General features: G+C 36.5%; 1 long non-coding RNA gene across 1 annotated transcript; it reads left to right on the forward strand.

Annotated features, from left to right (window-relative positions):
* The first annotated feature begins 31751 nt into the window (after positions 1-31751).
* On the forward strand, positions 31752-208589 carry LOC128122809 (uncharacterized). The gene is made up of 3 exons (XR_008222499.1): positions 31752-31977; positions 146565-146637; positions 208509-208589. It is a non-coding gene; the product is annotated as an uncharacterized LOC128122809 (long non-coding RNA).
* The last annotated feature ends 79769 nt before the right edge of the window (positions 208590-288358 follow it).

Raw genomic sequence — 288358 nt, forward strand, 5'->3', positions numbered from 1 at the left:
TAAGACTTCTTCCTGTTGAGAAGGCCATGGCAGTAGGCAGGCAGAAATGGGGCTGGAGCAGTAGCTGAGAGCTTACATCTGATCCACGGTCAGTAGGTGGAAAGAGTGAGGGCTAATTAGGAATAGCACGGTTTTTAAAACCTCAAAACCCATCCCCAGCAACACAACTCCTCCAATAAGGACACTCCTCCAAATCCTTCCCAAATAGTTACAGCAACAGGGACCAAATATTCAAATATGTGAGCCTATGGGGTCCGTTCTCATTCATAACATCACACATGTACTTGCATATTCACATCAAAAATCATTCATGCAATTAGAGCAGTGTATGAGAATAATCTTAAGAATTTTCAAATGGTGTTGATGGTCTAAATCCACAGGTTGTCACCCAATTTATTAGGCTTGGCACAATGTGGTGTATCCTTTCAAACACAAGGTCAGTCTAAAATGAGCAATGCTCTTACTCTTTCATTTCCTATGTAACTAACTCCTGTATTTGCTTCTCTGGAACTCATTTCAATGACTACTTTTCATCTCTGTATGCCTAGCCCCTGTGGTAATCATTCTCATTAATGTTGACTAGAATTATCATAATAATGGCCTCCTAAACAGTCTCACTAATTTTTCTCATGGGATTAATTCTATAATGACAATGAGCAATAGTTACCATTTACTGAGAATTTCTAACATGCTAGGTGTGCTGCTAGATATTTCACATTATTTAGAAGACTATGACCTTGACATTGCATTTTCTTTCCTATATCATAGAGATGGAGACTGAAACCATAAGAAAAAATATGCTATGTGATAAAAACCATGTCAAATCAATGAGTACAGTCAGCTCTGAGATGCTCATGGCGTAAGGCCAGTTCCTCCAAGCTAGATGACCTTTCTTTGATCCTTGGGACCCACACTGTGGAAGAAGTTCCCTCAGTCCCCTCTTACCACCACCACCGCCATCACACACACACACACACACACACACACACACACACACACACACACACACACACAAAATAAGTGAGCAAATAAATTATAATTTAAAAATCAGTGCAAGCCCAATCCATTCTGTATTCAAGTGTGTTCTTTGAAATATGCCCTATCATTCCCACTGTGTATGTGAGGCTTTCTTGTGTTAGAATAATTACTTTCTTAGGCCTTTCTACTGCTTAGCATGTTTGTTTAGGGCAAGAATTTTATTTCTTGAACATAAAATTGTTCTATAGGGTTTCTTGATCTAATTTAGTAAAATTAGAATAATAGAAAATTTTAAAATACAAGATAAAATTGATTAGAAAGTCATAACAATTTTTAAAATTTTTTATTTTTTCTTTTAAATCAGACATAATCCTTCACTTTATATTATTAATTTGTTTATAATATCAATTTTAAATATAGTATAAAATAAATGTCAGTTTATTCATAGTAACATCTAATGTTACAAATTAGTGAGTGAAAACTGAATGAATTTTATTATTTAGCTGCCAAAATTAATTAATCTTTTCAAATAAAACATCTCCTAGGGAATTAGATATAACGAATACATCTAATGTATTATTTTATAGGCATAAAGAGATTTTATTTTAAGAATTTGAAATATAACTTGTATTATTCTGATTATATATAAAACATGCACAGAGAAATGATGGACAGGTTATTATGATGAAATTATTGAATGTTTGTGGGAAGAGTGGATTTTTAAACTTCTGTCATTCTGTGTTATAAAAATTTTAAGTAAAAATTAATGCTTCAATGTTAAATGCAATTTGCTTTAAAACAGCATATTAATGCAGTTAAATAAAATCAGTACAATCAAAATCAAGAAATTTCTGTTATTCTAGAAAAAGAATAACACCTCCTTTTCTTTTCTGAGACACTGAAACAAAGTCTCAAGTCTTAATTTGAAGTCCAGGCTGACCTTGAACTCATGGTGTTTCTCCTAGGTTAGTCTCCTGGGTGCTGTTATTTCAGACATGTGTTAACATGCTCAGCTGAGAAGTTTCTTACTGCATTTTTAAATTATCATAACCACATGATTAAAGAATGATGGTGATTAGGGAGAAGTAGAAATTCCAAAATGCCTTAAATACTGGGGGTGGGGGGGGGTGGGGCGTGTGGGTGTGGGGGGTGTGGGGCGGGGGGGTGGGGGCGGGAATGATAGAAAAGATAAGTCAGGAAGAGAATCAAAGAATTATCTCTTATCATATTGTCATATTGTTTGGATAGATTATTAAGACAAAGACAAATATAGCTAACTTTAGACTATTTTCTATAATCTGTAGCTATAACATGCTACTTGAGAATTATTTATAAATAACTGAAGTTAATTTATTTATCTCATTCTCCTAGAGGCTGGAATCTAAAATCAGACAAAAACATCTGGCAAGGACCATGGCATGAGTACACATCATGGTACAAAGGCAGAAAGGCAAGTGGCCACATCTCAGAAAAGCAAGAGAGTGAGCTGAGAAGGTTGATCATGCTTGTATAAGATTCCCTAATATGTAACCTCGTCCCATGGTAATTAACTCTCTCCCTAGAGAAAGGCTTTCAGTCCAAGGATCTAATCAGCTCTGAAACTCTACCTCCCATCAGTTCTTCATTACCAGTACACTGGGATCAATTTGAACTTGCTTTTCAGAGCTGGAGAGAGGGCAATCATATTGAACTATTACACACCTCTTGATCTAACTTGCTAATATCTTCTTGGAAGAATATACAGCAATGCAAAAACTGATTGGGACTGTCCTCGAGTACAGTGTGTGAACAGTGGAGCAGTATTTAAATCACAACAGGACTGCTTCCATAGGCAACATGTGCACATCCACATCACTTACAAGTGAGTTTATCTATTTTAATGGAAATAGCACAGTATCATTATTAAAAGAATAGTATTAGGATGAAATACATGTGAATGCTAAAAAGAGATTACAGAGATTAATGAATTAACAGCATAAAATAAAGTATAAATTCTCAATTATAAAATGTTATCTAGTGATGTTCTAAATCCTTCTTGAGCCTCTGAGATGTCTTAGGAAGGTACATGCTTCAGGTAGACACAAAGGATCTGCATTCACCCTAACATAGCAGTCTTCAAGCATATCAAAAACAGAAGCAAGCCAGGTGGTGGTCGTATAAGTCTTTAATCCCAGCATTTGGGAGACAGAGACAGGCAGATCTCGGTGAGTTCCCAGCCAGCCTGATCTACAGAATGAGTTCCAGGAGAACCAAAGCTACACAGAAAACTCTGTCTTGAAAACCCAAAAATAAATACATAAATAAATAATAAAAATAGAAGCAAGGCCAATATTAAGGAGCACAATGAGTAGAGAAGGTCTAGTGAGGTGTGGGGCTGTAAACTTTGTTCCACAGTTAGCTACAGAGAATGATTGGTTCTTCTTCTATGCATGTAATGCAATAAGAACTGAGTGTGCCAGTAGATACCAGTAATTCTAGGATCTTGCAGGCTGGAACAAGGATCTGGAGCAGGAGGCCCTCCTGGACTGAATAAGGAGAAAACACACACACACACACACACACACACACACACACACACACACACACACACACACACACGCGTGCACACACACATATGTATATATATAACCCCACTGTGTTTTATGGCACACAGTGGAGTTTTATAGAATAACAAAGAGTACCACCATTATGTCCTTCACTTGAAAATAGGAACAACTGGAGATTATTGCATTAAAAAAAAGATGAATCAGACCGATAAATAGGTCATGTCTTTGCTCATATGGGGGCCATAGACTGTACATAGATACATATGTACGAATATGATGTGAAGAAGAAGGTAATCTGGGGAAGTAGGGGCAATAGTGGCAGAAGAAGTGTTGATGGTTTGAAAACATATGTAGCTCTCAATATTAACTTTGAACTTTCAATCTAACCAGAGGATGACGAATGTGTTTAAAGTGAAACATGAATCTCTACACCAAACAGTGACTGAGGAGCATGGTCTAGTTCAGAGTGGTGAAGTTGCATTTATGTAGCAGAGGGGATGGTATCGATGGAATAGAAGTTAGCCTCTGTCTATGGTGGCAAACAGAGCTATAATATATCCTCTTTACACAGACGTGCATTCACACTTGCACACTCCCACACCCTGGTATCCAAAATGACCTGTTCCATCATGTCAACATGAATCAGTTCCAATCCTGGCATCTTTTTTTAACAATTTAAAATTGTGTCTGAACTTTTACGTGCTCACAATCCTTGCATTCTAGTACTGAATTGTCTGGAAGCATCAGATGTGATTTCTTCCCAATGCTGCCTCTTGTTCTACACACCAAGAAGCAGAGAAGAAGCACTGGGATTACAGGCTAACTCCTGCCCTTTACTCCCCACCTGCCCCATTCTGTCATGACTGTCATGGTTTATCACTTTCAACAAGAGGATAATGTCCTCATTAATGTCTTTGCTGATTGTATCAAAGTCATGCCCCGTATTCAGGCTGCCCAGTTCTAGGTCTCTTGCCTTGTGGTGGCATAATCCCTTGTTTTTCCTCAATGCACAGATACTTAGCAGAGCTTTTGAGAGCCTTATGCATGGGGTATAGCCCCAGATTGGCATCCTGTTATTCTACCTTTCCACAAAATTTTGAGTATAAACTTAACCCCTATCCTAAAAAGTCTTTGTATCTGTTCTCTCTTGCTGTGGGATGTCTTTATTGTATCATTTCTTTTCTCCCTTCTCTTCAGAAGCCTTGTCTGCACACTTAGTATATATTAATCTACTGAGATAAATACGTTTTATGGTTTTTTCTACCAGTGTATAAGTGGGCTAGGCTAAAGAACTTTTTACAAGATTTAAAAAGTATCATGTTTTAACTAAAATTGTTTCCACAATGAAAGTACTGTGTTTTCATCTGGGTGGTAGTGGCGCATGCTTTTAATCCCAGTACTCGGGAGACAGAGGCAAGCAGATCTCTGTGAGTTCAAGGCCAACCTGGGCTACAGAGTGAGTTCCAGGAAAGGCGCAAAGATGCACAGAGAAACCCTGTCTGGAAAAACCAAAAAAAAAAAAAAGTACTGTGTTTTCAATCTATGTAAATGTAAATATATTATATATGGCCAATACATACATTAAAACTATCTAGAAATGCAGTGATAATAATTACAAATAATGACAAATGTGATTAAGAACTATCATTGATTTTCAGTTTTAATTGGGAAGTGGTTAAAGTAACTTTTTTTCTAGGAACACAAAAGTAACCGAGGCATTGCAGCTATCTGTAAAATGTGAGGGTCATATTTGGTTTTAATCATATTTATGTTGCCTCCATATCATAGATGGTGTGATGGATCTGAATCAGGTCTTGAGGCACTGTGGAAATTAAAGAACAGTAGGTAGATGGTAAGATACTGAAAGAGAAAAAGGAAAAAAAATATTACATTCATCAATATAGAGACTGAATGGCTTGGGCACTTTTGACAACAAATAAATGAGTGTATTTTGAGAAGAATCAGTGGTTTTGCATGTTACAAACCATCTTGAAATAGTTGGAGAGTTACGACTGCATCTCAGTATCTAAAATGTCTTAAAATTATAATTTATTTTCACATTTCGAAAGTGCCTTCAGCTCCAAGGATTGAAACATAGTAAATCCAGTCTGGTTTAAACTAGGATGCAAATGTAAAAATATATTAGAATCATATTTTGTCTACACTGATTGACAATACATTTCATTTGTTTCATGGAGACACTTTTCATTTGATCCCAAAAGTATTATAGAGATGAGGACCAAGTGAGGTTTGTGTGGCTTATGTTTGAGTTGACAGGAAAATCACCACACTAGAGTAACAGGTTATTGAAGCTGCCTTCTTATAAGTATTGCTATATATTAAAAGTGTGGAATTCCACTGTCTTCCTTAATGCTATCGGTTTAAAACATATGCAAATATAAATATTCAAATTGTACTCAGTAGACTGAAAGGCTCAACTAAACATCCGCGCCATTGTTTTATTGACACTTAGTGATAGGAAGAAGACAAAACTTTGGTTTATTAATATCTTTTTCTATCTTCCCAGTGGAGCACCCCCTCAAATATGAAACAAGCACAGATGCTATTTCATGGATATCTTGAGAAAAAAGAATATGTACGTGCATGGCCCTGTTAAACACACACACACACACACACACACACACACACACACACACACACACACACTGTGTGTGTGTCCTTGGAGGTGATTTATCTTGTTTACAATTTGGATAAGGTTTTGTCTCTTGCTTTTGTCACTATTTTGCTATCTACTCTTCAACCTAAGCTGCCACTGTCACTCACTTACAGATGACTCAAAGGAGGATTCTATTTGGAAGGCAGTAAAGCATGAAAAATGAAATGCACTAATTGATAGAAAGGTAGACAGACAGATAGATGTGTTTGGACACACATATATGTATGTGTGTGTGTGTGTGTGTGTGTGTGTGTGTGTGTGTGTGTGTGTGTTTATGTGTGTGTGTGTTCCAATTATACTATTACACAAAGAATAGTAACATAGGCAGAAACAATATGTTAAAATTTTCTGCCATAGGAAGCAAAGTTGAAAATAGACATGAAACAATATGTCTAAAACCAGAAATATATTAGTAGAAAGTTTTATATAGATGTGTGTATATGTGTGTATGTGTATATGTACATACATACGTAAAACATCTAAACATTTCATCAAAATGTTGACTTACATCTATTATATATTAAAAAAATGCTTAAGCCAATGAATAACAGGGTTAGAAAAGAAAAGGGTCTCCCTGTCTTTAAGAAGTTCTGTTGGGAGACTGGAGCAGTATGCATAGGGCCTGCACAGCTTCCAGCTGGACTGGGTCCCAGTGCTGAGATGAGAAGTGGATATAGGCTCCCACTCCTAAGAAACTATTTGCAGTTGATACTGACTGGAGAAGGAAAGGTTAGTTTTCACCAATGGAGTCTCACTGGATATGTTAACAACATTTCTTTGTAGCCCCCACACAGAGGAGTGGTTTGATAAGACAATTGAACTCAATGGTATTTATTTGGTAGAATTTTTGCTTCACTGTGCTTTGTTTGTTTGTTTCATTGGCTTTTTGCTTGTAAATTTGTTTTTTTTTTTGTGGGAGGTGTGTGTGTGTGTGTGTGTGTGTGTGTGTGTGTGTGTGTGTGTGTGTTGTTTTTTATTGTTTGTATTTCAAGAGAGAGATAAATGGCATGAAGTTGGGTGACTGAGGAGGTGGGGGAGGATCTGGTAGGAGTTGGGGGAGGTAAAAAGCATGATCAGCATACATGGTCTGAAAAACATTATTTTCAATTAAAATAAGAATAACTAAATTAAATTCAAATTTTATAAAAAAAATTTTCTATTGGAGAGACAAGACACTAACACTTCTTTATGTATTCTGCAATGAACCTGTACAGGAAAAAATGAGTACTTGAGAGTGTGCTAGAAAGAGATTCAAAAAAAGGCAAAAGGGAAAACAATATAGAAAGCCTGCAAGGGAAGGGTTAAATGGTCTGAGGCTGGCAACGACAGAGCATTTGCCTGGCATGTATGAGGCAATGGTTTGAACCCCAGCAAAACACACACACACACACACACACAACCCTTAGAAGAATATATTGTCTAATATGGCTTATAATTAGGCTTACAACTGTTGGAGATCTTTCTAAGTGGGAATTCCAGCATAAACAATAGCAGAGAGGCAGGAGCAGCATGCCAGGAGTAATGTGTTGGCTAATAAGTGGGAGAGTTACATTAGGAACTGTGAGAGATGGGAACGGGGAAAATACAGTATGTAGCACTTATTGAATGTTACTGCGTATTGGATACTTTGCATATTCTCAAATGAATATACAGAAGTGAGTATTAGCATATCCATTTTATAGGAAGGAAAAAGAGAAAACATAAAATTTTCCAGATCCAAGAGATTTTCCCAGAAGTAAATACCATATTGTTTGTGCTTAGTGAAAGAGATGATGTGAAGAATAAAATTCAAGTAGCTAAGAAAAATGAGAATATAAATGGGCAAATCTAGACAATATATATTTTTGTGAGTTAAACTTTACTTTAATTTTTGTAGACCAGTGACTTCTTCTTTTCTGTTTCTTTAAAGAATAATTTCTAAAGTGAATTAAAGAATTCTAGACCAAGAAACATAGCTTCAATGGAATCCATTCACAGTATTAGTGCTGAATGGTGAGAAAGCAAAATTGCTTCTATCTGAGGTAATCACGTAGCTCATTTTATATGATCTTAAAAAGGGTTTCATCTATCTGGGAGATGCAAAAATTGGCTACAGAGGTTTGACCATCAGTGACTAAATAGGTAATATACTTTGATAAAGTCACTTAATTATCCTAAGTGAAAAAAAAAACCAAAATGACAAAGAATATAGAATAGTAGACATGTCTCACAGAAAACAGACGTTGGACATGTATTATGGAAGGTGAAGGGCTTAGTCTTTTTTTCCATCTTCGTACTGATTGCCGTGCCCCACTACTTCAAAAACCTGCTTCATGCCCCTCTTTCCCTTCCAGCCTCTTTCTGCTTCCAGTCCTTTCTTCCTTTCTTCTCTCTTTTTAGTAATTTGGATATTGGTGAATCTTGTTGTATGAAGTATGAGAATAGAAAAATTATTATGCAATATAAAAATAAAATTAAGGACCATGTGAAGACCTAAAGCATATGAAGGAGGAGCTTCATTTACGTAATATGGTGACATTCTAAAGCAGACATGAGGTTATGAAAGGTGTGGCCCTAGCACTTTTAGAAGGCTAAGAGGCTGTCCGGCTCACTCTTAGTTTGAGGCCAGCTAAGGTACAGAGTATGAGAGCTTATCTCAAATCAGACAAAACAAATAGCAACCAAAGAAACACTATGCACATTTTTTTGTGTGTTTGGGATAATGTCTCAGTTTTTTTGCTTGTTGCTGTGATAAGGTACCTTCATAAATACACATCAAGGGAAAGGGTTTGATTTCCGGACAGAGTCCCAGGTTACTGTTCATCAGTGCAGAGTAATGACAGAGGCAGATGCTTGAAGGACTGGTCACATTCCATCCACAGACATGATGCATAGTGATGAATGCACATGACTGTTTAGCTCCCTTTATCCATTTGTATAGTCCAAGATCCCAGCCATGGGATGGTGCCACCCACAGCAGGAGACTTCTCACATCAATGAACACAACCAAAGTAATCCCCTTCAGTGATGCCTAGAGGCCCATTCTGCTGGTGCTTCTAGATTTCATTAAGATGACAGTTAACACCATTCATGGCAGATAGCTGCACACACACTTAAAACCAGGGTAAACTAGGACATTTTTGTCTCATATTTGGTAACTATGATATTAAAAAAAAACAAAAATGTTTTCTAAGATATGTACAAGGATACCTTTCCACATTATTTTGACGCTTTTGAAATTTGGTGATTTTAATCTGCAATTATCAATATGCTGCAGAGATTCATGATATTATACAAGGTTACAACAAAGTTGGCAATTCTGCATTAATATGTGAAACTTAAAGAATTTTGTAGCAATGTCAGTCTCAAGTAAAATCATTTCAACAGGGTCATCAATTTCCCTCACATTTCGTTTGTCATTTGACAGCTGTCAGAAACATTCTTGGGTGCATCGCAACATTATTTTAATCTAAAGGCAGTTTTCTTTCTAGTTTACATCATTATCATTTTTAACATAAAACATATATTGTCAGTTTTCAAAACTGCATAACAAATGAATACACAGGAAAAAAGCATCAATTCAGAGAGCAAATTAGTGATTTATGATAATAGCTCCAGAGTCATAACAGTAACATGAGGTAAACTGAGCATTTTTAAAAAATCTGACATATTTTTGGTAGAGCTAAAAATATGTAGGCTTTGACAGGCAGAAAAGAGAAAGTTTGCTTCTGGTCAAAATGGTTAAAGGGATGAATCTACTTTATTGATTATTTTTTTTAAATGGAAAGGATATTTAAAATGATAGCCTTTAAAACTCTTGATTTTATGAAACCCTGAACTTATCTGTGAGATAGGGTGAACAACTAGGGAAGCCATGTTTTACCTCAAATGATCACATTTATTAAGTTTCCAGGCCATGGAACAGGAAGAACAAATTCAAATAGTCCTTTGTGAACTTCTGAAATTTGGAAATGTAGACAACAATCCAGCGATCAAATTAAAGTTTACAATATAAAAGAGGGGGGGGGAAAGAAAGGAAGGAAGGAAGGAAGGAAGGAAGGAAGGAAGGAAGGAAGGAAGGAAGGAAAAAAGGAAGTAAGGAAGAAAGAAAGAATTGAATAGAGACTGTATTTTGGTAAGGCAAAGAGTAATTGAGTTACTACAAGTTTGAATATCATGGGCAAGATTACCCAAGCCTGATGAAGAACCTCAACAAAGGATCAGGAAGAATGGACCTTAGTTCACAGTAAACCCACAGCATCACAGTACAGTTCTTGTAGCATTGGGTAAATTGTGCAGAAAGAACCTAAATAGCCCTAATGAGTCTACAAGTATGTGTGAAGAGGGTCAAACACTATTTACAGGCCAGTGAGGTAAATATAGGTTAAAGTTGCATGCTGCCAAGCCTGAATACCCAAGCCTTAAACCCAGAATCCATGTGGTCAAAGGCAAAACAAATTGCAAACTCCCACAAGTTATCCTCTGACTTCTACACACGTGTTATAGAATACATATTCATGGGCATGAGTTCACTCACACATACATTCAGACACAGAGAGAAATATAGTTTTAAATATTAAAAGGAAAAATTTTGTTCAATTGAACGTTATAAAAAAAAATCTCCGGTTCTCAAGAAATATTCATGACTTCTTGTGATTTTTTCCCTCTCAGTTTTTCCTTCCCCTTTAACATTCTCTTCCTTTTTGATAGATCCTCCAAATATAACCCAGTTTAGCATCAAACTTCAGTTCAGCCTCTCCCAGACTCCTAGACTGCTGGAATCTTATATATATATACACCTGATGCTTTTCCTCTTCGACAAAGTTTAACAATCATAAACAAGTCTCGCTGCCCCCCAAAAGTCCAAGTCTTACAAAGGCATTCCGATCACAACATAATGACCTAAAAATTAACTTTTCAAAAAGATCTCTACTCACAGATTATTTGAAAATTAAATGTTCCACTATGTATGATCCACGAATTAAGGAGAAAAATCAAAGGGGAAGTGAAAAGATAGCTTGAAATTAGTAAAAATAAAATATAACATATCAGAATTCATGGAGTGATACTAAGGCAGTTCTTATAGAGGAAGTTATATGAAAAAAGATCTCAAATTATTTTGCCTTCAAGAAACTAGAAAAAGAAAACACATTAAAAATTAAAAGAAGAAGAAGAAGAAGTAAAAAGTCAGAGTAGAAAACAAGAAGATAGAGACAAGGACAATATAGAAAAGAAATCATTAAATTTCAAACAAGTTCTCTGAGATCATCATGAGCAGGGACAGGATAGACTAGGAAAGAAGAGAATGTGCGCATCGTTAGTTTCTGCACACAGAACAATAGCATCATGACAGATTCCATAGTCATTAAATGTATAACAGAAAGCATTATGAATAATGCTATATCTCTTAAATGGACAATCGACATGAGATGGACTTGTTCTTTGAACAGAACAAAGTATAAAAGCTCAGTCAAGAAATGAATAGACCCAAGTCTATTAAAGGAATATTAAAATTACTCCTCCAGGAGGCTTGGAGACAACTCAATTGGTTATGTTTGCAATCCAAGCATGAAAACCCAAGTTTATATCCCAAGAACCAATGTAAAAAGTTGGTCATGGCCTCCTCTGCCTCAAAGCCTAGTACTGAGGAGGTGGAGCTAAGAGAATCACTTGAGCTTGCCTGCCAAGCAGTCTGGTTAAATCACGGAATGTCAGGTTCCATTAGAGACCTTGTTTCAAAAAGTAGGGTGGAGAGCAGTAGACAAACACACCTGGTATTGTCCTCTGTCCTCCATAAGCAGGTACATACATATGCATGCATATGTGTTTATGCAGCAGTGTGAACTCCTGCAAAACACACACACACACACACACACACACACACACACACACACACACACACACTTTCATCCAATTAAGTCACAGATGCTAGGCCTGGTGCATAGGTCTCCCTCTAATTCCAGTTACTCATGAAACCAAATCAGGAATATTTCAAGCCATGTTTGAGTTCAAGATCAACCTTGACAACTCTGTGAGACCTTGTCTCCAAATAAAAACTAAAGAAAACTAAAGAGGTAAAGAGAAGTCTGGAGATGTAGCTTTGTGGTAGAATCCTTGCTTAGCAAACTGGTAAAGCTAAGCTCAATAATAATAATAATAATAATAATAATAATAATAATAATAATAAAAATCATCAGTAAGAACACCATGATACAGCCAACTTCTCCAATGAATTATCAGGAAACATTAATTTTACACTAAGTTTTGCAAACTAATAAACAATAGAATTGCTGTGTGTTTTCCTAAAATCTGAGTTACTTTGCACAGAAGAAAGTCATTGACTGACAAAACTCCTATAAAATCATGGGGGCTGGGGAGATGTCTCAGTGGGTAAAAGCACTTTCTGTGCAAGCATGGAGACTTGAGTATCCACATAAAAAAAAATAAGCATGGTCAAGAATGTTTGGAACCTTGATACTGGTAGAGGCAGAGATACAAGGATCTCTATGGCTGGCTGCCTGCCAGCCTAGTTCCAAATTCAGTGAGAGACCTCATCTTGATGCAATAAAGCAGAGCATCCTGTAGCTGGGCACCTAATGTTGTACTCTGGCTTCTAGACTTGTGCATTCACACACACACACACACACACACACACACACACACACACACACACACACACACAAGCAAGAGACAGAGAGATGACAAAGAGTCAGAGAGAGACAGAAATAGAGAAGAGAGAGAGAGAGAGAGAGAGAGAGAGAGAGAGAGAGAGAGAGAGAGAGAGAGAGAATAGAGAATAGCAGAAAACATTGAAGGAGAATACAAGACTTTACATGAATTTCTAATAATTGAGACAACATAGCCTTAGTATTAAGAGAAACACACAATAAAAAAGCAGAATCCAGAAACAAACCCAAACATAAATGAACAACTGCTTCGTAAAAAGCACCAGCCAATACAGTGGACAAAGTATTTCCACCAAGTGATGCTGATCCATACTTCATACCATACATAAAAATCAACCTGAAGTGAATTGTGAGCTTAAATATAATCCAAAAATCTACATTACAAAATGTTACTGACCTAGGAGATGCTTTGTTAGACACCAGAATTACGATACTTAAAAACAGATGCACAGATTTCCTCAAATTATGCATTTCTTCAGGAAAAGACCTATCAGTACATGCTTGGTCCATACAGTAGATATTTTTAATTTTTAAACTTCGGCATTTCTATACTTGTTTAAATGTTGTGAGGGTAGGGAGACAGGGTAGGATGACATGGGAGGTTGCAATAGGCTCAATATAGAATATACATGTACATGAATTTTTCAAAAAATTAATTGCAATTATCTTTTACTATCTGAAAGAAGTTCATCAGAAAATCAAAAGACTAAGCACAGATTTGTGGGCAATGTGTTCAAAGAACATCTGACATATATGAAGAATGTGTTTTGACTGCCAAATTGAATAGGAAAATAATACAAGTATAAACAAGGGCAAAGGAGTTGAGTGGGTCCTAACTCACAATTGCTGTGTAAATAACAATTCGACTGAAGAGATAAGCTGGTGCTAATACGCCATTAGTCATGAGAAAACAATAAATTAAAAAGATGGGCAAACCAGTACCTTTGAGAGAGCTAAATCGAAATGCTAAACTGCCAAGTGGTGTTGGCAAGGATGTGGAAGGAGTTTTCTTATGGATGGAAAAAAAAAAAAACTTGGCAGTTTCTTAAAATATAAAATTCAAACTAGTTTTATCATCCAGCATTCCAATCATTAGTGTTTATCATGAGAAAAAGAATCAAAGTTGATACAAAGAACCAGATAAAGATGCTCTTGTTTGCTTTGTAATAGTCAAACCTAAGGGTTCATCAGTAAGTGAATGAGAAAGTACACTGGGGCATGTCTTTGAAGTTCCTAACACTGAAGAATATAAACAACAAATTGTTTGGTCAACTGTGTGCCTAAGAATTGTTCTGACTTAAAGAAGACAGACAGACTATCAGCAACCAAAAACTATGTACAGTGTGATTTATTCTCAAACCATTCCATAACGTAAACCTGGGTAGGATAAGGTGGCTGAGGAGCAGAGATGTTTGTGTATGGCCCTGAGGATTTGAGTTCAGTTCCATATCCCACAAAGCAGCAGGAAAGAATCAACTACAGAGTTTGTTTGTTTTTACCTCTCTAGGAAATAAATTAACTTTAAAAAATCACCCACCTCTAAAGCAAGGGCAGAGGAGATGACTCATCAGGTAAGGGCACTGGCCACCAGCATTGACGACCTGAGTTCGCTCTCCAGACCCCATGTTAAGGAGGAAGGAGAGCAATGATTCATTTTACACATACTCTGTGTTATATGAATATGTGTGCACACTCAAATAAACACATGAATATATAGAAAATGTTGGTGTAAACCCATTTATTGTGACAGGAAGCAGCAAATCAGCTGGCTAGGAATATGAAGGACTTGGGTCACTGGGATTGATTAAGAAGTAGCAGAAGTTTTCTAAGAAAGAGCCATATTGATTTCCAAAGTGGTTGTACAAGTTTGCATTCCCACCAGCAGTGGAGGAGAGTTCCCCTAACTCCACATCCTCTCCAGCATAAGGTGTCTTCAGTGTTTTTGACCTTAGCCATTCTGACGGGTGTAAGGTGGTATCTCAGAGTCATTCTGATTTGCATTTCCCTGATGATTAGGGATGTTGAGCAATTCCTTAAATGTCTTTCAGCCATTTGAGTTTCCTCTGTTGAGAATTCTCTGTTTAGTTCTATAGCCCATTTCTTAATTGGACTGTTGGGCATTTTGATGTCTAATTTCTTGAGTTCTTTATATATTCTGGATGTCAGCCCTCTGTCAGATGTGGGGTTGGTGAAGATCTTTTCCATTCTGTAGGCTGTCGTTTTGCCTTGTTGACCATATCCTTTGCTCTACAGAAGCTTCTCAGTTTCAAGAGATCCCATTGATTGATTGTTTCTCTCAGTGTCTGTGCTACTGGTGTTATATTTACGAAGTGATCTCCTATGCCAATGGGTTCAAGATTACTTCCTACTTTCTCTTCTATCAGGTTCAGAGTAGCTGGATTTATGTTGAGGTCTTTGATCCACTTGGATTTAAGTTTTGTGCATGGTGACAGATATGGATCTATTTGCAGCCTTCTACAGGTTGATAATCAGTTATGCCAGCACCATTTGTTGAAGATGCTTTCTTTTTTCCATTGAATAAGCGACCATGATAAATGAAGACCACATGAGAATAGGAAGAAGCAAAATGCTAGAGAGGTCCACAGAAATCCACAAGGATACCTCCACAATAGACTACTGGCAATGATCGAGAGACAGCCTGAACTGACCTACTCTGGTGATAGGATGGCCAAACACCCTAATTGTCATGCTAGAAACCTCATCCAATGACTGAGGGAACCGGATGCAGAGATCCACAGCCAGGCCCCAGGTGGAGCTCCAGGAGTCCATTTGGCGAGAAAGAGGAGGGTTTGTATGAGCAAGAATTGTTGAGACCAAGGTTGGAAAAAGCACAGGGACAAATAGCCAAACGAATGGAAACACATGAACTATGAACCAATAGCTGAGGAGCCCCCAACTGGATCAGGCTCTCTGGATAAGTGAGACAGCTGATTAGCTTGATCTGTTTGGGAGGCATCCCAGCAGTGGGACTGGGACCTGTCCTCAGTGTATGTGCTGGCTGTTTGGAACCTGGGGCTTATGCAGGGATACTTGGCTCAGCCTGGGAGGAGGGGACTGGACCTGCCTGGATTGAATCTACCAAGTTGAACTCAATTCTCAGGGATTGCCATGGAGGAGATGAGAATGGGGGATGGGCTTGGGGGAAGGTGGGGGGGAGGGGGAAGAACAAGAGAATCCATGGCTGATATGTAAAATTAAATTAAATTATAAAATAAAAAAAGAAGTAGCAGAATAATTTGGGGAGTGCACGAATGTGTTTATCCTCTAGACTATGATCATGGTAAAAATTTATGGTAAAATTAGATTTGTGGTAAAGTTATGGTAAGATTATGGTAAAACATTTAGTTGTACACTTGACATGGTGTGTTTTATTGTATGCCTAGCATAAGTTCAATAAAGCTGTTAGAATAGTTGGAATGCTAGTAATTTCATATACTCAGTTGGTATTTTATTCATGTGTATGAATATGAGTATATATTAATTTATATATACTGATAAAAATAATAGTTTATACCAACACACACATATGGGCAGAATCAAATTTAGAACATTTTTAAGCTACTTTGTTATAAAATTATTAATAATTCATTCAGTATTCTGCATATATTATTGAGTGTAATATTTCAGGAATTCTGTTGTGAGAGTCTTATTTTCTTTGTTATTTTCTTTTTTTTTTTTTTTTTTTTTTTTTTTTTTTTTTTTGGTTTTTCGAGACAGGGTTTCTCTGTGTAGCTTTGCGCCTTTCCTGGAACTCACTTGGTAGCCCAGGCTGGCCTCGAACTCACAGAGATCCGCCTGGCTCTGCCTCCCGAGTGCTGGGATTAAAGGCGTGCGCCACCACCGCCCGGCTTATTTTCTTTTTTATTTCTTAACATGAGACTCTTAACAACTAAGCAAACCCAATTAATTCATCATTTTGGTTGATTATATTGTAAAAATGGTTAATGAAATCAACTTAAAATATACAGAATGATTAAAAGTGGATCCTTTAAGAAATCATCTGTTTTTCCACTTTGTCAGTCTTTTAGTACAGCTTTTCTTAATGAGCTAGAGTATATATATTGAAAAGATGCTAATGTGTAACAGTGAAGCCACCTAAGATAGAATTTGAGATACACTACAACAGTGGTTCTCAACCCTCCTACTGCTGCGACCCTTTAATACAATTCCTTATGCTGTGGTGACCCCCAACCATAAAATTATTTCATTACTACTTCATAACTATAATTTTGCTACCGTTATGAATCATAATGTAAATATCTGATATTTCCAGTGGTCTTAGGCTACCCTGTGAAATGCTCATTTGATCCCCAAAGGGGTCATTACCCACACGTTGAGAACCACTGTTCTAACTCTACACACTGTCAAGAGAACAGAATCAGACCAAGGTGCTTTGTCCTCCTTTTAACAAAAGCACTGAATAAAACATTTAATTCAGTTAGTTGACTTTAGGAATATAGTTATTAAGCATGGCATTAATATTTTAAATACTATTAGAAGAGCACATTGCACTTGAAAACTGAGTGTCCATCCTAATCATCCTCACCAACTAAATGCACATCATAGCATGAAGGCATCTGTGATATAAACATACCATTTAGGATTGATCATGTTACAGCCTTTTGTTTTCTGCACCTTGACAAACTGTGTATTAATCATCATCTACCATAAATACAAGGTCTCTGGTGAGGTTAAGGGATGCATTAACATAAATATAATGATAAAGTCATTTTGTGTCTTTTTAATACTATGGCCATTTAGTAGAATAATAGTAATAGATTCTCCTCTAAGGCCTATGACCTATCTGGCTACATATTGTTGGCCCTGATAATGCTGCCAAGAATGTTTCTTTTTCTTGTGGATCAGGACTTCAGCCAATCAGAAAGCCATTGGTTACTGCTTCCATGCCACTATTGCACTAGTGATTATGCCTTGGGACAGACAAGTCATCATTTTAGCTTCCAGGGTTCAGGAATTAAGACTGATGGGGATTGCTTTTCTTCTTTAGTGATGTGTGAAGCAATTTCCGGCACTATTAAAACTAACTAGTATGGAATGAAGTTTCGAGGTCTGTAACAGCTTAATTTTATCAGGTTCTATGACCCAAGTTTGTAGTGTTTTCAGCAACAGGTCATACCATCAAGTTCTTGGGGGAAAACCAATGGTACTGGTAATAGTCTATAATGATTAGGGGTCTGTGGGATCTCCGTGGCAAATAATTCCAAAAGAGGTAACCAATTCCTGAAACCAGGTGTTTTACCATAAAGGCATTATCACCTGAGGGTAACTACAGTTTAATTATTTTTATATGTGTGTATATTTAGGAAGGTTATTTAATAATAAGTTGTCTTTTCCCATAGGTATTTCATGTTATTTATCCCTACTCATATTCCCTCCTCAGCACTGCCAGTTCATCTCAATCCCTAATTTAGCCCTTTCTGATCCTTTACACATTACGCTACTAAGTTCTATGAGCCCTCCTTTAAAAACTCTTCCACCATGGCCCTACATCAACTTATTGAACTCAATGGGAATTATAAATGAAGCATACATATATGCATATCTGAAGATTCAAAGCTAATATCCACAAATGAGAGGGAACATCTGACATTTGTCTTTCTGGATTTGTTACCTTACTCAGAATGTTTCCAACTCCATCCAGTTACCTGGGAATTTCAGAATTTTCTTCTTGTTCTTGATCGTCTTGTTCTATCTTCTTGTTCTTGTTCTTCTTGTTTTGTTCTCCTTGTTCTTGTTCTTGTTCTCCTTGTTCTTGTTCTTCTTGTTCTTGTTCTTGTTCTTCTTGTTCTTGTTCTTGTTCTTCTTGTTCTTGTTCTTCTTGTTCTTGTTCTTCTTGTTCTTCTTCTTCTTGTTCTTGTTCTTCGTCTTGTTCTTGTTCTTCTTGTTCTTGTTGTTCTTGTTCTTGTTCTTGTTGTTCTTGTTCTTGTTCTTGTTGTTCTTGTTCTTCTTGTTCTTCTTGTTCTTGTTCTTGTTCTTGTTCTTCTTGTTCTTGTTCTTCTTGTTCTTGTTCTTCTTGTTCTTGTTCTTGTTCTTGTTCTTCTTCTTCTTCTTCTTGTTCTTCTTCTTCTTCTTGTTCTTCTTGTTCTTGTTCTTGTTCTTGTTCTTGTTCTTCTTCTTCTTCTTCTTCTTTCTTCCCTCCTCCTCTTCCTCCTCCTCCTCCTCCTGTTTCTCTTCCTTCTTCTTCTTTTGGTTGTCAGCACAGAATTAGCTTATTTTAGGTTATTATTTTAAAAAGCTTTGTAAATTTTAAAAAAGTCAACTATACCCCAAGACTGTGTAAGTTAATGACTTTATATACAGTTAGAGTTGGTATTTAAGAAGGAAACTGTGACGGTTCATATTAAAATTTATATACTTATCCACCATCAAACCTCTTAAAATAATCCATGACAAAATTAGAACTAGGGAAATTAGAACCTTTGGCTTTATATATGAACTCATATCCATTACCTGCATTCAGTCCCTTTTCTTATATTTAGCCTTTTTTGATTCTCTTTTTTTCATGTTCCACTGCATCCACATGCATGTTTGTGTTCTTATATATTCTGCGTTTGAGAGAGAGAGTATGATTTATTACTTTGTGAGATTTGTGACCTTCCCTAATATAGATTATCAATCAATCAATTTTCCTGAAAAATTCCTAACTTCATTTTTCTTTCAAGCTGAGTAGTGTGTGTGTGTGTGTGTGTGTGTGTGTGTGTGTGTGTGTGTGTGTGTGTGTGTGTATGCTCTGCATTTTCATTATCCATTCATCTGTTTACGGGCAGAGGTTGGCTCCAACTCTTTGCTATAGTGAATAAAACAGTAATTAGAGCTGAGTAACATTCATTCATTCCTTCATACAGATATACTACATTTTCATTATATCTTTATCAGTTAAAGGACAAGAAGGATGATATTTCCATTTATTCCCTGACTATTGTGCTGGCAGGTATCTCTATAGTAGGACATAGAGTCCTTTGGGATTCTGCCCAATAGATGGTGGTATAGATGGATTGTGATCTTTTTCTAACTTTTTGACAATATCTGCTTTGGTTTTCATATAAGTTTCACTAGTTTTCTCTTCCACCATGAGTTAATAAAGAGCCCCCTTTCCTCAATATCATGCCTGTATTTATCATACTTTTTTTATTTTCACACTTAGGCACTCTAAGAAGGGTATAATCAAGTCTCAAAGTAGTTTAATCTATCTTTCCCTAATGGGAAAGAATGCTAAACTCCCCCTCCCCCAGAGACTAAGAAATCATTGCTGAAAAGGGGCTGGAAAGATTCTAAGAGTCAGGAGTTGTGGAAGCCTAAAGGAGAACATTGTTCTCCAGACACAACAGGGCACTTGGACATATGAGTTCTCTATGATTGTGACAGTGTGTATAAGACCTGCACAGGCTGATGCCGGACAGAAATCACAGCCAGGAGAGGGATGTGGGCACAAAGTGCCACCCCTGGCTGAGGATCTATTGGCAATGATAGCCACTGGGAAAGGAAGAGTCAATTTCCTTTAAGAGTGTATCCCCTGGTAGATTGACCCCACTCAAGTTTAAGGGTACTTCTCTAAGAGTGTATGGGTAGCACAAACTGAACTTGATAAGTTTAAAAGGGGAAAGAAAAAAAAGAGCAAACACAAAGTTGTGGTAGTAGGGAAAGGGACAGTGTATCTAAGAGGAGTTGGAGGAGAATGATTATGATTAAAACACATCGCATAAAAGTAATTTTTAAAAGGTGTCTAAATTGATGTCTATGGCCATATAAAATTTAGCAATTTGTCATTGGTCTCTGTCTGCAGGAGTTCCAAGCTAGTTAGGCAAGACGCCTTTGCACCCCCACATCCAAGAAGAAACACATCCAAGTTCTCTAAGCTTTGAAAATAAGATGAAAATGATAATTTATTTGAAAACAATAGGCTGGGAAAGATGACACCGTACACCAGAATAACTTCAGAATTAATCAAAACTTTCTAGATGTTTCTAAAAGACCATAATACTAATTTGGCAGCTACCTCGTTCTATGGAAATGAGTCAGTACTACTTTTTACTTACTAACCATTTTACTACAGAATGGTCAAGGGGGAAATCATCAATAACATCTCTATTTTTGTTAAAGATTTGCCTTTTTTTCATATACAAGATGAAGATGAGAGTTTTGTCCTTGTTGTTTTACTTTAATCATGGTTGAAGCATGCAGAATAACAGACAGATCCATCACATACAGTCAGAAGTTTCTTCCTTTTTATTTCTCATGGTCCCTTCAAACTTTCTTACAAAGAGAAGATTTTTTTCCCTGTAGGAAAACATGGACAGATCTTAGCTTTTTCTAAACTTCTTAGACATTTTCAGCTGCTTTTATCTAGAAATGCTAACAATTAGAATTTAAATATAAATTTAATAGGTAAAAATTCTATATTGATTTCAAAGTAGGTAACATAGTGATCCTTCAGGTCACCAGATCATCATCAGTGAAGAGCTAAGGAAAAGAACATGGCCCTCTTTTCTGTCTCTTCTTGCTTCCTGTATTTCTGATGGTGTTAGGGTCAAGAAGCAAGAGGGGTAATGTATCAGAAGTCAGGAAAATCTAAATTGTCTGATGTGTCATAAAATGGATTTCAGCTCTCCTTGTCCAGCTGCATGAAGAGCAAAGCCCTTTGTGGGGCTTTTGCAGGTTCTCCACAGTCTTGTGATGCAAATACAGCTGAGTGTCCCAGACAGTGCATCACTCTGGAAGTCTCATCTGCCCTCCTCCTCAAGCTTGCTGGCCGCATCTTACAGTTGATGTCCCAGAAGGCATGATTTTCAGCCTTTCTCTGCACTCTTCTTTCTCTTCCACTCCCTCCTCCTCCTCCTGTTTCTACTCCCCTTTTTCCCTATTCTTTCTCTCTCCAGGTGCACACCTTGCTAAGGAAAATATATAAACCATCTTCGTTCTGAAAAAAAAAATGCGGACAGAAGCAAATTTCACACCAGTAGCAAACTATCAGTTTCGGTTTATTTGTGTTTTACCACTAGCTAAGCAGTCCATTTATAATTGTATGGATTTCTCAGACAGCAAACTCCTTAAATACAGCGACTCTGATGTATTTTGTCTTTCAGCTTCTGATTGCTTTCACACCATTGACTTTCTCCAGTCCCCATGGAGATAGAATAGGTAGCACTGTTTTCCCCAAGAAATCTGTCACATAGAAATTAACTTCTGTCTTCATTTTAACCTTTTATGCAATCTTCACTGAAATTGAAAGAACTTTGAACTAATTCTTTTATATAGGTCAAACTGTGAAATTTAAACTCTGATAGTTGTGACCCAATTGAAACCTCCTATTTATCATCCAGACATGGTATGTCATTGTATAACTATTCAACCTTACACAAAGCAATAATCAACAGGCTCGTGTCTACCTACAGGGTACCTGCGATGTTTACTTATGGGAATGTATCTTGTATAGCATTCTAAATTGTACAGTGGATGGAGAGATTAAACAATTCTTTCCACAAGTTTTAGATGTTAAAGCTGCACAAAATAGCTCCATTCCCAATTGAATGGGTCAAATTTGATGAAAGTTTGCTCATAGCCGTGAATTTAGGTATAATAAAATACTATCACATGGATAATAGAAGGAACTTGTCTGGTCACAGTGAGGCAACATAATTGAATGCCAGGAAGTTCCATGAAGCTCAGTGATTGCTTCACGGGCTACATTTATGCCGGTTCATGTTGTTGACTCCTCAAGTTGCCATTCTAAGACATTCAAATGGTTGAAGAAGTTTTTGCCTAAAATGGCTTAAAAACACAAGAATAGGTTTCATTCTCAACTGGATCTCGATGTTGCCAAGAATTCATCTTCCTCCATTAACTAAGTTTTTTTTTTTTTCTCCTATAGCACATTGTTTCCTGGCAAGGCAGTCACTAGTAGATCTGATGTAATCTGTCTTATAACAGCATGGAGAGGAGAGATTTCTTTCTTTCATAGTTCTAGTTATCATCAAAGGATAGCTCCGAAAGCTCTTTGTGTGTGTGGGTCTTGTATACAACTGGGTAGGTTAAATGCTACCTTGTTGTAGATACTGAGTAGGTTAAATGCTACCTCAATTATTTGAGTTAATGATAACCAAAAAATAGCTCAAGAATGAGTAATACATAAAAGAAATTCTAGATTTTGTCACCCCAAAGAGACAAAAAATATGTATAGTTGTCTACTATACCTATCGCGCACACAAAAAAATGTTTTTAAGAATTTTGAAAAATTCTAGTAAATACAGTATATTATTGATTGAAATACAAAATATTTTTTCATTTAAACAATGGGCAAAACCAGAAAACATTGGCTGTATTTTGTTTGAACATGTGTTTGTGTAGGGAGGGGCAATAAAGTGATGAGGATTTTTTACTCATTATATGAAGAAGCTCATATAAAGATTAATGTGTTCCTACTGTGTTTAGAAGGAAAAACTTAGACTAAGGTTTAGAACTTACAGGAAATTGATTTTTATATTCATCAATATTATAAAAATATTTGGTAACATTAACCAATTTCAAGTAAGATCTATGGTCTCATAGGCAACACATTTCCTGCAATTTTCAAGGCAGTATTTCAAGTATTTAACTCAGGAATCATAAGGCCAAGATTATAGTAATAAATTTATCCTTACTGCTCAAAATGACAATGCATGAGAAAAATGTGAACTTTTCCGTCTGTGTGTAGCAATTTTCTTCAAATGGAAACATTTCCTCCCTGGAGGGAACAGGGAAACTCACGTAAACTGCAATGGTCAGGAGGCTCATACAATCCACAAGGCTCAAGAATCCCAGGAAGCTACAGGATTTACAAAGCACCTCCCCGAAGTTATACAAGAAGACGCAATTGCAGGTCAGAAGAGACTCCAGAAAAGCTGAGCTCGCTGTAGAACCTCAAAACTCCTCAGTGATCTATCAAGCTACACTTGGATGGAGTCTGCTTTTGGTCTGTCATGGTTTTCTCTGGGGTGAACAGACAGCAGTTTACCTCTAACCAGGAAAGTAGCAAAACACTGGTTGTGTGTGTTAGCTACCTGTTGTGTCAAAGTGTCCATCAGCTTTCCATTGTTGTGACAAATTACCTTCCTTAAAAGAAAAAAGCTTTATCTTCCATCCTGATTTCAGAGAATGCAATCCATAGTACTTTAACTAGCCCTTGGGCCCTGAAGTGATGCTAAGCAAAATAGAAAAAGTATGTGGTGAATGAGGAAGGGAGAGAGAGAGACACTCAAGCACATCCATCAATACTCTCTCTCTCTCTCTCTCTCTCTCTCTCTCTCTCTCTCTCTCTCTCTCTCTCTCTCTCTCTCATGGGGCTGGGAGGCAGAAAGATAGAGGACAGATAGACAGACAGACAGAAAATTAGGGTGAATGAGAGGGAGAGAGACTATTAAAAGGCACACCTCAGTTACTTACTTCTGCCAACAAGGCCTCATTTCCTATGAGTTCCACCATCTTCAGCTGGGGCCAAGGCATGGTCTTTGGGGAATCTAAACCATAATGCTGCCTGCCAAAATGTTCCTCTTTTAGCTACATATAATGACAGCAGTAATGATACATTTAAATATAGGAGTACATACTTTCTCACTAATATTAGACTTCATGAAAATTTTATGCCCTTTTCAAACTTCCATTATTTTCTGTACCGCAATAAGAAAATTGCAAATTTGAAGTTAGCTTTATTGGAATCAAATTGTTTATATCTTAATTGTGTTGATAAGTTTTTTCCTCATTCAGAATGCAAACAATATTTAAAGAAGTCAAACAAATTTATGAGGGTTTTCTTTATGATGTTAGTATTAATTCACTAATCAAAATTTTGAAAGGCATGAACTATGCACATTCTGTTCAGTAGGCATGACTAATGTTCAATTATTAGCCTTTTGTGTTGTGCCAATTATCTAGTTATGGGTGATCATCCACTAATTTGACTTGTGGAGGAGTTTTGAATGTAGGAGGCCTGGGATGGATTGGCAAATAAAAACTGAGCATTCTTTAAGCATTTTAAAGATTAAAATCAATCTTTCTTGTTTGTACATAAAGAATTCAACCTCAATAAAATATAGGAAATACTATTTTACTATAACATCTCAGAGAAGTAAATTATTTCACTTTATATTTGAGTATGTATACATAGATACATATGTGCTGATTATTAAAACTGGCAAGTATACTCTTATACAATTGTATAGGATGAGAGACTAGGTAGAGGAAAGAATATGAAAATTTTAACTGAACTTGAATTGTAAGGACACCATGACTTGTGCTGTCCAGGAGAGAGAAATATTTTTATGTATACATTTAAAATATGCAAACATATAAAGATATACATACATTCATTTTACAAACATTGACACTGAGTTCTGAGGACAATGAGACTAAAATATCCTGTTAGAAAAATCAATAAAAGAATTGCTCTAGTCATACTTCTAGCCAAGCAGCCATATTTTAATCACACCTAATATATGTGAGGCTAGATTCTACATCCAAGGAAATCCCATCTACAGCTCACCTCTGATTGACAAGACTATTGCAAATTACTCCAAATTTCTGAATTATCCAGATTTCATTTTAAAATATTTAATGCTTATTTTTGCATATTTTGTGGTGATATTTTGTTTGGGCTCTAACAAATGAAGCTTGCCTGGAGAGCAGAGTGAGGAGCTAGCCACTAGTTAACCATAGAAGCCAGGCAGTGGTGGAATACACCTTTAATCCCAGAATTTGGGATCTCATGCCTTTGATCCCAGTACTTGGGATGCACACACCTTTAATCCCAGCCCTAGGGAGGAGGAAACAGGAAGTGATAAGGCTGGGCAGAGAGAGGAATGTAAAGCAGGTGGAGACAGGAGCTCCACCCCTTTTCAGTCTGAGGATTCCTAGAGGTAAGAAGTTTCTCAGTGGTTGGCTGAACTGCTTCTGATCTTTCGGCTTTCACTCTGATATCTAACTCCGGGTTTTTATTATTAAGACCAATTAGAATTCGTGCTGTAGTATCTATGTGTGAGTATGTGCAGGTGAGCACAGAGCAATCAGAGGCTAGAAGAGAGCCTTGGATCCCCTGGAGCTTGAGTTACAGGTGGTTGTGAGCCATCTGACAGGAGTTATAGGAGACTCAGGTCCTCTGTAAGAGCAGGACATGCTCTTAACCACTGAATTACCTCTCCAGACTCCAGGTTTCTTTTGTGGACTTGGTATTTTGATCTAAAAAAGTAGAACTCATTAGGTGAAAACTGTGCTAAAAATGAATTTTGTAAAAGATTATGCCAAAATGAATATGTCATAAAATAGGAAAGATAGCTAAAGCAACTTACAGAAAATTAGAAGGCTATACGTCAAATAAGTTTTCAGACAATGTGTAAGAGCCAGTTGTCTATAATGAGAGACAAATATCCAAAGGGCTACCATGGAGGAAGAAAGACCAGGACTCTCATCTCTGAAAGTGTATCAAGTTTTTGACTTTTCAGTTTCTGTTCATGGTAATGTCAAGCATTCCTTCCTACTCCTTCTTCCCCATTTCTCTTGCCTTATCATTTTAATTAAAGCTTTTGATTCCTGAAACTAAGAATTGCTTGTGCATCTTCACAGAGAACATAAATGAGTAACTACAAGAACGAGATTGTATATTAGCATTTACATTGCAATTCTTTTATTTACTTTGTGATCTCCAGCAGGTTGCTGAATTATCAGTGGTAAAGTTCCTTCATCCTTTCAAGTCAACTTTATTCAGCTACAATTCACCTAAAATAAAACAATAAAACATGCTTGTTTGGTTTGTATTATTAGATTAGCGAAGAAAACTGTAAATGCATATTGTACCAATCACCACAATCAAGGATATTTTCAATTATTCTATTCTCTCTCTCTATGTATGTATGTATGTATGTATGTCTGTATGTCTGTCTGTCTGTCTGTATGTATGTATGTATGTATGTATCTATCTATCTATCTATCTATCTATCTATCTATCTATCTACATATGCTTACTGCCATAATGTATTAACTGATATTTTATATCTTCAAGATAGGTAATATCAGTCTTTGTTTATATTTATATATCTTTGTGTGTTTAGAGCCACATGCATTAGATTAGCTACAGAGATCAGAAGAGAGTATTAGATGCTCTAGAGGTAGCAGTATGAGCAGTTGAGAGGGTGCTTGCTCCAGATGCTGGAAATCAAACTGAAGTTTTCTGCGAGAGCAGTTATATTTTTAACTACTGAGCCCTTCTTCCAGGCCCATTCACTGATTTTGCTTTGCAATATTTTTTGTCATTATGAGTCATATACACACACTCATGCACACATGCATATGCTTGGCACAAAAATGCAGCTCTGTTATAAGGATGGAATCCATAGGGATTTTTTTGTCAACTTGTGTAGAACTGGCATCTTAATTCTTCCAAACAGTTTCCATAGATTTGGTCTTGCTTGATTTCTCTTACTTAGTAATTTTTAGGTCTTAATACACAAATAATGCACATTTTTGTTAATTTTGATCTATTTAATGTTTTCCCCAGTTTTCAAATGAATAAATAAATAGATTACCGGTATACATGTCAATACACTGTGTGTATGTGCATATGCTTTTGTTATATCATGTTTTTTTGCTTGTTTGTTTTGTTTTTCTAGCAGGGTTTCTCTGTGGCTGTCTGAAACTCACTCTGTAGACTAGGTCAGCATTGAACTCACAGAGAATTGAACTCACAGAGATTATTTGTAGTATTTTAAAGTCAATTAACTTAAGTATATTTTTTGTATTATTTGATACTAAATTCATTCATTTATCCTGATATGCTTCTTAGTATATTTTGTGGTAGGAGTTACTGATAAATAAAATTACTGTATTATTTTTTCCTGCTGTAGCTATCTTTGGTTCTTTTTTCTTGTCTTTGTAGGCTGGAAATCCATTTGGTTCAAAGCTGAATAAATAGGTTAAAAGTAAATTATGTTAATTATAATATACAAGTGCTGAGCTTTTCAAGTGTTTATAAACATTTATTAAGATGACACTACAACTAACTTGTTAATGCAGAAAATCACAATTTTTTTGTTCTATATTATCTCCAACTTGAATTCTCAAGGTGAATCTTTCTTGGTTATACTATATTATATTCTTCATGTCTTGATAAATCCTTTTCTAATATTATCTGAAACATTTTGGGCCTTATCGCACAAGACCTTTTTTTTCCCAGTGTTCTTCATTAGTTTTGTTATCAAGATAATTTAGTTACCATTAAATTAGTTAAATATGGTTTCTTCTAAATTTATTTACTAAAATATTTTGATCATAATGGTGTCATATAATTTGGGGATGCTAAATTGATAGAATCATCTACCTTGGTCTGAAGTATTTCAATCTATTTGTGAGAAGGTATTTAACTACAATAGATATCTGACTAGTTTTGGTTTGTGTGTAACTCCATTTCTCAATTCATCTTATGAACTGAGAATGAAAAATACACTTTTTTTAAGCTTTTGTGTTAATCATGTATATTCATACCTTAATTTTTAAAGCAGGATTTGGCAGTGAGTAAGCATATGCGTAGAAAAACAATATCTATTAAAATGTGATCATTATAATTATAAGGGTAAGATCAAACCAAGGTTAATTTTCTGTTCCAGTTACGTCTCAAGGTCAAGAAACAACACATAATTTACCATTTAAACTTCACATTTATAATTTTTAAAAGTAGATATCATACAACTATGAGTTTCATATATCCCCTGGATCTGTGGAAAAGGAATTATTATATGTCTAAATATTTAGAACAATTAATTTCTCATTGAGTAACACAAACACTTATTCAAGTAATTTTAATGATGATATAGCATATAGTATCTATAAAACTATAGGCCCAGGGCTAAGGTTGGCTGCAGAATTGGCTAATCCAACAGTGGTTTATTTCAATTGCTCAGTTTCTGTCTTTTTTCATAAAATTTTTAAAACTGTGCTTCTATGTATACATGTTCATTGTGGGGGGGGCGTGTGTGTGTGTGTGTGTGTGTGTGTGTGTGTGTGTGTGTGTGTATGTGCAGGTGCAGATGTGTGTTTGTGGAAATAAAGGCTACTCTAGCTAGCCACCTTCCTCTGGGGAATCCTTTATTTCCACCTCCCCTGTTCTGGGATTGTAGACCAACACACATGGCCAGCATTTATAATGGTCCAGGGATCTGAACTCCAGTCCTCACATGTTGTGGACTATTTGTTTAACTATGCAAAAATGTGTTATTTGTTTATGTTGTAGAATATTTGTTTAACTATGTAAAGACGTGTTGCATTTGTTCAATTATGTAAACAGGTGTTGCTGTTTTACCTTGCCTGCCTAAGGCACCTGACTGGGCTAACAAAAAGCTGACCAGTGATTGGTGAAGGAGGAGGAATAGGCAGGACTTCTGGTCAGGGAGAGTAAGTAGGAGGAGGAATTTAGTCTTCTGAGAAGAAAGAAAAGGGAAGAGAAGAAGAAAAACAGACACCAAGGAGACGACAGGGGCCAGTCAGACATGGAAGAAGCAGGAAAGTAGGACATATAGAATAAATGAAAAGTAAAAAGCCCTAAGGCAAAATGTAGATGAATAGAAACAGGTTAAATTAAGTTCAAAGAGCTAGTGGGACAAGCCTAAGCTAAGTCTGAGCATTCATAATTGATAACAAGTCTCCATGTTGATATTTGGGAGCTGGTTGGTGGCCCAAAGAAAATGCTAACTACACTCACACTTGAATGGCAATCACTTTCACCCACCGAACCATTTCCCCAGTTCCCTTTCCTCTAAATCTTTATCTTTGTTTTAAAATTGGGCTGTAAATCACTCGGGAGGCAGAGCCAGGCGGATCTCTGTGAGTTCGAGGCCAGCCTGGTCTCCAAAGCGAGTCCCAGGAAAGGCGCAAAGCTACACAGAGAAACCCTGTCTCGAAAAACCAAAAAAAAAAAAAAATAAATAAATAAAATAAAATAAAATTGGGCTGTAAATCAATTCTTCGTATTGAATAATTAATTACCTTTCCTTTCAGTTCAACTGGGCCAGGTTTGAGGGTAATAACTTCTACCAAGTAACATCTGTGGCCTTCTGTTCTTAATCAGTTACTTGCAAACATAAAATATGTACCATGAGTGACTTAGAATAAGCAAGGTCTCCTAGTAAAGATGGGATTGATTCAGTAAATTACATTGAAATTAATTGATGGAATAGAATTGGAGTGATGGTTGCAATGCTTATGATGGTAAAGCATTATTGTTTTCCCTTTTCCACTGCTTTGCTCTTCCTTAGAGTCCTACATAATTTATCCATCTACATGGTCATTTTTCAGCAAACTTTTTTAGTAGAGTCGATTTTTGTGGAAGGCAATGCCAGGCTCCATTTCCAAGGTGTAACTTTTCACAGAGAGCATAGTCTCACTGTTCCTTCTCTCTTGATTTTGGATATGGTTTTGGTGACTGTAGCTTGAAGAACCACCAGGGACCACATTGAGAATGATGAAAAGAACAGTCATTCTCATCCTTGGTCCTCGCTTTCATCTGCTCTGGCTTATTTAGCTCCATTCACCATTTTCATGAGCGATGGGGACTTTATATTTTATTCTAGCAACCACTTATTTCTAGTGTTGAGGATTCAGAGATATGTCTAACCCTAGATTAGGGTAAATTTATTTTCAGAAACTAATGTCTAAGATATACTGTTGTAGTTTCTAAAGTATCGCTCCAAATGTGACTAAGAGAGGTATGTGCTCCAAATCTCTATATCATCAATTTGATAACTTTGTGTAATTTTTAAAAACAAAACCAAACCAAAAAAAGAAAAAAAGAAAGAAAAAACCCATTAATTTTCCTGCAGGGTATCTGCTAAATCTTTCCTAAATCCGGAATACACATTAGCCTATGTGTATTTATATCTCAGCACCTGCAGAAGACACAAGGAAACATGAGTTGGACGCCTAAGGTCACTCTTAGTCACCAAACTCGAAGGAGAGCTATGGGAAGTCAGCGGAACCATTTATTCCTTCTGTCCGTGCTTTTGCGTTGATGCTTTTTCAGACCCATTCATCAATTTCACTTCAGTTTATCTCAGTTTCTATTTTGAGGACCTATGAGATAGTGATGCTTTTTTGTTTGTTTGCATCTCCACAGACAACTCCTCCCCCCTCCCCCCGCCCCCGCCCGATACTCTCTTCAGGCAGTCCCTTGAGAATACTCAGACTATGGAAATCCATCTTCCACTACCACGGACACGTTTATTTGGGCCTAAGATAGCTGATCTTTATTTTCTAAAGTTAAAAAAAAAATCCAGTTTCTTTTGACTATTAGAGGAGACTTGGTAGATTCTCTAAGTTGAAGGTTACTAGAAAACTAAAATACTTTTGATGAAGGTGTCCGCACAGTTAATGAAAAGAACTTCCACCCACGGAAAACATCGTCCCACGGTCCCCTAGAGGAGCCCAAACTTTATGATGCACACTCCTATGAGGAAGAGCAGGAAGATTGCTATCCACCTTGCCCTCTCCCGCCTCTCACTAGCTGGCTCCCGCCTGCTGGGTTGCAGAACAGTGTATCACTGCGGTGCTTTTCCAGCGAGTAATGCGCTGCGATGGTTTGGGGCTTTGTCTTTATTCACAACATTCATGTGCCTCAGCAGGGGGGAAACTGCACAGTTGCCTGCCAGCCTGTCCTCTTTGACAGACTGCCTGATGAAGAAACCCGAATGATAACTCTTGAGAGAGAGAGAGAGAGAGAGAGAGAGAGAGAGAGAGAGAGAGAGAGAGAGAGAGAGAGAGAGAGAGAGAGAGAGTAAAAGAGGAGGGAGGGAGGGGGAGGATGCTCTCCGGCACACTCATATATTAGGTCTCGGTGCAAAGGCGGAAGGCTGCAGAAGCCGCAGCAGCAGGGTTTCGGGCACAGATTGTAACTAGTGCGTGTGACCGCGGTGGTCAGGAGGACTTTGAAGAGGCAATCTATTTATGCACAGAACACTCTAGCTCTGCTAACACTGAGAGCGCAAACACCCCTTGTTCTCTCATTTAGAGACTTGCATCTTCTTGGCACTCAACACTTCCCAAGGCACTGCTACCACAGGTAAGATGCAGTTAAGATTTCTATATTCGTGACATCATTACACTTTGACACACTTTAAACGGTGAGTCCTTCTTAATGCCTGGTTTCTGTGGAACTGCTCCCCCTTCATATTAATCTCTCTCCACACAAACAATTCACAAGACAAACTGTCATTAAATGAGGGAAGAAAACTTAAATTTCTCTTAATATAAATCTACATGATTGCATTTCTGGGAGTTTCAGGTCCGCAGCTGGGACTCTAAACTCATGCTGTGATGTGCCATGCAAATCACAATGTCTAGTATTTCTACATAGACTGCATTGTCCACTATCATTTGTATAAGCCACAGTCTTTTCCTGGCTACAACAGTGTACTGTGCATGTGTTTAATAAGTAATGGGATCATCTCCTCTAACTTTTGAAATTTGCAGGAACCAATGGTAAAACACCTAAGTTGTAGAGTTTGATCAAATCATTATGATGTAGAGGTAATTTCTCATCCGGAAACATCTTCACAGTTTTTGCTGAAGAGGTGTTATCAAGAGTTCATGCATACACAATTAACAGGTAGCACACACAAGTGAATGTCTGAGGCTAAAAGAAAATGCAAGGTGTTGTGTTTCATATGCTGCATGATATCACTGAGTCTCACTTTTTAAATAAAAAGACTTCTGGTTTTGTAACTGTATCCATTTTCACCTGTCATTATTATTATTTTTTTTGAAATAAAGTAATCTCTTAAGCAAGGTCAGTCGGTATTGCTGATATTGCTGGGAAAACTGTAATCACAGAAACATATTAAGAATGTGTTACAGGTCTATAGAAAATATAGCAGTAACATTGTCAACAGGTTTGTGAAATTTTAGTCTGCTCAGTTTAGATAAGAGTGTTCTGTAATGCTAATCACTTGTAGCTTGAATTGAAATCTGTTGTTCCCTTCAGGGCCCCAATAACTTGGAATTATAATTATATTACTTTATATGATCAAAGGTTAAAAAGTGTGTAAATTAAAGCCAATTTTCCTTGACCCTTTCTCATATGAATGTATTTGTATGCAAATACATATAATATACCTCTTATAATTTTATATGTTTAATGTTTTTCTGTCATAACTACTTTGTATAAATGTTGTTCCTAACCAAACTCTCCCCTGTGAAATATTCATATGCTCCTAATCTGGAATCATTATAGTGACAGTTAATGGCTTTAACTTTGGCATACAATAAAATATGTAGCATAAGATTAAAACACATCCTGGCAGAGTACAGTAGAGTATTGTGAAAATAGGAGCATTTGCATGCAAAAAATGCATAATTCATCAGAAGACTTGTGAATCTTGTTCCTGTGCATGACTTATTTCATTTTCCAATTTCACTTACAAAAGGTTTAAGTCCACAGGGAGTGTATGTAAAATACTCAATTGACTAAGGATGTGAAAATTAAAGGAGGGAAGAATTATTATTGCAATGACTTTTGTAGTACTGTTGGGTAGCTGGTATGAATGTAAAGAATTCGTCTGAGAGTCTTGCCTAGAGTGCATTAAAAAAATCAAGAGAAAGTTGATGGGAAATATGTCAATGTGTAAAATCATTGGGATGAAGAAAATGAATGACAAGAAGGTGCAGAGAAGTTTTCAGACTGTAAAAGGCAGAATATCCTCAGTAAACATGCAGGCAACTCTGTATTCTGTCTTTGGTGACTAGCAGGAAACAGGTGTGAAGAGTTACATTTCTCAGGCATGAATGAAATACCCCTGGCCAAATATCAGTTAAAAAAATAAATGACCTTTTTACTAATTTACAAAATTTTAAAATGCAGTTACCAAATTTATATATTGCCTGAAAAAGTTTCAGAAGTTCTCTTATTAGAAACCACATTTATATATTATGTTTTTGAGAGTTTATTAATGTTAGTACTTATTTGATTCACATGAGTTATGTGAGTTTTACTTTTTAAAAAATAAATATGATCAACAAACTGGCATGTGTTTTTCTTGGAAACTTTCAACATTAGTTTAAAGTTATACAGTATAGTTGTATTTTCCTCTGATAGGTTACAAATGCATCAACTTTCTGTTTCCAAACATCAACGTAGTATGAAGGACTTTTTGGTGTAAATGTGCATTATCATGCTAATTTTCTTTTAAATTTCCAAACTGTTGAGTTTTTCTAATTTTGTAAAATCTTTTAAAATGCCCAGGATACAATTAATGCATAATTAATGTCATTTTCAGGAACTTGAAGTCCCCAAATATTTCACTTAGAAGAAAAGAAATGCAAAGGAATGCAATCACTTTTCTATTCACAGTCCTAGTCAGTAAAGTCCATTGTGCTGGAACATGTCCTCATTCTTACCAGTTTCAAAATTCTTTGGAAAAATTTGGCTCCAATGCCATCTAATACATCACCAATTGGATACTTGTCTGAATCTTCAAAGTGGTCAAGTTAGATCCTACATCTATGATTGCACTCTTTTTGTCAATGCTGTATTTCAGTAGTACTACTCAAAAAATATTATTGAGGCAGAAATTTATTAAGTTGGCTTAAACAATGGCAGTAGTTAAAAGTTAAATGTCAGTAGTTACAAGTTAAAGACTCCATGTCTTTGTTGTTTGAGAGGAATTTCAACTTTACCCTAAGCATGAATATACTTGACTGATTAGAAATGACTTGTTGAAATAGATTCTTTTTTATTAATGTGATAATACTATACTGGAATGTTTCTTGATTTGTAAAACTATAGCAATTTTATTTTGTTAGTTCTTGAAAAAACACATGAGTCTTACTGGAATCATGGACAGTTATTCTGAAATTACTCTCTGAAAGTAAAAATTAAAATCCATAATCCCATGACAATGATAATGAGGCATGAGTAGACGTCATTCCAAGTCAGCAATTCAAAAGCAACAAGCTCAAAAGAATAATTATGGACCTCAGAAAGGAATGCTTCTCATGAGGGAACTACCTGGAAAGTGACAACTCCTTACACTGCCTGTAGGGATGAGTCAAGTGTGGTTATAAGAAGAATTGTTTGGACTGAATTAAGTGTACTGTTTTTAGCTACTGAAAGCAAAACACAAAAGTCTGAATAAGCGAGGGAATTATATGGCAAAGTCTTTATTTTGAAATTATCTACACTCAGCATTTTAAGGTCATTATATGTGATACTGAAATAGTCAAATGCTTTGATTGGGAAAGTATCCAGACTCTGCTCTTTTTACCAAATAATATTATTTCTATATGCACATATAACTATCACTATAAATACAGTAACAGGTGCAACCTGCTTCAGGGAGTGCTGATGCAGAAAAATCAGGTAATTAAATTAAAAGAAAAGTTATAAAATGTATTCTTATCTTTAAATATATCTTTTCTAAAAAGATAATCAAAATAGATTTGAAAGAGTTATTTTAATTAAGTACATTGAAGTTTGTACCAAGGATCATTTTCCTAAAAAGATGCTTTATTCACTACCTGTTACAAGCTTAACCTAAACTTCAAGAGATGGAACATAGGGGTTACAGACCATAATTCATACACAAATGTGTGAAGTCAAAAATTGCAACAATCCTCATTTGAAAACAATACCCATTCATTTACCTTCCTGGTATCCATGCAAACTGCTGAAAGCTTATCAGTGTGCACATTAGTTATGATGTTACCTAATCACAATATAGCTAACATGGTACTTAATTATGCATACATGTAGAAAGGTTAGATTGTTTGTTTTGTAGTGTATAAAAAGGTGGAGATTAAAGAGTCTTCCCTAATGTGAACTTTCTGTCTTAGATTAAAGGGCTCCTGACATTTCAGCAAAGTTCTGTTTAAATTAGCTCTCTGTGTTTTTCTTTAATCTGCACAGGCAAATAGTAAATGCTTTAAAGTCCTGCTTAGAAGGTAACAGATACCAATTAATTAGTGTCTGCTGGCAGATACATACATTTTAAATACAAACCATAGGGTTCGGATAAAGAGGTTAATTCAGTTTCTACAAGATGGGATCAATACTCTCTTTTAAGTATTATAAGAAAACATACTAAACATTAGGCAATTATAGAGTGAAGGTCAATTCCTAGTCATGATTAAAAGATTACATTAGTGCCTACATTCAGAGCACATAATTCTTCATATGTGTTTACAGAACTAAGTACAACTTGACTTGGTCTGTTGGAAGATTGATATTATCCAAAACATTGCTTACTTCATTGGAATGTAAATCACCATTGACATTTTCCTTAATGTGACATAAAAGTAGGTTCTCATGTAATTCAATTTATCATTAATTTGCTCAGATAATCAAAATATTCTTGTTAAATGAGGGAAGGTCGTATGGCAGACGTCTTAGTAAGTTGCTTTGGCTTAGAATACCATTTTATGACCTTGTTTGCAACAATAAATCCCTAATCATATGTTCAGAATGCATTCTTCATCATCTGACAGCAATAGGTTACCATTGCAATATCTTCCTTTTTAAAAACCCAGGTCCTGTGAACGATGTTTCAGTTCCAACTCCAAACATGTGTTGTGTCCAGATGTTCAAACACAGTCATTCCCTATAGGCTTACAGTTACAGGTTGGTTTAAGAATTGCTATATATGAATATACACATCAGAATCCCAAGTTAAAATTAGAACACAGGCTGTGATGTGCGTAAAAATGGTACAAGATCACACTTAGCTGTGGAAATTTCATGTTCAAATGAAAATATATTTTCAACCTCATTATTATAGCCCACAATGTACACTCAGTAAATTTTAACAAAAGAACAGACACACACACACACACACAACCACACACGGGTAGGGAGTAGATATAATGACACCGTCTAAATACAGTTTGCCTCGTAAGTCTGAATTTTAAGTAAATTTTGAAAAAAAAATATCATTGATCCATTTGGAAAATTCTACAGCTTGAGATGCTTAAAATGGCTCATTCTTCTAGTGTTCTACAGTGATTAAGGTATAAAGAAGTAAGTTGATCAGAGAAATAATAACTTCATTGCTGGAATTTTCTGACAGCTGACATAAACTTAGAAAGTGACAAGAAGAACATTTGGAGAATGTTCCTTAAGGAAAGCTAGTGCTTTCTGTCTGATGGTCTGATGTACTTGTTGTGATTTCTTCAATAATTTATTAAAAATATCAAACAAAAGTCAGTCATATGTATTAATCAGTGAAAACAGAAGAAAGTTTGTAAATCATGGGGTGACACACCCAGGACCCTCCATAATCAAGTTCTCCAACACTGCACATTTCATTTCTTCATATTTCCTCTTCCTGTATTCCTTCAGAAGAGGATCGCCAAGAGTCTGCACAAGGACAAGAAACTCATCTTAGACACTTTCTCAGTTTAAAATGTATTATTGTACATGTTGTCATCAGATCCTTCAAAAGAGAACTATTTTCCTTCCAGTCAAAGCATTTTCACCATGCTACAATAGTAAGGCCCAAAAGGAAAGAGAAAACCAAAGAAAGAAACTCTCCTCTTAGTGATTGGTGCATGTTCACATCCACCTGGATGGGAAATGAAGTATATTCTGGACACATGAGAACCATGTTAAAAAACCCAAAGTCTCCCCACCTAAATATAGCTGACCCTTGAATATCAAGCTGCTGGTTCTATTTACTTGAAATTTCTGGAGTTCTCTGATAATTTATACCATCTTTCAGGTAAAACATGCAGCCTAGAAATAGTAAAACAAATATAAGGAGACACTAGGTACATAATAAAATCACACAATAAATGTGGATGATAACCTCTTTGATCATTTACTACTATAAGATGTGTACAAATCTATTGCTTAAAAAAAGGTTAAAATTCATCAGACCTCATGCAAGCACAGGGGGCACACGATGCTACTCACCATCAAAGCCATAGAAAATACGAAAGTGCTTATTAAATCATAACTCCATAAGCTTTGTTTTAGAGCATACTGTATAACTATAATTACTTTGAAAATCTCCTGGGTTAATATTGTAAAGGGTGAAATTTTTCTTTGGATTTTTGACTGGAAGGCTTATCACCTCTCATCCCTGTTTACTTAAGATTCTAAAGCATTCCCATGATTTAAATATATTTTAGCTTAGTCCATGACCCTATGTACTTATGCCGATGGAGGATACATTTTTACAAATATAAGAAGAGGGTAATTGTGTTCACTGTAAGCTTCTATGCAAAGGTTATTCATACATGTCTAAGACAATAGATATAAAGTTCATCTTTCTTATAGAATGATAAGCAAAGTGGAAAAATCAATCACACTTTTCTTATTGCTCTTCCTTTTTAACCCTCTGAGTGAAGATGTTGGATAAAGTACCACTAGTATATGATTTAGAGAAATACTGCCTGATCAAAGAGAACATTTATAATAATTAGTAATTCCTGCTGTGGCATATGATGTTGCCTTTGATGCATAATCCTTTACCATATGCCATTCTATATATTTATATGCGTACTCCACTTAAACTGTATGAAGTAAAAATTAATGACAATGCTTAAAAATGAGAAAATGCATATGCTTAAGTTAATGTATTTTGCAAGGGTTCCTCTGCCCTAAAAAATCAGAGCCAGAACTGAAAAACAGCACAGTTTTTCTTGTCTCTTTTAAACCCTACAACTTGGCTGGGTGGTGGTAGTGCACATCTTTAATCCCAGCACTCAGGAGGCAGAGCCAGAGAGATCTTTATGAGTTTGAGGCCAACCTGGTCTACAGAGCGAGATCCAGGACAGGCACTAAAACTACACAGAGAAACCTTGTCTCAAAAAACCAAAAAAAAAAAAAAAAAAAAGAAAGAAAGAAAAGAAAAGAGAAAAAACCCTTCAACAGTTAAGATTCAATATTTACCATATTATTCTACAAACTTGCATACTTTTTAGTTAACAATACACATAATACCCGATTGAAAAATGGAAAGGAAGTAATCATCAGAATATAAGATCCAATGGATTTTAAAATTTTACTATTAGTTTATCATATTGGATAATTAATCTTTGCTGGCAGCTGTGCTTCTTCATATGCATCTTTCTCATTTCACAAGTGTAATAAATAGATATTTAGGAAATACTGACTAAAGAAATATGGTCCTGACAAAGGAGAGGCTAAGAAATGGGCAGTTATGCATCCTTAATTTATCAGACTGATGACATCTACCCTGTTACACTACTGTGAGCATTAACTGTACTATGAGGTTTTCTACACCAAACTCACCACTCAGGCAGATCATGACATGAAAAATGAGAGAGTATTCTTTCCTGGAAACACCTCCTACCCAGAGCTTCCCTCACTTCCCCTTAAACATATGCATTAATTCTGATAAAAACAATTAAAAAGAAGTTCCAGCTGATGATATTTTATAAAATATCTGACTAATGTTCCTCAGAACCATTGAGACTATGAAAAATAAGAATGTTCTGAGAAGCTGTAACACTCAACTAATGTGGCATGATTGCTAGATGAGATGTACCCTGAGTGCAGTTCTCGGACAGAAAATAGGAGGGATGTTACAAACTGAAAATTATGGATTAACTTAGTATTAACTTAGTTAGTGGTGTTTATAGCCATTGATTCATGAGTTCTAACAAATAAACAATAGGAAAACAAAGTTTAATAGTGGAACTGGATGTCAGGTGTGTAGAAAATATTTGTATTAGAATCACAGCACTTCTAGAAATCTAAGTCTAATTAAAAATTAGAGATTTACATGTCCAATGACCATATATAAAAAATAGAAAAACCCATCTTAGGGCACCTGCTTGTAATTACACTATTTGAGTGTTGGAGGGGCAAAGATCTTAATGCAAAGCTAGTCAACTGTATAGGAATTTGAGGTCAATCTAGGCTACATGACTCATCTCAATAAAGAAATAGGAAGAATCTCATCATCAATGGTCTTAAAGCAAGCAGATGGGACAAATTCATTATGAAAACATTCCAATTTCATCTCATTAAAAAAAAGTTCATGCCCACTTTAGGGTATCATAACTTGACTAGAAAGTAAAGTACGTCTGTATCTCTAGTTTGATTAAGTAATATTAGGTTCAATTAAAGTGATTTTTTTTTAGATTATATGAAGTGATACATAGTTCATAGAGATCACAGTTCCACTTCAAACACATTCACTTCTAAACGTATGTGTGTGTGTGTGTGTGTGTGTGTGTGTGTGTGTGTGTGTGTGTGTGTGGTGTTGTGTGTACAAGACTACATATGTGGGAACAAATAAAGACCTGAGGACAACCTTGGGTGTCATCTCTCAGGACTGTCTACCTCAAATTTCAGTTTTAGTTTTAATCTTCTGTTTTAGGCAGAGTCTCTTCCTAGCCTGGAATTCACCAAGTAGGCCAGGCTAGCTTGCCAATGAACCCTAGCTGGCCACCTGTCTCTGCTTTCCCTCCACTAGGATTACACATGAAGATCACCATGCCTAGATTCTCCTACGTGAGTTTAGAAGTTAAAGTTCAGGTTTTTGTGCTCTTATGTTAAGCACTTTCTGGACTGAGCTATCTTTTCAGACCCCAAACATTTCCTTAAAAAAAAATCAAGTTGCAAGTTATACTTCCTCTTGCCTATGGAGAATACCTTCCCTAATGTGTTTGGAGGTCTCCTTAATGACTGTTTGTTTGTTTTAGAGATTTCTGTAGCAAAGTTACTTGCTTGCCTCACTGCTAAGACTCCCTTTAAGTCCACCTTATTCATCAAATTATGTGTCACTCTATTCATTTAGAAAATTGTTATCGTATTCTTTTTTTTTTTTTTTTTTTTGAGGTATTTTTTTTTTTATATTCTCTATTAATTATTTTAACATTATCATTGTTAAAATGCTTTTACAAAACAGAAAATGTTGGGCGTGCATCATCTACACATAGAATTATACTTAGGATACCAAAACATGAGTATTATGAGTTCCAACATAAGAATACGATAATGTTATCGTATTCTTAAAGTAAGTGTAATACAAAGTGCAGTCTGTCTACTCAAGATCTCATCAGTTCTCTATAAAATTCTCAGTATCAATGAGTTCAAAGGCTCTGCCAAACGTACTTTTAAAATGTTAAACTCAGAAATATTTAAAGGTCTTTTCTTTCTGCCTTTGATAGTGTTCCCAATGCAAATAAGTGAATATTGACATTTGTCTGAAGGGCACTCAGTTTCGTCTTATGGCAGGGTTTCCAATGATGAAAATTAATTGTATGAACCATTGTCAAGTTAGAACATACACCCACTGAAGGGATCACCCTGAATGGATACCGTAGAAATAGATGTTGTGACTATAGACTTGAAACTTTGATCACACCCTTCACTACCCATTCGTATTTAATTTTGTCTTTCTTTGTACTTTTTGCTCTTAAGGATAGCCAGAGAGAGAATGAAGAAAACTAGACAAAAGATAGTCATTTATTTCTTCAGCCTATTTGTTTTGTTTGGTGTTTGGTTCAGAATTAAGATCTGATTGATAAAGGAAAAATATTTAAGGAATAATAATATTCCTTGATAGTTATTTTTATTCTTTGAAAAATGGATTCATGTTGGCAAGCTTCAATTATTACAGCTATAGAGCTTTATGTTTCTTAAATTCAATAATTTAATGTGTTCAGGTGCTTGGAAATAAATATAATGTTTCAGTACTTAAAAAAACATGATCTATACCTATGTATTGTGTAATTATACATAAGTTTAATTAGAAAAAAACTAATGAGATGTGATTGGCAATCTGACTAGTGAGGAACTGCTACAGCAAATTTCTACTAATGGAATCTTTCTCTTCCAGTTCTAAATTCAGACTCCCTTAGAGTATCTAAATTATTGTATTGGACATCTGCCATCCTGGCCTTTGACAAACATCCTCACATAAAGCTACCAAATTAATTATAGGTCAGAGTAGAGGAAGATGGACAGAATCAACTATTTGTGAGTTTATCTTAGGACAACAAACCACAGAACAGATGAAGTATAGTAATTAATTAGATATAATGATTAATCTGAATAAGGTTTCACTAATGAAGAATAGTGTTGATAGGCTAGCTAGAATGTACATTTATAAGAGTTTGTGGGGATTACAGTATATGCTACACCTAATAGTTATATGTCGTGCAGAGCAGATGATAACCTCAAGAGACACAAGTTCAGTATAGTGAACTTTGCTCTGAAGATTAGAATTGCTTGCCAACATCCCCAACAATTTACAAACCTGTTTATGTAATTACTCTCTAACACATACTGTCTTTTATCTTGAGGAACTTCTCATGATGGTCTGCATGTTTATATTTTAAAGGCTTTCCCACACATACTTTCTGCGTTTAAATGCCACACACATCAAAATCCTAAGGATGCTGGTATCAGATGCAGACCTTGCATTGACAGGAGAAATCCATGAGTCCATCTGCTCTTTGGAATCATCAATATTTCATAGTTTTTTTCCTCTTGCTATCACTGAACCAAATTCCATTAGTTCTAAAAACTATATTTTCTATCTAGCCACTAAATGACTTATTTTTTTCATTCCCCCCCCCCCAAAGATAGCTTATTCAGAGAGTAAAATCTCAATCACAAATACCAGGAAATGTATCAATGTATTTGATACTTTTAAAATTTAAGTATTTATTAATAAACAGGCAGCTACCCTTGTCAGGCATTATGGTTCAGTGGTTTAATGTATCATTATATTTCATTTCTTAAAAACCCAGGAGTTATTGTTGCCACCAATCTTACTCATTAAGAGTAAAAGCAAGAGGCTTAATTATTTGCTCAAAGACACAAATATGGTGAATGCTCACCTTGAGTTTATACCAAAGTCCAACTAACTCCACGATCATGCCTTTCATTATTTTTAGGAACTAAAAATTAATTCCTCATGAGTATAAAAGTACTTTCCATGTACAAGGAAAATTAACAAAGAATGTTATAAAAATTAATTTGAAGTAAAATCAAATTCATCATTAAAGTGTAATGGTGATTTATGAAGTCTACAATGTAAAATAATCCAATAAACAGTAATGTGATTATTATTTAATGTTTTCCCCAAATGCTACTTCTCTGAAGAAAGAAGTTCTTTGCTCCCCTGCTTTGAAAACCTTACATAAACAAAGGTAATATTGTCTATCTAAAATGAAGTCATCGTTTCTTTTATATTAGACTACATGCATGGATGTATATACACATATACACATCATAGTAGTAGTGGAATTTCTTTTCTGTGGTGTTGCTTTAGATCTCCAGCTACTTGAGATGAGGGAAGGCAAATCAGAAGATGAAGTAGCAGAGGAGTTCAATTAAAGGAAGATTGAGCCAACTGAAGATCAATTCAAAATAAAGGCTAAAAGCCCTGAGTAGATAATGTAAATCAATATCAAAGATGATGGGTCTGTGAGAGGTGTGAGTTTTCAAACAGCTTTTCAGGAAACTATTACATAAATTAAATACCACCGCATTTCCTTCTAAGAAGGGGTCATCTGTTTGAGTTCCTCAGTCATCTTACCAACTTTTATCCCAATCAATGTGTTGTAGAAACCTTCACTCAAAGGGTTAGGACAAAACATTTTAAGTACCTTGTGTGTGCAGTACAAACTGTCCGTTGGTGTGGAGTCATTTGCCTCAGGGACTTTTAGTTAACCCATAGTCAGCACACAGTTGGGAATTATTCAGTATTGAAAGAATAGTTGAAAGTCACAGAAGAGATATAGCTATATGCTATGTCTGAAGATCCAAAATATGTCTATACACTGATGTATTTGTATGAAGGTATAAAAATACAAGGTGCTATAGCAATCATTTTCATCTTGGATTTTAGGGAAGTATGTGTTTCTATCATGTCATAGCTGTGATTTAAGAAAGAGCAAAATGAAGAATCCTTTCTTTGTCTCTATTATTTAAGAAAGCTCCCTAAAAAAAAAAAAACTGTTTTAGGAAAATGAGATTAGGTTTCTGGTTGACACATTCTTACCAGCTATATTGCAAAATGAATAGTCCATAGTAATTTTCTTTAAAATGGGATACTAACTATGTTGCCCCTATAATTTAGTATGAGAAGGGAATGGAAATATGTGAAATGCTTGCAGTATCCTGGACTACACATGTAAATGTCAGAAAGACTGTATTTAGGCAGTGAGAATAGCCTTCAATGTTCAATAGGATGGAGTGATTAGCTGATCATGCCAATCATATATGAAGAAATAGGATGTGCTCCCTCCCACTCTACATCTTAGAATCATATGCTTATGCCTCCCTATGAATACACACATAGAAATATGCATCTTGTTTTGAATATGAACTCTTAAAAATATTTAATAGCAAAATTTATGTTACCTCAGTCCTTGGGCAAACATCACAAAAACTGAAATAACCTTTTTTTTTCATTATTGGAAGCACACCTTTTTTATTTTTTCTTAAAAAAATATCTTAGAGGTCACTTTGTCATTATTTAATATCATCATTCTTAGAAGAATATCCATCATTTGCTTGGGACTATACTTTAGGCATTGAGAAAAAATTGTGAGTGAAGGAATAAAAAATGTCTTTACAAAGTATAAGGGTCATAAACCAGAACTCTAAGTAACAATGAACAAATATAAAAGGACAAGAGGCAGTCTCCTTCTATTTGAAGTCAGTTTGCGTGAGCAATGGGTTTTTATGGCTCTAGAAAGCAATGTGTGCTTCCTTGTTGACATACACTGTTGAAACTGGATTTCCTAAAAGAATGTGGGACCAAAACACTCGACTCTACAGTCATCTTTACCAGAGGCAGATTGTTGTTCTGGGTTCTGTCACTGGATAGGCCTGAAGGTCTTGGTACTGTTTCTCAATAGAGTGCATTTCTATGCATGTTGACTTTGTAGGTTTCAACCTTTACGGCCTTAAGAAAATACTTTCAATGGCTAAGAACCACTTTCCTGAAGGATGCTGTCAGTGTCCAAATGTTTCATACTTGTGTTCATTTCTTTAAACCTAGAGAGGCCCTCAACAGTCCCTTTTGGATTCAGAGTTCTGGGACCATTCACTGTGAACAACTTAAAATATTTCTCTCAAGCTCCAGCTTTCTCTCAAACATCTTCTGCTAGTAAATCTCATGACTATATCAGACTCAGTTATGCAAAAACTTGGTAACTCAGACAGATACTCCTCATTTTCATTAGTGGAAAAACTCCTAAAACATTTAGGAGTTTCTCACATAGTTGGTGGAATTGTTGGTCTTTTTTCTTTAGCTGTGATTGCTCCATTGCCCCTAATGAAATGGTATGATTATATAGAGAGGAAGTTTTAGGAACAGTAGAGAAATTTCTCCAATGGGATTTGTTTTAGGAAGCTAAAGTAAGGTATTTACTTTGAGGTTGATGCACTTTTCAAAATGTGTGTGTGTGTGTGTGTGTGTGTGTGTGTGTGTGTGTGTGTGTGTGAGAGAGAGAGAGAGAGAGAGAGAGAGAGAGAGAGAGAGAGAGAGAGAGAGAAAGACAGACAGAGAAGAGATTTGGGTTGGTGTCTGCCTACATTGCTCTCCACTTCATTTCCTTAATCATCTATCTCATTGAACCTGGAGACCATGAATGAACTAGATTGGTTGGCCACTGATCCCATGGGATTCACTTATCTCTGACCTGCTTGCTCCCCACCCAGCATTACTGGTACGACACTCACATAGAGCCATGCTAAGGTTTTTATATGAGTGTCAAGAATCTGATTTAAGCCTTCTTACTTGCATAATAAGTTATCCACAGAGCCATCTCCTCAGCCCAAAAGGTTAGAAGAAAAAGAAATAGGTATTTAAATATTTAAATATGTATTTAATTTAAATATTAATTAAATATGTATTTAAAAGAAAAGAAATATGTATTTATTACATATTCCCTAAATAATTTAAATGATATAGGATCAAATATGAACTAGAAAAAATAAGAATGGCTTAGCTGAATGAAATTATGATTAGTTAATATACCTGTATAGGACTATTTTATAGTTAACTCTTGCTCTTACTAGTTGCTCAAACATAGTGACCTTTATGTTTATTCCTCTAGACTGTAAGTTGGTTGGTTGTTTCTGTTGATCTGTTTCAGCCATGTATGTTACACTTGTCTTACTTATGTAGCTCTGATCACTTGGTCTGTCAGTCAGGAGCTGACTAATTAAGAATGGGGCACGATGGGATTATTTGAGTTGGTTCTACTTAGTTTCTTCTCCAACAACTAACCGCAGAAGTCATCCCAGGGCAACAGCCAGTTGTCAAAAGAACTTCAAATATTCCCATGTGCTTTCTACAGCTACTACAGTCATTTTTTAACTTTATTAGTACAATTTTGCAGAGCAGTTCACATGGTCAACTCAGGTTCTGTGTAGGAGGTCTCTACAACGTACTTAAATACACAGAGGTCTTTATCTGTTGACATCAATGCAATTACACTATTGTAAGTCAAACTTCCTACTGTTGCAATATAGGATTCCCCATCTCAAAACTACAAATACTAAAGATGTTTATCTCTGCTGTCATAGTAATTCCCTGAATCAAGCCAATACAAGAGTCAAATTCAATTAAAAATGATTATACCTTTATTTTAAAAGAAACCACTGACAAATTCCTGTCCTGTTGATACTAGCTAAATGAATCAGAGGGAATATATCTCCTTGAAGACCGTTCAGCAATAAACAATATCTTGTAATCTTTGCTATCTTATGAGGTAAGACATAAGGTAAGACAGCTGGAGAAAATTGGTCATAAAGTACAACTGATCAGGGGTAGGTATCTTATCTCTGATCACACCCAATTTCTCATTCTGAAATGATAAACTCTGCCGTGATAGTGTTTGGGGATGTGACCCTTCATAAGGTAAGCAGTTCTTGGTGGGTGCATTCATGATGAGTTAAGCACATTTATAATGAGTTAGGATCAAAGGGTGCTAGCTAACCCTTTTTACCATTTAAGTCTACAGTGATAAGGTGGTATCTGTCAATCAGGAAACCAGCCCTCACTTTTCCCCATGTCTGTTGGAGCTTTGCTTTTGGACTTCCTAGCTTTCAGAAGCTTTGAGTAAGCATTATCTGTTTTTAATAAATTAATCAGTCTCTGTTATGCTTATGCTAATATTTATTTATATATGATCAAATTTATTGATTTACTTATATTGACCTTTTGATAATGAATGAGACCAAAAAGAAAGCAAAGATTAAAGTCCTGAACTAAAAAAACACTAGCTCATTACACAGAAGTTTGTGTAACAGACTTTTGATATGTTTCAAATCCTGGTCATGTATTTTCCACTTTATAATATGGAGTTATTCAAAGGTTTTCACAGCATTTTTCTAAAAGCAGAATTCTGCAATCAGGTACTGTTCTCATTTGACCTTCAAGAACCAAGGCCTTGAAATCTTACCTGGTGTTTCAGAGCTGTGGTTTAGACAGCAAACCCTTTAGCTCTCTGATCATTAAAATCCACTGGAAGTTAAACGTTCTTTATAAACAAGTAGGCCCATGGCATATTCAAAGAAAATGCTAAAATAAAACTCAAGAGAAGGTCTAGAACTTTATTCTTGTTTTTAAAGCTTTTCACACATTTTCTTCCCCACACTATACACATGTACACAGTCTTCCAGTGTATGCTGATTGCCTAAATCTTTGAGAGGTAGAACTGACACCTTTTTCAGCAGGGCTTTTACAGCCAGTCTTCTCATGCCAAAGTACATGTGCATGCACACACGCATGCATGCATACACACACACACACACACACACACACACACACACACACACACACCCTGTTATACCACCTGTTATTAATTATTAAATCACACCACATAGTTGTGCTTAGCGGTCCATGTTGAAACAAGTAGCTGTCTCTAGTGCTAGAGACACTCAACAATTTGTGTATTTTAATATTCAAGGGGCCGGAGAGATGGTTCAGAGGTTAAGAGCCCTGGCTGCTCTTCCAGAGGTCCTGAGTTCAATTCCCAGCAACCACATGGTGGCTCACAAGCATCTGTAATGTGATCTGGTGCCCTCTTCTGGCATGCAGACAGAACACTGTGTATACATAATAAAATCTTTAATATTCAATACTTCCATCTAAATAACATTAAAAGAGCAAATCTAAATTCTATCATGTAAGTAGACTCATTTAAAGTCTGAGTATATCTTTGAGGCTGTCCCATCATAACAGACTTCTGCCACAGCTAAGACCTGATGTATTTTAGCTTTGCATTCTAACCTGGGTTTTCACTTAGGAAATCTTAAAAAAAAATCTGCTATAAGCAAGCATACCCCCTGTCTCTGACATATTTTTACATGCTGAATTTTTTTCTTTCTTTCAAATGACAGCACAGTGTCGGTCTGTATTAATTATTCTGGCTCTTTCTAGCTAACCATTGATACAAAGGAAAGATGGAGGAAATTGTCCAATACTACTCAGTAAAGCAGCTTAAGCATACAGAGTCCTAGCTGCATTGTTATTTTCTTGTTAAGAGTAAAATGAACAGGGATGTAAACAAGGGAAGGGCTTTGCAATCCCTCTTCACAAGCGAAGAAAATGCCATGTAGACCATAAACTAAGAAATTTCAATAAATAACCAGCAGTGTGTGTCTGTCAGGGGAGAATTCATTGCTTATTAATCACAAACTTGGTTTATAATGGTTTATACTTGTTTCAAAGCCCTAGTTTCCAACCCCCAAGTTAGCAGTGTTTTTTTCCTAATTAAATTGGATTTCTTCCAGAATGCCTCAGCACAGTCACTAAGATTTATTATTCTTATTTTTTCCACGTGGAGAAAGTAGTATAAACAGCAGGTCTAAAGATTTTCCTTCAACCAACCTTAAAATTTTAACTGGAGAGTTCTTTTCTGTATTAATGTATTCCAGCCAGCTGACAAGATAATGCGCCCATGATGTTCAGTATCTGATCTAACCTTTTGTCTTTGTCAGAAAAGGCAGGATTTTTCATGGAGATATCTGAGTTTAAAAGAATACAGCTCATCACTTAAACAGTAGGGCAGGGAGTTTGTCATAGTATGTGTAGTTATGTTCTGGTACAGGCACTTGCCATTTAATATGATAGGGTTCATCTATAAAAGAATAAAAACACTAACTAAAGGTTTGCTCCTCAATTTGAATTGCTAAAATAAATAGGTTTTAATTCAGATGAATCTCAATTTGCACCACCTTTAGGTTTTTGACAGCTTCTGCTTTGATAGACTATCTTTCATTATCACAAAAAGAATTAAAACATTTCTCAACTATAATTTTATCAGCAGTAAGATCAGCTGCTGTTTTTCCTTAAGCATGCTTGGCTTGTTCTCCTGATTAGTGATAATGTTTAATATTCAATTCTTATTAAAGTCTTATTTCAGAAGAAAACTAGCTACAATTTCATTTGCAATTTCAAGAGAAGCATTTTATTTTCATTCTTCCTGTGTTTTGGAAAGCAGGAAACAAATGGTGATAAAAGCCAATGAGAACATGGCATGGATGTGGCAGCCTGCTCATGGCCAGCACAGGGCCAAGCCGAAGGGGTGAGGCAGATGGGGACACAAGCCCCCATCCCCAACCAGGAAGCTATCTCCAATTTACTGCTGCTTGAAAAGAAACAGTAGGTTTTTCCAATGCAGTCTCACTGGGTACATAAACCACAATTAAGGATAGGCCACATGCCCAGAAGTAAATGACCAGAACCAAAACCAACTCAATGGTATTTTTACAAAGTTTTACCTCTTCTTGCTTTATTTGAGTATATTTTTATTTTGCTGGGTTTTTTTTTTTTTTTTGCTCATCTATTATAGTAAAACTGTTAAGTTATTTCCCCCAAAGTAACAAACACTAAAATGTGTTTGTACAAGTCTATAACCAATCCTTTTCTTGATTTTTTTTTGGCTTGGTTTGTCTTATCAACTATATAGGAGTAAAATTTTGTGCTTCAGGAATGCATTATTATTTGAATAAAATTATTAGTATTTAAAAAACTTTGTCTCATAGTTTTTTAGTGTGTGTGTGTGTGTGTGTGTGTGTGTGTGTGTGTGTGTGTGTGTGTGTGTGTAAGGGCATATGTCCACCTCATATGTGGTGGCCAGAGGACAGCTTGCCGAAGTAGATTCTCGTCAACCTTGTGGGTTTCAGGGATTAAATTCGGGCTTGCCTGTCTCGGAGGCAAGCCCATGCTGAGCCATCTTGTTGAAGCTGAAGTTATTTTTCTTTCTGGAGCTGTCACCTATGGAGGTAAGATTCAAATTGAACCTAGACCAGTGTATCATTTACTGGTGTAGTGGTTAGTACTTTTTTATTCCATAGCCATCATTGGAAACGAAGAGATGTATGCTTCATTTGATAACAAGCAGAAACAGACTTGGCATGGCATACTTTTAAATTTAGAAAATCTCTAGAAAAAGGAAAAAAACTATTGGCAAAAAAAAGTCTGCATATTTGTTCACTATATCAACATACACTAACTACGAACAGCTACCCTTTAGCACATCTAAGTAGGCAATAATACATGGAATTCTACCAATTTGAGCTTTGCATTGTTCTACTTGATCTTAAAATAGCTGTTGTAACTATACATTGTCTAAGTGGGTTGAGTCTTACATTCTCTCTCCTTTGACTTTATTGTCGTGGAAATTATCACATAGAATTATAGAAAATCAATTTATTAGAGAGTAAAAAAATTCATTATTTCTTAAATAAGATGATTCTTTATGAATGTTTATAAAGTACTTTCCCAAATAAAAACATTTTGTGATTGAAGCTAAATTTTAAATTTAATAGCAATTAAATATAAACTAGTATAATTGAATAGTGTGAAGTAATATTTGTAAAAACAGATTGTGAAAAGTCATATATAGACTTCAATATAATCAACTTCACAAAACCTGTTATCTTGTAATGCTTTAAGTTTAAGATATGAATGGCAGTGGTCTTATTTTAATCACTAAGTTTCTGCTAATTTAGGAGAAGGGAAATCGTTGTTCCTGTAAGTATTCTGACCAGAAGGACATTATTCTTGTCACTGTAAAAATATTATAAAATGCAACCTATGCTACATCTGGTTTTCCTTTTAGCTATTCAAAATAGAAATTTAGTTATATTCCTTTTACAGAATATTTTAACTTTGGCATTGCTCCTGACTTTTGAGTTGTTGATATCCTAGATAAGGAGGACATTTTCCATGCCATAATTACTCCATGAATGATCACTAGATATGTTCACAAGTTGACTCAATAATATAGGCCAAGGGAATGATACAGTGCTTATGGTTTATGTAATGCAAACATTCTGTTAATATGCCCACTTTAAAACATCTCTGGAGGCTGCCAATCAAAGCCCCTTCATACTTAAAGTGACAGGTCTTTCTCTCCAGAAGCAACTCAGGCTATCACTTCTGTTCAGTGATATCTCTTTTCTCCTGTGTTTTCTAAACAGTAGTTCTTCCATAATTTCACCATGGAGAGGGATCTGATTATATATACCTTAAAGAGCAAATTTTGGTATGTTGTGTGCTCAATAAATTCTGCACTGAACTCAGATAATGGTCACTGCACAGGGCTAAGGCCCATCAAATTTATCCAAACAAATCATTTTTCATCTCATATTTTTGCTTTTTTTTCCCTATTCACTCTGTTCAATCAGTATTTACTGCTGTTTTGTGAGGCAAAATGGGTAGGGTACACAGAATAAAGTTATTACATGGTCCCTACCACCACTGAAGGAAGATACATTCCAGGTCTTCCAGTCCTTAAATATGAGAGCTCCTCTCTTGATACTATTTTAGGACTCAGCCTCATGTTTATTGTGTGATTTTATGATAACCCTTGTAATTCAGTTTGGCAGTCATTAACTTTCTTTTAGATGTCCCATAAGATCCTATAAAGCAGAGGATGCATACGAATAGAGAAATGGGAACAGAGTGTAAAAGAATGGGTGAAAAGTTTGAAGGTTACCCCAAAAAGACATAACATATACATACAAATACTTGTAAAACAGATGTACTTCTTGGCTTCCTATTGTTTGAACTGAAAGGATATGTCTTGTGGTTATGAATATGCAGAATGACTAGCCAATGGAGACTTGTTTTATCTCCTAAGAAATCTCCCCAAGGTGATACAAGTGTTCCCTGTCAAAAATGGGGCTGAGTTTCCCCTGCTGAGAACATAGCTGCAGGCTCATTACGTATTCCCCACCACCAATACACAAGCTAAACATAACTTTGTGAAATGAATCAAGGAGACTTCTAATGTAGGGTTTTAATCAATGGCCAATTCATTAATAAAATATCATGGTACTCATTAGCAATATCAATCTGCCTGGCCTTGCTTGCTTTCATATGCATTTCCTTGTGTGAGACATCTCTGCAGCCTGTTTATACCTGGTACATCCTGTGAAATAAAAGAGCTGCTACCTTCTCAGTGTAACTTTCAAACAGCATAGCATGTGGGTTTGGGTAAAGCCAAACAGGGTAAACAGATGCACAGAAAGTGTTATCTTTTTCTTTCCTTCAAAGAAGAAACTTCAGGGAAGAAACTTACATGAATGAGGCAGTTTTCAATACACAGCCAGGTCCAGCTTTACTAAAGAATCCTAGTAGAGAAGACTTGGTTCTGAAACTAGGGCCTCTGCTCTATGAAAAACAAATATTCATTCCTTTACTAAACGCAGCTACATCAAGCAAAAACTCAAGGTAAAAGGAAAAAGCTACATTACAATCCTCTAAATGATTAAATACGTACTAGGAAATACATTATTTAAGTGTATTAAATGGATTCTTTTTAAAAGATAGGAATGTTAAGAATATTTGTCTTATTTTCTAATTTTTTGTTCATTTATTTGTTTAGTTTGGTGAGGGGCTTGGTATATGACACTATTTCTCAAATGACTGTCTAAGTGAAAATGTCTGAGGATGTTTCCTGTGATAAATTGGTAAAAAATTCATTACTAGGGAACAGAGTTAATGAAAGATTTTCTGAGCAAGACTCTGTGTGGTAGAGTTTAATATGTATAAATTAAATCTTCTACTTGGAAACATACTAATAAAAGCAATGAATTAAACATCAGGACCAAGATATTCAGGCTTATTAATATGGTGTAACTCTATTTAGCAAATCCTAATTTGTTGAATGCTGATGATACAGGTAAAATTAACAACTATGAAAAAGTGTATCCATAAAATACAAATGTATATTATATTAAACTTTACATTTTAATAAACATAAAATAAAGTATTAAGAGGTGAAAGTAGTACAAACTTGATAATTCTGAACAGGTATCATGATATTATGACAGTCTTGGATGTAGAAGAACACATTCCTAACATAAAATTACCAGTCAGGCTTTCGAAGTTATCATTGGCAAGGATGAGTTCTTAGAAAGAAGAAAAAATATCTTACTTATCTTTCAAAATTTGAGATTTTAGATATTGTATTCCAAAGCTATCTAGTAGCATGCAGTATGCTGGTATTGACTATCAGCATTGAAATGAACAGTTTCATGAGGCATTAGAGACACGAGAGTGATAAATGTGTTGTTTTCCATTTTGCTATCCATTCATCACAATAATTCTTTCTCATGCTCGAAGTTTTAATGAAAGGTGCATTAGAATTTTGAGTGCCTTTTAAATGTCAGGCATTGTTCTAGGTGATGGGGACACAGAGGTGGCTGAGACAGCCATGTATTCAGCCATTATAAAACGTGTTTTTTTTTTAAGGTGACATAGAAAGAACAATTAAATAAAGTGATAAGTGACAAAAGAAAAAAATAGTGTAATGAAATCTAGGATATGTGTGAGAGAGGATGACTTTTCTCTGACCTGCAGGGCTATAAATACACAGGAATGATAAATCAAACCTTGTAGTTATAATAAATTTGCTTACTCCTATTTAATTGTGACTTAAGAACAGCTTGGAGAATTGATTTACCTAGAAAAGATCATATTATATTATAAAAAATCCTAAAGCCTTATTTTGGCAAAACTGAGGCCAGAGTGACTTCCCTTTTCAAATAAATGCTTGCATTCTGCTTTCTAGAACAATCTTGTAGCTACACTTTGGGAAGAGCATTTTGAAGCATTATCTATTAGGTTCCAAACAGACAACATGTGTAAACAATGTGTCATTTGTAAACTAGTCAAGTTATAAAGGAACTTGATTATTGTTTGATTTTGTTCACTGTTGTTACTTAGACAATGAATTTAATGTTGTAAACATTGAAAGTAAAGTAAAACACCCTAAAAATTGAATGAATGACAGAGGAAGTAAGCCAGAAAATGAGTCACTGAATTTTAATCTTAGAAGAAATCTCTCTCTCTCTCCCAATACACACACACACACACACACACACACACACACACACACACACACACACACACACACTGAAATGAAGTTCTTTATGCTTATTTGGGCATCTTGATCATTAAGAAGAAAAGTTTGGGAATGGCAGGTACCTGATTTCAGGGGAATTTCTATGAGTGTATTGCAAGGGTGAAAGTGGTCCACAGAGATTACTGTTCGAGATGTCTGGTACTTAAGAAAAGGAATATTTGATGGGATGTGCATAATCACTCACCATACTGCATCTCTTAGATACATTTTAAAACATTTTTTTTACCATCACTGAAATTGGAATGCTTCCATAATATTAATAATATCTCCTGTGTATAATAGATATTTTTTTCATTAGTGAAATATAAAATGATGGTAGGTCTGATGTTGATGGTCTTTCGGACTTGATTAAGTACTTTTTCTCTCCATGGCAAATAATAATAACTAGTCTGGAAGCCGTTTGGGCCAGATAATTAACCTCCAAGAACTGGAGTCTATTTTTAAAATGGGAAAAACATGAAAGCAATTCATGAAGTTGTGGGGGCCAAATAAGATAAATTATGTAAAAGTGATTTGTAAAATTCAGAAGGCTACAAACCTGTAGAGATATAATCATCATCATTGGTTAAGTGGGCTTGCTCTTTGGCTGCAAGATATAGTGTATTCAAACAAGGAAAATAGATTGATTGCTCTAAAATTAACTTAAAAAAATCTGTGAGCTACAACTCACATTATAAAGAACAATGGAACACAGCAAAACCATGTATAAGATTTGCTCTAAGTACACACATTCTTACTGAGATGTTAACATTTGCATGGAACCCACTAATGATAGAGCATGCAAACTATGAATGTGCCCAGTCATCTGAATTACTCGAATACACCCAATTTTATACAATTACATAAAAACTCTGGATATCAAACTGCATTTGCTGTTGCATTTCCTGGATGTGTGATCATGAAATATACTAGACAGTATGTTTTCTGGTTTCCTGCACTGTCCAAAAAAGAGAGCTATCACTTAAAATAGTCTTTTTTACTTGTCAGAATTTCATACTGCCTTAAGATGTAGTATAGGAGATAAAGAATCTGATGCCACAGCTTCCAACATCACAATGGATTGAATGATTGCAGGAACAAAAGGCAGAATTATGAAACTTTACTAGGAGACAGCTCTAGTTTTTGACCTTAGGCAATCCACTTAATCTCTCCTGTCCTGCATCTTTCTTAACGACCTAATCTGTAAAATAAGATTCATGGTTCCTGTCAACTACATCTTGTTATCAAGCTACAGTGCACATACTTCCATTGGTCAGCACATAACATGCATATTTACTTGCACAAAAGATTTAGGATTTGGTTAAAATAAATCACATAAAGTTAAGTTGACTATTTGTCTGGGCAGCCATTTTTTTTGTTTAAAGAAATGCAATTATGAGGACCTGCCACTGTCACATTTCCTTTAACAGCCAAATGCAGAAGAAAAGATGGGGCAGAGGACATACCATTTAAGTGGCTGAGAACTTACCAAGCTGCCAAATATCTGAATATAGAACAATGTGTATAAATAATAGCAATGTAGTGGGGAAATGAAGGAAATACCAATCAAAAAATTAACAGTGTTGTTATAGTCAGAGGTGATTTCCTATATTACATCTTTTCACCTCATCTTAAATTTCTCAAAACATTTTTCCACATTAACTTTCTATTTTATTATTACTTTCACATCTGAAAGACAGAAAATGGAATGCCACTTTGTAGGAATTCATAACCACCTTTTTCTTTTGCAGTCCTTTCTTCTCTCAGCAGTGACACTTTGGCCACTATGGTTGTTGGTAATAAAAGGTAAAGGTTATTTGTGCTTTGCTCAATTGCCAAAACATATATTTATTCTTGTAAATTTTACATGCAATGATCAAGTATTACTCTCTAAATTATGCTGAATGGTGACACAGGTCAAATACAATACCCAGCAGAGTCTTTATAAACAATTTGTTTAAAAAAAACAAATATGTTTATGATAGGCATTTTTTGTTCTTTTAACACTTGAGGCAGGGTCTGATGCATGGAAGCTGGCCTTTAACCCCATGTAGCTGAGGGCGGTCTTGACTTTCCTTATCCTTTGCTTCCACTTCCCAAAGCATGAGACTACAAGGACATGTCACCATTCCAGGTTTTATGGTCTGACAGTCATTGCATAACATTGATCATGGAGTTCCTGAACAAAACTTCATTTGGCATCTTTATATTCACTATCTAATAATCTTATTGCAAAAAATCTTCCCTAAACAGTCACTGTCAATATGTCACCGCCTGTCTCAACAGTCCTTTCAACCTACACATACTTACATAGAATAAATACAAAAGTTGCTTTTTTTTTCCCCCCAAAGCCTACTGTTATTTCAACTCTCAATTCCTGCAAGAGAATCCTTCATTACTCTGGTGAATTGAGAGTCTGGGTTCACTCTGACTTGTGTGATCTGGAAAAGAACCTATCCAGTGTTTTCAGACTACTAATTCCTATATAGTTTTCAAATAACCCTGTGGATTATTTCAAGTTATAGCAACTGAAGCAGTGAAAATATAGAGCAATGTGTCCAGATTTACACAAACTTTAGTAGGTAGAGCACAGTTTTTAATTTAGTGATGTTACTAAATATGCTGCTGTTCAATCAGGCTCAACACAGAGGGATGACAGGTAACTGCCTATGAAATATCATTTTTCATCATCTCTACTGTATGTTCAATTCTCCCTTAATTTTTGGTTCCAGTTATAGCCTTCTGAAGGCAAAGATAAGTCTCACATAGTCTTTCCACTTCCTCAGAGCTTGGGACTGATATCAACAATGTCACTTGCAGGAGACTGATTCCGGGAAGAGGGTCTCTGGATTTCTTCTCTTTGGTTTTCCCCATGAACATCCTTCCTTTATAGTTTCCTAGTATACATTACCTCTTGTTTCAACACCAATATTTTCTTTCTTCCTTCTTTGTGTGTGTGTGTAGAACATACAGAACTGGAATGACATGAAGCTGGTGTGTTGAGATGCAGTGCATTTTATATTTTAATTCAGCTATGAGCATGAGACACAGACCTGTTCTTAGAAGGCATACAATAATTGGCTCAGGGATACATATGTGGAATGGTTAATGCAAGTATAACGAAAATCTTACTTCTATTGGTAGTGAGTTATTCTTTCCCTTTCTGATGATATGGGACACTGAGAATGATACCAAAATGACTAGCTCTTTTAGTAGAAATTGAAAATAAAATAGAAGAACCCTTAGAAACTGAGATATAAAAGGAGCTTGTAGTGGTTTGGGGCCCTCATCAAGCTTCTTCTAACAATATACTCTGGTTTCTTAGGGACCAGGCATGTTTCTTTTGATTAGTTTCAGGTTTGGGTTTTTGTTGATGTTTGTCTGTTTGTTGTTGTTAATGACCAGGATTCAGCAAATGAATTAGTTGCTACAAAGATATATTTCCTTAAAAGTCTAAATTATTAGTCACTGAGCTCTCAGTTAAAAAAAGGCAAAGAAAAAACATTGCTGATTCTTCATGACCATTTCATAAAGTCAATATACATTTTTATTTTCTCTTCCTAGAGGCTTTTTTCCTGTGTGACACTTGAAATTGCTCATAGGGCTTCACATTGAGCTACACTCCACTCTTCCCAAACATAGTTTTAAAACAGATTGCACAAAGATTCTCTGCAAGAAAAGGATCAAAATATCTTTTCTCTAAGTACATACTATCCCTTTTACCAGTTTCCTGAACATAAATATAATGCTTGGTGTAGTTAATGTGCATCGTGTGGATTCAGCAGATGTTCACAGATGTGCTGTGCAGAACACTAATCACATGGCAGACAGTATAGAAGTTTTTTAGTAGTGTACACCAAGCATGCCATTAACACATTCAGAGAGCTTAGTAGCAATGTGATACCAGTTTTTCTTTGAACGTGTCATCGCTCATCCCCCTAATTACTTATTTTGTGGAATTTTACAAAGGTAGTATTCATCCAGAGAATGGGGGAGAAATTAGCTCTTCAATAATTTCATGATCACTGTGGTAAATTCTTGAATCCCAAATATCTTTGAAGATGTATACATATATTAAATATGTACACCCACATATTTTATTCATTAGGTTTTGAATTCATTAGAGACAGAAGAGAATTTTATTTATATTTTACTTTTTCTCAACAACCTTTTCATGTCGAACTTCTTTGGCACTTTCTTTTGCTTTACTAAATTGAATGAAATTGCAAAATAGCCAAAAATAGGAAAGAAAGAATGTGGCTGGCAAAGGCTTCATGTGATTCTGTATTAGAAGTAGTCTTATCATTCCAAATACCAACAGCCCCACTTCTTCAATGGATTCATTGTTTTGTTAAGAAATAGCCTTGGAGTTCGTCTGGGGACTTGCCGTGCTCTCTGCTGACACATGTGATTCAGGCAGGGTGTTACTGTCTACATCATTGGTAAGCAACACAGGGCCACAGCCATCAGCTTTCTAGAGCCTCTTCAAATAAATTGGCTCAAGCATGGGCTAGTGAGTTGAGTTTAGAGTTGAGCCGCTGCTGGGATCACTTGAACTAAGAAGTAAACGTTTCTCTGATGTTGGATTGCCTTTACCTTGTGCGTATTGTTGAATACCAAAGGAAACTGCTTCAGGAGATGCTGACTGGTCCTCATAACTATGAGAAGATATACTGTCAGAGAATGAAAGAAACACATGAAGGTGAGCAGTGTTCAGTCAGAAGAGACTAAGTTCTGTTAGCATTGTCTAAAATCCTGGGTAAAGCTTCAATCCACTGTGCATTCTAAATCAGCCGTCAGTACTATCTGTGTGGTTATTTTCCTTAGCTACTGTCTCTTATATATTATAATCCCTTTAAGAATAGAAAAGTCTCAAAAAAAGATACATAGTTCAATATCACACTCTATTATGTTTTATTAATATACTAATATATCTGAGGTAAACTTTCTAAACACAAGAAAAGTTTGGCTTGACTAATGGATACAGAACTATCTGTCCAGAATTGGTTGGCTTTTGTGCATGTAAGCAAGTCAGCACATCATGACTTTAGCATGTGTTAAGGAAGCTGCTCACCTCTTAGCCAGGATGTGAAAAGAAAAAAAGAGGAAGAGACTGGTCTCATAATTTCCTGCAAGGACATATACCCAGTGACTTAAAACTACCCACTGGACATCATCTCTTAAAGGTTTCTTTGCCTCCTAAGAGTGCCATGCTGCTGACCAAGACTACACATACGCCTATTGGGAACAGTGATAGCTCAAATTAGCTCACATTCAAACTAACGTGTGTCAAGAGTTTTCTTTACAATTCATTTAGAAACACAGAACTCCAATCCTTTTCATTTCATTGAGCTGTTAAAGATGAAAGCGTGGAAACTTCATTTCACAGTAGGAACTTGTGTGTCACAAGATTTTAGGAAGTGAAACAACTTAATTAATGCATAGGCAACAGTAGAAGCAGTAAGGAATTCCTGAAGAGAATATAGGAAGATAGAACAATATCTTAAGGGGTTGTTCTGTTGCACACACACACACACACACACAGAGAGAGAGAGAGAGAGAGAGAGAGAGAGAGAGAGAGAGAGAGAGAGAGAGAGAGAGAGAGAGAGAGAAGATAATATAAATTCATTGTGTGTGTGTTTGTTTGTCTATCTGTCTGGCTATGTGCAAGGTCATGTATGTGCCACAGTGTGCATATGGCTATCAGAGGACAACTTGCAGCAGGGTACAGGTTGTTCTTTTCTTCCATGATGTGGAAGTTATCAAACACAGGCCATCAGCCTTCGTAGCAAGCACCCTTCCCCACTGAACTATGTTGCAGTCCTAGAGTTGCATATAAGTTTAAAACTGAGTTTAATTTTTATTATCTGATACACTGTGGCCGGAATCTGCTCTTGATTTTGAAAGCTCAAATTAATGGATAAAATAAAGAACATCCTGTAATTAACTTTGATTGATGTTCCATTGAAATAGCTTTTAAGGAGCCAAGATTCTTCATCACAAAGATCACAAATACACACTTACTTACAGGTAATGAGAAAAGAAATACAATTTAATACTACGTCATGAATTTGTTCTGTGCTTATTTGTATGCTACAGTCATGGACACACACACACACACACACACACACACACACACACACACACACACACGGGAAGAGCTGGAGAGAAGAAGAGAGAAAACTGTTTACATGACAAGCATATGTCTACATTTCTAATAGTAATATTCAGTTACCTATATATCTTACATCTATTGGGAATTCTCATTTATTTTTATTTTTTGTGATAACTCTAAAAGTCAGTATTATTGCTGGATTCACATGATAGAGGTAGAAACTGAGGAACAAAAATATTAAATCAGTGTAGTAAAATTTTAAATTGTGTGCTTAGTACTCAAATAATGTGCATGTTCTCTTAAGACCTAAATTATCTGCTGAACCATTTCTATTAACCAAATGACATGTTTCTTTCTTAGAAATAAGAATAGTCACATTGTATTTGGAGGATGAGAGGATCAACCACCATCTTCCTATTTGTTTGAATAATTCTTTAAAATCTAAGATGCCTTTTCTGGTTTACTAAAAATTGAATTTAAATCTACTTAAAGAACACAAATTGACCATATGTGTTTTTATAATCCCCATTACACTGAGTAAGTAGAAGTTATCCATCAAATGTTTAGAAGTCAAATTAGAATTCCTTTTCTTGTTTGAGTATTTTAGTATTGCCGTAATTTTTGTCTTGGTAATGTGTTGTACGTGAAAGAGTCAGAAATAAGGAGACTGAAGGACAGCTGAAAGACTGGATGTAGTTTTTAGATGATGAGTTTCTATGAACAAAACAAGCTCTCAACTCAGAGGACATTTTATAAGCTCTGTTATAAATGTAACGAAGCCTATTCAGCTGAAAACAATCCTCAAGTGTGGGGAAAATGAATCCCCAGAATATACTGCACAATTACTTGGCTGTTGACCCGGAACGGTTTTAGTGCATTTAAGAGCACATGAACACACATATACAGAAGATGACTGTAGGTGTATGTCTCTCCTGTGTGCCACAATACACATCAAATCATAGAACCCACCACCACAGCTTCATACCTTACTAAGGTTAGTAAGTAAGGTATGCAAGCAACCCAGTATCTCTGGTGTTGACAAACTGACTATGGTAAATATCCCTGTCAGCATGTTTACCTTCAAACAAGATAGATGATACAGACCTCATTGTGTCTACTATAGAAGTTTGGCCCAGAGCCCACTGAGCAAATTGACAATCTTTTCTAACAATTTTCAATAATGCAGTGGTTTGGGACTTAATATTGTAATTGTACTCTATGCCTCAATTCATTTCTAATGTCCCCAGAAAGGTTGAAATCCTCATCTTACATAGGTACTTATATATTCATCCCAAAGCTAAACTGTTAAATCAGCATGATAGGTTGGAATGTAAATCTACAAAAGCCAGAAAATGCAACACTTCTGTGCTCTGAGCAATTATAAGCTCACTCCTTGCTTTAAACAGCTTTGTATTTGATTAGATATAATTTGAACTGTGTCTTCTCCCAATATTTATGTAAAACAAATTTCTTTCAATGAAAAACAAAGGGGCATGTGTTTAGTCTGTTTTTACAAGTAATTGCTAAACGTTAGCCAACAAATTTATAAAGTTCATGCATTTTATGAGTAAACTTTATAGGAAATTTGAATTTATGAATGTGATCCTAAGAATGAAATAGAAGAATATGTGGGTAAATGGTAGTAGTAATACAAGAGTAGAGAAGACTACATTATTGTGGAGTTTTCTGATCCAACTACAACCCTGCTCGATAATGTTTATACATTAATGCTGGCATAAATTTTGGATACCTGCAAAAAATAGAAAACCTGAGAATCTCTGGTTGAACCTTTATAGGTCAGGATTAACCTGATTTGTAATATAATATAGTCATTAGTTATATTTTGTAACTTCTTGAAGTGACTAAGTAACACTCCTGTCACTTCAGGTAGAAAAGTAGAAAAATCACAATTGTTCCAAAATTTATATTTAGTATATGTAGGTACAGCCTAAAATATTTGAATTCATTAATTCTGACATAATAGTACATGTGCATGTGTGTGCACATGCATGTGTACATGTTTATACACATGTAGAGAATGAGAGAGTGACACTTCATTTGCTCTCAAAGAATATTTTAGAAGTCAAAAGTTACACTTTAAACTTTTAGTACTAAGATATACACTATTCAGTAATAGTGTTAGGATACACTTACAAAGCTCTTATTTTCATAATGGAGCTATGTGCAAAACTGAACTTGAAAAAACAAAGACTTTGAAGAGGTGGAATGGGAGAATCCCTAATAAAATAATTTTAAAAAAATGGTTACGACTGCTTATCCTCTGTTTCTCTTTAGAGAGTATTAATTAAAAACTTAATTTCGTAATCATCTCTTGTAGAAAAAAAAACCATCATCATTAACTCTTCAGAGCACAGTCCTTTGTGGCTACATAGATAGGTATACAAAGAAGGCCAAAGATATTTTTTTTCTGAGAAAAGTAATCACATGGAATAGGACCTACATTTTCTTAAAAGTACAGATGGTAGGATCACACTAATTGCTGGTAGAAATTCACAGACTCTGGAGCTGAAACTGTGCTCTCGTCAGGCATTATACATATTGAACAAGTAAGGAAAGGCCAAAGTGGATAATACTCTCTTGAAAATTGCTGTGTAAGCTTTACAAGACGTTATAGCTTAGCTGATAAGTGTTAAGAGCACTATTTTACATAAATATTCCACAATATTGAATGTAAGTTTTTTCTACCTATAATTAGAGCTCTGATTTACTTAGAGAAAGAATAATTATGGAATAATAATTAGAATGTGTGCCTCATAATTACTAGACTGTATATCCACTCACTTCGTTAAAAGCTAAAGAAACACATACTTGCTTAAACAAAAGCACCAAGTATCTTCAGATAACATATTAGTTTTATAAATTTAAGGTGGCAAGTGTTGCATACCTGTGCACACAATTATTGAATGTAAATTTAGGATGCATAAATATTTTAAAGTGTATCTTTCAAGTACCATTATTTGGAATTCTTGATTTGTAATCTAAAACAGGGAAGTGTGACTGTTCAGGTCTTTCTCAAGATGGAATATTGAAATTTGTGCTAACATTTGAATACGTTCGTAAGGTACATGAAGAGGATATTTCTTTTTATCGAACATTTGGCCCTGTTTTTATATTTTCACCCTTGCATATACTTTACATGTTTTTCCTTTTGTCTTGGAGAAAAACTGAACGTTCTATATTGAATGATTACACTTTTCTTCAAATCAAATGGGCATTTAGGCTTAGTGACTAAAACCTAGTGTGTTCAGAGAAAACCAATATGCATTGGGTAATGTTGTCTCTCTTTGGTTGCATCAGATAGAGCTCTGTGGACTAAAGGAAACAGAGAAAATATTGTATGTATTTTATTAGGCTGTAAGTATAGAATTACAAATGTTGCTGTGATTTCCTGCTGACAAAGCCCTTGTTCTGAAACAAGGTTGTGAGTTTTAGCAAGAACTTTCACAGTTGTTACTATGTGGCATAATTTCTTAACCTTAATAATACAAGCTTGTTTGCTGTAGTTACATTATCACTGTTATATAGTCTTTTTTTTTAATTTTAGGTGCTTCCAATATGTGTCCAAATGTCAGCCTAATCCATTATGTAGTTGTATAGGATTGTGCAGTTTATCATTTATGACTTTTCCCAATATAAAATTGGGGATATTTGGAAAGAACTATAAATTATATATCAATAAAAAAAACCAGCTCCATTTATAGCTCCCAGAACTCAATAACGTAATAGTATTTTCTACAAGGCTAGATAAAGTAGGGGTTAAAAAGAAGTGGGGAATTGTTTATCAGTGGGTACTAATTTACAGAGAAAATATATACATCCTAGTGTTCTGTTGCAAAATGGTACCTAAAGTTAAGAATGGTAATGTGCTACATACTTCTTTTAAAACCAAAAGAGGGCTAGAAAAATGGTTCAGCTGTTAGGAACACTTGCTGCTTCTGTAGAGAACCTGAGTATAGTTGCCTGCCCCTGTGTTGGATAAGCATATTGTAACTGCCTGCAATTCCCTTTACAAGAGATCCAACCTACTCTGTGGTACCTGCAACACGCACTTACAGAAACAAAATGAATAAATATTTACAATAAAGGAAGTAATGTATAATGTTTTCTCTACAGAGTAGGATAAAAATGTTTGAAGGGACAGATGTTTTCCCTGTTTTGAACATCACATAATGTATATATGTATAAAATATCACCTGATATGTTATAAATATATATATGTCAGTTCATAATGATATCTTTAACAATTCAAACTTCTCTGAAAGTTTCTATTTAGCCATTGTATTCAATAATTTGATTACCCCATTAGCAGTATTCAATAATAAACTTACCCTTTGAACCTTGATAAAATGAGACACAAGGTAGATGAAGATAATTAGTTTACGCTTTTGCTTAGGTAATATTAAAAAATACCTTTTTATCTGCATTCTGTGAAACAGTCAGTGGCTTCCCTTTCATCGAAGTGTTTCTGTTTTAGGAAGTTAGTAGCTGCTGATGCTGCAGGTAAGTTTCTCTCACAATCATGGGGACTTGGATGAGGAAAACTGTGACATATCTGAGGAACTGCATAGAATATTTTAAAGTATTGTACTAAATTAAATGTTCATCTAATCAAGCAAAAAATAAAAAAGAAGATTGTAAGAAAACGATAGGGAAACCCAGAGCATTATAGCATTCATCCCAGAAGGCTCCTTGGCTTCATTTGATTTGTTCAGGCTAACTCACATGGTTAAGGCCTCACTAAGACATATTTTGCTCTTATGTCATATTCAATTACATATTTCTAGCATTTAGGTCAACTTATGGCATTAGAGGCCCTCAAGTACCTAAATGAAGGCTCACCAAAATCTAGCAATATTTTCTTATGAGGAATATCTGAGTTTTTTAACTAAAGTATAAATCATCAAATTCAATTAGAGAGTTAAACACAGGGAAACAAAACAAGCAGATTCCCTCTACACACTTTAATAAGTGTTGACAAGGATAATGATCTGAAAAATGACAACAGATTTACTTACAACTTAAAAGCCATCACCAAATGCTGCCCAGACAATCCTGCCATAGTCCCCCAAATAGTTTCAGTTCTCAAATAAAGCCAAATTGCCAACATGTCTGCTTTTACCATGTCACCTGAAATGGCGCCCACCTGAATGAGGAATGATGACATTCAAGACCAGGTCGGCTGAACTTGCTCAGGCCCTGCCAATAGAAAACAATAAAGTGGAGAAAGAGAGAGAGAGAGAGAGAGAGAGAGAGAGAGAGAGAGAGAGAGAGAGAGAGAGAGAGAGAGAGAGAGAGATCCTGATTTAATTAAGAATCAGCAAAGCTCTTTGACACAAAGGAAACCTTTTTACAGGCATGCCTTAGCAACATCATTTCTCAGGTTCATTGTAATCATAATTCACCTCAAGAACACAGCAAGCTTCAAAAGTACTTCCAAATCTTTCCTGAAGGAATAGACTTTTCTCAGTATTGTTTCTGTGGAAGCATATACCTGCACTTGTTGCAAGAGGTTGCATTGAAAGGGGTAGAGATAGGCTTATTTTTTTCTTTCTTTTTTCTTCTCCTTTTTTGAATTATAATGGTCTTTTTTTTTTCATTCCACGTTTTAAAGAATTCAGTTGCGTTATGTCTAAAGCTGCTTTTTGAACAAATCCAAATGATTTGATTCTAGAATTTAAACATCTTTGATATATTTAGGAAAATGCAAATGAAGGGATTGGTAGGCTTGTGTGACTTCAAAAGTGAATAAGTCAGCAGCCATGAAAACAGAAGATAAAATGAACAACAAAGGGAGCTGGTGGCAGGGTGACAGAGCCGGAAGCCGAAGGACACTGCGCTTATTTGCCCTGGCAGAGAGGACAGGTTCAGGGATAATGGGATAGAATACTAAAATGTACGGAGGAGAAGGATCCTGATGGAATGAGGGTAAAAAAGGTTCTGACAGTGAGAATTGGATTTTGAAGGACTGTCCTGAGGGAATATTGAAAAATCCATTTCACTGAGTATGTGTGCAGGAAAGGATCAAGTTCTTTAAGCTGTGTGGAGGGTCCTGAGTTTTGGGCTGTTCCCTGGAGAGAGCATGGAGTGCCAGTTAGAGCAACCTAATTTCTATTATTATTTTTTAAACATTTCCAAACAACTTGACCACTTTTGAGTGAATGTACCTGGAAAAATGAAGTTTAAGGAGATTTATTGGAAAGCACCAAGGAGAGGGATGGGTACAGGGATTGTTTTCCAAGACTGTGGACCAAGAATAAAGGAAAGTCATGACCAGAGCCACCACGAGTGTGTGGTACCAGGAGCATCTGAGAGGACATGGTGAGCTTGTCTTCCTCCGTTGAGAGTAAGGCACTTCTGCAGCAGATATGTTCTGGCTTTTTCAAGTGGCTGAGGTTTATCTGAGAGGAGATCTTTTCATAGATAATAATAAAGATAATAATAAAAATAAATAAATAAACTCAGTTACCTCAAATCTCTACATACTAATAGGAATAACATTTTTCTTCAAAGATTTACCACATAATAATAGAACTTTAACTTAATATTTAAACTTTGAGCTTTGTTTAAAGCCTTCTTTGAGTCTGGTGCCTTAGACCACTCAGCCATCATACAGAAACCATCATGCAGAAATGACCGGCCACACTATTGGAGGCCCATGAAATGTAGACTAGTGGCTGTGAAGCCCCCACGGGGAATGGACTAGGCCCTCTGGATATGGAAGACAGTTGTTTAGCTTGAACTGTTTCGGGAGTACCAAGGCAGGGGGATTGGGATCTGTCCCTGGTGCATGGGCAGGCTTTTGGTAAGCCGGTGCCTGTGGTGTGGTGCTTTGTGCAGCCTTGGTACAGTGGGAAGGGGCTTGGACCTGCCTAGGCTCAGTGTGCTGGGCTCTGCTGACTCCCCATGGGAGACCTTGATTTGGGGGATGTGGGGATGTGGGATGGCTTGGGAAGAGAGGGCTGGGAGTTTGGAGGAGGGAGGAGGTGGGATCTGTGGGTGGAACAAAACAACAACAACAAAAAGCCTTCTTTGGCTGTTTCCTTTCTCTTTAAAAACTTGTGGGTTTTTTTTTTTTTGATTCTTTGTTTTTAATAAATTTATTTATTTATTTATTTATTTATTTTCCATCTCAGCTGCAGTTTCCCCTCCCTCTTCTCTCCCCAGTCCTTTTCCACAGCCCTCCTCTGTTCCCACCTCCTAATCAAATCCTCCTCCATTTCTGTTTAGGAAAGGGCAGTTCTTCCATGTATATCAACAAAACATGGCATATCAAGTTACAGTAAGACTAAGTATCTCCCCATGTATTAAGTCTGAGTAAGGCGACCCAGTATGAGGAGTAGGGTCCCAAAAGGCAATAAAAGAGTTGGAGACAGCCCTTGTTCCCACTGATAGAAGTCCCACAAGAGGACCAAGCTACACAACTGTCACATGAAGAGTGCTTGTACTGATAATGACTACTTCAGGTCTGAGTCTGACTCATCTATTTTAAATGTAGAGCCTAGCAGAAGATGTCTCAGTGTAGCTAATAGACTCCTGAGGGAAAGAGGTGCTGTGAGAGACAGGGACACCATTAGTGGCTGTGGGACAACGTGTCTTTTCACTACTCAGAGAAGCAGTTTTGACATTCAGAAATGGCACTAATGACCATCTAAAGTGACTCCTGAAAACATTGTATAGAATAACTGGTGTCATGATTAGCACTTAGACAAATTATGCAAACTAGTATATCCAAATTTAGAAGTTTTCTCTTCAAGGCCACTGTAGAAGTTATTTAAAATGCATTGTGTAAACTATGTCTTTATACATACTTTCTTTTCTGTTCTTCAATTTTATTCATCTGAAAGTTGAGGAGTTGGGAAGAACATTGGAATATAGCATTGTTCATATTCTTGTATCCATACTTTAGTGACAATGTAAATAAGATTAAGCAGAGTGGCTTGTCCATATTGAAAATAAAATGTGCATATTTTAATCTAGCAACCCCATTTTTGACTTCTTTGGAGTTTTCTGTGTGAGTGACCTCGGCAAGCAGTCAAGAGCTGATTTGAATAGCTTTTCTATCTCACCATGGAACAATTTTTGGTCAAGTGTTTCCTGTAACCACTGGGTAGCATTTTTTTTTTTTTTTGGAAAGCTTTGTCTGGACAGACCTGTGCATAGGAAAGAACACAACCAAAACTTATCCTTAGTGTCAACATGTTGGGCCCCCAGGTAATGGAAGGAGACAGCACAAGGACTGACAGGAATCACATAATGAATAAATAACTATTTTACTTCATTATCACTAGCAGTCCCTATAGATGGTCACTAAAGCCACCTCAGCATCATCAAAACTATCTCAGAAATCAAGACACCTGCCAGATATTGCACAGTCTCAGACAGTCTCATTGTTGTGAATGCAAGTTTCCAGAGTTTTAGTCGTCATTCCAAAATTAGACAAATTGACTTTCCTGCCTCAATGATAAACTTCTCATCATGCAGCACTGGAGAGGGATGTTAGGTCAAGACAGTGAGAAGTAGTGCCAACTAGAGGACTCTGCAGTCATGCAAGATTGTGTAAGACAGCTCAGAAGCTCATGAAATCATAATGGGTGAGGCATGGCAAGCGTGGAGCTAGTCTTCACTGTTGGTTTATGTTAAGAGGACATTGTACCTTGATTTTTCTTTAGTGAATGAGAGACAAATGTATGCTGTTCAGCAATAGATAAACACTCTAATAGCATTCTTCTAAGAAGTTACATGGGTTGGGATGACTGAACAAGAAAGACCAAGTGTCCAGAATGTTAAGAGGACATTGTACCTTGATTTTTCTTTAGTGAATGAGAGACAAATGTATGCTGTTCAGCAATAGATAAACACTCTAATAGCATTCTTCTAAGAAGTTACATGGGTTGGGATGACTGAACAAGAAAGACCAAGTGTCCAGAACTTATTCATGCCATTTAGACAAATAAATGAATAAAACAGGAGGAATAGTCATTCACCTAGTGTCTATTCTGCCCCAGACCCTTTGATTAAATGATACCAATACTTTATAAACTAATTAATAATTACATCTCTGCTTTATGGATAAGATAACTGTGATGATGATAAATTGATAACATTCCCAAAATTCCTCAATGAATAAGCTGAGATTTGAATTCAGTTCCTTTATGTTTTCAATTCCGTAGGCATTTTATTACAACATATTCTAAAAAGATCTTCAGAACACAAGTCAAGAAGTCTCATATTGACATTATTATAAATTGAGTTTTTGTGCTCTTGAGTCAATGTCTTTAATGTCCCCTTAGTTCTCAGTGTGTATTTTGTGGCCTCATATGTGTATCAAGTGATGTGTTTAGATATGTGTGAGAAACAGGGGAGGAGATGCCAGTGGAAGGAGGAGAAGGGGAAGAAGAAGGGAGTTTTATTTTCTAAGCTACTATTTATCATGCATTGTTAATGATAATCTTGAAGGGGCATGGACAGTGACCCATTCTGTGAAGAACAGAGAATTAACAGAGGTAGATCGTGAAGGTTTGGCTTCCTCTTTTGTAATTGTGGGCATCTCATTCAGAAGCACACCATGCATTTCAGCTCCCACATTTTAAATTAAATTTCCTTATTACTTTTTAAGTAGCCTGTCATGGATTATTGAGTATTTACTGTATGTTTATACTGTAATTCTCTGAAATGACATACAGTAATTGCTTTAGCTATTGCATCTGATGTCTAATTACTATAAATGTATGTAAAGAAGTAATTAAATGGAAAAATAAACTTTTCCCCTGAACTTTGTATTACAGATGAAGCAAACAATATTAGTTTTCTCCTCCCTCCTTCTCCCTCTCTCTCTCTCTCTCTCTCTCTCTCTCCTCTCTCTCTCTCTCTCTCTCTCTCTCTCTCTCCGAGTTTTGGTAATAACACATTCTTATATAATCAGAGTGATAAATAAGATTGTAAGTAAACTGTGGCTTGCTTACATGTTCAGCTAATTTTTACCAAAGGTGACAGAACATTCTTAAACTTGAATGTGAGATGAGCAATTGGTTTGTCCCTTGCTGTATCCTAAAGTCTAAGGAAGGCTGTTTCTGATCAAACATGTTTCTCCTCCATCTTACAGTTCTAACACAGGAAGAAACTGAGTGTTTCAAGATACTTTGCTCAAAGCAGTCTGAAAGAATTTTTGTGTCCAGTTGTTGAGAGAATCGACCCACAAAAGTGTCACTAAAAAAGAACAAAAGCCCTAACAGCATGTTGACAAATGCTTATGTACCCTGTTGTTGTTGAAGAGAATTGAAAATCAGTAACATTTCTATGTTTTGTAGGTTATGTAAACTATTTAGAGCATGGTGATAGAATCAGCTTGTACATGCCAGGACAAAAAGTACCATGGATGAAGGTCTATCTTAACATCAAAACACATAGTGCTATATTGGTTACGCAATGCCAGAAATAACCAAATAATATCCCAACCCCCATGCATGAAAATCACAGCTGGGCAGACTTAAAGAAAAATATGAAATTAAAGACTCCATTATTCCTCTCTTCCTTTCTAGGGCAGGTGAGCACAGAGGGACGTTTTCAACCACTGAGATAATAATAAAGGCAGACACAAAGAGCCCATTGGAATCTTGCTGCTGTAAATTTTAAGCTGATCCAATCCTTTTCTGACCTTTCTATTTGCCAATTGGAAAAACACAACAAATGACCCTCAGCTGAGAAGCAGCTCCAGAGAGCTCTGGACAACCTGTGGTCATTCCCTGAGGCACAGGGTTTAAAAGGGTTGCAGGTTTCTACTCTGTTTCCCATAACCAGCATCTGTGACATAACGGTTGGGTCTGAAGGGCACCACTATCCACTGGCAAGTCTAAACTTAACCCCAGTATTTACTTCTCTTTTAGGTCTGATACTGACCCCAGGCTGGTAGATCTGACATTGCAAGTAGCCAGTAGTCCCAATTTATCAATCAATTGATTTGTGTGAATGATGTTGACATTTTGTTGGAATGAAAGTAAATAAAATGGTTACAAAAACCCGGAGAAACGTGTCCCTTGTTGAAAAGAGAGAACTGGCACCAGGGAAGGAAATAGATGGATTCTGTAGCCCTGATTGGCAACGTTTTTAGCTTTATAACTGTTTCCTCCTTTGCACCGTGCTGCATGTATGAACTTTAAGAACAGCCGTTCACAGCTGTCTTCAGTCTCCTCCCTGTTCCCTGAATTAACTCTGAAATTCATTCTTGGAGCTCTAAAGCCTTTCAGAAAGACAGTTTAAAAACAAATGTCTCCTTTAGAACTAATCTCCTCACTCATGTTCCTGTTAATATGCTTTTTCTTTTGTCCAAGCAACAGACATTTTTACAGGCTAAGCACTGCTTATACTTTTCTTAAGGCCAATGATTGGCAGCTGACCTCTGAAAATTATTAACACTATAATTCGCCTATGAAAAGATTACTTCCTGGACATTTGGAAGGACAGAATTTCCCTAACACCTCTTGACTTCTGCTTGTGAGGACATAGGTGCTAATGAGCTTTAGTTTATATAGATTTGATGACAGCAGGGCCATCAACGGTAAGTGTACTCAACAAAGTACCTCATTACTTGATGTCTGATAGAAAACAGCTTTGAAGGCCTTAAAATTATATGAATGGCATTTGCTGAAGTCATCTTCATTGATCAGAAAACATCAAGTAACGTACATATCATACTTTTTATACTTTTCTTGACCTGTATTCATTATAATGGGTTATTTCTGAGATCATGAAGATGAGTACTTGAAGCAAAGAGTGATTAAATACAGGATCATACAGTGGTAGCAAATGATAGGAAACAGGTCTGAATCTGAGCAGATCTAGACTCATGACCACTGACTTACATTGACAATGAAAGCGCAATGGTGTAAAGAGAACAAGTCTATAGAGGCAGCACCAGAGAAACAGCATTGGGCTTAAGATGTTGACTGAGGACATAATTGAATCTGAGAAGCCAAAGAAAATTAACAGCGTACCAATCCTCTGCTGACATTCAATGATTAATACTATTAGTATCAAGCTATGATGAGAGCAACCTGTTAATGCATTTCGATTTAGAATACACTGAGTTTGAATTGCTTTGATACCTTCGAACCAACCTTTATTAATATCATAATGTAATATGATCTCCATGTGTGTGCAAAAGTTTGGATGCCATATAATGACAAAATTATATCATTAAAAACTCAAGTTTGTGAATATTGTACAGTTTCACAAGGACCTAGGCTGATGAATACACCTGAAAACCAGTGCTACAAACACAAGCAGTGCATTATGCTATTTGAATGGAAGCATTTCATATTTGCTTAGAGATGGTCAATAATGGGGTGGAACTTTGAGAGGTAGACGTCACAGAAAAATGGGAAATTTTAATTCAGTCCTGAGAGGCAGCTTTGGGGGAGACATGAAGAAGCATTGTCAGAGGTCAGAGGTAAGTAATTCTAAGAACAAATGCTAAACGGAGGTTGAATCTTGAACAATGGCTGAAGTTGTAGTTCTTCTCTGTCTCTTGTTCTGTTGTGAGTGATATGATTTTTTTTCCAGTAAGAATCATTCAAGATACATGGCCAGACAACAGAAACCCATCCCTTTTATTTTGCTAGTGTAGTACACATAGAGAGCTCACAGAAGGACTGTTGCAAAAGCCAGCTCCAGAGTCTACCTCCAAACCTTTTATTTGAATTGCAAACCCGACTCTTATCAGCTCAGAGACCTTCCTTACATGCTCAAGAGGGCATTTCCCCTCTTCATTACAGACACTGGAAAAGCTGTCAGTTACCCTCCATAGGGGAGCTGGAAACCACAAAACTCCCCCCAAATCTGTTGGATTTGGATTCATGTCTTGCCAGACATGGTCTATCAAGTCATGTGATGTTCCTGAGCATGGCCTTCCGTTCCATGTAATTAAGTTCTGAATCCTACAGAGCCAGTCATAATTAGAGCCTGCAATGCAAGGGAGTCTGGGATATATGGGTTTATCTTTGTTGTTTTTGCTCACAATTGTCATTAACAGGAAATAAGAATGGGTATTTGGCAAGCCCATCTGAATTGTCTGAGAATTCATAATGGTAATGCTTTACCATCCATATCAACACATATCATCTTATCAACCTTGTAGTATTTAGAAGGAGATGGTTTTGTACAATACCTTCTACAGAATGGGTTTGGAATGAATAGTAAGGTACAGATACAGGATTCTACCCTTGAAAGTGAAAATCAGTTCTTTCATTTTCCCCATTCAGTTCCTCCAAGCTTTTCAAGCAGCTTTCTAAAAACTTGTCCCTAAGCAAAGTCAACACACTAAACAAAAGTATCTGCTTGGCATTCCTGGCCAAGGACGAACAATTATCCAAGTCACTAGTAGTCACAATAAGATATTCACAATATGTATTCACAATAAAAATTCACAATAAGTAATTCACAGTGTGTGGAAAACAAAAGTCTGCCACATGTCACCTAGTAATTTTGTTCCAGACTAACCCCAGAAAGAAGAGTTTTATTTAAATTGCAAAAGTTACTTGTTCATTCCTCAACCAGAGAATATGGTTTCTTAGAGCTCAGCTAGACTCTTCAGGTCACTATACAAAAAGTAGCAGAGTGACCCAGGCAGTGGGTGGGGGTGCAGCTAACTTAACTATGCCTGCATAATTGCTGGCAGAGAGTTGCATTCCTGCAATTAGGGCTCATCAGCCAGGCTGGCAGCATCCCAGGACAAGGGGAGTGCATGGCACGAAGCCTGTGGAGTAAGCTAGAGTGCAGGGGCTGGGAGACATTGTCAAACTACTTTTCACTTGAGTTACAAGAGGAGTCATGGTGTGGAGCATGTGGATAATTGCTTGTTTGCTCTTCACATTTGGAATCAGTGTACAGAGGCCCACTGAATCAAAAATCCAAAGCACCTGGGTATTCCAATGCTACTCAGGAAACTGAAAGCTTGTTGGTAGCCATGAGGCAGAAAATGACAACTGTCACAGCAGTGGGAGCAGGAAAATGGATAGAATGGCCACTTCCCAAGAATACACTACTTTGCAGTTTTCTTGTAAGATAATAGGGACCCATTAAGACATGGTCACTGGAATGGAAGGAAAGGTGCTATGCCTTAGGGATGCTACTTAATTGCTATGTGGAATAATTGAAAAAGAGTTAGTCTAAAGCACTGAGAGAGAGAGAGAGAGAGAGAGAGAGAGAGAGAGAGAGAGAGAGAGAGAGAGAGAGAGAGAGAGAGACAGAGAGACAGAGAGACAGAGAGACAGAGACAGAGACAGAGACAGAGAGACAGACAGAGAGAGAATATTGTGTTCAAGGAATGTGCATTTTTTATTAAATGTTTAAAACAACCTTCCAGTTGTAAATAAGTGGCATGTCTCAACTGCAGCAAGGCAGCATCTCTAGACTCCTGTACAATAAGGTGTGTAGTTTCTGGATCAGAGACTTGAACAGGATATACAGGGTGTATCCTGGAACACTCAGAGGAGAGCATTTGCTGAAATTCTTACTTAAGAAAATTAAATTAAATTAATAAACACTTGCTACCAAGTTCCTAACAAAGAACCTCAAGAGTAATTTTTCTTCATTTCCTTAGAAATAAATATACTTTTGCCTTGTTATTATTAGTGACTTTTAGATCTACCTAACATGCTAAATTTTATAATATGAGGGATTGTGCCAAGCTTCTATTCATAAGCCTTGGTCTCCCATTTGAGCTAACCTTTATCCTTTCCAGAAGAAAGACCATGCCCCTTCTTCCTCAGAAATACAGTGCTCTCATACTTATCTGGAATTAAACAAGTATCCTGTTTTGCATCTTCTTCTGGATTTTTAATGCCATTTTCTTCAAGATCTACCTCTGATTATGGAAAATGGATTTTGTACCTTCTTGCCATTTTTCCATCTTCCACTTTCACAATATGAAAATATTTGTTTTGAGGAGATCTACTGTATTCTGAGATCATAGAAAAGGGTCCAGATAATTTCTTCTGAGTGAGTAGAGTCTAATCTGAGCAAAAGGCAAGGGGCGATGATCCTAGGACAGCCTGAGTAATTCCATCTTTGGGGATAGAAAGAGGGACTACGAAGGGATGGTGAAGGGACGAGCTGTGCCTGGATGCATGTTCTCAGATTTGCCAGTTGAACTGAGTTTCAGATTCAGCCTAATGGAGGCTAAAGGACACAGTCGCCTGGACCATTCTTTGTGTGTTCTGCTGCAGCCAGGGCTCTTGTAGATGTTGAATGGACAGATTTAAATATTAGCTAAAAGATGAGTCAGGAGGGGGTTCAGCTGTTTCTGAGAACTTCTAACTGTTGGGGAGAAAGTTAAAGAGCCATTAAATAAGATTCACTTCGCTCTCTATGGATGTTTATTCGGAAATACCAACCTACCCAACATGGTTTTCTGGGTAAAGAAGGCTATTTATTTATTTATTTATTTATTATTCCCCCCCCTCTCTCTCTCTCTCTCTGTGTGTGTGTGTGTGTGTGTGTGTGTGTGTGTGTGTGTGTGTGTGTGTGTGTATGATAACTGTTTTCAAAAGGAGCAGTCAGTGATGACCTGTGAAAGATGTAGGATAAAACAAAATTAAACCTGCCACAGCTGAGCCACTGGGAGCCTTTTGTCCGCTAATATGGGTGAAAGTAGAAGAATTAATTCTGGGAAGAAAACAGATTAAAAGACATCACCCTGGGAAGCCTTTATAGAAACCTCAGTACTTTATCTCAGATTTGAAACATGTTAGGTCTGAGAGGGATGAGATTCTAAACAGGAACTTACATTTGACATTTTTAATTTTAAAAGATTTCTATAGGAAACCAATGAGGTTCTTTAATATATTAGCTGTATACTTATCTCCAGTTTCGATACCTGTCAACATTGCCCTATTCTTCTTCCATTGATCACCCCCTTCTCATTTTGCTTTGTATTGCTACGTACTTTAAAAGCAATTTTCTCCCAGGAAGCATACATGCCTAGTGGTCTCACTTTTAGTGATGCAAACATTGATCCTTGGTTCAAATAGCTATTGCCTGATCCCTCTATTGATAAGCTGCCATCAGTCTAGAGGCACTACACTAATATTTCCTTTAGTTATAGGACTAATCCTTCATTAGTGGTTGAAAACAGTAATTTTTCTATCTTGCTTCTTCTACAATTGTTAGTTCAAATTGCTATAGGATGGCTTTCCTCCATCATCTGGTGTTATTTTTACTACTTTGAAAAATTCACACAAAGCATCTAGGAAAAATGTACTGTTCCCTTTAATTGCCCACCAACCCTTTTTAAAAGAAAAGTGGCTGATGCATTGGCTATGTCCAAATGCAGATCAGTGGATTAGTGTTTTGATAAGATTGTTTGCAGCCTATAATTACTCCCTCCCGATCTGCCTCTATCTTTTTTAGAGCATCATGAACTCATAGATTTTTATGCATTCAGTATGTTTCATTCAATTGCAGTCAGTCTTTTAATGCTTAAAGTGTCCCATTGAAAGCCATTTTCCAGCTGGTTCCTGTGCACTTTTAACATAACCTTCTTAGTCTTTGAAATGTTTTTGCTTTTATGCCTCTCACGATTTTCTAGGCTCATCTTCTGTAATCTTGCCCTTGTCTGAGTTCAGCCATTTCTTCAACACCTAAGGAGCACTGTTTCCATATATTAGGCAAAGATGGACTTGAGATATCTTTCTAGGCACTTTTAAGTGTTCTGTACTACACATAAACACCTTTGGAAAAGCCAATCTCAGCTATTAGCTTAGCAAATTTTCCAAAACTAATATGTATATATGCATACATATAATTGCATTTTCTGTTTGTCTTATAGAAAAATAGCATACTGTATTTGGTATACTGCCCCTTTGGTTGCTATCTGCTTAATTAAATAATATGTCTTTGGTATGATACATATATATATACATATATGTGTGTGTGAGAGAGAGATTTTATTTGTATTTACAGTTTATTATTACTTTTATCTGTAGATATAAGCAGACCAAAACTCATTTAATGAGTTCCTTTCATACAGAGAATTGTCATCATTTATGTTTTTGGTATTGTTAATAATGCCACTATGAATACCCTTTATGTAAATCATTTTGCTGTGTATTTGTTCTTGTAAACATAACTCTGGATACACTTCCCAGGAAGAAGATTGGACTGAAATGGCATTTCGATGTATAATTTTCATAATTTTTTTCCAGATTCCCCTCATTGAGGATTAGTCTATGTTTCATTTGTATCCTCAAAGTATAGGCAAGACTTTCTCCACATACAGTCTCAACAGTGCCATACTATGTCAACTGAGTAGAATCTTGGATATCTGACAGACTGGAAACAGTAGACTTTCTAAATTGTGTTGTTTTTCCTGGATCAGGAATGTTCTGAGGCTTCCTTTAAACCTGCTAAGGGGAAATTGCATGCTGTATTTTTGAAAAAAACATCAATGAGTTGTTGGAAAGAGGACTGAATAAAGGAGAGATACTGTGGGTATATTGGATACCATAGTGCCTTCATACTGGAAACTGACATTACCTCTTCCTGTAGCTGAAAGTTTTCCTGTGTCATGCTCAGTCCACAGCTGCTCAGACCCAAATAAACACGTACAGGCTTGTATTATTTTTAAACTATGGCCATGGCAAGTTTCTTGCTAGCTAGCTCTTTTATCTTAAATTAATCCATTTCTGTAAATCTATACTTTGTCACGTGGCTTGTGGCTTACCAGCACTTTACATCTTGCTTCTCCTGGAGGTGGCTAGCAGCATCTCCTCTGTTCTGCCTTTCTCCATCCTCCTCTCTAGTTAGAATGTCCCACCTAACCCTATTCTGTGTCACTATTGGCCAAAGAGCTATATTTATCAACCAATCAGAGTAACACATATTCACAGCATACAGATCGACATCACCCATTATCTTCCAGCCATTTAATAGAATAAAAGGAGAAATAAGAATCCTCAACTCAAAGTAGATTTCTAATGACAACCAACAGATGAAAAATTATAAAGTATTGGAGGGTGACATGCTTAAAGAACAAGATCCCTGGTTGCAATTATCTAATCTCTTTTTTTTTCTTCCTCCTATTTTTCTATTTGGTAAATTCTTAAAATTTGATAATATTGTCAACCCTATAAATCCTTAGAGTCTGTCACCTTATATTATCACTCTGCCATAGTAGTGAACAGACTCTTGTTTTCATGATTGGTTTCTCATCCATGTTTCCTTACTTGTATCAATACCATACTTTCTCTCCCCTTTATATTTAGTTCTGGTTATAATGATAACAGAGTTGCTTACTTCTCCTTGGTGGTAGACAAGAAATAGGGAAGATAAACTCACTACTTTACAGGAATGATAGTGTTTCCTATGAACTTCCTGTTACAAACTCACACCTCTGAATTTATACACATTGTCAAAAACACCAATCTTCCCCATTATCATGATCTAGATAGTTCTGAAGTTTCCTTGTCATATAATTTATCCTTCATTCATAAAGAGTAGGTCAATGAACTTGATTTATTGCTTTTCACTCTATTGGTCATCTCATGCTCTAAATGTCAGAAAGAGTAAAGACCAGTTCACCTCTTTTGGCTTTGTGAGTTTAATACACATAATGGCTACACAGATGAAGTACAGTCTTTCATATTTAGATGCAGTCATTGCAATATAGGAAGTTACGTTGCACTGGTAAAGATATTTGCAGGAAAAAAATTGCAGAGTAATGCAAAGAGTAACAATCTAAAGATGACTAACCTGACAGTTACAACTAGGACAATAGAGGTTAGCAAATGTAAGATGAGGAAGAAACTTTTATACCTCAGATGAAACCACACAAAAGAGTTCATGTTTGAGCAATGGCTCTCCATCTACAGGTGAACATTGAGCAGGCTATTCACAGCTCTGTACGAATCAGTACCAAAAGCTTACCATTCTGTATACAAGAAACTTAACAAATGTTAGTCATGACGGTGATTTAGAGAAGTTAAAAAATAGTACAGGAGGAAGGACCTTAGGAAAACAGGTGGACTCAATTAGTAGCAAGTCTCAGGTGACTTTCCAAAGGGTGATTTCCGCCAACTAGAAAGGCAGGAAAGCAAACTGCAGCAAGTTAAGGAGGTAAATAGGCAATAAATACTTGTCATAGAGAAATCAATGGAAGCAGAAATCAATACAGTCAAGGAAGTTCATCCATTCGAGACATCAGAGAGTGAAAATAAAATACTAAAGTGAAATGCTAAAGTGATCTGACAGGTTTTCTCTCTTTTAAGGTGAGGATTGTGCTGGAAAGCAGAAGGCATTTCACAGACAGGACCAGAGAGCTAGCTGGCAGGACTTGGCAGTTGCGATGGTGATCCAGGTTCATGCCATGAGAGAAAGGAGAGATGGGGTGAGAGGGGAAGAGTCACATTTATATGAGAGTAGCATGCCATGAGATCTATATCCTGCTAGATCGAGGGCATTTTCTTTCTAGACAAAGTAGCTTCCCATTATATTTAAAGCTAGAAGACCACAGAGATCGTATGACTCCAGGTAAAGGTTGTAGCCAGCTATGACATGAATGAATTAAATTCAAAACCATAGGATGTGTTTAGCTGTGATTTGAACAAATGATCTTAAGGAGAGATTAGGTCCCAAAAGATCTTCTGCAGGAAATGTGGATTAACAGAGCTGTGTTCATTCAGGACCTGCAAAGAAGGCCTAAATAAGTCAAGCATCAAGTGTGCCTGTTAATTCTATTATAGATCTATTTAGGCAATGAGGAAATAGTCTATTTCTGACTTTAATTTAAAAAAAAAACTGGCCTAGAATATAACATTTCATGTTTATTCTTCAGAAACAATTTTTTTTTCCTTAAAAAGATTTTTGAGGGGCCTGGATGATTGTTTTCTTTAATATACAAGTCCTATTTTAAAAGCAATTAGGAAATGTATTAGCAAGCAGATGTCCATTCTTTCAGGCTGTTGTGATGAGTCAAAACAAATCTGTCATAAAAATTGTATTAAACTGCATAATCTGCTCACTGAAGCAAGTAAAACATCCCAAACACAAACAATATCCAGAGGGTCATGATTACAGCAGTTATAATGAGAGCCTTTGAAAAATTTCATGTGGCTAAAGATGTGAGGCCCCTGGAATTAGATCATGCATGCAATTTCAGTTACAATTGGGGAGTTAACCTCTCTGCTCCTCAGTTTTCTCATCTTTGGGATGGTAATAGTAACCTACAACCTCTAGGACTAGTGATGTAATGAACAGTCAAATAGAGCCCTGCTCCTTAAGAATTGCTATGGAATTTTATTTTCTTTGCAAGTCATGTTTGTTTCTACCCTAGGTATCTAGTCTCTGGTTCCTGGCCGTCCTGGCAGTGTACGGCATGGGCTCCCTCTTGAGGCATGGGCCTCAAACTAAACCAAAAACATTGGTTGACCACTCACGCAAGTTCTGTGCCACCATTGCCTCAGCACCTCTTGCAGGCAGGACTCCTAAGAGCTGAAGAGGGTGTATCTCTGACTCTTTTTCCTGCTCTTGAGACTCTTTTCCTCTTATTGGGTTGCCTTGTCCAGCCTGAATATGTTGTCTTTCACTTTGTCTTATTGTATCTTGTTTTGTCCTGTTAGGCTGTCGTCTCTTGGAGGCCTGCTTTTTTCTGAAGAGGAAAGGGAGGGGTAGTGGATCAGGGAGAGACAGGAGGTGTGGAAGAGAGCTAGGAGGAGTGCAGGGAGGGAAAACTGTATGGGAGATGAATCTATTTTCAATTGATAGAAAAGAGAGAAAAATTGCTATGGATACTTGCTTTATAGATACACATATATGTATATATGTGTGATATATACATACGATATATACATATCGTAATTTCTTATGATGTTGTGATAAAATACCCTGACAGTGTAACTTAAGAGAGTAAGTGTTTATTCAAATTACAGTTCTAGGCTATATATAGTCAATCCATCATAGTAGAGGTGTCACATCATCAGGAACTTGAAAGTCACATTATATGTGTAGTCAAGAGCAGAGAGTGATAGTCTAATACATGCATGCTAATCCTCAACTCACTTGCTTTCTCCACTCTAATACAAGTCAGGTTTCCCTGCCTACAGGGTGTGTGGCTCTTCCCATCTCAAACAGTTAAGATGATCTCCTATAGGCATGCCTGGAGCCCCACTCCCCAGGTACATCTAGAATGTTCCAAGGTAAAAATAAAGACAAGCCATTATATATGCATAAATATACATATACAATCAGATATTAAAGTGTAATTATTCACAGATTGTTACTCTAGGCATTGAGAGTAACTAATGAAGGAAACAGTGCAAGCTCTGCTGTGGACACAGTTAGCCTGGATTTCACATGCATGAGTGTTCTTCCCCCTTTCCTTTCTGTGAATATGTGTTCAACTGTACTATAATTTGAGAAAATACCCATCTAGGGGTATTTTGGCTAACACAAACAGAAAAGGTTCGAAACATCTCAAAACTGGATCCAAATTTAGACTGAGGTTTATGCACCTATTGCTTTAAATCGATACTACATTTCAATTGTTATAAGCAAAAACATTTACTGAAGAAAAGTATTTTTAAAACCAAATGGTAAATAACAAGGTTTTGAATTTTTTTTGTGTGGCCTTTCTCAAGCATGCCCAAATAGCTAATCTGACTCCCCAGTGTTATAATGTCATAAAGACGATTTAACCTTTAAATATTTCCTCTGCTTTCTTAAGATGGTTTTGTTGAATTTCCTAACTCCCTGCGTAGATCTTTGCTTTAGAGGATTCATCTGCCAAACAGCATTCCTGTGGAGAGACACTACCAGGATAGCACAAAAATATAGTAAACATTAGATCCTGAGTATTTTACTGCTAAAGCCCCAGAAGCAACAATCTTATCTAAGAGTCTGTAGCACCCGCAAATTAATCTGATTTGCATGTCATTTAACCAGAGAATGGATTTGGATGGCTCTGGATCATCTCAAACAAAAATCAGATTAGCAGCCAGTTTAATCTGGTTTGATGAAAGAGAGGAGAAAGCATATTTAAATAATTTTAAATTTAAAAGAGTGAAAGAATGTATAGATCACTCTTTAAATAAAAAATAGTGATGCTCTGTCACAGTGATATAATCCAATCTAAAAGTATATTCTCTAATTCATTTATATAATAGGAATTGAAATTCTATTTTTACCTCGATTAGAATAAAAATGTTGATCTCAAGCACTCTCCTAGATCTAAAACATCCATGAAACTAATCACTAGTCACTGTACTTAGAGCTCAAAATGAGTCAAGGAGGTAGGTGACCTGAAATTCTGACACACACATACACACACACACACACACACACACACACACACACACACACATACACACACACACAATTTAATCAATTAATTTTGAATTTATTTATCTAAAAATGCTTAATATTCCATTCACTTTCAAACTTTTAAAAAATTGTTTTACTTGAACTTGTCTTTTAAAATGATTGCTTTTTAAAATATTTTGCATTGATTCCCATCACCAACACCCCCACCTTCTTTCTCCACAAAAGATGCTATATATCAAAGAAATCATACCCTACCTTAGTAAGCAAGTTTAAAAGCCACACTGGTTCAGGACCCCCAGTGCTCTGTTTGAAAGAGGAAGCAATAGGGTGAAGTCATACTTCCTTTGATTATCCAACCTCAGAAGTCATGCGGTGTCACTCTGATTCATTTGTTATCCAAGACAGTTGAGAGGCTGTGTTCTGCTTGAACCAGGAGGGCTGGGCAGGGATAGGCTCCTGCTATCAGTGTAGGGAGCACCCGTGTAACACTGTGAGATGTACGTGGGGGATGGCACATGTGTCTGCTCAGCTTTCTTTGACAAACTGATGCTGCAGGTCTCCCAATGTATTTGGTAGAATGTAGTACAAAGTTAAACCTTGACTGTGCTTCTGAGTTTTCACTCTTGTATAGTAAACAAGCTTCATAATCATGCATGGTGACTTCATGTGGGGAATCAAAACAGCCTTTGTATAATACCAATGATGCCAATCTTCCACAATGAGACTTGGGTAATTTATGTAAGCTCTTGAAATCTAAATTTCCATGAAGTACTGTGGAGGAGAGTAAATGGGGGACTATATTTAACAGCAGTAGAATGATATTCAATATAGATTTCCTCATAACTGGTTCATTTGTGAGTTTGGTGTTAAGGATGAAACCAGAGCCTATAAAATGAAAGTGCGTGATCTACAATGATCTCTACCCAGAGCCTCTTAATGTTCCATGAACAAATCTAACAAGTATGACCATGTGAAACTGCCACATTGATGATTCTAATGGTTACCCATAGGTGAGTGCAGGTGGCTAGAGCTAATGCATTTTAATAGACAAATCATTAGAAATATTGTCACAAAAATACTCACATTGTGCAGAAAATACATTTTGTATATTTTTATTCGAAATATATATTGCATAGATATTTTCTATTAGGACATTTTAAAAAAATAAATATTGGAGAATTAGGCATTTGCCTTTGTTCTTTTTGTCTTTTACTTCCCTAAGCCGTTCTTTAGTATGAGATGATCTATACAGCTACCATGTAGCAGGAATCTTAACAGGTCTTATTAATAAAATCAAACCTGAGACCAGTTATTGGGGTGAATGCTGGAAGATCAGAGAAGCAGAACAAGCCAGAGCTACCTCACCTTGCCAGTTCCTCAGCTGATCCTGTTTCCTCAGACTGGAAGCTTCTGAGTCCTCATCCAAATGGATCTCAGCTGAATTGTGCTGCTCAAAGCCTAAAAGCTTAACCAGCTAAAAGCTTCTAGTTTCTGGTCTTCACGCCTTAAATACCTTAAATACCTTTCTGCTCTCTGCCCTCACTTCCTGGGATTAAAGGCTCACTTCTTGGGATTAAAGGCGTGAGACACCATGCCTGGCTATTTTCAGTGTGGCCATGAACTCACAGATATCCATGCCTCCAGAAGGCTAGGATTAAAGGTGTGAGTGCTACCATTTTCTAGCCTTTGTATCTAGTGGCTGTTCTGTTCTCTGACCCCAGGTAAGTTTATTAGGGTGCACAATATTTTGGGAAACACAATACCACCACACTACAGTACATTGATTAGAATAGGAATCATGGTTTGCGTGTTGGCTGATAAAGAGAAATCATGAAAGGAAACATTTCTCCTCTCCAAGCTTAAGAGGTTTCTCAGAACTTTATGTTTATCAATATTCACCTTTTCCACACTGTTATAAGATATGATCTTCTATGTACAAAAGATTTGTTGTTACCTCAATTTACCCCCTCTGGGGCATCAAGATTTGAACTCATGTCCTCAGTAGTGACAGATTAGCCTATTAATCCTTTGTATCTCCTTGGCTTTCTGCCCAGTTTTTCACAGTAAGAATGATTCATGGAACTGAATTTTTCTGCATCATTCAGCATTGGCATCCATCATCAGAGCAAATCATACACTTCATCTCCCATCAGTCAAAATGTGTTTAGACAATCAAAGTTTCTGCAAGTCTCCTGTCAATTCCAAACCGAGGTAAGGAGACCAGCACAGTGTACAAAGCCTGAACACCACCAGCAAGAAACAGCAACCTCCCAATTAGAAACAAACAAACAAACAAAAAAGAACACACTAAGAACTAAAAAAGAAATAAGGTATTGCCCATCCGTTACTTATAAAAAGACAGATAAAAAGATGAAAATAAGAGAAAGGAGAATAAAATGAAGCATTTTAAAATTTTACTTTTAGCTGATAATTTCCTATTTATACAAAGCATTCCTTCCATGAAGGGTTGCCCTTGTGGTTGTGTAGGTGTGGTCACTGATCTTGAATGAGCATGAGAAAATGTGAACTCATTGCTGTGGGTCCATCTAGAGAAGAAGATGTCTATTCTGTAAAATCAGTGTTGAAGACAGAGAGACCTCGGGACAATCTGTCCCATGGGTGGTTCTCTGACCTCCCAGGACTTCCCAGGAGGGTTTTATTTTAATGTGAACATTAATGATTTTGGGCAGTTACATCCAACATGAGAAGTTCTCCCATAATATTCCTTTTTTTTTTTTTTAAATCTTGTGTTCTACATCTAGACTCTGTCCACCTTCCGTTTTAAAATAATTCTGGCTTACATAAAATTCAATAATATAATATTAAATAAATAAGGACTCCATGTGTTTGAAAACTAAATTATTCTTTCCTTGCTTTAGAGTTTAGAAAGAAAGAAACAGGTAGATAAATGCAAAAGCAAAATAAGGTAGATGTCTATAGTTTTAATAGGTCTTCAGTTAGTGAAGGATCATAAAAATATACTCAGCACAAGGAGGGAGGAATTTATAATTATATTTCAGCAATTCACTCTGGTAGTTAGTGAAGAAGAGAGAGCATGATGTCTTTATTGTTTGCCCACTACTAAGAGAAGTAATAAGTCATGCAAATCACACTCAGATCAATCACTAAAGTCAAGCCTTTCATTTAAGATGTTTCTTCTTGTGCTCCTACTAGATGGGTATTTACAGACACTCTCTAACAATGCCAGCAAGTGATTCCCAGCCTCTGCTTAAATATTGGTCGACATAAAGAGGCACCACTTCTGGAATTCTCCTAGGCAGTTTCAATCATTCATAAACTCTTCTATATACGAAGTGGGGTGAAAACTCTACCTACAGCTTCCGTTTATTATACAAATTCTGTGTTCTTATCTCTTCCTAGGAGGCAATGATTTAGAAATTAAATGCCCTGGTGCAGATTCTTCAGTGATGAGTCTTTTTGGTTAAATATGAAGGGCTTTTGTTTGATTCCCATCATTCTTTTTGTTTTTGTCAGTGTGATAATGCTCCTTTGCAATGTGGTACTGTGGTCAATACATGGTTTTACGCTGTGTACTGTGATATGTATGTTCTCTATAAGGAGTGGAGTCTATGTGATGCATAAAAAGGATTAAGAGATAACACTGGTTTCCTATTCACTATATTCTGTCCTCTATACTGAGAACTTCATGATAATGGTAGTTCACAGTAATTATGTAATATTGTTGTAGTATAGCAATGTGTGTATTATCCTTAAGAGGAAGATTTAAAGTTCAGAAAAATTAAATGAAATGCCTATGATCATGACACATGAAGTCACAAATAGGGCTGGGTTTAAAGCTCAGTTAGTAGAATGCTTGCCTAGTATGAACAAACCCATAAATTTGATTCCTAGCATTTGGTGGTGCTCACCTACAAGCCTAGTACCCAGGAGGCAGAGGCAGGGCATTCAGAAGTTCAAGGTCACCCTTGACTCCATAGTGAAAGTTTGAGAACAGTGTAGGCTACATGATACAGAGTATACAAACTGGTAAACAACCAAGTAATTGGCATCTTTGCTTCTGGGGAAAGAATTGATGTCTCTGTAATTTGCTACTTGCTTAAACTTGGACTGGTTACTATAGGCTTCCAAAGTCTCAGGATTCATATATAGAAGGTAAGAGTGAATGCTGTTTAAATGGTGAGGCTATAGAGAAAGAAAGATAAACAGTGCAATTTTATTCTCCGGTATGATCATGGAGTCTGTTTATATCACTAAATAATTTGATCAAACAATTTGTAAAATATGGTCATATTTCAAAGTTAACTATGTTAGTCATCTGAAAAACTTCAGTCTGCAAAAGCATTATCTTGAGGTTTCTTAAGGAACAATGACTGGTCTTTATCCCCTGGAGTTTCTTACTTAGTAGGTATAATATGATGTTCAAGAGCTATATTTCTGGTTCCAGAACACATCCCCTGCTGTTGTTGATACTGTTATCAGGACCACTGTAGATGTACTTTTGAAAGATTTGGAGGAAGATTTTACATACTTTGTAAAATACTGAGAGAAAATAGGTACCTGGAAGTGGAGATAGGTTTACTCACGATATCTGCCTGACTGCTGAGTAGTCAGATACAGAAATAAAGGGGAAGAAACAAAAGGTAAATGAGATGAAGTGGTACTGAATCACAAAGCAGAGGAAGCCTGGAAGTTGAGACTCAGGCAGAGGTTATTGGACATCACCTGGATATCTAAAAGAGCAGAGTGTAACACAGATCCTTTAGGTGTGGTGGGTCATAAACATGTTTAATGTCTGACAGAGTTTGGATATGAAGTATTCTCGCAATTTAAAATCTTGGTCCTCAATTATTGGTACTATTTGGGGAGATTCTAGAAACTTTATAAAGTTGGTCTTTGCTGGAAAATGTAAGTCACTTGGGTCTCTGCTTTTTCCCAGAATCTCGCTTACTATCCCCCTCTCTTATATATATATATATATATATATATATATATATATATATATATATATATATATATATATATATAGCTGCTTTGCCTCTCTACCCCTAAACACTATGGTACATAGGCTCCTGATGGTCCAAGAAGTAACAGAACTAGCTGACTGTAAACTAAAAGTAACAGAACTAGCTGACTGTAAACTAAAAGTAACAGAACTAGCTGACTGTAAACTAAAAGTAACAGAACTAGCTGACTGTAAACTAAAATAAGCCAAAATAAATCTTTCTTCCTTTATGATTGTTTATGGAAGTTATTTTGTCATAATAACAGGACAACTAACAAAAAATTAGAACCATAAAAGTGAGGTCATTGCTATGATTAAACGTGGCCATGTGTTTAACATTTTTGGAATTGGTGGAATAATTCGGAACATAATTTAGAAAAAAAATATAGGTATGAACTAGAGAAAGCCTAGGGTGCTACAAGCCAAACATAATGGCCAACAGTAGTAGACACTTTGAAGAGCAGAATGCCTATAGAAAAGGAACCAGTAAAGATGGTGTTCAAGAGATTTCTGGTGGAACTGAGAAATATTTGGGGGATTGGATTAAAGATGCTGATATCATATGTTCTCAAAGAACTTGGATACATTTGATCTATATCCTGGGACTTTGAGGAGGTTGAGTTTATGAATGACAGACTAATTGATCAAGTAGAAGAAATTGTATGGCAGCAGAACATTCAGATTATGGCATGGTTATCCCTATCTGCTTTTGGCCGAATTCTTAGAATTTGGAGCAAAAGCAGAGCAGAAACCCTTTTAAAGGCTTTGTAGTTTATTGACAGAAGACCCATGTTCAAAGTTGCAGACAAGGAAGGTGTGATTGTTAAAGAAATTACAGCCAGTAAAACACAGCTAAATAATTTGTGTAAGAATAGTATGAAAGGTGTTTTGAAGACATTTCAGGAATTGGTAACACCTAAAGTGTTAGCAATTAAGAGGAGAGCTATGGTGCATCTTGTTTGCAAAGGCTCTCATAAAGAAGGATTTCTCTGTCTTCTGCTGTCCAAGTACTCAGAGTTCACCACAGTCTTTGTTTAAGAGTTGGTGGAAGACTTTGAAATTCTGCATCTACAGCTGGTTTTCAGGGCTACCCAATGCAAAACTTGTAGGATCACAAAGTTGTCTGTAGTGATATCAAAGGAGAGGGGATTGGGAAGTGAGTTTTGCGGCCAGAGCCCTTGCAAGGGTGCTCTGGAAATGGAAACTTGAGTATGTCAAATTGAAGCTAAGGATGTAATACACACTTCAAGAAGTTAAGGATATCCAAAGTGTGTGATTTGTACTGAGAAAGGTTGCAGGTTGTGAGCAGAGCAGGCACAAGAGAAATGCCAGGTGGGCTGCAGTTGACAATATAGGGAAGGGCTCTTCAGCCACTTTAGAGCTCATATCAAATCAAAGGATGCCATAAATCTGGAAGGGTGTCCCAGCACTTACAAATTGCTTTGCAATTTCAGTCTTTTTTGTCTCATTACTCTTATCGAGATTTCCCTGTCTTTGTTTTGAAATGGGAACGTTTTCTCAGTGTCATTGACCTTGGAAGTATGCAATGTTAATTTGCTTTGAATAGGTACAGAACGTCAGGTCTAAGAGATGATCTTGAATCTTAGACAAGGCTTTTGAAGTTGTATTTTTAAAAATTAGTCAAGTAATTATAAGTTATTGTCATTTAGGGTCTTGTGATCTGCTACTCTGTTTTATATTCCTTGTCTGCTTTATAAAATTCTATTCTACTTTTTATTTTGAAACAGGGTCTCACAGTTGCCCAGGCTGGTCTGGAACTCGCTCAAAAGCCCAGGAAATCCTTAAAATTGTGATCTTCCTTGTTCAGCCTCTAGAAAAACTGGTAATTACAGGCTTGTGCCACAATGCCTGCATTGACTTTGAACGTTTAGCCAACACAAGAACTGTTAACACAATGGGGAGTCTTGGGAACTGAATGTAATTTGGAGGTGAGGGAGCTTCATATTAGATCTGTACCATTCCACCCTTCTAACACAAAATGCATGTGTGTTGAAGGCTTGATCTGCAATGATGTCACTATTTTGGGATGTTTTGCAAACTTTAGAATGTTTGTCCTAGCTGAGAGCTATAGCTCATCAAGGTTTGTCCTTCGGGACTGTATGTTGTTACAAGTTCCTCTGTGGCTCTCTGCTTTCTACCTGCCATGAAGTGACTGGCTTTGCTTCCCTACATCCTCATTCTCATGATGCTCTGCTTCACCTCAGCTCAGAAACAACAAAGTGGATGAATTATTGATATAAATTTCTGAGAAAGTTGTCCAAAATAAATCTGCCTCCCTTTAAGTTATTTAGGTTGAAAAAATTAACTGTGATAAAAGTCAGCTACCTTTCTCTTTCCTTCATAGAGAATAAAGGGTTATTCTAACTTGTGATAGTGAACAATGACTGAAAAATAATAACAGCATAATAGAATGACAGCAGGTGGTTGAATTATAGGCAGATACCATAGATATTCTATCTTTTGATGAAGAAAACAATACTGTCTCTGTAAATGACATCAAGTATGACTGTGGGATAGGGGAGGATATTTCCTGTCATAATTAATTTCAATGAATATACAACTACTGTCTTGACTACTCCATAGAGTCTAGTTCTATTTCTAGTTATTTGAGACGGCAGGTGAGGGGGATGACTGAACACTTTCTAAATTGTGTGAAGCTATTGGCTTGGCCCTTGCACTGTAGGAAACAAACAAATGAATGAACAAAAAAAGTGACTGGGTTTCCCAAGCATAAATAGTAAATCAGTCTTTGGAATCTACAGCAAAGACAAGTGGCTCTCAGATTTAAATGTGTTGTTACTTGTGCTAAAATTTTTATATTAACTAGATTAGATACTTGGAATATAGAGGTTGAGCAACGAAAAGGAATCCCATTCCGAGGGTTATTGGTGCAGTAACCATATTCACCATTACTGGTGCCGTGCTCTTTTACTAAACCAGAAGCGAAGCTCCAGAATGAAATAATATCTAGAGAAACAAGAATAATCAGGGCTAGTGGGGTGGTAGCAAAGTATTCACATAGGGAAGGAAGGATGGTTGAGAATATAATTCTGAGACAGAGATTTTAACATACACTTTTCACAGGTAGAATGAGTTTAAGATAGCATCTGAAATCAGATTAATATTTATAATATTTGTCATAGTAATTACCAGTAGTTTAGTGTATCTAGCATTTTTCATTTTAAATATTGTTTTTCAAAATGTGTTTGTCATTCTAGTAAAATATCCTTTAAATATTTGTGTGTGTGTGTGTGTGTGTGTGTGTGTGTGTGTGAGAGAGAGAGAGAGAGAGAGAGAGAGAGAGAGAGAGAGAGAGAGAGAGAGAGAGAGATGTGCATGAGCAAGCATGTAAAAGTCAGAGGACAATTTGTTTGAATTGGTTTTCTCCTTCTACTCTCCTGTGAGTTCTTGGGGTTGAAGTCATGTCACCACATTGTGTTACAAAGTGCCTTTACCTGCTGGCCATCCTGCCGGGGCTAGCAAAATCCTCTTTAAACTACATTCACCAAACTGAAAATACAAATTCAAACACAATAAAAATTTCTAAATTATTTTGATACATCTGTATTTCTTTTGTGGAATTTCTACTGAAATTTCCACAACACCCATATGAAGTCTAGAACAGATCTCATCTTGATAGATTAGGGGAAAATCTAAAGTTTGAGCTTTTAAAGTTTCGGCTGGTTTCATTGTAAAGAGACTCAACACACATATCTAATTACAACAGCTGAAAGTTGGAAAACATTTTGATGAAAATGATATCATGTGGAAGTCCAAAGTGATGATTACATCAACAATTAACTGTAACTGTGTCCCGTATGGACTGAACTATGTGCCTTGCAGTTGAATGATGAGGACTGAATATTGCCACAGCTGCAAGTGATGCTGGCAAAGCAGCTCCCTCAGTGTTCAGTCAGGTCTCCTGGCACTCCTTAAGCTGCCAGAGACAAGGGGTAACAGCTGAGCAGAGGGCAGTGTTTCAGCATGATGGAGTGATTATGAAAATGGTGCTCCCAATTCAAGTATGCCAGCTCACAATTTCACATCCTCTATAGAACGTGACTTTGGGGAAATGATTTGGGCATTGGAAACTGAAGAGGGAAATTGAAAACCCACAGGTTTTTTGTGTTTCCTTTTGTGATGTCGCTTCCTTTTTGACATCTGCACTCCCGTCTGGTCAAAGATTAGAAACACACATATCTATAAAATGAAGGGTCTTTCTATAGAAGCAGACTTTGAATAAATCAAGCTGTTGACTCTCAAGAATTATAAAACTCTTTTCAGAAAGATCACAATCAAATTTAACAATCACATAAGATATTCAAAGCAAACCAAGTCATTCAGTTGCTTATGATAACGACTGCCTCACTGGTTTGCTGTCTGTGGGAAAAAAATTACGCAATGTGGGCAAATCATCACTTAGTGAAACAAACTAAAATGTAGCAGGTAGATCAAAAAGAGAACTTAATAATACTGTGGTGGATCTTTTTGATTGAATCTTATCTTCGACACTTTGAATTGTAGTACAAGGAGTTGTAGTACATATGCGAGGGAGGTGGGTAATAACATTGTACAAATTTACTGACAGCCTTTCAAAGAAAGTGGATGAGTGTTCAACACATTATATAGGGCTCAATAGATGATGGGGGGGAATGAAGAATAAAGTAATGGAGGAAAGGGATGTAGCTGGGGAAAAAGGTCACATCTGAGTCCCTAAATAATCACCATTCCAAGAACAATGACTTTTAGGTTTTCTTCCTTTTCTTTTTCTTCCCTGCTGGTTCTCCTCCTCTTTCTTTACCTCCTCCTCCCCTTCCTTTTCTTCTTTGCTCTTTCCCATTTCAATGAGAATATCTAACAGTGCAAAATTTTTCGGGGACAATTTATCAAGAAGTTGCCACATTTGCCTCAATTTTCTGTAGAAATCGAAAGGAAACCGTTACAGATTAGGAAAAGGAGAAAACTCACCTGCCTGCAGGAGGAATTTGAAATCTTCAGAGGATGTCTTTAATCCTGCAGGTAACCAGGTTGGGAAAAGGAGGACCGGAGACAGAGATCCAAAGACAATGGAACGAGTGTCAACACAATTGGGTATGCAAAAATATAGGGGACAGAAAACATCGGGGGAGAGGAAAAATCAATGTCACACAGCAGGAAAACCCACAGTGAACTATAAATGTGCACCTTAAGAGAAACAGGAAGCAGAGAGGGCATTCCAAATGAAACCTATGGCTGAAGTTCACAACTGGATGACTTTGTCAATCCAGTTCAGTCATACTGGATAAAAGAAGAATGGAGACAAATTTGTGCCAGTCATCAGAAATTCATATCTGTATTTATAGAAAGCATTTAAAGCAGATATTTGGATTTAAAATTTTTGAGCACTATAGAATTGCTTTCTACCTCTTTTAGCTAAAATATTTAGATAGCTTACTTTTTTATACTAGATACTTAAATTACTAAATTAATCATAAATTTAGGGAAGATGTGAACCATTCACACCAAGGCAACAAGTTTGTTTTAAGTAGAATTCATCAGTCATCCTTGTCAATTATTTCTAGGAATCTCTAGGAACTTAGGGTCTATTTGATTAAAGATGTATTTTTTTCCTTAGGCATCTGTATGTGTGTCTGTGTGTGGATATGTGCACACAGGTCCACAGATGCCCTTGTAGGCAAGAGATGTCAGATCCCAGTGGAATTGACAGAAAAACATTCAGGAGCACCTCACACCCTGATGTGAGTGCTGAGAACTGAACTCGGACCCTCTGCAGAAAGAGAAAGTTTAACTGCTGAAGCATCTCTTCAGCTCAGCATTCCAATTTTCGCTTATTCATTTTTCCTACAGTAAGCATTTCTTTCATCTATTTCCCGAAAGAATTTTAGACTCTGACTGTGGCTAGCCTCAAACTCATGACTCTCTAGGCTCAAACTCTCAACTGCTAGGATGACAGGCATGCTCTCCTACAGTTTTAAAAATTAGAGAAATTTAAACATTCAACCACTGACCATTTTTCACATAGGGAAATTTAGCTTGATTCAGAGGTTTTCGAATATTGCAGAGGTTAAAATTACCACAGAGGTTGAGATATAGAAACTCACGTACATTTTATAAAATCTTTAGGGGAAGCTTCAAGAGTAATTTTGACTATAAGGAGTTTTCAGCTAGATGCTATAACCTACCATAAGCTGTGACTCTAAGGCAATTTGCAAAGTGTTCAGAAAATAGTATTTAAGAATCCTCTGCTTAACTGATGGGAGAAATTTGTGATTATGGATCTTTTCTAGTTGAAATTCTATGATTATTCAGCTATTCTTAAATGTAAATTTACCTTAAAAAATGAGCCACCTTTCCTTCTGCAACTGATGTTACAAAAATGCAGAGGAGAGCCATCAGGGCGGGTAACAATATTGCAGAATAAATGAGTGTCAACAAAGGTGCTGGAATTCAAACCTAATGCATTGGGCCCACCTCTGAAAAAGCAAAAGGAATAGAAACTGACTTTGTGGTCCTCTTCTGAGTTTTGGGTCACACCAACATTTGATTTCCTGCTCCATCCATAAATTATAATCTAATATAAATGTATGACAAAACAAATTAGTGTAGATGGACATCATGTTGTTCTAAAGGAGGCTGGCAAAGGACCCATCACTAATCTTGCAAGTTTGAAAACACTAACTATTTTGTTAGAGCCCGTTGTTTTTGTGTAATTCGGCGACAGTTTAACATCGGTACCCACTGCTGGCCTTATGTTCCTGCATCTGCTGTGTGAAGAAAACATTTTTCCCTTAAAGTAGCATCCACCATGCTAATTGTTTTCATTCCCAGTTCATGTTAAGCACCAGATGAACGATTTGTCTTTCAAGGCATGTACAGGAACTCACTTGACGCTGGCAATGACTGTCTTTTCCAGGGGATTCAAAGAGTTTGGCGCTCTCAGACACCGAGATCACCTTCCACGGATAGTACTCGCCTCAATTAAACCTAACACATACTGAATTTATACAGCACTAAATGAAGCAGCTGAACTGTGGAGGAGTCCATCAAATGACGCTTTAGTCTACATGACAGGAGTGTAGCTGGCTACAATGACAATTATTCATTATTTCTCCGTGTGTCATTTACACACCACTATCAAGAGACATCTGCCATATTTCTTTAAGTATTTTACTTTGCTTGCTTGGGAACTATGCATTTAGAATATGTTAACTACTCCATTCTCAGTTCTCACTTGATCAGCAAGCTGCTGTGTCTTTCTTTGCTAGCAGATAATTGAGAAGGTGTATTCATCTTGCTGCTGGTAAGCCTAATTCTGCTGTTCTGATGCAATATCAACTGTGACTTCATTCCTGTGACACTGGGTGAGATTTTCTTGATTGCACAAGTGTCATCGCATTGGGAAACATTCTGTATGTTATTGGAAAAACAGTACATCCAGCAGATACTAGTCACAAATAGCTTTATTTCTCAATTAGATTGACTGTTAACACTGTCCAAGACTTCAGTTGCCTAATGCCTTCTGGTTTAGTTACTCCTTTGCTGATAGACCAGTGCCCTATTTGTACTGATATCCTGGGTTCCTGATGTTTAATTCTTAGCCTTTAGGCTTTCTGTTCTCGTCAGTATATTAGTGTCTTAATCATCTGCAAATTTTATACAGAAAGGGAGCATTATTATGAATGTCAGCAACCGATTTTCTTTAGTTTCTTTCTGTTTACTGTTTTGTCTTCTCTGTCCCCATTTCCTTCCTTCTATCTGCCATTATTCTCTACTACTCAAGAAATACTTTATAGCTTTCCTTTTAATATAGGTTTGCATTTCACAAATTTTTATGTTCTCACCATTTTCCAGTTTTTCTCTTCCTTTTTTCCTCCCTTCCTTCTTTCCTTCCTTCCTTCCTTCCTTCCTTGGTTTCCCCTTCTTACCTAAAAGACAATTTTACACTATGGCAGTTACTTTCAGTCATTTAAATATGTCACTCTTTAGTTTTCTGTTGTATATTCATTTGTCCTGTAAAAAGCACGGTCACTATCATTGTTAAGGATAGTGTATTTTTCTGTGGTCACTTTAAAGATGCTATTATGCATTCTTTTCAGTCTACAGGTTTCATTATTATGTGGATACTTTACCTTCCTTCCTTCCTTCCTTTCCTTCTTTCATTCTGTATGTTCCAATATTTTACCTTTTTCTAAATGTTTCAAGCAACATTCTCTAATCTTTGATCTTTGAGCTATCAATCATCTGTGGACCTATATACACTAGTTCACTTATTGTTTCTTTGGAATCTTAAACTTTTTCTACTGAAACAATATACTAATTTTACCATCTCAGATTTTTATATTTGTTTCTTTTTATTAATATTAAATTGCTGGTTAAAAATCTTGTTTACCTCTCTCTAATGACTTTTATTTCAAACTCTATAGAATTATTCATCTGGGGTAATCTGATTTTTTTAGCATTAGTTTTTAGTCATTTCTTCTTTTCTGTTGGCCAATTATTTTTTGAATTCTAAAATTGAAAAAAGAAGCTGTTAGAAATTATGATACCTATCTTATTGGGAAGGTTTTGCTTTCTTTTTGGAAGGCTGTTAAAACAAGATAATTACACTGATACAATCAGGGCTTAATATTGTTCAAAGCAAGGCCATTCTGGATGAGGTCTGCTTTCTATCTGCCTTGACCTAATTGACAGAGTGTGCCCATCCTTGATCTAAACTGAATGCCTGGCTCTTCCCTCTTGCCCCTCCTTCTTGGCATTGAGTTCTGATTTCGTCTGTAGCACCACACAGCTCTCTGTCTTCAAAACAATCAGTTTTTGTTTGTCTTGTGCATTTTCACTCTGTCACTCTTAGAAATCAGCAAATTGAGCATGAAAGCAGCAATGAACAGCATGGAGCTGCGGCTCAGTTCTGCGAAATATCCACACTCTCCACCTTAACACATGTGTGTTTGTGCGTGCCTGTGTGCTCCCTATTCCATCAGCACCCAGCCAGGAAGTACACAGGAAATGCAAAGCAGAAAAGGTTGCCTGAAGGACAGTTCCTGTCCTCCTACCAACTTGGCCTCTCAGGCTTGGTTGCCTTGGCTGTGCTCCAACAGTAAAATTAAAAGCAAGACCTCATAGCTATCTTGAAGCTAGATGCTGGCCTAAGTCAAGCTACTACACAGCAGCCGCCAGAAAAGGAGTTTCCAAACTGCTCAATAGAACATAGTCTCATGTGAATTACTTATAAGGCATAGCAGAGAAGGGAAGCTAAAGATTGTTTTTAGGTGATAAAAAGGGGTAAAATGGAAAACAAACCTCTGTACTATACTTGCAAGATCTTTAAACCTATACATCAATAATAGTGATAAATATCAAAAGCAACCTTACTTGTGTTTCCTGTTGTCAGGCCTATGACAATCATTATCCTTTGTATATTCACCCTTAGCTCTACATGGTTTCTGAAAATATATGAAAAGGACAAAAACAGAGAACATCTGCAACCAGGAAAGAGTTTGTAATGTCTATTTTCCCAAGTCCTGAATAAATAAATCCCCACAAGTATATAAAATAACTAGGTCAATTCTAAGCCCTCCAAGGAGCATCTCTGGTATTTCATTGTAAAATTATAGATAAAATCAGTTGTTTGTTGGAAATTGTCTCATTTTTGAATCAGAAATTTATTGCTTTTTAACATAAACTTAAGAAGTTAGTTATTTATACCACATAAGTGATGAATAGTTTGCCAAAGCAGGAAATATACCAAAGAAATAAAAAGAACAAATTCAAAGAAAGATAAGAAACATTTGATGGATCTGAAATTACACTTACTTGGATAAGGCTGCTGAAAACACTTATTCTGTCTCCTCTAATGTACTTTGGAAACAGTTGAATGCCTTACCACTGGCCTGAAGAACTCAAGTGCCATTTCCTATTTAAAAGAATCAGAACTCCCTGGAGTATGCTTGCATCCAGTCTAGAGGAGGAAACATCAAAATCAGCCAGGAGCATGTCATGCCAGAACACGAGGAAGCACTGATAGTCTCTTAGGACCTGTTCCAAACAGCTGAGGAGTCAACTGGGAAAGCTTTCCATGCTCAGTCTTCAACATTTAAGCATTAGTAAGATAATAGCTACAAAGTATTTAAATCTGCATCGTAGTAACAGCAGTAAACATAAAAACCCTAGTACTCTCTGTAATAACTCAATAAGGAACAAAGTCATTGTTTTGGAAAGAGGCAAATAAAAGGGTGGAAATTCACTATTTTTGTTACAGTTGATATACTTTATGTCTCACAGTAGCCAAACAATTGTTAAGAATAAAAAATTTCTCTTGAGTAGAAATAACATCAAATAATCACTAACGAAGAAATGACAGGACCGAGACATCATTGTTTTGTAATCTAAAACGGAGTAGTTTACCCTAGCAATGACTGCCAATGAAAGCTAAAATTAGAAAGATGAATAAAGTCACATTATGTCCTTCTTAACGGAAACACACATAGATGAGTTTACAAGAAGGAAGGGAACATTCTTTACCCTGCAAAATCAAACTGGAATCTCTCATCTGTCTTCTGTATTGAACATCCTCACTGATGCAGAGAAAACAGAAAGCCAGTAACCTTCTAAGAAGTAGAATGTATCAAGATATCTCGTATGGGCTGGGTGTGGTGGTGTGCATTTTTATTCCCAGAATTAAGAAGGCAGAGTAGAGACAGGCCAACTCACTCTACATAGCAAGTTTCAGACCTTTAAGAAGTACATAGTGAGATCACGTTGTTTTAATAAGAGAGAGAGAACATCTAAACTAAGGGAAGCTATATGGTGACAATATTCTCTTTAGTATAACTCAAATTGACAAAGAGTGATAATCTACACATTAGGAAATAACTTAGGTACTCATCAACAAATTGATGTTGTTTGTTTCTTAATTCAAATGAGTAAAAATATTAAAGTATCTTCATAAGAATATATATATATATATATATAATGTTTTCATTCAGGACTTACTGTTAAATTATTTGGGGATAGCATTGCTATGTAGTAACATGTTTCATGAGTTGCTTTCTCCTATATATAAACTGACATGTATACAGATAAAATTAAAATTATTTGATGTGATTATTTTTTAATGTAACCAGAGAAATTAGCAGAGTGAAATTAAATAACCTCATAATTTTTGGAGCTAAGTACCCTCTGTTATGTCCATGTTGGTGGTTAAGTAAATCTAGATGATCACTAAGATTCTGGTTTGATTTAGGAGTGTTTATAGCTTTGCTCTGAGGTTTTTACTATCAAACCCAAACACAGGAAGACATAGAATATATTTGATAATGCTATATATGTTAAGCAAAAGAAAGCAAATCTAAAAAAATGACTTAAACTGCCCAGATTTTTTTTTGGTGTTTGTTTTGTATTGTTCTCATAGAAAAGGGACCTCTTAAAATCCTTTCTCCAAAACTCTGACATTTATCATTACCAATATTGCTTTCAGAAAACAATATTTCATATTGTCTGCATGATCAAGCTCCATAAGCATGAGCAATTTTTAATCTGAAGGAGGGAGAACCACTTAGACTACTCTACTATCCACAAATACTCTAATGGGGATCAATCTCACCCAATTAAAACTTCAGGAACTATGAATCTTTAATAAGTTTACCATGAGATAATTCAGCTGTTAAGTTCTCTTTATATTGGTGCCTCAGAGAAACTCAAACTTGAAATGAATCATCTTCATGACTTCATCTCCAATGAAGCTTTTTTTGTCATTGTTTGAAACACAAAGGGCTTTGCAATTTTCCTAGAGTAAAGTTCATGGGTGTATATTGAAAATTTCTAGATATATGGTGCTGGTTTGAACCATTGTTTACATTAAATGCTATATTTTTATTCTAAAATAAGTAAAGAGCCTAAATAAACTTAAACACTTGGGTGACTTTTGTTTCCCTTCTGACACTTACTGTGGCCCTTCTCAATGGCCCCCATTTGATATCTGATCTTAGGTCACAGTGGAGACTGTTCTTTATTTCATTACAAATAAAAGAGCACCTGGGTAAGTGACTTGAGCCTTCTTTACCTTTATCTCTGTAAGGCAATGGTCAAGAGAGCTGACTGCAGCACAAGGACACCTGTCCTGACATTTTCTTGTTGAGCAACATCAGCAACTTCCCAGTTCTTCTCCTCCTCCGGGAAATCCCAGTAGCATCTTCCCTGTGTGCGTCTGCTAAAGGTTAAACAAGATTTACATATGTTGCATGTGAGACAGTGCCTGGTGCAGGATGGCCTTTTCACAGCTGCCTACTGATAGTGGTGTGGAAATACAGACATCATTCCTTCTGTGGCTGAGAGACATGGTTAACAAAGCCATACTGGAAGGATATTCTTTTTCCTTCAGCTTTCCTAGGGCAAGACATCTGCTTGCCTAGGGTGAGTGCTAATAGTGTGAAGGGTGTGAACATGTGGGTGTCTAAGAAGAGGATTTTATGTGGTAATATAAATATATCTGCGGGTTACTGTTTTTGAAATATTCTGAGAGGATGGTACAGGGAGTGAAAAGTTCTAATAAGATCATTTTTTTTTTGGCGAGAGTATTTGCTTCTATTTATTTTTAGTTCTGATCAACATCTGAAATCAACTTTTCAGTGTTAAAAAGAACAGTCAAGGAGCTCTGCTGGAAATATTTGGCAGAACCCCAGCCAGCAGCCTCATCTTCGCTGAAATTTTCTCTGCATTGCTAATTTTATCCATGAATATCTATTTAGAGAAGATTTCCCCCCAGCTTTTCTTTTCATTCTGTGTCTCGCATTTTTGTAATATAATTATGCTTATATAATGAGTTTAAATAAGTCATTAAGATACACAAACTTAATGCATAATTAATTGATGTGATTACAATAAAAATGAGCACACAAAATACATGTTTATGTAAAAGCATATTTCAGCACATAGGCACTATGAACACTAGAGCTTGGTTAACATGGAGCAGGGCGTCCCTTGTCAATGCCTGCAATCAGAGGCAAGATGTAGCTAATGAAGAATACTTCTATTTTCATTCTATAAATATGAAAAAACTACTTTTGTAGATACCTTATAATTTTATTAGGGTCTTTAAAAATGCAGTATGATGATGTGCTTTCAAGTAATGCCCTTACTTTAGCCTGAGATAATCACCAAATTCCAAAATTAGTTGAGAAGTTTCCTAAGCATTCTATGCTAATGTTTTACAACAACTTTGTATTGTATTAGTCTTTACTAGAGATCTAGAAGGTAGCTTGTTTGCTTACAACTAATTCTTTTTTTGATAAGCTAATAACTGTATTGAGTAAGATCTGGCTATGACATTAGTAATCTTATTGATCTCCAGGTTGATTGGGCTGATCTGGTTGGCTGGTTGAGCATCCCCTTCCTTCCTTCACCATTTTTTTTATATTGTTCCTGAAGATGCATTCTGAGTTGAAGAAGACAACCTTCTCCAGTAGAGGAGGACCTACCTTTCATGAAGGGTGTATGAGTAGCTGTGTTCTCCTGTCAGAACACCAAACACATCTATATTCATCCTTTTTAAGGCTTTTATTAAATTGTATGGACATAGAACTACCACATTAAGGGTGTGGAGATGAGAGGACAACTTGCCAGAGTTGGTTCTCGTCTTCTGCCTTGTGAGTCCTGGTGATAGAAATCAGGTCATCACACTTGGCAGTAGTGATTTTTTTTTTACCTGCTCAGCCATCTTGCTGGCCCTAGATTTGTTATTTCATTCATTAATCTACTCAAGAATCTAGGAGGTATGTTGTCAAACTCCTCTCCCACAGCATACACAGTTGTATCACCACGCTTAGTTTGGCTTCATAATAAGGTTAACAGTCAGAGCTTTATATATATTATTTTCTTATGTGAATTATTCCAAAGGTGATGCTTACTATATTAAGTATATATCCAAATGGGGTACTTAATATATTAAATTCAAAATATGTCACATTCTAAAATGAAAATAACTTTTAAAAGATACATCAGAACATACATTGAAAATTCCTAAATTCCAATATGATGGCAGATAGTAGACAAATGAACTTTTCTGTAGTTTCTCTGCACTTAAAACCTTTATGAAAGTTAAAGTCACTGCAAGAGAAAACAAACAAAAAAACACAAAAACCAAAAAACCAAACCAAACCAAACCAAACAAGAACAAAAACAAACAAATAAACAAAAAAACCATAGGTTACTATTTTTTCCTATGCCATTCTGTAACATCTCATTCTATGATGATAAGCTATAAATAATTTTCTGATTGAAAATACGTAGTACCTGAGATTTCTAAAGTCTTCGTAAAAGCCCTGGATATGTATTCAACTTCCATTGGGAAGATCATTGTTTTACTGATAAAAATTATAGTATTTAAATTTAGGACAGGATGCCTGTTGGGAAGATTAAAACAATGGCCTTTTATCCTCTCCCATTATTAGGTACCTGACATCATATGAGTCCAATCACCTCTGCATATTTACCAAGCTTTCCCCATACTTACTAAATTAATTCTCTATATCCAAAAGGATATGTCGTAAGAAATGCAGTCACCCATGTGTCCATCTGGACTTCTTTTCTCTAGTAGAATTTTAGAATATCTGTTCGACTCTAGAATACATTTCTCTATCACATTTACCAGAGTCCTTGCTTTGAAAGTCATTGTCATAAACATGCATTTGTGAAAAACTTAGAAATAAAGTATGGTTTGTCATATAGTATTTAGCTCCAAGCATAAAGAACATCGTAAACTATATTATATTATATTGCTAGATTGCCAGGCAAAAATGGAAGCATCACCACTTCCTGGCAGAGTGGCATTGAGAATACTTCTTGAATGTTCTGTGTTTGTTTTCTATTTTTATAAAAAGGGGGATAGATGATGTCTTAGTTAGGGTATTCTATTGATACAAAGAAACACCATTACCAAAATGCAAGTTGGGGAGGAAAGGGTTTATTTGGCTTACACTTCCACATGGCTGTTCAATATTGAAGGAAATCAGGGCAGGAACTCAATCAGGGTAAAAACTTGGAGGCGGGAGCTGATGCAGAGGTGCCACTTACTGGCTTGCTCCACATGACTTCTGCAGCCTGCTTTCTTATAGAACCCAGGACCACCAGCCCAGGCATGGCATCACCTACAATGAGCAAGCCCCTACTCCATCATTCCCTAGTTAAGAAAATGCCTTACAGCCAGATCTTATAGAAGCTTTTTTTTTGTTTTTCAATTGAGGTTCCCTCCTTTCAGATATCTCTAGCTTGTGTGTCAAGTTAACATTTCACTAGCCTGCACAGATGACAGTACATACCTGGGCGCTAGGGGGAGAGCTCAGTGGTAGAACTTCTGCATATTGTGTAAGAGACACCAAGTCCAATCCTTAGAAAGGAGAGAAACAATGATAATCATAATTGTATCCACTTAATGGACTTATGTCTACCTACTCATAAAGGCACACTGAGTTTTAATGCTATTGATAGAATTAATACTATAAAATATTTGATAACTAGTATAGACATATGCTAGTATGCAAAGGTCCCTATTAAGGGCCCCATCTCCTTTGGTATCATTTCTGCACATGAAAGCAGAAACTTGGAGCAAAGACACAAGTTTAAAAACTCTAAGTTCCCAGAGAGACCTCAGAGAAGTGCTTGCTTCGTGGGACCACAGTTGAGGCTATAAACCTACTGGGGTTCCTTGTGACAATTGAACACTGAAAACAAGAATTTGAGGGGATATACAAAGGCGGATGTCAGTGATCAAACCAGTACCAGGTATGTACAGTGGGCTCCCAGGAGCTCCTTACTCTATTCCCAGTTACTTCATTGAAAGAAATCCAAGGTTCACAATATTGACTATTTAGCAACTAGCTTGACCACACCCAATACCACTGGTGTATAAGCCATGATTATATTCTGTTATATTTACTAAATACATTCACTACTTCAAAGCAGACCAGATATCTACTAGTATAATGAAAGTCACACACATAAATTGGCACTTTAGATGGTATTAATCTTTAGTGATTTGTAGCCTAAAGTTCCCAATCACATTCAAGCTTATAAAATAACAGTCCTATGTTGCTATCTATGTAAAGGAAGTTTTTCCTGAACACTGAAAGGAATGGAGGGATAGTCAAGTCAGTGAACACATCCCTGCTTGCATAGTGTCACATGTGCACACTCTGAGAACAGCGTTCATGCATAAACCCTGGCAGTGATAAGAGATAATCTAGGGGAAAAAACACCAAAAACCTTTGAATGGAAATGCATTGTTTCTGCTTCAATGCATTTGTGCCCTGGGATAACCAGAAATAATTATTGAAACAAGCCTCTTGTTAATAATAATTACACTTCATTCTATGAAAACAAGAACAAACAGCAATTATCTATAATTTCTCATTTGCAAAACACTCTCATTATGCTAAGACTCCTTGTCTGTGTTTGATAATATGTTATTCGTGATGAAAAACTCTATAGTTTTTTTTTATTTTGAAACTATACTGGGCTAAGTTTGATCAATATAATGCAAAATTAAATGGTTTCTATTTTAAGATGAAATGGTTTCTTTGAGCAGCATAAGTTATGGAAAGAATAATAATTTGGTGTAATTTAAAGAAGATATACTTTTAAACCAAAATGCATACAAATTATTTTTATATTAGCAAAAATCAAATGAAGAAAAGAGAAATATAAATCAAATCAACTAGGCAGTTAAGGAAGCAATATGGAAGAAACCAGCAAGCATTTCATTTGGATGAGCTTTTAGGTTGGTATGTTATTCTGATACTTGTCTATTTTGTCTCAATACATGTGTTCTTCATTTGAAAATAATTATTTCATATTACTGCAGATTTCCTCATCTGCTTCACTGCATTCTTATCATAGATAAACACTCCTTGAGGGAAGGAGAAGGCTACTTTCCTTTTACTTCAATTCTCTACTAACTTATGGAAACTAGTGCTGTTAATAACAGCTTTGTACATTTCAACACTGTTAACTGTTTATAAAATAATTGAGCTGTGCATCAGGCTTGTAGCCTCACCATTTAGAGCACTGCTTTTACTTTCCATAAAACAAGAGATGACAATAATACCCAAGGCACATGGTTTCTGAAATACTTGAATGAAATGAGGTATGTAGAACATTTAGCATAGAGCCCAGCATAACATTAAGCTCTCAATGGATATCAAGAACTGGTCATACTATATGTGTCATTGTAGACTGAACAGAAGTAATATTGCTTAATTTTTTTCCTAAAAGACCAAATAATGTCTGTCTGTCCCATTTGAAACCTAGTAAGGCACAATATTGCCTTTCAACAAGATTCACTTATCTAAGTAGCACTCAGCACATGCATAGTGTGAATGCGACAGCATGTTTCTTCTGAGCAAAGGTACCAACTACACTACTGAAGTATAGGTACAGATTCTCATCTCATAGCTACACTGTCTAGTTGGGAAATGATTCAAATTTTAAGCTATTTTCCATATTCTACGGAGCATTGATGGTAAGTCTTGATAGGATACAAATTAAGAAGGTTGTATATTTCATTTATGAATTAATTATATTTGGTCCCTCTTTGGAATTGTATTACCAGAGCAATTTTGTAGTTTATCAAGGTTATTTTCATTAATGTTGGTCTGCCTTCATCATGTTGAAATCGTTGGTTGTTTCAAAGGTGAGGTGCTTTTTAGAATAAAACCTACTAAGTCAGTTCTCAAAAGAAATTATGTCTAACAAATTCTTGACAGTAAGTTCAACATCCATACTCATAAGGAAGTAAAAACTGAAACTACTCAAGATTTGATCATTTTTCAGTAAATTTAACTGTCACTAGGAAAACAGAAATTGTTAATGTTGGTGAGGACATGGGCATACAAAAACCTTTGTACATTGCTGGTTGGGATTTAAACTGGTACAGCCACAATGGAAAACTAAAAATACAATGGCATGTGATCCAACTATATCAGTCCTGTATGTGTGTACTCAAAGAATTTTACCTCCATGATTATTGCTGCATTATTCTCAATAACCAGAAAATAGAATTAGCCTAGATGTTCTCCAAGAGATGACTCTACAAAGAAAACAAATAATATAATTTTATTCTACTGGAAAAATAAAGAAATCATGAGACCTTAGGAAAATGGATAGAACTGGAGATCATTATATTGAGTAAAATAAACCCGAGTCAAAAATCAAATGCCAGTGAATTTTTTGTCATATGTATAATCCATGTATAATTGAAAACTATTTACTTATGTTAACATGTTATATGTAAGTCATACACAAGAAAGGAAATATAGTTAACCCAGAACATGCAGTATAATTATTTTCCTTAAGGTTAAATATTCAATGGATGGAAGACATAGATTCAAATTGATCTAGGAGGCACACATGGTCCTATGCTTTACCTGATGTGGTGGGGAGCTGTTCTTTAGCTGAAATGCTTTGTACTCCCAGGAAGCTTATAGAGCTATGTGTTTTCAAGAGTTAAGGTCAAGTTTTCCATGAACTCCTAAAGACATTCCATTCTCTAATATTTAAATATGCTACTCCCATGTCTATAAAATGTTTAATTAACTGAAACATGCAATAATCATGAATGTGCCTATGTATGATCACATATACATGTTTACCAAATATTATCATTTAACTTATCATCCCATATACCAAAATTACCACATCAAGTAGCTAATTTTCCTCTTAAAAAGTAATATATATGCATAAACAAAAATTTGTCATTTCTGGAGTGTTTTCTGATTTTGTAAGCAGAGAATATGGCTTTGTCATTTCTTTAAAGATTGTGTGATCCACCAAAAGGAACAAAGTACACCTTCCATAAAACATACTCCCCTTTGGATAGAGAGTATCAATCAATTCATTAACTAATTCTCAGAAATGCTCCCATATTTTTCCTTGTTTGTCAATCTACACTGGATAAAAATTCTGTTTTGTAGATATTTCTCACAATTAACCCATCTGCAAACCTTATTTTAACTTCTACTTTTGGAGCCGATTATTAACATGAATTTTTCCTCAAATATCTCAATTCACACGAAATGAGCTGATGAAATGTGCTGACAGGCCAACCTCACTGAAGCCGTCATCTGATGTTTCCACTCAATTAAGAAGCTAACTATATTATTACCATTTCAAATGAAGAAACATTTGGAACATTTAGATTTCCTGAGATGAGGCTCATTCTCTGGTCATCATCTTGTTTATACTACAAATTGTAATACAGAATTCAACTCATCCCTCCACTGCTATCTAAAGAATCCCATTTAACTAATAGAATTACAATCTAAGCAGAAAATTACCGTCTGGTTTCCCTTTTTCAAAGATACAACCTATTTGTTTTTGCAGGGGAAGGTAGTTGCCTTTAATCAAACATAGCTAATATTCAAAAGTGACAATGCTGAAGCCCCACATGATGAACACTTTCTCTTCTCACCTGAAGTTAAATAGACGGAAGCAGGAAGCCTTGGTACTGGCCAGTGATGCCAGAGGCAAGACTCACACTCAGTTAGAATCAAAACAGCTTGAGGGTTGCCACAGGCAGTCTGGAGAGGGAATCTGCATGGTACAGCATTTTGGCATGCTGCGTTGGGCAAAGGAGTATTGTTGGATGCCACTGTTTTCATTTAATTGAAAATATTTTAAATACAGCTGCCTGCAAAGGTAGTGCCAATGCCCTTGAAAGTGTAGTGTGCATACTTAGGCAGGTCCCAGTGTTGTGTTCCTTTTTATCTCCAGCAGGATAGGTACTTACATCATTGTGCACCTGCCTTTATGACCTTGAATCAACCTATGGACCAGAGTGTTGATGACCTGAATTGTTACTGCCAAAGAAATGAAGAAACGGTGGGGAATTTGTTGTAAGATGCTGACAGCATAACAAATTCGTTCATCTAACATGAAAATAAAAAGGAAGTGTTTATTGCTTGTGCCTCAGATGTATTAACATGTATGGAGAACAACAACAAAAAAACATAGAACCTAAATCTCCCAAGCCTTTACCCAATGCAGATGCTTTTAAATGTCTCCTGTTAACAGAAGTACTTCATTAGGGAGAGCTTGCATCCCCTATTTTCAATAAACTGATGAATGAACAAGCACTAATGATTCCAGTATCTATTTTTTGGTCTTTTTGTAAATTTGCCTTCCTCCCAAACATGTTTATGTGGGTGCTCTCACTTTTAATTATGGATGTTCATTTTCAATATAAAAGGGGAAGAATTTCACTTGAAAAGTAGTATTTTAACAAAGCCAATGTTGTACATCTTACTAACTCATTTTTTTTAACCTAAGCATTTTCTCATTTAAAAAAGAAAATGTAAATACCCACAGAAAAAAAATGTGGTAGGTGTTTGGAAATCCCAGTTTCTTAGTTATTCTATGCATTCTTTGTAGAGATGGAGACATGTGAAGTTAATTTAACATATACAGTAGTGAGCTTGCACACATAAAAATATTGTTCATGCTGGCAATTATCCTGTAACTAATTTGCTTTTAGAGCATTATGCCTTAAAGCTAACAAACAGTCTAAGTTTGTTTAATCTTAATTAAACTTTTCTCTCAAAATTAACTTGCTGTACTAGCAAATAAAAATGGTTTCTTCTCAGTCTCATGCACACTTGCATCAAAAGGCAGGATGTTTGGAATCCCTTAAGAGAAATACACATAAGTTTCACATAAGTGTCAGCTAGGAGCTGACAGCTCAGGTATAAAATCATGCTCACCTGTTCATATTTCCTAGAGAAAGGTGGCCCTGTTATTTGGCATCTGAATTCAGATGCCAGAATAGTGTGGTGTAATTAATAAAAAAAAAATGTTGGTTTGACTGCCACAAATATACTCTATTGCTTTGTTGCTATTTTGTGTTTGCTTTAGTTCTTTTATTATATATCACATAACTACTGTAGTCAAGATGTGGCTAGCTGTAAGAAGAGGAAGGGCAGAGCAAAGTGCACTTACAAATGCTCAAAGGCATTGATTCAACTGTAGAGTCCCATTGCTTCTCAATTTCACTGGAGCTGAGACAGTAGCCTCTAGAATTACAGGTACAAATCTTTGTTTTAGACCTTTCATCTGACATCAGTTCACTTAAGCAACTCTCACAGGGACTTCTTCACCATGACATCTTTTAGCTTCTAAAATTTAGCTTAGAGAGGTTACAAAGTTCATGTTATATCTGAATCTTGCTTGAGTAAATAAATTAGTTAATTAACCAGTGTGTAAATTTTAGAACTCGATAAAGCCACAATGCTGAATTTTGCTGCATGTGTTTGTCCATATACCATTTGTGCATATCTATCTGTCTGTCTATCTATCTATGTACCTATCTATGTGTCTATGTATCTATCTATGTATCTATCTATATATATATCTATGTATCTATCTAAGTATTTTATCATATTCAGTGACATGTAAAAAGAGAATATTGATTATTGTATCCAAGACTTACTGCTGATACTTTCTTTTCCCTGAAAAATCAAGTGGAATAATCAATAGATGTACTGTATGAGATTCCAATAATATCTTCAAAAGGATTTTAAACATTCAATAATAATTAGTAAATTTATTGGAAAATGGAAAGTCAGAAAAGTATATATTATTGACATTACATCAAATGTAAGTTTTAAAGGATTGAAATCTTGACAAGACCAGATTCAGATGTTAATAATCATTGATATGCCTGCTCCCCAGTTTATTAACTTTGTTTTAATATCTTTTAGTAGATCTTTTTAGTTATTGCAAAGAAGTTTGGCTCCACCCTAGTTATATTGTCAAAGGATGTAAGCATCTTACGCAATGTTTTCTTTCACTGGTAGTTTTGCTTTGTTTTTTTTTCCCTTGTATGCTTCTTTTGGTATTTAAGAAAGTGAATTTTTTATAATATTTTTCATATGCTGTGGCTTGCTGAGTTTGTCAGGTGTTTCTTTTCAATAGATACAAGATGAGATCTTGTTTCCAAAAGAATTACGGCTTTCCACCCTGATTCTCACTTCTTATAAAGACTAAGAATCCAAAATTCAGAACAAACACACAACTAATCAAACAATTAAGATGAAGGGAAGTATTCCTGTTTATTCCTTAAGATCAATGAGATTTTTTCCTTGCGAGTGTTAAATATATGTGTGATTGGAAACTCATTGTTACAATTGGGATACACATATACATATATACACACACATATATCTTAAGAATCACTTTTACGTAAAGGATTTTATAAAACATTCTTCAACTCAACTCAGAGGTTTTGTAGTCAGAGTTCTCTAGAGAAACAGAATCCATTAAATGTTTATTTATATTACAAAGGACTTAAATACAGTACTTTACATGATACAGACTAGGTAGTTCAATGATGGCTGTCTACATGCTGAAGAGGCAAGGAACCCCATAGCCCCTGAGTCCACAAGGCTGTATACCTCAACAGAGATGATTTGGTGCCAGAGGACTGGAAGATTCCTGGAGAGCTGTTGGCCTTAACCTAGTTAGGAAGGAGAAATAAGTTATGTTGCATTCTCAGCAAATGAGAGTAGATCCAGTCACCAGTAAGGAACAAAGGCAGGCAAAAGCAGCCCTGCTTTCTCTTCATATAAAGACTTTTTTATATCTGAGCTGGCACTGGGAGGTACTGCTTGCTTCATGGGGAGGCTCTTGCCACATTTGTTAATCTTTCCAAGTGATACACTCATAGACCTGCCTGAGGCTTGTCTTTTAGTCAATCCCAGATCTAATCAAACTGATAAACCCAGTGATGAGGCAGATTTTTCTCTCTGTTTTACTAAGGTGATCAATATTATTTAAAAATGCCTTGAAATTACACATTCATACATTTTGGGAAAAAGTCTTTTTCTATATCATATTCTTGCTTTGAATACATTTGTTAGTTTAATATACTAAATTTCTTGGAATTTTTTTGTGTTCGTGTTTAGAATTATTAGTCCAAAATCTTCAGATTCGGTGAATTTCTTAGATTTTCGTATCAGTATTATTTTCAGGTTACAAAACAGACTGGGAATTTTACTTTTGCTTTGAATGTTCCAAAGGGCTAACATATAAAAAAGACCATTATTTGTTATTGAAAGCTCAAAAGAACTGAGCTATAAAACTGCTTAGATGTCAGGCTATTCTGCAAGGTAGCTTAAACTATTGCTTTTCAGTTTCTTCTCTGCTTAGTGGTCTACTCCATGCATGCTCTATTTCTTGGTGTATTTTGTTTATTTTATTTGTTTTGGATTTCCACACATTTCAGCCTGCTCTTTTCTTTCACAGCTAAGAAGTGTAAATCTTGCATTGTGCAACTGCCTTTCTCCTGACTTTTCTTTTCTCTCCTATTGTATCTCATCCTCACAGAACACAGATGTTACAGTAACCCATTCTGACCACCACTGTCAGCACAAACTATCATTGGCATCTCCATTAGCCAGCATGCTCCACAAGGAAATATCACCAACCCACAAATCACAAGAATATAGCTCTACCACACATGCATGATAAGAAGGTGGTTAAAAATTAAAGTTGTCAATACTCGAAGGGTATTTTTGGCATATCTGATATCTTAATTTCAGTTTCTATAGCTGTGAAGAGACACTATGACCACGGCAACTCTTATAATTTAATTGGGCTGGCTTACAGTTCAGAGGTTTAGTCTGTTATTGTCATTGCAAAAAACATGGCACCATACAGGCAGATATGGTGCTGGAGAGGTAGCTGAGAGTTCTACATCTTTATCTGCAGATCACAGAAGGAAACTGTCACACTGGCCAAACTTGAGCATGTATAACCTCAAAGTCCTCTCTCACAGGGACACACTTCTTCCAAAAAGGCCACACATCTAATAGTGCCACTCCCCATGGGCTAAACATTCAAGCACGTGAATCTATGAGGGGCATAATTATTCAAGCCACCATATCTGCAAGTGCCTGATTATTTTGAAAAACTTTTAATTGATTAAGTATTTATTGTTATATGTAAGTATTTCATCAAAGTCATTGAAGTGTACCATGTTGCTTATTAGAAATGCCAAATACACTTAGGAATTATTATGCAATAATTCAAATAATTGAAATAATTACCACATAAAGAAAATCAAGGTATTTCCTTTAAATTTTTGTAGTTTTTAATTATTTCTTTTATTTTTTGAGATTATAATACAATTACATCATTTACCCCTTCTCTTTCCTCCTTTCAAATTCTTCAATATACATTTTCTTGCTCTCTTTCAAATTCATGACCTCTTCTTTCATTGATTGTTGTTATATATATATATATATATATATATATATATATATATATATATATATATATATTTCCTAAAAAGGAAAGACCATTTTTTTTGCACTATGGAAACCTCCTGGTTGAATTTCTCCTCTATGGTTACACTCAGTATCTACAGTTGCATTAAATGACACTGTGAGAGAACACTACCATTCTATTCATCACCTTCTTTTTGCCTGTTCTGGACTCTGTTCTGGGTTGGGAACAATAGAGCATCACATGAATTACAGATGTGGAAGAAAATAAACAGACATATTCATTGACATTCAAGTGAAAACACACTCAATACCAAGTGGGACTTTGGTTTGGATCTTTTGTATTATTCTGTTCTTGTGTTTTTGTTTTTAAATCAGTTGATACTTTAAGTCAGTCAACACAAGGACATTTTTTTACTTGTTTGTTTGTTTTTATATTTATTTATTTGGATGAGTCTCTTGTCTGCATATTTGTATATGCACAACATGCATGCATGATCCCTGCAGAGGCTAGAAGAGGTAATTGGAGCCCCTGTAACTGAAGTTAAAGACTTGTAAGTCACCACATTGGTGGTGAGAACTGAATCCAGATCCTTTGAAAAAGCTGTAAGTGCTAGTGAACACTAAACCATCTCTCCAGCCCTGCTCTTGAGTTTGGAAAGCTGGTCAGATGTATACTCACTAATGAAGAGTCTTTGAGAGAAGCTTGTATGAAGAACAGGCCATCTTTGTGTGTAGAAAGGCCATTTCTGGGCAGAAAAGCAGAGCAAGAGCAATCTATTCTAGAGCATGTCTGTTGTGGTTAAGGGACGGCATAACAGGAGCCAATGTTCCTGAGGACAGTGAATTAACATGAGGACTCAGATTATTCATCATCATAGTGGGCCTTGGATGTGTTGAAACCTAGGGGTTAAATTACAGTGGTATGATAGTTGCTGGATGGTTTACAAAACATTCTAGGATCCAAAATTATTACCATTTGCAAGCTCATAGAAGAATCTTCTACTTCCAGACATTTGAAAACGGAGATAGATAAAGTTATTTCCTTTTTTTTCTAGAAGTACTGGGGAGGAAGAAATAACATTTGCAGTAGCTAACACTACTGTTATTTACTGGATTCACCAAGTGTTTACCACCAATAATCTTAAGGATATAGAGGTCTGGGGATTGTCAAGACTTACTTCTCATGAGACATCACTTTATTATTAGATTAGTTTTGTGTTATACTGTTTCGTTTTGAGCAGGATTATTGTAAGGCAATGTGGAATACTGACATAGTAAAAGGGTTATTAGGCTTGAAGTCTGGAGTGTTCAGTTCTTCACTAAAGTGTGCTTCACATCATCGCTGGGATGTTGGATGGGATGCCTACTCACTTCTCCAGGCTTCTACATTCAAACAGTAGAGGTCTGCAGTATGTAAAGGTTAGATTTTTTGATGATGTTAAAATGCCACCATGTAGAACAGTGCCCTTCCATAATTTCCCCTGAGAATTTTGCACTCCCCCTTTCTCATGGGATCTTTATCTTATACTTGTGTTTATCCTTACTGCACACTTGAGAAAAAGATGCCTTCTTTTTTTAAAAAAAATAGTTATTTATTATGTGGATGGGAAGCTGACAAAATTTACTTCCATCATCTTTTGAACTTATAAAAAAATCATACGGTATGATTTTTCCCCTGACAATATCCATATCAAAATAACTACATGTCATCTTAGGACAGGTATCACTATTAATTTTCAATAAAGGGGTAATTTATAGTATTGAGGTGGAATGATTTGTTCAGTGTCACATAGCTACGTGATTATTAGCTTTTATATAAGCTTTCTAAATGAAATTGGAGCTCTATATCATCCAACCCCAAGCAGTTTTCCCAAGGCATCTGGCCAGAGATGTAAGAAGGGGAGTAGGCTTGAGACTTTCTCAGTTCTTCTAGCAGCTGTTGAGTGTATACTGTAAAATGAGACCAGGGAGGGTTATATTTCAGATTCCCTTGTCCTGTTAAACAATAGTCACCTCAATAGATCTAGTTGAATTAGATTTCTGGTACCTGTCAATTTGTCTTTTTCCACTGAGGCATTTTTATTATTGTTGTTGTTCTAGAAGTCTTTCCTCCCAGTCAATGTTTGGGCAGAGAAAACACATGATTCTGGTACAGAGGTAGACACAAGGAGTTAAATATTTGCTAATTATGACTTTGGGAAGCATACTTTATAATCTATAGTATAAAGTTACTTTCTTTGCTTCTCACAACATGGCATTCATTGTTTTCCACCACACAGTTTCCTTATTCTCCATCAGTATGGTGGCTAGAGCACTCTTTGTCTGATAAAACAAAATCATCCAAGAGCAGATGAAGGTATAATTACAATCAGGGTTCACACTTACAGGAGATGAAATAAAAATTAAAAGTACTAACTCTGTGACATTTTGATTATCTGGAAATTCTCCAAGTCTGACAGATGACTTCAGGGGCACATGGCTACATTTAAATATAGACCTAAGAGGATCCTTGTAAATCACACAAAATTGTTCCGGACTAGGGTTCGTATATATTTGCCAATTCTCCTGTTCTTAGGGAATTCTAGGTTTTTGATTGAAGATTTAGTTGTGACTACTGGATGTTTTTTTCTTCAAATTGAAGTTTGATTAAATGAAAAACAGTATTCACGAATTTTGTAAATGAAAAAAAATGAGAGAAGAAAGAAACAAGTATGCTTTCTGTGGAGGAACTAGAGTAGAGTAAGTTCCCATCCATGTTAAAAATGAAATAACTAAAATGTAAATCTGATAACAAAGTTCTTCTTCTGCTAGACAGGTAATGTTTTAATGAAGACACTATTGTGTGGAACAACAAAGCAGTATTCGTGGGTTATACTTTCTTGCTTCAAGTCTTCCGACTCTCACAGCAGGATCTTCCTCCATTTCAAACAGAAATGGTGCACTCTTCCTGATCAATAACTCCAAGAACTGCTGAGAGTATCAAAATGTCTTAGAAAGGAGTAGAAGAGACTTTAATGTACCTTCTCTTTCTATTTCCTCTTCAACTCTGTTTTCAGTGAGTGGTGATGACATGATGCTATCCTGAAATGGCTAATGTCTGGCCATATATAAGGCATCTTGTTTGTGCAAAAAGTAAATGGTTTATTGCATGACCAAAGATTCAGGACACCAAGAACTATAAACACAATCTCTTTCTCTGATTGGTTGATAGTCGAGGAATTTGTAGGAAGAAGGAAGAAAGGAGAAGGTATTTCTTGATCAGATGAGATGTACTGCACTATTAAGGTTGCTTCATACAAGATGTTTGCATTCATTGTGTCCCCCAGAAGTCACATGTGTTCTGTCTTGATAAGACTGAGCTTGTGATATGAAAAGGTCATCGACAAAATCAATTTGCTTCTGTATATATTTATAATGAGTTGAATATATGTTTCTTACCATCCTTGGGTACATTTTGGAAGCTTTTCTTGAAAGATAACTTAAGATATCATTATTTTAAGAATTTTTGTCCAAGCATGGCCAGGATCTAGCCTGGTTCAATGGTTTAGGCAGAGAGGTGATTGAAGAAATAAAAGAACTCACTGTTCCTCACAGTATATGGGAGAATGGAGCAGGTGCAATAGCCTGCTGTGGTTCAGGGACTTGGTTACTAAGCAATACTGGTTCTCCCTCTTTTGTTTCTAAGGCTTTTGCAGTATTTCTGTTGCTTAAAATATAAAACATAAAATCCTACTAACAGTGTAGGATTTTCCTAAACTCAGAAAAGTCAAAATTTGCAGCAGAAATTATGAACTTCTGTTTTTTTAATTCTTTTTTCTTTAAACAACATGGTTTATTAAAATATCTATCTAGAAAACAGATTTTGCTTTCTACTGCTTTCAATTATTTTCTCTTTATAATGGGGAAACAGGACTTGTGAGATGGTTCATTGTGTTAAGGTGTTTGCCACTAAGCCTGAAGTCAATCCATTCCTGAGATCCATATGATGGACCATTTCGTACAAGTTGTTCTCTGACTTTTACACATGGGCCACAGCATGCACACAGGGTGGGGAATTTATTAATTTAAAATAAAATGTGGAAAATACGATCTGCTCCGTGAACTTCATAGTTCAGTGATGATGGAAAGAACAAAATCTGTTACAAAATTTGATAAACAAAGCCCAGACCATTGCTGTCATCTGTGGAGAAATATTTACTGTAGGGCTTACTCCGTGTGGACAGTAGTATGGTAGCACCTTCCTCACATTCCTCTACAGTTATTCCATGAGAAAGATATTTAGAACTTCATGAGTGTCAATGTTTCTCAAAATAGTGTTTCTCTCTCTTGAATCTTGTAAATCATGACATTAACATCCTGAATATGTCTGTCCACTTCTTCAAACTCTTTCAGGTGATCCACATTTCACAGAAGTTGCCTGCAAGTAATTAAGTAGGGTAGGATTCTCCTTTCTCTCTGTGAGTAAACTGAAAGAAAATGAAAACTATGCATTTGTATATGTCTAGAGAGATCACCTGGAAATTACTAAAAGGAAGAATACTGGACAATTAAGACAAGTCAAATTCTATCATGTGTCACAAAGGAGCTCATGGAGGGAGGACATGCTTTGGAGGAACTTACAGATACTGTCATTTATGATACAGATGCAGAAGATTCCAAGAGAAGGAAATTTTGAAATGGAAGCAAAAAATCAGTACATGAGCTTTACTCTTATGTAGAGTTGAAAATGGTATACATAATGAAACAACCCTGCTCAAGGTGTGACCTGGTGGAACCTTATCTGAGTTCTGATTATACAAAGAGGTCTGAAATCATCCATACTGCTATTGACTTTTGAGTGAATTAATCTGGTCCCTGCGGTAGGATGACTTCTGCTTCAAGATATGGCCTTACCTTCATGAGGATGGCAAAATTCATCTGGCCTGCAAGACTTCACTCTTCCAGGAATCCCTGATGACAGCAGATTTCAGACAATGACTGCCTGTGTACCATTATCTAAAGTAAAGGAGACAGGCAGCTACAAGATGAAGGCAGAGATGTCATGCTCGCGTCTGCTGCTTGCTAGCACATGGGGTCAAGTGAGGAGTTGGTGCTTTTAAAAAGAAGCTTGTAAGCACCTGTTTCATTTCCTCCCTTGTATTTAATCCTTCAATCTTGAGGAAATTAGGGTGTCAATCAATCTGTAGGTTTCCTGATCCACTGATAAATTAGTTCATAGGAAAAAAGACAGGCTACAGTAGCAGAGGCACACAAGTGAAAAGACTCAGATACCTTCCTGAGAAAGAAGAAGCCACAACTCTAAAGCAGAATACAATTAAGATTCAGCACTAGAAAACGAATGAAAAATTCCAATGGATGCTCTCTACTGTTAAATAGCTCCAGGGCTTCCAACAATGAATTCTAGCATAAGGATTCAACATCAAGCAGCCATGTGTAAGACCCACTTGTACATATCCTCTTGGCTTAAATGAGTATTGGAAGAGCTGGCAAAAAACAAACAAACAAAAAACCAATACAACAATACCAAAAAAACCACAAACCTCCATTTTTTTTCTCATTGGCTTTGAGACAAGGTCTCTCTTAGGAAATGAAGTGTCCCAGAACACATGATCCTCCCCTTTCAGCTTCCCAAGTCCAGGGATTTTAGGTAGGTAGAACCATGTGTGACTTCATTTCAACACGGATTGCTTCCTCCCTTGGGTCTAAATCATTTCCTCTGTGTTTGTTCTCAATTGCCTCCCTTCACCAAGGTGAAATCTGTCCCAATTTGTCTGATCTGATTCCATTAGGGAGATGAAGGACACATACCAAAGAGTCAGTACCTATGACTGTCCACTATTCCCTTTTTGACAAACTTAAGCAAAATATCATGTAGAAGTAATGGCTCTTATGTTGGTTGTGCCTGCCTGGGTTCTCTCTCTCTCTCTCTCTCTCTCTCTCTCTCTCTCTCTCTCTCTCTCTCTCTCTCTCTCTCTCATTCTGTGTGTGTATGTCTGTCTGTTGTCTCTCTCTCTCTCATTCTGTGTGTGTATGTCTGTCTGTTGTCTCTCTCTCCCTCTTTCTTCTCTGAGACATGGTCTCACTATTTAGCTCCGACTGGCCTTGAGCTCAATATATAGACAAGGTTGGCTTGGAACTCCTAGAGTTCTATCTGCATGTGCCTCCTGAGTACTGGAATTGAAGACATACACGCCTCATGCAGCCTGGGTTCCATTAAAAGTGCATTCTATATCATAAGGGTAAAATCTTAGTCTCAACACTTACTTAGGGCTTTCGAAGTAATAGTTCTATAGAACGACAACAGACAACAGTGACAAAATTTCAGAAGAAAAATGCAAAATACTGTCAATAGGAGCTGATATTTTTAATAACTTTCAGTGCTTATGAGACTCATATCCCACAACTTTGATTGCAAAGTTTTACAAAAGGAGCGTGGCTTTGGATAACAAAAGACTTCGAACAGCCATGCTTACAAATCTGTAGTAAGCATAGCTATCAGCAGAACAGTCAAGCTATTTTCGTCGTATATTATATTTCAGGACAATAACTATGATGAAAATATGTTGTCCTAGGACAAACAAATCATCCTAAATTTCTTCCCACAAATATATCTAAATTTGTTTTAACTTAGAAAATAATAAAATCTGTCAGGGCTAGATTACTTTTCTATAAAAATCCCCTACCTAACTTGGTCAAGTAGAAGGCATTAGTTTACAGACATACTCCTAAAGGACTAATCTAATACCTTTTAATTATTAAAAAGACACAACGTGGAATACATGGTGTGTGGATATATCTAATTATCTTTACTTAAGGATGATTATCTCAATACAATGAGGAGCCCATGAACTCAAGCCTTGAAAGATTAGCACTACCCATAGTTTTACTTTTACAAGGATAATATCTTGGTCAAATGAACTCCTGAGTTTTGTATTCTAGAAAGCTTATACACTTTAGTGATATAAATACACTTATTACACAAAGGAACCGAAACAATTAGCACCATATTTACATAAACAAATTTTATATGTTGACTGATATTTCTACAGCAAAATTTACACTCCTTATATGTGTAGGATAATAGATTTATAGTATTGATAAATCAAAACTTCAAATCTCTTACAAATTTAGGAAAGAGTGTAGTGACCACAGTAGACTCATTTTGATGAAAATGTTTTACAAATATATTCTCTCTCTCTCTCTCTCTCTCTCTCTCTCTCTCTCTCTCTCTCTCTCTCTCTCTCTCTCTGTGTGTGTGTGTGTGTGTGTGTGTGTGTGTATGTGAGTGTGTTTTTGTGGGTGTGCACACATGCACATACATTAGAGGACATTTGTAGGAGTCTGTTCTCTCTATTCTTTGAGATCTTGTGGGTCAAACTGAGGAAATCAAACTCAAAAACATCTCCAAACAGATGTGGAAAAGGAAAGGCAGGGATTATTATGCACTAATTGGGAGCACTTCCCATGGGTCAGACTTCAGGGGAAAAAAGTCAAACTTTTCTTTCTGCTCAATCAGAAAATGATAACAGAGGCAACTTATACCAGTCAAAGCAGAAAAAATCAGAAAAAGGGACAGAGAGATAGTTCAGTATTCAGAGGTGATACTGCTCTTGCATAGGACCTAAGTTTGTTTTCCATACGTTGGATACTTTACAACAACCTATAACTTCTGCTTCAAGAGATTCATAGTCTTCGGGCCCTTTGTAAACCCTGCACTCAAGTGCACACAGTGACACATGCACACACATACTTAAAAGTGAAAAATAAGGAAAAGCCTTCGGGATCAAAGTGATTCCAACAGCTGTGACCATTCTCTTTTCCAGGGTCGACTTGTTGCAAGAGGCTGATGTATTTAAAAAAAAACAAAAAAAACTTTTCTTCTGATTCAGCTCATTAAAATTGTAATCCAAGTTTTTCTGGGAGCAAAACCACAGACTAGAGCAGCCCCAACAGGCTAGTCTCAGTCATTTGCCCCCAGTCACAATAATTGGTGAGTAGTACAGAGAAATTTACACCATGTGACCCACACTGGGAGGAGTCAAGGGATGCAGAGCGTTCATCTTTGGGATGTTGATGTGAGCTTAAGATTTCAACAGGTTAGGCTAAAGATAGGAGGAAGTCAACCTGTGCTGGCCTGGTTGTTCAACGTTCTAGTTCTGGTTCTATAAACTGGCTAAAGAAGTTCTTATCTCTGGCATCCTGTGAGGGTCTCAGTCAGGTTCTTACAGGATGCTCGTCTGTGCTCAATGATACAGCCGTGTCTTAATGGACAATTATCTCCTGTAAAGGACAGAGTCTGTCCTGGAAGTTTTGTTCTGAGAATACAGGAAGAATACAAGTTGAGGAAAAGGACTTACCTCTGTACCTCTGACCAAAATAAAGTGGGCAGACAGTTACAAATGAAGGCAGAGACATGAGGTTTGATTCCACTTTTAGTTACCTTGTGGGCTCAAGTGAGGAATTTAACTTTTGGGCACAAGTATAGCTTCTAAGAGTCCAATTTGTGAAACCCCTTCTTGCTGTAGATTTTGAGAAAGTTATGCAGGAAGAGAGGAAAGAACTTCCAGGATAACACACACACACACACACACACACACACACACACACACACACACACAAAGGAATTAATCCCCTGTGAGCCCACAGCCACCACATCCAGTTCCTTCTTCCCTCCACATATTCCCTACCTCTTTCTCAACAGTGCTACTTTGGGAACTAAATTCTATTAATGCTTTGGGAAAGAAAATACTCAGTCCACTGTACTTGAACACATCATATATTTTTTGCCTGAATATCTAACAGAAATAATGTTAAGAGACACTGGGAGCTTTTATATATATATATATATATATATATATATATATATATATATATATATATAGTGTATATATATTTATATTTTTTTCAAGAGACACACAAAAACTTACTCAGTGGAAATATTCCAGCACATGACACAATTCCTTAAATAATTTATAGATAATTTTTCTTAGAGAATCAAGAAATTGTGTATAGAAAAACATCCAAAAACTGAATAGCAAAATTACATATGCACTTCTATCTCAATATTGTATAATCTAGTTAAAATAAGGACAATAAAATTAGCCCAATATTAGTCAATAAAAAGATTTAAAGATGATATTTTCTGCACTGGTCAGTTTTTTGCCCACTTGACACAAGCTAGGGTCATCTGAGAAGAGAGAACCTAAGCTGAAATAATTTCTCCAACAAATTGTCCTGTGGACATATCTGCAGGGCACTTTCTTGACTGATGATTGATATGGTTGGGCCCAGCCCACTGTAAGCACTACCACTCTGGGCAGGTAGTTCTGGGTTGTATAAGAATGCGGACTGAGCAAGCCAGTTAGCAGCACACATCCATGGCCTCTGCCTCAGTTCTGTCTTAGGTATCTGCTTCTAGATTCCTGCTTGAGTTCCTGCCTTGGCTTCTCTTAGTGATGGACTGACTATAAGCTGTGTGATAAAATAAAACTTTCCTTCCTGAAGTTGTGTTCAGCCATGGTGTTTATCACAGCTTTAGAAAGCAAACTAGGACACTTTCTAAGTCACTTATTCTCTATAAAATAGAAGTTGGAAATATGTTTATTAAGGCGATCAACACTCATTTGAGAATTGATTTTATTTTTTAAATTTTGGTCATCTGAGCCGGGCGGTGGTGGCGCACGCCTTTAATCCCAGCACTCGGGAGGCAGAGCCAGGCGGATCTCTATGAGTTCGAGGCCAGCCTGGGCTACCAAGTGAGTTCCAGGAAAGGCGCAAAGCTACACAGAGAAACCCTGTCTCGAAAAACCAAAAAAAAAAAAAAAAAAAAAAAATTTTTGGTCATCTGACTGACCTGGCTTTTATGCTGGCTGAAGTAGCCTGTACTCAACCACTCTGAGTGAGTCAGTATGTCTGCAAGTGTTCTATGGAATTGTTCCTTCCTTTTGACATTCCTTTTCAGTTCTTGTTACTTTACATTTTAATCAATTCATGCTGGGCAAAACTGCAATTACGATTAACCAATACTTTCATTGACAGAGACAGCACAATAATGAGAAACTACTGATCAATAATAAACAGGTTCGGGCCACATTTTATAAATAAGGGAGGCCTGGTCTTATTGATTAATTCACAAATGATTTACAAACCATTTTCAAGCTTTATCCATGCCACAGTGTCTCAAAACCAGAGTTGAGCTTTCAAATTGTTATTGAACATGTGTCATATGTCCAGGTGGCACTAAGTTCCTATGAATGGCCAACAGAGAATAAGTTTACCCCAACAAAAGACTGATGGCTTCTTAATCAAATTGGCACCAGAAAACCCTTCTCACAATCTCATCTCACATTAATTTTCTAGCAGTTATTCCTCATGTATTCCCAAAAAGTTTTTTTAATTAGCTTGCTAAATTTTACTCCCCCCAACTAATTTATTCTTAAAGTTACCATGTTTTTAATAAGCAAATTTTCTTCCTTAATGTATTCTTGTCCCTTTTTATCAATTTCACATATTCTTGGTCTCTGTTTATGGGATGAACTTACTATGTGCACTGCACAATTAATATTTTATAGTATGCTTGTTTATTCTCCACACTGCCTGCGAGTATCTCATATTGTCATATCTCAGGAAGACAAAAAATACTGATGACAGAAAATAAGTTTTAAACTCACTCACACCCATAGTCTCATGACACTAGCAGAGCGTATTGTGATGATTCAGAAATATTTACTGAAGGTTCTCTAATCTCAGACTTAGATGGGCCAAGTAGCAAGCAGACAAGTATAGCTTAACATCAGGGTAACTAACTTTCAAAACTGCAAAGATTCTTCATGGGAATGAAGTCTTGAGTGCTTAGGAAAGGCAGGAATCCCAGACATTGTTCAACTTGATCTCTTTACTACGGGAGAAAAAAATGACTAAAAACCATCACTAATTCTGGTTTATCCACTGAAATTACTGTTACAATTCTATTAGGACTTAATTTTAAATGAATAAATGTTAAATGCCACCAATTATTTCATTTTCAATTCACTATAGCAGTACAGGAATTAATTCCTATTCTGTGAGTTACCTCTGTCAATTATGAATCTCACTGTTCTAGGTTTTTTTTTTTTTTTTCTGTTCCTGTAATAAAACACCGAACAAAAGCAACTTGGGAGAAGAAAAGATTTATTTGGCAATATACTTCCAGGTGACAGTTTATCACTGAGGGATGCCAGGTTAGGAAATCAAGGCTGGAACCTGAAGGTAGGAACTGAAGCAAAGACCATAGTAGACTCCTACTTAATGGTTTGTTTTCTCTAGGTGGCTCATCCAACTTTCCTTATACATCCCAGGCCCAACTGTCTGCAAATGGCAACACTAATGGTGGACTGAGCCACTGTACATCAACTGAGAATTAGGAAAACACCTTACAGACATGTCCACATCCAATCTGATGAAAGAAATTCTTGAAATGATGTTCCCTCTTCACATGTGATTCTGGATTTATTTCAAGTCGTGACACTCACCTTTACTAAAAATTAATCTATTATTTTGTGAATATGATTTCATTTACCTTACAATTGGTTAAATATGCCAATTTCCTAGCCAAAATCAAATAATTGCATGTGCTTAGAATTTTCAAACAGAGATGCAAAATTCTTAGTTAAAACAATTTAGATGAAAATGTCACATGGGAGTCTTTATAAAATATCTCTTTTATCTAGAATGCTTTCTAAGTTTTAAAAGTGATACTAGATTGTTTTGAAGGACCTATAGAGAACTAAACAAATACAAATGTTTTCTAATGCGAACATGGAGTCAGTTCTTGGCTGCGAGTTACCTAGGAAGCAGAGTAACAGAGAGATTCCTACTCTGTTTTCAACTACAGAGTCTCCAGGTTTTGGGTACTCTGTTCCTCATTATAACTGCTTGTTATAAAACAACAGGAGACACTAAAGGTGTCTGTGGTGTTATGAAAAAGGTTGGGAATGTAAAGCCGGAACTATGACTGGGACCTCCATCTTGTCAATGTTTTATCATCAATAATTGACCTGTAACCAAAGAATAGAAACAAAGAGTTCATTCCACACCTTTATCTGGTAAGCATGACTATCAAAAGGATAAAACATTGAAATAGTTTGCAAGGGTGTAGAGAAGATGGAAGCTGTGTCCAGTGTGGACTGTAAATTGGTGTTTTTGCTGAGGAAAACCATATGGGTAGATATTGTTCAGTCATGTAACTCAACAATCCCATCATAGGTACTTCCTTAAAGAACTGAAATCAACTTTCAGAAAGTTGTCTGCATTCCATGTTGATTGCATCACCATTCATAATAGCTAACAAGTTGTCCATCAGTGGATGAATGCATGCTGGAAGTGATAGGAATTCAGTAAGGAATACTTTGCAGCTACTCAAAGGAAAAAATTATGTCATTTTTTAATGACATGAGTGGACATGTTGGGAATTTGGTTAAGTGAAATAAGCCAAGCAGGGAAAGACAAAGGCCACGTGACTTTGATCATATGTGGGATATGCAGTTGCTCTAGCATCCATGCTCAGAATAGTTGTTACCAGAGACTAGAGTGGAGAGGGCAGAGAGTGAAGATGAGGTTGATTCATGGGTATAAAACTACCTTTCAACGGTAGGAATGATTCAGTTGTTCTATTTCATAATTGAGTGACACTTATTAGTGATAATTGTGTATTTTCAAGTGAAAAGATTCTAAATGTTCTCAGCCCAAACATGTGATCAATGATTTCTTTCACATATATGTTAACTATCTGTGTTTAATCATCATACTGTGCACGTGTATCAAAACACTAATCTGTAACACATAAATATTGTTATGCATGAGTCAAAGATACAAATACAGCTACAATAAATGAGTAAAAATTAAGGTGAAAATGTTTAAAAGAAAAATTAAAAACTAAGGCATAAGTAACCTCCAGATAATGTGTTAGAACTATTTAAGAAGAAAGATTTATTTTAAATAGCTCACATTTCCTCTATTTGTTTTGGTAATTATTTGTTTAGAAATGTTTTTCAAGATCAGTAAAAAAGTGTTGAAATGATTTTTCTCTATATCAAAAGAGCATACTTGAATGAATTTCATGGTAATAGGCATATATTTCTTTTAATAAATGATACCTTTACTATGAAATATGCTGTATGGTAACTGACTATATTTATTTTAAATGAAATTCTTTGATGCAATATTGCTTTGATTTATTAGGTAGTTTTCTGATTTAGTGGAAAGCAGTTTTGAATCAGATGGGAGGGTTGATTTACTAAAGACGGCATTTGATTTGATGGATGATGTATCTTATTCAGTATTCAATAAGTAATGATTCAAGAGTCGATGTGTGATTTCATAAGTCAACTACTAGATTTGATTTTGATCTATTTCTCAGTAAGAGATACATTTATTTTAATAGTTGATGCATCTATTTTAATGTACAGTGTGTCAAATTTATGATTCCATGTTCGTTTTCTGCACTTGTGATTTATGAATTTCACTATTAATATATATGTTTCAATTAAGTATTATGTGGAACATTCATTACAATCTACCATAGAGCTGAAGCATCCAAAACATATCTGAACATTTTTACACATAGCATTTGCCATTAGTAAGGTGATAAAATAAATCTCAGTTCAGGGAAATAAAAATATATCTTTGACAGAAAAAACAAGTGGTATATATGTATGTATGTCTCTTTGAAATTGAAGTTAAGGGATATTACATATTTGCATTGGTGTATAATTTTCTACTTTCCCTGCTTCCACTAGGGAGTGTCTGCTCATGTTTTTGCTCAGTTTCCATCCCAAATAAAGGATATTGTTGACAGTTTTCTTTTAATGTACGTTAGCTCAATGACTGCTTTCATTAGGATTTGCTTCCAACTTTTCTTTTTTATCTCTGTGATTTTATGGACTTATACATGAATCTCCATGAACTCAAGACAATTATTGTACTTGGTATCTTTAGTAGTTTTTACTCACTAGATCTGATCAGAAAGCTACACATAGTTACAACATAAGTTAAAACAGAAAATATGATGAAGGCTCAAAAGAAATACAATGCCTGCGAACTGTTAACTTAGATTTTCCATCTGAAAACCTAGCAGCAAAAAAGAAAAGCATGAAGCCTACCTTAGATCACATGTTTTCGTGTGATGTTCTCTGTTCTTTGGCTAGTGGCCTTTGTCGTTTCTTTCTCTAGCTGCATGTGTATGTGGTGTGTGTGCCTGTGGTGTTGGGGCTTGTGTTTGTACAGGGAGGGACCATGTACGCAGGTGGAGGACAGGGATGATGTCATGTGTTCTCCTATGTTCTCTCACTCTGTCTTATTCACTTGAGGGAAAGTCTCTCACTGAACCTAGAACTAGGTTCACAGTCAGTAACTGCCAGCAACTTGGCAACCTCATCTCTGCCCTGTACTACTGCAAGAGCACTTGGGTTACAGGTTTATATAGGCCTGCCTTGCTAGCTTTTTTTTTTCTTTGTTTGGTTGTTTCTGGTGCTGGGAATATGAACTCGGACCCCCATGCTCAGAGCCACAGCAAGCTCTCTTACCTACTGAGTCATTGCCCTAGTCCTCATTAATTTCTTAATGAAAGAGGAAAACAATATGTCATGTGACAAGTGAATGATACTGTTTTCTCTGTGCTCACCTATCTTGTTCACATCTGGGCTCTAGCTTCATAATTCAGTCCTTTTGAGAAGCTGTTTAATGTGTTGGAAGTCACAGTTTTGTTTCTGCACATAGATAAAAGTTACTGTGGCTTTATGATTAATACTTGAAAGACACCTAGATAGTGTTTGGAGCATCATAAGGACTACATAAGTCTGTTGAGTGAAGATTACACAAGTATGATCAGGGTTTACATAAAGCCAGAATGGAGATGATTAAAATGTCAGTCAGTTACTGTGTTAGGCATTGACACAGTTGGACTCTGATTGGCAAACTTGACCCTCTCACTACGAATGCCTCTGAAGAAGACAACGGCCTGAATATAACTCTGGTAATTCATTCCACAGATTAAAAACAAACAAACAAAACATCTTCATTATCATCAACAACAACAAAACACAATAGTTTAAACAATAAATGAACACTTTATTGTGAGCTGGACATTTGTATATTTTTGTACACATTTCTAAAATGAAAAGTTGTGTAAATCCACTATCCAATAATAGGATCCATTTCAAAAGGTTTCCTGATATCAAACTAGACAATAATGTAAAAGGATATTTTAGCTTATATGTAATTTTCTCATATTTTGTTTCATAATCAAATGCTCCAATTTTTAAAAGCATCTATTACTTTATTGCATTAGCATTGAGTATTAAATTTAAAACTGAGTATCATGTAAAATGATATAGTTAATAAAATATTTCTTTGAATTTGCTTAGCTAGACATTATTTTTTATTACAACATGTACAATTAACCTACCTAGACTAAGAAAAAATATCTTTATAGTGCAACCTGGGAATGGTGGTTTACATCTATGATTTCTACATTCCAGAAGTTAATATGGAAGGTCTATGAGTTTGAGATTACCCTGCTTCATATAGAAAGAAGTAAAAACATGTCTAGGTAACAATTCATAATCCAATTATAAAACTACCTTACTGCAGGGTGTCATTTGAAGTTATTCTGGCCAATTAGCTTTGTAAGTAGAAATCTGTCTGAACATACTAGGAGAACCAGGCTTCTTTTCTTCCTTACCTCTCCAGATCCCCCACCCCCAATAACAAACAACATAACTTTAGTAGCCCTCTGGGGAACACATTTTTTTCTGGAAATATCATCCCCAATGGTCAGTATTTGGAGGTGATACTGGTGGTGACCAGAGCTCTGTACTTTCTTCTTCTTTTTATGAATAAAGCATGAACATGTATACAACCCACAGTTAAATACATAGTATCTCTATGACATCTCTATTGCACAGAAACAGCTGGTAGCTAGGATAAAAGCTCCTTGGAGGGGAAACTAGGAAGAAAGAATTGAGAAATAATGCCCTGTGGGGATGAAAAAAATGTTGCTTTAAACATTCAGTGGTTGATTTTATATACCGAATTGTGGCACACAGCCTGGATGAGACATAGGAATATCAAGAGGATTGCTGATGGTAGAGACGAAACAGCTTCTCTTTTGATTACAGTATTCCAGTTCTGTTGGGAGGTGAGTTGAACTCTAATGGAAATTCTATAGGGAAATGCTATGGCATGCTTTCTTATAGAATCTCAAGGAACTCAGGTCCAGAGCAAAGGGGATGAGCTGTGGAAGGCTCAGGGGTGATAAAGGGAACACCGTCAACATGTTCAGGGCTTCAGCCCTGTATCCCCATGAAATCTAATTAGTGCAGAACCCAGAAAAATTAGGTATATCTCTTACAAACAATCCACCACATTTTTCTCAAAAATAAGAATCTTTCCAAAAAAATCTAATATAATGTATTATATTCCCATGGGATTAAACACATTATCTTTTTAAAAGGAGGAAAATAATACATATTCCTCTCTAGTAGGTAGAATTGAAGCATTAGCAGCTGTACATCGAAGTCTGAAGTTAGCCAGGTAACCTGCTAGGCACTTTTGAACACACTCGCATACCTGCTTTAAACTGAAGAGGTAGCAATCCTGGATAGATGGAAGAAAGCACGGGTGTCCAATGGATGAAGAAAAAGTTGCATGGTTATTCCTCAGAGACAATGCAAAAAGTATTACTGCGATAGGAGTAAGATGGTAATAAATGGTCTTAAAGATTCCAGTTAATTTATGTTTTCTCAGTTCTACATTAAGAAACTGCAGTTCTTAGTTATGTTCACATGTGAGATAATGTCCTTGTCTGTAGTCATTCAGTGAGGAAGCAGAGAGACCATTTGAACTCGAGGCTTCTCAGCTCCTAGCAATATGCACTGCATTTAGAACCATTATATTACCCTTTCTCACTGCCTTTCTAGGGTGCCATTCTTCCTGAAGCATTAAAACCAGGAATAGAACAGCAATAGCATTAAACACCACCCTCATCTTACTGCACCACGTCACCTCATTGATTTCTTTCAACAGCTCCACACAATAATCTCTGAGAGACGTGTTATTATTATCTCTATATTGTTTGGTAGTGAAGGGACTTATTAAGTAAAAGTTAATATCTCCCAGCAGAACATGGTGGAATTAGCATTCTGGGTGCAGAGTGTCATTGGAGGGTTAGATGTTGGAGCAGACAGTGTAGAGAGAGGCAAAGTGAAACCTTAGATTACTTCAAAGTGTACTTAGTTATTTCAATACCTTGAGAGGCACTGTGAGGCCCACTCTGCAATGTTACTACTAAAAAAAATTCAGCTGTACATATCTACAGCCCTTTCTTTCTGGACCTGTTATTATTATTATTATTATTATTATTATTATTATTATTATCATTATTATTATTATTTTGCTTCATTGAGTTTCTCGACATTCACACCAGAATACTCACTGGGCTCTGTCATTTAATTTCATCCTATAGGCATGATAGAACCATGAATTGTAGAAAACAAAACCAGCATCTACCTCACTAAGTTAGAGATGGAAAGATGGTATTTCATTTACTTCTGTTTTTGCAGTACACTGCCAATGTACATGACATGGGAAAACGCTGTGTATGTGACCTGTCATTTCCGTCAACATTGCTTTAAATAGGCCCTAGCTCTTATCCACTAACAACTGCCCAAGCTCCAATAAGTTCCAAGGAAGCCATCCACCAAACTTACCAATACTTAACTTTTATCCACCTATAGAAGATTTCCCTAAGTCCCCTTCTACACGAGTGGCCTTTCCAAGGCTTAGTGTCTAACTTTTCATTACTCTGAGATCTTACCACAGTATCATAGCATGTAATCTAATAAAATTCTTGACATAGTTCTGATTCTTTTAATGTGCATTGGTTTACATGCATATCACAATGATGGGGCATTGCTTAGGCAAAGACCATGTTATATGAGTTCATAAATAAAAAAATTAAAGAAAAATTCTCTGAAAAAAAAATGCATTACAGATAAATGTCTCCCTGGTAATCTCTCAACATATCCTCAATAATTTACCTGAGGAAAATAGAAAGGCTGTGAATGAAAATTCAAAAAAGGGTATTTAGTAAAAGAGCTACGCATTCAATACAGAAGAGTTAAAACCCATTAAATCTGGGAAAGCTGAAAGTCATATTAAATTCTTTATAGTCTGGCTATGGTTTGACATCTTTTCTGCTCTTCCTTTTTAATACCATGACAAGTCCTCAAGTTTCCAAAGTAGTATTAAAATGTACCCGTGAAATGTGGCCACAAATGTGGACTAGATACTGAAGTAATTTCCAACTGTCAGATAGTACATGGATCATTAACCATTTTCAGGAAGAAAGTGTCCCCAAATGGATTTTGACATAAGTAAAGTCGAGAACATGATTCATGAGCATGTTCCAAAGGTTCTTTCTGGTTATTTAAAGGACTTCGCGATTGAATAGATTTTACCAGTTCATCTTTCCAAGCAAAGTCGTATTTTTTAAAGGGCAGGAACAGTAAAGAGGATAGAGAAGGAATCGCCAGTGTCACATTGTGGTAAATTATTAAGATATGTGACATTTTATGGCTTATAATTTTAAAGAAAATGATTATGAGGAGAATTGTGTTTCTTTAAAATTCATATGTTGGAACTTTAAGCCCCTTTGCTACACAATGTGACCGTATCTGGAGATAGGTTTTAAAGAAAGAGGCAATAAAATTAAAATGAGACTGCTAGAATGGGCTCTAATCCAATCCAACTGGTGTCCTTATAAGAGCAGGAAATTAGAATGCACACAGGAAGGACCCCAAGCAGTGAAGAAAGAAGCCCTGCACTAGCTGGGAAGAGATGGTTTAGAGGAAATCAAGGCTGCTGACACCTTATCCCTAGACTAACCACCTTTAAAATTTGAGAGAAAAAACTGTCAATTGACCACACAGTGTGTAGAATAATCCAGAAAATTCTCTCATAGTAAGAACAGTTGGAATTTTCTAAACACAGTTATCTAAAAACTAAATTATTATTTTATGTAACATCTTTAAAGAATTATTTGCTTCCTACAGTTAAAACACAAACACTTAGCCAGGCAGTGGTGGCGCACACCTTTAATCCCAGCACTCGGGAGGCAGAGCCAAGCGGATCTCTGTCAGTTCGAGGCCAGACTGGTCTACAGAGCGAGGCACCAAAACTACATAGAGAAACCCTGTCTTGAAAAAACAAACAACAACAACAACAACAAAACCCACAAACACTTGTATTTTTCATCAATGTTCAAATACTTACCTTGAAATTGACATAAGCTGTGTGATTGAAATAATTATCTAACCATGTTCACAGCCTCACCAAAAAAGGAAAGACTGAAATGAAAAGAAACACAGAAATTGAATATTGTATATATGCAGACATGTACTTTTAGATCTTCAAGAGTAAAAATACTCACTTTCATGTCTTAAAAGAACCTTGCAATTAGAATTGAAGAAATAAATTCAACATTAAAAGTAAGTTTCTTTCTGGGGTTGGAGAGATGATTTAGCAGTTAAGGGCACTTGCTTCTCTTCTCTTCCAGAGGACAAAACTTTGGTTCCAGCATCTTTATGGCTGCTCACAGCCATCTGCAACTCCAGTTTTAGGTGATCTGATGCTGTCTCTGGTCTCTGTGACCACCAGACACACACACATGTGGTGCACATGCATATAGTCAGACAAAACACTCACACACGTGAAATATATAGATCCTTTTTCTTTCTTCTTCTTTTTTTTTTTTTTTTTTGGTTTTTCGAGACAGGGTTTCTCTGTGTAGCTTTGTGCCTTTCCTGGAACTCACTTGATAGACCAGGCTGACCTCAAACTCACAGATATCCACCTGCCTCTGCCTCCCGAGTGCTGGGATTAAAGGCATGCGCCACCACCACCCGGCTTTTTTTTTTTTTTTTTAGATCCTTTTTCAAAAACTTCATTTCTTTACTGGGACATAAAATTAAATATAATAAATATAATTAATATTGTTTTATTATATGTTTGAATATATTTTATCTATGTTTCTAGTTTATATATTTTTTTTCAATGTGTTTGGTCACTTTGAGGACATATATACAATTAAGATAACTGTAAACAACATCTGATGCACACCACACACATGGCATGGTTAACCGAGTGGTGCTATTCACGTGTTCATTTTATGTGGGAGGTAGTTCAGGTACTCAGAATTGCTTATAATCTGATATTTGAGCATACATAATTGTATTTCAGGGCTCAATATTATATCTTATTTGCTTTATCAACCCAAACAAATTGAACAATTCAAACTTAGCTCTTCATATTGCAAAACCCAGAAACTGCATGTTGCAAAATCCAGATCTGGCCACCCTAGAAGAATGAAATGGCTATCTAAAAAATATTTTCAACAAATCAAATATAGCAGAAATGACGTATATGTGAAACTATTTCTATGTTACATCTCTAGTTCAGTCTTGTCCATTTCCAGTGAATAATTTTATATTCTTTGGCTCAAAAGCAAAATTTAAGGCTGGGGAGATTCTTAGTCAGTAAAGTGCTGGCATTGCAAAAAGCTGGGTGTGGTCATACGTGCCTAGATCCAAATGCTAGAGGAGGAAACCTAAGGATCCTGGAGCCTTTCTTCCAGGTAGGCTAGCTGAATCTTCAAGCTAAGCTTCACATGCAGTGAGAGAGTCTGTCTCAGAACTATAAGGTAAAGGGTAATAAAGAAACACAGTGTTATGTTTCTCATATGCACATGGAGGTACAATACTCACACAAAGAAAAAAAAAGGAAAGAAAAGAAAAATAAAACATAACAAAATCCCACAAATTTCCACTCTCCTGTTCACTTATTTCTGATCCCAATGTTGCTCAAGTTATTTATATTTCATGTTAATTTAGATGTCCTCTTTTTGAACTTGCAATTCTGAACTCCTTGTGCTGACTGCCTTCTCTGAGTCTCACTGTTATCCTTTCCTCTCACACAGATGTTTCCCTCCCATACCTCTGGTTTTCAGTCAGCACCCATCACCTTTCACTTCCATCCCTTGGTGGCACTCGAAGTTTAGTTTAAATGCTGATAATCTTCTTTGCCAGCTTCATTCAGGGACCATGTTTCAAACGACTCCAGTGGAATCCATGCCTGCAGAGATTTTCAGTTCTGAAATATACATTCCAGTTTGCTTAATGAATGAAAAATACTGCTCTAAATGCAATATCCTGGAATTTGAAAATATGATTTAATAGAGGACATTCTGGAATAATATGGCTACATTACTGAGCACTCCTTCAACAGCATATAATGATTTTTCACATTTTATGCATCACTTAAAAATAGTATATTCTTAGTTCAAAGAATATTTATATTATCTTTTTATTTCTTTTGGCCTTTGGAGGTCAGAAAATGGCTCAATACAAAATTCCTCAATATCCTTTATAAAATATATTTTTATTATTTTGAAACAGATGTCTTCTTAATGAAATACAGTTGTTTTCTTAAGTGTTATTGCCATTACCAGAAGCATGGCATATTTAAATGCTCCTTAGCAGTGATTTGTCCTGTGTCCATCTGCTTTCTGACATAAAATACATTTTAGTGTCACAAACCTGCTGTTCTCAGTTGCAAAGGAAATGCCACTCTTCCATACAAGGTACCAGAAAGAAGTTCCAGCATAGATACACTCACCCACTTGCTCTATTCTCTTTAATTTATTGAAGTTATTATTTTTCAGGAAAGACTACTATGTCTCGGTTATAAAGAGTCATTAGATTTTTGAGCTATGTCACTGAGTATTTTTTTAATCTTAATACAGATTACCTTCTGATGAGGACAGAGAGATAATAAAAATAGGCCTGAGGGGCAGAGGATATAGCTACTCAAGCATGGGCTTCTGACTTCAGAACTCCAGCACCCGTAGAAAAAGCTGGGTGTAAAGGCATGTGCCTATGGCTCTAGTGTTGCAGAGGCAGAACCAGGAGAATTCCTCAGGCTTCCTGAAGGTTCAATAAAAGACTTTCACTCAAAAAGCAATAAGATGGAGAGCAAAAGAGATAGACACTTGACCCCGATCTCTGCCTTCACATGCACATACACATATGTGAATGAGCACCCCCAGACACATGTGCATACACACAGGAACATGAACACACATATGCCACACACACACACACACACACACACACACACACACACACACACACACTAATGTGCAAATCACAAAATTATAAAAAACGTACTACAAGTTGGTAGCATGCCATGATAATAGATAACAGGTACAAAAAGATTTGAATGAGTCACATGTATAAGGTCATAACAAACTAACTTCACAGAAGTGCAAGAAGGGTTGAGGCAGTGAGAAACTAAATCATCTGCAAAGTAACTAAACTGTTTAAGGCAGAACCTACTAAAGTGAATTACATTTGACTTAAGAAAATGAAGAGGATAATGGGGATGTAGCTCAGTGGTAGGACATTTACTTAGCATGTGCAAAGGCCTTGGATCATATACTCAATAGAATAAACAAACAAACAAACAAACAAAAGCTACATGGATGACACAAAGAGTAGCAAGTATAACGTCTAGCAGTGGAAAGAAGCTATATATTTGAGAATGACCAAGAAGACCCCTATACCTATAGTGGACTGAGCAGGAGGTCCATAGGTAGTGGAGAGGTCCACTCATTCCTCAGCATCCTCAGTAGGTGGGTGCCACGACCTCCCTTGTATGCCAAAACCTTCAGATGCTTATTTCTCTCATGAAAAGTAGCAAAATGTTTGCATAAGTCCTGTGCATACACTCTGATTCATTTTTAGAGTATCTAAGCAGCTAATATGATACAAATGGTATATACAGTTATTATAATTTATTGTTTAGGTATAATGGTAAAATGAAAGTCTCTGAAAATTTAGTATAAGTAAAATCAAAGATACTTTTTAATCCTCACTTCCATGAATCACCTGCAGATATGAAAGGCTAAGTGAAGTACTTTGTGGGATATGGCTGCTGAAAATTGTTTAGGACATTGTTTACGACAATGTCCTAAAATGCAAAATATCCTTGCTACGATTCCTAAGACACTGTATACACACCACTATACATATTCTTCTATGTACAGAATAAAGGGTCACAGGATTTGTAAAAGATCATAGACTAAATTCTTAAACGTGCAGAAGTCATATGGTCTCAGTGACAAGCACTCCACTGTGGTGTAATCATGAAGCAGCCACAGACAATAGCATATACAGTTTATAAATAATAATAGGTGGCTGTGTCTAACAAACTGTATCTAGCCCTTGAAGCAGACTTCATTGATCCTGTGGGACTTGATTTGCTAAAACCTGTTGTAAACCTTTAAAAATGAGCTTCCTCGTCTTCCCTGTCCTTCCTTTTGCAATTTATTCTTCTGTCCTCAAAATAAAATGATACCCTTGCTTGATGGTGTATGCATTTAATGACATCACTTGAAAGGCAGAGGCAGTTGTTCTCTGTAAGTTCAAGGCCACCCAAATTTACAAAATGAGACCCTGTATCAAAAACAAACAAGTGAAAAAGCAACAAAATGTAATATATATATATATATAATATATTATATATATGAATATATATTCACTCTGTTCATTTGTTTTAAGTCACAGCATATCAACACATGTTCATTAAAGCAATGTACATGTACTATATGTTACAATTCCCTTTCATAACTGTATCATACCTCATGTGTAGATATGCTATAATTTTGCCAAACAGTCTCTAATGTATGGACACTTGATTTGTCTTCAATATTTGTCTTTTTCAAATAACCAAATAGTTTGCATATGGGAATACACACAGGCTGGAAAGATGGCTCAGCCATTAAAGGCTACTCTCACAACCAGAAAGATACAAGAATACACACACACACACACACACACACACACACACACACACACGTATATATTTAAAGGGTCCAGATTCTCTCTCTCTCTCTCACACACACACACATACACACACACACACACACACAGAGAGAGAGAGAGAGAGAGAGAGAGAGAGAGAGAGAGAGAGAGCAGAAAGTTATGGATTTATAAATAAATAGGATCAGAAAATAGTAAATATTTTATTTATATTTTGTTAATAAGTTTATATTCCTAGATATTTATATATAGTAATAGGTTCATAAATTTAAGGCTCCTAACATAATATTGTTGTACCAAAGGAAATATGTATCATATAGTGAATCTGACCAATATTACGAAGTTTCTTTCCACATTTGCTATATAATATTGTAATACCAATGTCAAATATGCACACACGCTGATTTTTCTACAGCCTTGCCAACAGACTGTGCTGTCAAGCTTTTGAACTTTTGCCAACATGATGTATGAGGAACAGTATATCAATGTAGTTTTAATTTTCATTTATCTTCTTATGAATAAAATTGAACTTCTTTTTATCTGTTGAGGGCTATTAGCTGTTTGGCTTCTGTGAAGTGTCTGTTCTTTTGTTCATATTTTTGATTGGGTTACAGAGTGCATTTTCAAATTAAACCCAAGGAGGTTTCTTAACATTGGATGTGATGTGTGAGAAATAGAAATTTCAAGTATAGCTCTAGGGTCCTTGTAGTCAGTAACTGAAAAAGATAAAGTTGACTTTTTGTGGGATGGGGAAAGGTATATCGAACAGTTTTGATTCATCACCCAATGTTCAAGATTTCATTTTGGGTAAAATTGAGGTAATGCATTTATTAGAATTTCACATGAGAAAATAGAAGGATTTGGACAGGAGCCTCACGGGAGGTAAGAGAGTGCTATAAAGTGCAGAATCAGTGGAGTAGATGCATCAATGAATGTGTTGGGACCCAGGAGGCCATAGAGTGCATGGACCAAGGACTAAGTCCTAGGAGATTGACACTGACATCTGGAAAGAATAGGAACCAGTGGCACAGAGAAAAGTAGGAGGCATCAGGCATGAAGGCAGGTAAAGATCAAAGTGACGGAGCAATTAATGAACAAGACAGACAGTAGCTCCAGAAAGATGAGTATATTCTGGAGTATACTTGAATGTAAGCAAAATATTTCATAGTTAAGCTTAATGTGGTATTTTTTTCTTCTCTCTCTTTCAATGAAAGTCTAGTATTTGCTCTATAGATGCATTTCACAAATGCATTGAAAGAGTAATCTCTTATCCTTCAAGAAAACTATAGTTAGCATTGGTAAGAACATTGAAAAGTACAAATACAAAGAATCACCTCTTCAAACACCTGTAAAGTCTTCAGTGGGAGACACTTAAAATTAGCTAGCAAATAAATAGCCTAGATAATCAGTATAATTTTGATGAGGTAATTAAGTAAAAGAGATTACTTCAGCATTAATTTTTTTTTGCTTCTGTAGGGGTAGTACTAATTTTGAAAATCAAGAGAAGTATTGTAAATCAACAAAGAAACAAACACGTAGTTTTCAATAGCTGTTGTGGTCACCATGAAGGTGCTCATCCTAGAATTTTTAAATTATTGTAAATCCAAAACTATGTTGAGTGGCTAAAGACCTGGTTCAATAGTTAAAGACACTTGTTGCTCTTACTGAGGACCTGAGTTCTGTTTTCAGCATCTACATGGCTGCTAGCATCTGTCTGCATCCCCAGTTCCAGAGAACCCAGAGCCCTTTTCTGGCTGCTACATACACTGGATGCACTTGCATACATTCAAGCAAAACACACATACATATGAAATTAAAATAAATCTTAAAAGATAAAGGTGGCTAAGTCCTAAAAAACTTATAAGAGAGTAAGGTGCCTGTGTCTTCTTGCCAGTCAATACTTTGCTGCATGCTCAAAGTTAGGCATGGAACTTGCTGTTGGGTATCTGATGACCTTTGCCTACTGGAAAGTCAATTCTCTCTTTGCATTTCCCAAAGCCACAATTCAGTCCCTTCTGGCTCTACTCTTAGTTTTAATACCTGGCCCATTGTGACAGCTAAGGTTTATTTGTGCAATAGAGATGTCTGTAGACTTCCAGACAACATGTACCCTCACTAGCACTTGCTTCTGTCCCAGGATTTTCTTAACAGAATTGTTCATTTGTCTTACAAACAAAGGCATGTAAGTGTCCCAAAGACAATGATCATTCCTGCTTCTTTGTTGCTGAATGTCATGTTCCTTTTGTAGCTAAAACGTGCTTAACAAATATTTGTTGAAAAAGTAAGAGTTGGTATTGTGTGTAATTAAATGCACACATTTCTGCATGCCGTTCACACATGGTATGGGTGAGATGTTTCATCTTCGGTCATTTAGTAAATTCAACACTCATTTTTCTAAATAAAATGTTTAAAAACCTCACATATTAACAATAACAATCTTGTAGCAAGTGGGGTATCCTTGTATGTATATGATAAACAGAAAGTGACAGTTTTATAAACAAAAAGTTGTCAAGAAATATGAATAAATATTACATGCACAGTTTGTTAATAAACATCTTTGCTGTATAAATCTTCCTTTTGAAAGTAAATTAAAGTTATTTCACATTTCAAAATGACTATTAGTGAAAGGACAAAACCATGAACTTAAAAATTAGACCAACAGTTTTATTAAAGCATTGTTCTATCTTGTAAATAATATGGCAATGGTATCAACATCCGAATCCTGAAACTGAACCACCCAGTAGGATACAACACTTTTTTTTCTGGAAACCTCACAAACTCTGAAAACTTTTAAGTATGACTGTAAATAGGCTGATATTCCAGTGTGAGCTACAGAAGATAAAGGCAGAAGAATATATGAAAACAGGATATATACTATAATGAAATGCCAGGGACACCACAACAAGAGGTATGAATATTGAGTGGACAGGAGTAAGTACAAGTTACATAATGTAGGGTTGGGTCAGTACACAGTGCTGCACAGCTATACACAGTCCACCCATAATGATCCCTGTACTCCCCTACTACTCTGTTTCTCCATCCCAAAATTCTTAATACTGCCTGAGCAGCCAAGCCCTGTACTTTCATTTTTGTATTATTATGCTGTTTGAAAATAGATAGCTATGGTAAATATCACTGAAAGTCAACACAAGGAAAACACTATTTGGTGTTGTGAGTTTTTATCAGAGAAAAGGTTCATAGAGAAGTAAGATGTCTTTGTCATATTGGAATCCCAGTGTCATGGTGTGACTCAGTTCCTCAGGTTCATCTGTCACCTGTCCCCTCAGCTGCTAACCCTGGACTTGGAAAATGATCCCGAATATGTGAAGCTGCAATTTTTAACATCTGCATCTACCTCTCCATATGCATTTTAATTACTGAGTTCTGATTTACACAGACTGATCAATGCCGCGATGATAATATCTTGAAAAACTCAGAATTCACTTCATCAAGAGCTAGTTATGCAAATGAAATCAAGTGACTCAGGAAGAGAAAAAGAGAAGAGACTTTAACAAGGCCTTAGTCTCCTGCCTTGATTACATGCTGGAGCTTTCTAAGGTTGTCTGCTACTGAAGCAGCATTTTGACATCTTGGTTTTCCTAGGCAATGTCTTTTATGTTACCAAACAAGCCTCATTAGTAACATTAGTAGTCAGAAATACAATTGTAGGAATATGCACGATCAGCTAAATTCTGCTATTAAGTATCTGATACAAATTTTGAACAGTAAACAGAAATAGGTGCTATTCATACAGAGAAAGGAAAAGCTATTGCTCACTTAAGCAAAATCCACAGGCTAGTAACAGCTAATTTTTAAATTTAAATCATTTCAGGGAGTTTGCAATAACTTTAAGTAAGTTTTTTGAGTGCTATTCTGGCAACACATACTCTAGTAGATAAATGGGAGGGGGAAAAAACTGACTAATGACTTGCTATGAAATGGGAAAAATACATTGTGTCTAGATAACTGATCTTTGCTTTATTTCCTGTTTCTACCTGACTTTGTTTAGGTAGAGTTTTCCTGTCCCTATTTCCTGCTCCCAAATAACCTGTAGAAGCTTTCCAAATAACAGACTCAGAGACTTAATATTAATTACAAATGATCAGCTGATAGCTCAGGCTTGTTACTAGCTAACTCTTCCATTTAAAATAACCCATATTTCATATCTATGCTTTACCTTGGGGCTCATGGCTTGTTACCTCATTTTCTTCGTGTCCTGCTTCCCCTGTGCTGACTGCCATCTCCCCTGACTCCTACCTTCTTCTTCCTATCATTCTCCTATTTGGGTTGTGATGCCTAAAATTCCTGCCTGGCTACCAGCCAATCAGCATTTTACTAAACCAATTCAAATGACAAGTCTTTACAGTGTACAAGAGGACTACTCCACAGCTGCGTCACCTTGTGTTTACCTTGCTTTTTTTGTGTGTGTGTGTTTTTTTTCCTTTTATTGAAAATATATTTTTTTCATGTAATTCATCCTGATTACAGTTACCCCTCCGTCTAGTACTTCTCTCCCCATACAGATCCATCCCCTTTCTGTATCTCATTGCAAAGCAAAAAGGAAGCTAAGGGCTGAAAATAAAATACAATATAATAGGACTAAAAAACAAAATAATACATAAGAATGAAACAAAACAGAAGCAAAAGAGCCCAAGAAAAGGTACAAAAGCCAGACATAGATACAGAGGCCCACTTGTTTGTTCATACACTCAGGAATCCCATAAAAACACTAAAATGGAAGCCATAATCTATACACGAAGGACCTGCAGGTTAAATAGACAGAAAAAAAGCATAAATAAAATGAAATAAGAATTAAAATTAATGTAAATTTAAGCAAACAAACAAACAAAATTCCTGATGCTAGCATTTCTGGCATCCTCTAGCTACTTCTGGGGTCCCACAGCTGTGCATGCGCCATCAGCATTCAGGCAAAATGCTTAGTCACCCTAGGGTCTCATGGCCATACAGTTTACATAATCCATGCACATGCACATCATGGCTATGCGTGCTTGGCGTGGCTACCTACGCCCCTATATGTATGCACTGCGCTCCCTTTAAAAGCAGACTCTGCCCACGCCTTGGTCTCTCTCTCTGCCACCTCCCTTCCAGAGGCTGCCTCCAGGAACCCCCTCTCTCTTCACACCCCAAAATAAACTCTTAAAGTGGGTTTTGTTTTACTTTATGGTCTGTTTTCGCTGCCAGTAAATACAGCACCTGATACAAACAACATTAGGAGACAAAGAGCCTACACTGATAACCTTGAGTTCGTTTTCTGCTGGCCAGCTACTGCAGGGCATGCAGCCTACCCTTAAGTATAGCTTCTTTCCCCAGTTAGACTCCCATGGAGGAAACTAAATTTTCGTTTGCGAGTGGCTACTAATCAGAGATAGCTTCTGGCTTAGTGATCAGAGCATGTGTCAACTTCTTTCTGCTCAAGGACCCTATCTGGTGTAGATGCATATAGGCCTTGTGCATGCTGTCTCTTTGAACTCAGTCTCTGTGAGTTCCTATGCGCATTGACCCTGTTGATTTAGAGGATCTTGTTTCTTTGGTGTCCTTCATCCCCTCTGCTTTGAGAGGCATGCATCATAGCTTTTTCAGGTTACTCTCCGTGGCTCCTAGGGCACTGTGTGTCATTTAGTTCTTGAGAAACCAAGGCACTCCCTCAGGCAGTGAAGTGTTCAGGCTATTTTGTGTCTCTCGGTAGTCAGGGAAGCATGGAAACTTGACAGGACAATTGGTCTTAGACATTAATCTTGTGTACCCTGTAAAGTTTGCAAACATCATTGTATCCTAGCAACTACAAACCGTATTGATCCTGGTAATTGCCATTATATTCTATTTCTGATTAAGGTATGAAAGGTCTGATTGCTCTCAGTAAAAACTGGCCCATACTACCCAAATCTGGTTTAATTTCTTGCCGGCCATATCAGGTAACTTTGGCCCAGAAGTAAGTTCAGGCACTTACACCATCTGGCTCTTATACTCTTTCTTCCTCCTCTTCTGCTGGGTTTCCTGAGCCCTGGTGGGAGGGATCTGATGGAGACATCCTGTTCATGGTTGAATGTTACAAGGTTTTCTCTCTCTCTCTCTCTCTCTCTCTCTCTCTCTCTCTCTCTCTCTCTCTCTCTCTCTCTCTCTCTCTCTCTTTCTCTTTCTCTGCATATTGTCTGGCTATGAGTTTCAGCATTTTTCCCACATGCTGCAGGAGGAAAACTTCTCTGATGATGGCTGACCAAGGCCCTATTCGTTGTGTATTCAGAATGTCATTAGGAATCACTTTCCTTCTAAGTTCTTTTAGTAGAACAGGACTATTCGGTTTTCCCCTAGGTCCCTGGGCTACCTCGTCTCAGGATTTTAGTCACCCGAGCAGAGGCAGGTATGGGTTCCATCTCATGGAGTAAGACTTGAGTCAAATCAGATAGTGGAGCTACTCCCACAGCTTCGTGCCAGCATTGCACTTGCATATCTTGCTAGCAGGACACCTTTATAGATCAAAGAGTTTGTGGCTGGGTTGGTTTTTAGATCTTTCCTTTGGTAGTGTGCAGAGAACTGTGGTGGTATTGTGTTCCCCAAAATATTGTGCACTCTAATAAACTTATCTGGGGTCAGAGAAGAGAACAGCCACAATATTAAACATATAGGTTAGGCAGTGAGTGGTAGCACATGCCTTTAATCCTATCACTTGGGAGGCAGACATCCATCTGGATCTCTGTGAGTTTAAAGCCACACTAGAAACAGCCAGGCATGGTGACTCACGCCTTTAATCCCAGGAAGTGAGCCTTTAATCCCAGGAAGTGATGGCAGAAAGCAGAAAGGTATATAAGGCGTGAGGACCAGGAACTAGAGCCTGGTTAAGCTTTTAGGCTTTTGAGCAACATTTCAGCTGAGATCCATTCTGGATGAGGATACAGAGGCTTCCAGTCTGAGGAACAGGATCAGCTGAGGAACTGGCAAGGTTAGGTGGCTGTGGCTTGTCCTGCTTCTCTGATCTTCCAGCATTCACCCCAATACCTGGCATCAGGTTTGATTTTATTAATAAAAACTTTTAAGATTTGTGCTACAGAGAACCTTTCTGTAGCAAAGAAGTTAGCATGTGGAGTTGAAGGATCTAGTAGGCACCAGTTTGATTTCACCATGTTCAATCATTCTGCGTAGACAAACCTATAGTTTTGGCAAAAGCGTGGGTTGTCTGGGGATTCCCATGGCACCGCTTTGGTGAACAACTCAACCAGATGCAGCACATTCTCAGTACTGGAAGCTTCATTGGATGACAAGACATATCCAGTCTGTCTTCCCCATTATTTGGAAATACTGAGAGAGAGAGTGCTAAAATTAAGGGCCATTTGAGAGGTAGTATGAAAATCTAATACAGTAGTAGCTTCCTAAAGTATATACATATGTGAAGGAGATCTAAATGAAATCACCAAATAATACGAATCCCCAAACAACCTAGACTCATGAGAACAACCAATCAAGGAAAATGACTATGATCTATGCACATAGGAACTCACAGAGACTGAGGTACCATTCACAGGGCCTGCATGAGTCTGTACCAGATGGGTCCTAGAGCAGAAAGGAGAAGTTAACACATGCTGCCATCCCTACGTGAGAAGCTATCTCCAACTGATAACCACTTGCAAATGAAAATTTAGTTTCCTCCAAGGGAGTCTCACTGGGGAAAGAAGCTATACTTAGGGGTAGGCTGCATGCCCTGCAGTAGTTGGCCAACAGAAAATGAACTCAAGATTATCAGTGTAGGTCCTTTGTCTCCTAAGGTTGTGTCAGGAATTTTGTTTGTCTATTTGTTTGTTTAAGTTTATATTAATTTTAATTTAATTTTATTTATGTTCTTGCTGTCTATTTAAGCTACAGATCCTTTGTGTATAGACAGATGATGGCTTCCAGTTTAGTGTTTTTATGGGATTTCTGGGTATAGAATAATAAATGGGTCTCTGTGTTTATGTCTGTTTCCTGTGCCTGTTCTTGGGCTCTTTTCCTTCTCTTTGTTGTGTTTCATTCTGCTGTATTGTTACTGTGGTTTTTATCTTATTACATTATATTTTATTATATATTTTATATAATATTATATATAATAAAATATATGTATCTTGGAAGTCTGTTTGTTTTCTGATGAGAGACAGAGAGGGGGCAGACATGGATGGGAAAGGAGCTGAGAAAGAACTTGGAGGAGGAGAGGGAGGGAAACAATAATCGGGACTTATTATGTGAGGCGGGGGAGGGAGAAACCATTTTCAGTAAAAAGAAGGAAAATCGCACTGAATGTGGTAGTAGTGCAAGTTCATACACCAATTCAGAAAGTTGTTCAAGAGAAAATGGGCTGTGGAAGGCTTGAGGAGAGGCCTCATTTCCCCACCTACCAATTTACCTTTGGACTCAGAAAGTGAAGGTGAGGACAATGGCTCCCCAGAGAGTTAGAAATGCAAACCACCTTGTTCTGTCATCTAGAGAATGAGATAATCACTTAGCATGTAGATTATTCAAAGCCTTTTGGCCATTACTTTGGCTGAGGGACCACCTGTACGAGGGTGGGCTCACCTTAAGTCATGCTAGAGACAGACTGAGTAATCCACTCTTTAATGTACTGGATTTGTCTTCCCCAGAATCCCTGCCCTTATACAGAACCCTCTGGGCCACAGCCATGTAAAGGTCCTAAGTCTGCCTGCTTCCTAAAGTCAGAAAAGTGTGTGACTGCTTACCTTCTTACTACCTCTTTCTAAGCTTACTCTCCTTAATACTTCTTGCTCTGCCTCTCGCTCCCCTCTCCCCAACATTTTGCTCTTCCCCTCTCTTTCTCTAGATCCCACTTTTCTACCCCCATGCTAGCCTAACATGGCATAGACTTTCCCTTCTCACCTCCATTTTTCTCTGGGCATCTGCTGAGGTTTTTACAGCTCGATTGTCCCTTGGCTTTTCTTTTTCTTTTTTCTTTTTTTTTCATTTTTATTTATTTATTTTTCATTTTTTTTTATTTTACAATACAATTCAGTTCTACATACCAGCCACGGATTCCCTTGTTCTCCCCGCTCCCGCCCCCCTCCCCTTCCCCCCAGCCCCCCCTGAGGACTGAGATCAACCTGGTAGACTCAGTCCAGGCAGGTCCAGTCCCCTCCTCCCAGGCCGAGCCAAGCGACCCTGCATAAGCCCCAGGTTTCAAACAGCCAACTCATGCAATGGGCACAGGACCCGGTCCCACTGCCTGGAAGCCTCCCAAACAGATCAAGCCAATCAACTGTCTCACCCATTCAGAGGGCCTGATCCAGTTGGGGGCCCCTCAGCCCTTGGTTCATAGTTCATGTGTTTCCATTCGTTTGGCTATTTGTCCCTGTGCTTTATCCAACCTTGGTCTCAACAATTCTCGCTCATATAAACCCTCCTCTTTCTCACTAATTGGACTCCCGGAGCTCCACCCGGGATCTCTGCATCCAGATCCCTCAGTCATTGGATGGGGTTTCTAGCTTGGCTTTTCTTTTAAACTAAGCTAAAAAAATAAAAAGTCCTTTAGCTTCCATTTGAGTTTGTTCTCTTGATTGGGAAGCATAAGTTCTAAGCCAAATAAACCCCCTTCACCCCTAAAAGTGTTTAGTCAATGCTTTATCACAACAACAGAGAGGCAAAGTATAAATAAGTAAGTAAATAAATCATAGACATCTATTAATGGCTGTGGTTTTTTTTTTCAATTTTCTTTATGCTCAAAGTTGTTTCTAAAAAATAATTATTTCATAAGAAGTCTTCTATAGGCTTAACACTATCAATGATGAAATAAGGATTGTCTGAATTTTCTAGTATAAGGAGACAGAGATATTTTAAAATGAGGTAGTCCATTACATTTCTCAAATTGGTACCCCTCTGTTTAACAGTAAGATAGATTCTAACGCAAAATCACTAAACATTTTTGACCTTGTCACTCACATCATAAAATCTTTACAGATGTTTTTTTTCCAGAAGGAAAAGAAATAAAAGGACAAAATACAATGTGGAAAGATGAGTCATATTTCTTTCTTGAAAATTCATGGTTTAGATGTAGGGTCACTGAGATTTCAAAACCAACACATCAGTTACAGAACAAGACAACAAAATACAAAATGGACATGATAAATTTGATTTGTTCTAGACAGAGGCTCACCAACTGTGAAAAAGAATCTTTTGCTGTGTGAGATTATAAATGCTGTGGTTATATGCTGGAGAAGATAAACAATCATTTCTTCTCCATTGATTTTTCCAAAGCTAAATTTAAGCTGGAGAATGCTTTCTCCTTTGAAATGCATTTTAAGACTAAGTCCTATGCCCAAAGTAAAAATAACCACACATAGACACACAGATATACAAACACACACAGATAAATACAAATACATGCATATACATTACTCAGATACATACAAAGAGAGAAACACACACAGATACACATATACAGTTTGACGCAAATAATTCTATTTGACCTCTTCCTTGCTATTTCAGTAGAAATGACTCATGTTAGTAAAGACATTTGATTTTTATGAAAAAGACATTTGATATTTTTTTGTTTATTCATGTACTTTTTGACTAAATTGTTTTTTTGCCCCATACTAATTCCAGACTGTCTATATGACATGAAGTTTTCAGAATGTCCCTTTACATCCCTGTACATGTTAACTCATCTTTATTCTCCAGATGTTGCTGTTGTAGGAACCTCTTCCGGTCCCTAAAGGAAGTAGGACACAGAAGGAAGGAGATTTGCTCAAAGGTCAGTACTTGATCAAGTAGTTGAATCTTCCAATATTCAGTATCCTTTGAAGTCCTTAAGACCCTGTGTGTATCTTTTGGTGGCTAATGTTCATCAATGAAAGGAAACCTCTACGGCCTGTGAGAAATATGCTTAAGCACTCACTGTTGCCCTTTCTCCTAAGAAGGTAATCAATGTGCTTAGCAGGGTATTCCTTGGGTATAGTTGAATGGAATTAACGTTTGTAAAATTGCATTTTCTTAAAGAGATGGAATTTTGAATGCAAATATTTAAAGTGCTCATTGAGAAATACATATTAGAATTTATAATTGAATAATTAGATGGGCATTTAATCAGTATCAGTTTTAATTATTCATAATAAGTTATTATTATTATTAGTCAAATTGATAGAAACCAAACCAAAACTAATTTAAAAGCAGCAAGTAAAGTTGGTTGGCCGGGACAGTTTATGAAGAAACAGCCAACCAAACAAAGAAAATGGGCTAGCTTCTTGGTACAGGACACACTGGATCTAGGAAGCCAGGAAAGCATTGGTCTTCTTTCAGCTTTTTCTCTCTACTCCTCTCTCACTACAGATCAATTTTGCCCCAAGGATGATTTTAGAAAACAATCCCCTTAGCTAGTTCCATGAGAAAGAGATTCATTAGTTTATTAAGTAATTTATGATTTACTGGGGAGATGGAAAGTTAGAACCTGGGCTTAGTTTCCAAGAGTGGTTGTTAACGTTACGTTTCAGAACTGTGCTACCAAGAAAACTGCTGGAGGCTAATGTATCAAAGCTGGTCAAAGAGCCACCATCTCCCCCAGTTTGCACTGGTGAAACTGCCATCTTCCTTCTCCACTAGTAAAACTACCATCTTCCTTCTCCGAAATTCATTTCTGAATTCTTGTCTTCTTCAAGTATATTTGATTGGCAGAGTTCAAAGTTCACTTAGAACTCAAACTGAAAGGAAATTATGAAGGAGATAACTTTGACCCATCAGCTTTGGCAGTCTAAGAAAGCATTCCAGAAGGAAGCTGCAAAGATAAAGAAGACTGAACAAATGACTGTTGTTGGGAACCTAGAAAACATGCCTGGGAATTCCTGAGTTTCCAGTTACACACTCAGATATTGGAAAGATGCTGGTTTTGAAATTGCCAAGGGAGGAACTGAGAATTTGCCTCTTCTTCATGTCATGTAAACTTTCCAAATCAACTCTGGCCTGTAGTCAGGTGTCTTAGTTAGGGTTTCTATTTCTGTGAAGAAACACCATGATCAAGGTAACTCTTATAAAGGAATATTTATTGAGGTGGTGGCTTACAGTTTCAGAGGTTCAGTCCATCGTCATCATGATGGGACATGATGGTGTGCAGGCAGACATGATGTCGGAGAGGTAGCTGAGAGTTCTACATCTTTCAGGTAACAGCAAGCAGACTAAGACACTGGGTGGTATCTTGAGCATATGAGACCTCAAAGCCCTCTTCCTCGATGACACACTTCCGACACATTTCCTGCAACAATACCACACCCACTCCAACAAAGCCACACCTCCTGTTAATGCTACTCCCTATGAGCTTATGGGGGCCAATTACATTCAAACTACCATACTGGGGTTATGATGTAGGAAGTGTTCATTCTTTCCATGATAATGATAATGAGATTAATGTTGACAGGAGAGCTGGGTCAAAATTTTATTAGAAACTTTGGGGGCATCTTGGTGGAGTTGCCACATGTTAGCAGGAAAAAACAATACCTTCTCTTGGGATTGTTAGTCTAATAGGTGGAAGATTTTAAGAATAGGTTCAAGGAAACTTGATGGCAATTTTATTAGAATTTAAAAGAAACAAACCCAGGTCAGGTAACTGGAAATCTTGACTGCCGCTCACAGGAAGAAGATAGGAAGAGAAAAGCCAACATGAAGATCAGCCCCATGGTGGACTGTAGGAGGCCAGCTCCCACCTCAAAGGGTTCCTATGAGGAGGAGAGAGAAATAAGAAACGTTTAGATAGAAAGATAGCAGAGATAAGACAGACAGAAACACATGATAGCTTCAGGAGAACCCGGATCAAAATTCACCAGTCCCTTCTGTCTCTTCAAGGGTGTTTTATAACAATGCTAAAGGGTGGGACAAAAGACCTCCCCCTTGCTAGATCAAAGCATACTTACTGCACAGCCATGTGCAGACTCTTCTAAACACCTGGTAACCACGCCAGTGGTCCTGTCACTCCACTCACTTTACCTCCTGGGTAAAGCAAGGTCAGCTCTCATTAGGAAACCTCTGTGGGTCTCCACAGTGGACTAGCAACCACAGGCTTGCAGCGAAGTTTTAGAGAAAGAATGGAGCCCCAGATTGTTGGGGAAAGTATGCTTAAGATACAGTTAAGAAGGAAAAGAGAATTTGTGAATTATTCAGAAAAGAAGGTCACTTCTACATGACAATAACCCTATAAGAGATTAAACTGGGCAAAGGGAATTCTGGGAAAGAAACGTCAGTTATCTTAGTATAGGGATAATTATTTCTCCCATATATTTACCTTGGCTTAATGTGGTGCCAACTTCTGAGTGGTTATCTCTCAGCAGATGACTGACAGGCCCAACTAGATTAACTCTTAAGGGAGGAGACAATGGGATGTTTCCACCAGAGGTAGATTTCATTCTTTATTGCAACATGTGTTATTAATTATGAATGTATGTGTACACATATCTGAATATTAGGATTTACCATTTCTATGTGTAGGTGATTATCCTCCATTGTGTGTACCACATGACTGTTTACCTATCTGGAAATTTAAACTCAGATAGACTTCAATGAGTAGAAGCATCAAAGCAAGTGAGAGTGCTGTGGAAATTTGGCTCTAAAAGTGATGAGAGCAAATGGTTGTGGTTGTGCCTCCATCGGCCTGTTTTCCCTGCATGTGTCCTACTTTTAGGAAAGATGCAATTCAGGATTGACACTGGCATATCCTACTGTTGTATGTGTGAGGGAGAAATTTGAGAAATCTGAAGCCAGGATTCATTAGCCTTGAACTACCACAAAAGTGGTACCTCCTGCAAGACATTGTTCATGAGATTATTACGGAGTCTTTCAAGATTTATTTAGACATACATATGAAAGACAAGTACAGAAGAGAAGCTATGCAAGCCCAGAGAGGAGAAAGGTCACTATTATGTCACATATTGATACCACTACACAGTGGTGGAGGAAGGAACTATGAAATGAAGGGACAGAAATGATTTACCATCATTTCACACTTTTATTATTATGTATTTCCTACTTTCTGGAAAAAATATAAAACTATTTGGGATGAAAGGGCAAAAACTTTAAGTAAAACTTATTTTACTACATTAACATATTATTAAATGCATGAAATAAAATGATGCATTTAAATTTGCAATGACATCAAAAATTAAAGAAAACCATTTTCTACAGCAAATTATGGAGGTTACATTATTATGCCAGAGGTAACACACCCTCCACTTAAAAAAAGAAGAAGAAAAGAAATAGAAAATAATGGGAAATTAAGCAATGTGTTACCAATTCTCAGGAAAGCTGGCTGGAAAAAAAGTACAAGCACTGACAAAATCTGTTACTTTTTTTTTTTTTTGTCACACTACAAAGAAGATTTGAAAGACTCAGTTACCTTGAGATGCAGAGATTAAACTAATCAAATAAGAAAACTTGAAAATAAATAAGAGTACACAAAGTAAGTTTTAAGACCACTGCGGTTATTTGCATTCCATTTCTGCAGACAGGCTCTATTTCAATACAGCTCTGCCCTCGTGTAACTCTAGAATGGTTTAGATATCTCTTTAGTCACTTGCTATGTATGCACTGTTCAAATGGTAGTGTGTGTTTTAGAGAGTTGGGTGGACCAGAACCTGTGATGATAGGCAGAGAGATGATTTTGCTTTCTTGCTTGGCTGCCTCATGTTTACTTTGCTGATTACAGCAATTAGAATCCAGGATGTTTTATTTTAACAGTCCTTTTAATCGTGTTTCATCACCCTATGTTTTTAAAGTAGAGTGCCAATCTGCAGTAAGAGGATTTGCAACAGTCATGTTTCCAGGCTTTCTTAGGAAGGATCTACATGAATAGTCACTATTCACTGAAGAAATAAATGTTAACACTGAACCCCGCAGTTTGGGGATTCAGATTTCACTGAGAGGAAACTAGAAAGAAGTTCCTAAGTTTGGTGTGTAAACAGACATGGCAGTTCACTGCTTGGCAGTGTTTGTGGGCCTAGACTTTGTTATATATACATTGTAGCGCTCTTCAGCTCAATTCTGAAGCTCTGTTTGTGTCATTTATTTAACCTCTGTTGACACATGCCTTATTCCAAGCTCAAAATTTTCCATTTGTAATTTTGAGAACTTAGAAGCTTTCATACATTCATGGTAAAGGATGGACCTCTATTGTCAATGCTGCCCCTTCTCTTTTTTTTCCTCAAAAGCCAAAATAAAACATGATAAACAATACAAATGGTCACTACTAATAAATGTAATTTAAAAACAGGAAGGGAAATTCTAATTCCTTTCTTTTCTTACTTTGCCTTGGTTCTGAATGTGAATTGGAAGAGGCTTTAAACCTCTATTCTGGTTAGCCTTGCTTATTCTCTGTGAAGCCTTGAAATAAATTTATTGTCTTTCATTTATACTTAAGGTCAGAAGAAAGATAAGTTGCGATCTATTGCACTTCACTGTAGCAACCAATAAAATATTTCACCACAGTCTTGGGCATACATATAACCTTATCAGAAAGAATATGAAACACAGTCTATTTCAGAGGTTCCCTTTTCACAGCACATACACAACCTGTATAAGAGATTATCTTATAGGCTTATCTGCCCAGTAGACATTCCCATGATAAAAGGTAGTAGAGCCATGTAACATTTGATAAAGTCTGTCAGCCAAATTTCCTGAACATTGGCATCTAGAATTATTTTCTTGATGACTACTTCTTTAATAAATATCATTAAACGTAAGAATGCTTTCACTAATATAAGAAGCTATGTCGTTCTTTCATGTATAATATATATACAATATTTTAGATCCAAATTGTCTGAAATAAATGAAGCAAACTCTTTGGTCTGGGTACCTCCTTCACAGTATTATGTTGGCACTGCTCCATGGAAGTTGTCATTTAGTAAATGAATCCAACTAATTACCTTTAGAAAACTTCTAGCCCTCAACGTAATATTTTGATACATGATTTACATATGATTTATAAGGTTTAAGTGTACAATTAAATATATTTTAACTAATGTATCTATAGTGCTATAACTCTTACCAAAGTTATGGCATGGAACATTTTCATTACATCAGACATGTTTTTGTGGTCTTTCATAGTCTTGTTAATATAAAGTCAAAATCAAATACAAATTTATTTATAAAGCTAACAGCTTTTATTTACTTATGAATTTATTTGTGTGTGTGTGTGTGTGTGTGTGTGTGTGTGTGCGTGTGTGTGTGTGTGTGTGTGTGTAGGAGCTTACATAACCTAGCATGCTTACAGAGGACAGAAGACAAACGTCAGGGGTCATTCTCTTCTGCTGCCTTGTGGGATCTCAGGATTGAACTCAGGTTTCAGGCTTCTGTTGGAATCGCCTCGACCTGCTTAATTATGTCTTGGTCACTTTATTGCCTTTGGTTCACAAATTGAGACAACTCCATACTTTAAATCAAGTGAGATATCCCAGTGGTTAGTGACACTCAGTAAGTTTTAAGTGTTCAGATGGGATTGCGGAAACAAAACATAGAAGTAAAGCTGACTGATGAATGTCAAGTTATTCTGGCTGCAATTTTTTTTTCTTAAAGTTTGAAGCAGAGGATACTTTCTCATTATATTGATTCAGGGAGAGGGAGATCTTTTGATTTCAGAGAGAAATCTTTAGTTAGGCGTTGATTTTTTTTTTTTACTTGAATTTTCACTGTGATTGTGTAGACTTAGCACAGGACTCTCCATTTTCGTTTGTGTGTCTGCTGCTGTTAGTGCAAGCACTCAGTCCGCTCTGGTATCATCATGTAACTTTTAACACTAGTGCTGCGTTCTCATTCCGTCTCCCTCGCAATCGCTCCCCTGACTGCTAGAAATTTACAGCTCTTAAAATGACAGATACAAAGAGCAGCACACATATGCAATCTTTTGTTCTTGGCTTCTGTTAGTTAACATGTGCTTTTGATGTTCCAGTATGTGCGAGTAGATTGTTCTTTTATTTTTTTCTGATATGTTTTCACTTCTACACTAAGTGAAGGTGGGGGCAGTCAGGGTTTTTTTTTTTTCTTTGTTCCTGCCTTCTTAAACAGTTTTCCTTTCTTACAATATGTTTGATTTGCTTATTAGAGTAACGATGAGTTCTACATTACTATGTCATGCTGACCCTATATTTTATAATGAAGTTAAAAACAAATGCTATTTTTGGTAAAAATATTTTTAATTAAAATAGAATTATATCACTTTTCCCTTTCCCTTTTCTCCTGCCCACTTCTGGATACCACCCTTTTAACTAACCTTTCCCATGTTCTCCTCTCATTTTCAAATTGATAGTCTCTTTTTCTTCAGTTGTTATTTTTACACACTCAGATACACACACACACAGACATGGTGTATGCACAAATATTTCGTACAACCTGCTCAGTCAGGTTTTGCTGATTGTGAGTCTAAGGTTTCAGGGCTGACTAGTCTGCCTTAGAAAATAAGGGAGTCATCCCTGGGAGAGGCTAACTCTCCTTCTCTAAACAGTCATTTGCTGGTTGCCTGTAGTTCTTTGCTTTGGGTTGGGACCCTGAGTAATTTTTCTTCACCCACATTAATATGTCCAATGACATTACTACTGTTCCAGTCTTGTTTGTGCAGCCATTTCTAGGAAAGACTGTTTCACAACAGACTTCCTAGGATTACAGCTCATACAATTTTTCCTGATGTTTCCTGAGGTGGAGCTGAAGGAGCTGTGATGTAGATGCATGAATTCATTGAAGCTGGGCTCATCATGGTCCATTCATATTTGCATTGTGTCCAGCTGTGGTTTTCTGATGTCAAATTTTCAAGTATTTTATCTTTATTATTTAAATTAATTTAGAATGCAACATGACATTTTCATACATCATGTTGGCTGATTGTCCATGTTTTTCTGCTATACCCTTTTACACTCACCATTACCACCCTTCCTGCTTTTTCCTATTGTCTCCCTCATCCCTGTCCCTTAAAGCATCTCACAGTCCCCTTTCCAGTTCCCTGACCCTTACTGCATTTACTCCCAGCTGAATATATACACTAATCAATTACAGGCTAGAATACGTATATGGCAGAGATCATACTTTATTTGCTGTTCTGATCCTGGGTTACTTCTTACTGTAACATTTTCCAGTGCTGTTTGTTTTCCTATAAATCTTGTAATTTATGGTTGAATAAAATCCTAGTCAATATATACCACAATTCCATTATCCATTCCTCCATTGATGGAAACCTAGGGTGGCTGCATTTCCTTGAAAGTATGAAAAGAGCAATGTCCTGTGATGATTTTTTGGGATTTCATTTTTATTTCCAGCTTGAAGTTATATAGATTAGAAAGTCTATGACTCAATAGTATTATTACCACATTTGTGTGAAGATTTTTTTTTTAAAATCATGAATGTAATTCCTCAACTGAAATTACTTGGAAGGAATGTACCATTTTTAGTCTGAAGTCAATGATGTCATTGGCATAAAATTATGCCGTTACTCTCTAGTTAACTCTTAAGTGGCTGTAGACTACAACCCTCTGTCTCAGTTTCTTTCTCTAATTCAATCTGTACCTTATCGTTTTTATCAGTTGAGCTATTTGCTCATTTTGTTGCTCTTTCAATGAGCCATTTGGTTTCACTAAGATTTTGGTCCTCTCGGTTTTCTCAGTTGCCCACAGTGTTATTTTATTTCCTTAATTTCCTCCATATGCTTGTGGATTTGTTCTCTTTGCCTTTTATAACTTCCTGAATTTGCTTTGCTTTTTCATGTTGGTTAAATTTCCCATCTTGTCTTGACTTTCATCAACTGAACTTTTTGTCTGTTTTAACAAGATGAGTTAATAATGCCCATTGCCTCTGTGAATTGCTTTTCTTGTATCTGCAAATTCTACCATGCTATATTTTCATTTTTATTCTTCTAAAAATTTTTCTAAAATTTCTTTTGATTTATTTTCATGCATAAGCTATTTGGTATTACTGATAAATAAACTATTTGGGGGATATTACAAATGTCTATCTATTATCCTACATTCTACTGTTTTAAAAAAATATATTATTATTATTATTTCAACTATCCTTAATGTAGGAGAAAATATCATGCAAGCCACAGTTTGATTTATCTAAATAAATACTCTGTTCAGACTTGAAAATAATCTCTATTTTTCTGTTGGTGAAATATTGTTATAGATGGTGGATAACTCTAATTTTTTAAATTATTTGTATAAGTGATGACTTTCTGATTGCTTCTTCATTAATTACCAGGAAAAATGGATAATTTCAGCATTTATTCCTACAGAAGGAATCCTTCACACTTCATGTTATAGGCAAGAGAATTCAGACTTTCAAGAACCAATTAGCAATTTAACAAAATGCTAATTTCAGAAAGAAATTCGAGAGTAAAATGCATGTACATTGCTAAATTTATTTAATCTCCCTCATTTTATATCTCTAATAAGCTTTAGAAAACAATGTGTTCGGGATTTTCTTATTCTCTAAATAGCAGGTTTAAAAGTAGGATTTGGGAATTTATGGAAAATTAGTATGTGTGTACATGCATGTGCAGGATGCGGAAGCTAGAACTCAGAGCCCGGTTCTCCCCTTAATTAATGTCAGATGACTAAGTGAATTTCTCACTCTCTTGGTTTCATATTGCTGCTTTGGCTTAAGAGGGCCTGTCTGTCTTATGGGACAGACATAATTTGTCTTGATGAACAGACCTTACTGCTTTGTCTTCTGTGGTAGAAGAAAACGGAGAATATTTTTAGATTTGCTCTTATGTTGAGGTCATGATGAGTAAGTACCTTGAAGTATTAGAATGCAATCATAAAAAGATTTTTTTACGCGTCTTTTTTTGCAAGCTGAGAAGTAGGGCTGAAGGAGAAATCTGAGAGAGGAGCAGCTTCAAATGAGACTCGATTCACCAAAACACACCATGGTCATTCTATTTGTGATCTTATTTTGATGGTGAAAGGAGTCACTGAAGGATCACAGGGATTGAATAACTTAAGGATAAAATATGATATTTTTCAAGACAACTTTGACAGGAGGGTGGTATAATCATAATAAGAAGAAACTATTGGACTTTTTGGAAATTTTATGTTTTAACTGAGTACCCTTGAAAGCAGAGGTGGTATGCAGGGCAGTGTCTGTATGTAGTTGTTGGGGGTGGGGAACAGACTCTGCAGCATATGTACTAATAATTATTGAAGTTTTTATTTCTAAGGTGCATATTAGATAAGGGATTTCAATATAATTTGCTTTATGAAAAGCTGTGATGATCATCAAGCTAAAAATACAAGATAATCCTTATTGGAATGTGGTGGTATTGTGTTCCCCAAAATATTGTGTACCTTAAAAAACTTATCTGGGGTCAGAGAACAGAAAAGCCACAAGATACTTAGGCTAGAAAATGTTTGCACACGCCTTTAATCCTAGCATTCCAGAGTGAGTTCAAGGCCGGGTTGGAAACAGCCAAGCATGGTGACTCACGCCTTTAATCCCAGAAAGCAGCCTTTAATCCCAGGGAGTGGTGGTAGAAGGCAGAAAGGTTTATAAGGCGTGAGGACCAGAAACTAGAAGCATTTGGCTGGTTAAGCATTTGGCCTGGTTAAGCATTTTGGCTAGTTAAGCATTCAGGCTTCTAGCAGCAGTTCAGCTGAGAGCCATTGGGATGAGGACACAGAAGCTTCCAGTCTGAGGAAACAGAACCAGCTGAGGAATTGGCGAGGTGAGATAGCTGTGGCTTGTTCTGATATTCTGACCTTCCAGCATTTCACCCCAACAACTGGCCCCGGGTTTGATTTTATTAATAAGACTCTCTAAGATTCATGATGCATTGGAAGGCAGGCACATGCTTTGTTAGAATTTAAACATACATCATCCAGACTGCATGTGGGATTCTTAGGAAGAATGTGGTAGGCAGTCTTAAAGAGAACTTTGACTTTTAGCATTGAATCCTGGAAATTTATAAAATTGTCCAAAGGGAGGAAAAGGTGAAATACAGATACTAACCTAGACAACATGATAGGGACAGAAGTGACCTCATGTATTTTGTTCACACCATGGATCTGTGTTAGAAGAGGTCATAGAGGTGCTCAGTGAAAAGTAAGACTTTACCCATTTCGTGGCATGCTGCTCCTGACTGAGATGACATAGAATGATGTGTTCTTGGCTTCAATTTCTGGAGCTATTTTCAGTTTCACAGGGTTTAGTTTATATTTTAGGCCAAATTTTTAAGAGGCTTTGGTTTTATTTCTTTCAGTATTTCTGACTACAAGGTATAGTATAAGCTTTCACTAAGTTAAATACATTAATTTTGATATTGTGAGACCTTGTTAATCCTTTCCCTTCTTCAATCAAAGTAGGCGTGAACCTGAGGGTTATGCCTCTTTGGGGAACTGGATGAGCACCATTAACTTTAAAAATGCATAATTACTTTGCTCTTTACTGCTGAGTAACTTTCTTTTGTGCAAAACCTGTTAGGGAACCAAAATCATTCTCCTATCCCCCCCATCTCCATTGTCACTTGGCATAGATAAGCCATTGTTGAATGCTAGAGTCAAGAGCACATTGATCTCTCATAGCAGAAGCAATTTCCTGTTTTCAAAAACTTGTAATGAGATTTAAAAAATGCAAACAAATCTAATATATCCACAAGAGAGATTGCAGAGTTGGATAAACACAGACAAACGGATGTTTAAACTTTTGTAACCTTCTCTAAAATTCTTTTATTAATTTGCCAGCAAGTTTATTTGCTCAGAGGCTGCACGGATCTGGAAACAAATATTCACAAAATATATGTTCTAAAGTTGAAATTGCAGTCATTTATGAACAGAAGACTTTCACAAATTGTGTGTGTATGTGTGTATTTGTATGTGTTTAAGTATCAAATATTTAAGGAATTGTTTTTATTTCAAAATATATGAAAAAGGAATGTACTATATTTATAGGGCTGATTTTTTAGTATGATTTTGAGTAGGATGATATATACTATAGGAATACTTTAGTACATTTATTTTTCCCAAATAGAAAGCTGATGTTTTTTTTTTTGTTTTGTTTTTTTTTTTTTTGGTTTTTCGAGACAGGGTTTCTCTGTGTAGCTTTGCGCCTTTCCTGGGACTCACTTGGTAGCCCAGGCTGGCCTCGAACTCACAGAGATCCGCCTGGCTCTGCCTCCCGAGTGCTGGGATTAAAGGCGTGCGCCACCACCGCCCGGCCTCGAAAGCTGATGTTTTAATTATTGAAAGGCATCTGATATATTAAGTCTGTAAGACAAAGTTGGAGTGCTCAACTTGGAAGAGATTCAGCCATTTAGCAAACTTATTTTATTCTACTGTGATAGTTGAGCTATAATTATATCAGAATATCCTAATGAAATTTAATTTATCAACTTAATGTAACCCATGAAGAAGGAACCCTGGTGGAGGAATTACCAAGGTCGCATAGGCCCATGGGCATCTCTGTGGGTCATTATCTTGATTGCTCATCAATGTGGCTGGCCCCAATCCACTGTAAGTGCTATGATTCCTAGAAATGTTGTCCTAGGCTATAACAAACAAACAAACCCAGAGTGTGCCAGAGAGTGGGCTAGCAGCAGTGTTCAGCCATGGTTCCTGCCTCCAGGTTTAAGTTCCTGCCCTGATTTCTTTCAATGATGATTATAACCCAGAAATGTAAGTAAATAGCATGATAATAATACTAAACATCCCCCCATTAAGTTGCTCTTGGTCAGAGTGATTTATCACAACAACCGAAAAATAACTAAGATAGTTGTGAAACATGCAGTTTTCAGGCATTCATGTTGGCAACATAGTAAGAGAAATCAAGGAATATCTTCAAGCTAGACATGACGAACATGTAGCTCTATCTCCCCAATATACAGATGGCACCATTTGTTTAATTTCCAGTGAGTCCCTAAGGTTTCCTGAGGTGTTTCCACCCAAATAGTGGGCTAGTGATATTGTTTCCGTGTGGGTCTCTGCTTTTCTGCCCAACATTTACACTCTCATCTGTCTCTTCTAGAGTGGCATTCTCTAAATGTCTTTCATTAGGTTATCAAACGAAGTGGCCAGGTTGCCTGGTGTGAGCTTTAGCTCTAGAATTTAGAAGTCGTAAATGTATTTTCTAAATGATATATAAGGAACTAAGCCACTTTGGACTGAAACACTACAGAGTTGGTTATTTATAGCACAAAGAGGGAGAATCTTTTCTTTTGGCCATCTATATAGTGAAAACTTACTGAATGTCTGAAACTGAAAAATATTTTTTTTTCTTTTCTGGGGACAAATCTGGGGTCTGCACATGCTAGGTAAATAAAAAAAAAAAACACTCTAACTTAGAACTACACATTTCAAGGATCATATTTCAGAAGGCTTTTGTTGCTTTACAATGATCATTTATTTTTATTTATTATTGCTTCAGTTGTATCCATCTCTTCTCTGGTCAACACACTATTTTTGCTTTGAGCCACATACCAAATCTTATTTAAAGTATGTTTTAAATGAAAATAGAATTACATTACTTTCCCACTTCACTTTCCTCCCTCCAATTTCTCCCAAGTACTCTCCTGTAATCCCTTCCATGCCTACCCCCAACCCCCTCTCAGTTTGATGACCTCTTTTTTTGACCATTATTATTACACACACACATCTCTCTCTCTCTCTCTCTCTCTCTCTCTCTCTCTCTCTCTCTCTCTCTCTCTCTCTCTTTCTCTCTCTCTCTCTCTCTCTCTCATCAAATCTTACAGCTCTCCAAGTACATGTCATAACATTACCACTTTATTCTTTTGTTGCTATATTACATTTTGCAAAGGTTTGTATTTCAGACAGGATAGTAATCAAAAACTTCCTTGTATGATATTGTCAGGTAGATGTACATCCTTGTCTTTTTATGATTTATTCATAATATCGTCAGGGCTTATAAGTTCTTAAACTACACCAAATTTAGGAGAGCAAGCAGAACGCAGTAGAATTACATTGTTTTATTCAAAATGTTACAACAAGCTTGCCATCTTCCAGGAACTGTGTAATACGTAGAACACTAAAAAGTTCTTGCTTTCTCCTAGCCATGAGATGAGTCCTTTCTGCCCTGTGTTATGTCTTATCCATGATGAGCTAAAATAAAGAAGTCACACACTGACAGCCCCAGCTTCTAATATTGTGAATCAAAGTGATCCATTTATCCTTCTAAGTTGATTTGTCTCAGGTATTTGTTGTTTTAATGGAAATCTGAGTAACACAGGTGCCTTTCTTCACTTGATGACTGTAGTTTCCCAGTAAGCTTCAGGAAAACAAACAGACTGTGTTATCTGCAAATGATAAAATGTCTTTTGATTTCATGATTTCCTCCAGTGTTCCATGTGCTTCAATTCACCCATTGCAAATTAAGGAATAGTGTGAATCATAAACAAAACCAATAAGTTTGTAATACCACGTTACAGAAGTCTGGGTCCATAACTCTATCTGCTCAAAGGCGATTCTTTGTTTAAGCTTTATTATGTCTTATGGAGCTAAATGAAATACAGAAAGCCATGATTTAGTATGCAGCATGGATTTGCCAACACTAGTTCAAATTAGACCTGCCAGCTAACCCCTATTTCTCACTTATGAGTCCAACAAATAAATTATAAATGTTGGCACAATATTTATATTATTACTTTTATAGCCTACAATTTACAATCCTCGCTGTCCTTGAGAGGCTCCATGTATTTGTTACAGTCCCTCTAGGGAGGATTCATCGAATGAAGGCTCAACATCTGTGCTCAGGGAAAATTCGGGCTTATTCTACTATGTTCCATTTCCCAAGAAACATTACTATTCCACATTGATTGTGTAACAGCAGATTAATTATGCTGTCACATAGTGTATTTATGTTCTTGGTGGTTGTATTGGCTTGCTGACTCTAAAATGGCCAGTATACATCCTGCAGCAGAACACATATTTGTTTTATAAGCTGTATCTGTGCTGCATATTGCAAGTGAACAGGTGCTGTATCTGTGTTTCAGGATGACTAGTGGAAAGACTTCATCAGGTGGATTTTATTTTAACTATTTAAGAGAATATGAGTTGGTGTGTTAATCACAAAATTAGACACTGGTGCACTTTTATTTAGAATGAAACTACCTATGTTTGAGTCTCACATTGTCAGTCATCAGCTCTATGACTAAAGATGATGGGCAAATGGTTTACAGTCTGGTGACTGGCACTCTAAGATGTGCAGACCATAGTTGTGCTACTGTTACAGCACCATACAACTCCTCAAGGAAAGCATGAACACATACCCTCTACACCGACAAATAAAAACATTTTTCATAGGGGTGTGTGTGTGTGTGTGTGTGTGTGTGTGTGTGTGTGAAATATTCTTTTTCAAAATGTAGAAATGATTTCCAGTCAAAACCCACCCCCTTTTGAGTATATTTTCCTCCCTGGGACCTGAGATAAAGACTGTATTAAATATTTGCAGAATTTTAACTGCTAAAATAGGCCAGAAATAACCCTGAAGTAGATTCTTTCCTTTCATATACTCAATTAGCTTTTGAAAACAATGTCACTAAAGACTTCTGTCTCTTCCCTAACACTGAAAGATACTGGTATGTGTAGATGACTCAAGAACACAAGACACCTTATCATTAGTAATGTAAGAATCAGACTGTTAGCAAGCTTTCTATTACTAGAACAAATAACGTAATGCAACAAACTTATAAAGAAGGAAAAAGCTGGCTTTTGTTTCATAGTTTAGGAATTTTCAGTCTGTGATTGATCGGCCTGATTGCTTTCAGACCTGCAGTAAGACAGCCTGATATGGCAGGAGTATGTTCAACTCATACATACCCAAGAAGAAAAGACAAGAAAAGGAAGAGACAGGGTCCCACCATCTTCACTTCCCTTCAAGATCTTATGTCTAGAGACTTGAGGACCTCCCACTAGGCCCAGTTTATTGAAGATTTTGCCAGTCCTCAAAATCACCATGCTGGAAACCTTGTATTGACCACATGGATTACAAAAGACAGTGAAGATCTAAGCTGTGGCATGCAAGGAACAGAAATGACTTAGACAAGGTAGGTAGACAGGAACAGGAATGGACTGCATGGGCATCTCCCCCAGACTAACAGCACACATTCACCATTTCAATGCAAAGAATAGTAAATCCAACAGTTATTAGTTTAGAAAACTCTCTTTGTTGAACGGTTACCTTGCTTTGCTTTAGAGAATGACACCTGCACTATCCATCCTAATTTACTATTTAATCATGCAAATAATACTAATGAATAAGCTATCACTATAAAATATGTATTTTATCAAGTAAGACTAAAAAGCTGTTGAAGGAAATATTAATAGCCATGACTAATTTGCATAATTCCAAGGTTATGCTCTTCATCTACTAAAAGGTGTGACTTACCATTTCAGCAAAAGTCAATGATACCCCTCTTACTAAAACAGTATTTTTCTACTACCTGGAGATTTTTAGAAGAATACACAACTATGAGAATACCAACTACATTGGCTAGCATATCTTCTTAGTTTGGCTGAATTTTAATCAGAACTTAAAGTTGTGTTGCAAAACAACAACAGCAACGTAATGTAATTCATAGTTGACTTAACACTGCCAGCTTTGAAGCAAATAATCAGATCATAGTAATCAAATGTGGGAGTTCAGCATAGAGAACTGAAAACAGTTCTGATAACAAACTACTAAAACAAAATTAAGTTTGTTCTGAACTGCAACTTAGAGATGTGGGTGTTAGAGCCATTACTCTGTGCTGTCCCTTATACAATCGGCACTAAACAGAACCACTGCATGTTCCTCCCAGAAACTATTTTCCTCCTAGGTGAAATTATAGGACTATCCCTCTATGATAGAGTCATTGGACCATATTTCAACAGAAAACAATAAAGTCTCCAGTAAAACCTTATAGAAAAAGCTCCTTTTATTAAAGAAGAATTTGTAAAATATCCCTAGTAATCTGGGCGAGTGTAGACACAGATTGTCAGTACATGAACAGATTCTTATATATATGACAAGATTTTCAGAAATAATTATAATATGCTTAAAAGTAAGAACTGCTACCCTATAGAGGCTCTCTCTCCACTCCATGAACAGTGGATAGGAGGAAAGATTCATACCTTCATCCTATAATTCTTTGTTGATTATCTTATATGTCCCTATGTCCCAGATGAGGTGTTGGCAATCAAAGATAAGCAATCCTGGGAGGCCTCAGTATTTATTAGGTGAGTCAGACACACAGGTAAGCAGAGGAAGTCTCTGTTTCTGCCATTAAGAAGACAGAGTCCTTTGAATCCTGCTTGTCTTCCCAAGTACAGTTTACACCCATATCTGAATCCTACTGTGTAACCCATAAAGAAATATATTGTCCAATATCTTCATATCCATTGTTCTCAATTCCCAACCCAGATCAGTCTATATTGTGTAATGTGAAACTACGATTTGTTATTATTGTTATACACTCGAAAAGCCCAGCACAATGAGAGATTCAGAGTAGACATGAATAACCAAATAAACAAAATGTCATGTCCACATTCAATCAGGTCATAACACAACTGAATTGTGCTTCCTAGTAAAATATCAAGGTTTAAAATCTAAATCAATAACTTTTGATCACCTGTTACTTTAAAATAACAATTTTCTGAATTCTAATTTTCTCTTCCTCTAGAAAACATTTGGCCATATTGTTTATTGTAATCAAATACTATTTATTTTATGTATTCATTTGTTTTATTAAAACTTTCCCAGTATATTGGAAACTCAATGGGTATAGGGATTTTTTACTTAATTATTTCATGGGAGGGGAATGCTCTGTGGTTAGACATATCTTGCTCTTCTTAATGATTTACTCTTATTTTTGAAATCTCAAATGACTAAAACAGTGCCTTATCCATAAAAATTATGAAATAGATATTCATATAGTGAAAGATGGAATGATTAGACTTCAAAAAATCAGTGAAGTTTGCATTACATGTAGGACATATATGAGGAATGTAAATGTAAACATGTATTTCCCTATAAGTGAAGAAATTAATGAGCACAATAACTTTAATAGAATCACAAGTCCCCTGAAGTGTTTTAATATATATACTCAGAACTAACATACAGAAAAAAGTTGTTAATAAATTGAAAATAAGGCTGCATCTTAAAAGGCATTTATATATATATATATATATATATATATATATATATATATATGTAATGTGATGGTGCTTTAATTATTTTCTCTCCGTGTAAAGGCTCGTAATTCACTTATGGCCTGTGTTATACTTGATTGCTATAATTGATGTTTTATTAATATTGAGGTAGTGGGGGCATTTACTGTGTATTGATGGTCAGTCTCAGGTTGTAATTCTAGCTATAATTGTGGTTATTGCTAATTGTAATGGGCAACAGCACTAACATTTGTAATGAGAAATAGTTCTAATGCCCAAAGCTCACTTCCCTTCTGGTATTGTCTCAACAACCTTGTACTGCCATGTAAATTCTTTTTGGCTTTATTCCTACTCAATGAGTTCTGGTCCTGAAGTGAGCATAGCATCTTCTGCTTTCATGCTGTAAGGTTACATAAATCAAGGTGTTTTCTTGCATTCCAATCCCTGATGTAGGTATAAGAAGACGGAAGCCATAAGATGAGTCATCTGCTTAAGGTTACACTTACCATAAGCATGGAGTCGGAGTTAGAATTAAGATACCTTCCAGTATGTCTCAGACTTCTTTTCCTGCTTTCTACTGGCTTAATCAGCCTCAGACAGCTCTTGGACTGCCTTGAGGGCCAAGGCCACATTCATAGTCACAGGACTTCTTATTGGATCAGCCAATAACTCCCAAGGGCCTCCTCCCTTTACTACAATGCCCCTCATACTTAATTAGAGTGTTTGCTATCAGAATTGTGAAACAATTTTGAAGAAGCTCCTTAGACTTTTGTTTTGCACTCAGCTCTATAAATAAAAATAGTAATCCAACTAACTCAATCAGTACCTTTAGCATGATAATGATGCAGGATGATTTGATTTTGGTTATTGTATATTGAGTATTTTTCTTTTGAAAAATGAACTCAAACCCAATAAATATGTCCCCAAAGATGAATATGTGAGTCATTCCTTCTTGTAGTCCCATTTAATACGGACAGAATCTCACTCAGAATCCCAAACCAAGGCTCCTTGGCACCATGAACTCTGAGTTATCAGAGTGACTTCCATTCCCCTCAAAGACAACCTGTGGGGAATCCTTCATTATTCTACTTCAAAAATACATTCAAAGTTATTTCTCATCCATTTACCTCCTTCATAGAGTAACTGAGGCTGCTAACTCAATTATTATTTGAATATAAATGAAGAAAATTATAGCAGAAGTCACCCATAGCCATCTGTTCTGAATTTCAGCTTACTTTCCTGGGACTGGTTACAATTTTTTCAATCCTTTGAAGAAAGTAATGTACAATGGATGCAGTTCCTGCAGCCATTACTGTTTGTTATATTATCCCTTTTCTTTTTTTGCCCAAAGTTATTACAAGCCCCGTGTTTTCTACAGAATCAGAAGCTATGCATTTATGTCCGATGGAGGCTGCATGCTAATTACTAATTTGACAGGATGTAATCATAAGACAAAATAATTATCAAAAAAAAAGGAGAAGAATGTGCAATTACTTAATGGAAGAGTTTTGTTGCTTGAGGGGAAAATCTTCATGCTTTTCACCTGTACCAACTGAAACAGTAGATCATGTTCATGAATTACCCCAGTTTTGTGTGCATGTGAACATGGACTGGGATGCCCCTAAAGTGACATTAAGTCATTTTGTCAGGTCAAAAAAAAATAAACATAAAGAACTCTAATATGCTTGGCTAAGAGAATCAATTCCAAATATACATTCCAAAAGGTTCCTACCCTCTAAGAACTACAGCAATTTGTGCTTGACACCAAATATAATGCAAATTATTATATTTTTTCTCTGACCAAGAAATTATTTCATATATGGATTTCATTATTCTTCACAATGCGTGTTTAATAAACATTCATAGACAGGGAAGGAGCCAACACACTGAATCTTTAGTCTAAGAGTTGAAAGTTTGCTTCTTTAGAAGACACTATGGAGAAGGGCTCTGGTTAAGAGTCATTCTTACTTTCAACTATCCAAGAGTTATGGTGTTTTCATGAGTACCATTAGAAAAGTAAATAGTGATGCCCACCCCACAGCTGCCATGTTAACAGGGTATAGAAACATTAATTTCATAACACAATCCAGTACTTCCTTACCCTTAGAAGTGCATGTCTCTTTCTTGTTGTTTTCAATAATCAGGAGGTGAATATACCTACGTGGATGTCCTCTGAAAGTGAAAAAGAAAAGACCTCTGGATCGATGGAAGCACAGATTTGTATTAATGTTAACTTGATAATATACAACACCTAGTGAGAATATATCTTTCTATTACCATTGTGCCCCCTTAGCCCTCAAATAGCATTATCTTATGGTCTCTGCCACATCCAAACTGACTTTAGAAAAACAAGAAAAGAACATAACATGAGCTTAAATGAACTGGGAGCCCTCATGAAAAAAATGAAGAACTAAATAAATGGTTATTATAAAGAAGCAACAAAATTAAGTGTGACAACAATTTTTTTCTATTGGTGCTTTTCAGTGTTTGAAAATAATGGGCTTAGGACCTTTGGGGTCATACATAAGGAAAGCTATGTTAATAAATTCCATACAGAATTCTCATCGTTTCAACTTTCTGTCCTTGAGGATGGGTATCTTACATCTTTGTAGTACAAGAAGAATGTTTATCCCAGTGGAATTTTGTCTTCTGCTTTTAATAAACAAAGTGTTATTTTTGCACCTGCTGTTTTCCCAGGGGGGTTGACTTAGATAATCCAAGTGCTGGAACAAGGTATTTTAACTCCTTCACAGTCAGTTTAGAACTCTCAGAAAACCCCAAACAACTACATTTCAGAAAGCTACACTTTAGGTTGGGCTGGATTCCCAAATGTGATTGCAAAGTTGGAAGACAGGGCTGTTTAGGAAAAAGAGCCTCTTTAAGAATATTGTCCCCTCTCCTCCTTCTACTGCCTTCTGGAGGTTTAACTACTTAATTCTTGCCTTTTGTTTCTTAATTACACAAGCATTTTAAATGCAAGCTACATTATTTCATTAGGTAGGTGTGTCTTGATACTCTTATGAGTACCTTGCATTGTAGTCATCCTAGAAGTATTCTTCCTCCCTCATAGACTGTGTAGTGACAGCATCAATTTGGAAGTGGAACCCAAGTATATTAGTGCTAGCTCTCTCTGGTAGCATTAGGAAGATGGGTATCTAACTGATGAATCTGATTTTTTTTAGGGACAGATCACTATTTATTAAGCAGATATTTGACTTACATGTCTGATTATTTTTTATTTGATCAGAGTATAATCAGAACATACGGGCACCGTAAAGCTGTTGTACAGCAGTCCATAGCGATGAACTTTTGCAGAGCTGGAGGGTTTTTTTGTAAATCCTAGTATGCTAATGTCTTGACTCTTCAATTTCTTACTGAGTCCAGTTATCTAAAGTTTCTCTAACAGTCTAGATTATTGGAAAAAATAAAGAGAGTCAAGTTTGCTTCCAATTTTTATGCTATGGTAACATCAATCTTTTAATTTTGGCCACATTTATTTTTGTTAAGGTAGTGAGTACCAAAACAAGATGTTCACAAATCTTCCCTAGCCCAGAGGTAAAGTGAGAGGTCAACCTTTAATAATATAATTGATTCATCCATGATCTTCTGAAATTACTCCTAGTCTCCGCTGGCATTTTTGGTGCCAACAACAAAAAGCACCTTTCTTATAAGGAAGGCATAAAATACTTTCTGAAAATATAGGCTGGAAAATACCATTCTCAACAGTGCACTTAAACTGGTTCAACTCTTTGAATATTCACCACAGCATCATCCCTAAGGCCAACACTTTGTGTGATGAAGATTGTTGTCAAAGTTGGAGATTTGTATCACCCCTTATTCCTGGGATCGTCCTCTACAGGAGTGTGTAAAGGATGCTCCTATTTATATCAGTAAGCATGGCTCAAACCCATCACTCCTTCAGTCAAAAACTATTGCTAGATATTCAGAAAAGCTTAATGTAAAAATGGGCATGTTAGTGCATTAATCCCAGCACTCAAGAGAAGGTGGCAGGTGAATCTCATGACTGAGGTCAACATAGGCTGCAAAGTAAGACTATGTTCCTGAAAATACTGATTTTATTTCTTTAATAATATATGCATCTTGATAACAGAGCTATTAAAACTTGTGAAATAACTTTACATTGTATATAATAACCATTTGAGCATAGCAATCATTTATGAAGTTACTTTTGATTATATATATATATATATTCAAAAGTGAACTAAATCCAATGATGCCAAAGGATTTGCTATCTGCCTAGTATGCTGTCAATTATTTCATTGTATGTAAAATTCATTTATAGGCAGAGAAGATTGGGGTTAATAGGGACAGTTCATATTTTATAATGATATCACTGTTCAGTTCATTATTTAGTTGCCTTGGAGTCATATCTAAACTGGGTCCGGTGGAATTGGGCTGAATATGTAGTATGAGAGTCCATAGTTTCCTATATCAGAGTTACTTCTTCGGGGCCTGGTAGGACGACTTAGTGAATATAGCACTTGCTACTCGAGTGTGAAGACCTGAGTTTGAATCTCCAGAATCAACCCAAATGCCAGGCAAGGCAACGTGTTTCCGTAATATTAGTGCTCCTAGAGTGAACATTGAGTAGAATCCCCAACAAATGTTGTAGCAAACAAGAGATCCTGGCTCAAAGGCGATGGACAGTGAGAATCAATTCCAAAGTTGTTCTCCAGCCTTCACACATGCACTATGGCACCTACATGCCTGCACTCACACACAACAGGCATAATTTCACATACATTCATGTGTGCACACCCATGCCTCTGTGTCCATGTACACACACAACATAGAAAAGGATAAGAATTTCTTCTTCCTCAGAGGTGATAGCATGCATCTGGAATAAGTATTAGGTAAGAGAGAATGTGATGGGCACCTAAAGGATGCATGATTTCCTTGATATTTATAATGACAAGACTTACAATAGTCAGAGATGTCATATTTAAAAGTGATAAACTGCCTTCAAAGGCATTTTGCTGTTAGGAATGACAAATGGCATATGTTTCGTTCAGCTCTCAGTTTTCATTTGATGCTGAGAGCTTGCTCTGCCACGCAGATAAGCTCAGTACAAAAACATGCTCAGAATGCAATCCTTTGTCATCCTTGGAAATTCCCCAGGAGCATCTATGGATGAGGATACTTGACTGCCACCTAAGCCTTTGTGTGGGTCTACAATTTATATTACTGGTTGACTTTCTTCAAGAATTTGTACTAGAGAACACCTTAAAATATATCCCCAGTATTCACTGTCCTAGTCCAACCTTGACTTTTACAGGTTAGAATCTTGGAAAGTAATCAACTTAAAAAGGGTCATTTAAGAAGTCAGGGTTAAAAATTCAGATTAACAGATCTTCTAGTGTTATTGAAACCCTGTTGCTTCTATAAAAAGTCAAATTTTAAAGTATTATGAATAATATAGATATTTGAAAATACAAATCTACTGAATACTACATTTTTGAAGAAATTTTTATGTATGCATTAGTTAGATATTTAAACTTTAATATTAAGAGAAACAGTAAACTATGTTATGCATACTAAAACTTCTCTGTAATATTTCTCTGATTTAGAAAAAAAGTCTACTGCTGCTTTCTTGAAAACCTTTGCTTGTTCTGAGTACTTGTTCCCTGGAATTCATGAAATAAAATCAAGTTTCTGTGTGATAACATTGAGAGGTAGGGCCTTTAAGGGTGATTAGTGCTTTCAGATGCAGTTGGGTTATACTACTTTGCCCTTTCCACGTGAGAACCTCATAAGCTGGTGCTGTCTATGAAGAGGTAGCCCTGCTACACATCCAGTATGTTTAAACCTTGAACTCTGGTTTCCCATCTTTAGTAATGAATCCATTTATTTCATTTATAATTGCCTAGTCTCCTGCTTTGGGTGATGGCTGTTCAAACAAATTAAGAGAGTGTTGATAGTGAGGTTATAATAAAGTCTTAGACATAGGGAAGAGCCTTAAAAAGTTTGTAGGTGCACTTAGAGGAAAGGGCTCTGGCACCTCAAATGGGGAAAAAAGAAAGCTGTAGTGAGCACAGCATAGTCTTATTAGCCATGGTCATGATCAGAATGTTGGTAGAAATATAGGCAGCGAGGACGACTGTAGCTAGAGTTTTCCTGCCTGGCCCACAGTCAGGACAAATCTCTCTCACCTGCCAGTCCCACAGCCACTCAGACCCGACCAAGTAAACACAGAGACTTATATTGCTTACAAACTGATGGCCGTGGCAGGCTTCTTGCTAACTGTTCTTACAGCTTAAATTAATCCATTTCTATAAGTCTGTACCTTGCCACATGGCTCGTGGCTTACTGGCATCTTCACATGCTGTTTGTCATCGTGGCAACTGGCATTGTCTCTCTCACTCAGCCTTCCACTTCCCAGCTTTATTCTCTTCCTTGTCCCGCCTATACTTCCTGCCTAGCCACTGACCAATCAGTGATTTATTGACCAATCAGTGATTTATTGACCAATCAGCAACACACTTGACATACAGACCATCCCACAGCAGACGATTTTAGCGACTATGACACGGCAATAAAGAACACACTACTGGAAGCTGCAAGAGGGCATTCCATTAGATGACTGTGATTGAATTCAAATGTTTTGTAGAAGAAAATTTACATGATTTTGGAGGTTTGACAGAAGAACTATTTAAGGGTAGTGAAGATTTAAGAAGTGGGAAACAAAATAAAGATGAAAATTTGTAATTACTTTAAAATTAAAAAAAGATTTTATTTTAATTTTAAATTCTCTGTGTGTGTGTGTGCATCATGTGTATATATATATATATATATATATATATATATATATATATATATGTGGTGTATGTGTGTGTGTGTGTGTGTGTGTGTGTGTGTGTGTGTGTGTGTGTATTTAGTACTCAGGGAGGCCAGATGAAAGCATTAGATCCTCTGGATCTGGAGTTATAAGTAGTTGTGAACTGCTTGTTTAGGTTCTGGGAATGCAACTCAGGTCCTCTGCAAGACAGCACAATCCTAATTGCTGAGCCATCTCTCCAAACTGAAATATTTAGGAAGTTCTTAGCCTTGCTGTGACATGAAGGGTAAACCCTGTTGGTGAGAACACCAGTGGGGCCCAATCAATGCTTCATAGGCAGATTGGTTGGAATAGAAGCTTTTTTCACTTAGAACCAACCTTGATTCTCAGCATTATAAACGGATTTTGGACAATTCGAGGGTGATAAGGGAATGAGTCGTTCAAGGGGCAGTCGGATGGAATGAGGTTATTTTCTTGCCGAGAAAAATATAAATGGGGTCCAGAGGGAAATTCTGTGTTCTGAATGTTCTCTCTCAACATCATATGTTGACATGTAATAATAAATAAGGTTGTATTAAGGCATGCTATTGAGATCACTCCACTCTACTCACGTAAAAGGTATTAATGCCCTCATAAGAGGGCTCTTTGCAAACTTGGAATGGTGGCCTGAATGGCCACAGCTGAGTCTGTAGGCTGCTGCAGCAAGTCCTCTTTTTTGTTTACACTTTATTTTTATTTCTGAAAGACAAATTTTTATTATTGAAAAGAAAATGAAACAAATGTAAACAAAGATCCTACTAGTAGCACCCAAAACTAATATAACAAGGTTCACAAACATAACCTTCAATTTTCTGTAAGCTACATTACAACATGGAAGAGAAACAGATTAAATGGGTTTTATTAATATTTTCTTGGCCTATGTATCAAAATGTCTTAACTTCAACATAAAATCAATGTAACAGTATTAACGAGCTATTTTATCCTGCTAAGTCATTGAAGCACAGTGTGTATTTTAATCTTACACTAGTTCTCAGTCGGTATAGCACCACTGTAAATGCCCCTGACCACAGATGACTTCTGGCTACCCTATTGAACAATGTGCTCCTAAATTCTGACTTTTAATCATTTCCTGAAATAAGACAGTAGGAGTGACTTTATCAAAGAGAAGACTTAACATGATCACTGCACACAGAAAGGCCTGTGCCAGCACCTTTCGAGACATTAGTAAATCTTGAGCTCAATGAATGCACTACTAAGTTGTTACAGAAATTGAAAACCTTAACAATAGAGGACTTAAGTAAAGAGGAGTACAGTCATGATGTAATATCCATTACACTCATAGGAGTGTAAAAAGGATATTATAACTTCACAGAAGCATACAAATACAGCTTGTGCATTAGTAGTTGAAAAATAGATTTCATTTGCATTTTCCACAGTAAATATTTCTGAGAAGAAAATAAAAGCAGTTTTATCTTAAAATAAGTAAGTAAGTGGTAAAGCAGTTTTGAGATTGTAATCCTATCAGTGAGTGGGTGTTAATTTTTCTTCTTGCCTACACATGTCTTCTAATTCTATAACAAAAATATTGCTGTTATATCCATGATGTCTAAAAAAGACACATAGTAATTTTAAATGATTTTTTTTTTTTTGGTAAATCGCCCTGACAGAAACAACTTAGGGAAGAAAGGGTTTATTTGATCTTACAATTTCCAAGTTACCATCCATCACTGCCAGAAAGCCAAGGCAGCAGCAACTTGAAGCAGCTAGTAACATCCATAGGCAAGAGCAGAATGAGAATGATTGCAGCATGCTTATAGTCAGCTTGCTTTCTCCACCATTATACAGCCTAGGGCCCAAAGCCCAGGGCATGGTGCCACCCACAGAGGACTAGGTCTTCTTACAGTGATTAGCATAAAAAACACCCCCCACAAACATGCATGTAGGTTAAGCTGATCTAGACAGTCCCTCATTGAGATTCTTTTCTCAGGTGATTCTAGAATGTGTCAAGTTGACGATTATAATTATCCTGAACAGTATGTCCCTTAAAGTGAAAAACAAGGAAATATGAAGGAAAATAAAAGTAACATGATCTCTGTGGTGCAGAAGGCACATATAAACATACATAGAAGAATCCAGAAAGAAGTACCAAGTTACTAGCTAGCATTTCACCTAGACATTAACATTGGAAGGCAAGCAAAAAGTAACTGGACTTCTCTTATGTCTCTGTAAACATAATTGTAGTGAGACAATTTGGGAAGGTTTTTATATTTGTGTTTTGATATCTTTCAAAGTTAATAATATCTAGAAGAAAACTTACCAAAGTTGATGGTACATTTTTGGGGGTTATCTTGTTGCTCTTTGCTCAGTTTCCAGAAATACAGGCTAATGCCATGATGACCAAACCTATTCAGATCGCCCAAGTAATAGAAAAATTTTCCCCACAGAGTATGTGTTTATTCAGACCAAGTACCAATAATAGCAATGTGGCATTTTCATTGTCCTTAAGCTCCTAAGGCCTTAGGTATTACCAAAATCATAGCTTAAAAGATAGTAATTTAGTAAACAGGGCATCCAATCCAGTAATTGTATCCAGTTAAAGTAGAATGTCTTCCCGCCCCCAACACCCTCAAAAAGAGAAGAAAAAAGAGCCTTGATTTTCTGGACATCAAAGATTTTATAGGTTGTGAAAAATATTGTAACTATACTAAATTATACTCTAATGTATTTTATATATATTTATACATATATATGTATGTATGTATGTATGTATTGTAACTGAATTTTAATGTTAACAGAGATGCTTATGCAGTTTTTCTTGCCTTAAAAGAAAGTTAGGTTACCAAGGACACAAAGATCCCTGGACTTAAGAATAATAATTTTTAAAAAAGTAAAACACACTCACACACAAAAATAAATAAATAAAACTTTAAGAGGCCCAGATGACAAGATTGGTGGCAGTAAGACTGTAAAATAAAAGAGGCTGGGGACCCCAAAGAGGAAACAGATCACAGGAGCGTGTAATGACTTTTCTCATGAGGCATCTGCTAATCTAAAGAAACCAAGCTTGTAGTTTAGTTGCTCTGATGGGAAGACATAGGGAAATCAGTGGATGTCTGCCTTCTGGGGCTAAGTTTCCCGTGGGAAACCAAACCTGTATTAACAGGCACGATAAGATCCAATGATCCTGAGCACTCCTCCTGAAGTGACTGATTGAGGAGTAAGAAAAGAGAATCTGTTGTCTACAGTGATGAAAACTGAAAGAAAACAAGGAAAGTAGTTGGGCTTGCTGGTGCTCATCTGAAATACAGTTCTTCAGAGGCTGAGTCAGGAGAATCAGGAGTGAAGTATCAGCCTCAGCTGTATAGCAAGATAGAGGCCAGTCTGGGTTTCCTGTAACCATGTTAGAAAAGAAACACAGACACACAGACATAGACACACAGACGCACACACACACACACACACAGACGCACACACACACACACACACACACACACACACACACACACACAGACACACAAACACAGACACACAGACACACATGTTGTGCGGGAAGGAGAGAGGAAGAGAAAGAGTGTGGGAGACAGAGATAGACAGAGAAAGAATGAGAAAGGGAGGAAAGGAAAGAGGAAAAGAAAAAAGAAAAATTCTGAGAACTGCTACACCCTGTAAGTTAAGACTCTTGCTTTTATGCGGTTCAAATCTGGCGTCCTTGTGTGATTTATAGCAGAACGTGCAGGATATGACTCCCTAGATTCACTGTGTAGAAAACAGTGTGGAGGAGAAAGAGTGAGTTCAAGAGAGCAGCTAGGTGGTTGCTTGCAAAGGAAGGAAACCCAGAACTCAGCGACATCTTGGAGATGCTGAAAAGAGGTCAATTCCAAATGTCGTGTGTACATCACTTTAGAGTTTTTTGATGTATGACTTGTGGGCAAAAGGAGTCTCTGACATAAACATGGTCAAAAATGAAAATAACCTTTACTCTTGAAATATATCTGGAAGTTATCTTTTTAGAAATGATTTCAACCTGCAGGAACCAGTATACATATACAAGTGCATACAATCCAATTATTTAGTTATTACTTTGTTTCTATCACCAGGAAAAATAATAGAGGTGATACATTCAAGTCATACAACATCATACAAAATTAACATGAACTGTATCCATATGTATTAATATGGCTGAATTCCATTTGAAATTGATTGCAAAAAGAAAATTAAGATATGTGATATAAAATGATATATATATATATAATATAACATGCAATTCAATATTGTATATTGAGTATAGATACATGTCTTAGGAGGCAAAGAAACAACTTGAATTAGCATGATGTGAATAATTCATGGAACAATAGATATTTAAGAATAAGCAAAATGGAGAAGTGTAGCCAGAATGTTTCTCGTCCTGCCTGGTCCCCCAAGGAACCACAGGTGCTTATAAAATAATCATTCAGAGGCTTAATATTAGTTTTCAATTGTATGGCCTATAGCAGGCTTCTCACTAACTAGCTCTTATAACTTAACCCATTTCTACTTATCTATAAGTTGCCACGTAGCCGTGGCTTACCAATATTTTCACATCTTGCTTCTCCTGGAAATGCTGGTGTCTCTTTTCTGCCTCTCCTTTCTCTTTTCCCTGATTCTTTCGAATCTTCCCACCTAGCTCCATCTTGCCCTGCCATAGGCCAATGCAGCTTTATTTATCAACCAATCAGAGCAACACATACTCACAGCATGCAGAAAGACATCCCACAGCAGAGAAGAGTTTATATGTATCAGTTATTCTGTATTTCTTTGAATTTCCCTAAATTCCCTTAGATTTACCTAGGGATTGACACCCAAACATTAATAAAATGTTATTATAGGGAGAGTGAAACGTCTCACCAGGTAAAGAGGCTTGCACCAAGTCTGCCAACTTCAGTTCAATCTCTGTACAGTGGAAGCACAGCACTGACTCCTCTGACTGCCACATGTTGAGCATGGCGTATGTAACAATCTAAACCAGTAGTCATCCATCTATGGGCTGTGACTCCTTTGGGGTTTGCATATCAGACAACCTGCATATCAGATATTTACATTAAGATTCATAACAGTAGCAAAATTACAGTTATAAAGTAGCAACAAAATAATTTCATGGTTAGGGTCGTCTCAACATGAGGAACTATATTAATGGGTCACAGCATTAGGAAAGTTGAGAATCACTGTAATAAGTAAATGTAAAACAAATTTCAATAAATCATGTTAATCAATAAGAGGCTAGTCACTGATGACATGATATTTCATTCTAGTTTGCTCTGAAACTTAGAGATACACCAATTCTGTTCAGTAACTATAGAAAATCTCAGTGTGGGCCAGGTACTCTTCCAGACACTGAGAAGATGCTCACAATGCATAACCTCTGGAAATCATCTAGTCTTGTATATGGCTTTGAGTAACACAGGGAGCTTCTGCAGATGAGATAGGAGGAAGTAGATACAGGGTGAGTGTTACATATTTACTGTAACTGTGAGAAACTTTAAACAGCAAAAACAAGTATGTTTATAATTTGATGACAAATATGTTTTGTTATTAGAATAAAAACAAATAATTTGCTACTTCCTTAGAATCATAGAAATGCTGTAAATATAGCAAAATTGTTAGAATTGAAACTTAGTCTTTACCAGACTGTCATAAACAAGAAAAACAAAAGACTCTGTAGTTTATTTCTCTTTCCAAAATCAAGCTATACATCTGAAATTTATATGCCAATCATACAAGTTAAAATTATGAATATTAAGTCCACCCAATTCATTTTTGAAAGAAATCAAATGTTAAATAACATGTATGAATACATTACATATGAGAATTCTACACCAATCAAAGATGCCCAGTCTTTTACATGAATATACATTAATGTAAGTAAAGCAGTGAGGGCTGGCTGGATGGCACAGTAGGTAACGTACTTGTCACACAAACCTTATGACTTGACTAAAATCCCTGGAGCACACATAAAGATGGGGAGAGAGAGAGAGAGAGAGAGAGAGAGAGAGAGAGAGAGAGAGAGAGAATGACTCCATAATTTTGTCCCTCGACCTCCATAAGTGCATTGTGAGGCACACAGGCAACTTGTCCTTTTCTCAAATAATTATAAAATTTTCAAAAAAGATATTGATGAAAACTTTTTTCTTCTGTCTTAGGAATGAATTCTGGGAGTTTTATGTGTATGATAAGCACTCTACCAATAAACCACATTGTCTAGCTCTGAAAATCACTTTTTAATGCACATTTACGTGAGGTCATACATAATTGAAATTAGAGTATTAAACTATGTCCATGTATTGTTTATTGAATTATTATCTCAGCTCTAAGAGGTTGTTGGTACTAATGTGAGTGTCCTATTAAAGATGAGTACCATGCATTTCAGATAAAATAAATGAACAAACTATCTACTGAAGCTTCTCTGGGTTTTTGTAATGAAATTACTGGATTTCTATAGCAATAGGGTCCTTTCTGTGAGTGACAGTTTAACTCATTGGTTAATTTTAGATTTGTAAACAGGGTGATCTTGGCTCAAATTTTACCTCAATGAATTCCCGTCTCAGTTAAAACATTCTATGTACTCTAAAATTTACATTTCCTATTTATCATATTATGATCATGCTGATTGTATTAAAGGTGATATAAAGCTGTTGAGAAGATTAAAAATATAATGACTTCATTCAAAATAGTTCTTCATGTCTAATGAACAGTTGCTCACGTTTGTTATTCCATAGTTTCAAGGATTATCATCAGACAAATATGATGATAATGACGGTCAATTTCAGGAGGAAATTAATTGAAACACAGGTAAAAGAGAAGAAATCAAAGTGTCTCTTAGTCTCCAACTGCTCTGTCATGTAGAGTTTTGCCCTAATTGGGATGAAGCACAAACTTAAAACGTTCATCATATTAAATATATCAAAAAGCTAGGTCCTATTAATATATTCTGCTTGTAGTTAAAATTTATTGGTATAACTATCACTTATTGGTGTGAACAATTGAATGTGATCCTCACAGTTTTTTCTTTATGTTATTTTGTACAATGGTTAAGTGATAACTGATGGCTGAATTTTTATGCAATTAGGCTTTATTCCTCCCTTTCTTTCTTCGTACTAAATGCCTGAACTCATCTTAGAACCCCACAAGTACAGAAGGCTGACAGTCATGATTAGTACAGAAATTGTTATCCAGTGTCCCTGTTCAATGACTTTTCTGGGGGAGATATGAACACAATGAGAGTTACACCAAATAAAGCAGTAATGAAAGCATGGGAACAGCTGTACCTAAATCTAACCCTGTGAACCAGTGGTTTTCCTGGTGTTACTCGCAACTGTGTGTTACTCTACATTAGTGTTCATGACATTTAGGGAGCTGAAGCATTAAAAAGTTCCAGCCAAGCTTGGATAACAACTCAACACACTGTATTAGTGAAGCTTCCTACACAAATTGCAGGCAGCTCCACTGAAGATTCTTTTCTCTGACCAACAATTTTTTACTGCCTATATAAAATGATAGAGGGACTCCCGAGTCTAGTAACTTTTTGCACTTCCTGAGTCTTCTGAGTTTCTTGAGCCTTAAAAATTTCCTTTACTTCCTATGAATCTCCCTCTCCTCTCCAAGAGGTAACAACAGACCTATATATAATACGTATAATACCACAAAGAAGAAATTAACCTATATTTTAGAATATACTATTCAAAATTTTGAGGGGTTAAAAATCACACTTTTAGTCTTAGAAGCTGGAGGCAGATGCAGACATGTCTCTATGAGTTTGACACCAATCTGGTCTACAAAGCAAGTTTCAGGTCAGGCAGCTCTTTGTAGTGAAACCCTGTCTCAAAAGCAAGTCTCATTTCACCAATATCATTATAATATATAGAGAAAGGATTCTTGCAAAGCATTATATTTTCTATTGGTATTCCTCCTGACATTGTGTACCAAAATATTGATATCCAGTGTCCTTTCTTAAATTCTAAACCAACATCAAGTTTAAGGTGAATACACACAAATTCTTCATTATTTATTCAATTCTTTCTGTCATTCCCTGATGTCTTAACTTATCAATTAAACACACATATAATGGCCTTAATTTACTTTCCTAAATCAACTTAACTCTCACTATCCCTTAATTGAATTCTGCAGGAAACTAGATTGCATGTAAGTAATTCTCTTTATAAGAAGGTGACAAATTTGAAAAGAAAAAAAAAACCTGTTACCTCCACACTTCTACATATATAGATACACATTCCAAGAAGTCTGAGATCACTATTATTTCACTAAACTGATATTGGTTGAAATACAGACTAAATCACTACTAGTTCAAGTGTGTCTTTCTATTATTTTTTATTAGTTTGTTGACAATTCTGTATATGTTTTGATCATATTCACTCTTTCTCTCCTAACTCTTCCCAGATGCATTGCCCCTTCTCTTCCTGCCCAAATTTGTATCTTTTTCTTTACCATCAAAAGATCAATTTGGGTGGCCCAATGTTCTTGTGTGTGTGGCCTTCTACTGGAGCATGATTAAGTGAGTTACTGAGGGCTATACTTTTAGAGAAAACTGACTTTTCCTCTCCTAGAAGCTAAGAATTGCCAATAGCTTCCAAGCTAAGGTGGAACTTCATGTCCCTGCTGGGGTTTGGTCTGGTTGAGGCTTGCACAGATCTTATGCATGCTGTCACAGCCTCGGAGTTCATATGTGCTGCTGTCTTTCTTTGTTCAAAGGACACTATTTCCTTGTTGTCATCCGCCACTTCTTGATCTTACACGTTTTCTGACTGTTCTTCCAAAATGACCCCTGAGGCTTTGGAGAAGGGGTCACAGTACAATGGACTGCTTACGGCTGGATATTTCCAGTCTCTTGTTCTCTGCACCTTTGCCAATTGTGAGTCTTTATATTAATCATCATCCATTGCAAATAGAAGCATCTCTAATGAGGGGTGAGTGATTTCTTAAACTATGGGTTTAATGATAAGTCATTAACAACAGGTTTAATACTATGTTCATTTAGCAGAGTAATACTAGTAGGTTCTCTCTTCGGATCTATGACCTGTCTAATCATAGATCTTTGTCCCAGTGCCGCATATATGTTTCATCTTGTGAGCAAGCCTTAAATCTAATCAGAAAGTGTTGGCTACTCCCTGTGCATTCATGTCAATATTGCACCAGTGGACATGCTTATGATTTTTAACTCATTTTTTTACTTTAAACTCCATATGAAAGCATGCAAGCATGACCTAGTGACTGGATTTAAATATTAATGTTCTTTGGTAGAAATGTACTAATGAAAATAAGAAACAGAAGACTAAAAACATCCATGCCCAGAGAGCACTAATTATATATTAATGTAGCTCCAAAATCTCTCTCTGATGCCCTGATTTTTTTATTAGTTTTTTTCCCCACTTATTTTACATACCAACCACAGTCCCCTCCCCTGCCTCCCATCTCCCCATCCATTTCTCCTCAGTTCAGAAAGGGGCAAGTCTCCCATGGGTGTCAACAAAGCATGTCACACCAATTTGAGTCAGGACCAAGCTTCTCCCCTTTATTAAGGTTGAGGGAGGCAACCTAGCATCAGGAATAGGTTCCCAAAGGCCAGCTCAAGTGCCAGAGACAGGTCCTGATTCCATTGCTAGGAGGATCATGAACAGATCAAGCTACATAACTGTCACACACATGCAGAGGGCCTAGGTTGGTCCCATGCAGGCTCCCTAGCTATCGGTCCAGAGTCCATGAGCTCCCACAAGCTCAGGTCAGCTGTCTCTGTGGGCTCCATCATCATGACCTTGACCCTCCTGGCAATGCCCTGGTTTTCAATCCCTCATCACTAGTTCATGTTTAAAGTAAAAGCCATGGCAAACTAATGATAGCATACTCTTTATACAAATTTATTTTAGTGAGTCTGATTACAGTGTTAAAATAATACCAGAGAGAATATACATTATGCTATAAAGAAATATGAACTCCAAAATCTGGCTTCAAATAGTGACTACTCATGTAACAGGTATTTTGTCTTTGTCCAGGTCAATTCCACAACCAACTAAAGTGATTCTTTTAATCATGAAGTCATCCACATCAAACACCAAATACCACAGTCTTTCTTAAGCTCTTTTTTCAACTCAGTTCTATTTAGTATATGATACAGATTTTCATAGGATACATACAAGAACGTATGTGTCATCTTCATAACTATGGACCATATAAATGGTGTGATGTTCTTACAACATTGCCTGTAATTATATCCAGTATTTGAATCCAGTAAATATTTGCTTTCAAAGTTGATGGAGAAAGTTGTCTGGATTCAAAATAGATGTTAAAATCTTGACCTGTAAGTATAAAACATACAAGAAAAACACAGATTTCGAATAAAAGTAATTTCAACTACTGTTTTGATCATTAAAATTGGTATTTAAATCACAGCTAAAAATGACCAAGTCTATAAAGATAAAAATTTTAAAAGGAAGAGCAAATGACAAGATTTCAACTTAAGAGCTATATTAATCAATATTGAAGTAGGTATTTTATTTTGATTTTTAGCATATCTTTAATACATGTCCTTGATGTTTTCATTCATGTATACAATGTGTCTTCATCATATTCACCCTATTCTACCCTTCAGCTCCCCCACACACCCCAACACCACCCTCTCCTATCTTCATAATCTCTCCTTTTATTTTTCTTGTAATCTATTGAGTCGAGTTAGGGCTGCTTGGTGGAGTATTAATTGATCTTATAAACTTGATGTGATTCAGGTCTTGTGCAAGTAACCATAGCTGCTGTGAACTCATGAGTGCAATAGCCATATAATGTCAAGAAGATAGCATTTCACAACATCCTCCTGATCTTATATTCTTTCCACTTCCTTTTCCTTGATATTTTCTTAGCTTTAGAGGATTGCCACATATGTTCCACTAAAGTCTGAGCACTCAGCAGCCTATTAGTCTCAGGGCATACCTAGCTGTGAGTTTCTTCATTAAGTGCTGCCTACACAAAACAGAAACATCTCTGGTCAAAATAAGCAACATCACTAATATATGGGTAACAACATACATGTTCAGAAAGCAGTTTAGCATCATGTATCTATAGCAAAGCAATAATAGTAGATTATTGCTTAGGGCATATGACTTCCTGAGTTTTGGCTTCTGTCTAAGGTTACAGGACAAGTCATACATTCCCTCCTGTGGAGTACTTTGCTAATCCAAGTCTGAAGTGATTGGTCACCCTCACAACCTGCATGCTGCTATTGCATCATTGTGTACATCTTGTCTAGCAAGTCAAGTAAAGTATTTGAGATTCATCACAGGATAATACCATTCATTACTTTTCTTTCCCAGTGAGTGAAATGTAGGAAAACCATTATACAGTGTTCAGTTTTAATATCAGTTCCACTTCACACCATGACATAGACTTGAACCAACTTCCGTCTTCATCTCCAAGTACTAAGAATAAAGGTCATGTTTTCAGTCAAGAAAACACACATTAAAATATGGGCTAACATTTACAAATTATGACACCTATTTATTTCAAGTGCCCTAATTTTGCAACAGAATAACAAAGAAAACCACTGTGTTCTTCGTTGTTAAATTTGAAATTTTACTTCAGCATTAGAAAACTGAGATTTATAACTGTTTTAAGTATAGCTATACACTTTCAATAAAGTACACATTCAAGTCTTGAATGTTCTCTTCACCCCCTACCTTCTGTTCTAACTACTTTTCTTCTTCGTGTCATGTTTTACCTTCATTTCAAACATTATTGCATGAGATAAACCTTTCTCAACCCCCTTCAAGCATGTTGCAGCCATCTTTATGACAGGCTCTCTTGATGCATGATTTTGACTTGGAGATTTTACCAAGTCATTAAAGATGTAGTTATTTATATGGTAATTTCATTTATATCTTACTGTTACCATTAGTCTGGAAGCTATGGAGGTATTGATGAACCATAGGTGTTTTTATTTTCACTATGTCAGATCCATGGCAAGAGTGGCTGCTTTTATTAAATAACAAATTGAAGTAATTTACCTTAATATACGAACTCATTTTTATAGTACTCCAGGCTCTTGATTTCAATATGGCGTAAATTCCATGAAAGTTTCCAATTACGTCGGAATAATGAGTCATTTATTAAAATAGATGTGGCCTCTTCTTATCTTTTTTTTTCAAACCTTAGGTTCTGTTATACAGTAATGTACTATTTAATGAAGATAATTCATTCTGAAATTTGTGTCATTAGTCTCTCTGCAAATACCTAAGAGCAAACTTGAGCCATCATGAAGGGTTAATATTCACCACTGTATATGGCTTTAGTTCAGTATTGAGATAGGTAGGAGTTACTCAAAATTGTTGTCTCCTTTATTTGCTATACTCTTTTATAGGAAACTATTTTCACAAGTAGGAATACATTCTAAAATAATGATAAAAGCATAGAAAATACCTAAATCAGAAGTACAGGTCTTACTATTATCAAGTGTAATGCAGTTAATATAGTTATATGCTATAGATTTATAGTAGGCTTATTCACACCAGCTTCATCACAAACATTTAATGCATTGGACTACAGGGTAAAAACATGGCTCCAAATGAAATTTCTCAGTACCATCAGAATCTTATAGGGCTAACACTGAGAATGATTAGCTATTGGACAGCACAATTGTGATTGTATGACTGCACTCTTCACAGACCAACAACAACTTTTTCCACTGTATTCTTATTGTTTTCCAATCCTTTACCAAAACTGTCAACATGAATGCTGTCTACCTGTGTCTCTGTGGTTTTTGTGTGCTTTTCTGTTTTGAAGCAAGCTCTCCCTGTGTAGCTCAGACTGACATGGAACTCATTTTTTTCCTGCCTCAACCTCCACACTTCTGGGATTATAGGTATGTATTACCACACATAGCAAACCTAGCTACATCTTGGCTCTCAGACTACAGTAGGACTTCCTCGTACTTTGTAAAAGCAATTTGTAAAAAGTAAAAGCACTTTGCTTTTATTGAATTTGATCTTTTCAGGGATGTCAGACCTCTGGATCCTGTTTCAGAAACTCACAGAAAATCAGAATGTTTAGTGTCTCCTTCTGCCCTCTTCACCAGGTGCTGCTGTTTCTTGGCCTTCCAACTTCCTTGCCACCTCTTCCTTGACTCCACCATACTCTGTTCATTCCTTTCTATTCTTGATGTCTGCTACACTTTTATGCTGTTCCACACAATTTAACACTTACTTATACAGTGTCATGTAGTGTTAGCAGATGTTTTACATGTTCTGTCCAGTATTCCCCAACTGGAACAAAAGCAGGTGGATTTAGGCATTATACGGTGACCTCTCTACATTGCTGCAAGTGTCTGCACTACCCTTCATAGACCTGGACTTGTCTACAAATAAGTTTATAAACTCTCCACCCCATCCTCCTTTGTGGCTGCCAGATATTTGTATGAGGACATGGCATTACTTTGAGTTTTCATTATTTTCTTTCTTTCCTTTCCTTCATATAAAAAGTTGGAGAAGTCACTCATCCTGCCTTTCAGCCCTTAATACCCAACAGAGTGTCTTGTGGAAGGTGGGACCTCAGACTTTATTTGACAAGTGAAGTAGTCAGTGATTTTGGCTTATTTTTATTTATGCAGACATCAGATCTCTTACTTTAACAGAAGAGTATGAAAATATGGATATGTCCAGATGAAAATTCTATCTGCTTAGGTTTTCAAAACATGTAAATATATAATATATAACATTAAGTTTACAGGCTTGAACTTTGCAATCAAACATAACTAAACTGCAGGTCTGTGTGACCTTTAAGAAGTTACATCGGCTCCGTTAGCCTCAGCGATGTCACAAAGAGTGTGATAAGACCAGTGGCCTCACAATGCTATTGTCATAGTTAATATATATGATTCATATAAAACCATAGGCAAATTCATTGTCATAGAATGAGTTTTCAGAATATTTTGAATAATTTATTATTTATTTAAGAAGCTTAACAGGGGAAAGATCTCCATATGTGGGAAAAATCATCCAAAAAAAAAAAACTAGATGATTATATATTTAAAATCTAAGATAGAGTATGAAAGCTGACAAACTGAATACCTTCCGTGATACACCTAAAAAAAAATCTGACCCTCTTGAAATATGGTGTCAAGGATTAGCAAACACTCCCTGTGCCAGATAAAAGAATAAATCTTTCTGGTTCTCTGAGCCATGATTTCCATCCTACCTATCCGTTTTGTCATCATCATTGAAAACAGTTGTGGGTAACACATAAACAAAGGAGCAGTTTTGTGTCTCAAAATCTCTATTAAAACAGGCAGTGAGGCAAATAGGACAAGCCTTGCACGGCACGGGTAAAAATCTTGGTTTAAGTAGATAATTCCACTGACTATAGGTTATATTTTCACATGTCTAAACTACACACAGTGATGCCAAAACATTAGTGGGACAAGAGTGTTTACAAGGTAACATTTAAAAACTATTTAAGGTCGACAGTGGCCCTGTAATCAGTGGGTAAAAGCGCTTCGATGTGAAAGTACTTTGAGTTAAATCCCTAGAATGCACCACAGAAGGAAAAGACTGACACACACACACACACACACACACACACACACACACACACACATACACACACACAACACAACACAAAACACAAATTTTAACACAATGCACATTTTAACCTTTGTATCCATCCAAATACAGATAATGTCTAACCTCCATTGCAAATCAACTGTTAATCAGGGGTAAAGATTGCATTCTTCAGTAGCTGTGTTGTAACTTTGGTCTTGGCACAGTTCCTTGCAGAGAACTAAAACTCCTCGTGTGTCACCAAGATCTAGGGTCTCAGGAATCCACCTGGAAGTATTGTCAAATAGGGCAAAAATAGTGGGCTTCTGATCCATACAGACTACCTCTGCTCGAAATGTCCATGTTGTTTTCTGTGTGTCCTAGATAAGATGAAGACAGATATAAATTTAGTGTAGGAGAATGAGGGGAACCACTGGGGTAGAAACCAGGTCATTGAGCCCCACCATACATTTACAGGGTAGTCTCTTCCCTCCAAGGAATTATACAGTTTTGGATTTGTGCCAAAATACAGGTACTCAAGTCTAAAGGATTTTGTTAACATTGTTTTGCATAGTTCTGTACTATTTTACAGAATTCTAGGCTCAGTATATCTAAATTGTTAAAAATAACACTGAGGAGCTGGAGAGATGGCTCAGTGGTCTTGGAGAGGGCCTAGGTCCAATTCCAAGCATTCATGATGGCTCACAACTATATATAACTCCATTCCTAGGGGATTGAATACACTGTTCGGGTCCCAGTGAGTACCATGCACACATGTGGTGCATAGATACACATGCAATAAAACAGAGACACAGTAAAATATTCATATACATAAAAGAAAATAATTTTTAAAAATACCACTAAATTCTATTGAGGGGTAGAACATAAATTTTGAATGCATGTACATATTTATAAAAGTAAATGAACTAACCAATCTTTGTGCTACAAGCATGTCAATATGTGTATTTAAATTAAATTATAAAATTAATACCTGAGTGCATGTATTGACATCTGGATTTTACATGCTCTTTTTGAGCCTTCTCAGATATAGTGATGGGGAAGGCTTCATCCTGATGATAATATCTGACTTACTTTAATTCATGTGGGAAATTTGAAAGTTCTATTTCCTATCTTAAAAATCAATGACAACTTAATCAATTGCTGCTGCAAACAAGCCCCAGTTCTTGTGTAGTAGAAAAGTAAACAAGTTGGAGAATTAAAACTGACAGATTCTGCATGTCAAGGACAGAAAGCATTCTTCCAGCTTAGCTCTCCTGTGCTTGCAGCCTGAAAGGTTCCATATGCTTGGTTTTGTCCTCAGGGAGTTGAAGCACCTTGAAAGAGATAAGAAACTTTGGCAAGGCAGCAGTGTTTCATATCACTGGGTTTACATAAAGTAAATAAGCTGGTGGCATATTCCGAGATTGTCTCATCATTCCTTGTGTTCTCCATCACTGCCATTAGAACATTCTTTGCTAACAACAGTTCTGTAACTGAGGATGTCACCATTCTCTGGGTCCATAAGAAGATGGAGGCTGCCAAAGGGAAAAGCAGAAGTGTTTCTAAAATTATGTTAACCCAAACCACCATGAATGACAAAGCCTTCACAAGCATCCACGCTGCATCTGGAAGCTCTGGTTCTCATGCAAATGCTGATATTCACAATGGCTAAATTTTGCAAATTATGATGAAAGGGTGTAAAGTCACGTATAGATTTGGGCATCCATAGTTCCTAAATGAGTAAGCTGAGGAGATGTGGTGGGATCGTCTAAGGGGATCTGCACCATCTTAAACAGTTAGTAGATAGATAATCAATTCCAGTTATTTTTAAGCAGATCGAAGCAGCATGGTCATATCACCCAACAACTCCTTTTTCTTCCCTAAGAAAGAGAATACTGAGCTATTAAGTTTGAGAGTAATCCAGCAATCAGTGGGCTAAGTTTAGCAGGAGTATGAAATGCTAAAACTGAGTGGGAGAAGTTGGTGGTTTCTACTGAATGCACATCTGCTATAAATCCACTCTAAATTTTAGATATTACCCTGAAGAAATATTAATGTGTGCTTGTAAGAAATAATTGTATAGAAAATTTTCTTCTTGGCTGCTCTGTTTTTTTTCATAATAATCCCAGATTAGCTAAACACTACTGCTGCTCTCCAAACTAAACTATAGCCCAGATGGCCTACTGTCTCTGTTTTGACTGTTTTCCTCTGAAGACATTCAGTGTCTGCCTCCATGCAGGATGGATCTCAAGTCCTCTACAAGATAGAACACAATGAAGCTGGTCTCTGCATTGCATTACTTTCTGTATTTTCATATGCACATTTTTTTTTATCTTAACCCTGTACAAAAAAAAGTGTCATGTTTTAGTTTTAATCCAGTGGCACACCGAAGTTCATTTTAGAATGGTGAGTCTGGCTCATCCATTTCTATAAGCCATTGACTATGAAAATGTCTGTTGTTGAGGAGTAAAATTGTTTCCATCATCAAGGACCTGTACCATCTGCCAAGTGAGTAATTATCCCATATAACTCATGCATTGGGTTATTGCATGTGTTTATTGGTGATTTTTTCCCCAATTATAGTTTATAGATCAAAAAGTTGAAGCTCCCAGTGGCTGGCTCACTTATTACTTGCTTAAAGTGAAATTGTTAATAAATAGTAGAGAAAGGGCCCTGTTCAAGTCAACCATGGTGAAATCACATTTGTACGTATTACAATTGTGCTATCTAAAACTTGAAAAAAAAATTTTCCTCTAGAGTGTTCACCTATTGCTAATACATACTCTGAGAATAAAGTAAATATCTCAAAACATTAAGAAAATCACTGTTTCATGTCATATGTATCACTTTAGTACTGTGGGATGGTCTTTATGTCAAATGTGTTGCTGATTGGTCAATAAATAAATCACTGATTGGCCCGTGGCCAGGCAGGAAGTATAGGCGGGACAAGGAGGAGAAGAGAGCTGGGAAGTGGAAGGCTGAGGGAGGAGACACTGCCAGCCGCCATCAGGATAAGGAAGATGTAAAGTACCGGTAAGCCACAAGCCACGTGGCAAGGTATAGATTAATAGAAATGGATTAATTTAAGCTGTAAGAACAGTTAACAAGAAGCCTGCCACGGCCATACAGTTTGTAACCAATATAAATCTCTATGTTTACTTGATCGGGTTTGAGCGGCTTGGGACTGGCGGGTGAGAGATTTGTCCAGACTGTGGGCCAGGCAGGAAAACTCTAGCAACACTTTAGTTTATAGAGGAAACAACTGGTGGAATTCAAAACTCACATACAGCATTTAAATATATATATTCTGAAGAATCTATTTTAAGGCTTTGATAAATTGGCTTAGATTTCAGTATTGAATTGAGATACACTTACACACTTACAGTTTGCAAGCTTTTGTTTTTGTTTTTGTTTTTTTTGTTTTGTTTCAAGACAGAGTTTCTCTGTGTAGTCCTGGATCTTGCTCTGTAGCCCAGACTGGCCTTGAACTCACAGAGATCCTCCTGGCTCTGCCTCCTGAGTGCTGGGATTAAAGGCATGTGCCACCACCATCCAGCCCAGTTTGCAAGTTTTACTAGTCAATGTCACATAGATAGCCTTATGTGGTTTTCTTAGATTCTTGCACTGTCACACTTCTGAAGTAAGAGTGTATCTAAGGATATCTATATATATAGTAATGGTTTTACTAAGGATAGCGTTAAAGGATACCTGAGGTACTACAGGATAACCTAGAGATACATGTTCAAGAGTTTATGGGAAGGAGACTTACCTTCCATCAGAAGGGTGGCAATCATCATCATGAAGGACCCAGATTATTAGTGTCACAGAGATCACAGTTTTCGACCAAAACCCACTAGCTTCTTTCCTTTAATAAGATTTTGTTTGTTACACAGTTGGAACACATTTGGACACTCTACATGATAGGCAGAATAATTTCACCCTTCTCACTAGTGTGCATATGCTGATCCCAGGAACCTATTAAACATATTAGGTTAAGAGGAAAAAGATAACTAAGGTTGCAGATGAAACTGATATTTTAATCCGCTGGCCTAAGGACAGGGAGACTATCCAGATTGCATCACTAACGCCAGTGATGTAACGCTTACAGTCCTTGGAATGCTGGGAGATATGTATAAGAAACCCAGGGGAATGGTAGCATGAGAGGACTTGTTCCTGCTGGCTATAACAACAGAAGAGGAACCCTGGACTGAAGAATGTGGATGACTTTTAATAACTGGAGCTGGTAATGTGTTCTTCCCAGGGCTGCCAGAAAGTAACCCACCACACTCCTTGCATCTTAGACGTAGCCCTGTAACAGCTAACACTGCCTTTGCACTTGCAGAAAATAAGGATGTTTTAAGCTACCCTGGTTATTTGTTACAGCAGTGAGAAGAAACTCATACTCCATGCTAAAGTTGATCTTAGAGAACATTTGGACACTGGCCTCAAAATGAGCTCATGTGGGTCAGCTTGGCAGTGTGAAATGTTAGTTGGGGCAAAGAATCAAGGACAGGAGGGACATACGTTCTGAATGTTTAATAGGTCAAACCACAAGTTATATATCAAAAATCATCTAAAGAAGCAGCAATGAGCAAGGAGAGGGGAAGAAGACGGCAGGTGAGAGCATAGCTATTTGTGAGGCTCTGTGTCACCCAAAACCTTTTTAGAGCAGTGAAAAGATTGATAGAGGCTTGCAATATAAAGCCTCGTGTAAATTTACACAGACCCAGGAAAATGATTTCAGTTTCGGGGAGGAAGTTGTCTAAGATTCAGCAACAAATACTAACAACCAAACAAAATTCTTGGCTCCGCAGCAGCATTTGTGAATCGCTCAGATGCTTCCTCTTACGTGTGTTCTGTTCTGCACTGTGCAGCCTTGCCTGACTCTGGAGATGCTGGCCTAGGTAAAGGTGACATCTGGTGTTGCTTTGATGCATTACATTGCCAGTTCTCCTTGTACTTGTGTGCCTTCTGCTTTGTCAACAACGCCTTTGCTCTCAGATCCTTCATCAGACAGGGGCGGGGGAAAGACGGCACTAAATTCATGACAACGTAAAAGGACATGACCCACGCTGTAAAAATCATCAGTCTATTTTCCAGATTTTATACAAGTTATCTGAGAGTGGCAAGCGAGTCGTCTGCAGAGTTTATCTGTTCTTGAGATGGATTGTGAATCAGGGAGAGAAGAGTTTGATGTTTTTAATTTTATTTAACTATTTAAGAGTTTGATTTTTAAAATTAGGTTTAGTAAGTTTAAGGAGCTTTCTTTTCAGGTGAAAATCCACAGATTGGGAAGGGCTGGGAATTAGCCTCTTTTCTAAAAGATGTTATTGAGAAATGCTATTGGTGTTGATGTGCTTGTGATTCCAAGTGAGTATATTTTCCTGTCTCATGTTGTAAATTCATTTTATGGTGAAGTTTGATCTTTGATGCAATGATATCAAAATTTGATGATTCATTTTAGTTAACTCACACATATACTACACTGTGAGGAGGTGAGATATTATGCAAAGCCCTGACAAAGTAATCATGCAATGAATAAAATCAATAAAGAGTACATCAGAATTTACTTCTTCTTCATGGATAAAAGAATGGCATGAGAAATACTAGAGAGGAAAATTTCTTGCAGTAGCTCCTAAGGACTAATGTGATACAATCTAGAGTAATAGGGAACAGAGAAGAAACTATGATTGGAAAGGAAACAGAAAATGAAATGAAAGAAACAGCATGAACATGGCCACTGCAAATGAAGAGCGAGAGAAAACCCCAAAGCATAAAGCTCAAAAGAAAAGAAAATCTACAATCCCCAATAGTAAAACAGGGAGACTGCTGGGAAGAAGCCCTGGAGAATAAAGAAAAGGTACCTTGATCAAAGATAAATAATAGACAATCTTGAATGAAGAGAGAAAAATGGCCTTCAAAGAAGAACACCATAGAAGCTAGAAGCCTAGGGAGAATGTGATTGCAGATCCCACCCACCAGCAGACGGGGAGGAATGTGAAGGACTCACAGGAAGAACACTATTCGATTGTATAATAAACTGTGGCATGGACAGACATAGCTCTTGCTTTAAGAATTTAGCTTCCCAAAGAAGTATAGCACCAAAAAGAAGTCCTGGACATCTTCCCCTTGTAGTCTGACCTTGGCATGTTTCTCATCTATTCATCCCATCTCCTCACTTGTAAAAAGAGGACAGTTTCACCTTCATCCTGGTTGTTTTGCAGGAGAAGTGGCATGAGGAGATATCTTTGTGCCTTCTTCAGAGAAAAAATTTAGAAAATATCAGACATTTTTTGGGAGAAGGAGCACTCAGCCTTCTTGTCTAAGAAAATCAATGGAAAGACAGATGCTTCTGCATTACATCCCCAGAGGAAGGGAAACACTTACCTTCCTTGGTTAAAAAAATCAAGAGTAGCATAACAAAGGAGTTTGGGGCAGGCCATATGCAAGGTCTAACAAAGCATACAACTTAATATGTCAATTCACACTAACAGCTGTTGTGGACAGACAGTTGTGGAGTTGCCTCCAACTCTACACTCATCAATCCAGGCACACAGTTCACACTGGTGAAAGGATGGTCTGTGGGCTGCAGGCTCAAAATCAAAGTCCTGGAGTCAAATCCAAGCTTTTGGGACACATCCCACACACAGCTCTAGGAGTGAGACAAAAGCCCGGTGACTTGCTTTTGTTACTGTTTTAGCAAAATCCTTGGTTAAGTCTGCAGGCCTTGAAATATAAGATCCTTTTAGCTAAAAGATATCATAGCAACCTCGTGTTTTCATGGGAATCGACATCTATGATTAATCTACCAAATGTTTCCAGCTAATGGAAACTGCCTCATACTCTTTAGAGACGTTCCAGGATCCTTTTCATTGGCTGGCATGTACATTTCTCTGATCACTATCAAAATGTTTATTCTGAAACTTTAAGGCTGTCAAGCTGAGTTCTTAGGTTTATGTACCATCAAGTATTTTAGGAATACATTTTAATTGTAGTTTTTTTGTTTGTTTGTAGGAAGAGTTAGCGTGGAGTCCTTAGTGACACTTCCCTTAACTGACATATCTCTGTATTTAGCAGTCTATATTTTTGTATAGCAACAGCTTAGTTTAAGTTCTTGAGCAATTTTCTTAGTCTGTGCAATTACATATAATTATAGAAAAGAGTCTATGTAAGTAGAACACAGATATCTGCTTTTTGGGCATTATTATTATTATACTTCCTACTGGAAATAACATCACAACTTCAAGATGCAAGGCAACCAACATAGATCCTCAGTTCACTGGCTAGACTGAGAAATGTATGGACTTAAGTCAATCATATTGACCTCCCCAAAAAGCAACTGATGGAAGGACTGTTAAAGAATCCATTGCATGCTTCTTGGAGCAGGTACCTGCAAACAAAAGAAAAGAAAAGAGAGATTGCTTCCTCAGATTCAGTTTTGTCATTGGTGCTAAGATAATTCAAATTAGGTGTTTAAAAGAATGGCACTGAATATTCTCTATGCCTTAAAAATCTTCTGTTCATCTAAGTGTCTTACCTACATGTCTCTAAGAACTGCGGCATCTTTGCTAACCATACCATATGATTCAGACATGGTCCTTTCTCTTTTCATCCCTTCCCTGTATTTGAAAATGCTTCTCATGTAACATCTGCTACATTATCCCAGAATTATATCTTTAAACATTTGTTTAGATGGTTGTTTATATCAAGAAGAGAGTGCCCCCGGCCCCTGAACAGAGATACTACACTTTCATTATCTTTATACTCTCTACTTAGCTTAGGAGTTGGCCCATAATAGGAAATCAATATATATTCTGTTTGTAACTGAAGTTATGGTATGAAGTTGGGTAAGTTTTTCCTGTCTTTCAGGAGGTGCACTTTAGCAAGAAGTTAAAAGCAAGCATATGAATTACTATGTTGTAAGGTGGAGTAAGGTTAGAGTCATCAGAGATTTCATCTAATTAAGGGGATTTCAAAAGGCTTCACAGAAAAGATGGTGCTCGAGATAGGACTTAAGGAATTAATAGGTTTTCAACAAATGGAGTGTGTTTGGAGGAGAGTAGCTATTTCAGATAAATGAAACACTGCGAACAAAGGTAGGAGCAAAATCTTAGAGAATATTGAGTGAACAAAGCGAAGGCCAAAGTGAATGGAGTTCATTGTAGGAATGGCAATTAGATTTTATCTCATACACCATCTGTGACAACTGGCAGAGGCTATGTGCACTGAAAATAATTCCTGGGCCTAGTTGAGTGCAGCAAGCAAGAATGTCATAACTAATTTTAAAACAGGCAGCCATGAATGCAGGAGAACTTCATTTTTGATTTAGCACCTTCAAAGCCCATCATGTTTTTATAAACATGAGAACATTCTCCCCGACCATTTCCTTTGTCAGACCATTAGTGTAATCTATGTACTGAACTCTCAACAAGATGCTGATTAATACAGAAAGTAGCCAAGAAAGGCTGAAATGGCACATGATACAGTTCTGAATTAGTTCCTTTCTGAATAAAAATTATATACATAATAAAACTTTATTTAGAAACTTAGAATGAACAAGGAATTCAGTCATAAGATACTCAGATATTCTAGGAGATAACAACCACTTGGGTGGGAAACTGTGGTATCTAATACTCCATTCACTTCTTCCAGAATGCCACAGAAAATTATTGGTTTGTAGGAGAAATCAAGTTTGTTGTTTCTACCTCCCTGGAGTCCATCTGTAGATCTTCATTTTTATGAGATTCTCAAAAAGAGACATATTTGAGGAAACATTGTCTAAATAACATATAAGAAATCATCACAGTACCATGAAATATGCCCCCCCAAATGCTGAGTTCAAACAATAAATTGGGACAAAAATTTACAACTATCTTAAAATTCACAATTATATGTAGAAAGCAAAACAATGAACATTGTCAGAGATCCCTTTCCTCATAGGCATCTCTAGTGTCTTAGAAGGCTAGGAAGAAAATGGACGTGTTCAGTTTTTACAAAAAATAATTGGTTCTGTCAGAGGGACTTCTCATGAATAAAAAATTCTGGTTTTAGGAGAATCTATGAGACTTGTAAATATTAAAGATATCATGTCACATATTTGGCATATTGGTGACTTTCAAATTAAAGTAATGTTAGTATCTGCTGGGAGCCTGTTCGAGCCCATTGTGTTCTAGCTGACTGAGAAACTACAGGTTAGCATAGCCTACAGGTTAGCACCTGCCTCTGTGGGCTGGCTTCAGCAGTGTAAGGACACTTACATCATCTAAAAGCAAAATATAATCTAGCAAATATTTGGTAGGCTCGTGCTTAATGCTTAAATCTTTGTAGTTTTGCTGTCAACCATACTCATACTATTACTAGACATTCATTTAGCATAAATGTAATGACCTTCAAGAGACAATATCCTGAATTTTCATCATAAAATGATCCAACAAAAAGACTTAGAAAACCAAATCAATACAAAAAAAAATGTCTGTAAATAACTCTTTGTTGAAGAAGAGTAAACAGTCGGTCACCATCTGGTCCATTCTTCGAAGCGACTCTGATGGCAAGGACTGTCACAGAGAACATTTTGCAATGGATTCCATGAGAGCAGAAGCTAAACAAATCTCTTTTTGCTAAATAGAAAAGCCTTAAAGGAAGGTAAAGTATAATTAATTACACCTGAAATCTGCACAATGAACGGAAAGCAACACACCATTGAAAACACAAGGGTTATTGCAGCCTTTTAACAGTAAGGCTGTCTACTGTACTAGGAAAAAAAATCTTTAATTTTTACAGTTTATGACTATCTTAATTCCCCAAACAGGTACTCAAGTGACATTTATGGTAACTGAGGAAAATTTTCTCTCTCTTTAAGCACTGAAATTTGCATTTTCTAATGTCACATGCATGGTAAAACATTGTCATGGAGGGAATAAGTTATTCAAAAGTAGATTTAGGCTACAACAATATCAACACTTTCATTTCAAGCTCATTGATTTTTTTTTTTACCTTAATGAGTACTGGAATTAAAGTACAAAAAGCCCTATATTGGTTGAAAATCTTCTCACAACTCAATTTAATTTAATTTGAAAATAGCTGTTTTACTGTCTCTCAAACTAAATTTAAGAAATCAAACACAGCATTAACATGTTAATTAATAAGAGGTTCAGGGGGAAGGTAGGAAATGATTAGTTGCATTACGATTCCTTCAGATTTTCTCTAGGAAGCTCATTAAAGGGCTCTTCAGACATGCTTTTCTGAAAAGATGACAAACACATGGCGCATATTCTTCAGGTATCTTGAGATGCATGGAAGGCGCATGTCTGACTTCTCTCCACAGCATGGAGGCTGGCAGGTGTAATAAAAGACCAACTCACCTCAGTGCTTTTAATAAGCGGAACATACCAAGACAGACAGACAGACAGATAGATAAATGGATGGATGGATGATGCATATAGATATTAGTTAGAAAGAGTAGAGAACACATTTGATGTATTCATTACAATTAGAGTCAATATTGTTTCGGTTGTCCAAGAAGGAAAATTCCATGTTTTTATTTTGGTAAACTAAGGCAAGCTACCATGGTTTGAATGAGAAATGTCCCTGACATGTGCATATATTTGATCACCTTTTCCCCAACTGGTTGTATTGTTTGGGAAGGTATGTAACTTTAAGGAGGTGGAGACTTGCTGGAGGAAATACATCACTAGGGACAGGCCTTGAGGTTTTATGGCTTGGCCCAGATTCCTATTCTCTTTCTGTTCAATGAGTGTGGATGAAAATGTGATCAGGCAGCCTCCTGCTCCTGCCACCATTCTTTCCCTGCATCCTGCCATGCTCATGCTATCCCCCTGGGACAGACTCTAGTTTTCTGGAACTAGATTAAATTAACAGAAACCCTTTCTTCTCTAACTTGTATTTTGTCAAGTATTTTATCATAGCAACAGAAACAAGCTGTGGAATTTACTAAGCAAGCAATTTTTCCTATCTCTTCACCTCTAAAGTCATTTGTTTTTAGTTTTGTTTTTCAAGGTTTCAGTTACCAGCAGTCAGTTGTGGTCTGAAAATATAAATGGAACATCCTATAATTAAATGAACTGTACCTTTTAATTTTACTATGATATATTATTATACTTATTCCATTTTGTTATGTATTGGTTGTTAATCCCTTAATGCACCCAAATTTATATGTTAAACTTTAACATATACGTATGAAAAGAATGTTGGTTTCGGTACCATCTATGGGATTGTGAAAGGGTCTTAGTGTTGTTATCTATAAATGTGCAAGTATGACTTTATTAACCTATTACATCTAAACTATTCTACTGATTAGAAAGAGTTGGCTTAATTCCCAATGAAAGTAAAGTGTAAACTCACTTCAATGACTTCTTTCAAGTGTTCATAAACATTAGGTCTTTCTCTTTGTCCAACTATGTGTCTCTTCACTCCTAAACACATGACTAACCCTTAAAATATTATTGAATGCTTTGAAACTTAACATACAAGTTTAGAGAAAATATCATTAACTCTCAAGATCAGAAAATACAAAGGAGGGCAACAATGTAAATGGTGCTCAACATATGAAGTCTATTGCCCTTCTAGAAGAAGAGTCAAAGACTAGATGTCACTTTTGTTTCAGCCAATGAAAATAGTTCAAAAAATGGCATTTTCGCTAGTCTTTATCTAAAAGTTTGATCCTTGACCAATAGTTCTGGGATCACTGGGCAGGTTTGTAACTTGTAGTCTCCAGATCTATTGAACCAGAAACTCTAGCTGTGGAGCCAGATCATGTCTGGTTTAGCAAGTCCCTCAGGTGAATGAGGTACAAACCCAATTTGAGGAGGACTGAATTACAGAATTATCCATTTAATTAAGGTTGAGAAGTTGGCTGGGGAGACACTCAGTAGGTTAAAGTACTTGCCCTACAAACTTGATGGTCTTGATTTGGGTCTCAAGAAACCACATTGACTGGTGAAAGTAGTGTAAGCCTCTATAATCCCAGTGTGTTCTTATGGAAAGATGGCAGCCAGAGAAGAGGGAATACGCAGGACCTCCCAGTGAATCAAGGTGAGGATTGACACTTGAAAGTTATTTTTGACCTAAACACATAGATACACAGACACAGACACACAGACACAGACACACACACAAACACACACACACACACACACACACACACACACACACACACACATACAAACACACATACACATACACACATACACTAGGGTGAATAGTTACTTATATGTATGGCATGATTATATCTTTTCAATTATGTTTAGTTTTGAATTCCTATCACAGAACCAGGCATACAACACATATTCCATATGAAATAGTGGATAATATATTTCCGTGGAAACTTTTCCTCAAACCATCTTCTGAAAGCTTGTATTGCAGCAATACTATTTAATGCATGATAAACAGAGCAATGTATTATGGGATATGTATGGATATATAGGGCTGAATGAACATGGACAGTCAGTATTATGTCAGCAAGAAGAGTTATTCTTAAGATATTCTCATAATTAACCCATTGTATGGCCCACAGGTATGATTTATTTAGTATATCTTAAGTTGATTCTAGAAATAGAAACCTTAAAATTTCTCTAAATGATAATCTATGCACATATGTGTGTGTGCAAAGATGTGTATGCAAACATATGTGTTATATTCTTGTATAATGTTAAATTTCATTCCATTTAATAAACAAATGCCTATTTATATAATTTTGTATTACTTTAAGGGTTTACATTTATTGTAGTAATTCATTATTTAAACTACAATCTTCAGTACTCTTTAAGTGGTCTAGGTGATTTAGAACTATTAAGTTTTAATGAGTCTTCGAGTTATTCTTTTAAAGGAATCAATAGTTGACATGTTTCTTGATCTTTCTTTTATTTTAAACACGTTTCAGAACCCCTTTCAGTTCAATAGTCTGTGCTGTCAATCAGAGAGACGCATGCAGAGTCATGAGCCTGGCAGAGTGTGATGGAAAATATCATGTCTCACTATCACAGCTATCAACAGAATAAGCAATGCTACATGACTTTTCCTCGACTCTTGAGACTCAAAAAAGAAGGGCATAGTAAGCAGATTGTCCACATCTATATTGTTTGTATTAAATTAACTAAAGTCCCTTAATTTTTGAACACTTCCAAGATGCTTTTTCTATGCTGTGTTCTTTCAAGAGCTTGACTGCAACTATAGTTCATCATCAACTTGGCTGGACTTAGAGTCACCCAGGAGGCAAACATTGTTTATCTATGAGGGCATTTTCAGAGGGGTTTAAAGGCAGGTTTTTGTGGAAGTCCAGACTACATAAAAAGTGAAAAGCAGAAAATATGAAAATCCTGGAATTTTACCACTCTGCTCCCTGATTATAGACTCAATGAAACCAACCACATTCCATTCCCACAGCCATGCCTTTCCCACCATTACAGATGTATATTACACAGAACATAAAAAGAATTAATAACACCTCCTTCCATCAGTTTTTGTTTTATCAGGTTTCTGATCATAGGGACAAGAAAACTAATACATGAAGTTATCAGTTCAGTCTGCCTACAATATGTTAACATTGACATTATTATTAATTCCCTTCCTATCTAAACAACAGTAAAGATACAGAGATGTTAAGGTCCTCATCCAGATGCCACAGCTGTTAATGACCTAGAAGGAATTCAAAACAAAACTCCTACTTTCAGTATGTATGCATTTAGCCCAATCTCTGCTTCCCTACCCCATTTTAAACATAAAGCATTGGTTTAATAGTTTATCATTTTTTAGTATTTCAAGAAATGAGTTGAAAATGCATTACAGATGTGCATAAATAAAATGTTGGCATTTAAAAATATGCCAAAATTCTTGATTAATAAAGTAATTAAAATTCTGAAAACAGGAGAAATCCTCATTGAAATTACAGCTATCGTCTCACAAATAAATATAATCATGTTAACAGGCAGGACATTAGTGCATACAAGGGAATGGTTTGATGCTCTATAATCAGAGAAGAATTCTAGCTGAGGGAGGGAAATTTTCAACTTGTATTAGTAGGAAACAACTAAGTTAAAAAACAGAGAGTTGCTTTTGTTTGTATTATTGTCAATGGTGCTGAGAACTGAATCCAGGGCTTTCCACACATTAGGGAAGTATTCTACCAATGAGCCTGAAGGTTTCTCTTTGCATCTCATTTTATGAATAGTCTAAATATAATAAACTAAATTAACTCACAAAATTCAAATTTTTCTTTTTTGGTATGCTTCGGGAAAGCTTCAAAATCAGTTGGAAAAAAATAGACTGCAGACTTAAAACACGAAAAAAATACTCTTTTCTTACAGGTTTAATTTCTCATGTCTATATAGATGAGGTTCCTGGAAATGGCTGGCTTTCCCTTGGTTATTTGCTATCCATATTAGAAAGCCTTGTCCACCTACTAGGAGAGGTTCATCTATTTGTTCTCTCAAAGCCTAGACCCACTGAGAACTAAGTGAAGAATTGTGTCAGAGCATCATTGTATTAACCACTTTCCACATAACAACCTGAAACTGAGATCAGACCTCAAGCTTATGTAGCTTGGAAGGTGTTTATCAATTTCTCCAAGCTTTAAAATGAAATGTTTTCCCACAGGCTGTCAGGGTTCCATTTTTAAGCAGCCCCAGAAGATAGGCTGTTCTTGAGTGTTTATCCAAACTGACAATTTTGGTGTAAAACTTTCACTTTCTGTGAATGATGGGACTGAGGACAAGTCTAAAAGCTGCTTTCCCCACAAACTGTAATTGGCTAAAATGGAACAATTTCATGTTATCTTATTGAGAAGGAAATGTCAGAAATTAGGATCAAGAGGAAAAGGCAGGTGGACAGAAAGACCAATTTAAAAGTGTCAAAAACCATGCCTTATATGACTTTTATTAGTGAGACTTACTTGTCAACTGAGTGGAAGGCATCGGCTTCACTCTAGTGCATGAATGCAAATTAATCATCACTGATGGAGGAAATGGTTCTGATTCTAGAAAGTGAAGGACATTTCCAGATTCTAATGGGCTAGCATGATGGGCCATCATGATGGTACAGATGATGGATTTCTCCTTTTTCTCACTCATTCATTTATTTACCTTCCAAGGCACCACATGCTCCACACCTCACTTCCAGTTTCTTCTACCTCTCCTGCACTGGTTATTTCTGATTTTGTCAACTTCCAAAGATTGGAGTTCTCTAGTGTTCAGTTCTCTATATTTTCCCATGTGATTAATGCTTTTTCCTTAGCTGACAATCATTCTGATTTAAAAACTATTCTATATTGTTTCCTTTCTCCATCCATGACGTCAAAAATAGAAAAGAAACATTGTCATTTAATTAACTTCACTGAGTAATTACAAGACCTGAATTGTGTGGTGGACAACATCCTGGGAAATTGAAGAAATACATTTCCATAAGATAATCCTTATTCAAATGACTATGCTGGACCTGTAAAGTTGGTCATTTTATTAAATACCATAGAAGTGATTTGAATGGCTAGTCCTCGTGCCATTTCATAGTTGACCAGTGATACACAATAACATACCAGACAAAACAGTGGCTCACATTAGAGCACTTACTATATACTCTCAGTGGCTGTGGGTACTTAATTCTCTCACCCAATAATCCTGCTCAGTAGAAATTATAATTGTTTGTACTCTAGAGATGAAAAAGTATCAGAAACTAACTTACCAAGGGTAGAAAAACAAATAGGAAAAATTAAATAGCTATTATTTACAATTGAAAAATTTTTTATGTTTGTTCTGTGTCTTCTAGAGGGATGGCAAAGGGCAATATTTAGACCAAGCTAATAGAGACTCAGGTATGACCCATGTGAGTTGGGAAAGCGATAGAAACTGGGTAATTAAGGATCAGCAAAATGGCCTACAAGGTGTAAAAACATGAAGAAGAAAATAGAGAGATAATGAAGACGAGGTTTGTTTACAGCTTTGTCGGTGGTCCATCTGTTGATAGTCCTAGCACAGGCTACCTAACATAACAACATTAATAGTTTATACAGTACTTCCAATGCCCTGAAATGCATTTCCCTTTGGACTTGCTAGTTTTTTATACTTGTCAAATAAAGATTCTGCTTTTAGTAATAGCTAACTTGCCCTCAGGGTTCAGCAGTCTATTCTGAGATTAAATCATGTGCTAAAGTCACTGTTGGTTGCACAAAACTGAAACAAACAAAATGTAGTTTTACACTCTAATGTGTCCTTTACTAAGACATTATTTAAAAATGTAGACCTACTAAAGCGATAAGCTTAACTAATTGTCTTCATAGGTCAGATTCTAAATTATGCTCTAACTAATCTCTTAAATGTCTAAAGTCAAGTTTAGAGGTTATTCAGTCACTTGGTATTTATTAAGTGTTCACCATATGACAGAATTTTAGGGACCAGACAGAGGTACACAGATTTCCAAAATCTTTTTTTTTTTTTTTTTTTTTTTTTTTTGGTTTTTCGAGACAGGGTTTCTCTGTGTAGCTTTGCGCCTTTCCTGGAACTCGCTTTGGAGACCAGGCTGGCCTCGAACTCACAGAGATCCGCCTGGCTCTGCCTCCCAAGTGCTGGGATTAAAGGCGTGCGCCACCACCGCCCGGCGATTTCCAAAATCTTAATCATTACTTTAAAAGTTCATTACCAAACCATAACATATACTGATAAGTAAGAAACTTAGAACCAGTGTTAACATAGTACCCACAACAAATGAGTAGTGTGTGTGTGTGTGTGTGTGTGTGTGTGTGTGTGTGTGTGTGTGAGAGAGAGAGAGAGAGAGAGAGAGAGAGAGAGAGAGAGAGAGAGAGAGAGAGAGAGAGAGAACTAAAACTACAAGTGACATGAATACGGTGATAACCAATGAAATGAAGTCAACCTATAATCAAGCTTAAAAGTCATTTGTGTCAGCAGTCAAACGATATTGCTTATTCAAAGAACACAGACTGAAAGAAACACACATGCTCAGGAATAAATTCTGATGAGAGGGGCAAACAACTCAAGCAGAAGGATGAAAAGTGGTCACTGGGGACAGGGACACTAATTGGAGCCACCTTTTCACAGCCATTGATAGACCTTGGGCAAGAGCCAGGAAATTTAATAGAAAGGTTACACAGCAATGCTTAACCCAAAGACTCTGGAGAAGGAGTCCAGGTCCACGAATAGCCCATTCCAAGAGGTTACTATAGTGTCCTATAACAGCAGTACAGGTCTGGCTGAAAACTCATTAGTAATGTTTAAAAGATTCAGCAGTTGAGTAAAGGATTATAAAATGGTCGGATATAAATGTCATGAATGAGAATGAAACACTGACTTAGGGGCAGTGATCAGCATTTGTAAAGGAAGAGGTGCTCAGCAAGGTTAAGAAAAGTTTAGGAAGTCAAAATGTGTGAGACGGAGACGACTAGATTGTCACCTGCAAAGCTAACAAAAACGTGTATAAGAGGCTATGTGAGACAGTGAGGAGTGAGGTACTGAAAGTTAGATTTCCTAAATTAAAATCCTGGTTGTACAACTTGCTAATTGTGTGACCAAAATCAAGTTACTTAATCTCTCTGTACTTCATTTTTATTATCTAAAATAATAGCATAATGCATAGAGTGTCTGTAGTATAGCTGTGCAATGTAAAAAGGGGTAAGCTGTTGAAAAACTTAAGAAAACCCCCAGAGGCAGCTTATGAGATAAACACGTATGAAATGTAGCAAAAGACAAGCTGGCATGGAACATGAACTTCCTAGCAAGGTCTGGTATCCAGTGATGTCAGGATCAAGTAGATAGGTGGTGGGCTGGACAGGAAAGCTGGCTAAGAGTGCCACCAGTATCTCCTCCTTTCCCGTTGGTGTTATGGTCCAGGGGTGTGGACTGGACTAAGAGCAGTTGTCTGTCACATCACAGCTTTAGTATACCTGATCACTGCAGAAAAGAGAGTGGTAAGACATCATAACCTTAGCTTGCATTGTTCCTGCATATGCTGCCTATAAGTTATATAGAAAGTAGAGTCTTTTCTAGATCACACTAGTGTGCTATGGTTCCCATTCTTTGTGAGAAAGAACCGGGGTTTCTTCAGGTATCCCGGATCCCAGTTCTCTACTGTCTCCCACTTCCACTGTCTTTTAAGTTGACAAAAGTCTTGGAATGGAAAAGGGCATTTCAGAGATTCGGCATTAAAGGTATTCTTCTTCTTAGTGTTCATCCAATATAGTGTATACTTCAAATGATTATTTTAAAAATAAGGCAAGGCAATATTTTAAAAGTTCATAGAACATTGTTCTGAAATATAGTAAGTGGTAGTTAAGGATTTGCTAATGAATATATATGTAACAAGAAATGAAGGGAGCAGAAATCAATTAGTTATGAGTTGAAAATGAATAACAGATAAATACGATAGATAACATAAGACAGTTGGGGAGGGAAGTTGTTCAGTGGAAGATGAGCAAGTAAGAAGAGTAGCCTGAGTGAGGGTAGCAGAGCTTGAAGAAGTCTGACCTTTTGTTGTCTGATTGGCTTAAGAGAAATGGCAAAAGTTTGATCACAGGTTTAGAGTGAAAAAATTAAAGGTCCTTAACCCTGTTATACCCACACATAACTTTCTTATGGAACAAAAGCTGGTTACAGAACATGGACCTCTCATGCCATTATGAACAAGTTGCTAACATGAACGAAGGATTATAATTATGGAGTAATTGCAATAGGGAGAAAGGGCAGAAGCAGAGTTGGAAGGTTCGGGGAGTAGGCCACCAAAAACACACACCAAATATTCACACATATGTGATGTGAGCTGAAGATCTAAGCTTCCAGGTATGTGCCCCTTTGCCCCATTCAAACTCTTTGTAATGTATTTTCAAAGATAAAAATTAAGATTTTCAAGATAGTGACAACCAAGCATTGAACTGAAACTGATTTTATCAGATATACCAGCATATCAACATACGGGTTTGCATTTACTCATCCATTCTTCATTCACCAAACTATTGATTTTTTTTTCACGTACAGGTCCTGAAAGTAATGACACAATAAATAAGATTCTTCTAAGATGTGGAGATATATGGAAGGAATGTTTACAAAAGAATAGAACAAAATGTAAGAAAGGAGTATTCTTGTGTCATATAAGGAAATATGGTGGTTAATGCTTCACAGAGCTCTTTGACATTATATGGTGAATAACCTTCTGTAGGTCTGAATAGAGAGGAGTACCTATATTTTAAGTAGAAAAGAAGGAACTGCATATGCAAAGGGCAGTAGTGTATTCTGAATGTTTCAAGGTTGCATGGCATGGAGGATCTGTTAGATGACAGAACAGTCTCAGGAATTTGGAGAGGAAGGGAACAGGATGTAAAGACATATATATGCATATTTATACATTTCTATATAGTCATTTGTGTATGACTTACACACACATATAATTTAAAGGACTATTTTTAGAGATGCACAACGATTTAAGAAAAGGTACCTTTCTATGCTTTCTACATATCTCCTACTCCCCTCAATCTTAGCCTCTGCCAACGTCAATATCGCCACCAGGTTGGTCCATGTGTTATCATTCTTGCATCTACAATGATACAGTCTAATCACTCAGTTTCTGCACTTTACGTTAGGGTTTACCTTGATGAACGTTCTATCCAGTGGACAAGCATGATGATTATGATGGTGGTGGTGGCAGTGGTGGTGGTGGTTTTGTGTGTATGTGTATGTGTGTGTGTGTGTGTGTGTGTGTGTGTGTGTGTGTGTGTGTGTGTGTGTGTATGCAATGTGTAATTATAGTATCACACAGAGAAGTTCACTGTCATGAGCATCCTCTGTGTTTCCTTCATTTTGTTATAGGTCTTTTTCAGTCTCCTTGGCATAGGGACAAAGCCTGTCATCATACATTGGCAAAACATAACAAATAGAAGTAGGTTTACAGGAAATGTGTAAGCTGAAGAAATGAATTCAACAGACATTTATAAACCCTTTATTCAAAGGAAAAGAAAAAGTCTAAATGGACCTCATATAAATCTCAAGTTTTCCATGGCTTGAAAAGAAAAAAAAAATCAAGCTTTACTGAGATTGCATCAGCAATCTGCATGAAATAGTTTATATTAAAGTTCTCTTGTATCAACCTTTCATCTCATGATAATAAGTTTCCCTTATTTCTTTTGAGTTACCAAGGAGGACTCTTCTCTTTTCCAGGAAGTGAATCTCAGAAATCAATCCTGACCATATTCCACTCTTGGTCCATTTGTGTATATGTATTCATAATAGAAATAGGAGTGATTCTCTGCAATTATTTTTATAAATGAGATATATCCAACATTAGAACAAAAAAGATTCTTAATAACTTGAGGGATATTTTATTTTTAGTTTCATTGTTTGAAAATTTATATTTTCTAAAAATGTTTCTGGAAGCAAGGGGAAACATTTGTGTATTTTATACACACACACACACACACACACACATATATATTCAGATATGTACACATAGGATACCAAGTCAGAGTCAAGATATGCCAAAGCAAAAGCTTGTTTTCATAATTAGATGCTATGGTGATCAAGTATAGTATCCACAATTTTCAAAAGAAATAACCATTTGATCTTTATGTAGTATTAACTTAATAAGTACAAATATGATAGACATATTTTCCCTCAAAACATATTGTGTGAAAGAAGGGACATAATTTTTTATAATGATATTAAATAAGCGTATTTGTGAGAACAATCATTTTGTCTTATCACGGAAAACTTGAGCTTGATTCTTCTTGCTGCCAATAATCCTTTTTGATGCAAACAAGTCCGATGCTGACTTCAGAATATCAAAAATGATGGTACTATGTAGATGAATTTCTTAATAAATAAAAAACATGGAGCCAGCCAGAAATTTGGGTTAAAGTCCGAGAGAAAGATCAGCGGAATAGGACAAACCACGAGCTAACCTCACCTCACCAACTCCACAGCTTCCAAAAAGAGCTTCTTCCTGTATACTCACGTTCATATGCCTTTTTTGTTCTCTTATCTCATTGGCTCTCTTAGCCCAGCTACATCACTTCCTCTTCCTATACAGCTCTGTCACTTTCTGTCTGCCTATACAGACCTACAGACCTCTATGGTTGGTACTGGGATTAAAGGCGTGTGTCACCACCCTTGGCTCTGTTCCCTAGTGTGGCCTTGGAACACACAGAGATCCTGCTAAGTGATAGGATTAAGGGCGTGTGCTACTGCTGCCTGACTTCTTTGTTTACTTCTAATGGCTGGCCTTTTTCCTGTGATCTCCAGGCAAGCTTTATTTATTAAAGCACAAATAAAATATCACCACATTTCAGCACAAATAAAATATCACCACAGTACTAAGTAGCTATATACAATGACAATGGCAGTTTCTTTTGTTCTTAAAAAATTCATGTTCCTTTGATCAAATATCTTTTAAACTAAATATTGAACATACAATTTATAGAATCAGGCACTGGAAAACTGTGATTTTATCTTTTTTTTTTTTTTTTTTGCTCTGAAGAATGAGTTTGATAATTTAGATAAAAACTGTTAGTACACTTCTTGGTATTATTGAAATCTTTCCTTTTTCTGATTGACCTTGCATATATGAAGACCTGGGCTTTTTACAGTCCTTAAAAATATTGTAGATGATTCTGACAACATGAGATTTTTATAATGTAAGGCTGGATAATGATGAGATATTTGTCAGTGTGTTCTGATATAGTCCTCAAATTACAGTAGTTCAACCCATTTAGGGTGTATTTATTTCTCATCTCTGATAAAGGCTGATATGGATTTCACTACACAAGGCTACCAAGTAACTTGGCCTGGTAGTACTATCTTGAATGAAATTCACTTTTCTTTCTTTCTTTCTCTCTTTCTCTTTCTCTCTCTCTCTCTCTCTCTCTCTCTCTCTCTCTCTCTCTCTCTCTCTCTCTTTCTTTCTTTCTTTCCTCCCCCCTTTCCCTCTTTCCCTTCCACCCTGCTTCTTTTTGGTTAGAGAAAAGAATTAACCACTGGATTACCATGTTTCTGCAAGAAAGCAACACAAATATTACTCTAACTCTGTAACTATAGCAAATCACAGGTCATTTACCTTTACCTCTCTCCAAATTGGAGACTACAAACCTACTTTGGGCCCTAGAGACAACTCAAACCCTCCTTTCAATTAATTGCAAGACAGATGATTGAGAAATAAATGATAATTTTAGGAACAAATGCATTCCTACTAACTAGGTGTGTCGATATTTAGGGAAAAGTTTGTTAACTTCTCTGGTAAGAGTTGACAGTTCTATCATGAATAAATATGTGTAAAGTCCAAATTTACAATCCCCAAAGAATCATAAAGCTGTGGCTAAACACCCAGTTCCTCCCCTCTGCCTGCCAGGGATTCAGGGAACTCAGAAAAGACAGGGTGCCACAGCACATCAATTTGATAATAAGGCTGGAGAAATGTGATTTTCAAAGCTTGAACCTATCAGACTGATTGTAGTGTTTGCCAGCTCCTGTTTCACATATAATTTTTCAACCAGGACAGGATGACAAAAAAAACCTGCAGAAATGTGTCTGAGGTGTTAATATGGAATGCAGGTTCAGATGGCAGATGGGTTTTGTTTTAGAAGCAATGAGATTGCCACACAGAGAAAGGCATTTAAAACATTACCCTAAGCTAAACAAACATCACTTTCCAAGGTGCCTCATCATTAACCTTGGAATGTTGATATGCCCAGGGACAGAAAAACAGAAAACAACAGGATGACAGGCTAGAGAGAAAAGGGACAGAATATTCTAGTGGGGTGTGTGTGTGTGTGTGTGTGTGTGTGTGTGTGTGTGTGTGTGTGTGTGTGTTCATGCACACAGTGTTGGAGAGAGTGAGAACAGAGACAGAGCATGGCACCCTCCACATTTTTGGTATGAGTTTTAGCATATGCAATTGAATTTGAACATATAGGATCCTAAAGTTGTAGTTTCAGCTCACTTGATTCTAATTATTCAAAGGACCCATGAAGACTAGACAGGTGAGCACTAGTTAAGTACAGCCACCACACCCTGGCTCTGCTTAAGTGCCAATGCTGGTGATGAGCTCACAGTTTCTATTTTTTATTAGCTTTCCCTTTTCTGTCCTAGAAAAAAAAACAATCCAAATAGTCGTCATTACTAAAGTCTAGATGTGGCTCCTTTTTGTTCTGCAGCTGTCAGCATCTGGGATTGACTTATGCAGAGACCATTTCTGCTTTCCTGAGGAGACTTGACGCCACAGTGTCTTCCCAGGTGAGAGAATGAAGTGCTTGATTTTAGCCAGGGAGCCAAGAGCATTGCAGTTCAGGTTCTGTCCTACCTTACACCAGCAATTTGTACCTAACAAAACCAGATGTCTTAGCCTCTGCCAACAATTCATTTGCTCCTGGTGCAGGCCAGCAAGAGGATCTGAACAGTCCCTTGGCGGTTGCAAATGGATTTAGCCTGTGGCTCTATTCCTGATAGCAAGCTTCCTTTTCACTCCTATGTCTTCTTCTTCCTGGGTGTTATGGACAGCTTTAAAATTTTTTTTTTTCCTAAGGATGACGTGGTTGCATGCACAAAGCTTTTTCCCATGCTACACCGGTGATGGAAGTGCTCAGAGAGATCACTCTTTTAGTACCATGTACACATTTTCGTCCTTACGGAAGCCCATTGTGAAGAAGTGAATTCCCCTTCTCCCAGCTCTTCCACGTGGCTGACAGTGCCTTTCCTGTGGTTCTTTTAAAGAGGACCTCAAATTAAACCCATTACACCTTAGATCCCAATTACATGGAAATCCACAACCTTTCCAAGATGAGTCTAAGCGCCAACATAAAGACCCACTCCATTCAGTGTTCCTGCTAACTGGTTTAGGGTCTTGACATTGCCTAGTAAGAAGATTAGAGAAGCGCCTGAAGGACAATCCTGGGTATAAAACCAAATGTCCCCATGTGCATTACAATTGCAAAAAAAAAAAAATCCCTTTCATCGTTTTATTAATTGTATAATTAATGCATTCTGTGTACTGATAAGAATAATGCCATGTAATTAATTTTTAAGAATTAAAAACTTGCCTTTATCCAGCCTCATGGTCTACTTTCATGTTTATAGCTGTGAATATAAATCCTCTTATCTAATTATAACATGACTGGTTTCATTGTTGAAACAAAGCAGTTCTTTGTCATTTTTTATTTGATTATGTAATATTTATTTTATTATATTAATTATAATCGGTTGAGGGGGGAAAAAAGAGCCAAGGACTTAAAATTTTTAGGCTTCAGAGGCTTATCAGAAAAATGCCATGCTGTTTTGGATAAGGTGTGATATTTCATTTGTTTTCTGCGTCTGTTTTTGTCTTTCATGATTACCCATTCTGTTTACCAAAAGGCTCAATTAGCATTTGAATAGTGAGCCGGAGAGCAGACAGGTTGAGAATTCTCCTAGAACTAATTTGGCAGTCCTTCTCCCTTCCCGCTTTTCCCTTCATAGTCTTTTCTTTGCCTCTAATCAAGCTGCAGTTATTAAAGCTAGAATAAAAGACCTGATTTTCCATTACATTGATGCATGCTGAACAGAGCCTTGATTTGCTTTTTCTTTCAGCAATGCTAATTGGACTCAAAGGAAATATTTAGTTTATAATAGCGAATGAAGAATTCATTTAATTTTAAGGAAAGGGAAAAATCAGAGGTGGAACTCACCAGTTTATCCATACATATATTTCTTCTTGCAACTGTTCATTTCCTTTAAGTGTGTTTGTCTTATCGTTTCTCACAAATATCACAGTTATTTAATTATCAATGCTAATGGCCTTCGGTACACCTAACAAGTCGGAATGCCTGATCTCTGCTTGGGAAAGCAAGAGTGTCGTAGGCTGGGGAATCTGCTTTCAGCTATATTGATCAAAATACAAGAAAGAACCAATTTCCACACAGTAGTTTTCAAATGGTATTGATAGCTAGATATCTTGCAGGCTAAGCCCTCACCTCCCATCACATTTCTCATCAGAACACCAGTCTGGTGTTGCACATGGATAAAGCTGATGAATGGGAATGCATCACTTGGGTTATCTGTATCCTTTATTGCTCATATCCAGTGAATTACCAGTAAGTATCATATTAAAATGTCCCACCCTGAGCTGTTACTCGTCACTAGAAAGACTGCAAGCCTCACGTTGAGAATAAATCACAGCATTGAGAAGGGTGACATAACAAAGTAATAGAGTTGCCGCCTCAAAGAATGAACAGAAATATGTCACAGTAGGAAACAGCAGAGTTTTGATTCAGCAACACACAAATACAACACCATTGAGATGTGATGTCAATGTTTAAAACAAATTCTTCATTCAGTGAAATACATTTTCTTCTCCATGCCAAAGCACAAAACCGTCCAAGAATGTTGAGTCAATTTAAAGTGGTTTTCATTTTCATTGTATGTGTACCCGCCAATTACAGATTTTTCCAGAAATTCTGTTGTTCCACAAGGGTTAAACAAGACTGCCTTCAAACACGTACAATTTAGCATCTGCACAGTTCTTCAAGTAGGATTTTCTTCATACTCTGGTCATTTCCATGTGTTTTATTTCTAGAGGGCACCACAGCCAGAACTCTGGTCCTTTGATACACTCTCAGTGTCCCTTCTGCCTCCATGTGGATGAGCTCTTACCGTTCGGTTATTAGGACTCAACGATACCTGCTCCATACATCGGTACTATTCCTCTCTGATAGATTTGACGCCTACAGCCTCTTCTGTGCTGTAGAGAACAGTGGCTCATTCATACAGGCCCTATGGAACTTCTCTCACCCTGGCTAGACTTCCAGCTGGGAAATTTAACTAAAGTTGCTGCAAACTGATGTGAGCCTGTCTCCTTCACCATTGCCTAGCCGTTGCCTAGCACTGTGCCTGGCAGAAGGAACACTGGAAACACATGAGTAGGATACATTGAATGGAGGTAAGTTATTTCATGGTTTGTTCACATTGGAAAAGTCAGGCATATGAGGTGGAGTTTCAGTCCACTTTGGAATTAACTTGAAAATGGTTTTGAGTTTTGATTTCATTAAGGTTTAATAGTTCATGAGGTGAAATTGCTTATAGATTAGTGAAAAATGACATTTATATATATATATATATATACATATATATATATATATGTGTGTGTGTGTGTGTGTGTGTGTGTGTGCTGTCATTATTTCAGATGCCCCCAATATTGGTATGTCTTTATTTTAATGCCTGAATCTCGCCCCTGCATACACACTTAGATGTTGAAATCCTAGTATTAATAATAACTTCAATCTAGACATCTCTGGACCCTGAGTACCTTTTCCCACTGCTTGTGTGGAAACTCCTCTAGGAGGTCTCCGAACAACAGCTTGTTCTAACTTATCATCAACAGCTTGATCTAACTTATCTCCTGACTTCCTCCCAGGCAAAGACCAGTTTCATCCATCCATTTGGATGAAGCACAGGTCTTCAAGTCTTTTGGATCAGCTCTCTATGGCTTAGATCATGTCCAATTCTGGATCTTACTCTCTACTTATACATGTTCTGCTCCAAGCGCCTCCCTTCACCCACTAATTCCAGTAACCTCCTGAACTGACTCACTTCCATCTATTGGTTCCCTGCTTCAACTCCATCACACACAAAAAGTGAACTTTCTATTGCCACACTGGAGCAGCTTAACGGCTTAAAAGTCTGTATGCCTTCCCATCACTTTCAGGTTAAAAATGCCACTCATTAGCCTCACCTGCATGACTCCGGGTCCTCTAGCCACGTCTCTCTCTCTCTCTCCAGCCTTATGCTGCAACATTCTCTCACCACCTCTCCTGTGTTAGTCGTGGTTTTAAAAGTCCTCGAGTAGTACTTACAGGTGGCTGTGAGCAAAGCCCGTGAGAGAAGAAGTGAAGAGAAAGATTTGTTTACAGGTCTCGCAGGCCTCAGCTCTCCATCCTTGGTCCTAGTCACTCTGGGTCTGGGGACCATGGGACAAAGGCTATGCACAGGAAGGAGAGAGAGGGGAAGACAGGACCAGACACAGCCCCCAAAGGAGGTCTGCAGTGACCCACTTCCCCTTTAGGCCTTTGTTCCCAAGTTATTGGAGTCATAACTCAGGGATCAGAAGTTCAGCATGTTAGCTCGAGGAGCCAGTTCCCATTTAAACCAGGACATTCACCTACGTGCCATGGGCTCTTCTTTGCCATACTGCTTTCAGATGTTCAGTTCTTTCTACACTTTTAAGTGATCATCGGTGTCACCTGTGCGTGTGCATGCTTGTCTGCATATGTGTACCTGTGTTTGTGTGCAGGGGCATGGGCCCCCCCCCCTCTCTCTCTGTGTGTGTGTGTGTGTGTGTGTGTGTCTGTGTGTGTGTAAGCCCAAGGTTGACATCAGGCTATTTCCTTGATAGCTCTCCTTGAACTCAAAAAACTTACCGATTCCTACTAGTCCAAGTAGCTAGCTTGTCCCAGGGATTCTCCTGTGCCTGCCTCCAAAGTGCTAGGATGACAGATGGCCACTGCCATACCTGTACAACTTTTACATGTTTTCTGGGGATCTGGGCTTCGGTCCTTACACTTATGACACAAACACTTCATCATCTGCTAAGCTGTCTCTCTGGGCCCAGCTTTCAACAGAATCTGTTTTCTTGATCACACTGGGCTGCAGGAGAGTTTGGCCAGTGTCCCACAGAGTGTTGACACAGGGCACAATCCGCTCCAGTCTGTGTTTGTTGAAGAAAATTGCACAGTCAAAATGTTATGGGGATCCCACCGTAGAAGACTACTCAGACACAGTTACAGCCAATTGAAACTCTTTATTCCAGTCGGCTGAGACTATACTCAGGTATTTAGGGACCAACATACAATAGTCCCAAGTGTCCAGAGCACAGGGTTTTTGAATCCAAAAAACCATGTCCTGGCATGCCACTTGGCAGCTGCAGGGGAAGCAAGCAGTCTCACTGAAGCTAAGATGAGCTGTTAGCTGCAGGGGCTTTTGTACAAGCAGGTGGTTTAACAGAAGCTGTGATAGTGAGCTGGGGCATCTTGACTTGTAGTTCCTACAGGAGAGCTGCATAGTTTTCCATGGGATTCTCTATCAAGGAGATCAGGTTCTAATTAAACCTAGAATGGCCTCAGCAATAATACAAGATGGAGGAATTCTGCCCTGTGCTGTCCTGTCACAGGATGTGCTGAGTATTCAGTGAGCGAAATGTTTCATAACATGGAAAATAAACATCAGACTTTTTCCTCTTAAGAAACTCTGTGACCATGGTTGTATTAGAATGGACTAGAATTGTACCAGCACCCATTAGGATTGTTGTATATAATAACATGCCAGTAGATATTGTATTCTCTTCAAGTAGGGGTTAGTTTCTGTTACAAGGTTTGTTTTTTTTTTTTTTTTTTTTTTTTGGTTTTTCGAGACAGGGTTTCTCTGTGTAGCTTTGCGCCTTTCCTGGAACTCACTTGGTAGCCCAGGCTGGCCTCGAACTCACAGAGATCCGCCTGGCTCTGCCTCCCGAGTGCTGGGATTAAAGGCGTGCGCCACCACCGCCCAGCTACAAGGTTTGTTAAAAAAGGAACAGGTTAACATTTGTGGTATCCCTGCTGTGCCCTTTGCTCCCCCACACCAGATCATCTTGAATATCTCAGGCTGTTTGAAACAGAGTCCAGGAGAAAAAACAATTATGATATTTTATGTACGAGTTTTCAAAAATACCATCCTCAGACAAAATTGTATTGTTAATAATGCATGTACTCAGAGTCTGATCATTGGCTGTCAAGTCTGTTAGTTTGTGGACCAGCAACTATTTTTAGTTCTGTTTAATTGTATCGGTCAAGAATAAGTAAACCCTTGCTGGGAGCATGTTTGTTTTTCTAAGCACTCACTTTCTCTTCAAGACAATTACAATTCCACTAATTTGCCACTCTTTAAAAACAAAAACAAACAAATAAACAAAAGCAATAAAATTAATCTTACTTATCACTGATAGGTGTTTGTAGTGAGTTAAATGATGTCCTAAGTTCATATGCATCTATAGCTTCAGATTGTGTCCTTAATTGAAAATGGGACTTTGGCAGATGTAATTGGTTAAGGACTGAGAAGATATCTTAAATAAGATAAGGACTCCCTAAATCCAGTGACTGTCATTGTTACAAAAGTGGGAGATCACAGCAAGCAATGAGAATCAGCATCACCTGAGTGGTGAGTGGGATGAAAGAGAAGCAAGAACTCCCCACCCCACCCCCACCCGCTGTGAGCCAGAAAGAATAGATTCCTCCCCAAAACTTTCAAAGACCCTACTACAGTTACAACTCGATTTTGGAAGTCTTGCCTTTAGATTTGGGAGGAAATCATTCCTCATTGTTTTAAGCCCTTTGCCTAGCATAATAACACCAACATACCCATTCAGTGCCCTTAATTCAATTATTCATTTTAGCTTGGAGAGAATTCTCTGAAGACATGCTTTATAGAGGGGATGACTCAGAGGCTCCCAACTCTGTGATCTTTTCAAAAGTTGCCTCAGGGGCAATATCTTAAGAACTTTCAAAGAAGATGGACAGTTTTCTTGGTGTCCAGGGACTCTTAAGTCAGGATGATGGATGTAGGAAAGAATAGTTTGGTTTACTGTGCCTAAACCCGGGCATGTAGAAACCAGTCAAGTTCAGGAGCCCAAAGTGTAAGAAACTGGCTGTTGGTGGAGGCAGAAAGGCAGAAGTTGTGGGTTCATATTTACATATTCTGCCACTGGTCATTTACTTCTTTTCCAGGTTAGCATTTTATTAAACAAAACAAAACACTTTCTGTGTATAACTAAAACCATCTATCTCATAGTTTAGAGAACTCTGCTTCCTACTCGATAATTTGTACAAAAATCTCTTATTTGTGCCTCAAGTTTTTACTCTCAATTAATCATAGATGAGGATGGCTTCTTTCAAAATCCAAACCCATAAATTCATGAGGAAAAACACCAGCTAGCCAGAAGGTAAATTCATTCAAAGTTTTATGTGACCCAGACCAAGTCCAGCCAGAGCGAAGGTGTGCTGGTCGCAGACCGGGTTTCAGTAGAAGATACAGACCATCAAATCTCATCGCAGTGTCTGTAGCTAGGCTGTTTATTGCAAAAGTAAGAATCACTAACATGTCGTCTTTGCTAAAATCATAAATCTCAAAGGCTCTCTTGTCTGCAGACCCTGAGACTTGACAACTGCAGTACCTTAGCGCCCCCTGCTGTTCTCATGCAGAGTGTCAGCCGCCTCTGGCAAAATCATTTTCTGCTTTTCCTTCCCATTCAGCCCTCCTCAGACTTCCTTCTGATACCCCCTCTTCCTTTGCTTAATTCTCCATCCCGCCTCTCTGCGCTATTTAGCAACTCAGTGGCAATTTGAAAATTGAATTTTTATGATTCTCCTGTTAATCACATCTTTCACACTCAAGCAGTTCTAGAATGATTCTGCTTTTCTTTAGGATCTTTTCAACCACTCTGGGAGAGCTACCCAAAGCGTCTTCATCTTTCTTTAAAAATGCAGCTTCCACCTGCATGAACCATTCATCCTAACCTTGCACACACACACAGTAGTTGAGGTAAACTGGAAACGAAAGGCAAGCACGTGGAAGCCAACGTGTTGCTAAGAACTTCTAAAGAAAAGCCCAGAGCTGTGTAGGGGGAAGTAGCAAGTTCTTTGTTTTTGCCAAGCGAGTTCATCACGAACATACCACATCACTAACTGGTCATTTTCATGTTTTTGTCAAGTATTTAAAATGTTGCCACCTTTTTACTTAGTGTGCATATATATGGGTATGTATACACCATGGCAAGCTTAAACTTAGAGGGGACAACTTGTGGGAGATGGTTCACTCTTTATACCATGTAGGTTCTCAGGATCAAACTTAGGTTATCATATGTGGTGGCAAATTCCATTACCAACTGAGCCACCTCACTATCCAATAAAGAATTGTCTTAGTGAACTTTAAGGAAAGCTTGTACAGAGCTGTCCCCCACATACCTTTTTTTTTGCTTTTGCTTTTTGTTTCTTATCTTCTCAAACTGTTTTCTTGAGCTGTGCCAAACTTCTAAAAAATCTTGAATAAGACATTCCCTATGTAAATTTCATATATGACGACATACACTCTCAAAACGTGGCTGGAACATGCAATGGATAACTTTAAAATCCAAGTGAAACAAGATCTATATTCTACAGCTTTTAAACAAAAATGCAAGCATGAGGGATAAGTCACATGTCCATACCTGGCAGGAACAGATGGCGGCAGTCTAACCAGTATTAAGGCCTTAAGGAAGTTGTGTGATATTTGCAATATTCTACTTCCATGCGCACTGGACAAGAAGCTATGGGAAGACAACAGAAAACATGTTCTTTTTGTGTTTGATGATCTGCACGAGCAGCAAGCTTTCAATTTGATATAGTTTGGGAATTCATGTATAAGTGAGTACTGTAGAACCATGCGACTGAGCACGTCATGTCGTTTACAGTAATCTTATAAGATTCATCACAAAACAAAGTCACAGGAAAATATTATTTCAACTGTCAATGGCCCACTTCATAATCATTTTTGTTTTCTTTAGATTTTTCAATTTCCTTTTGCAAATATTCAGTGAAGTCCTTGAGGCATGGATCTAATAAATGTTACTATTCAACAAAAGTGTATATAGCGTAGTCTGATGTCTGAATGAAGCTACAAAGGAAATAGTAGATATAACATTTAATTTTCAAAGTTGAGCTTTGTGGTGCTGCTTGGGAAGTGGAGACAGGTATACAAGGTCATTCTCGGGCACCCTGCTTATCTTAAAAAAAAGTAATAACAAGATCTTAAAATTGATGAGTAACTATTTATCAGAGAGTCTTTTTGGGTTGTCTTCTTTAAGTGAAACACAGCACTGACATCGTTTTTAGAAACTGTGGACATAAATGAGTAAAATACTAACCCCCAGGGCTAGAGCTATCAAAGTACTTGTAAAACAACATTCCTGGGATATCTCATCATGCACAACAGTATAATATATGACAGGCACTTTCTGTTGTTGCTAAATGTGAAAATTACAATTCTTATCAAGAATCAAGCTTGCTAACCCCTTTTGCTACCTTAGCATGAGGCAAAGACAGCCAGGAGGCTGGAAGCTGGAGTTAAAAAAAATCACAGAGCCTAGTAATAAATCGAAGGGATTGCAAACCACCTTGACAAATAATGACACTTGGGTGCCATCTCAAGCATGCAAATACCCAGTAGCAGGCCTTATGCAGAGCATCTAAAAGTGCGTGCGGCTAGTCGTGTAGATTAGCGCTATGAAGGTCCTGTGTCAGACTTTATATATTCCTCCAGTCATTCCAGATTGAGAATATGAACCCTGCTAGGTTTGTTCTCTGTGAGTTATAGAACAACAGAAATCAGTTATAAATCATAATTTTATAATCTGTATGCTCCTATGCTCACCCACTATCCCAGGATGGAGCTCCTGTGCCCATTTCAGGCTATTGAAAAATAATAAGCCAAAGCACCCATTTTTTTTTTTTTTTTTTTGCAGAATAGTTCTCTATTGTGTTTGTCCATGTACATATGTCCATGTATAAACCTTTTTCTTCATCAGAGATTGATTTTATTTTTATCATCCTGGAGCATCAGGCAACATAAAATTTGATGCCTTTGCAGATGAATCTTCCAGCAATCAGACCTCTTGAGCCTTTACAAGGAGTTTTGAGGCCACAGGTTTCTCATGTGAACTGCTTGTGGAGGGTTTTGCTGGAGGCGGTGAGTTTTCCTAGCTCACCTGAACTTCCCATGGCTCATCTTGACAAAGATCCATTGGCAGCTGGTGTATCAGTTACCGTTCTGTTGCTATGATAAAACACTAGGACCAAGAGCAGCTGAAGGAAGAAAGAATTGATTTGAGGACGAGTCCATTGCGGCAGGGAAGGGTGGCAGCCAACAACAGGAAGGATGGGAGGTGCCGGAAGTTGAGAGCTTAAGTCTTGAATGGCAAACACAAAACAGAGTCAGCTGGAAGTGCAGTGGGGTTTTAAACTTTTAGAGTAGTCCCCTTCCCCACCCACCTCAACATAACTCCTCCCACAAGGCTATACTTGCCATCACATCTCCAAATAGTGTCACCAACTCAGAAACAAGTGTTCAAATGCCCAAGGCTATGATGATTTCTCTCATTCAAACCACTACAGCTGGTGGCAATTGCCCAATCTTGTAGACCTCCTCCCTTCTTAGGTTGAACTGATCCAGTCTAAGCTCTGGGAGAGAATATATATTTGCCCAACTCAGTTAAATAACTGCTTTTATGTTCCTTGTTTTCTGAGATGGCAGCTTACACACAGACATGGTGCTGGAAAAGGAGTTGAGAGTTCTACGTCTTGATGCATAGGCAACAGGAAGTGAACTGTAGCACTGGGTATAGTTTTAACAAAGGAGACCTCAAAACCCACCTCCACAGTGACACACTTCCTCCAACAAGGCCACACCTACTCCAACAAGGCCACACCTCCTAATAATGCCACTCCCTTTGTGGGGCATTTTCTTTCTAACCACCACAGATCACCAGCAATTTTTCTCTTCAAAATCAATTTGTAGAACTCAAAGCAAAGTAACCTTACAGCATCGGTACATTATACTGCTGGTACCAAGTTATAACTATCTTTGTGAATCAAAATTCCCATTGTATAACTATCTTGCTTCAAAAAGAGGGATACTTTGTATTTCCTTTCAGAAATATCTTTCAAGCACACTTTGTCCTCAATAATAAAATCAAATCCTAACATGGGTTTATTCAGTTCATCTATCTCTTCACAGGTGTTAGGAAACTTTCATGGTTTCACGATATGTACCATGTCAGATACTGTAAAAATAATTTGGGCCATTTGTACGTAGTAAGTTGTCCTTTGAGCAATTCTTGTTGAGCAGAGGTGTTTTTTTATAGTTTCTCAGTCATTACTATTAAAAGATAACAGCACTCACGTGGTAGCCAACCAATTTAAAGTTTAAGTACATTGTCACAGAAGTTAGTGAAATGGATTCGATTTATTTTTATTTAATACATTGTTTAAGAATTGAATAATTTACCTATTTTAAAACTGTAGCCGGGCGGTGGTGGCGCACGCCTTTAATCCCAGCACTCGGGAGGCAGAGCCAGGCGGATCTCTGTGAGTTCGAGGCCAGCCTGGGCTACCAAGTGAGTTCCAGGAGAGGCGCAAAGCTACACAGAGAAACCCTGTCTCGAAAAACCAAAAAAAAACACCAAAAAACAAAAACAAACAAACAAACAAACAAACAAACAAAAACTGTAAAGGCCATGGGCTAATTTAATGGCTGTATTAGAAAAGTTAAATATAATTCTTAAATCATGAAGTGCCATTTGTTCTATCAAATTTTAGACTAATAAGAAAGACTTCATAAACAAAAAATGCATCCCATTCTTTTGATAATAAATAAATTAAAAAATTAAGACAGTATTATGGTTGGCACTATGTTCAGTCACTGGAGCTCTTAAGAACATGCATGGAGTCAAAGTTTGGTTCCCTCAGCACCACATAAAACCATTGTGGTGGTATCAGCTACCTACAATCTCACAGAGCTGTAAAGGCAGGAGGACTGGAAGTTTGAGCCATCTTCAACTATACTGTAAGTTCCATGGCCACAAAATCTACTTTATTACACTTTGCTATTTTATGTATAGCAATGTCAAGCTAATAGACATATTTTGTATTAAGGAACATAAGGTATGTGTGGCATTAAGTGAGATTTCCCATGCAATAGCATTATTTTCATTGATTTGTCCTTTCATGATTTAATAATCAAAAGAATCCTTCACAACTTTAAATGCCAAATCTTGAAATGTATCAGTAATTCCAATAAATAACTGTGTGACTATTTAAAAAAAAATGAGACTGGATCTAAAACACCAGCTGATGTCCTATCACCTAGGAAGGATCATGTTCCTCCCAACACAAGGGGCCGCATGGCTCTATTTCCACAGTTTTCCCAGAGTTAACCCTAGGATTCATCACCTATTGACTTACTTCTACCTTAAATCAGTATGTGGAAAAAGCTTAACCTCTACCGTAAGGATTAAAGTCAGATGTGGATTATGTCCCCATAGGAAAGATTAGGAGGCATTACCATAAGACAGATTGCTACTCAGCAGGGAAAGCAGGGCTTGACAATTTCCCATCTTCCCCCACGGCTGGCTGTGTTCTTGCTAGGTGAGCACTGTATGGCTCAGCTGGTCTCCAGACCTTGTTTGGCCATTGAGATGGGGTTTCCCTTTGTAGTTCAAGCTGGCCTCAAAGTCAAAATCAACCTGTCTCTCTTAAGTACTGGAATTGAGATTGTAAGTGAGCCACTGTGTCCAGCATCACAACTTTCAATCTTTTCTAAAATATTATTATTATTATTATTATTATTATTATTATTATTATTATTATTATTGGTTTTTCAAGACAGGGTTTCTCTGTGTTGTTTTGGTGCCTGTCCTGGATCTCACTCTGTAGAACAGGCTAGCCTCGAACTCACAGAGATCCACCTGGCTCTGCCTCCCGAGTTCTGGGATTAAAGGCCTGTGCCACCACTGCCCCACTAACTTTCAATCTTTTAAAAGAAGAGTGGATAGAAGTACTACTTATATATTTACTGATTTTTATTTTTTGCTTCAATCTTTGGTGTAGACAGGAATGCAAGGGATTATTTGGTGTTAGTTTTTCAAATTTCTCAGCTGTACACTGGCTTCTTTTGCTTAACCCTTTTGCTAATCCCCTGTGTGACTGTTAGCATTACTATATTGCAGGTATTAGCTATTAGCATCTTGCTCAGGTCCCTTTGTGTTCTGCATTTCCCCCCTTAACCAGGCTAGAGCAGACTGCTATTAATAGTTAAAGAAGACTCACATCTACAACAACTTTCAAAATAAGAGAAGTAAATATTTACTCTAGTCCTGATTGGATGCCCAGGACTGTATATGGTACAAAATAAGGAAGAATAATTTTATGCAGTAAGTGTAAAATAACTTAGAAAAACAGACCATTAGGAAAGATTTAATCTCAACTACAATTATAGATTTAAAATATTAATTTTTTTATCCAAGAGTTTTTCTGATCCAGATATAGATGAATTAGCTCATTTTCAAATAGAAGTTTGTAAGAGAAAGCAAAGCAATGTGGGAAAATACAGTATTAACCTAAGATTTGGAAAGAGCCTTGTTTATGTTACTGAGTAAGATTAAATTGATATTCAATTATTTTCTGTTGATAAGAACAGATACTTATATAACATGTTTATCATAAAATTCAAAGAAAATTAATTGCAAATAAGAAGAAAACATGGATATTTATTTTGGAAATCTGTTTTCATTTAATGCTGTCAAGGTACTTTGACATTATGTTGTTTTATTTTGCTAAGCAACTGAACATTGAGAAATTTTGAGGAGAGGATGTGTTCATATAAAATTATGTCATGTGTGTAATAGCCTTTCGTCAAATCAAATTTTAAAATGTTAAGCATTTTTATACTACTGCAAAACAATCTTAATGGAATATTAAAGTCTGAGATCTCTAAATTGTAGGAAATTAAAAATATTTCAATCATTTTGATAACTGTTGTAGAAGAAGAGATGAAAAAAAATATACAAGGACTGGAGAGATGAGTGAGTTTGCTCTTGTAGCTGACCAGAATTAAGTTCCCAGTACCCACAGCAGACAGCTCACAATCGCTGTAACTCCAGCTCCAGGAGATTTTCTTCCCTCTTTTGACCTTCATGGGTACCTGTGTGCATGTGTGCACACTCTCTCTTCCTCTCTTACATGAAAATAAAATATAAAATAACATTACATAAACATTCTTTGAATATAGACTATTAAAAGTTAAGATCACCAGTTATCACCAGAAAATGTAGCTGCTAATTATCCGTGCCATAATTCCAGGACACGAATAGAATGCAATAGAAGCTTCATCTTCTGGGACTTATAGTTGAAGCAGGCAACAGTGAGAAGAAATATGAGATACGACCTAATGCTGATATCTCAGAGTGACATGTCTTAGGATGACGTTATTGATGCTAGTGACATTTTTTTAAAATTTTAGTCATTTATAGTTGCTTAAATTCTGTTTCTATTATTCAACTTCTTGCAATATTTTCTGATCTATTTACAGAAATTACTAAGTGGTTATGTATTTCCAGTCAACATTCCGATGTTAGACGTGGTGTTAAAACTTTTTAAGATTGCTAACACATATTCTGCCAAGAATTCCTTCACTTGATCTAATGTCCTGGGGGATCACTCAACTCTTATTCAAGAGACTGGAACCCTGGACATTCTTCGAATAGCTGACATAAGTGTAGCCAGAAATTGATGTGTAATGTGCTCAATTTTATAAAAATCGGACAAGCAATAATTTCACTGTGGTTTCAGCCATCAAGGTGCTGTATTTTGAAATAAAAACTGACTGAAATATATGAAAAACATTATGGATTAGCTACACAGTAGAGCTGACATAGCAAGACTCACCTTTATCCAAAGCCATTAAAATTAACATGATTTATGTAAGACATTTAATGTTGATTGAGCCATAATTTATTATTTGTGTAATATTGGAACTGTGCATGGTTCATCATTCATCTGAACAGGAGACAAAAACACATCCTCTCTGTGTGTAGAATTATCTGAGATCTGGCATTATGCTGTACAAAGTATTTGTAGACTACATAAACATTGATTTATACCTCTTCATGTTTCTCTATGGTTTTCCTTATTTTATCTGTTATATGTAGTATGAATTTAAGTACATCTTTAACTATGTTCATTTTACAGCTCACTCTCTATGTATATGTATGTGTGTGTGTGTATACACACACACATACACACACACACACACACACACGGTGTTTAAACATAATATGAGAGAAAAACACCATGAAACTGTAATGAAATAAGATAAGCCATTCAAGCCGGGCGGTGGTGGCGCACGTCTTTAATCCCAGCACTCGGGAGGCAGAGCCAGGCGGATCTCTGTGAGTTCGAGGCCAGCCTGGGCTACCAAGTGAGTCCCAGGAAAGGCGCAAAGCTACACAGAGAAACCCTGTCTCGAAAAAACAAAAAACAAAAAACAAAACAAAACAAAAGATAAGCCATTCAGAGTTAAGGGAAAATAGTGATAACAGCAAAATGAATAGAAGTGGTACAGAAGACAGAAAATCTGGATTGATTCTGATTTTAGTTTTCTAAACATTTGAAAAATTTTTGACTGGTTTTTGGCTGGTAGGAGGGAAAATGCTCCTTGCCCTGGTAGCAAGCAGTTTCTGTATTTGAACGCTTACTATATATTCAATACTTCTGCAAGACTTAGTATACTCTTTGGAGATGAGCATTTAGAAAATTACAATGCAGAATTGACAGCAGCCACTGTAGTAATCACACAGTGCCTGAATTTATAATCCAGTGGTTGGACTGTGGGGGAAGAAGGCAGCATCTGTGCAATCAGCCTTGTTTCTCTTACTGTGATGCTTATTCCTGCTGTGAGACTCCAGAAAGTAGGAGGCTGGAGCTTTATGGGAGTGCTGCTGTCCTGGATGGAGGGCAGAAGAAAGAACACTAACCAGAAAAGAAGGTAGAAGTCAAACCAATGGCATTGCTGAAAACTCCAGCTCAAGCTATGGATGAGACTGTTAACTACCGTGTTTATGTGAGCCCGTTAGCCTCCCTTTGGTTTTCTGCAGGTCCATTTCAGTTAGATTGCTGTAACTTTATTATATAAATCCTCTTTACTGATCTCTCTCTGCTTCCCTGTCTCTTGTGTGATTAATAATTCCCAGATCCTCTTTTTCAGTTCTATTTTGCTTGTTTATCCCCCCTTTTCTGTACTTATACTATTTTCCTTTTACCCTCCCCAATGACACCATGAAAACCAACTCAGAGACAAAGTCTTTAAAATTATTTATTTACTCTGTAATTCCTCCCTTGAATAGTTACTTTCCCTTTATAGCTAACATCCCTTTAAGGACTATAATTAATTTCTACCATGCTTCTTAAGAGACTCGGCATGCCACCGTTCACCCCATATGCCCTTAAAGTATTAATTGGAAGTAACGATAATGATCCACCTTATGAAACATTTTTAACTCTGTCCTTGTTCACCTGGCAAGCTGTGAGCATGAAAGATGGGCAGAGAGCTAACCACTAGGAAGTAGAATTAATGAGCAGGGACAATGTGTAATTTTATATATTTTTAATCACAGCTGTTAGCACACAATTTTAATTAACAATATTAACAAGAGAATTGGCAGTATCATGTAAGATAAGTCGGTGGGTTCTACTCTAATAGGCAGTGAGGTCATGATAGCCTTGTTTTTATTTGCTATTGTCCTCCCTTTTGGTTTGTCCATAGATATTTTAAGGAGCTCTTTTATAATGTCCTAAGATAACTTTCAGAAGCAAATTGCATGTTACATTCTCTCCCAGGGCATTTCATTTGGATTTATATATCCATTTTCATACAACTTCCACCAAAGGTCTTCATTTTCATTCTGATACAGCCCTCACCTTTCAGAGATATAGCTACACTTGTAGAAATGTGGGCTTGGAAGCAGCTTTCAGGATGCAAAGGATGGCGCAGGGTCTGGACTGGGTGTACAAACTTTCCCAGGAGCAGTCCAAGAGCTCAGAGTGGGGATCAGCCAAACTTCCATTTTTTTTTCTTTTCTCTGCTAGCCTTTGACAAATGTGTAAGTGTGCATGAAGCTTGAGGGTGGTTTCAGATCTGGGATGTCACAAGGAGAACTAGGGGAGTAACATATATGCCTTAATTTTCTTATGTTTTAATTTAGAACTTAAAATTTTCACATTCCCCTTCCCTAGTTCCATTGAAACTCTTCAATATTCTGTAGGATCAATATGATGCCCATTCAAATAAAGAAGTCATATATTAATAAATAGGAGAAATACCTGAATGAAAGATGTTTAAGGAAAATATTAATATCTCAGCATACTAAGCCAGGTGACATTTATTTATTTTATTTACCTTCAATTGTTGAGAAAATTTATGTAGTAAGCAGAAGCTAATTTGTCATCACAAAAAAACTGAAGGGAAACCCAAACTCCAATTTTTAAATTCTGTTACTTTTCTTTTGTGCCCTAAGCTTTCTAATGAGTATAGATTATGCTATTAATTTGTAGACAGAATAATTTCCTGAATTAACTATGAGGATAATGGAGACAAAGGTGGTTTTGAATTATGGTAGTCATTGTTTTTCACTAAATCTATGGCATAGTTTTATTTTTATTAAATGAACATGATTGAAAGAACCCTTTCTCTTATTACATGAAATTAATGAGATATTGGTTGTTTTGTTGTGGTTGTTTCTTTGCTTATTTTGTTTTGTTTTTGCAAAGACTTTGAGCCTTGGGAGCAAATGAATAAGTACAGAAATACAGTAGAAAATTTGGAATGTCTAGGAACTTCCTGAAGATTAAAAAGACATGCTCATGTCTCTTAAGAACATTTTCAAGGAAAGCTGTTTGGACAAAAATGTATACTGTATGATACACAGCGGTGTCTAGTGGCACTAAGATGACTGAACAGTGGTGGAGCGGTGGGGAAGATGGAGAGTGGTGTGTTTTTCCTTCTATTATTATTTATTTCTATCTTATATTTATCCTTTTTAGCTTTCCTTTGGCAGGGCACTAAAAGGGTGAGGGGCAGATACAGAGAGACTGGGAGATGAGTAGGATTGAGGTGCATCTTGTGAAATTCCCAAAGAATTAATACAAAGAAAGAAATGAAATGAAAGACTGGTAGTGAGAAAATTAAAATTTTACCCAAAACCCAAGAAATAGAGACTTTGCTCACACTCTTTGAATTGAAATACACAAAGAAGAAAGTAGGTGCAGCCCTTGTGTGTTAAATAGAAAAACAAAAAGAGCTATGGACCTAATTTCCTTGCTCAATTTTTCAAAAAAAAATTTTCAAAAAAATGGATAAAGTAGGTAGGTACTTCCTTTTTCAGGTGAACTGTAAAACATAGCAATCCAATCATTCTGATAAACATAAAGAGACACAAAATAATAGTGCTGATGTCTGTATGTGTTTATTACACCATGTCTTTAAACTTCTTTGCTAAAACAAATCTGTAAATGGATATTTCCATGTCCCAACCATCAGGTCACAAATAAATGACTCAAAACCTGAATGCGAATTATAAATGCTTGGCCAATAGCTCAGCCTTATTAATACCTAGCTCTTACATTTTAAGTTAACCCATATTTTTATTTATGCCTTGCCACATAACAGTACCCTTATTAGCATGGTTTGTTCATCTCCTGTTCCCTCTGCATATGGCTGGCAAATCCTGACTCTGCCCTTCTTCTTCCTGTCATGCTTAGTTTGGTTGCCCTGCCTATAAGTCCTGCCTGGATACTGGCCAATCAGCATTTTATTAAATTAGTTTGAGTGACGAATCTTTACAGTGTCCAAGAAGATTATTCCACAGCATGAATCCTTTAGTGAAAGGACCCTGACTGGAACATACCAACTTATTGTTGGCTAAACATGTGTTAAAACAGCAGTGTTCAATCAGCCTCAACAATATAGAGTTATAGTATAGATTATTATTTTGCTTAATTGGACAATGACTCTTTGGTTAATGATATTACCCTACAGGAAAATTTATCATATCATGCAAAAGCCAAGACATCAATTTTTTTCTGCAGAAAGCAAGCATGAATATCTTGCTAGATGGGTTTTTAACCTTTGGTATGTGTAAGATCTTTGATTCATTCTTTTTTTAATCTATAAGAAATAAAAATGACTCCCAGCTTCATGGTTTCAGAAAAATGAAACCCAAGCCAATGAAAAGTAAGAAAGATCTGTTAATGGTAGAGATTTATAACCCTGAGGCTACCTGATTGTAAAAGATCCTTTTTCATTTATCACAATGTGTGTTGACACTCTACTTTAATCCTTGGAATGTACATACAAAGTCACCGCAAGACTCTTTAGACATATGTGAGCCTAACTCTTATGTGTTTTAGTTCTTATTACTTGAGTAATGAACTTCAAACACATCAAACAGAAAAGATCAGTCATAAGCTTACATACTTAGAAGCTTCTCTGCTAGGAGCAGAGATGGGACTTGTAGGGATACTTTATTACTGGTCTCTTGGGGAAATCGCTTCTGAAATAGAATGAAATATTAGACTCTTCTTTCTTTCATCTATTAAAGTAAAGGAACAATTTTAGTGAACCATGTAGTAAGTGACTCTTTCCCACAGGTCACTGAAATCGAAGCAGTGCTATACCCATCCATGGTCTACTTTCTTAAAAGCCAAATACACTCATTCCCAGTACCTTATCAACAAAACAAAGAAAAGAGGAAGAGAAGCTGCCTTTGCATCATTCCAAAGAAGAACTATATAGGTTTAAATGGACCAGCCCTGGCCAAAGAAAACAATGCCTAATCAGGCATCTTCTATGTTTTGTTGTTTTTCCTTCTGAAAGCCACATCAATGACCATTGGGCTATTAATTTTTAAGATACAAAGAACATACTCAGGGAATTCAAAGTACTCATTAGACACTGCCTTAATTCTGTGGTAGAAAAGTTAAAAAAAATTAAAACGCCTTCTTTTGTGATACACTCATTTGCACCTTATGCATATTCATTGTCAGCAAAGAATGAGAAATGGGAGAGAGAGAAGGAAACTTTTTCATTTGAATTTTCAAAATGAATTTCTGAACCCCTCTCTTACTTTCCCCTTCCCTCTCCCACACATCAATCAGGGAATATGATTATAATTCAGCAAGAATTATTCTCCTAACTATATGCTTAAGTAAGAGGTTTGACTGGGCCAACAGCTCTGAGGTTCAAGTGGCATTTAGAAAATCAAAATCAGGAGACAGAAAGAACAGGGTGACCATTGCAGCAGGCACTGAGGGACTCACACAAGTGCCAGAGGGGACTTAATATAGTGAAGGTGACCCATGTTAAGCAGTGTTTCATAGAACATTCTGTCTTGAGTATTACTTCTATTTACAAGAATGGGCTAATTCATTTAAGTCAAATGTGGCTTTTGGATATTCAATTTTTTTTAATGTCACCAAAATTATCTCAGAGGAACAGCTCTGACAGGTCAATCATTGCAGATGGTAAGTGCTTTGTTAATTATACAGAAATTTAGAAGCCATTGTAGAATGTCTTGCCTCAGGAGAAATTTCCCTCTTCCTGTCTGAGAGCCAGTTTCCCTCTCCTGAATTAATTTTGTGTTTGTGAACAGATAACAATCCCTCCCACATGGTAGAAATAACTCCTTGTTCCTTGCTCAAATATGCAAGTGTAAATAAGCAGAGAATATCACAAATAAACAATGCCATTCTTTTTTAAATAATGCAGCGTGTGTAATTAGGAGTATGCAATTACAACAGTGTACAGCTCTCAGTGTAACAATTAGGTTTTCAGTAAAATGTAATTTGTTCCAATGTAAATGTTTTTCCTCAATTCAGAAGACTCCCTTGAGTTGTTTCAATATGCGTAAGTCTGTACATACATGCAATTGTGCACTATGTTCTGATGTATAAATCAAAGAGGACAGCTATATTATGCAATAGGATGCTACTGAAAGTTTTCAAGTATGAAAGTTTTAATGCTATCTTGGGATAGGAAAACAGTGAGCTTTGACACCAAAGATGCCTAAGTTCTGCATTATAAAATTGAGCTTATCCCCATGCAGATGTCTCTTTGGGACTTGCTGTCCCTTGTTGAAGTAGTGAAATCATTAACCACCAGTAATCTACCCTCTTCTTTCTTAATGGGAGGAGGGTTGTGAGCTCCTGTCTTCTGGACATGCCATGGCTATTGTTCTCATGAGCCAATATCAATTGTGGTTATCAGCACATTACCTACAGAAGATCAAGCCAAGCAATATTCCTTCATAGATGGAGGAGTTGATCGCCAGGCCTCACTCCTGGCTAAGAAGCTATTGACAATTGATAGCTGTTGTGGGATGGAGAATCATTCTTATTTGACTGCGTTGTCACTACTCATTTTTTAATGCTCCAATGGGTGGTCTATACTCATATGACTGCTACTAATTGTACTTAATGAGTTATTGATTGTATTGATGTATTTATGAATATGTACATACATACACAGATGTATATAACTATAATTAATGAGAAAAGATGCCATGAATTTAAAAGAAAACAATGAGTAGTATATGGGAGGGTTTGAAGGGAAGAAAGGAAAAGAACAAATGGGTAATTATATTATAATCTCAAAAAATAAAACAAATAATGCAAATATAATATGAAATTGGGAGGGGGAGCCTGGTTGGAGAGATGAGAAGGGAGTTGTAGGAGAGAAATATGGGTCAGAAATGATCATGTTTCATTGAATACGTATGTGTAATTCCCAAGAATAAGGAATTTTAAAAATGTAATTCCCAAGAATTAAGAAAAGATAGTGAGATAGAGTTCTCATCCCCATTTATTGGATCCAGCCCAGCCTTGTGATTTTTTTCCTCACTGCTGTGATGTTATTTGACATCCAGAGTTAAGCATGAAAAGATCTTGCTGGGCCAGGCGGTGGTGGTGCACGCCTTTAATCCCAGCACTCGGGAGGCAGAGCCAGGTGGATCTCTGTGAGTTCAAGGCCAGCCTGGGCTACCAAGTGAGTCCCAGGAAAGGTGCAAAGCTACACAGAGAAACCCTGTCTCAAAAAACCAAAAACCAAAAAAAAAAAAAAAAAGAAAAGATCTTGCTGGAAGGTGGCCCTGAAACTGCCATGTCATGAAGCAAGACTAGCCTATGATTGAAGAGTAGTCACAGGGAGAATATCTAAGCCCTCAATGAGAACGGCCATGAGTGAGGCTTCATGAATCAGTCAGTCTCACTGAATCCAAGCTGAGTTCAGTCAAGGTTGTCAGCCCATGTGGAATCTATGGAAGTCTCAATCAAATTAATGACAGTGAGGAAAATGGATCATTTTGGTCTTAGTTTCTAAATTTTTCATTATTTATTACATAGCAAAGTCTAACTGCAGTAAGTTTTCTACCATTGAGTAATACTACTTAACTAATTTTGTTCCCCCATTTACTTAAGCAACTTACAAAGTTTATTCTTTCATTGTCTTGTGAAAAGATTTACAGGCTTAATAGAGAGAGAAAATTGACTGAGGCAAACAGAATCTTAGTATGTTAAAGATTAAAACACACCAAGAGAAGAAATGATCTAGAGTGATGAAATTTCCACGTTTCATTGCAGTGATTGGTGTGTGTGTGTGTGTGTGTGTGTGTGTGTATGTGCTATTTGTGTGTGTGTGTGTGTGTGTGTGTGTGTGTGTGTGTGTGTGTGTGTGCATGCCCCAAATAAAAAGTATATAAAGCCAATATAATTCATGCCCCAGACTTCCCAGAGGAGCTGGTTAAGGACCATAAACCACCCCACCTGGCAACTAATGCTTGTTTGGGCAGGAGAGTCATGTATTTAGTGGTGTGGAAAGAGATAAGTTGCATTTGTTGAACTGAATATATTTCCACCCAAACTCAGCAAGTAGCTCTAATTAAACCTGTGGGTCACACATGAAAAGAACACATGGAAGTATGACAGGAACTCCTTGAGAAGAATGGTGTTGGTGGGAAAGGTTGGAATATAAGAAAGGGGTGAAAGTGACTAAAATTCATAATATAAGTGTATAAAATTATCTTAACAAAGATAAAAGAAAAACCTAATCAATGTTAGAATTTATTCTCATTGACAAAAAAATGTTTTACCGTGTAACGTCATGTGTGTTCTATCATGTTTGTAGCTACATAGAATATCCTGTAATTATATAGCTTAGATCTTTTCCATAGCTTCTTGACCCAAATTCACAAGTCATTGGTCTCCAACTGGACTCTGTTTCTTCTAAACTCCAGCATAAATTTCCACTTCCCTGCACAGGGTTATTCTTCTCCTCCCTGCCTTGGACATGTATATTGTACATTCTCTGCATCATTTCTAAGAGGAAATATTCTCTGCATCACTGCCTCCTCATAAAACCAAGTTGTAACCAAGATATTTAGGCTGTCCCCGTCCACTTCCACACTATGATCATCTTTTCTTTCACGGTAGTTGTGTATGTGGACTCTATTAACCCATTTCTACTTTTCTGTGATCAAGGATCGTGAGACTTTGAGAATAAAGAACATAAGAACTTTATCTCTGCTATCCCTAAGGTGTGATATGAACAGAAGAGATACAACCTACACAGGATGAACAGAGAACACACAAACAAAATAGAGAAGTGAGGAAGTGAACTCTTTTTGATCAAATACCAAAATGAAAGAGTAGCTGCATATTAGTAATGCTAATAATTTATTTCTTAAACTTCTGTATGAAGGAAGATGCACACATATAATATGCAGGATTCCTCATATTTTTATATGCATACTGCTCTTTTAGATGTCCTGAGGTTTTTTTCTTTTTATAAGGAAAGCGTCTGTTCAATGTGGTGTATGTATAGTTGTTTAATTCCACAACTCTTGAAGCAGAAGCAAGTGGATCTCTATGGCTTTGAGTCCTTCTTAGTCTATATAGAGTGTTCCAGGTGAGCCAAGAATGTATAGTGAGTCTCCAAATTTAAAAAAAAAATAAAGAGGAAAGGATAGCAATGAAAAGAAAACATAGACAATATTGTGTCTTCATGACACTGCATCTCTCATGCAACAGGTGGCCTAGCAAGGTATTGTATCACAAATGCCAAAAAGTGATGCATAGAGGAATCCAAATGATGCTATAGACAGAATGGTAAGAAGAGACTTCTATGATGACATTCAACGAGAACTGAAGTATAAGCTATGCCAATGTAAGGAAAGAGAGCATTTAGGAAGGAAAAACAAGGTCAGTAAACACGGAAGCAAAGTACAGTGTCTGGGGAAGAAGGTGGGATGACAGGAGACAAGGGAAAATTGGGGGCAAGACTATGTAAGACCCTCTATACCAAAGACAAAGGAGGATCAGCAAATATTTTAAATAGACAAAGGCATGAAAAGAATACATTTAGATGACCCTCTTTCTCTGTTTTGTGGAAGATGAGAGATGGGGGGCAACTGGGAGGAGTGGAGGGAGGGGAAATATACTTGGGATATATTATATGAGAGAAGATTAAATAAAAAATAAAGGCAACAGTTAGGAAGTTGTGGGAATTCCAGTTATTTTTCATGATTTCATTCCCAATTAGAGTTGGGAATGAAAAAAAAAAAGTAAGATTTGGTGTAGAAGACCCACACTCAAATTCTAGTGCTGGCTTTTAAACACATATTTTTGGGGGTCTTTTTTTATAGACCTCCACTGTCCTCATTTGTAAAATGAAGATTATTGCTCATATTAAATAGGAATGAGCAAATTAAATGGGGGAAACATAGTGATTCACTATAAAATTGAATATGCTTAATATGTGTTATAGAATTGGAACTGATAATTCCCATCAAATATTTTCATCTTCCTTTAATCAAACAACTCCTGAATTTGAGTGTTTTATTTAGCAACACAGACTATGCAACCTGCGTAGGTCTTACTGGTTCTTACTACATCAGTAAACTGGAAACATCTTTCTGGTTTTGCTTCACTGCCAAAGCAAAGAAATAAATGAAACCTATCAGTGTAAGAGCAAAACCCTTTTAAAGAAGTGAACAGCCATTTTCAACCTCAAGCCTATGGAGTTTTTAAAAATATTGGACTATTTGACAACTAGCTATGTACTCAGGTTACTTGAGTCAAAGAATGGTTAAAAGAAATAAGCCTTCTTCTTAAAGGTTGTAATGAGGAGGGGAGTAAGTAGTAACTGTAACGCTATCTCTGATAAAAGTCAGCATGTTATATGCTCTTACACAGGAATAAGAGAGTGAATATGTGTTTGATGTGTTTGAGAGACAAGAGGACAAAGGCAGAGAAACTAGATATGATATGATATGATACATGTTGTCTCAGCAAATAGTGAGTAAAGGTTTAGAGAGACATATGCTCATTTGCAAAACAATGAGGGAGAAATTTGGAAAAGGAGGCTCAGGTCGAAGTGCAGGTATGCCTTGAGTAATTAGTTCAATATCTTTTTTTCAACTTTTTCTTCACTTGATAAAGAAGTACTGAAGGACAATTTCTGAGAACTCATAAAACATTGAGAAGGATCTGTGACTAAGAAATTCAGGATGGGCAATACATGCAAATTGGCTTTCAGGAACTGGATTGTAGTAGTTTAGTGTGACATGTACTAATGAGAATCCCTGATTGAACTTAGTTTGGTTATCATCTAGGGAATGTGCATTCCAGTTGTCTTTTGCTGGGGAAAGAATCCACCATGCTGAAGTCTTATTTGTTTTAAACAATAATTTTTCTACAGTTACAGATTGTCTGGGGGCAGAAGTGTGGAAAAATCTTCAGAAATAATGACATCTCTCAACTGGGATTGGGGCTCAGCAGGGAGATCCAAATGTTGGAGGGGGCTGTCAATAAATGAAGGTCTTTGAAACGCCAATTGGAGATCTTGTGGCAGGAGACTGGAGGGATGGTCGCAGATGGGCTATTGACTATTTTCATGTTGCCCTTCATGTGCCTCGGGCAGCCTTGAGGTAGCCAACTTCTTATTAACAACATCAGCAGATGCTTTCACAAAGTACATGGACTTTGCTCACTACTCTTGGAAGGCACAATGTATCACTGATACTCAATCATGAAGTTTAAAGCCCAAGGTCACAGATGCAGAGGAAGGACCTCATATAGAGTGGGGGAATTGTCATGAAACATGTGGACATTTGTTTTAATATTTTAAATTACATTTGATTAATTTACTTATTTATTTATCTATGTGTGTTTGTGTGCAAGTTTAAGTTAGAGCACGCATTTCTGGAGGAGTTAATTTTCTCTTTCTACTTTCTGGTTCCTAGGGATTTTACTTGGGTCATCGGGCTTGATATCAAGCATGTTTACCCACTGAATCACCTCATGGTCTAGTTTAAAATTTATTTTGTTTATTAAATCAGCATTTATTTATTTTACTATGATGACTCACCAGATACATTTTTAGTGTAATATATGGTAATCAAACCACAGATTGTTCATGTGAGAATTATGAAAAAGACCTAAGGATTTCCTTTGAAATGTTCTTTTTTATTTTCTAATGATTAATTTCAATGTTCCACAGTAAAACTGAAGTGGGGAGAAAGATAAAACCATCTGCAAGATCAAGTATTCATGATCTTGCAAAAAATCATGTAATCTCATTTTATAGTAGTAATGTATAATATTAATAAGATATACACATCTGTCATGATTTGATCAAAGTAGTCAGTCAATTTATATACATTACAGATTATTGAATGCCCACATTTTTAAAATGTATATATTCTCACTACTTCTACTTTAAAAGCAAGCAGATTGATGAATTTATTAGATATACCTCTTTGAACTTAGGTTAGAGCCATACACTCAGGACACTTCCTGGGAGAGGCATCCAACCTAATCTGAAGAAATGTGTTTTTCAGAGGAAAAGGCATCTGAACTTAATCTTCAAGAGGAGTAGTATTCATGCAGGCAGCAGAGTAGAGTAATTCTCATCTGGGAGTAAACTGAAGCAGTGGTGAGAGACGCTGCTGGAAAGGCAGGAATTAAACAATGGAGAACTTATTTGCACATCACGGCTATTGGTATTATTTTCCAATCAATGCATATACTCTCCTGGTAAAGGAGTTTTTCTTGGAAGTTCTAGCTCACATCTTTTCCTGAATGATCACCATGTCCATTTCACTTAATGTTCTGGATGAATATGCTGTTGGAAAAGAATGACATCCTTCTCCCAAGGGTACCGTGAGTAGTGACTCAAAGAGGATAATACTTTTGATTTAGAGATCACATTCATGACTCAAGAGAGTCATATTTGTGGCAGTTAGGGTTGCTTACAAGGACAGAGGGGAAATGTTGCGATATTAATGATTGATATAAATGCAGAATAGGGTGGAGATTGATAATTTCTTTTTTATCAATTAGTTGAATGTGAAGAACAAAGAGAAGAGGCATAAATATTTTACCTAAGTGATTGGCTGTTGTTTTTTTTTTATGAAACTAAGAAATATCTTCCAGGTCACTTAAAATGTTTACTAAATTTGTGCATTGGCAATTTCATAAACACATACGATGCATTCCAATTAAATTCACTGCCCAACTTATTCTGATCCCTTCCATCCCTGCCAATCTCCTTCCCTAATAAAAGTTCCTTTCTTCAGTTCATGCTGCTTTGTTTTGTTTTGCAACACATTAAGTTTAACCAGGACGGGGTATGGCCATGTTTGGAGTTATTCATTAGAGCCTGGTGCACTTGCTCGTGGGTATACGACTGAGACAATGTCTTCCCCTCTGTGAGAATTCATCAATAGTGTCCCATGAAACACTCCCCATTCATGCTTGATTATTGGCAGCCCCATGTTTTTTGGTTCTAGTGTAGGCAAACTAGTTACTGAGGACATGATTACAATGTCCGGGTCATGCCCAGAAGACAGCATTTCATAGCCCTTCTCTATCTCCCACCTCTTACAGTCTTTCCTTTCCCCATTCCATAATATTCCCTCCTAAACCTCCTATATTTCTCTTTTTGGTCTCTTTCACATTCATAGCCTTTTTTTCATTCACATATGAATATGTATGTGCAGTTATTCTTAAGTATAACCTGCTCTTTCCATTTAATGTTACTCATATGTACGTTTTCAGAGCTGACTACCAGATATTGGAAAACCAATTGGTGTGCTCTTCCCTGGAGAAGACTATTTCTTATGCTCTTAGTAGTCTTCAGTTGTTTCTAGTTCTTTGTGTAGGTTTGGTATCATGGGCCTTTCCCTGTCCACTTTGGAATGTTTATTGGTGTCATCCTTGATCAACTCATGTTTGGGCAGTCATATTGATGACACTCTTTGGGTGTTGTTTCTGATATTAATAGGAAACACAGTCTCACAGCAAACTCCTTGGTCCCTTGTCTCTTACAACCTTTCCATCCTCTTTTTTGTAATGTTGTAGATTTCCTGAGCCTTACTTTGAGAAATCTCTATGTAGAGCAGACTATCCTCAATTTGGTCATTCACCTGTGTCAGCTTCCTGTATTCCAGGAATACAGATATATGCCACTGTTCTCCTACCTGATGCCAACCCAGCAAAGCTGTCTTAAATAATTAAGTAATAGATTTATTGCTATATTCTTTCAAACATGAGTTTGTGCAGAATTTTGACACAAGCCAAAACTTTCCTGGATTCCTTGTAAACATTATTGATGCAAAATAAAATCTAACAAGCCTAAACATTTTTGGTTGCATTAAAAAGACTCCCCACAAAACTCAGCCTTTTCATTGTTCCTTGTTCTGACAAGAAATTTCAGGCTTGTCTTCAAGCCTTCACAGCATTTCCATTGTTTTCACAAATATTCTCATTTAAATTTCATCCAGTCTAGACTCCTTGTTTTCTAGTGTTGATATCTCATCAATTTGAAAATATGTTATCCATATGCTCTTGGGCCCAGCTTAGTCCAAGTGGTCTAACATGGGTTGGGATGAGCTTCCCATGATAATGATAAGGGACTGAGGAGTGTCCACTGGTACTTTCTGTGTTCTTTCCAAAATATTTTCTACCTCCTACTTACTATGCTGCCTCTTTGTGTCCTGGAGTACCCAGAAGAGCAAGAGGAAGGAAGGGCAGGAAGTCCTTCATAGACATGCCATGCATCAGTGCTTTGAGTAAAGTGTGGTTTCAGCACCCTGGAAGTCCTTCACGGTCTCTGTGAGTGGATTTCTGCAGCACATGGAAGTCATGTGAATATTCACCATTGCTGTCCAAAAAAGTCTTCATGTATATGATCAATAGTTGGATAAAAGTGTTTTAAGGTTCCCCAGAAGAGGCATGAGGGGCATGTGGTCCGTTATGTTAGGAATGTAGCTTGTTCCTAAGAAGCTGTGCTTGTTGATTTGGAACTTTTAAATCCTTATCTCTCTATCCCTCCCTCCCTCCCTCCCTCCCTCCCTCCCTCCCATCCTTCCTTCCTTCCTTCTCTTTTCTCTACCCTTCCCTCCCTCTTTCTTCCTCCTCACTCACATGTTGTTTGAGATGGGAATTTCACAATGTAGATCAACCTGATCTTGACCTTCCAACCTTCTTCATCCTTCTTCCCAGCCTTCCCAGTTCTGGGATATGTGTGTGTGTTACCATGTTGACTTTTGCTGTGAACCCACGATTCTGTGACTGGTATGTTTGATGAGCTATCTATTCACTTCTCTGTATGGTTCTTGGTAATCATGCTGACAAGATTCTAAGGGAAGACAATGAAGACATCAGTCTCAGTATTTAAATCCTTAATAAAATCCCCTGTACAATCTCTTTGGTAGATTTCCCATTTCCCTTTACAGAATCTTAATAATGGTTACTAGCCTAATGCATTTTCTCTTAGCATGTCCTTCATAGTTATATGATCTCAGATTTACTTATTTAGTTCTTATACTGAAATTTTTGGCAGCATTTAATAGTCTAATATATTAATAACCTATATACAGAGGAATCCATGATAAACTCTTTGGTTAAAATAATAACAACTTAATATGCTTAAGAATTAAAAAAAAACTAACATTATTTTAAATGCTTTAAAGTTTTATTAATGGGTAACATAATATTCCACCTCACTTAAATATTAGTATTTCCTATATATGGAGTGACTTGTATTCTTTGAAAATTTTTAGAAATAGCCTGTGATACAGTGACACAGAATATGATTATTTTTAACCAGTTAGTATTTTTGTTGCTATGGTAAAATTCTGACAAAAGCAACTTAATGAATGAAGAGTTTAGTTTTGCTAATACTTAGAAGGTGCAGTTCATTGTCGTAGGGAAAATATGATGGTAGTAAGGGGGTGACTGGCCATGTTGTTCCTTACAGTATGAATGTAGACTGAGATGAATTCTGGTTCTCCTTCTTAGTTAAATCTCCCAGGATCCATCCTCATAGACATACCCAGAAGTGTGTGTTCTGTGATTCTAATCCTGCCAAATGACATTCAAGATTGAACATTACACTTTTGTACTTAATGTTAGCGACTTTTCTCACAAAAATTATAATATCTTCACATAGCTGCACATAGAAGAAATATATAACCCACTATTAAATAACTGGATAATGATACTCACTATCTTAGGTTGGACTGTCATAACAGAATGCTAGAGACAGCTCATTAAAGAACATACATATTTTCTGAGACCTGTGGAAGCCAATAGTCTGGGATCAGTGGTTGTATCCTTGCAATAGTCATGTGTGTCTTCTCCATTTATGTAAAATAGAATAACGTTATAAAATGTTCCCAGTGTACTCATGAAAAGGAAAGTTTACACTCTTCTCAGTCAAGGTAAGATGTGAGGCACAAGTGAAGGTCATCCTGGGTGAACCTAGATACGGCTGGTGTCCTGTAAAACTTACAATGACTACCAATACACAGCCACTTGTAAAAGATTTCCATAGCAACACTCTCCTCACTGACTGCATCACAGTCCCTGGCTGGCATTCTGAAAAGATTCCAATTCCTAAAAAGTTGTGCTGTCCAGATTAAAGTTTATTCCTGATCTTGTGTATATGGTTTCAGGATTGACCACTCTGTATCTGACAACTCTTTAGGGACTCATCTCTGGGGGAGGCCTGCTCTTCCCTCTCAGCAGTCATCTGTAGGGGGAGGGGCTGTGGCAATTCCTCCTTTCTATGTTACTCTATCTATTGATATTACCACCGTGAGACTGTGTTTATGCAGACATTTCAGTGAGAGACTATTTCACAAGAGACTTTCTGGTACTCTATCTTTCATATGTTTTTAGATTTCTGCCTTGTTCTGGTGACATTTTTCATCTTAAGGTTGCAATGGCAGTATCTTTTGCAGGTCCTTTTACATTTGTTACGTAGCATGTGGCTGTTCAAATGCATGTTTAACCTTCTCACTGTTCACTGTTCTGTTTTTCATTAATGCAAGGTATTTCCCCACACAGTTTAACATGCTCAAAATCCAGGTACGTCTTTTCCCCGCCAGGGCCTGTGCATATACAAAACTGGCTTGTTGGTCCAGTAGGCAATGACCAGACAGGTGCACCCCATAACTGTTGATGGATTAGTCTATTAAACTATTTGAGAATCATACAGACAAAGGCTATGAGGCCTAGTTCTTGTCTGAGGGTTTTCTGTTGATACCTTCAGACATAAGTAAGGCAATAGAAACATCAGTCTTTGTCTAGTGATCATCAACACTTCTGGAAACACTTGCTTCGGTCCAATATTGCCTCACTTTTCATGAAATATTTCATATCAGTAAAAGCTGTAGTAGAGAGTTTACTGTAGAAAAAAAAAACAGGTATCAGTGACTCTGGCTTGAATGATACAGCATAATTAGACAAAAGATAAAGAACGTTAAGAATTCCTTAACAATTATTTAAAATTCTCTCTGTCTCTCTGTCTCTGTCTCTGTCTCTGTCTCTGTCTCTGTCTCTCTCTCTCTCTCTCTCTCTCTCTCTCTCTCTCTCTCTCTCTCCACACAGACACACAGAATGGCTGACACACACACAAGTTAGAATTAAAATTTATTTAGATCTCAAATAAGGTGTGATGTGATAAAATGAATGACATTTTTGTCAGAAATTTGTATTTTTTGTGGTATATAGATATGTCGTGTTATCATTGATGATATCTGGGATGTGATGACAAGTGTGACGTACATTAGTCAGATAGAAACACACATATGCTAATTATTTGACAGAATTGCTCTGTAGTCAAATCAGGAAGCATGTGCCTTCAAGGGAAGGTATAATAAGACATGTTAATATCAGCTAATCCTTTCTCCTCTTCTCTCCTAATGTGAGTGTTTCACTTGTGAGTGCCTGAGTTTGGTGTTGGGTTTTTCAAACAGGTTCATTTAAAACAAGCACAGTGGTCATTAAGAGGCCAAATCTGCAGATGGCAACAATAACAAAACCCACAAATAGCTGTGGGATTTGATGAACTTTCAAGGGCGTTTTTGAGTCCTGACAATGACTGTAACAAGTCAATGCCTGTTTATGAATGTGCACCCACAGACACATAAAGAAATAACAGCACTCCCTGACAGACTTAGTGGGATATTTGTGGGCTTGGAAACCACCAGAAGCATCCAGAGAGAGGAGAGTCTAGCCTGCAAAATGGATTTGGTCCCTTACTCCCAATCTTCTGCAACTTTCTCCCCAGTTCTGTTTCTTTGCAGCTTATCCAAGGAAGCCCAGCTGCCAGCAGACAACAGGCTGAATGGTAGCCAGCTGCTTTATAACTGTGTTAGCCAGAAGCCCTCATGAGAAATATTTTTCCTGGAAAATAAATTATAACATGTCTAAGTGGTGCCTGACAAAGCTAAACAGGAGGCATGCTGCTCTGTTGCAAATTCATCTGCAGTCTCTGGGTAGAGAGACAAATAAAAGCAGTTCATCAAAATCAGTCACAGAAACCCAGAATACCCATAGGAGACCACTAAACTCTAAATACCAATCAATTTCTCCAACTTTTTTTGTCAAACTTGCAAGTCCTTTTAAGCACTGTCTTCGTGAGCTGCCAGGCAGCAGCTGGCTGGTCTGAGGAAAGATCAGAAAGAGTACAGTTTGGGGGCCTTCTGTGACACAGTGGTTTATCTAGCTAAGGACCCTTATTGCTGAAGGGCTTCTTCGGCCTTAGAGCATCAATTAAGGTTAAAACTAAAAGCTGCTTTTACTTCTTTATAGCCACAACTTCTGTGCTCTGGGAGCCTCACCTAAACACACTAGGCAATAATATGAACAGCATGTGTATTGAAATGCTGCCCTTCCCTGACCACATATTTAAAACTGTAGCTCTGATAGCATCATGTGGCTTGTGCTTAATGTAAGATATTTTTTAAAATGTTGAATGCATGCAATTCCAACTTAATTTAACATGTGGACTGTACTTCGTGCTGGCTAGTTTAACATCTGTTGGGCTCTTAAGTAGTTCAATTTAGCTGGGGGCAAGGTATTGATGATTTAAATTAAGATGCTCATCTCTGTGTTAACCTCAATTGAATCAATATTTCAGATGCATCTATTATGGGTAATACACTTCGCTGTACACAGTGGTGACACATGGCAATCTCTGTCCTCAGGGAGTTTACATTCATTCAGGAATCTTGCAGGCAGAATGGATGGTTAGTGTCCAGGTTATAGACTTGGTTCACTGGATTATCACAGGAAAATTTCTTAACTCTTACTAAATTATCTTTTAAAATATTAATTTATATAAAAATTCATTCTGGAAATAGAGGAATGAGGGGAGGAATAATAAGTTTGAACCTGTCAAAATGTTAATAACATGAATCAAGGTGATGCAATGGATTTAGGAATGATGCATCCTTGATGCACTTTGGAGAGTGATGCAGACGGTGCTTGCCAGATGAGGGATGGTCTGGGTGTATCTTGGTGTACTCAATAGAGGGACCGATGTGTTTTCCCTAATGTTGCCTGTCAGGTTAAAGATGCTCTGTTCAATTTACACTGACTTCATAGAACTGGTAAGGCTATCATTTGGAGGACAGTGTTATTATACTGCCTTCCTGTAGCTCCTTCTGTGACCCCCCAATTCCACTTAACCTCACCGAAGATTGGTATTCTCTGTAATGGGATAGAGATAATAGCTATATGACTTCATTTCTCTCCTCAATATATATATAAACAAGAAGCAGATAGGAAGTGAGAAGTTGTTGAGAAGGATAATTCTTTGTGAATGTGGGAGGGGACATTGGTATTTTAAGAAAGGTTTTAAGTGAAGAAGAATTCAGTAAGTGGCCACTCAGATTTAAATGGCTACCACTAATGACCGTAGCCATGTGCAATTTACATAATATAAAATTAAGGACATTGAATTAGGATAGTTAGGAAAATATGACTATTTTCTTAAATGCATCACATCCAAATTAGAGAAATCTGAAGCCCTATTTCACCAGGGCAAACTAATCTTACTTGTCTGATTTCAAATGACCTTCATTTGCATAATAGGTTTTCCTGTGAGGACATTTCAAAATGTGGTAATGATAACACAAATATCTATGAAATTACATTTACTATCTACATATTGATAAACTCTATTTTTGTCTAGATTGTACTGAATTCATTGATTTTTCTCCAACAGCTAGTAATAAAACAAAAAATATGGTTTTATTAATGATCATTTGGGAATAAAAGAGGAGGCACATTCAATGCATAGGATAGGAACCACTAAGAACCTGGAACATGACTTGGTGCAGACAGAGGAATCTGAATATAGCTGATTAACTACAAATGAAAAACAAACTTAATTTCACATGTCAGAAAAAGTTTCATCTTAAAAAATAAAACAAAATGTGATAATATAAGTTTTTCATATTTTAAAAATGTACCTCAAAGGAGCAATTGCCACCTAGTGTATAGAAGAAAAACTCAATCAGAGATTTCTCAGTTGTCCAAAGGTTGAAGATCCCTAATTTAACCTATACTTTGTGACTCTGTGGCAGACATACCTTCAGGAACTCATCAATTTCTGGTAAGGGCAATAGTCTATACCTCTAGTGGATATCATTTAAAAGCTGCCTAAGTTAAAAATTAGCTTAGAGCCAGGTTGTGGTGGCAGATGCCTTTAATCCCAACACTGGGGAGGCAGAGGCAGGCAGATCTCTGTGCATTTGAGGCCAGCCTGGTCTACAGAGTGAGTTCCAGGATAGCCATCGCTACACAGAAAAACTGTCTCAAAAAATTAGCTTGGAAATAGAATTCCATGGACAGTTTCATCATTAAAACAAACAAACTGTTTTAAAGAAGCCTCTAGATTTGGACCCATTCGTAATCTTTAAAACTACACATTCATTTCTTTGGTAATATACATTTGTGGTAGAATAAGGTACATTTTAACAAAGAAAATAATCCTATAATTGATGAGAATTATGACAAAGGGTGAATATAGCATAGAGGATCGAGTTTACATTAACAAAGTAATTTGTTTTACATAAGGATATTTCATTGTGCTAAGCACAGGAGGTGCAGTTTAGATTTAACATTGGAATCAAGAGGGGTGGTTGATAGTGTCCCCAGCGTGTTCCAAGGGTCTGGGTTTTACACTCTATGCCTGGTCTCAGCTTACTAAAGAGGGCTTTTCTCTAATTTTCATTCTGCTTGCTTTTGACTTTTACTATCCTCTAACCAGAATCCTCCTTCAGAGTAGGGATTATGTTATTTTTAGGACCACCAATCAACTTGAACTACAGTAACCTAACTGAAAAGTTTCAGAAAAGGAAACACAGTTCATCTATCATGGGCCAGACATTCACTGCAGTCTCCTGACTTGATCTAGACCTAGAGAGGGAAGTAACAGGAGAAAACTTCCTCTAGTATTGGGCATGGTGGAATCCCTGGATGCTTTTTAGTACTACATTACCTTAGCCAGTTGATGGGGGGTACATACTGAAATGCTGGTGGCTCAGTGTCACAGGTGCTTTCTGTGGCGTGTGTTATTCATAGAAACACATATACAGTTAAAAAAAATGTCGTATTATCCCTTCTTATAACCACAGTTGAAACGTGGTCATTCACCAAGAAACTAGTTACCTGAAAATGACTAAAATTAGTTCAGAGGCTCTTCATGGCATACAACACTGCAATTAATACAAAAAGCAGCACAAAATTGAGTGAAATGGTTGAACCAGATCTGGAGAGAAAATTTCCATCAAGAAGCATTGTCTGAGGATGGAAGGAAATCCACATGAAATATGTACTTCAAATATCTACCAAAGTCTTTTCTCCTTATGAATGACAGCTGTGGTCACTGAAATTGTATCTAAGAAGTAAGGTTCTCCTTTGTACATATAGAGTTTCATGAAGTTCTGTAAGTAGTGGAAATGTATGCTCATAATCAATCAAAGCATTTACATTTTCCTTGAAAGGTCATGGGTCTAGGGAAAAGAAGAGTCAGAATTCTAACCTTATGTATGGGTATATATTTATTGGTATTAAAACCAAATCTTGGGGACTTGAGAGAAGGCTCAGTGGTTTAAGAGTTCATACTGCTCTTGCTGAGGATATGGGTTTGATTCTCAGAACCCATGCTGGGTGGCTTACAACCACCTGTAATTCCAGTTCTCGGGGATCAGATATCTTCTGGACACCATGAGCACATGCATTTACATGCACATACCCAAATAGATGCATATAGAGTGCTGTCATGCAAACCTAATATATTAAAATTAAAAATACATGTTTTAAGCTTTCAGAAACTTAAATATGTGGATTACAGATAATCTTCTCCTTTCACTCACACACATACGATTCTGTTGATCAATTGTAAGTATAGCATTATATTTAATACTTTTCACAGAATAAGAATTATTCAAAGCTGAGGGACGGCTCAATGGGTAAGAGTGCTGTCATGCAAACCTAATGAACTGTGTTCAGTCCCTGGATCCCCTATAGAAAGCTGTATATCAAGACATTTTATATATATATATATATATATATATATATATATATATATATATATATATATACATATATACATGTACATACATACATACACACACACACACACACACACACACACACACACATATATATATATATATATATATATATATATATATATATATATATATATATATATATATAAAATTCCAGTTCTCCTCAAGTGAGAAGGGAGGAAGAGATGGAAAAGTTGGGAACAAGTGGCCTTGGTCATGTTGTTCTAATGCTGCTGGTCTGCAGTATGCACCACAGAGACAAGAGCTGCAGGATAGGCTGAACTTCTTCACACTAGGTATAAGGAAAGAATCTATTCCTGAATGTTTTAGTCTGACTTCCCCACTTCTCTCTCTCTCTCTCTCTCTCTCTCTCTCTCTCTCTCTCTCTCTCTCTCTCTCTCTCTCTCAAACACACACACAATAATAATGTAAGTGAAGATTATTCATCAAGTAATTATTAAAATATGTTTTACTTTTTTTAATACAGCTATGCTTCTTTGGTGAATGCAAATTGTATTACTACTAAGGCTTATATAAACCAAGATTTTGAAAGGATAAATTTATTAATCATGAAACCAGTGAAATGTACTCATATAATACAGATAAATGAAAGAATACTAAATCTTGTTTTTTAAATTAGAGGTATTAAGACAGGTGGTGGTGGCACACACCTTTAATCCCAGTGCTTGCAAGACAGAGGCAGGAAAATCTCTTGAGTTTGAGGCCATCCTGGTCTACAGCCTGAGTTCCATGACAACCAGGGCTACACGAAGAAACCCTGTCTCTAAAAACCAAAAAAAAAAAAGTTAGAAGTATTAAATTAGAGACCATACTATAACTTTTCTTACTAGTATATCTTTCATCACTGTTTATAAGCCTAGATGTCTTTCCTGTGCATTAGAAGTTACAGATAATGCACAGGAAGTATATAAACCTCACTGACTTCATCAGTTGTCTTTCTCATAGAGTTTGAGATTTGTTTCTTTTCGTACTGTGCCTCTTATGGCACAACAGCCACCTAAATCTATTTAAGCATCATTCCTTTAAGTCAATTTTCTCCAGATTTAAAAAGACCACTATGTTCATATTCCCTCCATTCCATTGGCAGAGTATAACTGAGATAATAGTGCCTGTTCAGAGAACAGTTGTTCACAGCTACAGCAGTCAATGATTGTAAATAGTTCTACCGTAGTTTGAAAATATTACACAGAATATTTCGGAAATGCAGTTCATAATCTTCAACTGAATACCCTTTGAAGCAGCTTGATGAAATGTTGCACCATCCTCTTCCATTCCATCTGGTTGGAATCATTATTTTGTCTACTACATCTACATGGTCTGTACTATTTGCCTGTTAGTCACATGGTCATTATCTCAGTTGTCAGATTGACTATCACACGAGGGCACTGCTTGAGCTCAGGTCATCCTTGCTTTTTGTAAGATGACCTCCAAGCCCAAGGCTAGTAGTGATACCAATTCATGTATACCAAATAGAAGCTTGAACTGCTTTAGCTAAACTTTAAATGGTTAAACTTCTCTAGGAATGAAAGAAAAATAATTCATAGGTTTATAAATTTTACAGTTAGAACAGATTGTCTGTCCTTTAAATTTTTCATACATATATACATATATATGTGTGTGTACATATATATGGTATAGCATATGTAAGTTTCCCTCCATTCCATGGCTTAAGTTATACCCTGTAGGTCTTGATAAATATAATCCATAAATAAGATGCGATTATCATAAGTTAAGATGAATCTTGAGGTATATTTCCTCACTGAAAGAACATGATATACCAAAATATAGTTTGACTAGCATTCTGGGTCAGTCACTTAACTGAAAAAGTTAACTAATATGGGAAGCTAAGGAATGTGGCAGCCCTCCTATGAGCTGAAGAGCACTGGGAAGCAACCCAGCTGTAACCTATTATCAATGCCCCACTCTGCTCCAGGGTGGCAGCATTTTCTCTCTGCTTTGTATGGGAGGAGCTGCACTAACAGACATCAGTTTTATAGTGTCTTCCATTGGGAACTTTACAGCTTAGAAGTTTCTGTGATTTTTTTCCATAACAAATGACAGAATCAACTAAAGAGTGAAATTATAGTTAGTTTGGATTACATGTGTTAAGTGGTATAAACTGCTCATTTATTTACAAGTGATATGGAATATACAGATGTTTATTTTCAAATATTTGTGTGATTTTTCTTACATAGAAGCAGAGTAAGATAAAATGTAAAACATCTATACTCAACAATCAAAAGTCAAATAAAAAGTAAATTAAAAACGTCAAAAAAAACCCCAAGAATCTAGATCTACAAGAAAAGAGGGCTACTTTCTCAAATTGGATAAGCCATAATATAATAATATATTTATAAATACAATAATATATTTATATTATTTATTATTAAAAATAATAAAAATGCTATGTAATAACTGGTTCTGCCTTTCACTGACTGTAGCACTTAGGAGAATGGGTCCTACACCTCACCTGGGCAGCACAATAGAACAGATCCTATTCACAGGCGTGAGAATGTGGGCATGGGAGATCTGACCCCACTCCCAGTCTGCCATGGAGTGATAAGGGCAAGCTAGCTATCCCTCACTCCACTCCCACCACCCCACACTCCACCACCTGTGCCAGGTAGAAGAGCTGGCCCTGAGGTAATGAGAGCAGGAGAGCTTGCCCTGCCCCTCACCAGCTGCAGCACTTGGGAGAGCAGGTCCTGTACCAGACCTGGGCAGCACAGTAGAGCTGACCCAGTTGGTGGGGGATTGGGTGAGCCAGCCTGAGAACATGAGCTTGGGAGATCTGGCCCCACCCCTCAGCTGCCATCTGGTGGCATGTGTGAAGGAGAGATGATCTCACAACCTGTGGCAGGGAGAGCTGGGCCTGAGATGAGAACAGGAGAGCTGTTCCTACCCCTCACCAGAGGCAGCACTCTGGAGAGTGGCTCTTGAGCCTCATCTGGGCAAAACAATAGAGCTAGCTGGCCCTGGTGGTGAAATTGTGGGTGAGCCAGTCCTGAGGGTGTGAAAGCAGGAGACTTGGCCCTGCCCCTTGCTCCTTTCTGCATAAGGTGAACTAGACAGGCAACACAGGAGAGCTTACCTTGGTGGTGACGATGGGAGGAAGCTTGCAGGCTGACCAGGCTGCTACCACCCAGGCCCAGAACCAGGACTATGAATCTGCCCACCCCCAACATACACACATCTACGATCTACTGGAGCATGTGTAGGAGGTGGTCCTGCAGATCCAAAGGTCTCCATGACACAGTGCAACAACAGGATCCAAAAGGCATCCCAGTAAGGGCCCAGTATTGGCAGTACAGCAGAAACCAGAGACCTTGAACACAGCAATGACTCTTTGAAATGAACACTTGCAAGTAAAGATATATGGATTAAATGTTATACTGTGTGATGTGTGACTCACTGTGTCATAGTGTAGCTTCCACAACAATATTTTTCTTCCTTTTTTCTTTTTCTTATCTCCCTGTTTCTTTTATCTTAAATTTTATTTTGTGGGGGAGGCTGCAAAGCCAGAAGGAAGCTATGAAGGGATGCGGAGATGAGTGGAATCTAGATGTATGATGTGAAAGCCACAAAGAATAAATAAAAAGTTAAAAAGTATATTATGCATAAAACAATATATTTATATTATTTATTATTAAATAATAAACATTACGACATAATATAATTTAAAATTATTAACATTATATTGCTATCTCAAATTGGATAAGAAATAAGCTAATTAATGGATATTTATAGAAAATCAACCTCATTTCCTGGAATTATATACAATATGTTTGAACTAGAGAATAACATGATGTATGTATTTAATGTAAAAGCACTTAATTTTTCTCAATCATTAGAATCCTATGTATTTCTTGACAGTTGTAACTGCTAAGTTAGGATCTATAATAATCAGTCAAATGTATTTTTTCTGCTGTTTACTATACAATCCTAATTTTCTAGATAATAACAAACTCATAAATTATGAATGATGACTTTGGGAGAAGGCAAGCTGCCTGATCATAAGGAAGAAAGAATCTTTTTACTAATATGTTTTTAAATAGAAGGCAACAGCTTCACACTTCGCTTCAAGCAACAATGTTTTCTCTATGTTATTTATGATATTTTCATTTGTTAACATACTCAAATTGTGAGCTCCTGTGATGAATGATTACAGAAGCATTCACTACAGCATGACACTGTAATTTACAGCTCTGTGATAAAAAATTTTCTAAATTGGTGATGGAAATTGATAAGCATATTAAATAAAAACCCTTAAAATGTACATATCTTCCTACCCGCCTTGTGGTATGATTCATGTACAACCTTGGAAAGATTTTATTTCAATGTCCACTTGAAAGATAGATAACAAAGCAATAGAAAGATAGATAACAAATTGCTTTGAAATTGATTTCATCATTTTAACAAAATTCTGGAATTATTAGGTTTAATACTATAAGAAGTAACCATAATACTTTTACAAGTATACTGCCTGGATGTTAGAGGGATTCCCTTTTTGTCGAGTACTAAATTAATTAATATGTTACTACAAGTTAAAAGTAGGAAATGAAACAATGAAATTTATCAACCTTAAATTTATTTTAAAAATATCAATAATAAAATGTTTATTATATGTCTTTGCAGGAAACTGGCCATTTATCAGAATTAAAAAATAAATGTTTCATGTGAAAAATAAAGAACATAACTTTTGGGTTCAGGTTTGGATATTAAAAAAGATTCTTTTTACTTTCATGTTTGGAGTATGATTATTGCCTTCATGTACTTATGTGCATCATGTATGTGCCTAATGTCTGTGGCTTTCTGAACATGGTGTCAGATCCGCGAGAGCTGGAGTTACAGATGTTTGTGAACCGCCATGAGGGTGGTGAGATTGGAACACAAGTCCTCTTGTTCAGCTCATTTTTAGGCAGTCATTTGGATATGTGTGTGTGTGTGTGTGTGTGTGTGTGTGTGTGTGTGTGTGTAGGTGTATGCATATGTGTATGTATGTATATATATACACATGTATAAATATGTTATATATACACATATCTAAACATATATATATAATATATATATATACACACTTATAATATCTGTATGTAACAATTAGTAATGAAAAAAGAAGCCATGATTTTCGTCATAGACTCTGAGATCAGTTTAGCAGATAATTACCCACCTTCTTTCTGTTGTTCATTCTACATGTGTACCAGTTATGCCTTTACACATCATCTAATTCACAATCACACCAAGAGTTAAGAGCTGTTACTTTCATCTTCACAACATATGCAAAAAATAACACAGACAAATTTTAATCCATAACCCTTGATTCTAGTAAAAATTAAGTACAGCGTCATATACCATGTGTGTATTCCTAAGTATGTGCAGTGTGTGTGTGTGTGTGTGTGCACATGTTTTCATAATCTGTCCTGTTGAAGACAGCAGTGGTGGTCACATGTGTGGCCTCTCCATATTTTTGGTACTGATTACTATTTTTCTCTTGCTTACTGTCATTTTATTAAAAGTATATTGTGAAAAGTGGCTGTAGTGGCACAGAGCTTAGTCTCAACAATCAGAACGCAGAAACAGAAGCATCTCTCTTATTTCAAGGCCATCCTGGTTCTGTGTGGTGATTTCCAGCCAGAGCTACACAGTGGGACCCTTTTTCAAAAAAAAAAAAAACAAAAAAACAAAGAGAAATGAAAATGTATAACAAAGTCAGAGTAATATAGAATCTCTACTCAATAATTTGCCATTCTGGGTGACTTCTCCTACCATAATACAATTTCTTAGGGTTCAAACATATACTGTTTATTTTAGAATACTCACAACATTTTAAATAGAAAATATGGAATAATATTTATCAACTACTCAACATTTAAATACCAGCATATTGGCATATTCTGGTCTCCTAGAGGACAAAGAGTACCTAAGTACAACAAAACTAACGCCTCATATATTTGTTGTAGCATCTACTTGCCTTTAGAAATGATCATCTGAAAAGCAGATTAGAATAAGCTTATTCTGTTTCACAATCCTTTGTGCAATGTAAAATCAAGTATTCCAGGGCCATCTGCATTATGTTACTTGTAGCAGTTATCATTTATACAATAACAAGAATTTGATGCTGAGAATATTTCAATGTTTGGTTTCTTTCAGAGTGAATAGTATTTTAGAATATTACAGAATACTTGAAGAGGTACTTAGTAAAGGCAATTATCAGCTTTGAATTTACAACCTGTCCTTTTAACCTTTGATTATGTTAGAGATTATGATGCATTTTAGTCCTTCAATATTTGTCCCAGATAAGCAGTGAGCATCATTTGTGTCATTATAACATGTTTACACCTTAATTTTCATTAAAGGAGATCTTGTTAGAAATTTATATTAATTATCAGCTTTTTTTAACATGAGGAAAAATAAAATAATCAAACTTTTAATAATTTATGCCTTATGATTACACAATGATCCCTTATCTGTAATAACAGATGAATTAAATAGTGGTTTGTGTGAATAATTTCTCAATTTCTCATTTTTGAACATATTTTGTGGGTCAAAAAAAACCCAGAATTTATTTATTTTTTTATTTGGCTTGGATAGCCCCATCACTTGCAAATAGTTGTGATGAAGACTGCTTTCCTAAATGAAGCATTAGTGTTATAGTTGTGGAGATGCAAAGAGTACTTAGCATACCCATCCGTCTTAGTGTTCTTACATTTATTCTGTTTGGAAGATGGCTAAACCTCGGGGGGGGGGGGGGGAGCTTTAATTTCCTTTCAAATGTCATTGGCCTGGAATGCTTTGATCACACTGAGATTTGTCCAACCCCTGTCAAGGCAATTCTCTGATGATTTCAGGCTGATTTGCTTTGTACATCAAAGGCATGAAAGGACAATCCTTCAGTACATGCTTTTGGCTCCACATTTGAAGCCCCCGGAATACTCATGAGCCATATTGTTAAAAGAAGATGAGGGTTTTCGACTTATAAAATGTGGTGACTAGTTACACCCAAGACTTTATCTTGTGTTCTCAAATCACAGTTTTTTGTAGGGATGTGGTTCACTTATTTTGTTCAAAATAAGAAGCTATTTTCAAATTGTATGCATATTTCTAAATTTTTATCCCAATAACCTAACTTTTACATAAAATATTGTCATCACATATAAAACTTCTATAAAAATAGAAACTACAAAGGTCAAGAATAAAAACAACAGGTATTTGAGAGAATTTGTTATTATAATCTTAAAAATATCCACTAGTTTCTGATATCATATTTTATATATTATAAAAAAGTCTAGTCTAGAGAAACAGAAATAATTTTTGGTGATTTATTTATTTATTTATTTATAGCATGTTGAGTAGCTATAGATCTTTGTTCTATTTTCTTTGTGCTATTCAAGCAGCAAATGAAATAGAAAGAAAAGGTAATGGAATTAATATGACCAATATTAGAACTGTGGATAATAACACACCAGAAAGCTACAACACATGGTATTCTCAATCATCAGCATTACCATCAGCAGAATCAGTAGCAGCAGCATGGATCAAGATGAGTTAGTGGAGGGCAAAGGTCTAATTGCGATGGAACAGAAGATCAGAATAAAGATGATGACTACGTTTGTTAAGCACTTACCATGTGTTCAGCACAGTTTTAACACACATTGTTTAGAGAATCATCCTAGGAGGATGATTTGTTACCATGATTTTATGGACAGAGAAACTGTAAAGTGATGAAGTCCAACATCTGAGGCCATGCCTGTGTTTGAACCTTCGTCCAAGTCTTTCTGAATAGATACTTTAGCTTCTGGGACATCAAGATATCCTTCTGAGGATAATTTAAAATTTGAGAAGTTTCCTTAGAACACTATTCTTCAAACATAAGATTGTGAGAAGTTTGAAAGAATTTAGCAAATACATAGTTTTCAGTATTAGGTCTCAATGTTGGAGGTGTGGACAATTGTCTTGAGCCGTTTTACAGATTGAAGACCAAAAACAAAAAAACTCACATATCTTTGAAAGTATGTACATTTTAATTATTTGTTTCCCTTGGAGGAGACTATTCCTTTTTATAGGTTATAAAGTTTTGGCAATTTCATACAAGAGTCCTGCATTTAAATCATTTCTACCCTTGCCCTTTCCTCAACCAGATCATCCAATGTCCCACTTTCTTCTCTCAAATTCATGACCTCATCTTCTTTAGTTATTATTACATAATACAAACATATCCGTGTCTATGTGTATGTTCATATACACATCTACATCTATTTATTTGTTAGTTCATTTAGTGCTGTTCATATGTATATGTGTTTATGACTAACTACTACTAATTGGATAACCATGAGGGTTGTCCATGGAGGAGGCTGATTCTCCCCTCTCAGAGTTTATAAATTGCCTATAACTGGTCATCCAGAAATGAAGGCTTAGAAAAATACATCTTTAAAGCTCTTATTGCAAAAAATATGATAGTGTTTGTTTTAGTATTTCTATTTCTGTGAAGAGAGACACTATGACCATGGCAACTCTTATAAAAAGTATTTAATTGGGGGTAGCTTACAGTTCAGAGGTTTAGTCCATTATCATCATGGCAAGACATGGCATGCAGGCAGTCATGCTTCTGAAGAAGGAGTTGAGAGTTTTATATTTTGATCCCAGGCAGCAGAAGCAACTGTGTCACTGGGCATGGTTTAAGCATATATGAGACCTCAAAGCCCACCTCTGCAGTGGCATACTTCTCCCAACAAGGCCACACCTACTCCAAGAAGGCCACACTTCCTAATGGCTAGGCTAGTTCCTATGGTCAAACGTTCAAACATATGAGTCCATGGAGGCCACACCTATTTAAACCACCACAGTATATGTATTCACATATACAACAGAACATGAACAAACAATATAATTTTAGAAAATGACAAATAATATAATTTAGTAATGTAATTTTAGAAATTGAGAGCAAACAATCTCCAAGTCCAGTATTACTGCCAGTATTGATTAAATCTTTTTTTTCTGAATAGGAAATTTTGAGACAGGGTCTCAATCTGTAGCCTTGAATTTGTGATTCTTTATCTTATATTTCCTAAGTGCTAGGATCATAGCCATGCAATAAAACACCCAAGCAGTAAATCTTACATGTGATTGAATTAAATATGGTGCAATTCCCAAATATTCATTTAAAAAGAAAATAGCTTTTAGAGAAATACCTGTAATATCCTGTCAGTTATCATACAACACTGACATTTTCCTGTGCACTGAGTTATTTTCAAACATTGTCACTGACCAAACAGCCGATTCGACAGTTGAATTATTTTTATGCCTGTTTAACTGAAGCACACTGAGAACATACTATGAGACCAGATATACAGAAAAGCACCAATGCTCTGAGAAGATAATGCAATTCATTCTTAAGTACATTAAGAAATGAGTAAAGTGGTTTAATAAAAAATAATTGAGTATAAAGAAGTAATATTTTAATCCTAGATTCCATTCACAATAATTATTTTAATTCTTCTTAAGCCTTATGAAACATGAGTGTCTGAAGCTGTATTTTAAGCTTTTATTTTATAACTTGCTTTATTATTAATAATTTCATTTTACATTCATAGTGAGCTTTAGAAATATTTAATAAAATGATGATTCACCTATTAAAAGAAAGTATGTAATCATAATGACCTGAAAGCTAAATAATTAAATTCTACAGATATCATGGATGGGCTTTCCTTCTGTGAACAATTGCAATATCAATGTGAGTATATAAATGTGTGCAATGATAAAAAATATAAAATGACACAACCATTGTTATCTCGAATTCAATTCTATGGTGCTGTATAGATCTTCAATACTACTGAAAGCCACATCACTCAATGTTGTACACAACATACATTCTATATTTTAGAATTGTATCTTTAAAATTGTTATATATATATATATATATATATATATATATATATATATATATATCATCCCAACCACAGTTTCCATTCCTTCTTCTCCTCCCAGTCCCTCCCCTAACTATTTTCCATCTCTTTGTCCAAACCCTCCTCCCACCCTTTCCTCTTCCATATCTATTCAGAAAAGGACAGGCCTCCCATGGATATCAACCAAACACACCATATTAAATTGCAGTAAGACTAAGCACCTCCTTTTTTATTAAGGCTGGGCAAGGTGATTTGGTATGAGGAATATGGTCCCAAAAGCCAGCAACAGAGTTAAACACAGCCCCTGCTCCCACTGTTAGGAGTCTCACAAGAAGACCAAGCCATACAACAGTGAAATATAAGCAGCGGGCTTAGGTCAGTCCCATGCAGGCTCTCTGGTTGTCAGTTCAGTCTCCTTGAGCTCCTATGAGGCCAGGTTAATTGATTCTATGGTTTTCCTGTGCTGTTCTTGACCTGTCTGGCTCCTCCAATACTTCTTCCTTCTCTCCTGCAGAATTCCTTGAGCTTAGGCTAATGTCTGGCTGTGGGTCTCTGCATCTATTTCCATCAGTTGCTGGTTGAAGGTTCTTTGATGACATTTGGGTGAGGCACTAATCTATGAGTATAGCAGAATGTCTTAGACATCTCTGACTTTTTTTTCTTCCTCCAGTTTTGTTTGGTTCTAGCCTAGGTTTCTGGACCATCCTGCCTCTGTATCCTGGTGCTCCAGGCAGTGTCAGGGTGGGCTCACTCTCATGGTGGCATGAATCTGAGGCTGGAACAGTCATTGGTTGGGCACTCCCACAATCTCTGCACAATCCTTACCTCTGCACATCCCATAGGCAGGACATACTGTAATCGAAAGTTTTGTGGCTGAGTTGGTGTACCAGTCCCTCCACTGGTTGTCTTACCTGGTCACAGGAGATGGCCAGTTCCCTATTGCTTAGGGTCTAAGCTGTGCTCAATGTTGTAGATTCCTGGGAATTTCCCTTGCACCAGGTTTCCTACCTCACCCCCAAATGTCCCCTACTTCCAGTCATCGCTTTCAGTACTCTCCCCCTACATCCCTCCCCTACCTGATCCCTCTAGTTCCTATCCCCACCCATCCACAGTCCACCCAAGAAATCTCTTTTATTTCTCCTTTCCAGGGAGATCCAAGTGTTCCCGCTTGAGCTCTCCTTGTTACTTAGCTTCTCTGCTTCTGTGGATTGTAGCATGAATATCATTTATTTTACATCTAATACCCATGAATAAGTGAGTACATACCATGTTTGTCTTTCTGGATCTGGGTTACCTCACTAAGGATGATTTGTTATAGTTTCATCCATTTGTCTGCAAATTTCATGATGTCATTGTATTTAACAGCTCAATAATACTCCATTGTGTAAATGTGCCACATTTTCATTATCCCTTTTTTGGTTAAAGGACATTTAGGTTGTTTCCAGGTTCTAGCAATTATGAATCAAATTTCAATGAGTATTTTTACACTGATACTTAATATATTCTATGTTACATAATTATATATGTTACAACATTGTTATTAGTAATATGTATCTAAAAATTACAATATACATATTCCTTCTCTTTTTCAATGTAGTATTTCTCTTTTTATCCACAAGAAGTACATTTCATGAACCATAGTGCATTCCTGAAAAGGCAAAAGAGCAGCAGGTCTTATATGTACCACGCTTTCCCCTATATTCTTGAAGTGCTGCGTTGAGTGTCAAATAATTTGTCATTCCTTCTTTCATGGTGTCTCCCTGTCATCTGAGCTCCTGAGGTCTGGCACCATCATTAAGAGACATAAGAGTGACTTCCACACAAACATTGCCATACTACACTGGTTTATCTGATAAGACAGCAGTTAATTGACTGGGAGTATGGTTGTGTATATGGTGTGATTATATTGAGCAAAGGATCACTCATATTTGAGGTAGAACAATGGTGGAAGAGATTGTCAGACTCATCAGGAAGATGGGCACATTCAAACTTATTAATTTATTATTTTGGCAATTCTGATTTTATAATTTTGAGATTTATTTGACAATGGAAAATTAAATCATGAAGAACAACATTGTGAATTAAGAAGGAGGTGAGGCAATAGGCTGTGTATATCATGACTTTAGGAAGATTAAGAGATGGGAAACTATGAATCTGAAAAGCCAGATGTTAAACTGCATTTTTCAAAATTTCTTCCTGAGCCTATTCACTGTGGCATTGGGAAAACAGTACATTCGTGGAAGAATTTCTTGTTTCCCACTGTTTTTTGTATATTCTCTATTTAGTTCATTCTACAAAATGCCAGTGATCCCATGAGTATTGAATGTTCTCAAAGATTAAGAATGATACCACATAGAAAGCACTAAATTTGGACTAATTTCCAAATGAAATTACATGCCTAGGCCATGCACGTTTCACCTTTCCTTCATTGTTAGTGGTAGTTTTGTAACAATTGCTCTGTTTCTTTAACAATTTACCAGGAAACAGCCCCTCTTCATTTCACTCTTGGCTCTATGGAAACAACCTTTGTGAGCGATCTGGATTCCATTCCCAGTATAAATGCAAACTGACTGGCACTAAGTCTATGGAGTAGAATATTCACACAGCATACTCAGCCAAAACTACTCTCTTACAAGGGAAAACTATCATTTGGTTCTGCAAATTGGTTTTCCATGTTGATTATAGTGACACAAAATAGAAATGACTTCAGTCACCATGCTCCATTGTTCGCCAGTCCTCTCTTGATAATCAGTGGAAATTATGATAACCATTATTCAAAGACCAAGAAAATAAATGAGACTAGAGCCAAAGTGAATTTTCAGCTGCATGGGGATTATGGCAAAGCCTTCTTAGAAACCATCAAATAAAGGGTCTGAAGTGTGCAAAAGTATACCTACTTCCTGCCAGGAGAAGAAATAAAAAACATGTCTTTGAACGTAAGTACCTGATAAGGAACTTGAATGTTCCCAACACTCACATGTTAAAGGCTTGATGGAATGACACTATCAGTAGGGGTTGAACCTTTCAGAAATGGGTCCTTGTGGGGCATACTTAGGACACTGTGGCCAAGTATCAAAGGGAATTTGAGACTAGAACTTTTCTTTCTCTACTTCCTGGGGAGAGTGGCTTCCATGTTGTGCTTCCTCACCACAGGCTGAAAACAATGAGGCCAGTCTGACATTGACTGGAACCCTTCTGAAACTGTAATGTTAAACAGTCCTCTTCTGAGTTAGTATTTCCAAGTATTTTGTGACATTGATGGAACAATATTTGATATTATTTCTTTATCTAAATGGAAGTTGATGCAAAAATATAATTTTGTATTTATAGATGATATGGTCCATAACTATTTGGTTTATGGTGATAAACACAAAGAAATTATATTTGTTGTTCTACTACATCCTTCAGTTCAGGCTTTGGTTAAGATTAAATAGATTTTTAGTTACCATTTAATTGACATTTATTTTGAGCTCAGATATTCTGTGGCATAAATGTATTTCTGTGAATTCTCACAATAACACACATGTTATTGTTTACATTTAAGAGATGGTAAAATAAAAGATCTGGGAGGGTAATTGCTTAACTTAGTCATTTATTAACTTAATATTATATAAATTTATGATCTTAAAGGTATTATACAGGGAAAAGAGCAAGTAAATGTGTTATAATTTCTGATCTTTCTATATCTCATGTTACATGACATCAGCTCAAATAATACACATACTAATAGAGCTAGAAAGAGCTTGAACTCTGTTTCCAAGTAGAGTCATGAGCGGTGAAGTGGTGCTTCAGTCAACAATGGATTGTATATATGATGGTCAGATGAAACTGTAGCAGAGCTGAAGAGTCCTTGTCACCTAGTGAGTAATGCTTAATACAACACGACTTGTGATTCTGGTTTGTGGTGAGTCTGTTACTTGCAGCCTATGGCTCCAGCAGTCACGTAGGACAGTCACGGACATGCATAAATCATGGTATTTGCTATTAAAACACTATGCTACTGATTTATATATTTAATGTATTATATTCTCAGGAATTATTTTAGAGTAGCTTTATCCTTCTATTTATAAAAATGTTCACAGCATAGCTTCCGTGTGCATCTCTCATTCATTTGAGTACACTCTATGATATTCATACAATGACGCAACCTCACAATGCTGCATATTTCTGAGTGTATCCCAGTCATCAGTTGCATAAGTACTTGGTATGTTTAAAATGAAACATGTAGAACAGTCTGGGGGTTGTCATGCTTTTGATTTTTGCTGTATCTATCCTTGGAACTTTTAGATAAATAATAATTTCTTTAGTCTGAAGTTATACGTTATTTCCTTTCATATCTATGAGTAAGATGTTCACATAGGCAACTAATTGGTAGTTGGATTGAGCCTGGGACTGATAAAGGGTGTGCTGTATATTGTTTTAACTCATAATGGAAGATTTATTAATATTCTAGATGCTGTGTACAATGTGCAAATTGAAATCCCTCACTGTAACATTCTTTCATGGTTGTAAATAGTGCCATGACTGAGGTCATGCCATGATGTTTAGCACGGTTTGTGAGACTGTAATAGCTTGGCTTTTTTGACGGATTTTTCATTTAAATATTTGGCTTCCCTTACTTAGGAGGTTGCCATCATTTGTAAGCCCCCTCCACTTCCTGTCTTGTAATCTCTGCAGGATGAAAAATGTTCTGATGCTACGGAAATTATTCTAGCACAGATGCATTTAGATTGTGGAAATCGCTCTGGGTTGTTTAAAGCAAGACATTTTCTGATTGTTTCCATGATGATTGGATGCTTCATTAACCCCTTTATTGTTGACATCCTATGGAGACTCGATATGTAGTCTTAATTATTTTAAAAGACAATTCTTTGTTATTTAGCTGGTGATTAAAAACACATTAAAAGATGGCACAGAAAGACTATTTTTGTTCATTACTAGATCTAAAAATCTAATCATGTAGTAAGAGACTAATTTTCACATAATTCTTAAAACAATAAGTACACTACTGTAGAAATTACTTGTGCTGCCTGAATCAGTTAATTAACCAAACCACATGAGAAAGAGCAAGAAAGTGATTATTTTCCATTAATCAAATGGAAAAGTCAAGGGTAGACACCTCTATCAGTGCTTTTAAGAAAAGAATCTCAGGGTGAATTCATAGGATGAACACAAACTATTAGAATGCAAGTGAATAAAAAAAAGAAAGAAAAATAGCACACTAAAAGCGTATGAAATCAATTTAAAAAGTGAGGCCCAAATTCTCAAAATAGAATTATAGATTTTAGGAAATAAATATGAGAACAAAGGTCTCTGTACAAAGTAAAAGAACTTAGACACAATAATTTCATGAATACAACCCAATCTGCCTTTATAGCATGAAGAGAAGACATTTCTTTTTCAGTGTTAACATACTGGACCTAGTCTTGCAAGCTTTTACATAATAGAGTTTGACTACTGTGCATATATCTTAGAAGAAAATTTTATATTTTACCTGGAATATGAGATTATTTTCATTATATGCCAGCTGCAAAAATTTAAAGGGAAATAGTAATTTCTGTCTTTCTCTCTCCATATATATATATATACACATATATATGTGTGTGTTTATATAAATACCAGTTCTTTTCTTCTTTTCTATTTTAAGGTTTTTATTCAGAAATCAGAAATATCTTGTGAAACAATTTTCCAACTAACAAACCCTTCCAAAATTTATGGCAGTAGCTATATGTAAATAGCTTTATACATGGTATCATTTTAATCTAGATAGATACTGTTTTATATGCACAATACAATAACAGAAGGAGAAATTGAGACAGCAAGATTAATCCCAAAGCCCTTCTACTCAGTTTCTGTTAAATTCTAAGCCAATGAACTGACTACGGTTCAAGACTGCTTGTCTACCAATCTACAAGGCATCTTTTTGAAATGTAAGGCATAAAGCAATAAAAATAAGTGTCTTAAAATTCAAAGATAAATCATATCTGGAGAGATTGCTTAGAAGTTCAAAATACTTGCTGAATTGAAGTTCTATTCCCAGTATTCAGATTGAACAGCTCAAAACTGCCTGTCACTCCGGCTCCAGGGGATCCAACATCTTTTTTTGGCCTCCGTGGTTAACTGTGCAAAGATACACATCCCCCAAAACACATTCATACACATAAATACACACACACAAACACACTCATACATACACATACTCACACACAAAATAAAAATATAACAAATATTAAAAATATATAAATAATTAAAAATACCAATTTTCATCTTATAAAGTTTTTACGATATTCTGTATTTTCAATAAAATATCAATTTCATAGACTCTCATTCATTTGAAAATATAATCCAGTTATTATTATGTTCAGAGGCTATGTCTCTGTGGTAATGTCTTGCATTGTCTTATGTGTGGGTACTTACATAATTCTTAGTTCCATTAATTCCATTACCTTCCATCATCCTGTAAAATGATGGTTGCTGTTAAATTTTTATCAGCAAACAATTTAAATTTGCAAAGGCTGCTCACTGCTCTGTCAACGATATTTTGGTTATTCATATCAGGACCATCTGATTGCTTCTCCATTAAGATTTTTCTTTCATTATTTGAAAACTTAAAGACAGTAATTTCAATTTTTATCTCTCACTTCTGAAGGATATCTAATTTTAATATTAATTGAAACAATGTAAAACAACTGTCTGCTGTTAGGAGTCAATTGAATTTTATATAAATATAATAATCTCCATCAATAAACTGACCAGATGGCAGCTTTGCTATGGATATGAGAAAAATGTCTTTAAAGGAGTAATGCATCACCTAATGAGGGTCAGTTAAGACATATGTGTGTAATTTGCTCTGATGAAAAATAAATTCATATAAGTTGCCCAATAACCATGATGCATGAGTTTTCACCGTAATTCCTAGAGGATCAGAGTTACATGATAGAACATAACTGCCCTTTAAGAATGGACGTCTTAATCTATCATGTAGAAGGAAAGGAACAGGCAGAGATTAAAGTGAGATGAATTTTGCTTGTTGGCTTTTTAAAGAAACAGTTTAACATTCTAAACCCATGACAGTAGTGTTACAATAGATATCAAAGATCCCTCTTCTGTCATTAGTTTTTTTTTAAATCTTAATTTTTAAAAAGATTTATTTTATTTTTGAGTGTGTGTGTGTGTGCGTGTGTGTGTGTGTGTGTGTGTGTGTGTGTGTGATGTGTGGGTATGTGCAAGGGACTGCAGTGACTGCAGGTTTATAGGATCTTCTGTAGGTGGAGGTTCAGGCAGTTGTGAGCTGCCCAACACAGATGTTGGGCACCACACTTGGGTCCACCGAAGGGGGAGCTCACACTCTTTACCACCATGACACCACTCAAATTCCTCATGGAGGGTACTTTAAACAGCCCCCTTTTTCTTGGTAAAGGCAACCACAAGCCAGAAGGCAGACAAGGTTTATACAATATTCATTTCTTTCCTTGATGACTTAGTGTCTATAGCATTGTTTTCCTGATTATACATAGGGACGTAAAATAAATAAAGGCACTGTGGATTTGACCTTACTTTAGAAATTAGTTCAAAACATCATTTTCCATAATAAATCTAACACAAGAAAATTGGAAACACTACATATTTTTAAAAAGCAGCTTATTTTGACTTTTTTGTATAAGGTGATTTATTTCTGAGTTTTAAAAACTACCATTCAGCCTATGAATTCAGAGTTGAACCAGTCAATCAGCTTCAGAGAAAGAGCTTCAGGGATTAAGTAAACGCATTGCTTGTCCTATAGAAACTTGAGGAAGGCTTTTGCCAGTATGAGAATAAAACACACAACTATGATGAACACCTGCTTGGTGAGCCCTGCCTTTTTTTCTTTGACCTAAAGGAAAGAGGTAACATATATACACATAATATATATATATATATATATATAATATTTTATGAAAATATAAATATATTTAATAAAGAGTATATATAATAAATATATATATATATACTTTACCCCTCTCCTTTTAATGTGTTTTATTATATACTATATATAGTGTATATAATAAAATGGAAAATGTTTTTGAAAACTCAGTTGGAAGAGTTCAGTAATAGAAAAGGAATGGATAATTTGCAATTATCCAGCCAAATACACTAATAGAAATGAAATGCTGAGATCACAGTGGTTCAAAGGAAATCCATCACCAAAGAAGCACCTCATTAGCTTCTGAACTATTCATTAATCTTTTTAAACAATTATCATTGTAGTTTAAAATATATATCTATGTGTGTGTGTGCGTGTGTGTGTGTGTGTGTGTGTGTAAGAGAGAGAGAGAGAAAGAGAGAGAGAGAGAGAGAGAGAGAGAGAGAGAGAGAGAGAGAGAGAGAGAGATTGATATTGTTTGAATATCTGTTCCCTTAGAACTGGAGTTACAGATAATTATAAATCACCACATGGATGCTGGGAATCAATCTGAGTCTTCTGCAAGACTATCAAATGCCCTGTAACTGCTGAGCTTTTCGTCTCCTGATCAAATTTTATACTTTGGCCCTGGAAGTTAATTGTAATCATAAAAGGATGAGGTCTTGAAATTTTTTAGGAGACACAATCTCACATCTACATAAATGCCTAAACATGAACTGAACAAGGACAACAACAACAATAGACAAGACAAGCTAGCGTGGATTGCTGAGAGGTCATGTGGCCTCAACCCTACACAATGAACTACAGGGCAGTCGCTAAGAAATGTTGGGAGTGGTTGGTTATGTTATATCAAATGTCAGACCTCAAAACCTATACATACAAGTAACATCATACACATTGAGTAGGCATCATTTATGTATGTGTGCATGTATATATTTATATATTTAGAAATAAACATTTATATATACATGTAAAAATAATTAATGAGTCTGGATCTATCCTCTTTCTCTCATTAGAAAACAGACTGCTAAGGGATAATAATAAAATAAAATAAAATGCAACAAGATAAAGCAAAACTATCAGAATAGAGCAAAACACACAAACAGAAGGAAAAGAAACCAAGAAAAGGCACAAGAAACAGATACAGACTCAGAGACCCACTTGTTTGTACACTCAAGAATCCCACAAAAAAAAACATTAAAATGAAAGTCATAACATACACACACACACACACACACACACACACACACACACACACACACACACACACACAAGACCAGTAGGGTTAAATGAGAGAAAAACATATAGAAAAAATAAAATAAATAAAAAATATTCTCTTTTTAACTCTATGAACTTATCTGGTGCAGACCTGTCCTAGGCTTTGTGCATGCTTCCATGGTCTTTCCCATAGGTACATGTGCATTGAAGTATAACATGTGAACTCTAGTATGGTCTTCCTCACTTTTGCCTCCAAATGTTAATGTTTCCAATGCTCATGGACATTGCTCTCCTGTCAGGATGCCTATGTGAATTTCCCTTTCTATGGATTCTTAAAAACATAGTTCTGAATCCAAAACTTCCTGAGTTTTTCGACATTATTATCTCTGCCCTTATATTTAACTGTGAAGTTTTCTTGTTATGAAGTAATTTGTTCACATTTTTCCCTACTCCTGTTAAACACATTGTTCTCCTTTTATATCTGCCACTAAATGTTGCCCTCAGACAGATAATGACATCTTTGTTAGTTAGGGTTTCTATTCCTGTGAAGAGACACCATGACCATGGCAACTCTTACAAGGAAAACATTTAATTGTGATGGCTTACAGGTTCAGAGGGTTAGTCCATTTTGGTCATGGCAAGGAAAGTGGAGGCACACAGGCAGACATGGTACTGGAGAAATAGTTGAGAGTTCTACATCTGGATCTGCAGGCAGCAGGAAGAAAAAGTAACACTGGGTCTGGCTTGAATATCTGGAACCTCAAATCCCACATCCAATGGTACACTTCCTCCAACTATTCTTATTTTTATTAAGAAATTTTTTATTCATTTCACATACCAACCATAGATCCTCCCTTCGTCCCTCCTCTTGCTCCCCCGACATCCTTCTCTCCTAGCCTACCTCCCATCCTCTCCTCCGAAAAGGTATGGCCTCTCATGGGAAGTCAGCAAAGCACACTCATCTGAGGCAAGTCCAAGCCTGTCTCCCTGCATCAAGGCTGTGCAAGTTATCCTTCCATAGGCAATGGGCTCCAAAAAAGCCAATTCATGTACCAGGGATAAATCCTATTCCCAATGTCAGGGTCCCCTCAAACAGACCAAGCTTCACAACTGTCTTGCCCATGCATAGGGCCCAGTACAGTCCCATGCAGGCTCCACGGCTGTTGGTTCAAAGCTCATGAGTTCCCACTGGATTGGTTCGTTTGTATTTGTAAGTTTCCCCATCATGGTTTTGATGCTCCTTGCTCATGGAATTCCTCTTCCCTCTCTTTCGACTAGACTTCTGGAGCTCTTGGCCATGGCTCTCTGCATCTGTTTCCATCAATTACTAGATAAAGGCTCTATGATGACAGTTGGGACATTCACCAATCTGATCACTGGGGTAGGCCAGCTCAGGCACCACCTCCACCACTGCTACTAGTCTAAGCTGGGGTCATCCCTATGGATTCCTGACAACTTGCTTCACATCAGGTTTCTTCCTATCCCCATGATGTCTCCCTCTATAAAAGATTAGTTCAGTGGTTACTTCGTGTGTTCGAGACCCACAATCAACCACTTAGAAAACCTCCAGCTATTCTTAATAGTGCCGTTCCCTATGAGGCTCTGGAGGCCATTTTCATACAAACCACCATGACATCTGATTGTCATTTGTTCCTTTTACTGACATGCAGTTATTTTCATCTCCTTTGCTCTAAATATTTCAAAATTCACACATATGAGTAGAACATATGTAGAGTGGCTGGTGACATCCCAACAGTAACAGGCATATAATATGTTCCAATAAGCCAGTAGTTTCATTTGTATTTTAAATTTAAAGAATGTTTCCTTTGGATTGACATTTTCTAATATACATTCTATTTGTTGGTTTTTCAATCAAAGATTTCTATTATCTCTGTGGTGAAAAATCTAAATATGTTTCAGTATTTGATATTTTTCCTCAAATGGTTTTTATGTTTTCATTTAATTCCATTTCTATTTTTATGTTTTTTTTCTCTTCATTTTCTGCCTTGAACCATTGTCTTTATATTTGTTTTCAATTTGCTTCATTCATTTTTAAAGGAAATATTAAAGTATAATTTTCATATATCATTCTTTCTTCAACTCTGCCTCAGCATTCCAGAAATTTTCTACTGCTTATTTTGGTTGTTGATATCATATGAGACTTCACTGAAGCCTTTAGCTCACTTTGGTCTAGAGTCATGTTGTGAGTAATGTTATAGGCAGACTTATGAGGTGCTGAGTGCTCTTTATTGGGTGTTGTGCCCTTGAACATTTTATTTTTTCCCCTTAGAATTTCATGTTAAATATTTAATATTTTTGTAGTACATTTTAACAAAAACGACTGCAATTTTAAAATGTGTCTTTGAGCTTATTAATTCTCTTCATAAAATATTCCCTCTTTTTCTTCTTTTTTTTTGGTGGGATATTGAAAATACAGCTACTTTTCAGTCTGAGATTTTATGGAATATTCTGTGCTCTCACTTTTATCTTCTTTCTTTATTTGGCGCATCTGTGGTTCTTGTCTTGTAGAATTCTGACATTTCTACTAGGCGTTTCTATTCGCTGTTCTGCAAGACACTCAGGCTTATGAAACCTCATAGTCTACCAATCCTTCATCTTAGGTTTTCAAACTGGATGGTGGAAGGTCCCAGAGCAAACCAACCACCCATTCCCAGTATCTCCCATGCTGGGTTTCTTGTGACTTCACATTGTTCTCTAGCACTTTCACTCTGGCACTGCCTGGATGGCCAGGCCCAAGAGACTAGATAGTCACTTGCTGAAAGTGTTTATCAGCTTTAGGAGTTCTCTGGTGGTATTTTTATGGTCACTTATGTATACTATCCTATCATCTCCAAATAATGATACTTTAACTTCGTCCTTTCCAATATTGTATCCCCTTGATCTCCTTTAGTTTTCTTATTTCTCTAGCTAAAACTTCAAGGACTATGTTGAATAGGTATTGAGAGAGTGGACAGCCTTGTCTTGTCCCAGATTTTAATAGAATTGCTTTGAGTTTCTCTCTATTTAATTTGATAAAGGCTTGCTGGCAATTACCTTCATTTATGTATGTTGCTTTTATCCCTCCGGGATGTTTGTCAAGAAGTGGTGTTGAATTTTGTCAAAGACTTCAGCATCAAGTGAGGTGGTCATATGATTTTTTTCTTTCAGTTTATTTATATGGTGGATTGCACTTACTGATTTTCATATGCTGAACCATCCTTGAGTCTCAGGGAGGAAGTCTATTGATCGTGGTGTATGATCTTTTTAATGTGTTCTTGGATTTGGTTTTCAAGTATTTTACTGAGAATTTTTGCGTCTATGTTCATAAGGGAGATTGGTCTGCAATTCTCTGTTTTTGTTGAGACTTTATGTGATTTGGTTATCAGGGTAACTGTGGCCACATAAATTGAATTGGGCAATACTACTTCTCTTTCTGTTTTATGGACTAGTTTGAGGAGTGTTGCTATTAACTTTTTTTTTGAAAGTCTGGTGAAATTTTGTACTAAATCAGTCTGACTCTGAGATTCCTTTGCTTGGGAGAGTTTAATGACTGCTTCAATTTTCTTATTGTCTGTCTATTTAACTTGTTTATCTCATCTTGATTTAATTTTTATAAGTGGTAACTATCAAGAAAATTATTCATTTCTTTTAGATTTTTCCAGTTTTGTGGTGCACAGGATTTTAAAGCATACCTTTTTGATTCTCTGGCTTTCCTCGGTGTCTGCTTTGTCCCTGTTACATTTCTGACTTAGTTAATTTCAATATTCTCTGTCTTTCAGTTAGTTTGGATAAAAGTTTGTCTATCTTGTTGAATTTCTCAAAGAATCAAATCTTTGTTTCATTGATTCTTTGTATTTTTTTGCTTTGTTTCTATTTTATTAATTTTAACCATCAGTTTGATTATTTCTTGCTGTCTACTCCTCCTAGGTGTGTCTGCTTCTTTTTGTTCTACAACTTTCACATGTGCTGTCAAGTTGCTATCATGAGATCTCTCTAATTTCTTTATGAAGGCACTTTGCACTATGAACTTTCTGCTTAGCACTGCTTTCATTGTGTCCCATAAGTCTGGGTATGTTGTACATCCATTTTCATTGAATTCTAGGAAGTCTCCCTCCTTTACCACCCTAAACCACCAATGTATTTCAGCTGATATTTCACCAACATTGCCTGATACATCAACTCCAATATTATTATTAAACATCTCCCTAATGTCTGACCATCTACTAATGGTACCCTAAAACCTTCTATCAAGTAAAGGGAAAATTTATTATTATTATTATTATTATTATTATTATTATTAATGTATTAATTTATTTATTTTTGCTTCCTTGCAAATTTAAAAATGTCTACTTTGACAGGTCAGTGCTTTGTTTTTTCTTGGATGCTGTTTTATGTAAAATGACTACAGTTTCTTACTAAGAAGTAAAAGAATATACAAAAATAGAATTGATTGAAAAATTGAGGTATGTAGTCACTTTAATGAGTTTTGTTTGTAAAAGATTTATACTTACTAATGAAAATGATCAGTGATTAATTTTGAATTCCTGATCTAAGAACAATCATTTCTGATATGTTTTACTAAGATTTGGATATGGCTATTGGTTCCTACCATCAATTTGTATGTGCCAGACATTGTGGCACATACCTATAATCTTAGAATTCAGAGAAGTGAGACAGGAGTTCCTGGTTCAAACCAGTCTGTGCTATACATGAGATTATGTTTCAAAATAAATTTTCCCATGTGAAATATTTAAATCAAATGGACAGTTAGGAGGCTTTTGAAGTTGATTTGGCTATCATGATGAATTCCTTGTGAATATAGTAGGGTCCTTTTGAAAGAGTTACTCTTGACCCCATTCAGTATGAGGACATTGTAAGATGTGCCACATATGGGCAAGCCAACACTCATTGGCACTGAAACTGCTATTTACTCCATATGGACTTGCCAGTCTCCAGAAATCCTTTTTATCATAGCATCTAAATGGACAAGGAAGGTATTGTAGATCTCCCCAAGTCTCAGAATCAGTGTTGCCCTGAAGACTAACTATCATCGTGTCAAAGCACCTAGTTTACCTTAGAGGTAGAATCCTTAATATTGTATTCCTTTGTTGAAAGATGTCATTCATAACTACCAACAGTCAAATCTCTATTGTATTTGCATTTCTGTCAGCATATTTTCTTTTCTAACAGCATCATTGATTATATAACAGAAAAGTGAAAGCCAAATGATATTGCTAAGCTTATTTTCTTAGGACATGTTCACTACTCTTCAGACAAGGTGGTTTATTTCTAAGTCATTCTGCTTCTCAAAGAAGTGGTTAACTTGGATTGTACTTTAAGCATATAAGTGATGTGGAAAAATAATAAACCAAAGTAAAACAAAACACCTGAATATAACTTTCACTATATTTTTAGTAAATATTGCATTTAAATTAAGGTTTTATCCTCTCTGGTTGAACCCCATCTGTAGTTCCATTTTTTCCCATTTATCCATTCTCAAGTATTCAACAAATACTTTTCAGTCTCTCCCTCTGGTTTATGACAGTACCAGACACTGTCAATTATGTAATGAGCTTTTCTGTTTGTAAATGTATATATGTATGTTATGTGTGTACAGTGTGTGGTGATATATTGTGTACCCTAATAAATTTGCCTGAGGATCAGAGGACAGAGCCAGCCACTAGATTAGATATAGAGGTCAGGCAGAAGCGGCACACACCCTTAATCCTAGCACTTGGGAGGCAGAGATTCATCTGGATCTCTGTGAGTTCAAGGCCACACTGGAAACAGAGCCAAGCACTGGTGGCACACATCTTTAATCCCAGTACTAGAAAACACACAGGCCTTTTAATCCCAGGAAGTGATATCTGGGCAGAGAAAGGTATGTAAGGCATGAGGAAACAGGAACTCACTCTCTTTAGGTTGAGGATTTCATAGAGGTAAGAACTAGTAGCTGGCTGCTTGGTTTCTCTGATCTTTCAGCTTTCACCCTGATATCTAGTTCTGGGTTTTTTATTAAAAGACCATCTAAGATTTGAACAACAGTAGTGCACATTTATTTACATGCTAATGGCTATATTTATAAATCAGTATGGCCATGGAGGTCAGAAAACAACCTTGGATGCTTATTATCATCCTCTGCCTATGTTTGAGGCAGGACTACTGAACCATCACTGAATTTCAGACTAGCTGTACTTTAAGCTTTGGAGATTCTCCTATATTCTACCTCCGCAGACCAGAAGCACATATAGATGCGTGTTTTATATGGGTTCTGGGGATCCAAATTCTGGCCATTAATCTTGCAAAACAATTGCTTTATCCAATGATCTGTCTCGCTAGCCCTTGATGAGACTTTATAGACACAGTGTAACTTCTCTTGACATATAGTCCCAAACTTTCAACTTTATTGTGGCAATTTGATTTAAAGTTTTCTTAGATAATCTGAATGGAAGACTCCCAAGCAAGTCAGAGTTTAGTTCAAATTCATCTTGTTAGAAGGACCAAGAAATCATTGAGATTTAAAGGTATTCTGAAATTAAGAAGGGGAATATTTAAGAATGTTTTCATTCTTAAATTCCAGAAAGAAAATGCTATTAAATTTATCAAATATCTTTCAAAATCTCTGGAATCATTCAGGTTTAGTTTGGGGGATATTGGACTTGTGATGCAATTATGATAATCAAACAAGTCTTCAAGGAGCTTGTAGGCTATTCATACAAATGATAATTAAAGACACAGGTGAGATTGAAAGCCTAGCAGGATCTATAGAGTAAAAAGAGGCAACTGATTAGGATATGGGCATGAGAAATGATGATGTTAATCTTGCCAGAAGCACATGGACTTGTGAAGAAAAAAGGCAGATAAGAGGTGATTTGAGAAATAGAAACGTCTTAACCTTGTCCCCCACAATGTATTAATTCAGCTCTTCCTCTGTATTATTCTGCAGACTATATTGTGCTGTGGGATGTTCTGTATGGCAAATGTGTTGCTGATTAGTCAATAAATAAAACACTGATTGGCCATTGGCTAGGCAGGAAGTGTAGGCGGGACAAGGAGGAGAATAAAGCTGGGAAGTGGAAGGCTGAGTCAGAGAGACACTGCCAGCCGCCACGATGAGAAACAGCATGTGAAGAGGCCGGTAAGCCACGAGCCATGTGGCAAGGTATAGATTAATGGAAATGGATTAATTTAAGGTGTAAGAACAGTTAGCAAGAAGCCTGCCACGGCCATACAGTTTGTAACCAATATAAGTCTCTGTGTTTACTTGGTCGGGTCTGAGCGGCTGTGGGACTGGCGGGTGAGAGAGATTTGTCCTGACTGTGGGCCAGGCAGGAAAACTCTAGTTACAACATTGGAAAATGATTTTTTTGTTAAACAAATTAACTAATCAAAAGATTACTTTTCACGCATTCCCTTTCAGTGCTGGGGTCTAAGACAGGATGTATCACCTCCTAGAGAAATGCTCCACCACTATGATGGTTAGTTTTAAATGTCAACCTGCCAGAACTTAGAACCTCCTGGAAGAGAGTTTCAACTGAGTGATTTCTTTTTATGTTTGGTCTAAGGGCATGTCTATGGAGGTTTATTTTGATTGTTAACTGATGTTGGAAGACTTAGCTCATTGTGGCAAGGTTTCCTGAACTCTATCGGATAGGGGGAACTATGGGAAAGTGAGCAAGTCAGCAAGGGTTCTTTTATTCTCTTTGTGCTTGATGGTGGATGTGATGCCTTGAGGTCTCAAGAAACCACATAGACTTTGCAGGATTGGACTGCAATCTGGAATTGTACGTCAGATAAACCCTTCCTCCCCTGTGTTGTATTTCACACATATTTTATCATAGCAACAGCAACAAAGCTAGAGCCACCACTGACCTGTACCCACAGTATTAACATAACGTGGAGTGTTTTTATTTGAAGGGTTGTCAAAAATATTCCTGAGCTTCAGAATCCAGAGGCGATGATAAAGTGGCAGTACAGATGTAATTAGTAAATTTCACACTGCTGATTTTCATATGCTATTGTATTTTGAATTATAATTACCATGGTTTACCTGTTACCAAATGCATGCTTCAGACATTCTTTCCCTATCCATGCCTCTCATGAGGGTGGGCTTGCCTGCTCATACAACCTGGGCTTGCATGTAATCTGATGTAGACTGTCCAGATAATGCAAGAGATGACAGACTACTGAATAATTGATAACACATGAAACTTGTATATTGTATTCAGACACAATCATACTGACATATAGAGTGAGCCATCTTTAGTAAGATAGGACCGTTTTCATGATAGGCAGAGTCTGGAACACTGTAAACGAAACAAGTCTTTACTGATGTGAGGAGCCCTTTGCTATGAGGTGATTACGTACGCAGTGAAGCAAAGCAACTCAGGACCAGTGAGCTGTTAAAATGTTTTGAATATTACAATGTTGTAATACTTCCCAAGTGATCATTGCCAGAGTACTTGCAATTTATAATAGATGAACAGAAAGTAGTTCTTAGTTTTCTCCTTAGTGAGTGTTGAAGACTAAGTTTAAATAACAGTTCTTGTTACTGAAAATTATGTAAAACTTAATTTCTTTTTATTTTTTTTGAGTATTGGAAATAGAGTCTTTTCTGACATAATATATCCTCCCACTACTCCTCTCAGTTGCTTTCTACCTCCTGTCCCCTCTGAATCCACTCCCTTACTGTCTCACAATAGGAAATAACGGCTTATAATGAATAATAATAATAAAATATAACAAAAGCAATCCTAAGATAAAGCAAAAATTATCATATTGAATTTGGACAAGACAAATCAATGGAAGGAAAAACATCCTCACCCCAAAGGCACAAAAATAAGATTCACTCATTCACATACTCAGGAATCCCATAAAAACACCAAACTAGAAGCCATATTATATATGCAGAGGACCTTTTGCACACCTATGGAGGCCCTGGGCGTGCTGACTCAGTCCTTCTTAGTTCATATGGGCTTGGCCATGCTGATTTAGAGGCTCTTATTTCCTTGGTGTCCTCCATCCCCTCTGGCTCTTACATCCTCTTTGCTTCATCTTCCTCTGGATTCTCAGAGACCTGAGGAGAAGAATTTGATGGAAACCTTCCATTTAGGGGCTGAGTGTTCCAAGGTCTTTCACAATCTGCATAATGTTTGGCTGTGGGTCTCTGTACCAGTAGTATTTGGTTTAACCCTAGGCTCCTGGGTTATCATGTTTCTGATTCCTGTTCACCCAAGCAGTGTCAGATATGGGTTCCATCTTGTGGAGTGGGCCTTAAGTCAAACCAGTTGGTTACTCTCACAAGCTTTGTGCCATCATAGCTGTAGCATGTCTTGAGGGTAGGACACCACTGTAGATCAAGGGGTCTGTGGCTGACTTGGTGTTTACATTTCTCTAGTATTAGCTATCTCCACATTGAGAAATTTTGATTGATGGTACTGGTTTAGTCTCTACCAACCAATTTGCCTGAAGGAGATGGCCTTTGCTGAAATACTCTAAAACCCTTGGCGAGTTTAGAAGTAAGTCAAAGGAAAGTATCCAGAAATTCCAGCTTGGAGAGAAGGCTCAGTGAGTATCATACCTGATGGATTAGCATAAGGACCTGACTTCAGATACCCAGCATCATGTAAACCCTGAGTGTAGCAAGGCACACATGTGATGCCATGAGCAGGCCACAGAGACAGGTGAATCCCTGGCTAGACATTACACTCTATTGAACCAGTGATATTTACATTCAGTGAGAGTTGTCTCAAAGAACACGGGAGTTAGATGAGTGATAAAAACACCCAATCTTCACACACCTGTTCATCTTTACGTACATGTACCTTCAAACATACATCCCTCATCATGTATATACACATACATGTGCACGTGCACACACAAACACACACCTTATTGATAAACATCATGGTTGTTTTTTTTTCTTCAAATTACAAACTTTTCTGTGTGGACTCAAAGTATTCAGTTTTATCAGTTTATATGACAGGCACAACAGCTTTTCTCCACGTTAAATAAGAATAGAGAGGGTAAAAATAATCTTACACTGTGAGTTAGTCATTTAGTTGTGCAAAGCTTTCCAGAGGAAAATAGTATTTCATTAGAGTATGGACACAATTTTGTAAAGCCAGAATTTCAGTGTCTAAACATTAATTTGAATGAAGTGAACAGTCTTCAGAAAATAGAAAAGGCAATTTTAATTAAGTTGAATAATAAGTACATTTTTTTCCTCTGTAACATATGGACCAATTAATTGTACATCATTTTCTCAGATAACCTCCTCAAATATTTAATAAATATGAAAAATAGTTTACAAGGGGAGTGAGGAAGTCCTTACAATAATACTGTCACTGACAGGAATCATTTTTCCAAAATTATGGAATGTGGCCTCTATTCACTTAAGATATAAATGACATCTTTATTATTTTATGTTTTTTATATGTTTGACACACAGTGCTGTTCTTTGTACATTGTTAGGGTTAATACATGCTTGGAGAATAAATGAAAATAAATGCACCATGTATTAATAATTTGCATTTATACAGAAATTATGCAGATTTAAGAAAACTGAATATTTATGATAAACCAAAGCAGTCCTTCCGGGCCCAGGTGATCAACGTGACAAAAAGAAACTACATTGTCTTTGTCTTTTTATATTTACAAGAATAATACACGGAGTCAACCCTCGACTAAAAGAGGAGCAGAGGGATATAGGGCATTAAAAATGCCGAAGGGTCTGTTTGAAGATCATTACTTGTGGAGAAGGGAGCAATCACACTGTAGTGTGATTGCCAAGGCTGACAAGATGAAAGAAGTTTCCATTCCCAATCATGATCAGAAAGAACTGAAAAAACAAACAAAGGAAGAATATCACAAAATGTTACATTCCTATTCATGAAAGGGCACAGCAAACAGTTTTAGAGTGCAGTTACCCTTAGCAAGGACAGTCACAACTAAACTTGATTAGTGAGATTTTACATGCATGCACACACACACACACACACACACACACACACACACATACACACACACACACACCACATAATTCTATAACATGCACTCCATATGTACAGATGAATGACAAATATAAACACGAGCTAACATTACATGATGTGATGTAAGATTTGAGCTACAGTGATAAAAGTGATGCCAGCCATACTTTAAGCAATTCACTTTTCTGGCATCTTGCTTGCCTCATATAATATGGACACAGCATCTCCATCCAACTACACAGAGGTCTCATGTAACTTTCATGTGTTGCTAGTCAGGTTAGGGACAGAAATCAAAGTGAGAGGAAGCGTTGAGAGGGCTGGAAAACAAACGCCAAGATCAATCTTGACTTTCTTTTTAAGTTTAGAAAGAAAGAAAAAAAAAGAACCTTGATCAATCAACATGTATTTATTGAGTGAAAAATCTCATTAAAAATCTTAAATGTTAATTTTGACCTGCAAATTTTGACATCCTCTCAATTAGACCTTTAAGCAACATTTTTTTCTCTTTGTGAGATCTTAAGAGCTTGTATAATATCAATTACAAATGTCTCAGTTTATGATCCTATGGAACATGATTTGTAGTGTATTGGTTTGTATTCTAGATAGAATGGAGTACTTTAAAATGTCTATTTACACAATTCTATCTTTAAATTTTCTGTTTATTTTTCAGTAGTACTATACTTAAGTATAATGTGTACTACAAATCCCAGAAGTTGATAAAGAAATTGAGGTTTTCTTGAACCCTTTCTTTATACAGTTCATTTATAAGCTTGTTCATTTGAAGTTATTTTGGAATTAAATTTTATTTTGAGCTCTTTAAAATTTTAAACATGAGCCCTGCAAAGAAAGAGGCATTTAGAAACAAGTAGATAATATTTGAAAGCCAAGAGTGTTTTTGATGATTTTTAATTATAAAGAAATTAAAGCTGATATGATCTGACTTATTCTTTTTGGTGTATTTTCTTCTCAGAATTCATTGTCAGTCCTCTCTATATGCACTAGCATAAGTCATAGATTTATTCTCCTTTTAAATCTTATTATGAGGTGACTGTTTTCTGGCTTCAAAATTTTTGTAGTTGATTAGAAAAATTTACAAGCCAAATGAAAAAATATGATGAAAAGCAAAAGAAGATTGCTTAGGAATGAATAAAAACAACTATCAATAAGTTATCCTCGAACACTATCTGAATATTTGCTGTGATGAGCGGGACTACTGAGAGCATCCTAAAGCAGTGGAAGGCTCGTGTTCCAGTTCGCAAGTTAAAATCCTTCCCAAATGTCAGAAGAAACTGTCTAACGAGGCCTCTCTACTTCTAATTCCACACACTAACAAGGTTAATCTAGCCACGAAGTAACAGTGAGGGCTTTCACAATTAACGCTGCAAAAATACATAAACCAACAGCTAATTAGTCAGCCCTAAGGTCACCATCTAGTTGGCAGAAAATTAGTAATAGCAGAGATGCCTGACAGAGAGAGGGAGACAGTAGGTCATGCTCTGGAAGTTACAATTTAACTAGTGAAGACTTGTCAGCATTCCATTGAAGGTGGGGGAGGACTTTCCTACCTTTTTTTCCCTTTGACAACAGGTATAAATTTTATTAGCATTAGAAACAATTTCATTTAGAACATGCTGAGAAAACTCAGTGACTATGTCCTTTCAAGGTTTTCAGTATGAGAGGAGACAAGGAAACAACAAAAAAGAAAAAAAAAATCACTGTTTGTATTTTGAATTTTTCTGCCAAAAAATGTCTCATCAACTTATTCATGAAAGAAAAGCTGGTTAAATCATGGAAGAAGTATGCCAGATGATAAATTTAACCTTTAAAGTGTGGTAGCATAAAAATGTCTTAGTTAGCATCTTTTTACGCATGCCAACTTCCAATTAACATGCAGTCCTAGAAAGAAATGTGAGAAGCAGAGAGATTAGAGCAGGAAAATTAACTATGCACACATGTTTCTTTAAATCTTTTGTTTAAGATATTTAAAAACTGAAATTAATAACGACAAACACATAGTTTCCTGGGAACACCCATTTTGCATGTGAAATGAAAAGAAATACATTCTTTACAATAACAACCTAGGGGTGGAATAAATGGACAGAAAAGAAGCTTTGTATTTTAAAGGAAGTTAAACATGAGTCCATGTCAATGCACATGAAAGGTGACGATGAAAGGACTTGCTCTCTATGAAATTCTTGGCCAAAATGTGCAGTGTAGATTTGAAAACTGAGTGCAGACTGGGATTGCAACTCTTTGTTAGAATGCTTTCTTATAATGTCAGAATGCTAAGGTTTAAAAATCGAGAACTAATTCTAAGAGCCAGATAGACATGATTATGCAAGATACTTTATAGCCATTTCTTGGAATACTATTTAACCATTAGAGAAAATTAGTCTTTTGAGTTAAACTATAGAAAGCATTGATCATATTCTATTAAGCAAAATGACAATTAAGAATTATGATATGTTATACCATATATACTGACAAAAAAGATAAGTTGGTATCTCTGGTCTGTGGAAGAATGCTCACCAAACTGGAGAGTGGCAGTATCTAGGAAAAACAATAAATTAAGGTACACAGACAGTCCAGGGTTTTCATTTAGTTATGTTGTTTTTGTTTGTTTGTTTGTTTTGTGAGCACTGAGTGTATAATTCTGATCACTTTATACGATTAGTTCTAGGAGATATTCCATTTATAAGGATTATGTGGCAATGGTAGGTATTGAGTAAATTCCTTAGAAAGGATTACACATTTTGATTCTATTATTTAAAATACTTTGGCTTTGTCAGTTTGTGTGGTAAACTAGTTACAAACACAATGCAATGCGATGCTTTTGTATGGTCTGGTTAAAAGAGACCGAAGCTGTGAATTCTAATTGTCTTCTTTAGTGGGTTAAATAATAAGGATTGTATAGGTAGGGAGATAAGTGCAGAAAAGACTCTTAAAGAAGAAAAATTCCTCAAAGTCAAGAAAAAGTTGCAGAATAAGTAAACTCTTAATAAACCATTGTGTTTCCTGAGGTCTTTCAGAGGAAAAATGCAAGGAAATGAGTGATTTTGTCATTGGTGACTCTGGATCACAGAAGCTACTGGACATTCAAAGCCATTATAGTACTTGTGAATATATTTAGTTGGTGTGTTAGTTGCTTTTTGTTTCAGTAATAAAATACCATGACTGAGGTCACTTATAGAAATAATTTATTTTGGCTCATGATTCCAGAAGGAAGAAGGGGAAGTTCATAATGATCAGGGAAGCAAGGCAGCAGTCAATCAGAGCAGAAGGCTGAGATATATATTCAACTGAGCATAGGAAGTAGGCACTGGGGTAATTATTGACGATTTTCAGAGTTACATTGAAAGTTAACTTAACTACTTCTCTTTTACAAAAATACAAATTGAACTGCATTAGAATATGTTGAGAAAACTCAAGTAAATATGAGATACTAAGGTTTTAAGTATGAGATGAGACAAGAAACTAATCATTGTATTCGTATTTCAAAATTTACTGCCCCCAAATAAAAAGCAACAACAACAACAACAACAAAACTTAAAGGGACATCTCCTAGGACATACTTCCTCTAGCAAGGCTCCATATCTTAAAAGTTCTTATCTTCCCAAACAGTGCCACCACCCAGAGACCAAGTGTTCAAATAAATGAGCCTATGGGAGATACATCCCATTCAATTTGTCACATATGATATAAGAGGTACGGGGGAGGACAGAGAGATCACAAGTAAAATGACAAATGCTTGAGGTGATTGAAATGCTAACTGCCCTGACAGGACAGTCATCAAGGTACACATGTATCCAAGCATCACAAGATTGCTCAACATTTGCATAATTTGTATGTGTTAATTAAAAATAAAATGAAATATAGAACATTGAGGAAGACGGTAACCATAAAATCATTCATGTACTTAGACCATCTTTGGATTAAAATGAAAACAATCAATATTTAATCTGAATACATTATAAATGTTAAGCATAGAAGTATAAAAGCATCCTTAGAAGATGATTTTAAGTTGTTTTTTTTTTTTTATAAAAATGGATAACAAGCCTAGAAGTGATACAACATTCCTTCCAACCTTAATTTTTAAAAGAAGTTTGGAATTTCTTATAGCAATTGAACTATTAGTATAAACAGAGGCAGAACCTTTTGTCCCAACTGTCTAGTCCAAAATAAGCACACAGAAGCTTATATTAATTACAAAATGCTTGGCCGATGGCTCAGGCTTATTATTAATTAGGTCATAATTATCCCATTTTTATTAATCTATGTATTGCCAAGTGGCTGTAGCTTTACTGGTCCTCTGGCATCTTGCTTCTTGGGTGGCTGGTTCATGTCTCTCTCCACTCTGACCCTTTTCCTCTCAGTCCTCAGTTTGATTGTTCAGCCTAACCTTATCCTCCCTTGCCATAGGCTAGAACTGCTTTATTATCAACCAATAAGAGCAACACATTCACAGCATAGAGAAGGACCATCCTACAGCATATCAGATTATAAGTATTTTTAGTGAAGTTTTAACAAAGAAGGTAATCAATATGGAGACAGTCAAATGAAGAAATTATAGACTGAACAAAGGCAGAATCAGAGAGAAATGGTTGAGCTGGCTTTTGACATAAGAGATAGCGTAATCATTATTAATTTTTTACCTTTTGTTTTACTTAGTTTTTCCTAGGTGGATAAGAGAAAGAATAGAGAGAGGAAAGAACAAAGCAAGGAGGTGCATATCAGGGAAACTTGAGGGAGAAGGGCTACATGATGAAGGCCGTGTTGATCAATGCAAACTTGCACCCATTGGAAGGGAGAAAGAGGATTAGAAGTTGTTGATTTATATGGTAAAGATAAGTATTGGTGAAATTATTAAGGCCACTTCACGTAGTTAAAAGGGAGGTTTATTTTGTGGGGTAGCTTAGAAGAGAATGGATAGTTTACAGAGTATGAGAAAGGCATAGTGCAGTCCAGCAGTGTTCTCTGGAGAACTCTGCTTGGTCTACCTCCAGGGTCCAGGGTCCAGGAACCAAGAGAGCCGGCGTATCTGGATCTCGAGTCTTCAGGGTCCTCTCTTGGCCCCGCCTTGTAGGCGTGACAGTTACCGAAGCCTCAATGGGTGTTGGAACTTCCAGATCAAAGCTGGAATGGCTACCCACTACAGATAATTGTTTATCATAACACAAACATAAAAAGACACTATAGACCAGAGAAATGCATGCATCTATTTGTATACAATAACATAAAAGCCAGATTTATTCATAATACCTCCCCACTGGAAATAACAAAAATGAATGTCAATAGCAGAACAGATAAATAAATTTTACAGTCTTCACAGATACTGAATAAAAATTGTGTGATTAATATTTGTGAAATAATAGATATTTTTCTTACAAATATAATGATGAATTTTAAAAGTAAGTCAACAAATACATTCCACTATGTGGCTGTTGCGTGGTAGAGTCAATGGATGGAGAGGCACAGTTCTATGAAAAGGACTTCATAAGCAAGCTTATGTTGGGAGACAAAGGCTGTGGCCTTTCAATAACCATCTTACCTTTATCCAAAGGAGGCTCTTACACAAGATTTGTTATGAGCAAATTCATTGATTCCAGACAGGGAATGCCTCAGCTGTGCCTAGCGTATTCTCTTCTATATGTGGACCAGGGATGTCTTACAAGCTGCCTGGTGGATCTAAAGAAGATACAAGTGACTGTTTCTGTGTTGATGAAAGTAACTTGTTTGATGCTGTGGTCAGTGTTTCTACCTGACACTCTCCAGTTCTGACCTTCTGGACTGGTCAGGGCACAATGGGTAGAGATTTCCCAGCTAACTTTATAACAAGGTTAACCTTTCAGAGAGTGACTTCAGTGGACAGTTAATTAATAAGAGAAAACATTCAGGATCAAGGAGGATCTCATGATAACCAGCTGCCACTGTCAGATTGAAGTACTATGTGTGTTTTTCCACAGCTGCTACACTTAGAAACAAAAACATCAGAAATAGTAGAGAAGCTAATTCCAGCTTGAAAAGTAGAAGATTGAATTAAGTAATGTGAACCTTTAGGTTTCTGGTGTTATGTTGTACACATTTTAATTGGGTGATGAGCATAGGCACATTAACTTTCTAATGCTTATGATTTTCAGCTTCAGGTAGTTTTTTTGTACATGCCTTGTAGTTCAGGAAAAGATGAAGTGCAAATAAAAACGCCATCCATGGATTTTCACAGCCCTCTACATCATGTTGTATTGTGATCTCAAGCATAAAATAATGTCCATCATATACCCCTCTCCTCTATAACTTGCTGTCTTTTTTCTCTCTCTCTCTGTCTTTCCGTTTCTCTCTATCCTTATTAATATGGTTACAAATTATATTTACAGGGAACAAATCAAAAAGCGCCTGTTGTTCTGTATGTTAGATGTTCTATCTTTTGTCTCTTGGGACACATTCCCTATTGATGCATACAGATCTGTCCATTGTTTGAAATAAGAAATGAACTAATCTCTGTTTGTCATTTATTTAAGCACTTCTCTTTGTCTCTCTCTCTCTCTGTCTCTGACTCTCTCTTTCTCTGTCAGTCAGTCTGTCTGTCTGTCTGTCTGTCTCTCTCTCTCTCTCTCTCTATACATATATATATACATATATATGACAGAAAGTATAGCACACATTTATATGTGCACACATTTATATGAATTGTTTTTATTTTACAAAATATTTTTAAAGAGGAAATAATGTAACCATTGATATGATTTCATATAAAATTTGCTGATGCTTTATAAATAGAGCAACAGGGTTTTCATTTGAAAAAACTGCAACAAAGTATACTAAATTTATTCTTAGACAAATTGCACCAAATTCATTTTCAAAAAGTGGTATCAATTTACTTTCTGACAAGAGAAGTATACAAAGGAGATTTTTGTAAGAAGGTCTTAGAAATTCTCTCTCTCTCTCACTCTGTGTGTGTGTGTGTGTGTGTGTGTGTGTGTGCGTGCGCGCGTTCGTGCGTGCGTGTGTGTGTGTGTGTGTGTGTGTGTGTGTGTGTGTGTGTGTGTGTGTGTAATGAGAGAAATAGGGAATATTGCTATCTAGCAAGGGCTAGCCTGAATTTGCAACACTTCCTCCTTTGTACCTTAACAACCATTGAATGTGTACAACAGGCAAGTTAATTTTAAAGATCTTTGTAATTGCTTTCATACTTACTAATATCAAACATTTAATGTCTTCAAATTAACCTATAAATCCTTCCTTCAGTCACATAAACGTATCAGGGCCTCTCTCAGTCATCATCTGAGAACTGTCCTCTGTAGCAGATGGAATACAGAGACCCATGCCAGACATTATGCAGAGAGTGAGAAACCTTGGAACACTCAGCCTTAACGGTGCTATCTCCATCAAATCCCTCCCCTCAGGATTTGGGGAACTCCATGGAATAAGCAGCAGAAAGAGTTAAGAGATGGAGGGGATGGAGAACAGCAAAGAAATAAGGCCCTCTAGACACAATGGGATTGACACACATGTGAACTGGCAAATACTGTGGCAGCCGAAGCTATCTCTAGTTGATAACCACTCACAAATGAAAATTTGGTTTTCTCTGAGGGAATGTCACTGGGGAAACCAATCTTAAAGATAGGCTGCATGTCCAAGAGTAGATGGCCAACAGAAAATGGACTCAAGGGCATCTTTGCAGGTTCCTTGTGACACAATATCATGTCACAATTCTTCCTTCTCTTTTTTCTTTCACTTCAGGGTTTTTCCTTCTCTTTTTCTTTTATGTCAGGGTTCTTCTTTCTCTTCTTTCTCTCTTTTTAATATTATCTTATTATTTTATATTTATTTTGCTTTATTTATGTATTTTTTCTTCTCACCTTTTACCTAAAGGTCCTTAGTGTAAACATTATAGCTTCCAATTTATTGTTTTTATGATTCCTGAGCATGTGAACAAGAGGGTCTCTGTGTTTGTATCTGTTTTTTTGTGCCTTCTCTTGGACTCTTTTCCTTTTGTTTGTTTTGTCCTATTCCAATGTGTTAGTTTTTGTTTTGTTTTATTTTATTTTATTATTATCCCTTGAAAGCTTGTTTGTTTTCCAATGAGTGAAAGAAAGCTGGTTTTTCCAGGTAGGAGGGAAGGTGTGGGAGAATTGGGAGAAGTATAGGGCAGGGAATCATAATCAGAATACATTATGTGAGAGAAAAACTTATTTTCAATAAAAGAAAAAATAACGTTAGCAGTACGTGATCTCCAGAAAACAAACACAAAGTAAACTACATCTCAGAGTGCTTTCTTCAAAACTTTTTTATTTCTTTTGGTTTTGTGAAGCAGGGTTTCTTTGTGTAGATCCCACTGTCCTGGAACTCACTCTGTAGACCAGACAGGCTTTGAACTCATAGAGATCCACCTCCCTCTGCCTCTAGAGTACTGTGATTAAAGGCATGTGCCACCACCACCTACCTGGCTGCAAAACATTTTTTTCAACAAATATTAAAGGAAAAACAAAATCAAAATAATTCAAGAAGAAATCACATGTTCCACAATAAACAGCTACAGAATTTTATTGTCAAAGTTAGAAGTGCTCTCAACACACTTCTTCAAATGTATGCAAAGCTAAAAATGTGGGCTACATAATGGTAGAGGTGAAGCTGGGCCGCACTTTTCTCATTGTCTGAGTTCAGTTGGTTTCACCTGAACATAGCAGAAGACACAAATCTTTTTTTTTTTTTATTTTGCAATACAATTCAGTTCTATATATCAGCCACGGATTCCCTTGTTCTCCCCCCTCCCGCCCCCCTCACCTTTCCCCCAGTCCACTTCCCATTCCCACCTCCTCCAGGGCAAAGCCTCCCTGAGGACTGAGATCAACCTGGTAGACTCAGTCCAGGCAGGTCCAGTACCCTCCTCCCAGGCCGAGCCAAGAAGACACAAATCTTGATGAAAAACCAGAGGAAGCATTAATATGGGAACGGGTGGGTTTTCTCTCACAAAGTTCATTCTCTAATTAAAAATATTATAAGGCTCTAAGAAAATTAAGTAGTGTTTTACAGTTTTTCCCCTTTAGGCAAGATTTGTGGTTCTTGTAGATGAAATGTGAGTCATCAACCCTTGTATTTTTCCCAGTTCTCCTGCATCTATAGCATATTTTCAGTATTATATTAAAAAGTGACAAATTTAAAGCACCTTTCATCTGCTTTGAATTGTGGTAAAATTTCTGAGAAGGATTTTATTAACCTTAAATTATGATTTTAGTGCATCCCATGTATACCACTAATGTTTTGAACATCGCATCTTCTTTAAACCTATATTTATAACCACTGGATTTCCATGGTTTATATGAAATAGTACTTTAGAATATGGCACTGTAAATAAATTCTTCAAATAATGAAGAGCAAGAGAAAAATCATAGAAACTATGGAATGATGGATTCTAACTGCACCTGTGAATTTCTCAATTGTAAGTAAAGATTGCAAAAACAATAACAAAGTTATTTTGGTTGATCATTAAATACATATTTGCAAGAGAAGTCTTTGAGGAGAATGTACTGTTATTGATTCTTAACTTCACCATCACTTGTCTTTCTTTTTCTGTCCTGTTACTCTCTTGTAAGCTGATAGATATTACGTATGTGTTTGCAGATATGTTTACTTTGTGTGGTGTTTTTCGTACAAAATATTGCCATTATCAGTAGCTTTGTAATTCTGTTTGGCTTTCTACGTTAATGTGCTCCTTCTCAAAAGAACTGATACAGTGATCAAAATAACCAAAATGGAACTGAAAGTACAGAGAAAAACGAGAATAACACATAATTAAATCAATGGCTGCAGAACTGCATTGTGTGTGTGGATAGATTGTCTCACCTAAGAGCTTACTGTAGCTACACTCACACATTATATTAGAATACTATGTGAAGAAAAGCTAATAAAATGAAATGTAATCATTAGCAAAGATCCAGTGATGTTTTCAATAAAGACAAGCTACTATTGGACAAAATTTTTCTTCTCAAGAGAAACCTGTTTTTTCATCCTTGTGCATTTCTCAGGCATTGCATATACATACAGTCATGTCCCATCTCTATGCACAGGTATACCAGAGAGAAATAAATGAAACTGTATTATTAGTAAGAGTAAAGCCATTTTCTCTGGTTCCTGTTCACCAGTATAATGTGATTTCTTGAAAAATGAAATCTTAATTATTATGATTTATTCAGTATAGGAGTTCAAATTTGTGCATTTTACATTTTGATTTGAAGATTCAAAGAACCCTTTGCTGGAAAAAAAGCCATTTCTATGATTACTTTATGAAATACAGTTCAAACAAAAATTGAGTATATATAGAAAGTAAATTTTTGACTTTAAAAAGTGAGTCTGCCATGTTTTCTAACCTCGTTCTCTTTTACATTTGATCCCATCTTTCCCTCCTTTCCACAAGTTTAAGAAAATGGGAGGCAAAGGAAAAATATTTGAGGACTGATTATAAAACACCTAGCATTTCTTGTTTGGTTTTCTGCTCATATGAATCACTGCAAAATGGATCTTTGATTACACCTATGGCTTTATGCATGTTATGATTTGTGATGTCAGGGAGGACCAGAAATCATTTTCAATACTTTTATTGCAATGCAGATCAAACCTACTATGGAAAAACGAGTCAAGTGTTGTGCTAACTAAATGCTCTCAGTCTCATTGCAGAGTGCATTAGTAGGTCCCCTTTATTCATGCCAGCTGTATGGTTTAATTTAAAAGTAATTCCAAGCATGTCACATGCTCCCTTCTTTTTAAAGAGTACTTCTTAAAAATAAAAAAAAGGATTCAATCTTTTTTTTTTAGTCAGACAGAGAGTACAATATATAAATGTAAGCCCCATCAGTGCAGGTCTGATGGTTTCTGATTTAAATAGTTTTTATTAAATATGAAATGTCCAAATTACCCAATCATTGTCTCCTGTAAGATAAACACAGCTTTCCCAGACCTTTCTTCAGAGCCTTATCTCAGTGCTGCAGGATGTCAGTTGATAATGTTGCCTTCATGTTAGACAAGCAGACAAAATAATTTGATTGTACTGCTTGCCATGTTGTTCTAAGCTGTTCTTTAAGAACTAAAAGCACTTTGTTTCTGGTGGCATGACAAAGCCCATTACTTTCATTTTTTTTTGAACTCCTTAAAAAGCTTTAACATCAATAAGATTGCTCTTGGAGCTCACTGGTATAATGTGTCTAGTATTGTCGTCTATCCAGCCAGCGGTAGACAAGAAATAAAAGTTAAGATGGTAGGAAAAATGTTTACCATGCTGCAGAAACATAGACAAATTATAGCTAATTACTTTTTAGACTGACAATTACTGATGTGAATGTTTAAAGTCAAGTTTTAAATAAATTATTCACAATCCTATAACTCTATATTTAAATGTGAGGTGATAACTTTTGTGCTGTCTGAATATATGTTTGCAGTGATCACACACAAAGGAGAAAGTAAAATGTATAATCTTTACTACTGTTGTCTGTGAATAATAGTCAAGTACTTTCATTTTAAGTAATAAATGATGTAATATTTGCAAGAAAGGAACACATGACATGTCAATAGAGGCATTTTTGTCTGAAACAGGAGAATAAGTTGAGTGAGTGGGTGTTTCAGAAAAAAGATAAGCAATAAAGAATAACAGACCATTGCATAAATAGATTTAAAATCAAAGCTTAGGAGCAGTGCATCTCTACTATGTGACCATATGTAATTAATACTTTCTAATTTTCATTTTCTGATTGTTAAGATGAAAATACAGTAATGGTTACAAGCAAGAAGATTTGAGGATACAATTACATTATAAGTCAGCAAGACAACACTGATACTTGAGCAGCCTTATCCTCAGTGATACTACAGTTCTATTGAAAGAGGAGAAAATGTAATAGAATCATAGCCCACAAAAATGTTAAGTTGTGACTCTGTGAAACTATGGAGTACCCCTGCCTAACTCTTGACACAGCTCATATTGGAAACACAGTGATATTCTTTCAAAAATTAGGAAAGCTTTTTGTAGGGACAGGCTGCTGGGAAATTGTTGGACTGAATTAGTTAACAGGGAAAGGGGGAATGTTCCAGGTAGAGGAACTTGGTTCATGAAAATCCTTTTTTAGGAGATCCCAAGGGACTCACAGGAATAAAAGAATATACACTGAAAGTAGAGATAGAGAGAGAAAAGAAAGTTAGATCCCACACAACTCTGGACAGCATCATGAGGACTTTTGTCTACAATGTCTAGACTCTACGTACATTAGAAAGTGTTCAGAAGACTCCACTCTGATGCACTATGATATAACCTGGATTGACACTATAAAACTTCAAACACCACTGGCTCTAGATTTTGTGTTTTTTCTTACCAATGCCGTGCTGGTATTTTGCCTTTACTTTTCCATCTGTCCCTCCATATTTTTTTCCTTTTTTTCCCTGCCTATCATAATGTTCAAGTTGTTATAATGCATAACAATAAGTAACAAAACAAACCATTTGTGCAATGATACTGTAGGACAGTTTTTAACCATAACTCTATTAGGTCAGATTTTTTAAATAGGAATGCTCTTTCAACAGAAAAACCCATCTCACACCTCAGCATGGTAGTAATGATATTTTAATTAAGTTTAGAAATGTGTTATAGTAAGATCAACTACATAGCAATATGCTTACATTAACTATGTAGTTGAGGATATGAAACTATGTACATATGTGCACAAGACTGTTACTTACGTTGCTCAAGCAATATATAATGTTTGAATGAACATGGATTCATGATCCCCTTGAGTAACCCTAAGCATGCACATATGAATGTAAACACACACACACACACACACACACACACACACACACACACACACACACACACACACAAGTTCTTCAGAACTCTATATTAGGAATCAATTGGAGACTTAGTGTGACAAAAATATCAGGAATCTCCTGTGAGGGATATTATATTTTAGTCACTTAAAAATTATAAGTTGGTCATATTACCCAAACCCTCTGAGACACAAAATCTTCATCGGAAAAATGAAGCCACTTGTTGAAATTGGCCCTTCAGATCATTCCATGATAGTGCTATTAGAGACCCTTTAACTTGTGATTATAAAAAGGACTCTCAATGAACTGCTGCTGGGAGAAAGCCATCAAAACCCCCTCCGTCTGTTCATCTGAGCACCAGTATTGTAAAACAGCTATTGGGAAAGTTTCCAATAAATTGTGTCCTTATAAACATACCTTTCCCCTCATCAGGATCTAATATGTTTTATATTAAAAACTTTTCAAAGATTATCTCATGAAATTGCTTGCATTACTTAGTTGCAGGCACCAAGAGTAGATGACTAAGTGTCCTGTTATTCTCTTTCTGTGATTATACACTTCAGAATTGGGCACACAGGGCAGTTCTTTTTAAACATCTGAATTGATGTGCACATCTGGATAAAAGGTGTTTTGCTTCATCTCTAAGTACTTGACTAACTTCTTG

This window comes from Peromyscus californicus, unplaced genomic scaffold (genome assembly GCF_007827085.1).
Source record: "Peromyscus californicus insignis strain IS unplaced genomic scaffold, ASM782708v3 Scaffold_3__1_contigs__length_106647218, whole genome shotgun sequence".
In the NCBI taxonomy this organism is placed as follows: Eukaryota; Metazoa; Chordata; class Mammalia; order Rodentia; family Cricetidae; genus Peromyscus; species Peromyscus californicus.